This window comes from Hydractinia symbiolongicarpus, chromosome 14 (genome assembly GCF_029227915.1).
Source record: "Hydractinia symbiolongicarpus strain clone_291-10 chromosome 14, HSymV2.1, whole genome shotgun sequence".
Classification (NCBI taxonomy): domain Eukaryota; kingdom Metazoa; phylum Cnidaria; class Hydrozoa; order Anthoathecata; family Hydractiniidae; genus Hydractinia; species Hydractinia symbiolongicarpus.
In genome coordinates, this window is record NC_079888.1 from 1,190,246 (window position 1) to 1,478,603 (window position 288,358).

Here is a 288,358-nt window from a genome sequence, read left to right on the forward strand (position 1 = left end):
GATTGACACCGTTAGAAAGTCAATGAAAGGTAGTTTTAGAAACTGTCTCTATTTCTTTAGCGGGAACTAACGGATAGGATTGGTCCCACAGTAAAAAATGACTTATTTATCGAAATTTTTAAATGAAGCGCTACCACAGGGTCCAGTGTAATCGCTGAGTTCCGGCAATCATGTCGAGTTAAAAAGAATGTTATTTCTTGGAGCTCAATTGGCTCATTTATCACATTTATAAGTTCACAGTCCAGAATCAGTTCAATTAAGTCCCACAGTCAATCGTTTCACTTTTAAAAGCGATACAACTTAGTATTATCGGAAAAAATCGCTAAATACATGTTGGTACGAATATGTGAAGCAACTGTTGTAACTCAAACGGATTGACACCGTTAGAAAGTCAATGAATGGTAGTTTTTGAAACTGTCTCTATTTTTTCAGCGTGAACTAACGGATAGGATTGGTCCCACAGTAAAAAATGACTTATTTATCGAAATTTTTAAATGAAGCGCTACCACAGGGTCCAGTGTAATCGCTGAGTTCTGGGAATCATGTCGAGTTAAAAAGAATGTTATTTCTTGGAGTCCAATTGGCTCATTTATCACATTTATAAGATCACAGTCCAGAATCAGTTTAATTAATTCCCAAAGTCAATCGTTTCACTGTTAAAAGCGATACAACTTAGTAATATCGGAACAAAATCACTAAATACATGTTGGTACGAATATGTGACGCAACCGTTGTAACTCAAACGGATTGACACCGTTAAAAAGACAATGAAATGTAGTTTTTGAAACTGTCTCTATTTCTTCAGCGTGAACTAACGGCTAGGATTGGTCCCACAGTAAAAAATGACTTATTAATCTTAATTTTTAAATGAAGCGCTACCACAGGGTCCAGTGTAATCGCTGAGTTCCGGCTATCATGTCGAGTTAAGAAGAATGTCATTCCTTGGAGTCCAATTGGCTCGTTTATCACATTTATCAGGTCACAGTCCAGAATCAGTTCAACTAAGTCCCACAGTCAATCCGTTCACCGTTAAAAGCGATACAACTTAGTAATATCGGAGCAAAAGCACTAAATACATGTTGGTACGAATATGTGAAGCAACCGTTGTAACTCAAACGGGTTGACACCGTTAGAAAGACAATGAAATGTAGTTTTTGAAACTGTCTCTATTTCTTCAGCGTGAACTAACGGATAGGATTGGTCCCACAATAAAAAATGACTTATTTATCGAAATTTTTAAATGAAGCGCTACCACAGGGTCCAGTGTAATCGCTGAGTTCTGGGAATTACGTGAAGTTAAAAAGAATGTTATTTCTTGGAGTCCAATTGGCTCATTTATCACATTTATCAGGTCACAGTCCAGAATCAGTTCAACTAAGTCCCACAGTCAATCCGTTCACCGTTAAAAACGATACAACTTAGTAATATCGGAGCAAAAGCACTAAATACATGTTGGTACGAATATGTGAAGCAACCGTTGTAACTCAAACGGATTGACACCGTTAGAAAGTCAATGAAAGGTAGTTTTAGAAACTGTCTCTATTTCTTTAGCGGGAACTAACGGATAGGATTGGTCCCACAGTAAAAAATGACTTATTTATCGAAATTTTTAAATGAAGCGCTACCACAGGGTCCAGTGTAATCGCTGAGTTCCGGCAATCATGTCGAGTTAAAAAGAATGTTATTTCTTGGAGCTCAATTGGCTCATTTATCACATTTATAAGTTCACAGTCCAGAATCAGTTCAATTAAGTCCCACAGTCAATCGTTTCACTTTTAAAAGCGATACAACTTAGTATTATCGGAAAAAATCGCTAAATACATGTTGGTACGAATATGTGAAGCAACTGTTGTAACTCAAACGGATTGACACCGTTAGAAAGTCAATGAATGGTAGTTTTTGAAACTGTCTCTATTTTTTCAGCGTGAACTAACGGATAGGATTGGTCCCACAGTAAAAAATGACTTATTTATCGAAATTTTTAAATGAAGCGCTACCACAGGGTCCAGTGTAATCGCTGAGTTCTGGGAATCATGTCGAGTTAAAAAGAATGTTATTTCTTGGAGTCCAATTGGCTCATTTATCACATTTATAAGATCACAGTCCAGAATCAGTTTAATTAATTTCCAATGTCAATCGTTTCACTGTTAAAAGCGATACAACTTAGTAATATCGGAACAAAATCACTAAATACATGTTGGTACGAATATGTGACGCAACCGTTGTAACTCAAACGGATTGACACCGTTAAAAAGACAATGAAATGTAGTTTTTGAAACTGTCTCTATTTCTTCAGCGTGAACTAACGGCTAGGATTGGTCCCACAATAAAAAATGACTTATTTATCGAAATTTTTAAATGAAGCGCTACCACAGGGTCCAGTGTAATCGCTGAGTTCCCGCAATCCTGTCAAATTAAGAAGAATGTTATTTCTTGGAGTCCAATTGGCTCATTTATCACATTTATCAGGTCACAGTCCAGAATCAGTTCAACTAAGTCCCACAGTCAATCCGTTCACCGTTAAAAACGATACAACTTAGTAATATCGGAGCAAAAGCACTAAATACATGTTGGTACGAATATGTGAAGCAACCGTTGTAACTCAAACTGATTGACACCGTTAGAAAGTCAATGAAAGGTAGTTTTAGAAACTGTCTCTATTTCTTTAGCGGGAACTAACGGATAGGATTGGTCCCACAGTAAAAAATGACTTATTTATCGAAATTTTTAAATGAAGCGCTACCACAGGGTCCAGTGTAATCGCTGAGTTCCGGCAATCATGTCGAGTTAAAAAGAATGTTATTTCTTGGAGCTCAATTGGCTCATTTATCACATTTATAAGTTCACAGTCCAGAATCAGTTCAATTAAGTCCCACAGTCAATCGTTTCACTTTTAAAAGCGATACAACTTTGTAATATCGGAACAAAATCACTAAATACATGTTGGTACGAATATGTGACGCAACCGTTGTAACTCAAACGGATTGACACCGTTAAAAAGACAATGAAATGTAGTTTTTGAAACTGTCTCTATTTCTTCAGCGTGAACTAACGGCTAGGATTGGTCCCACAGTAAAAAATGACTTATTAATCTTAATTTTTAAATGAAGCGCTACCACACAGCCCAGTGTAATCGCTGAGTTCCCGCAATCCTGTCAAATTAAGAAGAATGTCATTCCTTGGAGTCCAATTGGCTCGTTTATCACATTTATCAGGTCACACTCCAGAATCAGTTCAACTAAGTCCCACAGTCAATCCGTTCACCGTTAAAAGCGATACAACTTAGTAATATCGGAGCAAAAGCACTAAATACATGTTGGTACGAATATGTGAAGCAACCGTTGTAACTCAAACGGGTTGACACCGTTAGAAAGACAATGAAATGTAGTTTTTGAAACTGTCTCTATTTCTTCAGCGTGAACTAAGGGATAGGATTGGTCCCACAGTAAAAAATGACTTATTTATCGAAACTTTTAAATGAAGCGCTACCACAGGGTCCAGTGTGATCGCAGAGATAGGAAAAGGCGGATCCTAGTGCAATTATGTCAAATAAGCGGGCATCCACGTCAAATCAACGTAAAAAGGTCCATAACGATTAATATGTTGTACCATTCCACGTCAAATTATAGAGCATGCCCGTTAAATCAACGATATCTGCCCAACCCCCCCCCCCCACCGCGTCCCAATGGGTCCCTCCCCACCCTCATCCGTCATGCCCTATAAGTTATAGTGATATGTGTGTCTATAATGTCCTCTTGCCAGTGTGGTAATACCATCTTTACCAGAAACAAGTAAAGATGATTGCAATGTCGCAAGGTTTATCACCACATAATGTCATAACTGAAGAATCGATTTTGATGATTCTTTTGAGATTGTTTGAGACCATTTGATCTGATAAAGACATCACCCTTCCAACCATAATTCTTCAATTCAACACAAAGTCTTGCGGGCAACCATGTCTTATATTTATTTCCTATTCTATCTTGAACCTCCGCATACATAGATATTTCAGAAAGAGCACCAGGTCTTGATATGGCCATCTCTTTCACATATTTAACAAGGTAAATATCGTTTTTAGGTAGCTCTCTCTACTTTATGATTGGAGCAACTTGTTCTATGTGTTGTTCAAATTCTTCAACTGTTGGAAAAGCCATTGTGTTTATATTCGCGATTATATCTCTTTATACCACTTTATAGATTTTATCGGAAAGCATACCATATACCAAATGCTGCTGTCAAAGATAAAATAAGAGCAATCTTCTCATCTTCATGTGTACTACCACCGGTAGCACTAGTATCACCAGTAGTACCCGTAATGTGTTTATCTGTAGTATCCACGTGGTGTACGGTAATGTGTTTATCAGGATGGATATCAGGATGATCGGGTGTTACCTGCTTCTTTTTAGTTATCCTTTTATGTGATTCGGTTGTTTTTTCGGTAACATTGACCTTTCGATTGATACCAATGGTAAGATCCTCACCGGATATCAAAATCTTGTTGTTGTAACCCACCACACCGGTCTTAATTCTGAGATTCATGTCACTGGGTATCATATAAATACCTAGCCCAACGGAATAATCAACCTTACTTGAAGCGTAGTTTAACGTATCCTGATAACGCTTAATGTCCTCCTGAATATCAACCCTACGGTTAACAATGTCTTCAAGGTTATTCATAAAAACTCTTTGGGCGGTCAGAGCACTTGAATCATTACCAAGGATGGAGGAGCGTGCTAAGGCCTGAGAACTAAGAACTAGATAGGCATAGGCTCTAACACTGCCAGAGACCTTCACAAGGCCCGTTTTTGTAAATCCATCGGATTTTTCCACAATCCATCGCGTCATGGAGTCGTTGGTGAAATAACTCAACCCGGGAGTTGGATAGTCTTTACGTCTTTTTTGATATGAACTGAAAAAGTACTGACCTCTGTATTTCATGGGGTTGGAATCAACATCATACTCGCCACAGATTTTTAGAAATTCCTCATTTGAATAAGGATTATCATATTGATTAAAACTATTCTCAAAGGTGTTTGCAGGCGCTTAATGATTCGTCTAATGTGATAATACACATGAAAACGATATATTGACCTGACCATAGATCTACCATCATTAAGGTGTTTGGAACTTACCCCACAGGCACTTGAAGCACACCAAGTGGCGAAATTTAGCTGGGTGTGCCATAATCTAAAAGGTTGCTCATTCCAAATTCTCATACGTTGAGCGTTCTGACTAAGTTCATAATTGGTAAAAATATTAGGAAAGGAAGCGGGGAAAGAGCCACTTTCAGACACAATAATGGCCTGTTTGTACAGATCCCTAGCGCCCAATATTTGAAGATCCAGCCCTTCATTTGGTTTATATGTCGCATTCGGGTGATATCTGAAAATGTCATCCATTCTTTGATTTAAATATATTCACAATCTCTAATATAATAATGTATATCACAATAAAGGACGTAAATAGCGAGAAGAAAATCTATTTGTATCAACCGATAGACAACTCACATGGTACAAAGGAGGTTGCGATCGTGGAGACGTTTTCGGATAATGTCACATATGTAGCTACGGCTCCAATAGATATACCCTTGGCTGATGGAGTTACCACGGTTAGGTTACCACAGGGTCAGCACTACACGGGGAGGGAGTTGAATTCAATCGTGAGAGGTGATGTAAAATCAACACCACTAGCTAGAAACTCTAAGTTGGGTAAAATATTCAATCTAGGGGGTATAACGGAACTACATTTTATTCTTAATGAATTGGATAATTCATTAAATCTTAAAGATGGTGAATATAGCAACAACCTGATGACATATCATATATACGAGTATGGTGGTGATTTTACATATATTGAACCGAAAAATCCGCAATATAAGAAACTAAAGAAAGGTTTACTTCAATCACTTACCATGAGAGTCACAGGTCAGGATGGTAAGGTGCTATGGGGTGGTATGAAGACAACAGTTACCCTACACATAAGAGATACGGTGGACGGATGAGATACATATAGCTAGCATTAACCGAATTAAAGTAAAATAAAAGTAATATGGAATAACATGCAATACGGGAAAAAGTTAAACCCAGAACGTTCACTTAGAATCGCACATGGCGTAAAAGGAACGCATCAAAAAGTAATTGTCACTCACAACCCAAGTGAGATTGATCAGAACCAGTTACTCCTGATTAGGTTCCCTAATTTAGGTAACGATGATGTCATTGTTCCGGGTACTTCGAAACTAAGTTTCGACATTGATCTCGAATCAAAAGCCGACACGAAGAGAACATTGGTCTCTAACATCGGGAGGGCAATTGTTAAAAAGCTGGCTATCAAGTTCGAGGGTACTGAGATTCTGAGCATTGATGACTTTGATCTTTTCGGGTGCTACAGAGATTTATGGCTGACAAAGCATGAGAAGGGAAACTCAATCAGACAGGGTATCATATCCGATGATGGGTGCACGGAAAATTGCATAAAACTGAGAGTTGGAGCCGCGGATAAAGATACATGGGAGGTCGCGGACAAAGCCATTTATGATGCATACAAAAAGAAGTTCACCATACCTCTGGATTTTGAAATGTTGGATAGCACGATTCCATATTATCAGGCCGGATTAGGTAATAGGCTGTGTTATGAGATAACATTCAACAATTACGATAGGGTAGTATTATCAACACCTACCAAACCTTCGGGTTCCGCCACGGCACCGGCACCAGGTGCCAAATACAAAATCTCCAACATATCTCTGGAATATGAGATTGTGACACAACCGACACTTGCCAGATTCATCTCAAATGAATACGAAAACATGGCTGTACTTTATGACAGATTTCTGAGACATAGACAAATTAGGGTGGATAAGTCGGACACAACGTGGAATTGGTCATTCAATACACCTTGCAAGTCCCTGAAGGGTATATTGGTTCTGTTTGAGGAAGAGAAAGCTTACAAACGAGATACAGGTAGGTTCTACAATCCTAAGATCAAAAAGGTATCCGCCATAGTTGAGGGTAAGCCTAACCAACTTTTCGCTCAGGGAATGCAACCGTTTGAGCATTATGGTGAAATATGCAAGTATTTTGCGGAGGGTAAGCAAAGGGATGGTAATGCAGGTGAAATACAAAAACATTTGCAACTACATGATGTGAAGGTCGCGGACTACCTAACCACGAAATATGCTCTATGGCTGGATTTCAGAACCATAGATGAAAACTCACTGCACGGGACCGGTCGACGGATTGAAAATGCGAGCGAGGGCATCACACTGCAGTTGAAAAGACGGCCGAGGCAGCGGGATCCTTAAACGCCTACATATATCTAATCATGCATGCTCAATTAAATATTCAAAACGGTGAAATTATGGATGTACTATATTAAGATGGACTACATGAAAGATCCTCACACGGCACTATTCGTCGGTCCAACGGGCTGCGGAAAATCCAAACGCGTTGTAACGCTGCTAGAGAGTGAATACTTTGATCACTTCGATTTCATTGTGATTATATGTCCAACATTAAGATGGAACAAGACATATATGTGTCGAAAATGGTTCTGGAGGGATAAATATGTGATTCTAATTGAGCCCATGGGTATGTTGTATGAATGGATCCAAAAGATGACGGATTTCTGTGCCGGATACAAAACATTATTCCTGATCGATGACATCATCGCGGATGAGAAACTGGACAAAAAGAGGCAACCACTGCTGGAGCTGGCCATCAGCGGTCGGCATCGAAACCACACAATGTGGTTACTCACACAATCATACACCGCGATACCGAAGAACTTACGAAGGCAGGCAAAAATGTTATATGTGTGGTATCCGAAGGACAGACATGATCTCGCAACTATCCACGAAGAGAATGATGTCATTGAATCATCGGAGATCCAGAAGGTTAAGGAAATACTAAAAGATGGTAAATATACACATTTAGTCATGAGGATGGAACATCCAAGAACTCACGTGATTTGTTAGATTTGGAGAGTCTTGTAACAAATCTATAGAAAAACTACAGTACTATCCTATAATGATAGAATATATAAATTTCATATTACTGGTGATAGCTGTAGTGCTATTGCTGGTATTGGTTAGTTTTTGTCTTTTTTGTATTAAAAAATACCTATCACTATTGAAAATGGCTGAAATTGACAATTGACAACCTAATTTTTATCGAGGACCAGGATGATGGGAAAAGACAAAAATTGCTCGAGTGTGTGCTGACCGGAAATAGCAAGTTATATCTTGGGAAGATGTATACGGAGGCGGAGATCCAGAAGCTCAAGAATGATGAGGTGGATAAACTTTTCACAATATACGAGGCTAAACTGTCCGGTCAAATGGTAAAGTCTTTGGGACAGTCAATAATCCACATGTACTCCATGGGTGCCTGTACAGCCCTAGGTATAAAAAATCAAAAAGCGCTGAGTGATGACCTGGAGAATGACCCATTCCTAAACTCGGCACTCCAAAGGTTCACATGTGATCTATATTATAAGTTCGGATCACTACTATCACCAATCAGTGTAGGTTTAATTACAGGTAGGCATTATATCGCGGGAAAAAATTTAAACAATATCGATACGGATACTAAAGATGTCAGATACTCCAGTTCAGGTGACAACGAAGAACCCTAAAAAGGTTGAGGCTGGTAAGAGGCTGGCTGAATACAACCGTAAAAATAGGGAAGAATATAAAAGATTGCTCATGGCTCAGACGGAGGCGCAGTCAGCACCTCAGACACAGTTGGAGGATCCAAAGGATATTGTCATTGAGGATTCTGTGACAGATGGTCCTAAACACGGTGGAGTGAACTACACAATAATGGGTGGTGGTGTGATAGTTATGGTACTAATTGGTGCTTATTTCGTTTATAAAAATAAGGACAAAAATATTAAGGTGAAGGGTACCCCACCAAGTAACTCAGGTAATAAAAAAACTATGAGAATAAGTAAACTTGAAATGGAATAAAGGGATAATATCGCGATATTATAATCTTGAAGTATATATAAAACATGGATAAGAAAAGTATAGTCAACGATATTTATAAAGCATCGGTCGTATGCGTTTTCGCCGTAGCCTATTCAATGCTCGGGAAAAAGTTATTAAAAATGACACCACCCTCAATTCAGAAGTTTGACCTGGAAGATACCGGAAAGCTTGTAGCCATAGTCGCCGCAAGTGAAATGACAAGAGAATATCTAGTTAAGCAAAAAATTATACCTGAAACTATAAATATATAATGTTGAGAATACTGGAATGGTTGGTCTGGGTTTTATATCGACGTAATAAAGTTGAGAGTATTTTACCCAAGGTGGAATACACGGAGGTGGATACGGATGTCATAGACTCCGAAGCTATCGTATTAAAATAACAACACTAAATTATACTGTAGTATATGAAACATGGCTTCAATTGCAATGATGTTGGGAGGTGCCTTCGCGAACGCTTTGGATTTCACCGGATCAAGCTATCTATTTTCAAGTTTATCCAAGGATAGGATAGATAAGGAACGGAAGCGGCATGATCTGGTCATAGAACAGCTGCAAAAGGCTCAGGTTATATGGCAACGTAAAAGACAAGAGAGGGTGGACTTTATCAATAAGCAGCTCAGACTTGAGAAGAAGGCCGAGGGGAAATTCACAGAGCTGGATGATGCGATGCGTGAATATAAAAAAGTGTTTGGAGGATCAACCCTCACGGATATGCCAGGCGAACCTGTATTGAGCGAATATTATACACCCAGCAATGGTCAGCATGAACGGGAATTGGCATTTATCGCGCTAAGCATGATCGGTGTCGGGGGTGCCGTGTGGTATTTCGAAAAATATTACGATACCACAGGTATTATGTTACATGACACATGTAACATATATTCCAGATTCCACTAACGCTTTGTAACCATGTAGGTGTATATCAGACCTCCGATTCCAACTATCAAAGCCCAAAGGTTTTGACTCAACCAACCAACGGCCTCCTTTGCTCTATTTAGGATCCACGATACGATGGATCCAATTATACCCGGTAGTGATGCGGCTGCGGCACCGGCTAATCTACCCAGGAGAGATCCTAGCGCACTCAGCCTGTTCTTTATCCATTCCCTCGCACCACCTTCGGTTTTTTTATGATTTTTTGTATTACCGGTGGATGACCCCCCCCCCCCCCAGGCGTCAAAGTTTCAACCAAAAGGCCGATAACCATCCCGAATGCCGTTAGTAAACTGACAACGGTGATACCCTGCTCACGGAATAGCGTTCGTATCTTTTCACCCTATGTTGTATCTTTGCTAAGTACCTTGGCGATTGTCTCCTTGATGCTTTTTATCTGGGTGTTAAGTTCACCCTTGAGGATATCGATGGCATCCTGGTTAGCCTCCAACTCATCGTTTAGCTTTTCCAACCTCTGGGCCACCTGCTCCCTCTGTTCATCCGTGTATGAGGGATCTTCCAACTCCTCCAGCTTCATTTGTTCCTTATGGATGTTGTTCTCGATATCTACCTTTTTGGTGGTCCCGAGTTGGAGACTTCCCCGAATTTTTTGCACCGAATTATCCAATCCGCGAATATCACCCGCGGGATATTCAGCTCTAAGTGTACCATCATCAACCAGCGATACCAGGTCCTCCGCACTGTTCACCACATCTCCGGACATAGTTTCTAATTCTATATCGGTCGCATTCTCTATTTTATCCGGTGACGGTAGTCTCTCTTCTATTTTGTTTAGTCTGGCGGCCTGTCGGGGGGTTATACTACCTTTCGGTATATCAAACCCCAAACTGCGCAGCCTTTTCTTGCCCAGTAGATCTGCAATGGTACCGGTAGACCTTAGAGATCCACCATGTTTCAGCGGTCTGTCATCACCCTTGTAGTATAATTCACCGCCACGAATCTCAAACAGATCGGTATGTATCACGCTCGGGTTCTCGTTTGGATATTTAGTTAATAGCACCTCATAGAGTGATTTAACCCGCTCACTAGTAACTCTAGCGCGTTGAGAGGAGCCTCCACCGAATGATGTCTCCTTTTCATCAGGTGTGTGTATCTGTACCCGTGTGCGTTTCTTCGGTACCAGGGGCGTGGTTTCATCGGCACCCTCGTCGGTTTGACCATGTTCACCAAACGGATCAATATCAATGTCCGCCATTATTTTATTTAGAGGATAGTTTTTTCTTAAGATAATAGAAATTAACGAGCATTCTAGTCCTAGAGAAATGTTTAAAACAGATATATCCAATTCCCAACTCGAGGAGCTGCTTAAATTACGAGATAAGTTCTATGACAGGATAGACAAATACGGCGGATCTCTGATCATATTGGCGCTTATGGAGGGTATATCCGAAACCGTGGCCGTTACCAGCTCGATAGCGACCGCAGCGACCATTATTAGAAATTCGCTAGGGCTCGGTGGGTCACCCACCCGTGGAAATTACATTCGGAATTCGGGTATGTGTCTATTAAGCTCTGCTTCATGTGCGGTTACCACCGAATATGTTAAGATATATCGGGAGAAACTTAACAAAGTCAGAGCCTCATATCGCGTTGTACAAAATGCCATCGATGTGTTCGATAAAACGCTACCAAACAGCCTGTACATCTGTAGAGCCGATTTTGAAAGTTTGTGTGATACATATCACAGAACTCTCGAGGATCTGGATAAACTAGATATAGGTTATTTAGAGTAAAGTTTTTTTCTTTGTAGTAACCAATGGCAGAGATTTATCCGAAGCTACCCACCGCTCCTGAGTATTCGAGTGAGCGGTACAAGTTTAACACAAATACCGTGAACTCTCAACTTGAGGAGTTGATAAAATTAAAAAACAAATTCAACACAAAGTATGAGAAATACAACAAGGTAATACACCGATTAGTGCTTTTAAACGCTGGCGCGGGCACCCTAACCATTGCCTCTGGTATTGGTTCAATAGTAACGGGTGCTTCCCTTATTGGAATCCCCGTTTCTCTCGGATTGGGTGGTGTGGCCCTATCTGGCTCTATTTCCACCGGCATTATCGCGGCCTTGATAAAAAAATATCAGAGCAAACTTGACAAAGTCATGAAATTATATGATGTTGCAACATCTGCCATCGCTGTGTTTGAAAACTCATTCTCACGGGCGCTGAATAATGATGAAATTAGTCACATTGAATTTCAAACCCTGTGTGGTATATACTACGAAGCTCTGGACAAGATGACGAAAACCGACAGAAAGATGGAGAGCGAAACGCGCAACCAGTTTGAAAAAAGTCTAATGGCCGAGGTTCAAAGCCTCAGAAAGACAGTAAATCAGGAACAAAGTTAGTGATGTGTGCATGTACGCCGCTCGCATATTTCGTGTGCTATTTGAAAAATTAATATTTGAAAGTAAGGCGGTTTGTGACATTATGTGGCGCGATCGTCCCGAGCCATAGCGGCCCTATCTGCCGACCGCCCTGTGCGATCCCCGGCATCATCTTTACCAGATACAGGTAAAGATACTTTTTATGTATCGTCCCCCTTTTTCACCAACCTTGCACATAATCAGGAGGTAATTCTGTATCTTCAGGTATTAACATCAATTCCTCTTTTACAAAAGCCCGTCTGGGTCCGTCTTGAACATAGTACATTACACGGTTACCAGGTTGCGCTATTACCTCACGCAATTTATATGTGTTTTTCGACCATATTCTATCGGTTGCCCGTCTCCGCCCATCATCATGCTCTTCACCAGGTTGTAGTAGATATCTATACAGGCCATCTTTAGGTAATTCTACTTCAGGTGGATAATTCTCTCGTTTAGCAAGAGGCACCTCTTTCATTATAATAGCATCTTTTGGTTTCATACCAATCATCTGCGTCTTTGTATCGTTTAGCCTATCAATCAGTTTATACAGATGCTTAACCCATGTAGATGATACCTTTTCCGAATCATTCAGTTCTTGAGCATCTTGTATTTTGAATAAATTTTCGGCAAGTATCTTGTTCAACGCCTCAACAAAAGCTGTGTGCGTATGCTTATATTTTGTAGTCGCCCTTTTAATTTCAACCTTATGCTTCTCCAACAATTTTGATACATCTGCCTTGAATTCTGAACCGTTATCACATTGGAAAGTTTTCGGATAAGTTAATGGTCCTGCCTTGTAGATGTCTTCAATCATAGCGGCAACCTCTTTGGCTTTCTTAGTCCTCAAAGGTCGGGCTACTTTGTATCTGGAAGCAGCATCGATTTCCGACAAAATGTACTTATATTTATTACCATACAGTATGTCACCGGGCATGTATAATAAATCGAATTGATGTAAATCATTAGGGGTGGTAACTTCATAATGTGGTCTTTCAACATGTTTTGGAGCGGGTAAATGTACTTGCCAAAATGATGTTTTGATAGCCACTTCTTAATCTCCTTTGGCTTGAAACCGAATCCTCTTAAATTCTGAACAGCCTTTTGTCCTTTCCATAAATTTTGAGGTTGATAGTAAGTCTCTTGAAGTTTAGAGTTTGACATGTTTTATTTATGCACACCTTTATTTATCTCCTTTTTGTTATGATGTGGTACGATAAAAGTGCTTAAAGTTTTTTATATTTATATTAATATTAATATGTCAGACATGAATACCACACCAGATTACAAATTGATGAAACTGAGAGAGTTGCGAGAGGTTGCTAAATCCCGTGGAATTAAGTATATTGTGGGGATGAAAAAGGCTAAACTGGTTGAGGTGATTGAGAAGAATGATCTTGACCCATCCTACACCATCGATCTGGATACCAAGAAGGAATGGTATGGATACTGTTCAAGGTGGAGGTTGAAAAACAGGGAGGCATATCTAAAAGCTCAAAAACGTTATAACGACAAGAGATCCCAGTGATTGGGTATTTTTTTTTGTTACTCAGACGAGTAACCAATGTGGACCCTCAAGGTGCTGGTGGGTGGGTACCCATGGTGTATCGATGTATGTGTGTTTTAGCGTGTTTTACTACAATTTTAGCATGGTGGTTGCCCCACAAACTAGGACACTCACAACCCTTCAACACGATTTATAAAACCATCTTAAAGATTCAAAATCGTATATCGTACACAAGCATGACATCGAGAAATACAGTTCCCGAATTAAGAGCTCTCGCTAGAGAGCGTGGCCTACATGGATACTCAAGGCTCAGAAAGAGCGAGCTGATCCGTGAATTGACAGGGTCGTATCCAAATCCACATAGCGATGAGTTTAATAATTTGGATGTGAATGTAAGGACGGAAGCATCATGGTACATTGGGGATACAGTTTCAAGATTAAGAGCTTACGCCGGACGGGAAGGTCTAGATGGATACTCAAGGCTCAGAAAGGTCGAGCTGATTGAATTATTGACATTCCACTATAGGGACAGATATTATGGGCAACCTGCTATACCAGTACCAGCGCAGAGACCTAGACCCACCAGACCGGTACTCGCGTCGATACCTAGACCAGCACCGGTTGCGGACGACGCGGACGATGACATTGATGACGATGATAGATGTATCATTTGTCCTAAACGAAAGGACGCGACCATTGTTCATGGTAGAACAGGGCATTTTTGCTGCTGTTTATCGTGCGCATATATATTGGAGGATAGGAAAGATAACTGTCCTATATGTCGCGCACCAATAGATCTTGTCATTAAACAATATATGTCATAATCATCTGGATTGTTTTTTTGTTACTCACGCGAGTAACAAACATGGACCCTCGAAGTGCCAATGGGTGGGTACCCATGGTGTATCGATGGTTGTATTACAAACGATGACACTCATTACACTCCAACACGGTTTACGATTTTAAAACCATCTTAAAGATTACAAAATCGTATATCATAGCCAAGCATGACATCAACATTTATTACTTCGATTTGTAACTTCCACCGAGACACGTGTGTCTTAGTAGAAAATCAGGACTTAATATGGCACATTAGCAATGAACTAACGGTTCTCAAACTGATAGCTATCGCTATGTATCTCGGAATACTTGACGAACAGGATCTCGATCGAGATCTCGGGCGTAATGAGCTTTTCAAATTGGTGACCGATAGTATTATGTTACTAGCATGCACACCACCATCCGAATCGAAAACTGTAGAACAACTAAAGAAACTCGTCAGGGAGCATTATCAGTACGGTTACCAATAATGTGATCACATGGATCTTTGTTACTCGATCGGGTAACAAATTAATATTTTTTGGTTTCACGATTATATAAAACCATATTAAAGGTCTACATATAGTATATCACAACCCGATATGACTTCGATAAATACGGTTGCTGAATTAAGAGCTCTAGCTAGAGAACGTGGTCTACATGGATACTCAATGTTCAGAAAGGCCGATCTGATAGAATTATTGACATCCACTACCGTGTCAGCACCGGTACAAGTGTCGAGACACTTAAGATCCGGTACTAGCCAACAAGACATGGATTTGTTTGAGCGGCAAGAAATGGCTAAAACTAGACCTCAGATAAAAAGTAAATTGAATGAATGGAGGGAATGGTTGATAAATCATGTACCTAAGGCCATTAAGTATAAAACAACAAAAGCTTTCAAAGCCATGAAGGATAAGATCATGGCTTTGTATAAAGGCACTGGAGAGAAAGAGGTGGAAGAGGTGGAAGAGGAAAATCCTTATACACCAATTGAAGAGGCGTTTGACCGTTCATACAAACGTTTCAAAATAAACTCAGATGGTAAGAAGAAGAATGTCAAGGTTTTTCTAAAACAGATTCAACCTATCATTAAGAGGCTAATGAGGGACGTGCTAGGTCAAAAGAAGTCGCTGAAGACCCAGGCGACCTTGTGGGTGAAATGGGTAAAGGAGGACACCAGCGAGGCTGGTGTCACGTGCGTACATGTCGACAAAGCGTTTAATAGTTATATGGAGATACTACATGCCAATGGTGACATTTCTGATGTTTTCAATCGAATGTGTACCAAGATAATCGAGCAGATTGAAAACCCTGCTCTACCCGCCAGTGGATTCACAATCGAAAGGATCCTGTATATACATGTGGACTTTCACAAACTAAAATTAACTAGAGGTAGTTCTTACTTACCGCTACCCAAGAATTTCAGTGGTAAGTTCTCCGTGATCAATCCTAAAAATGAAGATGAAGAATGCTTCAAATGGACTGTTTTAGCTGCTCTCAATCATGGTAAGATCAATAATAACCCAGTACGAATCTCAATCCTTAAGAAGTATGAAGACAAGTGCAATTGGGATGGTATAACTTTCCCTATGGCACTAAACAAGATAGATTTGTTTGAGAGAAGGAACCCTGATATCTCTGTTCATGTTTTGACAAAGGATGAGATAGAAGGTATCTACATGTGTCGCAAGTCGAAGCATCTGGATCGTAAGGAGACGGTTGTTTTGTTTTTACTGTGTGATGGGGATAAGAGACATTATATCGCTGTTAAGAACCTGAGCGGTGTCCTAAGCAAGGTCAACTCAAAGCATAAAAATAAAGAGTATTATTGCTTGAATTGTCTCTCTGGTTTTCCAAGTGAACAGAAAAGGGATGACCACTTTGAGTATTGTAAGAATAACGATGCTGTTAATATTCCACTCCCAAGGGAGGGTAGCACCTTAACCTTCACCCACGGTCAATACCAGCTCAAAGCCCCATTCATCATGTATGCCGATTTCGAAGCTTTTACAAAACCTGAAGAGATAGAGTGTGGATCGTCCACCGAGAAAGTTGGTAAACATATCCCCACCGGATTCTGTTGTTATAGTAAATATGCTAATGGTGAAGTTTTGGACCCTCTGAAGCTTTACCGTGGTGATGACTGTGTTCCACGATTTGTGGATCATGTGGTTTCCGAGGCGAAAAGGTTATACAACATGTTTCCACAACTTGGTATGCAAGATCTAACCGATGAAGAACTTGATAAATATGAAAATTCCACCAACTGCCACATCTGTATTAGAGAATTTGGTGATGATGACATCAAGGTTAGGGATCACTGTCATTTTACCGGCAAGTTTCGTGGATCGGCACACATGGAATGTAATCTCCGTTACAAGGTGCCTAATTATATTCCGGTTGTCTTCCATAATCTGAGTGGATATGATGCGCATCTATTTATCAAAGAGCTTGCGAGGAAGTATGGAGAAGGTGGTATGAGTGTAATCGCTGAAAATAAAGAGAAATATATCTCTTTCTCGACTGATGTTAAGGTTGGTGAATACACCGACAAAAATGGTGAGACCAAAGACAAAAAGATAAAGCTGAGATTCATCGATTCATTTAGATTTATGTCAAGAGGATTAGGTTCCTTGGCTGACAATCTATCCGATGATCAGTGTAAAAACCTTAGAAAATTCTTCAATGATGAGCAATTCAACATAATGAGAAGGAAGGGTGTATACCCATATGAGTATGTTGATTCATTCGATAGGTTTAATGAAACCAGGCTTCCTTTGAAAGATGACTTTTATAGCAAGTTGAACATGAATGGTATCAGTGATGCCGATTATGCGCATGCCCATAAGGTGTGGAAGGACATGAAAGTTGAAAATATGGGCGTTTGTCATGATATCTATCTCAAGACGGATGTTCTGCTTCTGAGTGATGTGTTTGAGACATTCAGAGAGACATGTTTGAGAAACTATAAACTAGATCCCGCTCATTTTTACACGGCCCCCGGATTAGCTTGGCAGGCATGCCTGAAAAAGACAGATGTTGAGCTGGATTTGTTGTCAGATATGGATATGTTACTGTTTGTGGAGATGGGTATTAGGGGTGGTCTCTGTCAGGCCGTTCACAGACACGCGAAGGCAAATAATCCATATATGGGTGATATGTATAATACTTCAGAAGATACAACCTATCTACAGTATCTTGATGCTAACAATCTGTATGGATGGGCAATGATACAGAAGATGCCCACCAGGGGGTTTGAGTGGGATGATTCTGGTAAATTTACACCCAAACTCATTTCAAAGTTAGCTGTGGAAAACGGTGAAAAGGGGTACATGCTTGAGGTTGATGTTAGATATCCACATGATCTTCATGACGCACATAACGATCTTCCTTTCATGCCTGAGAGGAAGGTTATCAATGGTGTTGAGAAGCTGACACCGTGTCTTTCGGACAAGAGGAACTATGTAATTCATATCCGTGCGCTTGCTCAAGCTTTGAATCACGGTCTTGTTCTGGATAAGGTTCATAGGGTACTGAGGTTTGATCAGAGCGCATGGTTGAAACCTTACATCGACTTCAATACACAGCTGCGCACGGAGTCGAAGAATTACTTTGAAAAGGATTTCTTCAAGCTGATGAACAATTCTGTCTTTGGGAAGACAATGGAGAATCAGCGAAGACAGAAGGATATACGTTTGGCCACAAACCAAAAGAATTATGAGAAAATGGTGATGAAGCCAAACTTCAGGGGTGCAATCCGTTTCTCGGAAACACTGATGGGGATAGAGATGTCCAAGATCAAGATCACAATGAACAAACCGATCTACCTTGGCCCCACAATCCTCCATCTATCCAAGATGGTTATGTATGAGTTCCACCATGATTACATGAGACCGAAATATGGTGATGATGTGAAGCTTTGCTACATGGATACGGATTCATTCGTTTACCACATAAAAACAGACGACTTCTACAAAGATATAGCGAATGATGTGTCTGCGAGATTTGACACATCTGGGTATGATAAGGAAGATGATAGACCTCTACCATTAGGTTTGAATAAAAAGATCATTGGCTGATGAAGGACGAGTTGGGTGGTAAGGTGATGACTGAGTTCATCTCTCTTAGAGCGAAGACCTACGCATACAAACAGCTATGTGGTATGGAGGGTAAGAGATGTAAGGGGGTGAAGAAATGCGTGGTAAGGGAGACCATAGGTTTCGATGACTATAAGAGATGTCTGTTTGAGGGTGAGAACATTTACAGGACCCAAATGACATTTCGATCTATTAAGCATGATGTTCACACGGTGAAAACAAACAAACTCGCGGTCAATGCCGATGATGATAAGCGCATAATTTTGGGAGATGGTATTACCACACTGGCAAGAGGACATTATAGACACACATATCACTATAATTTATAGGGCACGACGGATGAGGGTGGGGAGGGACCCATTGGGACGCGGTGGGGGAGGGGGTTTTGGGCAGATATCGTTGATTTAACGAGCATGCTCTATAATTTAACCTAAAGTGGTAAAGTGCTCATGGATTTTATGGACTCTTCTATCGTTGATTTAACGTGGATGATCTATAATTTGACGTGGAATGGTACAACATATTAATCGTTATGGACCTTTTTACGTTGATTTGACGTGGATGCCCGCTTATTTGACATAATTGCACTAGGATCCGCCTTTTCCTATCTCTATCGCTGAGTTCTGGGAATCATGTCGAGTTAAAAAGAATGTTATTTCTTGGAGTCCAATTGGCTCATTTATCACATTTATAAGATCACAGTCCAGAATCAGTTTAATTAAGTCCCAAAGTCAATCGTTTCACTGTTAAAAGCGATACAACTTAGTAATATCGGAACAAAATCACTAAATACATGTTGGTACGGATATGTGAAGCAACCGTTGTAACTCAAACGGATTGACACCGTTAGAAAGTCAATAAAAGGTAGTTTTTTTACAACTTAGTAATATCAGAACAAAAGCACTAAATACATGTTGGTACGAATATGTGAAGCAACCGTTGTAACTCAAACGGATTGACACCGTTAAGAAGACAATGAAATGTAGTGTTTGAAACTGTCTCTATTTCTTCAGCGTGAACTAACGGCTAGGATTGGTCCCACAGTAAAAAATGACTTATTAATCTTATTTTTTAAATGAAGCGCTACCACAGCGCCCAGTGTATCCACTGAGTTCCAGCAATCATGTCAAATTAAGAAAATTGTCATTCATTGAAAACCAAGTGGCTCATTTATCACATTTAGCAGGTAACAGTCCAGAATCAGTTCAATTAAGTCCCACAGTCAATCGTTTTACTTTTAAAAGCGATACAACTTAATAATAGCGGAAGAAATCGCTAAATACATGTTGGTACGAATATGTGACGCAACCGTTGCAACTCAAACGAATTAACACCGTTAGAAAGTCAATGAAAGGTAGTTTTTGAAACTGTCTCTATTTCTTTAGCGGGAACTAACGGATAGGATTGGTCCCACAGTAAAAAAATGACTAATTTATCGAAATTTTTAAATGAAGCGCTACCACAGGGTCCAGTGTAATCGCTAAGTTCCGGCAATCATGTCGAGTTAAAAAGAATGTTATTTCTTGGAGTTCAATTGGCTCATTTATCACATTTACAAGGTCACAGTCCAGAAACAGTTCAACTAAGTCCCACAGTCAATCGGTTCACCGTTAAAAGCGATACAACTTAGTAATAACGGAACAAAATCACTAAATACATGTTGGTACGAATATGTGACGCAACCGTTGTAACTCAAACAAATTGACACCGTTAAGAAGACAATGAAATGTAGTGTTTGAAACTGTCTCTATTTCTTCAGCGTGAACTAACGGCTAGGATTGGTCCCACAGTAAAAAATGACTTATTAATCTTATTTTTTAAATGAAGCGCTACCACAGCGTCCAGTGTATCCACTGAGTTCCAGCAATCATGTCAAATTAAGAAAATTGTCATTCATTGAAAACCAAGTGGCTCATTTATCAAATTTAGCAGGTAACAGTCCAGAATCAGTTCAATTAAGTCCCACAGTCAATCGTTTTACTTTTAAAAGCGATACAACTTAATAATAGCGGAAGAAATCGCTAAATACATGTTGGTACGAATATGTGACGCAACCGTTGTAACTCAAACAAATTGACACCGTTAAGAAGACAATGAAATGTAGTGTTTGAAACTGTCTCTATTTCTTCAGCGTGAACTAACGGCTAGGATTGGTCCCACAGTAAAAAATGACTTATTAATCTTATTTTTTAAATGAAGCGCTACCACAGCGCCCAGTGTATCCACTAAGTTCCAGCAATCATGTCAAATTAAGAAAATCGTCATTCATTGAAAACCAAGTGGCTCATTTATCACATTTAGCAGGTAACAGTCCAGAATCAGTTCAATTAAGTCCCACAGTCAATCGTTTTACTTTTAAAAGCGATACAACTTAATAATAGCGGAAGAAATCGCTAAATACATGTTGGTACGAATATGTGACGCAACCGTTGCAACTCAAACGAATTAACACCGTTAGAAAGTCAATGAAAGGTAGTTTTTGAAACTGTCTCTATTTCTTTAGCGGGAACTAACGGATAGGATTGGTCCCACAGTAAAAAAATGACTTATTTATCGAAATTTTTAAATGAAGCGCTACCACAGGGTCCAGTGTAATCGCTAAGTTCCGGCAATCATGTCGAGTTAAAAAGAATGTTATTTCTTGGAGTTCAATTGGCTCATTTATCACATTTACAAGGTCACAGTCCAGAAACAGTTCAACTAAGTCCCACAGTCAATCGGTTCACCGTTAAAAGCGATACAACTTAGTAATAACGGAACAAAATCACTAAATACATGTTGGTACGAATATGTGACGCAACCGTTGTAACTCAAACAAATAGACACTGTTAAGAAGACAATGAAATGTAGTGTTTGAAACTGTCTCTATTTCTTCAGCGTGAACTAACGGCTAGGATTGGTCCCACAGTAAAAAATGACTTATTAATCTTATTTTTTAAATGAAGCGCTACCACAGCGTCCAGTGTATCCACTGAGTTCCAGCAATCATGTCAAATTAAGAAAATTGTCATTCATTGAAAACCAAGTGGCTCATTTATCAAATTTAGCAGGTAACAGTCCAGAATCAGTTCAATTAAGTCCCACAGTCAATCGTTTTACTTTTAAAAGCGATACAACTTAATAATAGCGGAAGAAATCGCTAAATACATGTTGGTACGAATATGTGACGCAACCGTTGTAACTCAAACAAATTGACACCGTTAAGAAGACAATGAAATGTAGTGTTTGAAACTGTCTCTATTTCTTCAGCGTGAACTAACGGCTAGGATTGGTCCCACAGTAAAAAATGACTTATTAATCTTATTTTTTAAATGAAGCGCTACCACAGCGCCCAGTGTATCCACTAAGTTCCAGCAATCATGTCAAATTAAGAAAATCGTCATTCATTGAAAACCAAGTGGCTCATTTATCACATTTAGCAGGTAACAGTCCAGAATCAGTTCAATTAAGTCCCACAGTCAATCGTTTTACTTTTAAAAGCGATACAACTTAATAATAGCGGAAGAAATCGCTAAATACATGTTGGTACGAATATGTGACGCAACCGTTGCAACTCAAACGAATTAACACCGTTAGAAAGTCAATGAAAGGTAGTTTTTGAAACTGTCTCTATTTCTTTAGCGGGAACTAACGGATAGGATTGGTCCCACAGTAAAAAAATGACTTATTTATCGAAATTTTTAAATGAAGCGCTACCACAGGGTCCAGTGTAATCGCTAAGTTCCGGCAATCATGTCGAGTTAAAAAGAATGTTATTTCTTGGAGTTCAATTGGCTCATTTATCACATTTACAAGGTCACAGTCCAGAAACAGTTCAACTAAGTCCCACAGTCAATCGGTTCACCGTTAAAAGCGATACAACTTAGTAATAACGGAACAAAATCACTAAATACATGTTGGTACGAATATGTGACGCAACCGTTGTAACTCAAACAAATAGACACTGTTAAGAAGACAATGAAATGTAGTGTTTGAAACTGTCTCTATTTCTTCAGCGTGAACTAACGGCTAGGATTGGTCCCACAGTAAAAAATGACTTATTAATCTTATTTTTTAAATGAAGCGCTACCACAGCGTCCAGTGTATCCACTGAGTTCCAGCAATCATGTCAAATTAAGAAAATTGTCATTCATTGAAAACCAAGTGGCTCATTTATCACATTTAGCAGGTAACAGTCCAGAATCAGTTCAATTAAGTCCCACAGTCAATCGTTTTACTTTTAAAAGCGATACAACTTAATAATAGCGGAAGAAATCGCTAAATACATGTTGGTACGAATATGTGACGCAACCGTTGCAACTCAAACGAATTAACACCGTTAGAAAGTCAATGAAATGTAGTTTTTGAAACTGTCTCTATTTCTTCCGCGTGAACTAACGGATAGGATTGGTCCCACTGTAAAAAACGACTTATTTATCTTAATTTTTAAATGAAGCGCTCCCACAGCGCCCAGTGTAATCGATGAGTTCCGGCAATCATGTCGAGTTAAAAAGAATGTTATTTCTTGGAGTCCAATTGGCTCATTTATCACATTTATAAGATCACAGTCCAGAATCAGTTCCATTAAGTCCCACAGTCAATCGTTTCACTTTTAAAAGCGATACAACTTAGTAATATCGGGAAAAATCGCTAAATACATGTTGGTTCGAATATGTGAAGCAACCGTTGTAAATCAAACGGATTGACACCGTTAGAAAGTCAATGAAGTTTTTGAAACTGTCTCTATTTCTTCCGCGTGAACTAACGGATAGGATTGGTCCCACTGTAAAAAACGACTTATTTATCTTAATTTTTAAATGAAGCGCTCCCACAGCGCCCAGTGTAATCGCTGAGTTCCGGCAATCATGTCGAGTTAAAAAGAATGTTATTTCTTGGAGTCCAATTGGCTCATTTATCACATTTATAAGATCACGGTCGAGAATCAGTTCAACTAAGTCCCACAGTCAATCCGTTCACCGTTAAAAGCGATACAACTTAGTAATATCGGAACAAAAGCACTAAATACATGTTGGTACGAATATGTGAAGCAACCATTGTAACTCAAACGGATTGACACCGTTGGAAAGTCAATGAAATGTAGTTTCTGAAACTGTCTCTATTTCTTCAGCGCAAACTAACGGCTAGGATTGGTCCCGCAGTAAAAGATGACTTATTTATCTAAAGTTTTAAATGAAGCGCTAACGCAGGGTCCAGTGTAATCGCTGAGTTCCAGCAATCATGTCAAATTAAAAAGAATGTCATTCCTTGGAGTCCAATTGGCTCATTTATCACATTTATCAGGTCACAGTCCAGAATCAGTTCAACTAAGTCCCACAGTCAATCGGTTCACCGTTAAAAGCGATACAACTTAGTAATATCGGAACAAAATCACTAAATACATGCTGGTACGAATATGTGACGCAAGCTTTGTAACTCAAACGGATTGACACCGTTAAAAAGACAATGAAATGTAGTTTTTGAAACTGTCTCTATTTCTTCAGCGTGAACTAACGGCTAGGATTGGTCCCACAGTAAAAAATGACTTATTAATCTTAATTTTTAAATGAAGCGCTACCACACCGCCCAGTGTAATCGCTGAGTTCCAGCAATCCTGTCAAATTAAGAAGAATGTCATTCCTTGGAGTCCAATTGGCTCATTTACCACATTTATCAGATCACAGTCCAGAAACAGTTCAATTAATTCCCACAGTCAATCGTTTCACTTTTAAAAGCGATACAATTTAGTAAGATCGGAACAAATCGCTAAATACATGTTGGTACGAATACGTGACGTAATCGTTGTAACTCAAACGGATTGACACCGTTAGAAAGTCAATGAAATGTAGTTTTTGAAACTGTCTCTATTTCTTCAGCACGAACCTCATTTATCACATTTATAAGGTCACAGTCCAGAAACAGTTCAATTAATTCCCACAGTCAATCGTTTCACTTTTAAAAGCGATACAACTTAGTATTATCATAAAAAATCGCTAAATACATGTTGGTACGAATATGTGAAGCAACCGTTGTAACTCAAACGGATTGACACCGTTAAAAAGTCAATGAATGGTAGTTTTTGAAACTGTCTCTATTTCTTCAGCGTGAACTAACGGATAGGATTGGTCCCACAGTAAAAAAATGACTTATTTATCGAAATTTTTAAATGAAGCGCTACCACAGGGTCCAGTGTAATCGCTGAGTTCTGGCAATCATGTCGAGTTAAAAAGAATGTTATTTCTTGGAGTTCAATTGGCTCATTTATCACATTTATAAGGTCACAGTCCAGAAACAGTTAAAATAATTCCCACAGTCAATCGTTTCACTTTTAAAAGCGTAACAACTTTGTAATATCGGAAAAATTCGCTAAATACATGTTGGTACGAATATGTGAAGCAACCGTTGTAACTCAAACGGATTGACACCGTTAGAAAGTCAGTGAAAGGTAGTTTTTTTGCAACTTAGTAATATCAGAACAAAAGCACTAAATACATGTTGGTACGAATATGTGAAGCAACCGTTGTAACTCAAACGGATTGACACTATTAGAAAGTCAATGAAAGGTAGTTTTTGAAACTGTCTCTATTTCTTTAGCGGGAACTAACGGATAGGATTGGTCCCACAGTAAAAAATGACTTATTTATCGAAATTTTTAAATGAAGCGCTACCTCAGGGTCCAGTGTAATCGCTGAGTTCCGGCAATCATGTCGAGTTAAAAAGAATGTTATTTCTTGGAGTTCAATTGGCTCATTTATCACATTTATAAGGTCACAGTCCAGAAACAGTTCAATTAATTCCCACAGTCAATCGTTTCACTTTTAAAAGTGATACAACTTAGTATTATCGGAAAAAATCGCTAAATACATGTTGGTACGAATACGTGACGCAACCGTTGTAACTCAAACAAATTGACACCGTTAAGAAGGCAATTAAATGTAGTGTTTGAAACTGTCTCTATTTCTGCAGCGTGAACTAACGGCTAGGATTGGTCCCACAGTAAAAAATGACTTATTAATCTTATTTTTTAAATGAAGAGCTACCACAGCGCCCAGTGTATCCGCTGAGTTCCAGCAATCATGTCAAATTAAGAAGATTGTCATTAATTGGAGACCAAGTGGCTCATTTATCACATTTAGCAGGTAACAGTCCAGAATCAGTTCAATTAAGTGCCACAGTCAATCGTTTTACTTTTAAAAGCGATACAACTTAATAATAGCGGAAGAAATCGCTAAATACATGTTGGTACGAATATGTGACGCAACCGTTGCAACTCAAACGGATTGACACCGTTAGAAAGTCAATGAAAGGTAGTTTTTGAAACTGTCTCTATTTCTTTAGCGCGAACTAACGGCTAGGATTGGTCCCACAGGAAAAAATGACTTCTTTATCTTAATTTTTAAATAAAGCGCTCCCACGGCGCCCAGTGTAATCGATGAGTTCCGGCAATCATGTCGAGTTAAAAAGAATGTTATTTCCTAGAGTCCAATTGGCTCATTTATCACATTTATAAGATCACAGTCCAGAATCAGTTCCATTGAGTCCCACAGTCAATCGTTTCACTTTTAAAAGCCATACAACTTAGTATTATCGGAAAAAATCGCTAAATACATGTAAGTACGAATATGTGAAGCAACCGTTGTAACTCAAACGGATTGACACCGTTAGAAAGTCAATGAAAGGTAGTTTTTGAAACTGTCTCTATTTCTTTAGCGGGAACTAACGGATAGGATTGGTCCCACAGTAAAAAATGACTTATTTATCGAAATTTTTAAATGAAGCGCTACCTCAGGGTCCAGTGTAATCGCTGAGTTCCGGCAATCATGTCGAGTTAAAAAGAATGTTATTTCTTGGAGTTCAATTGGCTCATTTATCACATTTATAAGGTCACAGTCCAGAAACAGTTCAATTAATTCCCACAGTCAATCGTTTCACTTTTAAAAGTGATACAACTTAGTATTATCGGAAAAAATCGCTAAATACATGTTGGTACGAATACGTGACGCAACCGTTGTAACTCAAACAAATTGACACCGTTAAGAAGGCAATTAAATGTAGTGTTTGAAACTGTCTCTATTTCTGCAGCGTGAACTAACGGCTAGGATTGGTCCCACAGTAAAAAATGACTTATTAATCTTATTTTTTAAATGAAGAGCTACCACAGCGCCCAGTGTATCCGCTGAGTTCCAGCAATCATGTCAAATTAAGAAGATTGTCATTAATTGGAGACCAAGTGGCTCATTTATCACATTTAGCAGGTAACAGTCCAGAATCAGTTCAATTAAGTGCCACAGTCAATCGTTTTACTTTTAAAAGCGATACAACTTAATAATAGCGGAAGAAATCGCTAAATACATGTTGGTACGAATATGTGACGCAACCGTTGCAACTCAAACGGATTGACACCGTTAGAAAGTCAATGAAAGGTAGTTTTTGAAACTGTCTCTATTTCTTTAGCGCGAACTAACGGCTAGGATTGGTCCCACAGGAAAAAATGACTTCTTTATCTTAATTTTTAAATAAAGCGCTCCCACGGCGCCCAGTGTAATCGATGAGTTCCGGCAATCATGTCGAGTTAAAAAGAATGTTATTTCCTAGAGTCCAATTGGCTCATTTATCACATTTATAAGATCACAGTCCAGAATCAGTTCCATTGAGTCCCACAGTCAATCGTTTCACTTTTAAAAGCCATACAACTTAGTATTATCGGAAAAAATCGCTAAATACATGTAAGTACGAATATGTGAAGCAACCGTTGTAACTCAAACGGATTGACACCGTTAGAAAGTCAATGAATGGTAGTTTTTGAAACTGTCTCTATTTCTTCAGCGTGAACTAACGAATAGGATTGGTCCCACAGTAAAAAAATGACTTATTTATCGAAATTTTTAAATGAAGCGCTACCACAGGGTCCAGTGTAATCGCTGAGTTCCGGCAATCATGTCGAGTTAAAAAGAATGTTATTTCTTGGAGCTCAATTGGCTCATTTATCACATTTATAAGATCACAGTCCAAAATCAGTCCAATTAAGTCCCACAGTCAATCGTTTCACTTTTAAAAGCGATACAACTTAGTAATATCGGAAAAAATCGCTAAATACATGTTGGTACGAATATGTGACGCAACCGTTGTAACTCAAACGGATTGACACCGTTAAAAAGACAATGAAATGTAGTTTTTGAAACTGTCTCTATTTCTTCAGCGTGAACTAACGGCTAGGATTGGTCCCACAGTAAAAAATGACTTATTAATCTTAATTTTTAAATGAAGCGCTACCACACCGTCCAATGTAATCGCTGAGTTCCAGCAATCCTGTCAAATTAAGAAGAATGTCATTCCTTGGAGTCCAATTGGCTCATTTATCACATTTATAAGTTCACAGTCCAGAATAAGTTCAACTAAGTCCCACAGTCAATCGGTTCACCGTTAAAAGCGATACAACTTAGTAATATCGGAACAAAATCATTAAATACATGTTGGTACGAATACGTGACGCAATCGTTTTAACTCAAACGGATTGACACCGTTAGAAAGTCAATGAAAGGTAGTTTTTGAAACTGTCTCTATATCTTTAGCGGGAACTAACGGATAGGATTGGTCCCACAGTAAAAAATGACTTATTTATCGAAATTTTTAAATGAAGCGCTACCACAGGGTCCAGTGTAATCACTGAGTTCCGGCAATCATGTCGAGTTAAAAAGAATGTTATTTCTTGGAGTTCAATTGGCTCATTTATCACATTTATAAGGTCACAGTCCAGAAACAGTTCAATTAATTCCCACAGTCAATCCTTTCACTTTTAAAAGCGATACAACTTAGTATTATCGAAAAAAATCGCTAAATACATGTTGGTACGAATATGTGAAGCAACCGTTGTAACTCAAATGGATTGACACCGTTAGAAAGTCAATGAAAGGTAGTTTTTGAAACTGTCTCTATTTCTTCAGCGTGAACTAACGGATAGGATTGGTCCCACAGTAAAAAAATGACTTATTTATCGAAATTTTTAAATGAAGCGCTACCACAGGGTCCAGTGTAATCGCTGAGTTCCGGCAATCATGTCGAGTTAAAAAGAATGTTATTTCTTAGAGCTCAATTGGCTCATTTATCACATTTATAAGTTCACAGTCCAGAATCAGTTCAATTAAGTCCCACAGTCAATCGTTTCACTTTTAAAAGCGATACAACTTAGTATTATCGGAAAAAATCGTTAAATACATGTTGGTACGAATATGTGAAGCAACCGTTGTAACTCAAACGGATTGACACCGTTAGAAAGTCAATGAATGGTAGTTTTTGAAACTGTCTCTATTTCTTCAACGTGAACTAACGGATAGGATTGGTCCCACAGTAAAAAAATGACTTATTTATCTAAAGTTCTAAATGAAGCGCTACCACACCGCCCAGTGTAATCGCTGAGTTCCTGCAATCATGTCAAATTAAAAAGAATGTCATTCCTTGGAGTCCAATAGGCTCATTTATCACATTTATCAGGTCACAGTCCAGAATCAGTTCAACTAAGTCCCACAGTCAATCCGTTCACCGTTAAAAGCGATACAACTTAGTAATCTCGGAGCAAAAGCACTAAATACATGTTGGTACGAATATGTGAAGCAACCGTTGTAACTCAAACGGATTGACACCGTTAGAAAGTCAATGAAAGGTAGTTTTTGAAACTGTCTCTATTTCTTTAGCGGGAAATAACGGATAGGATTGGTCCCACAGTAAAAAATGACTTATTTATCGAAATTTTTAAATGAAGCGCTACCACAGGGTCCAGTGTAATCGCTGAGTTCTGGGAATCATGTCGAGTTAAAAAGAATATTATTTCTTCGAATCCAATTGGCTCATTTATCACATTTATAAGATCACAGTCCAGAATCAGTTTAATTAAGTCCCAAAGTCAATCGTTTCACTGTTAAAAGCGATACAACTTAGTAATATCGGAACAAAATCACTAAATACATGTTGGTACGAATATGTGACGCCACCGTTGTAACTGAAACGGATTGACACCGGTCAAAAGACAATAAAATGTAGTTTTTGAAACTGTCTCTATTTCTTCAGCGTGAACTAACGGCTAGGATTGGTCCCACAGTAAAAAATGACTTATTAATCTTAATTTTTAAATGAAGCGCTACCACACCGTCTAGTGTAATCGCTGAGTTCCAGCGATCCTGTCAAATTACGAAGAATGTCATTCCTTGGAGTCCAATTGGCTCATTTATCACATTTATCAGGTCACAGTCCAGAATCAGTTCAACTAAGTCCCACAGTCAATCCGTTCACCGTTAAAAGCGATACAACTAAGTAATATCGGAGCAAAAGCACTAAATACATGTTGGTACGAATATGTGAAGCAACCGTTGTAACTCAAACGGATTGACACCGTTAGAAAGTCAATGAAAGGTAGTTTTTGAAACTGTCTCTATTTCTTTAGCGGGAACTAACGGATAGGATTGGTCCCAGAGTAAAAAATAACTTGTTTATCGAAAATTTTAAATGAAGCGCTACCACACGGTCCAGTGTAATCGCTGAGTTCTGGGAATCATGTCGAGTTAAAAAGAATGTTATTTCTTGGAGTCCAATTGGCTCATTTATCACATTTACAAGATCACAGTCCGGAATAAGTTTAATTAAGTCCCAAAGTCAATCGTTTCACTGTTAAAAGCGATACAACTTTGTAATATCGGAAAAAATCGCTAAATACATGTTGGTACGAATATGTGAGGCAACCGTTGTAACTCAAACGGATTGACACCGTTAGAAAGTCAATGAAAGGTAGTTTTTTTACAACTTAGTAATATCAGAACAAAATCACTAAATACATGTTGGTACGAATGTGTGAAGCAACCGTTGTAACTCAAACGGATTGACACCGTTAGAAAGTCAATGAAAGGTAGTTTTTGAAACTGTCTCTATTTCTTTAGCGGGAACTAACGGATGGGATTGATCCCACAGTAAAAAAATGACTTATTTATCGAAATTTTTAAATGAAGCGCTACCACAGGGTCCAGTGTAATCGCTGAGTTCCGGCAATCATGTCGAGTTAAAAAGAATGTTATTTCTTGGAGTTCAATTGGCTCATTTATCACATTTATAAGGTCACAGTCCAGAAACAGTTCAATTAATTCCCACAGTCAATCGTTTCACTTTTAAAAGCGATACAACTTAGTATTATCGGAAAAAATCGCAAAATACATGTTGGTACGAATATGTGAAGCAACCGTTGTAACTCAAACCGATTGACACCGTTAGAAAGTCAATGAATGGTAGTTTTTGAAACTGTCTCTATTTCTTCCGCGTGAACTAACGGATAGGATTGGTCCCACTGTAAAAAACGACTTATTTATCTTAATTTTTAAATGAAGCGCTCCCCCAGCGCCCAGTGTAATCGCTGAGTTCCGGCAATCATGTCGAGTTAAGTCGAATGTTATTTCTTGGAGTCCAATTGGCTCATTTATCACATTTATAAGATCACAGTCCAAAATCAGTTCAACTAAGTCCCGCAGTCAATCCGTTCACCGTTAAAAGCGATACAACTTAGTAATATCGGAACAAAAGCACTAAATACATGTTGGTACGAATATGTGAAGCAACCGTTGTAACTCAAACCGATTGACACCGTTAGAAAGTCAATGAATGGTAGTTTTTGAAACTGTCCCTATTTCTTTAGCGGGAACTAACGGATAGGATTGGTCCCACTGTAAAAAACGACTTATTTATCTTAATTTTTAAATGAAGCGCTCCCACAGCGCCCAGTGTAATCGCTGAGTTCCGGCAATCATGTCGAGTTAAGTCGAATGTTATTTCTTGGAGTCCAATTGGCTCATTTATCACATTTATAAGATCACAGTCCAAAATCAGTTCAATTAAGTCCCACAGTCAATCGTTTCACTTTTAAAAGCGATACAACTTAGTAATATCGGAACAAAAGCACTAAATACATGTTGGTACGAATATGTGAAGCAACCGTTGTAACTGAAACGGATTGACACCGTTAGAAAGTCAATGAAAGGTAGTTTTTGAAACTGTCCCTATTTCTTTAGCGGGAACTAACGGATAGGATTGGTCCCACAGTAAAAAATGACTTATTTATCGAAATTTTTATATGAAGCGCTACCACAGGGTCCAGTGTAATCGCTGAGTTCCGGCAATCATTTCGAGTTAAAAAGAATGTTATTTCTTGGAGTTCAATTGGCTCATTTATCACATTTATAAGGTCACAGTCCAGAAACAGTTCAATTAATTCCCACAGTCAATCGTTTCACTTTTAAAAGCGATACAACTTAGTATTATCGGAAAAAATCGCTAAATACATGTTGGTACGAATATGTGAAGCAGCCGTTGTAACTCAAACGGATTGACACCGTTAGAAAGTCAATGAATGGTAGTTTTTGAAACTGTCTCTATTTCTTCAGCGTGAACTAACGGATAGGATTGGTCCCACAGTAAAAAAATGACTTATTTATCGAAATTTTTAAATGAAGCGCTACCACAGGGTCCAGTGTAATCGCTGAGTTCCGGCAATCATGTCGAGTTAAAAAGAATGTTATTTCTTGGAGCTCAATTGGCTCATTTATCACATTTATAAGATCACAGTCCAAAATCAGTCCAATTAAGTCCCACAGTCAATCGTTTCACTTTTAAAAGCGATACAACTTAGTAATATCGGAAAAAATCGCTAAATACATGTTGGTACGAATATGTGACGCAACCGTTGTAACTCAAACGGATTGACACCGTTAAAAAGACAATGAAATGTAGTTTTTGAAACTGTCTCTATTTCTTCAGCGTGAACTAACGGCTAGGATTGGTCCCACAGTAAAAAATGACTTATTAATCTTAATTTTTAAATGAAGCGCTACCACACCGTCCAGTGTAATCGCTGAGTTCCAGCAATCCTGTCAAATTAAGAAGAATGTCATTCCTTGGAGTCCAATTGGCTCATTTATCACATTTATAAGTTCACAGTCCAGAATAAGTTCAACTAAGTCCCACAGTCAATCGGTTCACCGTTAAAAGCGATACAACTTAGTAATATCGGAACAAAATCATTAAATACATGTTGGTACGAATACGTGACGCAATCGTTTTAACTCAAACGGATTGACACCGTTAGAAAGTCAATGAAAGGTAGTTTTTGAAACTGTCTCTATATCTTTAGCGGGAACTAACGGATAGGATTGGTCCCACAGTAAAAAATGACTTATTTATCGAAATTTTTAAATGAAGCGCTACCACAGGGCCAGTGTAATCGCTGAGTTCCGGCAATCATGTCGAGTTAAAAAGAATGTTATTTCTTGGAGTTCAATTGGCTCATTTATCACATTTATAAGGTCACAGTCCAGAAACAGTTCAATTAATTCCCACAGTCAATCCTTTCACTTTTAAAAGCGATACAACTTAGTATTATCGAAAAAAATCGCTAAATACATGTTGGTACGAATATGTGAAGCAACCGTTGTAACTCAAACGGATTGAGACCGTTAGAAAGTCAATGAATGGTAGTTTTTGAAACTGTCTCTATTTCTTCAACGTGAACTAACGGATAGGTTTGGTCCCACAGTAAAAAAATGACTTATTTATCTAAAGTTCTAAATGAAGGGCTACCACACCGCCCAGTGTAATCGCTGAGTTCCTGCAATCATGTCAAATTAAAAAGAATGTCATTCGTTGGAGTCCAATTGGCTCATTTATCACATTTATCAGGTCACAGTCCAGAATCAGTTCAACTAAGTCCCACAGTCAATCCGTTCACCGTTAAAAGCGATACAACTTAGTAATCTCGGAGCAAAAGCACTAAATACATGTTGGTACGAATATGGTAAGCAACCGTTGTAACTCAAACGGATTGACACCGTTAGAAAGTCAATGAAAGGTAGTTTTTGAGACTGTCTCTATTTCTTTAGCGGGAAATATCGGATAGGATTGGTCCCACAGTAAAAAATGACTTATTTATCGAAATTTTTAAATGAAGCGCTACCACAGGGTCCAGTGTAATCGCTGAGTTCTGGGAATCATGTCGAGTTAAAAAGAATATTATTTCTTCGAATCCAATTGGCTCATTTATCACATTTATAAGATCACAGTCCAGAATCAGTTTAATTAAGTCCCAAAGTCAATCGTTTCACTGTTAAAAGCGATACAACTTAGTAATATCGGAACAAAATCACTTAATACATGTTGGTACGAATATGTGACGCCACCGTTGTAACTGAAACGGATTGACACCGTTAAAAAGACAATAAAATGTAGTTTTTGAAACTGTCTCTATTTCTTCAGCGTGAACTAACGGCTAGGATTGGTCCCACAGTAAAAAATGACTTATTAATCTTAATTTTTAAATGAAGCGCTACCACACCGTCTAGTGTAATCGCTGAGTTCCAGCAATCCTGTCAAATTAAGAAGAATGTCATTCCTTGGAGTCCAATTGGCTCATTTATCACATTTATCAGGTCACAGTCCAGAATCAGTTCAACTAAGTCCCACAGTCAATCCGTTCACCGTTAAAAGCGATACAACTAAGTAATATCGGAGCAAAAGCACTAAATACATGTTGGTACGAATATGTGAAGGAACCGTTGTAACTCAAACGGATTGACACCGTTAGAAAGTCAATGAAAGGTAGTTTTTGAAACTGTCTCTATTTCTTTAGCGGGAACTAACGGATAGGATTGGTCCCACAGTAAAAAATAACTTGTTTATCGAAAATTTTAAATGAAGCGCTACCACAGGGTCTAGTGTAATCGCTGAGTTCTGGGAATCATGTCGAGTTAAAAAGAATGTTATTTCTTGGAGTCCAATTGGCTCATTTATCACATGTACAAGATCACAGTCCAGAATAAGTTTAATTAAGTCCAAAAGTCAATCGTTTCACTGTTAAAAGCGATACAACTTTGTAATATCGGAAAAAATCGCTAAATACATGTTGGTACGAATATGTGACGCAACCGTTGTAACTCAAACAAATTAACACCGTTAAGAAGACAATGAAATGTAGTGTTTGAAACTGTCTCTATTTCTTCAGCGTGAACTAACGGCTAGGAATGGTCCCACAGTAAAAAATGACTTATTAATCTTATTTTTTAAATGAAGCGCTACCACAGCGCCCAGTGTATTCGCTGAGTTCCAGCAATCATGTCAAATTAAGAAGATTGTCATTCATTGGAGCCCAAGTGGCTCATTTATCACATTTAGCAGGTAACAGTCCAGAATCAGTTCAATTAAGTCCCAGGGTCAATCGTTTTACTTTTAAAAGCGATACAACTTAATAATAGCGGAAGAAATCGCTAAATACATGTTGGTACGAATATGTGACGCAACCGTTCCAACTCAAACGGATTGACACCGTTAGAAAGTCAATGAAATCTAGTTTTTGAAACTGTCTCTATTTCTTCAGCGCGAACTAACGGCTAGGATTGGTCCCACAGGAAAAAATGACGTATTTATCTTAATTTTTAAATAAAGCGCTCCCACAGCTCCCAGTGTAATATGATGAGTTCCGGCAATCATGACGAGTTAAAAAGAATGTTATTTCTTGGAGTCCAATTGGCTCATTTATCACATTTATAAGATCACAGCCAGAATCAGTTCAACTAAGTCCCACAGTCAATCGTTTCACTGTTAAAAGCGATACAACTTAGTAATATCGGAACAAAATCACTAAATACATGTTGGTACGAATATGTGACGCAACCGTTGTAACTGAAACAAATTGACACCGTTAAGAAGACAATGAAATGTAGTGTTTGAAACTGTCTCTATTTCTTCAGCGTGAACTAACGGCTAGGATTAGTCCCACAGTAAAAAATGACTTATTAATCTTATTTTTTAAATGAAGCGCTACCACAGCGCCCAGTGTATCCGCTGAGTTCCAGCAATCATGTCAAATTAAGAAGATTGTCATTCATTGGAGACCAAGTGGCTCATTTATCACATTTAGCAGGTAACAGTCCAGAATCAGTTCAATTAAGTCCCAAAGTCAATCGTTTTACTTTTAAAAGCGATACAACTTAATAATAGCGGGAGAAATCGCTAAATACATGTTGGTACGAATATGTGACGCAACAGTTGCAACTCAAACGGATTGACACCGTTAAAAAGTCAATGAAAGGTAGTTTTTGAAACTGTCTCTATTTCTTCCGCGTTAACTAACGGATAGGATTGGTCCCACAGTAAAAAACGACTTATTAATCTTAATTTTTAAATGAAGCGCTACCACACCGTCTAGTGTAATCGCTGAGTTCTGGGAATCATGTCGAGTTAAAAAGAATGTTATTTCTTGGAGTCCAATTGGCTCATTTATCACATTTACAAGATCACAGTCCAGAATAAGTTTAATTAAGTCCCAAAGTCAATCGTTTCACTGTTAAAAGCGATACAACTTTGTAATATCGGAAAAAATCGCTAAATACATGTTGGTACGAATATGTGAAGCAACCGTTGTAACTCAAACGGATTGACACCGTTAGAAAGTCAATGAAAGGTAGTTTTTTTACAACTTAGTAATATCAGAACAAAATCACTAAATACATGTTGGTACGAATATGTGAAGCAACCGTTGTAACTCAAACGGATTGACACCGTTAGAAAGTCAATGAAAGGTAGTTTTTGAAACTGTCTCTATTTCTTTAGCGGGAACTAACGGATAGGATTGGTCCCACAGTAAAAAATGACTTATTTATCGAAATTTTTAAATGAATCGCTACCACAGGGTCCAGTGTAATCGCTGAGTTCCGGCAATCATGTCGAGTTAAAAAGAATGTTATTTCTTGAAGTCCAATTGTCTCATTTATCACATTTATCATGTCACAGTCCAAAATCAGTTCAACTAAGTCCCACAGTCAATCGGTTCACCGTTAAAAGCGATACAACTTAGTAATATCGGAACAAAATCACTAAATACATGTTGGTACGAATATGTGACGCAACCGTTGTAACTCAAACAAATTAACACCGTTAAGAAGACAATAAAATGTAGTGTTTGAAACTCTCTCTATTTCTTCAGCGTGAACTAACGGCTTGGATTGGTCCCACAGTAAAAAATGACTTATTAATCTTATTTTTTAAATGAAGCGCTACCACAGCGCCCAGTGTATTCGCTGAGTTCCAGCAATCATGTCAAATTAAGAAGATTGTCATTCATTGGAGCCCGAGTGGCTCATTTATCACATTTAGCAGGTAACAGTCCAGAATCAGTTCAATTAAGTCCCACAGTCAATCGTTTTACTTTTAAAAGCGATACAACTTAATAATAGCGGAAGAAATCGCTAAATACATGTTGGTACGAATATGTGACGCAACCGTTGCAACTCAAAAGGATTGACACCGTTAAAAAGTCAATGAAAGGTAGTTTTTGAAACTGTCTCTATTTCTTCCGCGTTAACTAACGGATAGGATTGGTCCCACAGTAAAAAACGACTTATTAATCTTAATTTTTAAATGAAGCGCTACCACACCGTCTAGTGTAATCGCTGAGTTCTGGGAATCATGTCGAGTTAAAAAGAATGTTATTTCTTGGAGTCCAATTGGCTCATTTATCACATTTACAAGATCACAGTCCAGAATAAGTTTAATTAAGTCCCAAAGTCAATCGTTTCACTGTTAAAAGCGATACAACTTTGTAATATCGGAAAAAATCGCTAAATACATGTTGGTACGAATATGTGAAGCAACCGTTGTAACTCAAACGGATTGACACCGCTAGAAAGTCAATGAAAGGTAGTTTTTTTACAACTTAGTAATATCAGAACAAAATCACTAAATACATGTTGGTGCGAATATGTGAAGCAAACCGTTGTAACTCAAACGGATTGACACCGTTAGAAAGTCAATGAAAGGTAGTTTTTGAAACTGTGTCTATTTCTTTAGCGGGAACTAACGGATAGGATTGGTCCCACAGTAAAAAATGACTTATTTATCGAAATTTTTAAATGAAGCGCTACCACAGGGTCCAGTGTAATCGCTGAGTTCCGGCAATCATGTCGAGTTAAAAAGAATGTTATTTCTTGAAGTCCATTTGTCTCATTTATCACATTTATCATGTCACAGTCCAAAATCAGTTCAACTAAGTCCCACAGTCAATCGGTTCACCGTTAAAAGCGATACAACTTAGTAATATCGGAACAAAATCACTAAATACATGTTGGTACGAATATGTGACGCAACCGTTGTAACTCAAACAAATTAACACCGTTAAGAAGACAATAAAATGTAGTGTTTGAAACTCTCTCTATTTCTTCAGCGTGAACTAACGGCTAGGATTGGTCCCACAGTAAAAAATGACTTATTAATCTTATTTTTTAAATGAAGCGCTACCACAGCGCCCAGTGTATTCGCTGAGTTCCAGCAATCATGTCAAATTAAGAGGATTGTCATTCATTGGAGCCCAAGTGGCTCATTTATCACATTTAGCAGGTAACAGTCCAGAATCAGTTCAATTAAGTCCCACAGTCAATCGTTTTACTTGTAAAAGCGATACAACTTAATAATAGCGGAAGAAATCGCTAAATACATGTTGGTACGAATAAGTGACGCAACCGTTGCAACTCAAACGGATTGACACCGTTAGAAAGTCAATGAAATCTAGTTTTTGAAACTGTCTCTATTTCTTCAGCGCGAACTAACGGCTAGGATTGGTCCCACAGGAAAAAATGACGTATTTATCTTAATTTTTAAATAAAGCGCTCACACAGCGCCCAGTGTAATCGATGAGTTCCGGCAATCATGACGAGTTAAAAAGAATGTTATTTCTTGGAGTCCAATTGGCTCATTTATCACATTTATAAGATCACAGTCCAGAATCAGTTCAATTAAGTCCCACAGTCAATCGTTTCACTTTTAAAAGCGATACAACTTAGTAATATCGGAAAAAATTGCTAAATACATGTTGGTTCGAATATGTGAAGCAACTGTTGTAAATCAAACGGATTGACACCGTTAGAAAGTCAATGAAAGGTAGTTTTTGAAACTGTCTCTATTTCTTCCGCGTTAACTAACGGATAGGATTGGTCCCACAGTAAAAAACGACTTATTTATCTTAATTTTTAAATAAAGCGCTTCCACAGCGCCCAGTGTAATGGCTGAGTTCCGGCAATCATGTCGAGTTAAAAAGAATGTTATTTCTTGGAGTCCAATTGGCTCATTTATCACATTTATAAGATGACAGCCAGAATCAGTTCAACTAAGTCCCACAGTCAATCGTTTCACTGTTAAAAGCGATACAACTTAGTAATATCGGAACAAAATCACTAAATACATGTTGGTACGAATATGTGACGCAACCGTTGTAACTGAAACAAATTGACACCGTTAAGAAGACAATGAAATGTAGTGTTTGAAACTGTCTCTATTTCTTCAGCGTGAACTAACCGCTAGGATTAGTCCCACAGTAAAAAATGACTTATTAATCTTATTTTTTAAATGAAGCGCTACCACAGCGCCCAGTGTATCCGCTGAGTTCCAGCAATCATGTCAAATTAAGAATATTGTCATTCATTGGAGACCAAGTGGCTCATTTATCACATTTAGCAGGTAACAGTCCAGAATCAGTTCAATTAAGTCCCACAGTCAATCGTTTTACTTTTAAAAGCGATACAACTTTGTAATAGCGGAAGAAATCGCTAAATACATGTTGGTACGAATATGTGACGCAACCGTTGCAACTCAAACGGATTGACACCGTTAGAAAGTCAATGAAATCTAGTTTTTAAAACTGTCTCTATTTCTTCAGCGCGAACTAACGGCTAGGATTGGTCCCACAGGAAAAAATGACGTATTTATCTTAATTTTTAAATAAAGCGCTCCCACAGCGCCCAGTGTAATCGATGAGTTCCGGCAATCATGACGAGTTAAAAAGAATGTTATTTCTTGGAGTCCAATTGGCTCATTTATCACATTTATAAGATCACAGTCCAGAATCAGTTCAATTAAGTCCCACAGTCAATCGTTTCACTTTTAAAAGCAATACAACTTAGTAGTATCGGAAAAAATTGCTAAATACATGTTGGTTCGAATATGTGAAGCAACCGTTGTAAATCAAACGGATTGACACCGTTAGAAAGTCAATGAAAGGTAGTTTTTGAAACTGTCTCTATTTCTTCCGCGTTAACTAACGGATAGGATTGGTCCCACAGTAAAAAACGACTTATTTATCTTAATTTTTAAATAAAGCGCTCCCACAGCGCCCAGTGTAATCGCTGAGTTCCGGCAATCATGTCGCGTTAAAAAGAATGTTATTTCTTGGAGTCCAATTGGCTCATTTATCACATTTATAAGATCACAGCCAGAATCAGTTCAACTAAGTCCCACAGTCAATCGTTTCACTGTTAAAAGCGATACAACTTAGTAATATCGGAACAAAATCACTAAATACATGTTGGTACGAATATGTGACGCAACCGTTGTAACTGAAACAAATTGACACCGTTAAGAAGACAATGAAATGTAGTGTTTGAAACTGTCTCTATTTCTTCAGCGTGAACTAACGGCTAGGATTAGTCCCACAGTAAAAAATGACTTATTAATCTTATTTTTTAAATGAAGCGCTACCACAGCGCCCAGTGTATCCGCTGAGTTCCAGCAATCATGTCAAATTAAGAAGATTGTTATTCATTGGAGACCAAGTGGCTCATTTATCACATTTAGCAGGTAACAGTCCAGAATCAGTTCAATTAAGTCCCAAAGTCAATCGTTTTACTTTTAAAAGCGATACAACTTAATAATAGCGGAAGAAATCGCTAAATACATGTTGGTACGAATATGTGACGCAACAGTTGCAACCCAAACGGATTGAGAGCGTTAAAAAGTCAATGAAATCTAGTTTTTGAAACTGTCTCTATTTCTTAATCCTAACGGCTAGGATTGGTCCCACAGGAAAAAATGACGTATTTATCTTAATTTTTAAATAAAGCGCTCCCACAGCGCCCAGTGTAATCGATGAGTTCCGGCAATCATGACGAGTTAAAAAGAATGTTATTTCTTGGAGTCCAATTGGCTCATTTATCACATTTATAAGATCACAGTCCAGAATCAGTTCAATTAAGTCCCACAGTCAATCGTTTCACTTTTAAAAGCGATACAACTTAGTAATATCGAAAAAAATTGCTAAATACATGTTGGTTCGAATATGTGAAGCAACCGTTGTAAATCAAACGGATTGACACCGTTAGAAAGTCAATGAAAGGTAGTTTTTGAAACTGTCTCTATTTCTTCCGCGTTAACTAACGGATAGGATTGGTCCCACAGTAAAAAACGACTTATTTATCTTAATTTTTAAATAAAGCGCTCCCACAGCGCCCAGTGTAATCGCTGAGTTCCGGCAATCATGTCGAGTTAAAAAGAATGTTATTTCTTGGAGTCCAATTGGCTCATTTATCACATTTATAAGATCACAGCCAGAATCAGTTCAACTAAGTCCCACAGTCAATCGTTTCACTGTTAAAAGCGATACAACTGAGTAATATCGGAACAAAATCACTAAATACATGTTGGTACGAATATGTGACGCAACCGTTGTAACTGAAACAAATTGACACCGTTAAGAAGACAATGAAATGTAGTGTTTGAAACTGTCTCTATTTCTTCAGCGTGTACTAACGGCTAGGATTAGTCCCACAGTAAAAAATGACTTATTAATCTTATTTTTTAAATGAAGCGCTACCACAGCGCCCAGTGTATCCGCTGAGTTCCAGCAATCATGTCAAATTAAGAAGATTGTCATTCATTGGAGACCAATTGGCTCATTTATCACATTTAGCAGGTAACAGTCCAGAATCAGTTCAATTAAGTCCCAAAGTCAATCGTTTTACTTTTAAAGCGATACAACTTAATAATAGCGGAAGAAATCGCTAAATACATGTTGGTAGGAATATGTGACGCAACAGTTGCAACTCAAACGGATTGACACCGTTAAAAAGTCAATGAAAGGTAGTTTTTGAAACTGTCTCTATTTCTTCCGCGTTAACTAACGGATAGGATTGGTCCCACAGTAAAAAACGACTTATTAATCTTAATTTTTAAATGAAGCGCTACCACACCGTCTAGTGTAATCGCTGAGTTCTGGGAATCATGTCGAGTTAAAAAGAATGTTATTTCTTGGAGACCAATTGGCTCATTTATCACATTTACAAGATCACAGTCCAGAATAAGTTTAATTAAGTCCCAAAGTCAATCGTTTCACTGTTAAAAGCGATACAACTTTGTAATATCGGAAAAAATCGCTAAATACATGTTGGTACGAATATGTGAAGCAACCGCTGTAACTCAAACGGATTGACACCGTTAGAAAGTCAATGAAAGGTAGTTTTTTTACAACTTAGTAATATCAGAACAAAATCACTAAATACATGTTGGTACGAATATGTGAAGCAACCGTTGTAACTCAAACGGATTGACACCGTTAGAAAGTCAATGAAAGGTAGTTTTTGAAACTGTCTCTATTTCTTTAGCGGGAACTAACGGATAGGATTGGTCCCACAGTAAAAAATGACTTATTTATCGAAATTTTTAAATGAAGCGCTACCACAGGGTCCAGTGTAATCGCTGAGTTCCGGCAATCATGTCGAGTTAAAAAGAATGTTATTTCTTGAAGTCCAATTGTCTCATTTATCACATTTATCATGTCACAGTCCAAAATCAGTTCAACTAAGTCCCACAGTCAATCGGTTCACCGTTAAAAGCGATACAACTTAGAAATATCGGAACAAAATCACTAAATACATGTTGGTACGAATATGTGACGCAACCGTTGTAACTCAAACAAATTAACACCGTTAAGAAGACAATAAAATGTAGTGTTTGAAACTGTCTCTATTTCTTCAGCGTGAACTAACGGCTAGGATTGGTCCCACAGTAAAAAATGACTTATTAATCTTATTTCTTAAATGAAACGCTACCACAGCGCCCAGTGTATTCGCTGAGTTCCAGCAATCATGTCAAAATAAGAAGATTGTCATTCATTGGAGCCCAAGTGGCTCATTTATCACATTTAGCAGGTAGCAGTCCAGAATCAGTTCAATTAAGTCCCACAGTCAATCGTTTTACTTTTAAAAGCGATACAACTTAATAATAGCGGAAGAAATCGCTAAATACATGTTGGTACGAATATGTGACGCAACCGTTGCAACTCAAATGGATTGACACCGTTAGAAAGTCAATGAAATCTAGTTTTTGAAACTGTCTCTATTTCTTCAGCGTGAACTAACGGCTAGGATTGGTCCCACAGGAAAAAATGACGTATTTATCTTAATTTTTAAATAAAGCGCTCCCACAGCGCCCAGTGTAATCGATGAGTTCCGGCAATCATGACGAGTTAAAAAGAATGTTATTTCTTGGAGTCCAATTGGCTCATTTATCACATTCATAAGATCACAGTCCAAAATCAGTTCAACTAAGTCCCACAGTCAATCAGTTCACCGTTAAAAGCGATACAACTTAGTAATATCGGAACAAAATCACTAAATACATGTTGGTACGAATATGTGACGCAACTGTTGTAACTCAAACAAATTAACACCGTTAAGAAGACAATGAAATGTAGTGTTTGAAACTGTCTCTATTTCTTCAGCGCGAACTAACGGCTAGGATTGGTCCCACAGGAATAAATGACGTATTTATCTTAATTTTTAAATAAAGCGCTCCCACAGCTCCCAGTGTAATCGATTAGTTCCGGCAATCATGACGAGTTAAAAAGAATGTTATTTCTTGGATCCAATTGGCTCATTTATCACATTTATAAGATCACAGCCAGAATCAGTTCAACTAAGTCCCACAGTCAATCGTTTCACTGTTAAAAGCGATACAACTTAGTAATATCGGAACAAAATCACTAAATACATGTTGGTACGAATGTGTGACGCAACCGTTGTAACTGAAACAAATTGACGCCGTTAAGAAGACAATGAAATGTAGTGTTTGAAACTGTCTCTATTTCTTCAGCGTGAACTAACGGCTAGGATTTGTCCCACAGTAAAAAATGACTTATTAATCTTATTTTTTAAATGAAGCGCTACCACAGCGCCCAGTGTATCCGCTGAGTTCCAGCAATCATGTCAAATTAAGAAGATTGTCATTCATTGAAGACCAAGTGGCTCATTTATCACATTTAGCAGGTAACAGTCCTGAATCAGTTCAATTAAGTCCCAAAGTCAATCGTTTTACTTTTGAAAGCGATACAGCTTAATAATAGCGGAAGAAATCGCTGAATACATGTTGGTACGAATATGTGACGCAACAGTTGCAACTCAAACGGATTGACACCGTTAAAAAGTCAATGAAAGGTAGTTTTTGAAACTGTCTCTATTTCTTCCGCGTTAACTAACGGATAGGATTGGTCCCACAGTAAAAAACGACTTATTAATCTTAATTTTTAAATGAAGCGCTACCACACCGTCTAGTATAATCGCTGAGTTCTGGGAATCATGTCGAGTTAAAAAGAATGTTATTTCTTGGAGTCCAATTGGCTCATTTATCACATTTACAAGATCACAGTCCAGAATAAGTTTAATTAAGTCCCAAAGTCAATCGTTTCACTGTTAAAAGCGATACAACTTTGTAATATCGGAAAAAATCGCTAAATACATGTTGGTACGATTATGTGAAGCAACCGTTGTAACTCAAACGGATTGACACCGTTAGAAAGTCAATGAAAGGTAGTTTTTTTACAACTTAGTAATATCAGAACAAAATCACTAAATACATGTTGGTACGAATATGTGAAGCAACCGTTGTAACTCAAACGGATTGACACCGTTAGAAAATCAATGGAAGGTTGTTTTTGAAACTGTCTCTATTTCTTTAGCGGGAACTAACGGATAGGATTGGTCCCACAGTAAAAAATGACTTATTTATCGAAATTTTTAAATGAAGCGCTACCACAGGGTCCAGTGTAATCGCTGAGTTCCGGCAATCATGTCGAGTTAAAAAGAATGTTATTTCTTGAAGTCCAATTGTCTCATTTATCACATTTATCATGTCACAGTCCAAAATCAGTTCAACTAAGTCCCACAGTCAATCGGTTCACCGTTAAAAGCGATACAACTTAGTAATATCGGAACAAAATCACTAAATACATGTTGGTACGAATATGTGACGCAACCGTTGTAACTCAAACAAATTAACACCGTTAAGAAGACAATAAAATGTAGTGTTTGAAACTGTCTCTATTTCTTCAGCGTGAACTAACGGCTAGGATTGGTCCCACAGTAAAAAATGACTTATTAATCTTATTTTTTAAATGAAACGCTACCACAGCGCCCAGTGTATTCGCTGAGTTCCAGCAATCATGTCAAATTAAGAAGATTGTCATTCATTGGAGCCCAAGTGGCTCATTTATCACATTTAGCAGGTAACAGTCCAGAATCAGTTCAATTAAGTCCCACAGTCAATCGTTTTACTTTTAAAAGCGATACAACTTAATAATAGCGGAAGAAATCGCTAAATACATGTTGGTACGAATATGTGACGCAACCGTTGCAACTCAAACGGATTGACACCGTTAGAAAGTCAATGAAATCTAGTTTTTGAAACTGTCTCTATTTCTTCAGCGCGAACTAACGGCTAGGATTGGTCCCACAGGAAAAAATGACGTATTTATCTTAATTTTTAAATAAAGCGCTCCCACAGCGCCCAGTGTAATCGATGAGTTCCGGCAATCATGACGAGTTAAAAAGAATGTTATTTCTTGGAGTCCAATTGGCTCATTTATCACATTTATAAGATCACAGTCCAGAATCAGTTCAATTAAGTCCCACAGTCAATCGTTTCACTTTTAAAAGCGATACAACTTAGTAATATCGGAAAAAATTGCTAAATATATGTTGGTTCGAATATGTGAAGCAACCGTTGTAAATCAAACGGATTGACACCGTTAGAAAGTCAATGAAAGGTAGTTTTTGAAACTGTCTCTATTTCTTCCGCGTTAACTAACGGATAGGATTGGTCCCACAGTAAAAAACGACTTATTTATCTTAATTTTTAAATAAAGCGCTCCCACAGCGCCCAGTGTAATCGCTGAGTTCCGGCAATCATGTCGAGTTAAAAAGAATGTTATTTCTTGGAGTCCAATTGGCTCATTTATCACATTTATAAGATCACAGTCCAGAATCAGTTCAATTAAGTCCCACAGTCAATCGTTTCACTTTTAAAAGCGATACAACTTAGTAATATCGGAAAAAATTGCTAAATACATGTTGGTTCGAATATGTGAAGCAAACGTTGTAAATCAAACGGATTGACACCGTTAGAAAGTCAATGAAAGGTAGTTTTTGAAACTGTCTCTATTTCTTCCGCGTTAACTAACGGATAGGATTGGTCCCACAGTAAAAAACGACTTATTTATCTTAATTTTTAAATAAAGCGCTCCCACAGCGCCCAGTGTAATCGCTGAGTTCCGGCAATCATGTCGAGTTAAAAAGAATGTTATTTCTTGGAGTCCAATTGGCTCATTTATCACATTTATAAGATCACAGCCAGAATCAGTTCAACTAAGTCCCACAGTCAATCGTTTCACTGTTAAAAGCGATACAACTTAGTAATATCGGAACAAAATCACTAAATACATGTTGGTACGAATATGTGACGCAACCGTTGTAACTGAAACAAATTGACACCGTTAAGAAGACAATAAAATGTAGTGTTTGAAACTGTCTCTATTTCTTCAGCGTGAACTAACGGCTAGGATTAGTCCCACAGTAAGAAATGACTTATTAATCTTATTTTTTAAATGAAGCGCTACCACAGCGCCCAGTGTATCCGCTGAGTTCCAGCAATCATGTCAAATTAAGAAGATTGTCATTCATTGGAGACCAAGTGGCTCACTTATCACATTTAGCAGGTGACAGTCCAGAATCAGTTCAATTAAGTCCCAAAGTCAATCGTTTTACTTTTAAAAGCGATACAACTTAATAATAGCGGAAGAAATCGCTAAATACATGTTGGTACGAATTTGTGACGCAACAGTTGCAACCCAAACGGATTGACACCGTTAAAAATTCAATGAAATCTAGTTTTTGAAACTGTCTCTATTTCTTCAGCGCGAACTAACGGCTAGGATTGGTCCCACAGGAAAAAATGACGTATTTATCTTAATTTTTAAATAAAGCGCTCCCACAGCGCCCAGTGTAATCGATGAGTTCCGGCAATCATGACGAGTTAAAAAGAATGTTATTTCTTGGAGTCCAATTGGCTCATTTATCACATTTATAAGATCACAGTCCAGAATCAGTTCAATTAAGTCCCACAGTCAATCGTTTCACTTTTAAAAGCGATACAACTTAGTAATATCGGAAAAAATTGCTAAATATATGTTGGTTCGAATATGTGAAGCAACCGTTGTAAATCAAACGGATTGACACCGTTAGAAAGTCAATGAAAGGTAGTTTTTGAAACTGTCTCTATTTCTTCCGCGTTAACTAACGGATAGGATTGGTCCCACAGTAAAAAACGACTTATTTATCTTAATTTTTAAATAAAGCGCTCCCACAGCGCCCAGTGTAATCGCTGAGTTCCGGCAATCATGTCGAGTTAAAAAGAATGTTATTTCTTGGAGTCCAATTGGCTCATTTATCACATTTATAAGATCACAGTCCAGAATCAGTTCAATTAAGTCCCACAGTCAATCGTTTCACTTTTAAAAGCGATACAAGTTAGTAATATCGGAAAAAATTGCTAAATACATGTTGGTTCGAATATGTGAAGCAACCGTTGTAAATCAAACGGATTGACACCGTTAGAAAGTCAATGAAAGGTAGTTTTTGAAACTGTCTCTATTTCTTCCGCGTTAACTAACGGATAGGATTGGTCCCACAGTAAAAAACGACTTATTTATCTTAATTTTTAAATAAAGCGCTCCCACAGCGCCCAGTGTAATCGCTGAGTTCCGGCAATCATGTCGAGTTAAAAAGAATGTTATTTCTTGGAGTCCAATTGGCTCATTTATCACATTTATAAGATCACAGCCAGAATCAGTTCAACTAAGTCCCACAGTCAATCGTTTCACTGTTAAAAGCGATACAACTTAGTAATATCGGAACAAAATCACTAAATACATGTTGGTACGAATATGTGACGCAACCGTTGTAACTGAAACAAATTGACACCGTTAAGAAGACAATAAAATGTAGTGTTTGAAACTGTCTCTATTTCTTCAGCGTGAACTAACGGCTAGGATTAGTCCCACAGTAAGAAATGACTTATTAATCTTATTTTTTAAATGAAGCGCTACCACAGCGCCCAGTGTATCCGCTGAGTTCCAGCAATCATGTCAAATTAAGAAGATTGTCATTCATTGGAGACCAAGTGGCTCACTTATCACATTTAGCAGGTGACAGTCCAGAATCAGTTCAATTAAGTCCCAAACTCAATCGTTTTACTTTTAAAAGCGATACAACTTAATAATAGCGGAAGAAATCGCTAAATACATGTTGGTACGAATTTGTGACGCAACAGTTGCAACCCAAACGGATTGACACCGTTAAAAAGTCAATGAAATCTAGTTTTTGAAACTGTCTCTATTTCTTCAGCGCGAACTAACGGCTAGGATTGGTCCCACAGGAAAAAATGACGTATTTATCTTAATTTTTAAATAAAGCGCTCCCACAGCGCCCAGTGTAATCGATGAGTTCCGGCAATCATGACGAGTTAAAAAGAATGTTATTTCTTGGAGTCCAATTGGCTCATTTATCACATTTATAAGATCACAGCCAGAATCAGTTCAACTAAGTCCCACAGTCAATCGTTTCACTGTTAAAAGCGATACAACTTAGTAATATCGGAACAAAATCACTAAATACATGTTGGTACGAATATGTGACGCAACCGTTGTAACTGAAACAAATTGACACCGTTAAGAAGACAATGAAATGTAGTGTTTGAAACTGTCTCTATTTCTTCAGCGTGAACTAACAGCTAGGATTAGTCCCACAGTAAAAAAAGACTTATTAATCTTAATTTTTAAATGAAGCGCTACCACACCGTCTAGTGTAATCGCTGAGTTCCAGCAATCCTGTCAAATTAAGAAGAATGTCATTCCTTGGAGTCCAATTGGCTCATTTATCACATTTATCAGGTCACAGTCCAGAATCAGTTCAACTAAGTCCCACAGTCAATCCGTTCACCGTTAAAAGCGATACAACTTAGTAATATCGGAGCAAAAGCACTAAATACATGTTGGTACGAATAGGTGAAGCAACCGTTGTAACTGAAACGCATTGACACCGTTAGAAAGTCAATGAAAGGTAGTTTTTTTACAACTTAGTAATATCAGAACAAAAGCACTAAATACATGTTGGTACGAATATGTGAAGCAACCGTTCTAACTCAAACAGATTGACACCGTTAGAAAGTCAATGAAAGCGAGTTTTTGAAACTGTCTCTATTTCTTTAGCGGGAACTAACGGCTAGGATTGGTCCCACAGTAAAAAAGGACTTATTAATCTTATTTTTTAAATGAAGCGCTACCACAGCGCCCAGTGTATCCGCTGAGTTCCAGCAATCATGTCAAATTAAGAAGATTGTCATTCATTGGAGCCAAAGTGGCTCATTTATCACATTTAGCAGGTAACAGTCCAGAATCAGTTCAATTAAGTCCCAAAGTCAATCGTTTCACTGTTAAAAGCGATACAACTTTGTAATATCGGAGAAAATCGCTAAATACATGTTGGTACGAATATGTGAAGCAACCGTTGTAACTCAAACGGATTGACACCGTTAGAAAGTCAATGGAAGGTAGTTTTTGAAACTGTCTCTATTTCTTTAGCGGGAACTAACGGATAGGATTGGTCCCACAGTAAAAAATGACTTATTTATCGAAATTTTTAAATGAAGCGCTACCACAGGGTCCAGTGTAATCGCTGAGTTCCGGCAATCATGTCGAGTTAAAAAGAATGTTATTTCTTGAAGTCCAATTGTCTCATTTATCACATTTATCATGTCACAGTCCAAAATCAGTTCAACTAAGTCCCACAGTCAATCGGTTCACCGTTAAAAGCGATACAACTTAGTAATATCGGAACAAAATCACTAAATACATGTTGGTACGAATATGTGACGCAACCGTTGTAACTCAAACAAATTAACACCGTTAAGAAGACAATAAAATGTAGTGTTTGAAACTGTCTCTATTTCTTCAGCGTGAACTAACGGCTAGGATTGGTCCCACAGTAAAAAATGACTTATTAATCTTATTTTTTAAATGAAGCGCTGCCACAGCGCCCAGTGTATTCGCTGAGTTCCAGCAATCATGTCAAATTAAGAAGATTGTCATTCATTGGAGCCCAAGTGGCTCATTTATCACATTTAGCAGGTAACAGTCCAGAATCAGTTCAATTAAGTCCCACAGTCAATCGTTTTACTTTTAAAAGCGATACAACTTAATAATAGCGGAAGAAATCGCTAAATACATGTTGGTACGAATATGTGACGCAACCGTTGCAACTCAAACAGATTGACACCGTTAGAAAGTCAATGAAATCTAGTTTTTGAAACTGTCTCTATTTCTTCAGCGCGAACTAACGGCTAGGATTGGTCCCACAGGAAAAAATGACGTATTTATCTTAATTTTTAAATAAAGCGCTCCCACAGCGCCCAGTGTAATCGATGAGTTCCGGCAATCATGACGAGTTAAAAAGAATGTTATTTCTTGGAGTCCAATTGGCTCATTTATCACATTTATAAGATCACAGTCCAGAATCAGTTCAATTAAGTCCCACAGTCAATCGTTTCACTTTTAAAAGCGATACAACTTAGTAATATCGGAAAAAATTGCTAAATATATGTTGGTTCGAATATGTGAAGCAACCGTTGTAAATCAAACGGATTGACACCGTTAGAAAGTCAATGAAAGGTAGTTTTTGAAACTGTCTCTATTTCTTCCGCGTTAACTAACGGATAGGATTGGTCCCACAGTAAAAAACGCCTTTTTTATCTTAATTTTTAAATAAAGCGCTCCCACAGCGCCCAGTGTAATCGCTGAGTTCCGGCAATCATGTCGAGTTAAAAAGAATGTTATTTCTTGGAGTCCAATTGGCTCATTTATCACATTTATAAGATCACAGTCCAGAATCAGTTCAATTAAGTCCCACAGTCAATCGTTTCACTTTTAAAAGCGATACAACTTAGTAATATCGGAAAAAATTGCTAAATACATGTTGGTTCGAATATGTGAAGCAACCGTTGTAAATCAAACGGATTGACACCGTTAGAAAGTCAATGAAAGGTAGTTTTTGAAACTGTCTCTATTTCTTCCGCGTTAACTAACGGATAGGATTGGTCCCACAGTAAAAAACGACTTATTTATCTTAATTTTTAAATAAAGCGCTCCCACAGCGCCCAGTGTAATCGCTGAGTTCCGGCAATCATGTCGAGTTAAAAAGAATGTTATTTCTTGGAGTCCAATTGGCTCATTTATCACATTTATAAGATCACAGCCAGAATCAGTTCAACTAAGTCCCACAGTCAATCGTTTCACTGTTAAAAGCGATACAACTTAGTAATATCGGAACAAAATCACTAAATACATGTTGGTACGAATATGTGACGCAACCGTTGTAACTGAAACAAATTGACACCGTTAAGAAGACAATAAAATGTAGTGTTTGAAACTGTCTCTATTTCTTCAGCGTGAACTAACGGCTAGGATTAGTCCCACAGTAAGAAATGACTTATTAATCTTATTTTTTAAATGAAGCGCTACCACAGCGCCCAGTGTATCCGCTGAGTTCCAGCAATCATGTCAAATTAAGAAGATTGTCATTCATTGGAGACCAAGTGGCTCACTTATCACATTTAGCAGGTGACAGTCCAGAATCAGTTCAATTAAGTCCCAAACTCAATCGTTTTACTTTTAAAAGCGATACAACTTAATAATAGCGGAAGAAATCGCTAAATACATGTTGGTACGAATTTGTGACGCAACAGTTGCAACCCAAACGGATTGACACCGTTAAAAAGTCAATGAAATCTAGTTTTTGAAACTGTCTCTATTTCTTCAGCGCGAACTAACGGCTAGGATTGGTCCCACAGGAAAAAATGACGTATTTATCTTAATTTTTAAATAAAGCGCTCCCACAGCGCCCAGTGTAATCGATGAGTTCCGGCAATCATGACGAGTTAAAAAGAATGTTATTTCTTGGAGTCCAATTGGCTCATTTATCACATTTATAAGATCACAGCCAGAATCAGTTCAACTAAGTCCCACAGTCAATCGTTTCACTGTTAAAAGCGATACAACTTAGTAATATCGGAACAAAATCACTAAATACATGTTGGTACGAATATGTGACGCAACCGTTGTAACTGAAACAAATTGACACCGTTAAGAAGACAATGAAATGTAGTGTTTGAAACTGTCTCTATTTCTTCAGCGTGAACTAACGGCTAGGATTAGTCCCACAGTAAAAAACGACTTATTAATCTTAATTTTTAAATGAAGCGCTACCACACCGTCTAGTGTAATCGCTGAGTTCCAGCAATCCTGTCAAATTAAGAAGAATGTCATTCCTTGGAGTCCAATTGGCTCATTTATCACATTTATCAGGTCACAGTCCAGAATCAGTTCAACTAAGTCCCACAGTCAATCCGTTCACCGTTAAAAGCGATACAACTTAGTAATATCGGAGCAAAAGCACTAAATACATGTTGGTACGAATAGGTGAAGCAACCGTTGTAACTGAAACGCATTGACACCGTTAGAAAGTCAATGAAAGGTAGTTTTTTTACAACTTAGTAATATCAGAACAAAAGCACTAAATACATGTTGGTACGAATATGTGAAGCAACCGTTCTAACTCAAACAGATTGACACCGTTAGAAAGTCAATGAAAGCGAGTTTTTGAAACTGTCTCTATTTCTTTAGCGGGAACTAACGGCTAGGATTGGTCCCACAGTAAAAAAGGACTTATTAATCTTATTTTTTAAATGAAGCGCTACCACAGCGCCCAGTGTATCCGCTGAGTTCCAGCAATCATGTCAAATTAAGAAGATTGTCATTCATTGGAGCCCAAGTGGCTCATTTATCACATTTAGCAGGTAACAGTCCAGAATCAGTTCAATTAAGTCCCACAGTCAATCGTTTTACTTTTAAAAGCGATACAACTTAATAATAGCGGAAGAAATCGCTAAATACATGTTGGTACGAATATGTGACGCAAGCGTTGCAAATCAAACGGATCGACACCGTTAGAAAGTCAATGAAATCTAGTTTTTGAAACTGTCTCTATTTCTTCAGCGCGAACTAACGGATAGGATTGGTCCCACAGTAAAAAATGACTTATTTATCGAAATTTTTAAATGAAGCGCTACCACAGGGTCCAGTGTAATCGCTGAGTTCTGGGAATCATGTCGAGTTAAAAAGAATGTTATTTCTTGGAGTCCAATTGGCTCATTTATCACATTTATAAGATCACAGTCCAGAATCAGTTTAATTAAGTCCCAAAGTCAATCGTTTCACTGTTAAAAGCGATACAAATTAGTAATATCGGAAAAAATCTCTAAATACATGTTGGATCGAATATGTAAAGCAACCGTTGTAAATCAAACGGATTGACACCGTTAGAAAGTCAATAAAAGGTAGTTTTTGAAACCGTCTCTATTTCTTCCGCGTTAACTAACGCATAGGATTGCTCCCCCAGTAAAAAACGACTTATTCATCTTAATTTTTAAATAAAGCGCTTCCACAGCGCCCAGTGTAATCGCTGAGTTCCAGCAATCATGTCGAGTTAAAAAGAATGTTATTTCTTGGAGTCCAATTGGCTCATTTATCACATTTATAAGGTCACAGTCCAGAATCAGTTCAATTAAGTCCCACAGTCAATTGTTTCACTTTTAAAAGCGATACAACTTAGTAAGATCGGAAAAAATCGCTAAATACATGTTGGTACGAATATGTGAAGCAACCGTTGTAACTGAAACGGATTGACGCCGTTAGAAAGTCAATGAAATGTAGTTTTTGAACCTGTCTCTACTTCTTCAGCGCGAACTAACGGCTAGGATTGGTCCCACAGTAAAAAATGACTTATTTATCTTAATTTTTAAATGAAGCGCTCCCACAGGGCCCAGTGTAATCGCTGAGTTCCGGCAATCATGTCGAGTTAAAAAGAATGTTATTTCTTGGAGTCCAATTGGCTCATTTATCACATTTATAAGATGACAGTCCAGAATCAGTTCAATTATGTCCCACAGTCAATCGTTTCACCTTCAAAAGCGATACCACTTAGTAATATCGAAAAAAAACACTTAGTACATGTTGGTACGGATATGTGAAGCAACGGTTTTAACTCAAACGGATTGACACCGTTAGAAAGTCAATGAAATGTAGTTTTTGAAACTGGCTCTATTTCTTCAGCGTGAACTAACGGATAGGATTGGTCCCACAGTAAAAAATTACTTATTTATCGAAATTTTTAAATAAAGCGCTACCACAGGGTCCAGTGTAATCGTTGAGTTCCGGCAATCATGTCGAGTTAAAAAGAATGTTATTTCTTGGAGTCCAATTGGCTCATTTATCACATTTATAAGGTCACAGTCCAGAATCAGTTCAATTAAGTCCCACAGTCAATTGTTTCACTTTTAAAAGCGATACAACTTAGTAAGATCAGAAAAAATCGCTAAATACATGTTGGTACGAAAATGTGAAGCAACCGTTGTAACTCAAACGGATTGACACCGTCAGAAAGTCAATGAAAAGTAGTTTTTGAAACTGTCTCTATTTCTTTAGCGGGAACTAACGGCTAGGATTGGTCCCACAGTAAAAAATGACTTAATAATCTTATTTTTTAAATGAAGCGCTACCACAGCGCCCAGTGTATCCGCTGAGTTCCAGCAATCATGTCAAATTAAGAAGATTGTCATTCATTGGAGCCCAAGTGGCTCATTTATCACATTTAGCAGGTAACAGTCCAGAATCAGTTCAATTAAGTCCCACAGTCAATCGTTTTACTTTTAAAAGCGATACAACTTAATAATAGCGGAAGAAATCGCTAAATACATGTTGGTACGAATATGTGACGCAACCGTTGCAAATCAAACGGATTGACACCGTTAGAAAGTCAATGAAATCTAGTTTTTGAAACTGTCTCTATTTCTTCAGCGCGAACTAACGGATAGGATTGGTCCCACAGTAAAAAATGACTTATTTATCGAAATTTTTAAATGAAGCGCTACCACAGGGTCCAGTGTAATCGCTGTGTTCTGGGAATCATGTCGAGTTAAAAAGAATGTTATTTCTTGGAGTCCAATTGGCTCATTTATCACATTTATAAGATCACAGTCCAGAATCAGTTTAATTAAGTCCCAAAGTCAATCGTTTCACTGTTAAATGCGATACAAATTAGTAATATCGGAAAAAATCTCTAAATACATGTTGGATCGAATATGTGAAGCAACCGTTGTAAATCAAACGGATTGACACCGTTAGAAAGTCAATAAAAGGTAGTTTTTGAAACCGTCTCTATTTCTTCCGCGTTAACTAACGGATAGGATTGCTCCCACAGTAAAAAACGACTTATTCATCTTACTTTTTAAATAAAGCGCTCCCACAGCGCCCAGTGTAATCGCTGAGTTCCAGCAATCATGTCGAGTTAAAAAGAATGTTATTTCTTGGAGTCCAATTGGCTCATTTATCACATTTATAAGGTCACAGTCCAGAATCAGTTCAATTAAGTCCCACAGTCAATTGTTTCACTTTTAAAAGCGATACAACTTAGTAAGATCGGAAAAAATCGCTAAATACATGTTGGTACGAATATGTGAAGCAACCGTTGTAACTGAAACGGATTGACGCCGTTAGAAAGTCAATGAAATGTAGTTTTTGAACCTGTCTCTACTTCTTCAGCGCGAACTAACGGCTAGGATTGGTCCCACAGTAAAAAATGGCTTATTTATCTTAATTTTTAAATGAAGCGCTCCCACAGGGCCCAGTGTAATCGCTGAGTTCCGGCAATCATGTCGAGTTAAAAAGAATGTTATTTCTTGGAGTCCAATTGGCTCATTTATCACATTTATAAGATGACAGTCCAGAATCAGTTCAATTATGTCCCACAGTCAATCGTTTCACCTTCAAAAGCGATACCACTTAGTAATATCGAAAAAAAACACTTAATACATGTTGGTACGGATATGTGAAGCAACCGTTTTAACTCAAACGGATTGACACCGTTAGAAAGTCAATGAAATGTAGTTTTTGAAACTGGCTCTATTTCTTCAGCGTGAACTAACGGATAGGATTGGTCCCACAGTAAAAAATTACTTATTTATCGAAATTTTTAAATAAAGCGCTACCACAGGGTCCAGTGTAATCGTTGAGTTCCGGCAATCATGTCGAGTTAAAAAGAATGTTATTTCTTGGAGTCCAATTGGCTCATTTATCACATTTATAAGGTCACAGTCCAGAATCAGTTCAATGAAGTCCCACAGTCAATTGTTTCACTTTTAAAAGCGATACAACTTAGTAAGATCAGAAAAAATCGCTAAATACATGTTTGTACGAAAATGTGAAGCAACCGTTGTAACTCAAACGGATTGACACCGTCAGAAAGTCAATGAAAAGTAGTTTTTGAAACTGTCTCTGTTTTTTCAGCGCGAACTAACGGCTAGGATTGGTCCCACAGTAAAAAATGACTTATTTATCTAAATTTTTAAATGAAGCGCTACCATAGTGTCCAGTGTAATCATTGAGTTCCGGCAATCATGTGGAGTTAAAAAGAATGTTATTTCTTGGAGTCAAATTGGCACATTTATCGCATTTATAAGGTCACAGTCCAGAATCAGTTCAATTAAGTCCCACAGTCAATTGTTTCACTTTTAAAAGCGATACAACTTAGTAAGATCGGAAAAAATCGCTAAATACATGTTGGTACGAATATGTGAAGCAACCGTTGTAACTCAAACGGATTGACACCGTTAGAAAGTCAATGAAATGTAGTTTTTGAACCTGTACCTACTTCTTCAGAGCGAACTAACGGCTAGGATTGGTCCCACAGTAAAAAATGACTTATTTATCTTAATTTTTAAATGAAGCGCTACCACAGCGCCCAGTGTATCCGCTGAGTTCCAGCAATCATGTCAAATTAAGAAGATTGTCATTCATTGGAGCCCAAGTGGCTTATTTATCACATTTAGCAGGTAACAGTCCAGAATCAGTTCAATTAAGTCCCACAGTCAATCGTTTTACTTTTAAAAGCGATACAACTTAATAATAGCGGAAAAAATCGCTAAATACATGTTGGTACGAATATGTGACGCAACCGTTGCAAATCAAACGGATGTCAATCCGTTTGATTTGCAACGGTTAGAAAACAGTTAGAAACAGTTAGAAAGTCAATGAAATCTAGTTTTTGAAACTGTCTCTATTTCTTCAGCGCGAACTAACGGATAGGATTGGTCCCACAGTAAAAAATGACTGATTTATCGAAATTTTTAAATGAAGCGCTACCACAGGGTCCAGTGTAATCGCTGAGTTCTGGGAATCATGTCGAGTTAAAAAGAATGTTATTTCTTGGAGTCCAATTGGCTCATTTATCACATTTATAAGATCACTGTCCAGAATCAGTTTAATTAAGTCCCAAAGTCAATCGTTGCACTGTTAAAAGCGATACAACTTAGTAATATCGGAAAAAATCTCTAAATACATGTTGGATCGAATATGTGAAGCAACCGTTGCAAATCAAACGGATTGACACCGTTAGAAAGTCAATAAAAGGTAGTTTTTGAAACTGTCTCTATTTCTTCCGCGTTAACTAACGGATAGGATTGGTCCCACATTAAAAAACGACTTATTTATCTTAATTTTTAAATAAAGCGCTCCCACAGCGCCCAGTGTAATCGCTGAGTTCCGGCAATCATGTCGAGTTAAAAAGAATGTTATTTCTTGGAGTTCAATTGGCTCATTTATCACATTTATCAGGTCACAGTCCAGAATCAGTTCAATTAATTCCCACAGTCAATCGGTTAACCGTTAAAAGCGATACAACTTAGTAATATCGGAACAAAATCACTAAATACATGTTGGTACGAATATGTGACACAGTCGTTGTAACTCAAACGGATTGACACCGTTAGAAAGTCAATGAAATGTAGTTTTTGAAACTGTCTCTATTTCTTCAGCGCGAACTAACGGCTAGGACTGGTCCCACAGTAAAAAATGACTTATTTATCAAAATTTTTATATGAAGCACTACCACAGGGTCCAGTGTAATCGTTGAATTCCGGCAATCATGTCGAGTTAAAAAGAATGTTATTTCTTGGAGTTCAATTGGCTCATTTATCACATTTATAAGGTCACAGTCCAGAAACAGTTCAATTAATTCCCACATTCAATCGTTTCACTTTTAAAAGCGATACAACTTAGTAAGATCGAAAAAAATCGCTAAAAACATGTTGGTACGAATACGTGACGCAATCGTTGTAACTCAAACGGATTGACACCGTTAGAAAGTCAATGAAAAGTAGTTTTTGAAACTGTCTCTGTTTTTTCAGCGCGAACTAACGGATAGGATTGGTCCCACAGTAAAAAATTACTTAATTATCGAAATTTCTAGATAAAGCGCTACCACAGGGTCCAGTGTAATCGCTGAGTTCCGGCAATCATGTCAAGTTAAAAAGAATGTTATTTCGTGGAGCTCAATTGGCTCATTTATCACATTTATAAGGTCACAGTCCAGAAACAGTTCAATTAATTCCCACTGTCAATCGTTTCACTTTTAAAAGCGATACAACTTAGTAAGATCGGAACAAATCGCTAAATACATGTTGGTACGAATACGTGGCGCAATCGTTGTAACTCAAACGGATTGACACCGTTAGAAAGTCAATGAAAAGTAGTTTTTGAAACTGTCTCTGTTTTGTCAGCGCGAACTAACGGCTAGGATTGGTCCCATAATAAAAAATTACTTAATTATCGAAATTTCTAGATAAAGCGCTACCACAGGGTCCAGTGTAATCGCTGAGTTCCGGCAATCATGTCGAGTTAAAAAGAATGTTATTTCGTGGAGCTCAATTGGCTCATTTATCACATTTATAAGGTCACAGTCCAGAAACAGTTCAATTAATTCCCACAGTCAATCGTTTCACTTTTAAAAGCGATACAACTTAGTAAGATCGGAACAAATCGCTAAATACATGTTGGTACGAATACGTGGCGCAATCGTTGTAACTCAAACGGATTGACACCGTTAGAAAGTCAATGAAAAGTAGTTTTTGAAACTGTCTCTGTTTTGTCAGCGCGAACTAACGGCTAGGATTGGTCCCATAATAAAAAACGACTTATTTATCTAAATTTTTATATGAAGCGCTACCACAGGGTCCAGTGTTATCGTTGAGTTCCGGCAATCATGTCGAGTTAAAAAGAATGTTATTTCTTAGAGTCCAATTGGCTCATTTATCACATTTATAAGGTCACAGTCCAGAATCAGTTCAATTAAGTCCCACAGTCCATCGTTTCACTTTTAAAAGCGATAAAACTTAGTAATATCGGAAAAAACGCTAAATACATGTTGGTACGAATATGTGAAGCAACCGTTGTAACTCAAACGGATTGACACCGTTAGAAAGTCAATGAAAGGTAGTTTTTGAAACTGTCGCTAATTCTTCAGCGCGAACTAACGGATAGGATTGGTCCCACAGTAAAAAACAACTTATTTATGTAAATTTTTAAATGAAGCGCTACCACAGGGTCCAGTGTAATCGTTGAGTTCCGGCAATCATGTCGAGTTAAAAAGAATGTTATTTCTTGGAGTTCAATTGGCTCATTTATCACATTTATCAGGTCACAGTCCAGAATCAGTTCAACTAATTCCCACAGTCAATCGGTTAACCGTTAAAAGCGATACAACTTAGTAATATCGGAACAAAATCACTAAATACATTTTGGTACGAATATGTGAAGCAACCGTTGTAACTAAAACGGATTGACACCGTTAGAAAGTCAAAGAAAGGCAGTTTTTGAAATTGTCTCTATTTCTTTAGCGGAAAATAACGGATAGAATTGGTCCCACAGTAAAAAAATGACTTATTTATCGAAATTTTTAAATGAAGCGCTACCACAGGGTCCAATGTAATCGCTGATTTCCGGCAATCATGTCGAGTTAAAAAGAATGTTATTTCTTGGAGTTCAATTGGCTCATTTATCACATTTATAAGGTCACAGTCCAGAAACAGTTCAATTAATTCCCACAGTCAATCGTTTCACTTTTAAAAGCGATACAACTTAGTAATATCGGAAAAAATCGCTAAATACATGTTGGTACGAATATGTGAAGCAACCGTTGTAACTCAAACGGATTGACACCGTTAGAAAGTCAATGAAAGGTAGTTTTTGAAACTGTCTCTATTTCTTCAGCGTGAACTAACGGATAGGATTGGTCCCACAGTAAAAAAATGACTTATTTATCGAAATTTTTAAATGAAGCGCTACCACAGGGTCCAGAGTAATCGCTGAGTCTGGCATTCATGTCGAGTTAAAAAGAATGTTATTTCTTGGAGCTCAATTGGCTCATTTATCACATTTATAAGTTCACAGTGCAGAATCAGTTCAAATAAGTCCCACAGTCAATCGTTTCACTTTTAAAAGCGATGCAACTTAGTAATATCGGAAAAAATCGCTAAATACATGTTGGTACGAATATGTGACGCAACCGTTGTAACTCAAACGGATTGACACCGTTAAAAAGACAATGAAATGTAGTTTTTGAAACTGTCTCTATTTCTTCAGCGTGAACTAACGGCTAGGATTGTTCGCACAGTAAAAAATGACTTATTAATCTTAATTTTTAAATGAAGCGCTATCACACCGCCCAGTGTAATCGCTGAGTTCCAGCAATCCTGTCAAATTAAGAAGAATGTCATTCCTTGGAGTCAAATTGGCTCATTTATCACATGTATCAGGTCACAGTCCAGAATCAGTTCAACTAAGTGCCACAGTCAATCCCTTCACCGTTAAAAGCGATACAACTTAGTAATATCGGAGCAAAAGCAGTAAATACATGTTGGTACAAATATGTGAAGCAACCGTTGTAACTCAAACGGATTGACACCGTTAGAAAGTCAATGAAAGGTAGTTTTTGAAACTGTCTCTATTTCTTTAGCGGGAAATAAGGGATAGAATTGGTCCCACAGTAAAAAAATGACTTATTTATCGAAATTTTTAAATGAAGCGCTACCACAGGCTCCAATGTAATCGCTGAGTTCCGGCAATTATGTCGAGTTAAAAAGAATGTTATTTCTTGGAGTTCAATTGGCTCATTTATCACATTTATAAGGTCACAGTCCAGAAACAGTTCAATTAATTCCCACAGTCAATCGTTTCACTTTTAAAAGCGATACAACTTAGTAATATCGGAAAAAAAGTCGCTAAATACATGTTGGTACGAATATGTGAAGCAACCGTTGTAACTCAAACGGATTGACACCGTTAGAAAGTCAATGAAAGGTAGTTTTTGAAACTGTCTCTATTTCTTCAGCGTGAACTAACGAATAGGATTGGTTCCACAGTAAAAAAATGACTTATTTATCCAAATTTTTAAATGAAGCGCTACCACAGGGTCCAGTGTAATCGCTGAGTTCCGGCAATCATGTCGAGTTAAAAAGAATGTTATTTCTTGGAGTTAAATTGGCTCATTTATCACTTTTATAAAATCACAGTCCAGAAACAGTTCAATTAATTCCCACAGTCAATCGTTTCACTTTTAAAAGCGATACAACTTAGTAATATCGGAAAAAAAGTCGTTAAATACATGTTGGTACGAATATGTGACGCAACCGTTGTAACTCAAACGGATTGACACCGTTAAAAAGACAATGAAATGTAGTTTTTGAAACTGTCTCTATTTCTTTAGCGTGAACTAACGGATAGGATTGTTCCCACAGTAAAAAATGACTTATTAATTTTAATTTTTAAATGAAGCGCTACCACACCGCCCAGTGTAATCGCTGAGTTCCAGCAATTCTGTCAAATTAAGAAGAATGTCATTCCTTGGAGTCCAATTGGCTCATTTATCACATTTATCAGGTCACAGTCCAGAATCAGTTCAACTAAGTCCAACAGTCAATCCGTTCACCGTTAAAAGCGATACAACTTAGTAATATCGGAGCAAAAGCACTAAATACATGTTGGTACAAATATGTGAAGCAACCGTTGTAACTCAAACGGATTGACACCGTTAGAAAGTCAATGAAAGGTAGTTTTTGAAACTGTCTCTATTTCTTTAGCGGGAAATAACGGTTAGAATTGGTCCCACAGTAAAAAAATGACTTATTTATCGAAATTTTTAAATGAAGCGCTACCACAGGGTCCAATGGAATCGCTGAGTTCCGGCAATCATGTCGAGTTAAAAAGAATGTTATTTCTTGGAGTTCAATTGGCTCATTTATCACATTTATAAGGTCACAGTCCAGAAACAGTTCAATTAACTCCCACAGTCAATCGTTTCACTTTTAAAAGCGATACAACTTAGTATTATCGGAAAAAAAGTCGCTAAATACATGTTGGTACGAATATGTGAAGCAACCGTTGTAACTCAAACGGATTGACACCGTTAGAAAGTCAATAAAAGGTAGTTTTTGAAACTGTCTCTATTTCTTCAGCGTAAACTAACGAATAGGATTGGTCCCACAGTAAAAAAATGACTTATTTATCGAAATTTTTAAATGAAGCGCTACCACAGGGTCCAGTGTAATCGCTGAGTTCCGGCAATCATGTCGAGTTAAAAAGAATGTTATTTCTTGGAGTTTAATTGGCTCATTTATCACATTTATAAGGTCACAGTCCAGAAACAGTTCAATTAATTCCCACAGTCAATCGTTTCACTTTTAAAAGCGATACAACTTAGTAATATCGGAAAAAAAGTCGCTAAATACATGTTGGTACGAATATGTGAAGCAACCGTTTTAACTCAAACGGATTGACACCGTTAGAAAGTCAATGAAAGGTAGTTTTTGAAACTGTCTCTATTTCTTCAGCGTGAACTAACGGCTAGGATTGTTCCCACAGTAAAAAATGACTTATTAATTTTAATTTTTAAATGAAGCGATACCACACCGCCCAGTGTATTCGCTGAGTTCCAGCAATCCTGTCAAATTAAGAAGAATGTCATTCCTTGGAGTCCAATTGGCTCATTTATCACATTTATCAGGTCACAGTCCAGAATCAGTTCAACTAAGTCCCACAGTCAATCCGTTCACCGTTAAAAGCGATACAACTTAGTAATATCGGAGCAAAAGCACTAAATACATGTTGGTACAAATATGTGAAGCAACCGTTGTAACTCAAACGGATTGACACCGTTAGAAAGTCAATGAAAGGTAGTTTTTGAAACTGTCTCTATTTCTTTAGCGGGAACTAACGAATAGGATTGGTCCCACAGTAAAAAAATGACTTATTTATCGAAATTTTTAAATGAAGCGCTACCACACCGCCCAGTGTATTCGCTGAGTTCCAGCAATCCTGTCAAATTAAGAAGAATGTCATTCCTTGGAGTCCAATTGGCTCATTTATCACATTTATCAGGTCACAGTCCAGAATCAGTTCAGCTAAGTCCCACAGTCAATCGTTTCACTTTTAAAAGCGATACAACTTAGTATTATCGGAAAAAAAGTCGCTAAATACATGTTGGTACGAATATGTGAAGCAACCGTTGTAACTCAAACGGATTGACACCGTTAGAAAGTCAATAAAAGGTAGTTTTTGAAACTGTCTCTATTTCTTCAGCGTAAACTAACGAATAGGATTGGTCCCACAGTAAAAAAATGACTTATTTATCGAAATTTTTAAATGAAGCGCTACCACAGGGTCCAGTGTAATCGCTGAGTTCCGGCAATCATGTCGAGTTAAAAAGAATGTTATTTCTTGGAGTTTAATTGGCTCATTTATCACATTTATAAGGTCACAGTCCAGAAACAGTTCAATTAATTCCCACAGTCAATCGTTTCACTTTTAAAAGCGATACAACTTAGTAATATCGGAAAAAAAGTCGCTAAATACATGTTGGTACGAATATGTGAAGCAACCGTTGTAACTCAAACGGATTGACACCGTTAGAAAGTCAATGAAAGGTAGTTTTTGAAACTGTCTCTATTTCTTCAGCGTGAACTAACGGCTAGGATTGTTCCCACAGTAAAAAATGACTTATTAATTTTAATTTTTAAATGAAGCGATACCACACCGCCCAGTGTATTCGCTGAGTTCCAGCAATCCTGTCAAATTAAGAAGAATGTCATTCCTTGGAGTCCAATTGGCTCATTTATCACATTTATCAGGTCACAGTCCAGAATCAGTTCAACTAAGTCCCACAGTCAATCCGTTCACCGTTAAAAGCGATACAACTTAGTAATATCGGAGCAAAAGCACTAAATACATGTTGGTACAAATATGTGAAGCAACCGTTGTAACTCAAACGGATTGACACCGTTAGAAAGTCAATGAAAGGTAGTTTTTGAAACTGTCTCTATTTCTTTAGCGGGAACTAACGAATAGGATTGGTCCCACAGTAAAAAAATGACTTATTTATCGAAATTTTTAAATGAAGCGCTACCACAGGGTCCAGTGTAATCGCTGAGTTCCGGCAATCATGTCGAGTTAAAAAGAATGTTATTTCTTGGAGTTAAATTGGCTCATTTATCACTTTTATAAAATCACAGTCCAGAAACAGTTCTATTAATTCCCACAGTCAATTGTTTCACTTTTAAAAGCGATACAACTTAGTAATATCGGAAAAAATCGCTAAATACATGTTGGTACGAATATGTGACGCAACCGTTGTAACTCAAACGGATTGACACCGTTAAAAAGACAATGAAATGTACTTTTTGAAACTGTCTCTATTTCTTCAGCGTGAACTAACGGCTAGGATTGTTCCCACAGTAAAAAATGACTTATTAATTTTAATTTTTAAATGAAGCGATACCACACCGCCCAGTGTATTCGCTGAGTTCCAGCAATCCTGTCAAATTAAGAAGAATGTCATTCCTTGGAGTCCAATTGGCTCATTTATCACATTTATCAGGTCACAGTCCAGAATCAGTTCAGCTAAGTCCCACAGTCAATCGTTTCACTTTTAAAAGCGATACAACTTAGTATTATCGGAAAAAAAGTCGCTAAATACATGTTGGTACGAATATGTGAAGCAACCGTTGTAACTCAAACGGATTGACACCGTTAGAAAGTCAATAAAAGGTAGTTTTTGAAACTGTCTCTATTTCTTCAGCGTAAACTAACGAATAGGATTGGTCCCACAGTAAAAAAATGACTTATTTATCGAAATTTTTAAATGAAGCGCTACCACAGGGTCCAGTGTAATCGCTGAGTTCCGGCAATCATGTCGAGTTAAAAAGAATGTTATTTCTTGGAGTTTAATTGGCTCATTTATCACATTTATAAGGTCACAGTCCAGAAACAGTTCAATTAATTCCCACAGTCAATCGTTTCACTTTTAAAAGCGATACAACTTAGTAATATCGGAAAAAAAGTCGCTAAATACATGTTGGTACGAATATGTGAAGCAACCGTTGTAACTCAAACGGATTGACACCGTTAGAAAGTCAATGAAAGGTAGTTTTTGAAACTGTCTCTATTTCTTCAGCGTGAACTAACGGCTAGGATTGTTCCCACAGTAAAAAATGACTTATTAATTTTAATTTTTAAATGAAGCGATACCACACCGCCCAGTGTATTCGCTGAGTTCCAGCAATCCTGTCAAATTAAGAAGAATGTCATTCCTTGGAGTCCAATTGGCTCATTTATCACATTTATCAGGTCACAGTCCAGAATCAGTTCAACTAAGTCCCACAGTCAATCCGTTCACCGTTAAAAGCGATACAACTTAGTAATATCGGAGCAAAAGCACTAAATACATGTTGGTACAAATATGTGAAGCAACCGTTGTAACTCAAACGGATTGACACCGTTAGAAAGTCAATGAAAGGTAGTTTTTGAAACTGTCTCTATTTCTTTAGCGGGAACTAACGAATAGGATTGGTCCCACAGTAAAAAAATGACTTATTTATCGAAATTTTTAAATGAAGCGCTACCACAGGGTCCAGTGTAATGGCTGAGTTCCGGCAATCATGTCGAGTTAAAAAGAATGTTATTTCTTGGAGTTAAATTGGCTCATTTATCACTTTTATAAAATCACAGTCCAGAAACAGTTCTATTAATTCCCACAGTCAATTGTTTCACTTTTAAAAGCGATACAACTTAGTAATATCGGAAAAAATCGCTAAATACATGTTGGTACGAATATGTGAAGCAACCGTTGTAACTCAAACGGATTGACACCGTTAGAAAGTCAATGAAATGTAGTTTTTGAAACTGTCTCTATTTCTTCAGCGTGAACTAACGAATAGGATTGGTTCCACAGTAAAAAAATGACTTATTTATCGAAATTTTTAAATGAAGCGCTACCACAGGGTCCAGTGTAATCGCTGAGTTCCGGCAATCATGTCGAGTTAAAAAGAATGTTATTTCTTGGAGTTAAATTGGCTCATTTATCACTTTTATAAAATCACAGTCCAGAAACAGTTCTATTAAGTCCCACAGTCAATTGTTTCACTTTTAAAAGCGATACAACTTAGTAATATCGGAAAAAAAGTCGCTAAATACATGTTGGTGCGAATATGTGAAGCAACCGTTGTAACTCAAACGGATTGACACCGTTAGAAAGTCAATGAAAGGTAGTTTTTGAAACTGTCTCTATTTCTTCAGTGTGAACTAACGAATAGGATTGGTTCCACAGTAAAAAAATGACTTATTTATCGAAATTTTTAAATGAAGCGCTACCACAGGGTCCAGTGTAATCGCTGAGTTCCGGCAATCATGTCGAGTTAAAAAGAATGTTATTTCTTGGAGTTAAATTGGCTCATTTATCACTTTTATAAAATCACAGTCCAGAAACAGTTCTATTAATTCCCACAGTCAATTGTTTCACTTTTAAAAGCGATACAACTTAGTAATATCGGAAAAATTCGCTAAATACATGTTGGTACGAATATGTGACGCAACTGTTGTAACTCAAACGGATTGACACCGTTAAAAAGACAATGAAATGTAGTTTTTGAAACTGTCTCTATTTCTTTAGCGGGAACTAACGGATTGGATTGGTCCCACATTAAAAAATGACTTATTTATCAATGAAGCGCTACCACAGGGTCCAGTGTAATCGCTGAGTTCTGGGAATCATGTCGAGTTAAAAAGAATGATATTTCTTGGAGTCCAATTGGCTCATTTATCACATTTATAAGATCACAGTCCAGAATCAGTTTAAATAAGTCCCAAAGTCAATCGTTTCACTGTTAAAAGCGATACAACTTAGTAATATCGGAACAAAATCACTAAATACATGTTGGTACGAATATGTGACGCAACCGTTGTAAGTCAAACGGATTGACACCGTTAAAAAGACAATGAAATGTAGTTTTTGAAACTGTGTCTATTTCTTCAGCGTGAACTAACGGCTAGGATTGGTCGCACAGTAAAAAATGACTTATTAATCTTAATTTTTAAATGAAGCGCTACCACACCGTCTAGTGTAATCGCTGAGTTCCAGCAATCTTGTCAAATTAAGAAGAATGTCATTCCTTGGAGTCCAATTGGCTCATTTATCACATTTATCAGGTCACAGTCCAGAATCAGTTCAACTAAGTCTCACAGTCAATCCGTTCACCGTTAAAAGCGATACAACTTAGTAATATCGGAGCAAAAGCACTAAATACATGTTGGTACGAATATGTGAAGCAACCGTTGTAACTCAAACGGATTGACACCGTTAGAAAGTCAATGAAAGGTAGTTTTTGAAACTGTCTCTATTTCTTTAGCGGGAACTAACGGATAGGATTGGTCCCACAGTACAAAAATAACTTATTTATCGAAATTTTTAAATGAAGCGCTACCACAGGGTCCAGTGTAATCGCTGAGTTCTGGGAATCATGTCGAGTTAAAAAGAATGTTATTTTTTGGAGTCCAATTGGCTCATTTATCACATTTATAAGATCAAAGTCCAGAATCAGTTTAATTAAGTCCCAAAGTCAATCGTTTCACTGTTAAAAGCGGTACAACTTAGTAATATCGGAACAAAATCACCAAATACATGTTGGTACGATTACGTGACGTAATCGTTGTAACTCAAACGGATTGACACCGTTAGAAAGTCAATGAAATGTAGTTTTTGAAACTGTCTATATTTCTTCAGCGTGAACCTCATTTATCACATTGATAAGGTCACAGTCCAGAATCAGTTCAATTAAGTCCCACAGTCAATCGTTTCACTTTTAAGAGCGATACAACTTAGTAATATCGGAAAAAATCGCTAAATACATGTTGGTACGAATATGTGAAGCAACCGTTGTAACTCAAACGGATTGACACCGTTAGAAAGTCAATGAAAGGTAGTTTTTGAAACTGTCTCTATTTCTTTAGCGGGAACTAACGGATAGGATTGGTCCCACAGTAAAAAATCACTTATTTATCGAAATTTTTAAATGAAGCGCTACCACAGGGTCCAGTGTAATCGCTGAGTTCTGGGAATCATGTCGAGTTAAAAAGAATGTTATTTCTTGGAGTCCAATTGGCTCATTTATCACGTTTATAAGATCAAAGTCCAGAATCAGTTTAATTAAGTCCCAAAGTCAATCGTTTCACTGTTAAAAGCGATACAACTTTGTAATATCGGAAAAAATCGCTAAATACATGTTGGTACGAATATGTGAAGCAACCGTTGTAACTCAAACGGATTGACACCGTTAGAAAGTCAATGAAAGGTAGTTTTTTTACAACTTAGTAATATCAGAACAAAAGCACTAAGTACATGTTGGTACGAATATGTGAAGCAACCGTTGTAACTCAAACGGATTGACACCGTTAGAAAGTCAATGAAAGGTAGTTTTTGAAACTGTCTCTATTTCTTTAGCGGGAACTAACGGATAGGATTGATCCCACAGTAAAAAATGATTTATTTATCGAAATTTTTAAATGAAGCGCTACCACAGGGTCCAGTGTAATCGCTGAGTTCCGGCAATCATGTCGAGTTAAAAAGAATGTTATTTCTTGGAGTCCAATTGGCCCATTTATCACATTTATCAGGTCACAGTCCAAAATCAGTTCAACTAAGTCCCACAGTCAATCGGTTCACCGTTAAAAGCGATACAACTTAGTAATATCGGAACAAAATCACTAAATACATGTTGGTACGAATATGTGACGCAACCGTTGTAACTCAAACGGATTGACACCGTTAAAAAGACAATGAAATGTAGTTTTTGAAACTGTCTCTATTTCTTCAGCGTGAACTAACGGATAGGATTGGTCCCACAGTAAAAAATGATTTATTTATCGAAATTTTTAAATGAAGCGCTACCACAGGGTCCAGTGTAATCGCTGAGTTCCGGGAATCATGTCGAGTTAAAAAGAATGTTATTTCTTGGAGTCCAATTGGCTCATTTATCACATTTATCAGGTCACAGTCCAAAATCAGTTCAAATAAGTCCCACAGTCAATCCCTTCACCGTTAAAAGCGATACAACTTAGTAATATCGGAGCAAAAGCACTAAATACATGTTGGTACGAATATGTGAAGCAACCGTTGTAACTCAAACGGATTGACACCGTTAGAAAGTCAATGAAAGGTAGTTTTTGAAACTGTCTCTATTTCTTTAGCGGGAACTAACGGATAGGATTGGTCCCACAGTAAAAAATAACTTATTTATCGAAATTTTTAAATAAAGCGCTACCACAGGGTCCAGTGTAATCGCTGAGTTCTGGGAATCATGTCGAGTTAAAAAGAATGTTATTTTTGGAGTCCAATTGGCTCATTTATCACATTTATCAGGTCACAGTCCAGAATCAGTTCAACTAAGTCCCACAGTCAATCCGTTCACCGTTAAAAGCGTTACAACTTAGTAATATCGGAACAAAAGCACTAAATACATGATGGTACGAATATGTGAAGCAACCGTTGTAACTCAAACGGATTGACACCGTTAGAAAGTCAATGAAAGGTAGTTTTTTTACAACTTAGTAATATCAGAACAAAAGCACTAAGTACATGTTGGTACGAATATGTGAAGCAACCGTTGTAACTCAAACGGATTGACACCGTTAGAAAGTCAATGAAAGGTAGTTTTTGAAACTGTCTCTATTTCTTTAGCGGGAACTAACGGATAGGATTGGTCCCACAGTAAAAAATGATTTATTTATCGAAATTTTTAAATGAAGCGCTACCACAGGGTCCAGTGTAATCGCTGAGTTCCGGCAATCATGTCGAGTTAAAAAGAATGTTATTTCTTGGAGTCCAATTGGCTCATTTATCACATTTATCAGGTCACAGTCCAAAATCAGTTCAACTAAGTCTCACAGTCAATCGGTTTACCGTTAAAAGCGATACAACTTAGTAATATCGGAACAAAATCACTAAATACATGTTGGTACGAATATGTGACGCAACCGTTGTAACTCAAACGGATTGACACCGTTAAAAAGACAATGAAATGTAGTTTTTGAAACTGTCTCTATTTCTTCAGCGTGAACTAACGGCTAGGATTGGTCCCACAGAAAAAAATGTCTTATTAACCTTAATTTTTAAATGAAGCGCTACCACACCGCCTAGTGTAATAGCTGAGTTCCAGCAATCCTGTCTAATTAAGAAGAATGTCATTCCTTGGAGTCCAATTGGCTCATTTATCACATTTATCAGGTCACAGTCCAGAATCAGTTCAACTAAGTCCCACAGTCAATCCGTTCACCGTTAAAGGCGTTACAACTTAGTAATATCGGAACAAAAGCACTAAATACATGATGGTACGAATATGTGAAGCAACCGTTATAACTAAAACGGATTGACACCGTTAGAAAGTCAATGAAAGGTAGTTTTTGAAACTGTCTCTATTTCTTTAGCGGGAACTAACAGATAGGATTGGTCCCACAGTAAAAAAATAACTTATTATCGAAATTTTTAAATGAAGCACTACCACAGGCTCCAGTGTTATCGCTGAGTTTTGGGAATCATGTCAAGTTAAAAAGAATGTTATTTTTGGAGTCCAATTGGCTCATTTATCACATTTATAGGATCACAGTCCAGAATCAGTTTAATTAAGTCCCAAAGTCAATCGTTTCACTGTTAAAAGCGGTACAACTTAGTAATATCGGAACAAAATCACTAAATACATGTTGGTACGAATATGTGACGCAACCGTTGTAACTCAAACGGATTGACACCGTTAGAAAGACAATGAAATGTAGTTTTTGAAACTGTCTCTATTTCTTCAGCGTGAACTAACGAATAGGATTGGTCCCACAGTAAAAAATGACTTATTAACCTTAATTTTTAAATGAAGCAGTACCACACCGTCTAGTGTAATCGCTGAGTTCCAGCAATCCTGTCAAATTACGAAGAATGTCATTCCTTGGAGTCCAATTGGCTCATTTATCACATTTATCAGGTCACAGTCCAGAATCAGTTCAACTAAGTCCCACAGTCAATCGTTTCACTTTTAAAAGCGATACAACTTAGTAAGATCGGAACAAGTCGCTAAATACATGTTGGTACGATTACGTGACGTAATCGTTGTAACTCAAACGGATTGACACCGTTAGAAAGTCAATGAAATGTAGTTTTTGAAACTGTCTCTATTTCTTTAGCGGGAACTAACGGATAGGATTGGTCCCACAGTAAAAAATGATTTATTTATCGAAATTTTTAAATGAAGCGCTACCACAGGGTCCAGTGTAATCGCTGAGTTCCGGCAATCATGTCGAGTTAAAAAGAATGTTATTTCTTGGAGTCCAATTGGCTCATTTATCACATTTATCAGGTCACAGTCCAAAATCAGTTCAACTAAGTCCCACAGTCAATCCCTTCACCGTTAAAAGCGATACAACTTAGTAATATCGGAGCAAAAGCACTAAATACATGTTGGTACGAATATGTGAAGCAACCATTGTAACTCAAACGGATTGACACCGTTAGAAAGTCAATGAAAGGTAGTTTTTGAAACTGTCTCTATTTCTTTAGCGGGAACTAACGGATAGGATTGGTCCCACAGTAAAAAATAACTTATTTATCGAAATTTTTAAATGAAGCGCTACCACAGGGTCCAGTGTAATCGCTGAGTTCTGGGAATCATGTCGAGTTAAAAAGAATGTTATTTTTGGAGTCCAATTGGCTCATTTATCACATTTATCAGGTCACAGTCCAGAATCAGTTCAACTAAGTCCCACAGTCAATCCGTTCACCGTTAAAAGCGTTACAACTTAGTAATATCGGAACAAAAGCACTAAATACATGATGGTACGAATATGTGAAGCAACCGTTGTAACTCAAACGGATTGACACCGTTAGAAAGTCAATGAAAGGTAGTTTTTGAAACTGTTTCTATTTTTTTAGCGGGAACTAACGGATAGGGTTGGTCCCACAGTAAAAAATGACTTATTTATCGAAATTTTTAAATGAAGCGCTACCACAGGGTCCAGTGTAATCGCTGAGTTCCGGGAATCATGTCGAGTTAAAAAGAATGTTATTTCTTTGTGTTCAATTGGCTCATTTATCACATTTATAAGGTCACAGTCCAGAAACAGTTCAATTAATTCCCACAGTCAATCGTTTCACTTTTAAAAGCGATACAACTTAGTAAGATCGGAACAAGTCGCTAAATACATGTTGGTACGATTACGTGACGTAATCGTTGTAACTCAAACGGATTGACACCGTTAGAAAGTCAATGAAATGTAGTTTTTGAAACTGTCTCTATTTCTTTAGCGGGAACTAACGGATAGGATTGGTCCCACAGTAAAAAATGATTTATTTATCGAAATTTTTAAATGAAGCGCTACCACAGGGTCCAGTGTAATCGCTGAGTTCCGGCAATCATGTCGAGTTAAAAAGAATGTTATTTCTTGGAGTCCAATTGGCTCATTTATCACATTTATCAGGTCACAGTCCAAAATCAGTTCAACTAAGTCCCACAGTCAATCCCTTCACCGTTAAAAGCGATACAACTTAGTAATATCGGAGCAAAAGCACTAAATACATGTTGGTACGAATATGTGAAGCAACCGTTGTAACTCAAACGGATTGACACCGTTAGAAAGTCAATGAAAGGTAGTTTTTGAAACTGTCTATATTTCTTTAGCGGGAACTAACGGATAGGATTGGTCCCACAGTAAAAAATAACTTATTTATCGAAATTTTTAAATGAAGCGCTACCACAGGGTCCAGTGTAATCGCTGAGTTCTGGGAATCATGTCGAGTTAAAAAGAATGTTATTTCTTGGAGTCCAATTGGCTCATTTATCACGTTTATAAGATCAAAGTCCAGAATCAGTTTAATTAAGTCCCAAAGTCAATCGTTTCACTGTTAAAAGCGATACAACTTTGTAATATCGGAAAAAATCGCTAAATACATGTTGGTACGAATATGTGAAGCAACCGTTGTAACTCAAACGGATTGACACCGTTAGAAAGTCAATGAAAGGTAGTTTTTTTACAACTTAGTAATATCAGAACAAAAGCACTAAGTACATGTTGGTACGAATATGTGAAGCAACCGTTGTAACTCAAACGGATTGACACCGTTAGAAAGTCAATGAAAGGTAGTTTTTGAAACTGTCTCTATTTCTTTAGCGGGAACTAACGGATAGGATTGGTCCCACAGTAAAAAATGATTTATTTATCGAAATTTTTAAATGAAGCGCTACCACAGGGTCCAGTGTAATCGCTGAGTTCCGGCAATCATGTCGAGTTAAAAAGAATGTTATTTCTTGGAGTCCAATTGGCTCATTTATCACATTTATCAGGTCACAGTCCAAAATCAGTTCAACTAAGTCTCACAGTCAATCGGTTTACCGTTAAAAGCGATACAACTTAGTAATATCGGAACAAAATCACTAAATACATGTTGGTACGAATATGTGACGCAACCGTTGTAACTCAAACGGATTGACACCGTTAAAAAGACAATGAAATGTAGTTTTTGAAACTGTCTCTATTTCTTCAGCGTGAACTAACGGCTAGGATTGGTCCCACAGAAAAAAATGTCTTATTAACCTTAATTTTTAAATGAAGCGCTACCACACCGCCTAGTGTAATAGCTGAGTTCCAGCAATCCTTTCTAATTAAGAAGAATGTCATTCCTTGGAGTCCACTTGGCTCATTTATCACATTTATCAGGTCACAGTCCAGAATCAGTTCAACTAAGTCCCACAGTCAATCCGTTCACCGTTAAAGGCGTTACAACTTAGTAATATCGGAACAAAAGCACTAAATACATGATGGTACGAATATGTGAAGCAACCGTTATAACTAAAACGGATTGACACCGTTAGAAAGTCAATGAAAGGTAGTTTTTGAAACTGTCTCTATTTCTTTAGCGGGAACTAACAGATAGGATTGGTCCCACAGTAAAAAAATAACTTATTATCGAAATTTTTAAATGAAGCACTACCACAGGCTCCAGTGTTATCGCTGAGTTTTGGGAATCATGTCAAGTTAAAAAGAATGTTATTTTTGGAGTCCAATTGGCTCATTTATCACATTTATAGGATCACAGTCCAGAATCAGTTTAATTAAGTCCCAAAGTCAATCGTTTCACTGTTAAAAGCGGTACAACTTAGTAATATCGGAACAAAATCACTAAATACATGTTGGTACGAATATGTGACGCAACCGTTGTAACTCAAACGGATTGACACCGTTAGAAAGACAATGAAATGTAGTTTTTGAAACTGTCTCTATTTCTTCAGCGTGAACTAACGAATAGGATTGGTCCCACAGTAAAAAATGACTTATTAACCTTAATTTTTAAATGAAGCGCTACCACACCGTCTAGTGTAATCGCTGAGTTCCAGCAATCCTGTCAAATTACGAAGAATGTCATTCCTTGGAGTCCAATTGTCTCATTTATCACATTTATCAGGTCACAGTCCAGAATCAGTTCAACTAAGTCCCACAGTCAATCCCTTCACCGTTAAAAGCGTTACAACTTAGTAATATCGGAACAAAAGCACTAAATACATGATGGTACGAATATGTGAAGCAACCGTTGTAACTCAAACGGATTGACACCGTTAGAAAGTCAATGAAAGGTAGTTTTTGAAACTGTTTCTATTTTTTTAGCGGGAACTAACGGATAGGGTTGGTCCCACAGTAAAAAATGACTTATTTATCGAAATTTTTAAATGAAGCGCTACCACAGGGTCCAGTGTAATCGCTGAGTTCCGGGAATCATGTCGAGTTAAAAAGAATGTTATTTCTTTGTGTTCAATTGGCTCATTTATTACATTTAAAAGGTCACAGTCCAGAAACAGTTCAATTAATTCCCACAGTCAATCGGTTCACCGTTAAAAGCGATACAACTTAGTAATATCGGAACAAAATCACTAAATACATGTTGGTACGAATATGTGACGCAACCGTTGTAACTCAAACGGATTGACACCGTTAAAAAGACAATGAAATGTATTTTTTGAAACTGTCTCTATTTCTCCAGCGTGAACTAACGGCTAGGATTGGTCCCACAGTAAAAAATGACTTATTAACCTTAATTTTTAAATGAAGCGCTACCACACCGTCTAGTGTAATCGCTGAGTTCCAGCAATCCTGTCAAATTAAGAAGAATGTCATTCCTTGGAGTCCAATTGGCTCATTTATCACATTTATCAGGTCACAGTCCAGAATCAGTTCAACTAAGTCCCACAGTCAATCCGTTCACCGTTAAAAGCGTTACAACTTAGTAATATCGGAACAAAAGCACTAAATACATGATGGTACGAATATGTGAAGCAACCGTTGTAACTCAAACGGATTGACACCGTTAGAAAGTCAATGAAAGGTAGTTTTTGAAACTGTTTCTATTTTTTTAGCGGGAACTAACGGATAGGGTTGGTCCCACAGTAAAGAATGACTTATTTATCGAAATTTTTAAATAAAGCGCTACCACAGGGTCCAGTGTAATCGCTGAGTTCCGGGAATCATGTCGAGTTAAAAAGAATGTTATTTCTTTGTGTTCAATTGGCTCATTTATCACATTTATAAGGTCACAGTCCAGAAACAGTTCAATTAATTCCCACAGTCAATCGTTTCACTTTTAAAAGCGATACAACTTAGTAAGATCGGAACAAGTCGCTAAATACATGTTGGTACGATTACGTGACGTAATCGTTGTAAATCAAACGGATTGACACCGTTAGAAAGTCAATGAAATGTAGTTTTTGAAACTGTCTCTATTTCTTCAGCGCGAACCTCATTTATCACATTGATAAGGTCACAGTCCAGAATCAGTTCAATTAAGTCCCACAGTCAATCGTTTCTCTTTTAAGAGCGATACAACTTAGTAATATCGGAAAAAATCGCTAAATACATGTTGGTACGAATATGTGAAGCAACTGTTGTAACTCAAACGGATTGACACCGTTAAAAAGACAATGAAATGTAGTTTTTGAAAATGTCTCTATTTTTTTGCGGGAACTAACGGATAGGATTGGTCCCACAGTAAAAAATGATTTATTTATCGAAATTTTTAAATGAAGCGCTACCACAGGGTCCAGTGTAATCGCTGAGTTCCGGGAATCATGTCGAGTTAAAAAGAATGTTATTTCTTTGTGTTCAATTGGCTCATTTATCGCATTTATAAGGTCACAGTCCAGAAACAGTTTAATTAATTCCCACAGTCAATCGTTTCACTGTTAAAAGCGATACAACTTTGTAATATCGGAAAAAATCGCTAAATACATGTTGGTACGAATATGTGAAACAACCGTTGTAACTCAAACGGATTGACACCGTTAGAAAGACAATGAAATGTAGTTTTTGAAACTGTCTCTATTTCTTCAGCGTGAACTAACGAATAGGATTGGTCCCACAGTAAAAAATGACTTATTAACCTTAATTTTTAAATGAAGCGCTACCACACCGTCTAGTGTAATCGCTGAGTTCCAGCAATCCTGTCAAATTACGAAGAATGTCATTCCTTGGAGTCCAATTGGCTCATTTATCACATTTATCAGGTCACAGTCCAGAATCAGTTCAACTAAGTCCCACAGTCAATCCCTTCACCGTTAAAAGCGTTACAACTTAGTAATATCGGAACAAAAGCACTAAATACATGATGGTACGAATATGTGAAGCAACTGTTGTAACTCAAACGGATTGACACCGTTAAAAAGACAATGAAATGTAGTTTTTGAAAATGTCTCTATTTTTTTGCGGGAACTAACGGATAGGGTTGGTCCCACAGTAAAAAATGACTTATTTATCGAAATTTTTAAATGAAGCGCTACCACAGGGTCCAGTGTAATCGCTGAGTTCCGGGAATCATGTCGAGTTAAAAAGAATGTTATTTCTTTGTGTTCAATTGGCTCATTTATTACATTTAAAAGGTCACAGTCCAGAAACAGTTCAATTAATTCCCACAGTCAATCGGTTCACCGTTAAAAGCGATACAACTTAGTAATATCGGAACAAAATCGCTAAATACATGTTGGTACGAATATGTGAAACAACCGTTGTAACTCAAACGGATTGACACCGTTAAAAAGACAATGAAATGTATTTTTTGAAACTGTCTCTATTTCTTCAGCGTGAACTAACGAATAGGATTGGTCCCACAGTAAAAAATGACTTATTAACCTTAATTTTTAAATGAAGCGCTACCACACCGTCTAGTGTAATCGCTGAGTTCCAGCAATCCTGTCAAATTACGAAGAATGTCATTCCTTGGAGTCCAATTGGCTCATTTATCACATTTATCAGGTCACAGTCCAGAATCAGTTCAACTAAGTCCCACAGTCAATCCCTTCACCGTTAAAAGCGTTACAACTTAGTAATATCGGAACAAAAGCACTAAATACATGATGGTACGAATATGTGAAGCAACCGTTGTAACTCAAACGGATTGACACCGTTAGAAAGTCAATGAAAGGTAGTTTTTGAAACTGTTTCTATTTTTTTAGCGGGAACTAACGGATAGGGTTGGTCCCACAGTAAAAAATGACTTATTTATCGAAATTTTTAAATGAAGCGCTACCACAGGGTCCAGTGTAATCGCTGAGTTCCGGGAATCATGTCGAGTTAAAAAGAATGTTATTTCTTTGTGTTCAATTGGCTCATTTATTACATTTAAAAGGTCACAGTCCAGAAACAGTTCAATTAATTCCCACAGTCAATCGGTTCACCGTTAAAAGCGATACAACTTAGTAATATCGGAACAAAATCACTAAATACATGTTGGTACGAATATGTGACGCAACCGTTGTAACTCAAACGGATTGACACCGTTAAAAAGACAATGAAATGTATTTTTTGAAACTGTCTCTATTTCTCCAGCGTGAACTAACGGCTAGGATTGGTCCCACAGTAAAAAATGACTTATTAACCTTAATTTTTAAATGAAGCGCTACCACACCGTCTAGTGTAATCGCTGAGTTCCAGCAATCCTGTCAAATTAAGAAGAATGTCATTCCTTGGAGTCCAATTGGCTCATTTATCACATTTATCAGGTCACAGTCCAGAATCAGTTCAACTAAGTCCCACAGTCAATCCGTTCACCGTTAAAAGCGTTACAACTTAGTAATATCGGAACAAAAGCACTAAATACATGATGGTACGAATATGTGAAGCAACCGTTGTAACTCAAACGGATTGACACCGTTAGAAAGTCAATGAAAGGTAGTTTTTGAAACTGTTTCTATTTTTTTAGCGGGAACTAACGGATAGGGTTGGTCCCACAGTAAAGAATGACTTATTTATCGAAATTTTTAAATAAAGCGCTACCACAGGGTCCAGTGTAATCGCTGAGTTCCGGGAATCATGTCGAGTTAAAAAGAATGTTATTTCTTTGTGTTCAATTGGCTCATTTATCACATTTATAAGGTCACAGTCCAGAAACAGTTCAATTAATTCCCACAGTCAATCGTTTCACTTTTAAAAGCGATACAACTTAGTAAGATCGGAACAAGTCGCTAAATACATGTTGGAACGATTACGTGACGTAATCGTTGTAACTCAAACGGATTGACACCGTTAGAAAGTCAATGAAATGTAGTTTTTGAAACTGTCTCTATTTCTTCAGCGCGAACCTCATTTATCACATTGATAAGGTCACAGTCCAGAATCAGTTCAATTAAGTCCCACAGTCAATCGTTTCTCTTTTAAGAGCGATACAACTTTGTAATATCGGAAAAAATCGCTAAATACATGTTGGTACGAATATGTGAAACAACCGTTGTAACTCAAACGGATTGACACCGTTAGAAAGTCAATGAAAGGTAGTTTTTTTACAACTTAGTAAAATCAGAACAAAAGCACTAAAAACATGTTGGTACGAATATGTGAAGCAACCGTTGTAACTCAAACGGATTGACAGCGTTAGAAAGTCAATGAAAGGTAGTTTTTGAAACTGTCTCTATTTCTTTAGCGGGAACTAACGGATAGGATTGGTCCCACAGTAAAAAATGATTTATTTAACGAAATTTTTAAATGAAGCGCTACCACAGGGTCCAGTGTAATCGCTGAGTTCCGGCAATCATGTCGAGTTAAAAAGAATGTTATTTCTTGGAGTCCAATTGGCTCATTTATCACATTTATCAGGTCACAGTCCAAAATCAGTTCAACTAAGTCCCACAGTCAATCGGTTCACCGTTAAAAGCGATACAACTTAGTAATATCGGAACAAAATCACTAAATACATGTTGGTACGAATATGTGACGCAACCGTTGTAACTCAAACGGATTGACACCGTTAAAAAGACAATGAAATGTAGTTTTTGAAACTGTCTCTATTTCTTCAGCGTGAACTAACGGCTAGGATTGGTCCCACAGTAAAAAATGTCTTATTAACCTTAATTTTTAAATGAAGCGCTACCACACCGCCTAGTGTAATAGCTGAGTTCCAGCAATCCTGTCTAATTAAGAAGAATGTCATTCCTTGGAGTCCAATTGGCTCATTTATCACATTTATCAGGTCACAGTCCAGAATCAGTTCAACTAAGTGCCACAGTCAATCCGTTCACCGTTAAAGGCGTTACAACTTAGTAATATCGGAACAAAAGCACTAAATACATGATGGTACGAATATGTGAAGCAACCGTTATAACTAAAACGGATTGACACCGTTAGAAAGTCAATGAAAGGTAGTTTTTGAAACTGTCTCTATTTCTTTAGCGGGAACTAACAGATAGGATTGGTCCCACAGTAAAAAAATAACTTATTATCGAAATTTTTAAATGAAGCACTACCACAGGGTCCAGTGTAATCGCTGAGTTTTGGGAATCATGTCAAGTTAAAAAGAATGTTATTTTTGGAGTCCAATTGGCTCATTTATCACATTTATAGGATCACAGTCCAGAATCAGTTTAATTAAGTCCCAAAGTCAATCGTTTCACTGTTAAAAGCGGTACAACTTAGTAATATCGGAACAAAATCACTAAATACATGTTGGTACGAATATGTGACGCAACCGTTGTAACTCAAACGGATTGACACCGTTAAAAAGACAATGAAATGTAGTTTTTGAAACTGTCTCTATTTCTTCAGCGTGAACTAACGGCTAGGATTGGTCCCACAGTAAAAAATGACTTATTAACCTTAATTTTTAAATGAAGCGTTACCACACCGTCTAGTGTAATCGCTGAGTTCCAGCAATCCTGTCAAATTAAGAAGAATGTCATTCCTTGGAGTCCAATTGGCTCATTTATCACATTTATCAGGTCACAGTCCAGAATCAGTTCAACTAAGTCCCACAGTCAATCCGTTCACCGTTAAAAGCGTTACAACTTAGTAATATCGGAACAAAAGCACTAAATACATGATGGTACCAATATGTGAAGCAACCGTTGTAACTAAAACGGATTGAGACCGTTAGAAAGTCAATGAAAGGTAGTTTTTGAAACTGTCTCTATTTCTTTAGCGGGAACTAACAGATAGGATTGGTCCCACAGTAAAAAAATAACTTATTATCGAAATTTTTAAATGAAGCACTACCACAGGGTCCAGTGTAATTGCTGAGTTTTGGGAATCATGTCAAGTTAAAAAGAATGTTATTTTTGGAGTCCAATTGGCTCATTTATCACGTTTATAAGATCAAAGTCCAGAATCAGTTTAATTAAGTCCCAAAGTCAATCGTTTCACTGTTAAAAGCGATACAACTTTGTAATATCGGAAAAAATCGCTAAATACATGTTGGTACGAATATGTGAAGCAACCGTTGTAACTCAAACGGATTGACACCGTTAGAAAGTCAATGAAAGGTAGTTTTTTTACAACTTAGTAATATCAGAACAAAAGCACTAAATACATGTTGGTACGAATATGTGAAGCAACCGTTGTAACTCAAACGGATTGACACCGTTAGAAAGTCAATGAAAGGTAGTTTTTGAAACTGTCTCTATTTCTTTAGCGGGAAATAACGGATAGGATTGGTCCCACAGTAAAACATGATTTATTTAACGAAATTTTTAAATGAAGCGCTACCACAGGGTCCAGTGTAATCGCTGAGTTCCGGCAATCATGTCGAGTTAAAAAGAATGTTATTTCTTGGAGTCCAATTGGCTCATTTATCACATTTATCAGGTCACAGTCCAAAATCAGTTCAACTAAGTCCCACAGTCAATCGGTTCACCGTTAAAAGCGATACAACTTAGTAATATCGGAACAAAATCACTAAATACATGTTGGTACGAATATGTGACGCAACCGTTGTAACTCAAACGGATTGACACCGTTAAAAAGACAATGAAATGTAGTTTTTGAAACTGTCTCTATTTCCTCAGCGTGAACTAACGGCTAGGATTGGTCCCATAGTAAAAAAATAACTTATTATCGAAATTTTTAAATGAAACACTACCACAGGGTCCAGTGTAATCGCTGAGTTTTGGGAATCATGTCAAGTTAAAAAGAATGTTATTTTTGGAGTCCAATTGGCTCATTTATCACATTTATAGGATCACAGTCCAGAATCAGTTTAATTAAGTCCCAAAGTCAATCGTTTCACTGTTAAAAGCGGTACAACTTAGTAATATCGGAACAAAATCACTAAATACATGTTGGTACGAATATGTGACGCAACCGTTGTAACTCAAACGGATTGACACCGTTAAAAAGACAATGAAATGTAGTTTTTGAAACTGTCTCTATTTCTTCAGCGTGAACTAACGGCTAGGATTGGTCCCACAGTAAAAAATGACTTATTAACCTTAATTTTTAAATGAAGCGCTACCACACCGTCTAGTGTAATCGCTGAATTCCAGCAATCCTGTCAAATTAAGAAGAATGTCATTCCTTGGAGTCCAATTGGCTCATTTATCACATTTATCAGGTCACAGTCCAGAATCAGTTCAACTAAGTCCCACAGTCAATCCGTTCACCGTTAAAAGCGTTACAACTTAGTAATATCGGAACAAAAGCACTAAATACATGATGGTACCAATATGTGAAGCAACCGTTGTAACTAAAACGGATTGGGACCGTTAGAAAGTCAATGAAAGGTAGTTTTTGAAACTGTCTCTATTTCTTTAGCGGGAACTAACAGATAGGATTGGTCCCACAGTAAAAAAATAACTTATTATCGAAATTTTTAAATGAAGCACTACCACAGGGTCCAGTGTAATCGCTGAGTTTTGGGAATCATGTCAAGTTAAAAAGAATGTTATTTTTGGAGTCCAATTGGCTCATTTATCACGTTTATAAGATCAAAGTCCAGAATCAGTTTAATTAAGTCCCAAAGTCAATCGTTTCACTGTTAAAAGCGATACAACTTTGTAATATCGGAAAAAATCGCTAAATACATGTTGGTACGAATATGTGAAGCAACCGTTGTAACTCAAACGGATTGACACCGTTAGAAAGTCAATGAAAGGTAGTTTTTTTACAACTTAGTAATATCAGAACAAAAGCACTAAATACATGTTGGTACGAATATGTGAAGCAACCGTTGTAACTCAAACGGATTGACACCGTTAGAAAGTCAATGAAAGGTAGTTTTTGAAACTGTCTCTATTTCTTTAGCGGGAACTAACGGATAGGATTGGTCCCACAGTAAAAAATGATTTATTTAACGAAATTTTTAAATGAAGCGCTACCACAGGGTCCAGTGTAATCGCTGATTTCCGGCAATCATGTCGAGTTAAAAAAAATGTTATTTCTTGGAGTCCAATTGGCTCATTTATCACATTTATCAGGTCACAGTCCAAAATCAGTTCAACTAAGTCCCACAGTCAATCGGTTCACCGTTAAAAGCGATACAACTTAGTAATATCGGAACAAAATCACTAAATACATGTTGGTACGAATATGTGACGCAACCGTTGTAACTCAAACGAATTGACACCGTTAAAAAGACAATGAAATGTTGTTTTTGAAACTGTCTCTATTTCTTCAGCGTGAACTAACGGCTAGGATTGGTCCCACAGTAAAAAATGTCTTATTAACCTTAATTTTTAAATGAAGCGCTACCACACCGCCTAGTGTAATAGCTGAGTTCCAGCAATCCTGTCTAATTAAGAAGAATGTCATTCCTTGGAGTCCAATTGGCTCATTTATCACATTTATCAGGTCACAGTCCAGAATCAGTTCAACTAAGTCCCACAGTCAATCCGTTCACCGTTAAAGGCGTTACAACTTAGTAATATCTGAACAAAAGCACTAAATACATGATGGTACGAATATGTGAAGCAACCGTTATAACTAAAACGGATTGACACCGTTAGAAAGTCAATGAAAGGTAGTTTTTGAAACTGTCTCTATTTCTTTAGCGGGAACTAACAGATAGGATTGGTCCCACAGTAAAAAAATAACTTATTATCGAAATTTTTAAATGAAGAACTACCACAGGGTCCAGTGTAATCGCTGAGTTTTGGGAATCATGTCAAGTTAAAAAGAATGTTATTTTTGGAGTCCAATTGGCTCATTTATCACATTTATAGGATCACAGTCCAGAATCAGTTTAATTAAGTCCCAAAGTCAATCGTTTCACTGTTAAAAGCGGTACAACTTAGTAATATCAGAACAAAATCACTAAATACATGTTGGTACGAATATGTGACGCAACCGTTGTAACTCAAACGGATTGACACCGTTAAAAAGACAATGAAATGTAGTTTTTGAAACTGTCTCTATTTCTTCAGCGTGAACTAACGGCTAGGATTGGTCCCACAGTAAAAAATGACTTATTAACCTTAATTTTTAAATGAAGCGCTACCACACCGTCTAGTGTAATCGCTGAGTTCCAGCAATCCTGTCAAATTAAGAAGAATGTCATTCCTTGGAGTCCAATTGGCTCATTTATCACATTTATCAGGTCACAGTCCAGAATCAGTTCAATTAATTCCCACAGTCAATCGTTTCACTTTTAAAAGCGATACAACTTACTAAGATCGGAACAAATCGCTAAATACATGTTGGTACGATTACGTGACGTAATCGTTGTAACTCAAACGGATTGACACCGTTAGAAAGTCAATGAAATGTAGTTTTTGAAACTGTCTCTATTTCTTCAGCGCGAACCTCATTTATCACATTGATAAGGTCACAGTCCAGAATCAGTTCAATTAAGTCCCACTGTCAATCGTTTCACTTTTAAGAGCGATACAACTTAGTAATATCGGAAAAAATCGCTAAATACATGTTGGTACGAATATGTGAAGCAACCGTTGTAACTCAAACGGATTGAGACCGTTAAAAAGACAATGAAATGTAGTTTTTGAAACTGTCTCTATTTCTTCCGCGTGAACTAACGGCTAGGATTGGTCCCACAGTAAAAAATGACTTATTAATCTTAATTTTTAAATGAAGCGCTACCACAGGGTCCAGTGTAATCGCTGAGTTCCGGGAATCATGTCGAGTTAAAAAGAATGTTATTTCTTTGTGTTCAATTGGCTCATTTATCGCATTTATAAGGTCACAGTCCAGAAACAGTTCAATTAATTCCCACAGTCAATCGTTTCACTTTTAAAAGCGATACAACTTAGTAAGATCGGAACAAATCGCTAAATACATGTTGGTACGAATACGTGACGTAATCGTTGTAACTCAAACGGATTGACACCGTTAGAAAGTCAATGAAATGTAGTTTTTGAAACTGTCTCTATTTCTTCAGCGCGAACCTCATTTATCACATTTATAAGGTCACAGTCCAGAATCAGTTCAACTAAGTCCCACAGTCAATCCGTTCACCGTTAAAAGCGATACAACTTAGTAATATCGGAGCAAAAGCACTAAATACATGTTGGTACGAATATGTGAAGCAACCGTTGTAACTCAAACGGATTGACACCGTTAGAAAGTCAATGAAAGGTAGTTTTTGAAACTGTCTCTATTTCTTTAGCGGGAACTAACGTATAGGATTGGTCCCACAGTAAAAAATAACTTATTTATCGAAATTTTTAAATGAAGCGCTACCACAGGGTCCAGTGTAATCGCTGAGTTCCGGCAATCATGTCGAGTTAAAAAGAATGTTATTTCTTGGAGTCCAATTGGCTCATTTATCACATTTATAAGATCACAGTCCAGAATCAGTTTAATTAAGTCCCAAAGTCAATCGTTTCACTGTTAAAAGCGATACAACTTTGTAATATCGGAAAAAATCGCTAAATACATGTTGGTACGAATATGTGAAGCAACCGTTGTAACTCAAACGGATTGACACTGTTAGAAAGTCAATGAAAGGTAGTTTTTTTACAACTTAGTAATATTAGAACAAAAGCACTAAATACATGTTGGTACGAATATGTGAAGCAACCGTTGTAACTCAAACGGATTGACACCGTTAGAAAGTCAATGAAAGGTAGTTTTTGAAACTGTCTCTATTTCTTTAGCGGGAACTAACGGATAGGATTGGTCCCACAGTAAAAAATGATTTATTTATCGAAATTTTTAATTGAAGCGCTACCACAGGGTCCAGTGTAATCGCTGAGTTCCGGGAATCATGTCGAGTTAAAAAGAATGTTATTTCTTTGTGTTCAATTGGCTCATTTATCGCATTTATAAGGTCACAGTCCAGAAACAGTTCAATTAATTCCCTCAGTCAATCGTTTCACTTTTATAAGCGATACAACTTAGTAATATCGGAAAAAATCGCTAATTACATGTTGGTACGAATATGTGAAGCAACCTTTGTAACTCAAACGGATTGACACCGTTAAAAAAACAATGAAATGTAGTTTTTGAAACTGTCTCTATTTCCTCAGCGTGAACTAACGGCTAGGATTGGTCCCACAGTAAAAAATGACTTATTAATCTTAATTTTAAATGAAGCGCTACCACAGGGTCCAGTGTAATCGCTGAGTTACGGGAATCACGTCGAGTTAAAAAGAATGTTATTTCTTTGTGTTCAATTGTCTCATTTATCGCATTTATAAGGTCACAGTCCAGAAACAGTTCAATTAATTCCCACAGTCAATCCGTTCATCGTTAAAAGCGATACAACTTAGTAATATCGGAACAAAATCACTAAGTACATGTTGGTACGAATATATGACGCAACCGTTGTAACTCAAACGGATTGACACTGTTAAAAAGACAATGAAATGTAGTTTTTGAAACTGTCTCTATTTGTTCAGCGTGAACTAACGGCAAGATTGGTCCCACAATAAAAAATGACTTTTTAATCTTAATTTTTAAATGAAGCGCTACCACACCGCCCAGTGTAATCGTTGAGTTCCGGCAATCATGTCGAGTTAAAAAGAATGTTATTTCTTGGAGTCCAATTGGCTCATTTATCAGGTCACAGTCCAAAATCAGTTCAACTAAGTCCCACAGTCAATCGTTTCACTGTTAAAAGCGATACAACTTAGTTATATCGGAACAAAATCACTAAATACATGTTGGTACGAATATGTGACGCAACCGTTGTAACTCAAACGAATTGACACCGTTAAAAAGACAATGAAATGTTGTTTTTGAAACTGTCTCTATTTCTTCAGCGTGAACTAACGGCTAGGATTGGTCCCACAGTAAAAAATGTCTTATTAACCTTAATTTTTAAATGAAGCGCTACCACACCGCCTAGTGTAATAGCTGAGTTCCAGCAATCCTGTCTAATTAAGAAGAATGTCATTCCTTGGAGTCCAATTGGCTCATTTATCACATTTATCAGGTCACAGTCCAGAATCAGTTCAACTAAGTCCCACAGTCAATCCGTTCACCGTTAAAGGCGTTACAACTTAGTAATATCTGAACAAAAGCACTAAATACATGATGGTACGAATATGTGAAGCAACCGTTATAACTAAAACGGATTGACACCGTTAGAAAGTCAATGAAAGGTAGTTTTTGAAACTGTCTCTATTTCTTCAGCGCGAACCTCATTTATCACATTTATAAGGTCACAGTCCAGAATCAGTTCAACTAAGTCCCACAGTCAATCCGTTCACCGTTAAAAGCGATACAACTTAGTAATATCGGAGCAAAAGCACTAAATACATGTTGGTACGAATATGTGAAGCAACCGTTGTAACTCAAACGGATTGACACCGTTAGAAAGTCAATGAAAGGTAGTTTTTGAAACTGTCTCTATTTCTTTAGCGGGAACTAACGTATAGGATTGGTCCCACAGTAAAAAATAACTTATTTATCGAAATTTTTAAATGAAGCGCTACCACAGGGTCCAGTGTAATCGCTGAGTTCCGGCAATCATGTCGAGTTAAAAAGAATGTTATTTCTTGGAGTCCAATTGGCTCATTTATCACATTTATAAGATCACAGTCCAGAATCAGTTTAATTAAGTCCCAAAGTCAATCGTTTCACTGTTAAAAGCGATACAACTTTGTAATATCGGAAAAAATCGCTAAATACATGTTGGTACGAATATGTGAAGCAACCGTTGTAACTCAAACGGATTGACACTGTTAGAAAGTCAATGAAAGGTAGTTTTTTTACAACTTAGTAATATTAGAACAAAAGCACTAAATACATGTTGGTACGAATATGTGAAGCAACCGTTGTAACTCAAACGGATTGACACCGTTAGAAAGTCAATGAAAGGTAGTTTTTGAAACTGTCTCTATTTCTTTAGCGGGAACTAACGGATAGGATTGGTCCCACAGTAAAAAATGATTTATTTATCGAAATTTTTAATTGAAGCGCTACCACAGGGTCCAGTGTAATCGCTGAGTTTCGGCAATCATGTCGAGTTAAAAAGAATGTTATTTCTTGGAGTCCAATTGGCTCATTTATCACATTTATTAGGTCACAGTCCAAAATCAGTTCAACTAAGTCCCACAGTCAATCGGTTCACCGTTAAAAGCGATACAACTTAGTAATATCGGAACAAAATCAATAAATACATGTTGGTACGAATATGTGACGCAACCGTTGTAACTCAAACGGATTGACACCGTTAAAAAGACAATGAAATATAGTGTTTGAATCTGTCTCCATTTCTTCAGCGTGAACTAACGGATAGGGTTGGTCCCACAGTAAAAAATGACTTATTTATCGAAATTTTTAAATGAAGCGCTACCACAGGGTCCAGTGTAATCGCTGAGTTCCGGGAATCATGTCGAGTTAAAAAGAATGTTATTTCTTTGTGTTCAATTGGCTCATTTATCGCATTTATAAGGTCACAGTCCAGAAACAGTTCAATTAATTCCCTCAGTCAATCGTTTCACTTTTATAAGCGATACAACTTAGTAATATCGGAAAAAATCGCTAATTACATGTTGGTACGAATATGTGAAGCAACCGTTGTAACTCAAACGGATTGACACCGTTAAAAAAACAATGAAATGCAGTTTTTGAAACTGTCTCTATTTCTTCAGCGTGAACTAACGGCTAGGATTGGTCCCACAGTAAAAAATGACTTATTAATCTTAATTTTTAAATGAAGCGCTACCACAGGGTCCAGTGTAATCGCTGAGTTACGGGAATCACGTCGAGTTAAAAAGAATGTTATTTCTTTGTGTTCAATTGTCTCATTTATCGCATTTATAAGGTCACAGTCCAGAAACAGTTCAATTAATTCCCACAGTCAATCGTTTCACTTTTAAAAGCGATACAACTTAGTAAGATCGGAACAAATCGCTAAATACATGTTGGTACGAATACGTGACGTAATCGTTGTAACTCAAACGGATTGACACCGTTAGAAAGTCAATGAAATGTAGTTTTTGAAACTGTCTCTATTTCTTCAGCGTGAACTAACAGCTAGGATTGGTCCCACAGTAAAAAGTGATTTATTTATCGAAATTTTTAATTGAAGCGCTACCACAGGGTCCAGTGTAATCGCTGAGTTTCGGCAATCATGTCGAGTTAAAAAGAATGTTATTTCTTGGAGTCCAATTGGCTCATTTATCACATTTATAAGGTCACAGTCCAAAATCAGTTCAACTAAGTCCCACAGTCAATCGGTTCACCGTTAAAAGCGATACAACTTAGTAATATCGGAACAAAATCAATAAATACATGTTGGTACGAATATGTGACGCAACCGTTGTAACTCAAACGGATTGACACCGTTAAAAAGACAATGAAATGTAGTGTTTGAAACTGTCTCTATTTCTTCAGCGTGAACTAACGGATAGGGTTGGTCCCACAGTAAAAAATGACTTATTTATCGAAATTTTTAAATGAAGCGCTACCACAGGGTCCAGTGTAATCACTGAGTTCCGGGAATCATGTCGAGTTAAAAAGAATGTTATTTCTTTGTGTTCAATTGGCTCATTTATCGCATTTATAAGGTCACAGTCCAGAAACAGTTCAATTATTTCCCTCAGTCAATCGTTTCTCTTTTAAGAGCGATACAACTTAGTAATATCGGAAAAAATCGCTAAATACATGTTGGTACGAATATGTGAAGCAACCGTTGTAACTCGAACGGATTGACACCGTTAAAAAGACAATGAAATGTAGTTTTTGAAACTGTCTCTATTTCTTCAGCGTGAACTAACGGCTAGGATTGGTCCCACAGTAAAAAATGACTTATTAATCTTAATTTTTAAATGAAGCGCTACCACAGGGTCCAGTGTAATCGCTGAGTTCCGGCAATCATGTCGAGTTAAAAAGAATGTTATTTCTTGGAGTCCAATTGGCTCATTTATCACATTTATAAGATCACAGTCCAGAATCAGTTTAATTAAGTCCCAAAGTCAATCGTTTCACTGTTAAAAGCGATACAACTTTGTAATATCGGAAAAAATCGCTAAATACATGTTGGTACGAATATGTGAAGCAACCGTTGTAACTCAAACGGATTGACACTGTTAGAAAGTCAATGAAAGGTAGTTTTTTTACAACTTAGTAATATTAGAACAAAAGCATTAAATACATGTTGGTACGAATATGTGAAGCAACCGTTGTAACTCAAACGGATTGACACCGTTAGAAAGTCAATGAAAGGTAGTTTTTGAAACTGTCTCTATTTCTTTAGCGGGAACTAACGGATAGGATTGGTCCCACAGTAAAAAATGATTTATTTATCGAAATTTTTAATTGAAGCGCTACCACAGGGTCCAGTGTAATCGCTGAGTTTCGGCAATCATGTCGAGTTAAAAAGAATGTTATTTCTTGGAGTCCAATTGGCTCATTTATCACATTTATTAGGTCACAGTCCAAAATCAGTTCAACTAAGTCCCACAGTCAATCGGTTCACCGTTAAAAGCGATACAACTTAGTAATATCGGAACAAAATCAATAAATACATGTTGGTACGAATATGTGACGCAACCGTTGTAACTCAAACGGATTGACACCGTTAAAAAGACAATGAAATGTAGTGTTTGAATCTGTCTCCATTTCTTCAGCGTGAACTAACGGATAGGGTTGGTCCCACAGTAAAAAATGACTTATTTATCGAAATTTTTAAATGAAGCGCTACCACAGGGTCCAGTGTAATCGCTGAGTTCCGGGAATCATGTCGAGTTAAAAAGAATGTTATTTCTTTGTGTTCAATTGGCTCATTTATCGCATTTATAAGGTCACAGTCCAGAAACAGTTCAATTAATTCCCTCAGTCAATCGTTTCACTTTTAAGAGCGATACAACTTAGTAATATCGGAAAAAATTGCTAATTACATGTTGGTACGAATATGTGAAGCAACCGTTGTAACTCAAACGGATTGACACCGTTAAAAAAACAATGAAATGTAGTTTTTGAAACTGTCTCTATTTCTTCAGCGTGAACTAACGGCTAGGATTGGTCCCACAGTAAAAAATGACTTATTAATATTAATTTTTAAATGAAGCGCTACCACAGGGTCCAGTATAATCGCTGAGTTACGGGAATCACGTCGAGTTAAAAAGAATGTTATTTCTTTGTGTTCAATTGTCTCATTTATCGCATTTATAAGGTCACAGTCCAGAAACAGTTCAATTAATTCCCACAGTCAATCGTTTCACTTTTAAAAGCGATACAACTTAGTAAGATCGGAACAAATCGCTAAATACATGTTGGTACGAATACGTGACGTAATCGTTGTAACTCAAACGGATTGACACCGTTAGAAAGTCAATGAAATGTAGTTTTTGAAACTGTCTCTATTTCTTCAGCGTGAACTAACAGCTAGGATTGGTCCCACAGTAAAAAGTGATTTATTTATCGAAATTTTTAATTGAAGCGCTACCACAGGGTCCAGTGTAATCGCTGAGTTTCGGCAATCATGTCGAGTTAAAAAGAATGTTATTTCTTGGAGTCCAATTGGCTCATTTATCACATTTATAAGGTCACAGTCCAAAATCAGTTCAACTAAGTCCCACAGTCAATCGGTTCACCGTTAAAAGCGATACAACTTAGTAATATCGGAACAAAATCAATAAATACATGTTGGTACGAATATGTGACGCAACCGTTGTAACTCAAACGGATTGACACCGTTAAAAAGACAATGAAATGTAGTGTTTGAAACTGTCTCTATTTTTTAGCGGGAACTAACTGATAGGATTGGTCCCACAGTAAAAAATAACTTATTTATCGAAATTTTTAAATGAAGCGCTACCACAGGGTGCAGTGTAATCGCTGAGTTCCGGGAATCATGTCGAGTTAAAAAGAGTATTATTTCTTGGTGTTCAATTGGCTGATTTATCGCATTTATTAGGTCACAGTCCAGAAACAGTTCAATTAATTACCACAGTCAATCGTTTCACTTTTAAAGGCGATACAACTTAGTAATATCGGAAAAAATCGCTAAATACATGTTGGTACGAATATGTGAAGCAACCGTTGTAACCCTAACGGATTGACGCCGTTGGAAAGTCAATGAAATATAGTTTCTGAAACAGTCTCTATTTCTTCAACGCGAACTAACGGCTAGGATAGGTCCCACAGTAAAAAATGACTTATTCATCTAAAGTTTTAAATGAACCGCTAACGAAGGGTCCAGTGTAATCGCTGAGTTCTAGCAATCATGTCAAATTAAGAAGAATGTCATTCCTTGGAGTCCAATTGGTCATTCTTCTCATCTATCAGGTCACAGTCCAGAATCAGTTCAACAAAGTCAAACAGTCAATCGCTTCCCCGTTAAAACCGATACAACTTAGTAATATCGGAACTAAATCACTAAATACATGTTGGTACGAATATGTGACGCAACCGTTGTAACTCAAACGGATTGACACCTTCAAAAAGTCAATGAAATGTAGTTTTTGAAACTGTCTCTATTTCTTCAGCGCGAACTAACGGCTAGGATTGGTCCCACAGTAAAAAGTGACTTATTTATCGAAATTTTTAAATGAAGCGCTACCACAGGGTCCAATGTAATCGTTTAGTTCCGGCAATCATGTCTAGTTAAAAAGAATGTTATTTCTTGGAGTCCAATTGGCTCATTGATCAGGTCACAGTCCAAAATCAGTTCAACTAAGTCCCACAGTCAATCGGTTCACTGTTAAAAGCGATACAACTTAGTTATATCGGAACAAAATCACTAAATACATGTTGGTACGAATATGTGACGCAACCGTTGTAACTCAAACAAATTGACACCGTTAAGAAGACAATGAAATGTAGTGTTTCAAACTGCCTCTATTTCTTCAGCGTGAACTAACGGCTAGGATTAGTCCCACAGTAAAAAATGACTTATTAATCTTAATTTTTTAATGAAGCGCTACCACAGCGCCCAGTGTATCCGCTGAGTTCCAGCAATCATGTCAAATTAAGAAGATTGTCATTCATTGGAGACCAAGTGGCTCATTTATCACATTTAGCAGGTAACAGTTTAGAATCAGTTCAATTAAGTCCCACAGTCAATCGTTTTACTATTAAAAGCCATACAACTTAGTAATATCGGAACAAAATCACTAAATACATGTTGGTACGAATATGTGACGCAACCGTTGTAACTCAAACGGATTGACACATTTAAAAAGTCAATGAAATGTAGTTTTTGAAACTGTCTCTATTTCTTCAGCGCGAACTAACGGCTAGGATTGGTCCCACAGTAAAAAGTGACTTATTTATCGAAATTTTTAAATGAAGCGCTACCACAGGGTCCAATGTAATCGTTGAGTTCCGGCAATCATGTCGAGTTAAAAAGAATGTTATTTCTTGGAGTCCAATTGGCTCATTTATCAGGTCACAGTCCAAAATCAGTTCAACTAAGTCCCACAGTCAATCGGTTCACTGTTAAAAGCGATACAACTTAGTTATATCGGAACAAAATCACTAAATACATGTTGGTACGAATATGTGACGCAACCGTTGTAACTCGAACAAATTGACACCGTTAAGAAGATAATGAAATATAGTATTTGAAACTGCCTCTATTTCTTCAGCGTGAACTAACGGCTAGGATTAGTCCCACAGTAAAAAATGACTTATTAATCTTAATTTTTAAATGAAGCGCTACCACAGCGCCCAGTGTATCCGCTGAGTTCCAGCAATCATGTCAAATTAAGAAGATTGTCATTCATTGGAGACCAAGTGGCTCATTTATCACATTTAGCAGGTAACAGTTTAGAATCAGTTCAATTAAGTCCCACAGTCAATCGTTTTACTATTAAAAGCCATACAACTTAGTAATATCGGAACAAAATCACTAAATACATGTTGGTACGAATATGTGACGCAACCGTTGTAACTCAAACGGATTGACACATTTAAAAAGTCAATGAAATGTAGCTTTTGAAACTGTCTCTATTTCTTCAGCGCGAACTAACGGCTAGGATTGGTCCCACAGTAAAAAGTGACTTATTTATCGAAAATTTTAAATGAAGCGCTACCACAGGGTCCAATGTAATCGTTGAGTTCCGGCAATCATGTCGAGTTAAAAAGAATGTTATTTCTTGGAGTCCAATTGGCTCATTTATCAGGTCACAGTCCAAAATCAGTTCAACTAAGTCCCACAGTCAATCGGTTCACTGTTAAAAGCGATACAACTTAGTTATATCGGAACAAAATCACTAAATACATGTTGGTACGAATATGTGACGCAACCGTTGTAACTCGAACAAATTGACACCGTTAAGAAGACAATGAAATGTTGTATTTGAAACTGCCTCTATTTCTTCAGCGTGAACTAACGGCTAGGATTAGTCCCACAGCAAAAAATGACTTATTAACCTTAATTTTTAAATGAAGCGCTACCACAGCGCCCAGTGTATCCGCTGAGTTCCAGCAATCATGTCAAATTAAGACGATTGTCATTCATTGGAGACCAAGTGGCTCATTTATCACATTTAGCAGGTAACAGTTTAGAATCAGTTCAATTAAGTCCCACAGTCAATCGTTTTACTTTTAAAAGCCATACAACTTAGTAATAGCGGAAGAAATCGCTAAATACATGTTGGTACAAATATGTGACGCAACCGTTGCAACTCAAACGGATTGACACCGTTAAAAATTCAATGAAATCTAGTTTTTGAAACTGCCTCTATTTCTTCCGCGTGAACTAACGCCTAGGATTGGTCCCACAGTAAAAAATGACTTATTTATGTTAATTTTTAAATAAAGTGCTCCCACAGCGCCCAGTGTAATCGCTGAGTTCACGCAATCATGTCGAGTTAAAAAGAATGTTATTTCTTGGAGTCCAATTGGCTCATTAATTACATTTATAAAATCACAGTCCAGAATCATTTCAATTAAGTCCCACAGTCAATCGGTTCACTGTTAAAAGCGATACAACTTAGTTATATCGGAACAAAATCACTAAATACATGTTGGTACGAATATGTGACGCAACCGTTGTAACTCGAACAAATTGACACCGTTAAGAAGACAATGAAATGTTGTATTTGAAACTGCCTCTATTTCTTCAGCGTGAACTAACGGCTAGGATTAGTCCCACAGCAAAAAATGACTTATTAACCTTAATTTTTAAATGAAGCGCTACCACAGCGCCCAGTGTATCCGCTGAGTTCCAGCAATCATGTCAAATTAAGACGATTGTCATTCATTGGAGACCAAGTGGCTCATTTATCACATTTAGCAGGTAACAGTTTAGAATCAGTTCAATTAAGTCCCACAGTCAATCGTTTTACTTTTAAAATCCATACAACTTAGTAATAGCGGAAGAAATCGCTAAATACATGTTGGTACAAATATGTGACGCAACCGTTGCAACTCAAACGGATTGACACCGTTAAAAATTCAATGAAATCTAGTTTTTGAAACTGCCTCTATTTCTTCCGCGTGAACTAACGCCTAGGATTGGTCCCACAGTAAAAAATGACTTATTTATGTTAATTTTTAAATAAAGTGCTCCCACAGCGCCCAGTGTAATCGCTGAGTTCACGCAATCATGTCGAGTTAAAAAGAATGTTATTTCTTGGAGTCCAATTGGCTCATTAATTACATTTATAAAATCACAGTCCAGAATCAGTTCAATTAAGTCCCACCGTCAATTGTTTTACTTTTAAAAGCGATACAACTTAGTAATATCGGAAAAAATGGCTAAATACATGTTGGTTCGAATATATAAAGCAACCGTTGTAAATCAAACGGATTGACACCGTTAGAAAGTCAATGAAAGGTAGTTTTTCAAACTGTCTCTATTTCTTCCGCGTGAACTAGCGGATAGGATTGGTCCCACAGTAAAAAACGACTTATTTATCTTAATTTTTAAACAAAACGCTCCCACAGCGCCCAGTGTAATCGCTGAGTTCCGGCAATCATTTCGAGTTAAAAAGAATGTTAATTCTTTGAGTCCAATTGGCTCATTTATCACATTTATAAGATCACAGTCCAGAATCAGTACAATTAAGTCCCACAGTCAATCCGTACACCGTTAAAAGCGATACAACTTAGTAATATCGGAACAAAATCACTAAGTACATGTTGGTACGAATATGTGACGCAACCGTTGTAACTCAAACGGATTGACACTGTTAAAAAGACAATGAAATGTAGTTTTTGAAACTGTCTCTATTTGTTCAGCGTGAACTAACGGCTAGGATTGGTCCCACAATAAAAAATGACTTATTAATCTTAATTTTTAAATGAAGCGCTACCACACCGCCCAGTGTAATCGTTGAGTTCCGGCAATCATGTCGAGTTAAAAAGAATGTTATTTCTTGGAGTCCAATTGGCTCATTTATCAGGTCACAGTCCAAAATCAGTTCAACTAAGTCCCACAGTCAATCGTTTCACTGTTAAAAGCGATACAACTTAGTTATATCGGAACAAAATCACTAAATACATGTTGGTACGAATATGTGACGCAACCATTGTAACTCGAACAAATTGACACCGTTAAGAAGACAATGAAATGTAGTATTTGAAACTGCCTCTATTTCTTCAGCGTGAACTAACGGCTAGGATTGGTCCCACAGTAAAAAATGACTTATTTATTGAAATTTTTAAATGAAGCGCTACCACAGGGTCCAGTGTAATCGTTGAGTTCCAGCAATCATGTCAAATTAAGAAGATTGTCATTCATTGGAGACCAAGTGGCTCATTTATCACATTTAGCAGATAACAGTTTAGAATCAGTTCAATTAAGTCCCACAGTCAATCGTTTTACTTTTAAAAGCCATACAACTTAGTAATAGCGGAAGAAATCGCTAAATACATGTTGGTACAAATATGTGACGCAACCGTTGCAACTCAAACGGATTGACACCGTTAGAAAGTCAATGAAATCTAGTTTTTGAAACTGTCTCTATTTCTTCCGCGTGAACTAACGCCTAGGATTGGTCCCACAGTAAAAAATGACTTATTTATGTTAATTTTTAAATAAAGCGCTCCCACAGCGCCCAGTGTAATCGCTGAGTTCACGCAATCATGTCGAGTTAAAAAGAATGTTATTTCTTGGAGTCCAATTGGCTCATTTATCACATTTATAAGATCACAGTCCAGAATCAGTTCAATTAAGTCCCACCGTCAATTGTTTTACTTTTAAAAGCGATAAAACTTAGAAATATCGGAAAAAATCGCTAAATACATGTTGGTTCGAATATGTGAAGCAACCGTTGTAAATCAAACGGATTGACACCGTTAGAAAGTCAATGAAATCTAGTTTTTCAAACTGTCTCTATTTCTTTCGCGTGAACTAGCGGATAGGATTGGTCCCACAGTAAAAAGTGACTTATTTATCAAAATTTTTAAATGAAGCGCTACCACAGGGTCCAATGTAATCGTTGAGTTCCGGCAATCATGTCGAGTTAAAAAGAATGTTATTTCTTGGAGTCCAATTGGCTCATTTATCAGGTCACAGTCCAAAATCAGTTCAACTAAGTCCCACAGTCAATCGGTTCACTGTTAAAAGCGATACAACTTAGTTATATCGGAAAAAAATCACTAAATACATGTTGGTACGAATATGTGACGCAACCGTTGTAACTCGAACAAATTGACACCGTTAAGAAGACAATGAAATGTAGTATTTGAAACTGCCTCTATTTCTTCAGCGTGAACTAACGGCTAGGATTAGTCCCACAGTAAAAAGTGACTTATTAATCTTAATTTTTAAATGAAGCGCTACCACAGCGCCCAGTGTATCCGCTGAGTTCCAGCAATCATGTCAAACTAAGAAGATTGTCATTCATTGGAGACCAAGTGGATCATTTATCACATTTAGCAGGTAACAGTTTAGAATCAGTTCAATTAAGTCCCACAGTCAATCGTTTTACTTTTAAAAGCCATACAACTTAGTAATAGCGGAAGAAATCGCTAAATACATGTTGGTACAAATATGTGACGCAACCGTTGCAACTCAAACGGATTGACACCGTTAGAAAGTCAATGAAATCTAGTTTTTGAAACTGTCTCTATTTCTTCCGCGTGAACTAACGCCTAGGATTGGTCCCACAGTAAAAAATGACTTATTTATGTTAATTTTTAAATAAAGCGCTCCCACAGCGCCCAGTGTAATCGCTGAGTTCACGCAATCATGTCGAGTTAAAAAGAATGTTATTTCTTGGAGTTCAATTGGCTCATTTATCACATTTATAAAATCACAGTCCAGAATCAGTTCAATTAAGTCCCACCGTCAATTGTTTTACTTTTAAAAGCGATAAAACTTAGTAATATCGGAAAAAATCGCTAAATACATGTTGGTTCGAATATGTGAAGCAACCGTTGTAAATCAAACGGATTGACACCGTTAGAAAGTCAATGAAATCTAGTTTTTCAAACTGTCTCTATTTCTTCCGCGTGAACTAGCGGATAGGATTGGTCACAGTAAAAAATGACTTATTAATCTTAATTTTTAAATGAAGCGCTACCACAGGGTCCAGTGTAATCGCTGAGTTCCAGCAATCCTGTCAAATTAAGAAGAATGTCATTCCTTGGAGTCCAATTGTCTCATTTATCACATTTATCAGGTCACAGTCCAGAATCAGTTCAACTAAGTCCCACAGTCAATCCGTTCACCGTTAAAAGCGATACAACTTAGTAATATCGGAACAAAAGCACTAAATACATGTTGGTACGAATATGTGAAGCAACCGTTGTAACTCAAACGGATTGACACCGTTAGAAAGTCAATGAAAGGTAGTTTTTGAAACTGTCTCTATTTTTTAGCGGGAACTAACGGATAGGATTGGTCCCACAGTAAAAAATGACTTATTTAACGAAATTTTTAAATGAAGCGCTACCACAGGGTCCAGTGTAATCGCGGAGTTCCGGGAATCATGTCGAGTTATAAAGAGTATTATTTCTTGGTGTTCAATTGGCTCATTTATCGCATTTATAAGGTCACAGTCCAGAAACAGTTCAATTAATTACCACAGTCAATCGTTTCACTTTTAAAAGCGATACAACTTAGTAAGATCGGAACAAATCACTAAATACATGTTGGTACGAATACGTAACGTAATCGATGTAACTCAAACGGATTGACACCGTTAGAAAGTCAATGAAATGTAGTTTTTGAAACTGTTTCTATTTCTTCAGTGCGAACTAACGGCTAGGATTGGTCCCACAGTAAAAAATGACTTATTTATCTAAGTTTTTAAATGAAGCGCTACCACAGGGTCCAGTGTAATCGCTGAGTTCCAGCAATCCTGTCAAATTAAGAAGAATGTCATTCCTTGGAGTCCAATTGGCTCATTTATCACATTTATAAGGTCACAGTCCAGAATCAGTTCAACTAAGTCCCACAGTAAATCGTTTCACTTTTAAAAGCGATACAACTTAGTAATATCGGAACAAAAGCACTAAATACATGTTGGTACGAATATGTGAAGCAACCGTTGTAACTCAAACGGATTGACACCGTTAGAAAGTCAATGAAAGGTAGTTTTTGAAACTGTCTCTATTTTTTAGCGGGAACTAACGGATAGGATTGGTCCCACAGTAAAAAATGACTTATTTAACGAAATTTTTAAATGAAGCGCTACCACAGGGTCCAGTGTAATCGCGGAGTTCCGGGAATCATGTCGAGTTATAAAGAGTATTATTTCTTGGTGTTCAATTGGCTCATTTATCGCATTTATAAGGTCACAGTCCAGAAACAGTTCAATTAATTACCACAGTCAATCGTTTCACTTTTAAAAGCGATACAACTTAGTAAGATCGGAACAAATCACTAAATACATGTTGGTACGAATACGTGACGTAATCGATGTAACTCAAACGGATTGACACCGTTAGAAAGTCAATGAAATGTAGTTTTTGAAACTGTTTCTATTTCTTCAGTGCGAACTAACGGCTAGGATTGGTCCCACAGTAAAAAATGACTTATTTATCTAAGTTTTTAAATGAAGCGCTACCACAGGGTCCAGTGTAATCGTTGAGTTCCGGCAATCATGTCGAGTTAAAAAGAATGTTATTTCTTGAAGTCCAATTGGCTCATTTATCACATTTATAAGGTCACAGTCCAGAATCAGTTCAACTAAGTCCCACAGTAAATCGTTTCACTTTTAAAAGCGATACAACTTAGTAATATCGGAAAAAATCGCTAAATACATGTTGGTACGAATATGTGAAGCAACCGTTGTAACTCAAACGGATTGACACCGTTAGAAAGTCAATGAAAGGTAGTTTTTGAAACTGTCTCTATTTCTTTAGCGGGAACTAACGGATAGGATTGGTGATACAGTAAAAAATGACTTATTTAACGAAATTTTTAAATGAAGCGCTACCACAGGGTCCAGTGTAATCGCTGAGTTCCGGGAATCATGTCGAGTTATAAAGAGTATTATTTCTTGGTGTTCAATTGGCTCATTTATCGCATTTATAAGGTCACATTCCAGAAACAGTTCAATTAATTACCACAGTCAATCGTTTCACTTTTAAAAGCGATACAACTTAGTAAGATCGGAACAAATCGCTAAATACATGTTGGTACGAATACGTGACGTAATCGTTGTAACTCAAACGGATTGACACCGTTAGAAAGTCAATGAAATGTAGCTTTTGAAACTGTTTCTATTTCTTCAGTGCGAACTAACGGCTAGGATTGGTCCCACAGTAAAAAATGACTTATTTATCTAAGTTTTTAAATGAAGCGCTACCACAGGGTCCAGTGTAATCGTTGAGTTCCGGCAATCATGTCGAGTTAAAAAGAATGTTATTTCTTGGAGTCCAATTGGCTCATTTATCACATTTATAAGGTCACAGTCCAGAATCAGTTCAATTAAGTCCCACAGTAAATCGTTTCACTTTTAAAAGCGATACAACTTAGTAATATCGGAAAAATCGCTAAATACATGTTGGTACGAATATGTGAAGCAACCGTTGTAACTCAAACGGATTGACACCGTTAGAAAGTCAATGAAAGGTAGCTTTTGAAACTGTCTCTATTCCTTTAGCGGGAACTAACGGATAGTATTGGTCCCACAGTAAAAAATGACTTATTTAACGAATTTTTTAAATGAAGCGCTACCACAGGGTCCAGTGTAATCGCTGAGTTCCGGGAATCATGTCGAGTTAAAAAGAATGTTATTTCTTGGAGTTCAATTGGCTCATTTATCGCATTTATAAGGTCTCAGTCCGGAAACAGTTCAATTAATTCCCACAGTCAATCGTTTCACTTTTAAAAGCGATACAACTTAGTAAGATCGGAACAAATTGCTGAATACATGTTGGTACGAATACGTGACGTAATCGTTGTAACTCAAACGGATTGACACCGTTAGAAAGTCAATGAAATGTAGTTTTTGAAACTGTCCCTATTTCTTCAGCGCGAACTAACGGTTAGGTTTGGTCCAACAGTAAAAAATGACTTATTTATCTAAATTTTTAAATGAAGCGCTACCACAGGGTCCAGTGTAATCGTTGAGTTCCGGCAATCATGTCAAGTTAAAAAGAATGTTATTTCTTGGAGTCCAATTGGCTCATTTATCACATTTATAAGGTCACAGTCCAGATTTAATTCAATTAAGTCCCACAGTCAATCGTTTCACTTATAAAAGCGATACAACTTAGTAATATCGGAAAAAATCGCTAAATACATGTTGGTACGAATATGTGAAGCAACCGTTGTAACCCTAACGGATTGACACCTTTGGAAAGTCAATGATATATAGTTTCTGAAACAGTCTCTATTTCTTCAACGCGAACTAACGGCTAGGATAGGTCCCACAGTAAAAAATGACTTATTTATCTAAGTTTTTAAATGAAGCGCTACCACAGGGTCCAGTGTAATCGTTGAGTTCCGGCAATCATGTCGAGTTAAAAAGAATGTTATTTCTTGGAGTCCAATTGGCTCATTTATCACATTTATAAGGTCACAGTCCAGAATCAGTTCAATTAAGTCCCACAGTAAATCGTTTCACTTTTAAAAGCGATACAACTTAGTAATATCGGAAAAAATCGCTAAATACATGTTGGTACGAATATGTGAAGCAACCGTTGTAACTCAAACGGATTGACACCGTTAGAAAGTCAATGAAAGGTAGTTTTTGAAACTGTCTCTATTCCTTTAGCGGGAACTAACGGATAGGATTGGTCCCACAGTAAAAAATGACTTATTTAACGAATTTTTTAAATGAAGAGCTACCACAGGGTCCAGTGTAATCGCTGAGTTCCGGGAATCATGTCGAGTTAAAAAGAATGTTATTTCTTGGAGTTCAATTGGCTCATTTATCGCATTTATAAGGTCTCAGTCCGGAAACAGTTCAATTAATTCCCACAGTCAATCGTTTCACTTTTAAAAGCGATACAACTTAGTAAGATCGGAACAAATTGCTAAATACATGTTGGTACGAATACGTGACGTAATCGTTGTAACTCAAACGGATTGACACCGTTGGAAAGTCAATGAAATGTAGTTTTTGAAACTGTCTCTATTTCTTCAACGCGAACTAACGGCTAGGATAGGTCCCACAGTAAAAAATGACTTATTTATCTAAGTTTTTAAATGAAGCGCTACCACAGGGTCCAGTGTAATCGTTGAGTTCCGGCAATCATGTCGAGTTAAAAAGAATGTTAATTCTTTGAGTCCAATTGGCTCATTTATCACATTTGTCAGGTCACAGTTCAGAATCAATTCAACTAAGTCCCACAGTCAATCGGTTCACTTTTAAAAGCGATACAACTTAGTAATATCGGAAGAAAATCACTAAGTACATGTTGGTACGAATATGTGACGCAACCGTTGTAACTCAAACGGATTGATACCGTTAGAAAGTCAATGAAAGGTAGTTTTTGAAACTGTCTCTATTCCTTTAGCGGGAACTAACGGATAGGATTGGTCCCACAGTAAAAAATGACTTATTTAACGAATTTTTTAAATGAAGCGCTACCACAGGGTCCAGTGTAATCGCTGAGTTCCGGGAATCATGTCGAGTTAAAAAGAATGTTATTTCTTGGAGTTCAATTGGCTCATTTATCGCATTTATAAGGTCTCAGTCCGGAAACAGTTCAATTAATTCCCACAGTCAATCGTTTCACTTTTAAAAGCGATACAACTTAGTAAGATCGGAACAAATTGCTAAATACATGTTGGTACGAATACGTGACGTAATCGTTGTAACTCAAACGGATTGACACCGTTAGAAAGTCAATGAAATGTAGTTTTTGAAACTGTCCCTATTTCTTCAGCGCGAACTAACGGCTAGGTTTGGTCCAACAGTAAAAAATGACTTATTTATCTAAATTTTTAAATGAAGCGCTACCACAGGGTCCAGTGTAATCGTTGAGTTCCGGCAATCATGTCAAGTTAAAAAGAATGCTATTTCTTGGAGTCCAATTGGCTCATTTATCACATTTATAAGGTCACAGTCCAGATTTAATTCAATTAAGTCCCACAGTCAATCGTTTCACTTATAAAAGCGATACAACTTAGTAATATCGGAAAAAATCGCTAAATACATGTTGGTACGAATATGTGAAGCAACCGTTGTAACCCTAACGGATTGACACCGTTGGAAAGTCAATGTAATATAGTTTCTGAAACAGTCTCTATTTCTTCAACGCGAACTAACGGCTAGGATAGGTCCTACAGTAAAAAATGACTTATTTATCTAAGTTTTTAAATGAAGCGCTACCACAGGGTCCAGTGTAATCGTTGAGTTCCGGCAATCATGTCGAGTTAAAAAGAATGTTATTTCTTGGAGTCCAATTGGCTCATTTATCACATTTATAAGGTCACAGTCCAGAATCAGTTCAATTAAGTCCCACAGTAAATCGTTTCACTTTTAAAAGCGATACAACTTAGTAATATCGGAAAAAATCGCTAAATACATGTTGGTACGAATATGTGAAGCAACCGTTGTAACTCAAACGGATTGACACCGTTAGATAGTCAATGAAAGGTAGATTTTGAAACTGTCTCTATTCCTTTAGCGGGAACTAACGGATAGGATTGGTCCCACAGTAAAAAATGACTTATTTAACGAATTTTTTAAATGAAGCGCTACCACAGGGTCCAGTGTAATCGCTGAGTTCCGGGAATCATGTCGAGTTAAAAAGAATGTTATTTCTTGGAGTTCAATTGGCTCATTTATCGCATTTATAAGGTCTCAGTCCGGAAACAGTTCAATTAATTCCCACAGTCAATCGTTTCACTTTTAAAAGCGATACAACTTAGTAAGATCGGAACAAATTGCTAAATACATGTTGGTACGAATACGTGACGTAATCGTTGTAACTCAAACGGATTGACACCGTTAGAAAGTCAATGAAATGTAGTTTTTGAAACTGTCCCTATTTCTTCAGCGCGAACTAACGGCTAGGTTTGGTCCAACAGTAAAAAATGACTTATTTATCTAAATTTTTAAATGAAGCGCTACCACAGGGTCCAGTGTAATCGTTGAGTTCCGGCAATCATGTCAAGTTAAAAAGAATGCTATTTCTTGGAGTCCAATTGGCTCATTTATCACATTTATAAGGTCACAGTCCAGATTTAATTCAATTAAGTCCCACAGTCAATCGTTTCACTTATAAAAGCGATACAACTTAGTAATATCGGAAAAAATCGCTAAATACATGTTGGTACGAATATGTGAAGCAACCGTTGTAACCCTAACGGATTGACACCGTTGGAAAGTCAATGAAATATAGTTTCTGAAACAGTCTCTATTTCTTCAACGCGAACTAACGGCTAGGATAGGTCCTACAGTAAAAAATGACTTATTTATCTAAGTTTTTAAATGAAGCGCTACCACAGGGTCCAGTGTAATCGTTGAGTTCCGGCAATCATGTCGAGTTAAAAAGAATGTTATTTCTTGGAGTCCAATTGGCTCATTTATCACATTTATAAGGTCACAGTCCAGAATCAGTTCAATTAAGTCCCACAGTAAATCGTTTCACTTTTAAAAGCGATACAACTTAGTAATATCGGAAAAAATCGCTAAATACATGTTGGTACGAATATGTGAAGCAACCGTTGTAACTCAAACGGATTGACACCGTTAGAAAGTCAATGAAAGGTAGATTTTGAAACTGTCTCTATTCCTTTAGCGGGAACTAACGGATAGGATTGGTCCCACAGTAAAAAATGACTTATTTAACGAATTTTTTAAATGAAGCGCTACCACAGGGTCCAGTGTAATCGCTGAGTTCCGGGAATCATGTCGAGTTAAAAAGAATGTTATTTCTTGGAGTTCAATTGGCTCATTTATCGCATTTATAAGGTCTCAGTCCGGAAACAGTTCAATTAATTCCCACAGTCAATCGTTTCACTTTTAAAAGCGATACAACTAAGTAAGATCGGAACAAATTGCTAAATACATGTTGGTACGAATACGTGACGTAATCGTTGTACCTCAAACGGATTGACACCGTTAGAAAGTCAATGAAATGTAGTTTTTGAAACTGTCCCTATTTCTTCAGCGCGAACTAACGGCTAGGTTTGGTCCAACAGTAAAAAATGACTTATTTATCTAAATTTTTAAATGAAGCGCTACCACAGGGTCCAGTGTAATCGTTGAGTTCCGGCAATCATGTCAAGTTAAAAAGAAGGCTATTTCTTGGAGTCCAATTGGCTCATTTATCACATTTATAAGGTCACAGTCCAGATTTAATTCAATTAAGTCCCACAGTCAATCGTTTCACTTTTAAAAGCGATACAACTTAGTAAGATCGGAACAAATTGCTAAATACATGTTGGTACGAATACGTGACGTAATCGTTGTAACTCAAACGGATTGACACCGTTAGAAAGTCAATGAAAGGTAGTTTTTGAAACTGTCTCTATTTCTTCCGCGTGAACTAGCGGATAGGATTGGTCCCACAGTAAAGAACGACTTATTTATCTTAATTTTTAAACAAAGCGCTCCCACAGCGCCCAGTGTAATCGCTGAGTTCCGGCAATCATTTCGAGTTAAAAAGAATGTTAATTCTTTGAGTCCAATTGGCTCATTTATCACATTTGTCAGGTCACAGTTCAGAATCAATTCAACTAAGTCCCACAGTCAATCGGTTCACTTTTAAAAGCGATACAACTTAGTAATATCGGAAGAAAATCACTAAGTACATGTTGGTACGAATATGTGACGCAACCGTTGTAACTCAAACGGATTGACACCGTTAAAAAGACAATGAAATGTAGTTTTTGAAACTGTCTCTATTTCTTCAGCGTGAACTAACGGCTAGGATTGGTCTCACAGTAAAAAATGACTTATTAATCTTAATTTTTAAATGAAGCGCTACCACACCGCCCAGTGTAATCGCTGAGTTCCAGCAATCCTGTCAAATTAAGAAGAATGTCATTCCTTGGAGTCCAATTGTCTCATTTATCACATTTATCAGGTCACAGTCCAGAATCAGTTCAACTAAGTCCCACAGTCAATCCGTTCACCGTTAAAAGCGATACAACTTTGTAATATCGGAACAAAAGCACTAAATACATGTTGGTACGAATATGTGAAGCAACCGTTGTAATTCAAACGGATTGACACCGTTAGAAAGTCAATGAAAGGTAGTTTTTGAAACTGTCTCTATTTTTTAGCGGGAACTAACGGATAGGATTGGTCCCACAGTAAAAAATGACTTATTTAACGAAATTTTTAAATGAAGCGCTACCACAGGGTCCAGTGTAATCGCTGAGTTCCGGGAATCATGTCGAGTTATAAAGAGTATTATTTCTTGGTGTTCAATTGGCTCATTTATCGCATTTATAAGGTCACAGTCCAGAAACAGTTCAATTAATTACCACAGTCAATCGTTTCACTTTTAAAAGCGATACAACTTAGTAATATCGGAAAAAATCGCTAAATACATGTTGGTACGAATATGTGAAGCAACCGTTGTAACTCAAACGGATTGACACCGTTAGAAAGTCAATGAAAGGTAGTTTTTGAAACTGTCTCTATTCCTTTAGCGGGAACTAACGGATAGGATTGGTCCCACAGTAAAAGTGACTTATTTAACGAATTTTTTAAATGAAGCGCTACCACAGGGTCCAGTGTAATCGCTGAGTTCCGGGAATCATGTCGAGTTAAAAAGAATGTTATTTCTGGGAGTTCAATTGGCTCATTTATCGCATTTATAAGGTCTCAGTCCGGAAACAGTTCAATTAATTCCCACAGTCAATCGTTTCACTTTTAAAAGCGATACAACTTAGTAAGATCGGAACAAATTGCTAAATACATGTTGGTACGAATACGTGACGTAATCGTTGTAACTCAAACGGATTGACACCGTTAGAAAGTCAATGAAATGTAGTTTTTGAATCTGTCCCTATTTCTTCAGCGCGAACTAACGGCTAGGTTTGGTCCAACAGTAAAAAATGACTTATTTATCTAAATTTTTAAATGAAGCGCTACCACATTGTCCAGTGTAATCGTTGAGTTCCGGCAATCATGTCAAGTTAAAAAGAATGTTATTTCTTGGAGTCCAATTGGCTCATTTATCACATTTATAAGGTCACAGTCCAGATTTAATTCAATTAAGTCCCACAGTCAATCGTTTCACTTATAAAAGCGATACAACTTAGTAATATCGGAAAAAATCGCTAAATACATGTTGGTACGAATATGTGAAGCAACCGTTGTAACCCTAACGGATTGACACCGTTGGAAAGTCAATGAAATATAGTTTCTGAAACAGTCTCTATTTCTTCAACGCGAACTAACGGCTAGGATAGGTCCCACAGTAAAAAATGACTTATTTATCTAAAGTTTTAAATGAAGCGCTAACGCAGGGTCCAGTGTAATCGCTGAGTTCCAGCAATCATGTCAAATTAAAAAGAATGTCATTCCTTGGAGTCCAATTGGCTCATTTATCACATTTATAAGATCACAGTCCAGAATCAGTTCAATTAAGTCCCACCGTCAATTGTTTTACTTTTAAAAGCGATACAACTTAGTAATATCGGAAAAAATCGCTAAATACATGTTGGTTCGAATATGTGAAGCAACCGTTGTAAATCAAACGAATTGACACCGTTAGAAAGTCAATGAAAGGTAGTTTTTGAAACTGTCTCTATTTCTTCAGTGTGGACTAACGGCTAGGATTGGTCCCACAGTAAAAAATGACTTATTAATCTTATTTTTTAAATGAAGCGCTACCACACCGCCCAGTGTAATCGCTGAGTTCCAGCAATCCTGTCAAATTAAGAAGAATGTCATTCCTTGGAGTCCAATTGTCTCATTTATCACATTTATCAGGTCACAGTCCAGAATCAGTTCAACTAAGTCCCACAGTCAATCCGTTCACCGTTAAAAGCGATACAACTTAGTAATATCGGAACAAAAGCACTAAATACATGTTGGTACGAATATGTGAAGCAACCGTTGTAATTCAAACGGATTGACACCGTTAGAAAGTCAATGAAAGGTAGTTTTTGAAACTGTCTCTATTTTTTAGCGGGAACTAACGGATAGGATTGGTCCCACAGTAAAAAATGACTTATTTAACGAAATTTTTAAATGAATCGCTACCACAGGGTCCAGTGTAATCTCTGAGTTCCGGGAATCATGTCGAGTTATAAAGAGTATTATTTCTTGGTGTTCAATTGGCTCATTTATCGCATTTATAAGGTCACAGTCCAGAAACAGTTCAATTAATTACCACAGTCAATCGTTTCACTTTTAAAAGCGATACAACTTAGTAAGATCGGAACAAATCGCTAAATACATGTTGGTACGAATACGTGACGTAATCGTTGTAACTCAAACGGATTGACACCGTTAGAAAGTCAATGAAATGTAGTTTTTGAAACTGTTTCTATTTCTTCAGTGCGAACTAACGGCTAGGATTGGTCCCACAGTAAAAAATGACTTATTTATCTAAGTTTTTAAATGAAGCGCTACCACAGGGTCCAGTGTAATCGTTGAGTTCCGGCAATCATGTCGAGTTAAAAAGAATGTTATTTCTTGGAGTCCAATTGGCTCATTTATCACATTTATAATGTCACAGTCCAGAATCAGTTCAATTAAGTCCCACAGTAACTCGTTTCACTTTTAAAAGCGATACAACTTAGTAATATCGGAAAAAATCGCTAAATACATGTTGGTACGAATATGTGAAGCAACCGTTGTAACTCAAACGGATTGACACCGTTAGAAAGTCAATGAAAGGTAGTTTTTGAAACTGTCTCTATTTCTTTAGCGGGAACTAACGGATAGGATTGGTCCCACAGTAAAAAATGACTTATTAATCTTATTTTTTAAATGAAGCGCTACCACACCGCCCAGTGTAATCGCTGAGTTCCAGCAATCCTGTCAAATTAAGAAGAATGTCATTCCTTGGAGTCCAATTGTCTCATTTATCACATTTATCAGGTCACAGTCCAGAATCAGTTCAACTAAGTCCCACAGTCAATCCGTTCACCGTTAAAAGCGATACAACTTAGTAATATCGGAACAAAAGCACTAAATACATGTTGGTACGAATATGTGAAGCAACCGTTGTAATTCAAACGGATTGACACCGTTAGAAAGTCAATGAAAGGTAGTTTTTGAAACTGTCTCTATTTTTTAGCGGGAACTAACGGATAGGATTGGTCCCACAGTAAAAAATGACTTATTTAACGAAATTTTTAAATGAATCGCTACCACAGGGTCCAGTGTAATCTCTGAGTTCCGGGAATCATGTCGAGTTATAAAGAGTATTATTTCTTGGTGTTCAATTGGCTCATTTATCGCATTTATAAGGTCACAGTCCAGAAACAGTTCAATTAATTACCACAGTCAATCGTTTCACTTTTAAAAGCGATACAACTTAGTAAGATCGGAACAAATCGCTAAATACATGTTGGTACGAATACGTGACGTAATCGTTGTAACTCAAACGGATTGACACCGTTAGAAAGTCAATGAAATGTAGTTTTTGAAACTGTTTCTATTTCTTCAGTGCGAACTAACGGCTAGGATTGGTCCCACAGTAAAAAATGACTTATTTATCTAAGTTTTTAAATGAAGCGCTACCACAGGGTCCAGTGTAATCGTTGAGTTCCGGCAATCATGTCGAGTTAAAAAGAATGTTATTTCTTGGAGTCCAATTGGCTCATTTATCACATTTATAATGTCACAGTCCAGAATCAGTTCAATTAAGTCCCACAGTAACTCGTTTCACTTTTAAAAGCGATACAACTTAGTAATATCGGAAAAAATCGCTAAATACATGTTGGTACGAATATGTGAAGCAACCGTTGTAACTCAAACGGATTGACACCGTTAGAAAGTCAATGAAAGGTAGTTTTTGAAACTGTCTCTATTTCTTTAGCGGGAACTAACGGATAGGATTGGTCCCACAGTAAAAAATGACTTATTTAACGAATTTTTTAAATGAAGCGCTACCACAGGGTCCAGTGTAATCGCTGAGTTCCGGGAATCATGTCGAGTTAAAAAGAATGTTATTTCTGGGAGTTCAATTGGCTCATTTATCGCATTTATAAGGTCTCAGTCCCGAAACAGTTCAATTAATTCCCACAGTCAATCGTTTCACTTTTAAAAGCGATACAACTTAGTAAGATCGGAACAAATTGCTAAATACATGTTGGTACGAATACGTGACATAATCGTTGTAACTCAAACGGATTGACACCGTTAGAAAGTCAATGAAATGTAGTTTTTGAAACTGTCCCTATTTCTTCAGCGCGAACTAACGGCTAGGTTTGGTCCCACAGTAAAAAATGAATTATTTATCTAAATTTTTAATTGAAGCGCTACCACAGGGTCCAGTGTAATCGTTGAGTTCCGGCAATCATGTCAAGTTAAAAAGAATGTTATTTCTTGGAGTCCAATTGGCTCATTTATCACATTTATAAGGTCACAGTCGAGATTTAATTCAATTAAGTCCCACAATCAATCGTTTCACTTATAAAAGCGATACAACTTAGTAATATCGGAAAAAATTGCTAAACACATGTTGGTACGAATATGTGACGCAACCGTTGTAACTCAAACGAATTGACACCGTTAAGAAGACAATGAAATGTAGTATTTGAAACTGCCTCTATTTCTTCAGCGTGAACTAATGGCTAGGATTATTCCCACAGTAAAAAATGACTTATTAATCTTAATTTTTAAATGAAGCGCTACCACAGCGCCCAGTGTATCCGCTGAGTTCCAGCAATCATGTCAAATTAAGAAGATTGTCATTCATTGGAGACCAAGTGGCTCATTTATCACATTTAGCAGATAACAGTTTAGAATCAGTTCAATTAAGTCCCGCAGTCAATCGTTTTACTTTTAAAAGCCATAAAACTTAGTAATAGTGGAAGAAATCGCTAAATACATGTTGGTACAAATATGTGACGCAACCGTTGTAACTCAAACGGATTGACACCGTTAGAAAGTCAATGAAATCTAGTTTTTGAAACTGTCTCTATTTCTTCAGCGCGAACTAACGGCTAGGATTGGTGCCACAGTAAAAAATGACTTATTTATCGAAATTTTTAAATGAGGCGCTACCACAGGGTCCAGTGTAATCGCTGAGTTCCGAGAATGATGTCGAGTTAAAAAGAATGTTATTTCTTGGTGTTCAATTGGCTCATTTATCGCATTTATAAGGTCACAGTTCAGATTTAATTCAATTAATTCCCACAGTCAATCGTTTCACTTTTAAAAGCGATACAACTTAGTAAGATCGGAACAAATCGCTAATTACATGTTGGTACGAATATGTGAAGCAACCGTTGTAACTCAAACGGATTGACCGTTAGAAAGTCAATGAAAGGTAGTTTTTTTACAACTTAGTAATATCAGAACAAAAGCACTAAATACATGTTGGTACGAATATGTGAAGCAACCGTTGTAACTCAAACGGATTGACACCGTTAGAAAGTCAATGAAAGGTAGTTTTTGAAACTGTCTCTATTTCTTTAGCGGGAACTAACGGATAGGATTGGTCCCACAGTAAAAAATGATTTATTTATCGAAATTTTTAATTGAAGCGCTACCACAGGGTCCAGTGTAATCGCTGAGTTCCGGCAATCATGTCGAGTTAAAAAGAATGTTATTTCTTGGAGTCCAATTGGCTGATTTATCACATTTATAAGGTCACAGTCAAAAAACAGTTCAACTAAGTCCCACAGTCAATCGGTTCACCGTTAAAAGCGATACAACTTAGTAATATCGGAACAAAATCAATAAATACATGTTGGTACGAATATGTGACGCAACCGTTGTAACTCAAACGGATTGACACCGTTAAAAAGACAATGAAATGTAGTGTTTGAAACTGTCTCTATTTCTTCAGCGTGAACTAACGGATAGGGTTGGTCCCACAGTAAAAAATGACTTATTAATCGAAATTTTTAAATGAAGCGCTACCACAGGGTCCAGTGTAATCACTGAGTTCCGGGAATCATGTCGAGTTAAAAAGAGTGTTATTTCTTTGTGTTCAATTGGCTCATTTATCGCATTTATAAGGTCACAGTCCAGAAACAGTTCAATTAATTCCCTCAGTCAATCGTTTCACTTTTAAAAGCGATACAACTTAGTAAGATCGGAACAAATCGCTAAATACATGTTGGTACGAATACGTGACGTAATCGTTGTAACTCAAACGGATTGACACCGTTAGAAAGTCAATGAAATGTAGTTTTTGAAACTGTCTCTATTTCTTCAGCGCGAACCTCATTTATCACATTTATAAGGTCACAGTCCAGAATCAGTTCAATTAAGTCTCACAGTCAATCGTTTCACATTTAAGAGCGATACAACTTAGTAATATCGGAAAAAATCGCTAAATACATGTTGGTACGAATATGTGAAGCAACCGTTGTAACTCAAACGGATTGACACCGTTAAAAAGACAATGAAATGTAGTTTTTGAAACTGTCTCTATTTCTTCAGCGTGAACTAACGGCTAGGATTGGTCCCACAGTAAAAAATGACTTATTAATCTTAATTTTTGAATGAAGCGCTACCACAGGGTCCAGTGTAATCGCTGAGTTCCGGGAATCACGTCAAGTTAAAAAGAATGTTATTTCTTTGTGTTCAATTGGCTCATTTATCGCATTTATAAGGTCACAGTCCAGAAACAGTTCAATTAATTCCCACAGTCAATCGTTTCACTTTTAAAAGCGATACAACTTAGTAAGATCGGAACAAATTGCTAAATACATGTTGGTACGAATACGTGACGTAATCGTTGTAACTCAAACGGATTGACACCGTTAGAAAGTCAATGAAATGTAGTTTTTGAAACTGTCCCTATTTCTTCAGCGCGAACTAACGGCAAGGTTTGGTCCCACAGTAAAAAATGACTTATTTATCTAAATTTTTAAATGAAGCGCTACCACAGGGTCCAGTGTAATCGTTGAGCTCCGGCAATCATGTCAAGTTAAAAAGAATGTTATTTCTTGGAGTCCAATTGGCTCATTTATCACATTTATAAGGTCACAGTCCAGATTTAATTCAATTAAGTCCCACAATCAATCGTTTCACTTATAAAAGCGATACAACTTAGTAATATCGGAAAAAATTGCTAAATACATGTTGGTACGAATATGTGACGCAACCGTTGTAACTCAAACGAATTGACACCGTTAAGAAGACAATGAAATGTAGTGTTTGAAACTGCCTCTATTTCTTCAGCGTGAACTAATGGCTAGGATTATTTCCACAGTAAAAAATGACTTATTAATCTTAATTTTTAAATGAAGCGCTACCACAGCGCCCAGTGTATCCGCTGAGTTCCAGCAATCATGTCAAATTAAGAAGATTGTTATTTCTTTGTGTTCAATTGGCTCATTTATCGCATTTATAAGGTCACAGTCCAGAAACAGTTCAATTAATTCCCTCAGTCAATCGTTTCACTTTTAAAAGCGATACAACTTAGTAAGATCGGAACAAATCGCTAAATACATGTTGGTACGAATACGTGACGTAATCGTTGTAACTCAAACGGATTGACACCGTTAGAAAGTCAATGAAATGTAGTTTTTGAAACTGTCTCTATTTCTTCAGCGCGAACCTCATTTATCACATTTATAAGGTCACAGTCCAGAATCAGTTCAATTAAGTCCCACAGTCAATCGTTTCACATTTAAGAGCGATACAACTTAGTAATATCGGAAAAAATCGCTAAATACATGTTGGTACGAATATGTGAAGCAACCGTTGTAACTCAAACGGATTGACACCGTTAAAAAGACAATGAAATGTAGTTTTTGAAACTGTCTCTATTTCTTCAGCGTGAACTAACGGCTAGGATTGGTCCCACAGTAAAAAATAACTTATTAATCTTAATTTTTGAATGAAGCGCTACCACAGGGTCCAGTGTAATCGCTGAGTTCCGGGAATCACGTCAAGTTAAAAAGAATGTTATTTCTTTGTGTTCAATTGGCTCATTTATCGCATTTATAAGGTCACAGTCCAGAAACAGTTCAATTAATTCCCACAGTCAATCGTTTCACTTTTAAAAGCGATACAACTTAGTAAGATCGGAACAAATCGCTAAATACATGTTGGTACGAATACGTGACGTAATCTTTGTAACTCAAACGGATTGACACCGTTAGAAAGTCAATGAAATGTAGTTTTTGAAACTGTGTCTATTACTTCAGCACGAACCTCATTTTTCACATTTATAAGGTCACAGTCCAGAATCAGTTCAATTAATTCCCACAGTCAATCGTTTCACTTTTAAGAGCGATACAACTTAGTAATATCGGAAAAAATCGCTAAATACATGTTGGTACGAATATGTGAAGCAACCGTTGGAACTCAAACGGATTGACACCGTTAGAAAGTCAATGAAAGGTAGTTTTTGAAACTATCTCTATTTCTCCAGCGTGAACTAACGGATAGGATTGGTCCAACAGTAAAAAAATGACTTATTTATCGAAATTTTTAAATGAAGGGCTACCACAGGGTCCAGTGTAATCGCTGAGTTCCGGCAATCATAACGAGTAAAAAAGAATGTTATTTCTTGGAGTTCAATTGGCTCATTTATCACATTTATAAGGTCACAGTCCAGAAATAGTTCAATTAATTCCCACAGTCAATCGTTTCACTTTTAAAAGCGATACAACTTAGTAATATCGGAAAAAATCGCTAAATGCATTTTGGTACGAATATGTGAAGCAACCGTTGTAACCCTAACGGATTGACACCGTTGGAAAGTCAATGAAATATAGTTTCTGAAACAGTCTCTATTTCTTCAGCGCGAACTAACGGCTAGGATAGGTCCCACAGTAAAAAATGACTTATTTATCTAAAGTTTTAAATGAAGCGCTAACGCAGGGTCCAGTGTAATCGCTGAGTTCCAGCAATCATGTCAAATTAAAAAGAATGTCATTCCTTGGAGTCCAATTGGCTCATTTATCACATTTATAAGATCACAGTCCAGAATCAGTTTAATTAAGTCCCACAGTCAATCGTTTCACTGTTAAAAGCGATACAACTTAGTAATATCGGAACAAAATCACTAAATACAGGTTGGTACGAATATGTGACGCAACCGTTGTAACTGAAACGGATTGACACCGTTAAAAAGACAATGAAATGTAGTTTTTGAAACTGTCTCTATTCCTTTAGCGGGAACTAACGGATAGGATTGGTCCCACAGTAAAAGTGACTTATTTAACGAATTTTTTAAATGAAGCGCTACCACAGGGTCCAGTGTAATCGCTGAGTTCCGGGAATCATGTCGAGTTAAAAAGAATGTTATTTCTGGGAGTTCAATTGGCTCATTTATCGCATTTATAAGGTCTCAGTCCGGAAACAGTTCAATTAATTCCCACAGTCAATCGTTTCACTTTTAAAAGCGATACAACTTAGTAAGATCGGAACAAATTGCTAAATACATGTTGGTACGAATACGTGACGTAATCGTTGTAACTCAAACGGATTGACACCGTTAGAAAGTCAATGAAATGTAGTTTTTGAATCTGTCCCTATTTCTTCAGCGCGAACTAACGGCTAGGTTTGGTCCAACAGTAAAAAATGACTTATTTATCTAAATTTTTAAATGAAGCGCTACCACAGGGTCCAGTGTAATCGTTGAGTTCCGGCAATCATGTCAAGTTAAAAAGAATGTTATTTCTTGGAGTCCAATTGGCTCATTTATCAAATTTATAAGGTCACAGTCCAGATTTAATTCAATTAAGTCCCACAGTCAATCGTTTCACTTATAAAAGCGATACAACTTAGTAATATCGGAAAAAATCGCTAAATACATGTTGGTACGAATATGTGAAGCAACCGTTGTAACCCTAACGGATTGACACCGTTGGAAAGTCAATGAAATATAGTTTCTGAAACAGTCTCTATTTCTTTAACGCGAACTAACGGCTAGGATAGGTCCCACAGTAAAAAATGACTTATTTATCTAAAGTTTTAAATGAAGCGCTAACGCAGGGTCCAGTGTAATCGCTGAGTTCCAGCAATCATGTCAAATTAAAAAGAATGTCATTCCTTGGAGTCCAATTGGCTCATTTATCACATTTATAAGATCACAGTCCAGAATCAGTTCAATTAAGTCCCACCGTCAATTGTTTTACTTTTAAAAGCGATACAACTTAGTAATATCGGAAAAAATCGCTAAATACATGTTGGTTCGAATATGTGAAGCAACCGTTGTAAATCAAACGAATTGACACCGTTAGAAAGTCAATGAAAGGTAGTTTTTCAAACTGTCTCTATTTCTTCCGCGTGAACTAGCGGATAGGATTGGTCCCACAGTAAAGAACAACTTATTTATCTTAATTTTTAAACAAAGCGCTCCCACAGCGCCCAGTGTAATCGCTGAGTTCCGGCAATCATTTCGAGTTAAAAAGAATGTTAATTCTTTGAGTCCAATTGGCTCATTTATCACATTTGTCAGGTCACTGTTCAGAATCAATTCAACTAAGTCCCACAGTCAATCGGTTCACTTTTGAAAGCGATACAACTTAGTAATATCGGAAGAAAATCACTAAGTACATGTTGGTACGAATATGTGACGCAACTGTTGTAACTCAAACGGATTGATACCGTTAGAAAGTCAATGAAAGGTAGTTTTTGAAACTGTCTCTATTTCTTCAGCGTGAACTAACGGCTAGGATTGGTCCCACAGTAAAAAATGACTTATTAATCTTAATTTTTAAATGAAGCGCTACCACACCGCCCAGTGTAATCGCTGAGTTCCAGCAATCCTGTCAAATTAAGAAGAATGTCATTCCTTGGAGTCCAATTGTCTCATTTATCACATTTCTCAGGTCACAGTCCAGAATCAGTTCAACTAAGTCCCACAGTCAATCCGTTCACCGTTAAAAGCGATACAACTTAGTAATATCGGAACAAAAGCACTAAATACATGTTGGTACGAATATGTGAAGCAACCGTTGTAATTCAAACGGATTGACACCGTTAGAAAGTCAATGAAAGGTAGTTTTTGAAACTGTCTCTATTTTTTAGCGGGAACTAACGGATAGGATTGGTCCCACAGTAAAAAATGACTTATTTAACGAAATTTTTAAATGAATCGCTACCACAGGGTCCAGTGTAATCTCTGAGTTCCGGGAATCATGTCGAGTTATAAAGAGTATTATTTCTTGGTGTTCAATTGGCTCATTTATCGCATTTATAAGGTCACAGTCCAGAAACAGTTCAATTAATTACCACAGTCAATCGTTTCACATTTAAAAGCGATACAACTTAGTAAGATCGGAACAAATCGCTAAATACATGTTGGTACGAATACGTGACGTAATCGTTGTAACTCAAACGGATTGACACCGTTAGAAAGTCAATGAAATGTAGTTTTTGAAACTGTTTCTATTTCTTCAGTGCGAACTAACGGCTAGGATTGGTCCCACAGTAAAAAATGACTTATTTATCTAAGTTTTTAAATGAAGCGCTACCACAGGGTCCAGTGTAATCGTTGAGTTCCGGCAATCATGTCGAGTTAAAAAGAATGTTATTTCTTGGAGTCCAATTGGCTCATTTATCACATTTATAATGTCACAGTCCAGAATCAGTTCAATTAAGTCCCACAGTAACTCGTTTCACTTTTAAAAGCGATACAACTTAGTAATATCGGAAAAAATCGCTAAATACATGTTGGTACGAATATGTGAAGCAACCGTTGTAACTCAAACGGATTGACACCGTTAGAAAGTCAATGAAATCTAGTTTTTGAAACTGTCTCTATTTCTTCAGCGCGAACTAACGGCTAGGATTGGTGCCACAGTAAAAAATGACTTATTTATCGAAATTTTTAAATGAGGCGCTACCACAGGGTCCAGTGTAATCGCTGAGTTCCGAGAATGATGTCGAGTTAAAAAGAATGTTATTTCTTGGTGTTCAATTGGCTCATTTATCGCATTTATAAGGTCACAGTTCAGATTTAATTCAATTAATTCCCACAGTCAATCGTTTCACTTTTAAAAGCGATACAACTTAGTAAGATCGGAACAAATCGCTAAATACATGTTGGTACGAATATGTGAAGCAACCGTTGTAACTCAAACGGATTGACCGTTAGAAAGTCAATGAAAGGTAGTTTTTTTACAACTTAGTAATATCAGAACAAAAGCACTAAATACATGTTGGTACGAATATGTGAAGCAACCGTTGTAACTCAAACGGATTGACACCGTTAGAAAGTCAATGAAAGGTAGTTTTTGAAACTGTCTCTATTTCTTTAGCGGGAACTAACGGATAGGATTGGTCCCACAGTAAAAAATGATTTATTTATCGAAATTTTTAATTGAAGCGCTACCACAGGGTCCAGTGTAATCGCTGAGTTCCGGCAATCATTTCGAGTTAAAAAGAATGTTATTTCTTGGAGTCCAATTGGCTGATTTATCACATTTATAAGGTCACAGTCCAAAAACAGTTCAACTAAGTCCCACAGTCAATCGGTTCACCGTTAAAAGCGATACAACTTAGTAATATCGGAACAAAATCAATAAATACATGTTGGTACGAATATGTGACGCAACCGTTGTAACTCAAACGGATTGACACCGTTAAAAAGACAATGAAATGTAGTGTTTGAAACTGTCTCTATTTCTTCAGCGTGAACTAACGGATAGGGTTGGTCCCACAGTAAAAAATGACTTATTAATCGAAATTTTTAAATGAAGCGCTACCACAGGGTCCAGTGTAATCACTGAGTTCCGGGAATCATGTCGAGTTAAAAAGAGTGTTATTTCTTTGTGTTCAATTGGCTCATTTATCGCATTTATAAGGTCACAGTCCAGAAACAGTTCAATTAATTCCCTCAGTCAATCGTTTCACTTTTAAAAGCGATACAACTTAGTAAGATCGGAACAAATCGCTAAATACATGTTGGTACGAATACGTGACGTAATCGTTGTAACTCAAACGGATTGACACCGTTAGAAAGTCAATGAAATGTAGTTTTTGAAACTGTCTCTATTTCTTCAGCGCGAACCTCATTTATCACATTTATAAGGTCACAGTCCAGAATCAGTTCAATTAAGTCCCACAGTCAATCGTTTCACATTTAAGAGCGATACAACTTGGTAATATCGGAAAAAATCGCTAAATACATGTTGGTACGAATATGTGAAGCAACCGTTGTAACTCAAACGGATTGACACCGTTAAAAAGACAATGAAATGTAGTTTTTGAAACTGTCTCTATTTCTTCAGCGTGAACTAACGGCTAGGATTGGTCCCACAGTAAAAAATGACTTATTAATCTTAATTTTTGAATGAAGCGCTACCACAGGGTCCAGTGTAATCGCTGAGTTCCGGGAATCACGTCAAGTTAAAAAGAATGTTATTTCTTTGTGTTCAATTGGCTCATTTATCGCATTTATAAGGTCACAGTCCAGAAACAGTTCAATTAATTCCCACAGTCAATCGTTTCACTTTTAAAAGCGATACAACTTAGTAAGATCGGAACAAATTGCTAAATACATGTTGGTACGAATACGTGACGTAATCGTTGTAACTCAAACGGATTGACACCGTTAGAAAGTCAATGAAATGTAGTTTTTGAAACTGTCCCTATTTCTTCAGCGCGAACTAACGGCTAGGTTTGGTCCCACAGTAAAAAATGACTTATTTATCTAAATTTTTAAATGAAGCGCTACCACAGGGTCCAGTGTAATCGTTGAGCTCCGGCAATCATGTCAAGTTAAAAAGAATGTTATTTCTTGGAGTCCAATTGGCTCATTTATCACATTTATAAGGTCACAGTCCAGATTTAATTCAATTAAGTCCCACAATCAATCGTTTCACTTATAAAAGCGATACAACTTAGTAATATCGGAAAAAATTGCTAAATACATGTTGGTACGAATATGTGACGCAACCGTTGTAACTCAAACGAATTGACACCGTTAAGAAGACAATGAAATGTAGTGTTTGAAACTGCCTCTATTTCTTCAGCGTGAACTAATGGCTAGGATTATTTCCACAGTAAAAAATGACTTATTAATCTTAATTTTTAAATGAAGCGCTACCACAGCGCCCAGTGTATCCGCTGAGTTCCAGCAATCATGTCAAATTAAGAAGATTGTTATTTCTTTGTGTTCAATTGGCTCATTTATCGCATTTATAAGGTCACAGTCCAGAAACAGTTCAATTAATTCCCTCAGTCAATCGTTTCACTTTTAAAAGCGATACAACTTAGTAAGATCGGAACAAATCGCTAAATACATGTTGGTACGAATACGTGACGTAATCGTTGTAACTCAAACGGATTGACACCGTTAGAAAGTCAATGAAATGTAGTTTTTGAAACTGTCTCTATTTCTTCAGCGCGAACCTCATTTATCACATTTATAAGGTCACAGTCCAGAATCAGTTCAATTAAGTCCCACAGTCAATCGTTTCACATTTAAGAGCGATACAACTTAGTAATATCGGAAAAAATCGCTAAATACATGTTGGTACGAATATGTGAAGCAACCGTTGTAACTCAAACGGATTGACACCGTTAAAAAGACAATGAAATGTAGTTTTTGAAACTGTCTCTATTTCTTCAGCGTGAACTAACGGCTAGGATTGGTCCCACAGTAAAAAATAACTTATTAATCCTAATTTTTGAATGAAGCGCTACCACAGGGTCCAGTGTAATCGCTGAGTTCCAGGAATCACGTCAAGTTAAAAAGAATGTTATTTCTTTGTGTTCAATTGGCTCATTTATCGCATTTATAAGGTCACAGTCCAGAAACAGTTCAATTAATTCCCACAGTCAATCGTTTCACTTTTAAAAGCGATACAACTTAGTAAGATCGGAACAAATCGCTAAATAAATGTTGGTACGAATACGTGACGTAATCTTTGTAACTCAAACGGATTGACACCGTTAGAAAGTCAATGAAATGTAGTTTTTGAAACTGTCTCTATTTCTTCAGCGTGAACTAACGGCTAGGATTGGTCCCACAGTAAAAAATGACTTATTTATCTAAAGTTTTAAATGAAGCGCTAACGCAGGGTCCAGTGTAATCGCTGAGTTCCAGCAATCATGTCAAATTAAAAAGAATGTCATTCCTTGGAGTCCAATTGTCTCATTTATCACATTTATAAGATCACAGTCCAGAATCAGTTTAATTAAGTCCCACAGTCAATCGTTTCACTGTTAAAAGCGATACAACTTAGTAATATCGGAACAAAATCACTAAATACAGGTTGGTACGAATATGTGACGCAACCGTTGTAACTGAAACGGATTGACACCGTTAAAAAGACAATGAAATGTAGTTTTTGAAACTGTCTCTATTTTTTAGCGGAAACTAACGGATAGGATTGGTCCCACAGTAAAAAATGACTTATTTATCGAAATTTTTAAATGAAGCGCTACCACAGGGTCCAGTGTAATCGCTGAGATCCGGGAATCATGTCGAGTTAAAAAGAGTATTATTTCTTGCTGTTCAATTGGCTCATTTATCGCATTTATAAGGTCACAGTCCAGAAACAGTTCAATTAATTACCACAGTCAATCGTTTCACTTTTAAAAGCGATACAACTTAGTAATATCGGAAAAAATCGCTAAATACATGTTGGTACGAATATTTGAAGCAACCGTTGTAACCCTAACGGATTGACACCGTTGGAAAGTCAATGAAATATAGTTTCTGAAACAGTCTCTATTTCTTCAACGCAAACTAACGGCTAGGATAGGTCCCACAGTAAAAAATGACTTATTTATCTAAAGTTTTAAATGAAGCGCTAACGCAGGGTCCAGTGTAATCGCTGAGTTCCAGCAATCATGTCAAATTAAAAAGAATGTCATTCCTTGGAGTCCAATTGGCTCATTTATCACATTTATAAGATCACAGTCCAGAATCAGTTCTATTAAGTCCCACCGTCAATTGTTTTACTTTTAAAAGCGATACAACTTAGTAATATCGGAAAAAATCGCTAAATACATGTTGGTTCGAATATGTGAAGCAACCGTTGTAAATCAAACGAATTGACACCGTTAGAAAGTCAATGAAAGGTAGTTTTTCAAACTGTCTCTATTTCTTCCGCGTGAACTAGCGGATAGGATTGGTCCCACAGTAAAGAACGACTTATTTATCTTAATTTTTAAACAAAGCGCTCCCACAGCGCCCAGTGTAATCGCTGAGTTCCGGCAATCATTTCGAGTTAAAAAGAATGTTAATTCTTTGAGTCCAATTGGCTCATTTATCACATTTGTCAGGTCACAGTTCAGAATCAATTCAACTAAGTCCCACAGTCAATCGGTTCACTTTTAAAAGCGATACAACTTAGTAATATCGGAAGAAAATCACTAAGTACATGTTGGTACGAATATGTGACGCAACCGTTGTAACTCAAACGGATTGATACCGTTAGAAAGTCAATGAAAGGTAGTTTTTGAAACTGTCTCTATTTCTTCAGCGTGAACTAACGGCTAGGATTGGTCCCACAGTAAAAAATGACTTATTAATCTTAATTTTTAAATGAAGCGCTAACGCAGGGTCCAGTGTAATCGCTGAGTTCCAGCAATCATGTCAAATTAAAAAGAATGTCATTCCTTGGAGTCCAATTGTCTCATTTATCACATTTATAAGATCACAGTCCAGAATCAGTTTAATTAAGTCCCACAGTCAATCGTTTCACTGTTAAAAGCGATACAACTTAGTAATATCGGAACAAAATCACTAAATACAGGTTGGTACGAATATGTGACGCAACCGTTGTAACTGAAACGGATTGACACCGTTAAAAAGACAATGAAATGTAGTTTTTGAAACTGTCTCTATTTTTTAGCGGAAACTAACGGATAGGATTGGTCCCACAGTAAAAAATGACTTATTTATCGAAATTTTTAAATGAAGCGCTACCACAGGGTCCAGTGTAATCGCTGAGATCCGGGAATCATGTCGAGTTAAAAAGAGTATTATTTCTTGCTGTTCAATTGGCTCATTTATCGCATTTATAAGGTCACAGTCCAGAAACAGTTCAATTAATTACCACAGTCAATCGTTTCACTTTTAAAAGCGATACAACTTAGTAATATCGGAAAAAATCGCTAAATACATGTTGGTACGAATATTTGAAGCAACCGTTGTAACCCTAACGGATTGACACCGTTGGAAAGTCAATGAAATATAGTTTCTGAAACAGTCTCTATTTCTTCAACGCAAACTAACGGCTAGGATAGGTCCCACAGTAAAAAATGACTTATTTATCTAAAGTTTTAAATGAAGCGCTAACGCAGGGTCCAGTGTAATCGCTGAGTTCCAGCAATCATGTCAAATTAAAAAGAATGTCATTCCTTGGAGTCCAATTGGCTCATTTATCACATTTATAAGATCACAGTCCAGAATCAGTTCAATTAAGTCCCACCGTCAATTGTTTTACTTTTAAAAGCGATACAACTTAGTAATATCGGAAAAAATCGCTAAATACATGTTGGTTCGAATATGTGAAGCAACCGTTGTAAATCAAACGAATTGACACCGTTAGAAAGTCAATGAAAGGTAGTTTTTCAAACTGTCTCTATTTCTTCCGCGTGAACTAGCGGATAGGATTGGTCCCACAGTAAAGAACGACTTATTTATCTTAATTTTTAAACAAAGCGCTCCCACAGCGCCCAGTGTAATCGCTGAGTTCCGGCAATCATTTCGAGTTAAAAAGAATGTTAATTCTTTGAGTCCAATTGGCTCATTTATCACATTTGTCAGGTCACAGTTCAGAATCAATTCAACTAAGTCCCACAGTCAATCGGTTCACTTTTAAAAGCGATACAACTTAGTAATATCGGAAGAAAATCACTAAGTACATGTTGGTACGAATATGTGACGCAACCGTTGTAACTCAAACGGATTGATACCGTTAGAAAGTCAATGAAAGGTAGTTTTTGAAACTGTCTCTATTTCTTCAGCGTGAACTAACGGCTAGGATTGGTCCCACAGTAAAAAATGACTTATTAATCTTAATTTTTAAATGAAGCGCTACCACACCGCCCAGTGTAATCGCTGAGTTCCAGCAATCCTGTCAAATTAAGAAGAATGTCATTCCTTGGAGTCCAATTGTCTCATTTATCACATTTATCAGGTCACAGTCCAGAATCAGTTCAACTAAGTCCCACAGTCAATCCGTTCACCGTTAAAAGCGATACAACTTAGTAATATCGGAACAAAAGCACTAAATACATGTTGGTACGAATATGTGAAGCAACCGTTGTAAATCAAACGAATTGACACCGTTAGAAAGTCAATGAAAGGTAGTTTTTCAAACTGTCTCTATTTCTTCCGCGTGAACTAGCGGATAGGATTGGTCCCACAGTAAAGAACGACTTATTTATCTTAATTTTTAAACAAAGCGCTCCCACAGCGCCCAGTGTAATCGCTGAGTTCCGGCAATCATTTCGAGTTAAAAAGAATGTTAATTCTTTGAGTCCAATTGGCTCATTTATCACATTTGTCAGGTCACAGTTCAGAATCAATTCAACTAAGTCCCACAGTCAATCGGTTCACTTTTAAAAGCGATACAACTTAGTAATATCGGAAGAAAATCACTAAGTACATGTTGGTACGAATATGTGACGCAACCGTTGTAACTCAAACGGATTGATACCGTTAGAAAGTCAATGAAAGGTAGTTTTTGAAACTGTCTCTATTTCTTCAGCGTGAACTAACGGCTAGGATTGGTCCCACAGTAAAAAATGACTTATTAATCTTAATTTTTAAATGAAGCGCTACCACACCGCCCAGTGTAATCGCTGAGTTCCAGCAATCCTGTCAAATTAAGAAGAATGTCATTCCTTGGAGTCCAATTGTCTCATTTATCACATTTATCAGGTCACAGTCCAGAATCAGTTCAACTAAGTCCCACAGTCAATCCGTTCACCGTTAAAAGCGATACAACTTAGTAATATCGGAACAAAAGCACTAAATACATGTTGGTACGAATATGTGAAGCAACCGTTGTAACTCAAACGGATTGACACCGTTAGAAAGTCAATGAAAGGTAGTTTTTGAAACTGTCTCTATTTTTTAGCGGGAACTAACGGATAGGATTGGTCCCACAGTAAAAAATGACTTATTTAACGAAATTTTTAAATGAAGCGCTACCACAGGGTCCAGTGTAATCGCTGAGTTCCGGGAATCATGTCGAGTTATAAAGAGTATTATTTCTTGGTGTTCAATTGGCTCATTTATCGCATTTATAAGGTCACAGTCCAGAAACAGTTCAATTAATTACCACAGTCAATCGTTTCACTTTTAAAAGCGATACAACTTAGTAAGATCGGAACAAATCGCTAAATACATGTTGGTACGAATACGTGACGTAATCGTTGTAACTCAAACGGATTGACACCGTTAGAAAGTCAATAAAATGTAGTTTTTGAAACTGTATCTATTTCTTCAGTGCGAACTAACGGCTAGGATTGGTCCCGCAGTAAAAAATGACTTATTTATCTAAGTTTTTAAATGAAGCGCTACCACAGGGTCCAGTGTAATCGTTGAGTTCCGGCAATCATGTCGAGTTAAAAAGAATGTTATTTCTTGGAGTCCAATTGGCTCATTTATCACATTTATAAGATCACAGTCCAGAATCAGTTCAATTAAGTCCCACCGTCAATTGTTTTACTTTTAAAAGCGATACAACTTAGTAATATCGGAAAAAATCGCTAAATACATGTTGGTTCGAATATGTGAAGCAACCGTTGTAAATCAAACGAATTGACACCGTTAGAAAGTCAATGAAAGGTAGTTTTTCAAACTGTCTCTATTTCTTCCGCGTGAACTAGCGGATAGGATTGGTCCCACAGTAAAGAACGACTTATTTATCTTAATTTTTAAACAAAGCGCTCCCACAGCGCCCAGTGTAATCGCTGAGTTCCGGCAATCATTTCGAGTTAAAAAGAATGTTAATTCTTTGAGTCCAATTGGCTCATTTATCACATTTGTCAGGTCACAGTTCAGAATCAATTCAACTAAGTCCCACAGTCAATCGGTTCACTTTTAAAAGCGATACAACTTAGTAATATCGGAAGAAAATCACTAAGTACATGTTGGTACGAATATGTGACGCAACCGTTGTAACTCAAACGGATTGATACCGTTAGAAAGTCAATGAAAGGTAGTTTTTGAAACTGTCTCTATTTCTTCAGCGTGAACTAACGGCTAGGATTGGTCCCACAGTAAAAAATGACTTATTAATCTTAATTTTTAAATGAAGCGCTACCACACCGCCCAGTGTAATCGCTGAGTTCCAGCAATCCTGTCAAATTAAGAAGAATGTCATTCCTTGGAGTCCAATTGTCTCATTTATCACATTTATCAGGTCACAGTCCAGAATCAGTTCAACTAAGTCCCACAGTCAATCCGTTCACCGTTAAAAGCGATACAACTTAGTAATATCGGAACAAAAGCACTAAATACATGTTGGTACGAATATGTGAAGCAACCGTTGTAAATCAAACGAATTGACACCGTTAGAAAGTCAATGAAAGGTAGTTTTTCAAACTGTCTCTATTTCTTCCGCGTGAACTAGCGGATAGGATTGGTCCCACAGTAAAGAACGACTTATTTATCTTAATTTTTAAACAAAGCGCTCCCACAGCGCCCAGTGTAATCGCTGAGTTCCGGCAATCATTTCGAGTTAAAAAGAATGTTAATTCTTTGAGTCCAATTGGCTCATTTATCACATTTGTCAGGTCACAGTTCAGAATCAATTCAACTAAGTCCCACAGTCAATCGGTTCACTTTTAAAAGCGATACAACTTAGTAATATCGGAAGAAAATCACTAAGTACATGTTGGTACGAATATGTGACGCAACCGTTGTAACTCAAACGGATTGATACCGTTAGAAAGTCAATGAAAGGTAGTTTTTGAAACTGTCTCTATTTCTTCAGCGTGAACTAACGGCTAGGATTGGTCCCACAGTAAAAAATGACTTATTAATCTTAATTTTTAAATGAAGCGCTACCACAGGGTCCAGTGTAATCGCTGAGTTCCGGGAATCATGTCGAGTTATAAAGAGTATTATTTCTTGGTGTTCAATTGGCTCATTTATCGCATTTATAAGGTCACAGTCCAGAAACAGTTCAATTAATTACCACAGTCAATCGTTTCACTTTTAAAAGCGATACAACTTAGTAAGATCGGAACAAATCGCTAAATACATGTTGGTACGAATACGTGACGTAATCGTTGTAACTCAAACGGATTGACACCGTTAGAAAGTCAATGAAATGTAGTTTTTGAAACTGTATCTATTTCTTCAGTGCGAACTAACGGCTAGGATTGGTCCCGCAGTAAAAAATGACTTATTTATCTAAGTTTTTAAATGAAGCGCTACCACAGGGTCCAGTGTAATCGTTGAGTTCCGGCAATCATGTCGAGTTAAAAAGAATGTTATTTCTTGGAGTCCAATTGGCTCATTTATCACATTTATAAGATCACAGTCCAGAATCAGTTCAATTAAGTCCCACCGTCAATTGTTTTACTTTTAAAAGCGATACAACTTAGTAATATCGGAAAAAATCGCTAAATACATGTTGGTTCGAATATGTGAAGCAACCGTTGTAAATCAAACGAATTGACACCGTTAGAAAGTCAATGAAAGGTAGTTTTTCAAACTGTCTCTATTTCTTCCGCGTGAACTAGCGGATAGGATTGGTCCCACAGTAAAGAACGACTTATTTATCTTAATTTTTAAACAAAGCGCTCCCACAGCGCCCAGTGTAATCGCTGAGTTCCGGCAATCATTTCGAGTTAAAAAGAATGTTAATTCTTTGAGTCCAATTGGCTCATTTATCACATTTGTCAGGTCACAGTTCAGAATCAATTCAACTAAGTCCCACAGTCAATCGGTTCACTTTTAAAAGCGATACAACTTAGTAATATCGGAAGAAAATCACTAAGTACATGTTGGTACGAATATGTGACGCAACCGTTGTAACTCAAACGGATTGATACCGTTAGAAAGTCAATGAAAGGTAGTTTTTGAAACTGTCTCTATTTCTTCAGCGTGAACTAACGGCTAGGATTGGTCCCACAGTAAAAAATGACTTATTAATCTTAATTTTTAAATGAAGCGCTACCACACCGCCCAGTGTAATCGCTGAGTTCCAGCAATCCTGTCAAATTAAGAAGAATGTCATTCCTTGGAGTCCAATTGTCTCATTTATCACATTTATCAGGTCACAGTCCAGAATCAGTTCAACTAAGTCCCACAGTCAATCCGTTCACCGTTAAAAGCGATACAACTTAGTAATATCGGAACAAAAGCACTAAATACATGTTGGTACGAATATGTGAAGCAACCGTTGTAAATCAAACGAATTGACACCGTTAGAAAGTCAATGAAAGGTAGTTTTTCAAACTGTCTCTATTTCTTCCGCGTGAACTAGCGGATAGGATTGGTCCCACAGTAAAGAACGACTTATTTATCTTAATTTTTAAACAAAGCGCTCCCACAGCGCCCAGTGTAATCGCTGAGTTCCGGCAATCATTTCGAGTTAAAAAGAATGTTAATTCTTTGAGTCCAATTGGCTCATTTATCACATTTGTCAGGTCACAGTTCAGAATCAATTCAACTAAGTCCCACAGTCAATCGGTTCACTTTTAAAAGCGATACAACTTAGTAATATCGGAAGAAAATCACTAAGTACATGTTGGTACGAATATGTGACGCAACCGTTGTAACTCAAACGGATTGATACCGTTAGAAAGTCAATGAAAGGTAGTTTTTGAAACTGTCTCTATTTCTTCAGCGTGAACTAACGGCTAGGATTGGTCCCACAGTAAAAAATGACTTATTAATCTTAATTTTTAAATGAAGCGCTACCACACCGCCCAGTGTAATCGCTGAGTTCCAGCAATCCTGTCAAATTAAGAAGAATGTCATTCCTTGGAGTCCAATTGTCTCATTTATCACATTTATCAGGTCACAGTCCAGAATCAGTTCAACTAAGTCCCACAGTCAATCCGTTCACCGTTAAAAGCGATACAACTTAGTAATATCGGAACAAAAGCACTAAATACATGTTGGTACGAATATGTGAAGCAACCGTTGTAACTCAAACGGATTGACACCGTTAGAAAGTCAATGAAAGGTAGTTTTTGAAACTGTCTCTATTTTTTAGCGGGAACTAACGGATAGGATTGGTCCCACAGTAAAAAATGACTTATTTAACGAAATTTTTAAATGAAGCGCTACCACAGGGTCCAGTGTAATCGCTGAGTTCCGGGAATCATGTCGAGTTATAAAGAGTATTATTTCTTGGTGTTCAATTGGCTCATTTATCGCATTTATAAGGTCACAGTCCAGAAACAGTTCAATTAAGTCCCACAATCAATCGTTTCACTTATAAAAGCGATACAACTTAGTAATATCGGAAAAAATTGCTAAATACATGTTGGTACGAATATGTGACGCAACCGTTGTAACTCAAACGAATTGACACCGTTAAGAAGACAATGAAATGTAGTGTTTGAAACTGCCTCTATTTCTTCAGCGTGAACTAATGGCTAGGATTATTCCCACAGTAAAAAATGACTTATTAATCTTAATTTTTAAATGAAGCGCTACCACAGCGCCCAGTGTATCCGCTGAGTTCCAGCAATCATGTCAAATTAAGAAGATTGTCATTCATTGGAGACCAAGTGGCTCATTTATCACATTTAGCAGATAACAGTTTAGAATCAGTTCAATTAAGTCCCACAGTCAATCGTTTTACTTTTAAAAGCCATAAAACTTAGTAATAGTGGAAGAAATCGCTAAATACATGTTGGTACAAATATGTGACGCAACCGTTGCAACTCAAACGGATTGACACCGTTAGAAAGTCAATGAAATCTAGTTTTTGAAACTGTCTCTATTCTTCAGCGCGAACTAACGGCTAGGATTGGTGCCACAGTAAAAAATGACTTATTTATCGAAATTTTTAAATGAGGCGCTATCACAGGGTCCAGTGTAATCGCTGAGTTCCGAGAATGATGTCGAGTTAAAAAGAATGTTATTTCTTGGTGTTCAATTGGCTCATTTATCGCATTTATAAGGTCACAGTCCAGATTTAATTCAATTAATTCCCACAGTCAATCGTTTCACTTTTAAAAGCGATACAACTTAGTAAGATCGGAACAAATCGCTAAATACATGTTGGTACGAATATGTGAAGCAACCGTTGTAACTCAAACGGATTGACACCGTTAGAAAGTCAATGAAAGGTAGTTTTTTTACAACTTAGTAATATCGGAACAAAATCAATAAATACATGTTGGTACGAATATGTGACGCAACCGTTGTAACTCAAACGGATTGACACCGTTAAAAAGACAATGAAATGTAGTGTTTGAAACTGTCTCTATTTCTTCAGCGTGAACTAACGGATAGGGTTGGTCCCACAGTAAAAAATGACTTATTTATCGAAATTTTTAAATGAAGCGCTACCACAGGGTCCAGTGTAATCACTGAGTTCCGGGAATCATGTCGAGTTAAAAAGAGTGTTATTTCTTTGTGTTCAATTGGCTCATTTATCGCATTTATAAGGTCACAGTCCAGAAACAGTTCAATTAATTTCCTCAGTCAATCGTTTCACTTTTAAAAGCGATACAACTTAGTAAGATCGGAACAAATCGCTAAATACATGTTGGTACGAATACGTGACGTAATCGTTGTAACTCAAACGGATTGACACCGTTAGAAAGTCAATGAAATGTAGTTTTTGAAACTGTCTATATTTCTTCAGCGCGAACCTCATTTATCACATTTATAAGGTCACAGTGCAGAATCAGTTCAATTAAGTCCCACAGTCAATCGTTTCACATTTAAGAGCGATACAACTTAGTAATATCGGAAAAAATCGCTAAATACATGTTGGTACGAATATGTGAAGCAACTGTTGTAACTCAAACGGATTGACACCGTTAAAAAGACAATGAAATGTAGTTTTTGAAACTGTCTCTATTTCTTCAGCGTGAACTAACGGCTAGGATTGGTCCCACAGTAAAAAATGACTTATTAATCTTAATTTTTAAATGAAGCGCTACCACAGGGTCCAGTGTAATCGCTGAGTTCCGGGAATCACGTCAAGTTAAAAAGAATGTTATTTCTTTGTGTTCAATTGGCTCATTTATCGCATTTATAAGGTCACAGTCCAGAAACAGTTCAATTAATTCCCACAGTCAATCGTTTCACTTTTAAAAGCGATACAACTTAGTAAGATCGGAACAAATCGCTAAATACATGTTGGTACGAATACGTGACGTAATCGTTGTAAATCAAACGGATTGACACCGTTAGAAAGTCAATGAAATGTAGTTTTTGAAACTGTCTCTATTTCTTCAGCGTGAACTAACGGCTAGGACTGGTCCCACAGTAAAAAATGACTTATTAATCTTAATTTTTAAATGAAGCGCTACCACACCGTCCAGTGTAATCGCTGAGTTCCGGGAATCATGTCGAGTTAAAAAGAGTATTATTTCTTGGTGTTCAATTGAGTCATTTATCGCATTTATAATGTCACAGTCCAGAAACAGTTCAATTAAGTACCACAGTCAATCGTTTCACTTTTAAAAGCGGTACAACTTAGTAAGATCGGAACAAACCGCTAAATACATGTTGGTACGAATACGTGACGTAATTGTTGTAACTCAAACGGTTTGACACCGTTAGAAAGTCAATGAAATGTAGTTTTTGAAACTGTGTCTATTACTTCAGCACGAACCTCATTTTTCATATTTATAAGGTCACAGTCCAGAATCAGTTCAATTAATTCCCACAGTCAATTGTTTCACTTTTAAAAGCGATACAACTTAGTAATATCGGAAAAAATCGCTAAATACATGTTGGTACGAATATGTGAAGCAACCGTTGGAACTCAAACGGATTGACACCGTTAGAAAGTCAATGAAAGGTAGTTTTTGAAACTATCTCTATTTCTCCAGCGTGAACTAACGGATAGGATTGGTCCAACAGTAAAAAAATGACTTATTTATCGAAATTTTTAAATGAAGCGCTACCACAGGGTCCAGTGTAATCGCTGAGTTCCGGCAATCATAACGAGTAAAAAAGAATGTTATTTTTTGGAGTTCAATTGGCTCATTTATCACATTTATAAGGTCACAGTCCAGAAATAGTTCAATTAATTCCCACAGTCAATCGTTTCACTTTTAAAAGCGATAAAACTTAGTAATATCGGAAAAAATCGCTAAATGCATTTTGGTACGAATATGTGAAGCAACCGTTGTAACCCTAACGGATTGACACCGTTGGAAAGTCAATGAAATATAGTTTCTGAAACAGTCTCTATTTCTTCAGCGCGAACTAACGGCTAGGATAGGTCCCACAGTAAAAAATGACTTATTTATCTAAAGTTTTAAATGAAGCGCTAACGCAGGGTCCAGTGTAATCGCTGAGTTCCAGCAATCATGTCAAATTAAAAAGAATGTCATTCCTTGGAGTCCAATTGGCTCATTTATCACATTTATAAGATCACAGTCCAGAATCAGTTTAATTAAGTCCCACAGTCAATCGTTTCACTGTTAAAAGCGATACAACTTAGTAATATCGGAACAAAATCACTAAATACAGGTTGGTACGAATATGTGACGCAACCGTTGTAACTGAAACGGATTGACACCGTTAAAAAGACAATGAAATGTAGTTTTTGAAACTGTCTCTATTTTTTAGCGGAAACTAACGGATAGGATTGGTCCCACAGTAAAAAATGACTTATTTATCGAAATTTTTAAATGAAGCGCTACCACAGGGTCCAGTGTAATCGCTGAGATCCGGGAATCATGTCGAGTTAAAAAGAGTATTATTTCTTGCTGTTCAATTGGCTCATTTATCGCATTTATAAGGTCACAGTCCAGAAAAGTTCAATTAATTCCCACAGTCAATCGTTTCACTTTTAAAAGCGATACAACTTAGTAAGATCGGAACAAATCGCTAAATTCATGGTGGTGCGAATACGTGACGTAATTGTTGTAACTGAAACGGTTTGACACCGTTAGAAAGTCAATGAAATGTAGTGTTTGAAACTGTCTCTATTACTTCAGCGTGAACCTCATTTATCACATTTATAAGATCACAGTCCAGAATCAGTTTAATTAAGTCCCACAGTCAATCGTTTCACTGTTAAAAGCGATACAACTTAGTAATATCGGAACAAAATCACTAAATACAGGTTGGTACGAATATGTGACGCAACCGTTGTAACTGAAACGGATTGACACCGTTAAAAAGACAATGAAATGTAGTTTTTGAAATTGTCTCTATTTTTTAGCGGGAACTAACGGATTGGATTGGTCCCACAGTAAAAAATGACTTATTTATCGAAATTTTTAAATGAAGCGCTACCACAGGGTCCAGTGTAATCGCTGAGATCCGGGAATCATGACGAGTTAAAAAGAGTATTATTTCTTGCTGTTCAATTGGCTCATTTATCGCATTTATAAGGTCACAGTCCAGAAACAGTTCAATTAATTACCACAGTCAATCGTTTCACTTTTAAAAGCGATACAACTTAGTAATATCGGAAAAAATCGCTAAATGCATTTTGGTACGAATATGTGAAGCAACCGTTGTAACCCTAACGGATTGACACCGTTGGAAAGTCAATGAAATATAGTTTCTGAAACAGTCTCTATTTCTTCAGCGCGAACTAACGGCTAGGATAGGTCCCACAGTAAAAAATGACTTATTTATCTAAAGTTTTAAATGAAGCGCTAACGCAGGGTCCAGTGTAATCGCTGAGTTCCAGCAATCATGTCAAATTAAAAAGAATGTCATTCCTTGGAGTCCAATTGGCTCATTTATCACATTTATAAGATCACAGTCCAGAATCAGTTTAATTAAGTCCCACAGTCAGTCGTTTCACTGTTAAAAGCAATACAACTTAGTAATATCGGAACAAAATCACTAAATACAGGTTAGTACGAATATGTGACGCAACCGTTGTAACTGAAACGGATTGACACCGTTAAAAAGACAATGAAATGTAGTTTTTGAAACTGTCTCTATTTTTTAGCGGGAACTAACGGATAGGATTGGTCCCACAGTAAAAAATGACTTATTTATCGAAATTTTTAAATGAAGCGCTACCACAGGGTCCAGTGTAATCGCTGAGTTCCGGGAATCATGTCGAGTTAAAAAGAGTATTATTTCTTGCTGTTCAATTGGCTCATTTATCGCATTTATAAGGTCACAGCCCAGAAACAGTTCAATTAATTACCACAGTCAATCGTTTCACTTTTAAAAGCGATACAACTTAGTAAGATCGGAACAAATCGCTAAATTCATGGTGGTGCGAATACGTGACGTAATTGTTGTAACTGAAACGGTTTGACACCGTTAGAAAGTCAATTAAATGTAGTTTTTGAAACTGTCTCTATTACTTCAGCGTGAACCTCATTTATCACATTTATAAGTTCACAGTCCAGAATCAGTTTAATTAATTCCCACAGTCAATCGTTTCACTTTTAAAAGCGATACAACTTAGTAATATCGGAACAACATCACTAAATACAGGTTGGTACGAATATGTGACGCAACCGTTGTAACTGAAACGGATTGACACCGGTAAAAAGACAATGAAATGTAGTTTTTGAAACTGTCTCTATTTTTTAGCGGGAACTAACGGATAGGATTGGTCCCACAGTAAAAAATGACTTATTTATCGAAATTTTTAAATGAAGCGCTACCACAGGATCCAGTGTAATCGCTGAGATCCGGGAATCATGTCGAGTTAAAAAGAGTATTATTTCTTGCTGTTCAATTGGCTCATTTATCGCATTTATAAGGTCACAGTCCAGAAACAGTTCAATTAATTACCACAGTCAATCGTTTCACTTTTAAAAGCGATACAACTTAGTAATATCGGAAAAAATCGCTAAATGCATTTTGGTACGAATATGTGAAGCAACCGTTGTAACCCTAACGGATTGACACCGTTGGAAAGTCAATGAAATATAGTTTCTGAAACAGTCTCTATTTCTTCAGCGCGAACTAACGGCTAGGATAGGTCCCACAGTAAAAAATGACTTATTTATCTAAAGTTTTAAATGAAGTGCTAACGCAGGGTCCAGTGTAATTGCTGAGTTCCAGCAATCATGTCAAATTAAAAAGAATTTCATTCCTTGGAGTCCAATTGGCTCATTTATCACATTTATAAGATCACAGTCCAGAATCAGTTTAATTAAGTCCCACAGTCAGTCGTTTCACTGTTAAAAGCGATACAACTTAGTAATATCGGAACAAAATCACTAAATACAGGTTGGTACGAATATGTGACGCAACCGTTGTAACTGAAACGGTTTGACACCGTTAAAAAGACAATGAAATGTAGTTTTTGAAACTGTCTCTATTTTTTAGCGGGAACTAACGGATAGGATTGGTCCCACAGTAAAAAATGACTTATTTATCGAAATTTTTAAATGAAGCGCTACCACAGGGTCCAGTGTAATCGCTGAGTTCCGGCAATCATGTCGAGTTAAAAAGAATGTTTTTTCTTGGAGTTCAATTGGCTCATTTATCACATTTACAAGGTCACAGTTCAGAAACAGTTCAATTAATTCCCACAGTCAATCGTTTCACTTTTAAAAGCGATACAACTTAGTAATATCAGAAAAAATCGCTAAATACATGTTGGTACGAATATGTGACGCAACCGTTGTAACTCAAACGGATTGACACCGTTAAAAAGACAATGAAATGTAGTTCTTGAAACTGTCTCTATTTCTTCAGCGTGAATTAACGGATAGGATTGGTCCAACAGTAAAAAAATGACTTATTTATCGAAATTTTTAAATGAAGCGCTACCACAGGGTCCAGTGTAATCGCTGAGTTCCGGCAATCATGTCGAGTTAAAAAGAATGTTTTTTCTTGGAGTTCAATTGGCTCATTTATCACATTTACAAGGTCACAGTTCAGAAACAGTTCAATTAATTCCCACAGTCAATCGTTTCACTTTTAAAAGCGATACAACTTAGTAATATCAGAAAAAATCGCTAAATACATGTTGGTACGAATATGTGACGCAACCGTTGTAACTCAAACGGATTGACACCGTTAAAAAGACAATGAAATGTAGTTATTGAAACTGTCTCTATTTCTTCAGCGTGAAAAAACGGCTAGGATTGGTCCCACAGTAATAAATGACTTATTTATCTCAATTTTTAAATGAAGCGCTACCACAGGGTCCAGTGTAATCGTTGAGTTCCTGCAATCATGTCGAGTTAAAAAGAATGTTATTTCTTGGAGTCCAAATGGCTCATTTATCATATTTATAAGTTCACAGTACAGAATCAGTTCAATTAAGTCCCACAGTCAGTCGTTTCACTTTTAAAAGCGATACAACTTAGTAATATCGGAAAAAATCGGTAAATACATGTTGGTACGAATATGTGAAGCAACCGTTGTAACCCTAACGGATTGACACCGTTGGAAAGTCAATGAAATATAGTTTCTGAAACAGTCTCTATTTCTTCAGCGCGAACTAACGGCTAGGATAGGTCCCACAGTAAAAAATGACTTATTTATCTAAAGTTTTAAATGAAGCGCTGACGCAGGGTCCAGTGTAATTGCTGAGTTCCAGCAATCATGTCAAATTAAAAAGAATGTCATTCCTTGGAGTCCAATTGGCTCATTTATCACATTTATAAGATCACAGTCCAGAATCAGTTTAATTAAGTCCCACAGTCAGTCGTTTCACTGTTAAAAGCGATACAACTTAGTAATATCGGAACAAAATCACTAAATACAGGTTGGTACGAATATGTGACGCAACCGTTGTAACTGAAACGGTTTGACACCGTTAAAAAGACAATGAAATGTAGTTTTTGAAACTGTCTCTATTTTTTAGCGGGAACTAACGGATAGGATTGGTCCCACAGTAAAAAATGACTTATTTATCGAAATTTTTAAATGAAGCGCTACCACAGGGTCCAGTGTAATCGCTGAGTTCCAGGAATCATGTCGAGTTAAAAAGAGTATTATTTCTTGCTGTTCAATTGGCTCATTTATCGCATTTATAAGGTCACAGTCCAGAAACAGTTCAATTAATTACCACAGTCAATCGTTTAACTTTTAAAAGCGATACAACTTAGTAAGATCGGAACAAATCGCTAAATTCATGGTGGTGCGAATACGTGACGTAATTGTTGTAACTGAAACGGTTTGACACCGTTAGAAAGTCAATGAAATGTAGTTTTTGAAACTGTCTCTATTACTTCAGCGTGAACCTCATTTATCACATTTATAAGTTCACAGTCCAGAATCAGTTTAATTAATTCCCACAGTCAATCGTTTCACTTTTAAAAGCGATACAACTTAGTAATATCGGAAAAAATCGCTAAATACATGTTGGTACGAATATGTGAAGCAACCGTTGTAACTCAAACGGATTGACACCGTTAGAAAGTCAATGAAAGGTAGTTCTTGAAACTGTCTCTATTTCTTCAGCGTGAATTAACGAATAGGATTGGTCCAACAGTAAAAAAATGACTTATTTATCGAAATTTTTAAATCAAGCGCTACCACAGGGTCCAGTGTAATCGCTGAGTTCCGGCAATCATGTCGAGTTAAAAAGAATGTTTTTTCTTGGAGTTCAATTGGCTCATTTATCACATTTACAAGGTCACAGTTCAGAAACAGTTCAATTAATTCCCACAGTCAATCGTTTCACTTTTAAAAGCGATACAACTTAGTAATATCAGAAAAAATCGCTAAATACATGTTGGTACGAATATGTGACGCAACCGTTGTAACTCAAACGGATTGACACCGTTAAAAAGACAATGAAATGTAGTTATTGAAACTGTCTCTATTTCTTCAGCGTGAAAAAACGGCTAGGATTGGTCCCACAGTAATAAATGACTTATTTATCTCAATTTTTAAATGAAGCGCTACCACAGGGTCCAGTGTAATCGTTGAGTTCCTGCAATCATGTCGAGTTAAAAAGAATGTTATTTCTTGGAGTCCAAATGGCTCATTTATCATATTTATAAGTTCACAGTACAGAATCAGTTCAATTAAGTCCCACAGTCAGTCGTTTCACTTTTAAAAGCGATACAACTTAGTAATATCGGAAAAAATCGGTAAATACATGTTGGTACGAATATGTGAAGCAACCGTTGTAACTCAAACGGATTGACACCGTTGGAAAGTCAATGAAATATAGTTTCTGAAACAGTCTCTATTTCTTCAACGCGAACTAACGGCTAGGATAGGTCCCACAGTAAAAAATGACTTATTTATCGAAATTTTTAAATGAAGCGCTACCACAGGGTCCAGTGTAATCGCTGAGTTCCGGCAATCATAACGAGTAAAAAAGAATGTTAGTTCTTGGAGTTCAATTGGCTCATTTATCACATTTATAAGGTCACAGTCCAGAAATAGTTCAATTAATTCCCACAGTCAATCGTTTCACTTTTAAAAGCGATACAACTTAGTAATATCGGAAAAATCGCTAAATGCATTTTGGTACGAATATGTGAAGCAACCGTTGTAACCCTAACGGATTGACACCGTTGGAAAGTCAATGAAATATAGTTTCTGAAACAGTCTCTATTTCTTAAGCGCAAACTAACGGCCAGGATAGGTCCCACAGTAAAAAATGACTTATTTATCTAAAGTTTTAAATGAAGCGCTAACGCAGGGTCCAGTGTAATCGCTGAGTTCCAGCAATCATGTCAAATTAAAAAGAATGTCATTCCTTGGAGTCCAATTGGCTCATTTATCACATTTATAAGATCACAGTCCAGAATCAATTTAATTAAGTCCCACAGTCAATCGTTTCACTGTTAAAAGCGATACAACTTAGTAATATCGGAACAAAATCACTAAATACATGTTGGTACGAATATGTGACGCAACCGTTGTAACTCAAACGGATTGACACCGTTAAAAAGACAATGAAATGTAGTTTTTGAAACTGTCTCTATTTCTTCAGCGTGAAATAACGGCTAGGATTGGTCCAACAGTAAAAAAAGACTTATTAATCTTAATTTTTAAATGAAGCGCTACCACACCGCCCAGTGTAATCGCTGAGTTCCAGCAATCCTGTCAAATTAAGAAAAATGTCATTCATTGGAGTCCAATTGGCTCATTTATCACATTTATACGATCACAGTCCAGAATCAGTTTAATTAAGTCCCACAGTCAATCGTTTCACTGTTAAAAGCGATACAACTTAGTAATATCGGAACAAAATCACTAAATACAGGTTGGTACGAATATGTGACGCAACCGCTGTAACTGAAACGGATTGACACCGTTAAAAAGACAATGAAATGTAGTTTTTGAAACTGTCTCTATTTTTTAGCGGGAACTAACGGATAGGATTGGTCCCACAGTAAAAAATGACTTATTTATCGAAATTTTTAAATGAAGCGCTACCACAGGGTCCAGTGTAATCGCTGAGTTCCGCGAATCATGTCGAGTTAAAAAGAGTATTATTTCTTGCTGTTCAATTGGCTCATTTATTGCATTTATAAGGTCACAGTCCAGAAACAGTTCAATTAAGTCCCACAGTCAATCGTTTCACTGTTAAAAGCGATACAACTTAGTAATATCGGAACAAAATCACTAAATACATGTTGGTACGAATATGTGACGCAACCGTTGTAACTCAAACGGATTGACACCGTTAAAAAGACAATGAAATGTAGTTTTTGAAACTGTCTCTATTTCTTCAGCGTGAAATAACGGCTAGGATTGGTCCAACAGTAAAAAATGACTTATTAATCTTAATTTTTAAATGAAGCGCTACCACACCGCCCAGTGTAATCGCTGAGTTCCAGCAATCCTGTCAAATTAAGAAAAATGTCATTCATTGGAGTCCAATTGGCTCATTTATCACATTTATAAGATCACAGTAAAGAATCAGTTTAATTAAGTCCCGCAGTCAATCGTTTCACTGTTAAAAGCGATACAACTTAGTAATATCGGAACAAAATCACTAAATACAGGTTGGTACGAATATGTGACGCAACCGCTGTAACTGAAACGGATTGACACCGTTAAAAAGACAATGAAATGTAGTTTTTGAAACTGTCTCTATTTTTTAGCGGGAACTAACGGATAGGATTGGTCCCACAGTAAAAAATGACTTATTTATCGAAATTTTTAAATGAAGCGCTACCACAGGGTCCAGTGTAATCGCTGAGTTCCGGGAATCATGTCGAGTTAAAAAGAGTATTATTTCTTGCTGTTCAATTGGCTCATTTATCGCATTTATAAGTTCACAGTCCAGAAACAGTTCAATTAATTACCACAGTCAATCGTTTCACTTTTAAAAGCGATACAACTTAGTAAGATCGGAACAAATCGCTAAATACATGGTGGTGCGAATTCGTGACGTAATTGTTGTAACTGAAACGGTTTGACACCGTTAGAAAGTCAATGAAATGTAGTTTTTGAAACTGTCTCTATTACTTCAGCGTGAACCTCATTTATCACATTTATAAGTTCACAGTCCAGAATCAGTTCAATTAATTCCCACAGTCAATCGTTTCACTTTTAAAAGCGATACAACTTAGTAATATCGGAAAAAATCGCTAAATACATGTTGGTACGAATATGTGAAGCAACCGCTGTAACTCAAACGGATTGACACCGTTAGAAAGTCAATGAAAGGTAGTTCTTGAAACTGTCTCTATTTCTTCAGCGTGAATTAACGGATAGGATTGGTCTAACAGTAAAAAAATGACTTATTTATCGAAATTTTTAAATGAAGCGCTACCACAGGGTCCAGTGTAATCGCTGAGTTCCGGCAATCATGTCGAGTTAAAAAGAATGTTTTTTCTTGGAGTTCAATTGGCTCATTTATCACATTTACAAGGTCACAGTTCAGAAACAGTTCAATTAATTCCCACAGTCAATCGTTTCACTTTTAAAAGCGATACAACTTAGTAATATCGGAAAAAATCGCTAAATACATGTTGGTACGAATATGTGACGCAACCGTTGTAACTCAAACGGATTGACACCGTTAAAAAGACAATGAAATGTAGTTATTGACACTGTCTCTATTTCTTCAGCGTGAAAAAACGGTTAGGATTGGTCCCACAGTAATAAATGACTTATTTATCTCAATTTTTAAATGAAGCACTACCACAGGGTCCAGTGTAATCGTTGAGTTCCGGCAATCATGTCGAGTTAAAAAGAATGTTATTTCTTGGAGTCCAAATGGCTCATTTATCATATTTATAAGTTCACAGTCCAGAATCAGTTCAATTAAGTCCCACAGTCAGTCGTTTCACTTTTAAAAGCGATACAACTTAGTAATATCGGAACAAAATCACTAAATACATGTTGGTACGAATATGTGACGCAACCGTTGTAACTCAAACGGATTGACACCTTTAAAAAGTCAATAAAATGTAGTTTTTGAAACTGTCTCTATTTCTTCAGCGCAAACTAACGGCTAGGATTGGTCCCACAGTAAAAAATGACTTATTTAACGAATTTTTTAAATGAAGCGCTACCACAGGGTCCAGTGTAATCGCTGAGTTCCGGGAATCATGTCGAGTTAAAAAGATTGTTATTTCTTGGAGTTCAATTGGCTCATTTATCAGGTCACAGTCCAAAATCAGTTCAACTAAGTCCCACAGTCAATCGGTTCACTGTTAAAAGCGATACAACTTAGTTATATCGGAACAAAATCACTAAATACATGTTGGTACGAATATGTGACGCAACCGTTGTAACTCAAACGGATTGACACTGTTAAAAAGACAATGAAATGTAGTTTTTGAAACTGTCTCTATTTCTTCAGCGTGAACTAACGGCTAGGATTGGTCTCACAGTAAAGAATGAGTTATTAATCTTAATTTTTAAATGAAGCGCTACCACACCGCCCAGTGTAATCGCTGAGTTCCAGCAATCCTGTCAAATTAAGAAGAATGTCATTCCTTGCAGTCCAATTGTCTCATTTATCACATTTATCAGGTCACAGTCCAGAATCAGTTCAACTAAGTCCCACAGTCAATCCGTTCACCGTTAAAAGCGATACAACTTAGTAATATCGGAACAGAAGCACTAAATACATGTTGGTACGAATATGTGACGCAACCGTTGTAACTCAAACGGATTGACACCTTTAAAAAGTCAATGAAATGTAATTTGAAACTGTCTCTATTTCTTCAGCGCGAACTAACGGCTAGGATTGGTCCCACAGTAAAAAGTGACTTATTTATCAAAATTTTTAAATGAAGCGCTACCACAGCGCCCAGTGTAATCGCTGAGTTCCGGCAATCATTTCGAGTTAAAAAGAATGTTATTTCTTGGAGTCCAATTGGTTTATTTATCACATTTATAAGGTCACAGTCCAGAATCAGTTCAATTAAGTCCCACAGTAAATCGTTTCACTTTTAAAAGCGATACAACTTAGTAATATCGGAAAAAATCGCTAAATACATGTTGGTACGAATATGTGAAGCAACCGTTGTAACTCAAACGGATTGACACCGTTAGAAAGTCAATGAAAGGTAGTTTTTGAAACTGTCTCTATTTCTTTAGCGGGAACTAACGGATAGGATTGGTCCCACAGTAAAAAATGACTTATTTAACGAATTTTTTAAATGAAGCGCTACCACAGGGTCCAGTGTAATCGCTGAGTTCCGGGAATCATGTCGAGTTAAAAAGATTGTTATTTCTTGGAGTTCAATTGGCTCATTTATCGCATCTATAAAGTCTCAGTCCAGAAACAGTTCAATTAATTCCCACAGTCAATCGTTTCACTTTTAAAAGCAATACAACTTAGTTATATCGGAACAAAATCACTAAATACATGTTGGTACGAATATGTGACGCAACCGTTGTAACTCAAACAAATTGACACTGTTAAGAAGACAATGAAATGTAGTGTTTGAAACTGCCTCTATTTCTTCAGCGTGAACTAACGGCTAGGATTAGTCCCACAGTAAAAAATGACTTATTAATCTTAATTTTTTAATGAAGCGCTACCACCGCGCCCAGTGTATCCGCTGAGTTCCAGCAATCATGTAAAATTAAGAAGATTGTCATTCATTGGAGACCAAGTGGCTCATTTATCACATTTAGCAGGTAACAGTTTAGAATTAGTTCAATTAAATCCCACAGTCAATCGTTTTACTATTAAAAGCCATACAACTTAGTAATATCGGAACAAAATCACTAAATACATGTTGGTACGAATATGTGACGCAACCGTTGTAACTCAAACGGATTGACACCTTTAAAAAGTCAATGAAATGTAGTTATTGAAACTGTGTCTATTTCTTCAGCGCGAACTAACGGCTAGGATTGGTCCCACAGTAAAAAGTGACTTATTTATCGAAATTTTTAAATGAAGCGCTACCAAAGGGTCCAATGTAATCGTTGAGTTCCGGCAATCATGTCGAGTTAAAAAAAATGTTATTTCTTGGAGTCCAATTGGCTCATTTATCAGGTCACAGTCCAAAATCAGTTCAACTAAGTCCCACAGTCAATCGGTTCACTGTTAAAAGCGATACAACTTAGTTATATCGGAACAAAATCACTAAATACATGTTGGTACGAATATGTGACGCAACCGTTGTAACTCAAACGGATTGACACTGTTAAAAAGACAATGAAATGTAGTTTTTGAAACTGTCTCTATTTCTTCAGCGTGAACTAACGGCTAGGATTGGTCTCACAGTAAAGAATGAGTTATTAGTCTTAATTTTTAAATGAAGCGCTACCACACCGCCCAGTGTAATCGCTGAGTTCCAGCAATCCTGTCAAATTAAGAAGAATGTCATTCCTTGCAGTCCAATTGTCTCATTTATCACATTTATCAGGTCACAGTCCAGAATCAGTTCAACTAAGTCCCACAGTCAATCCGTTCACCGTTAAAAGCGATACAACTTAGTAATATCGGAACAAAAGCACTAAATACATGTTGGTACGAATATGTGACGCAACCGTTGTAACTCAAACGGATTGACACCTTTAAAAAGTCAATGAAATGTAATTTGAAACTGTCTCTATTTCTTCAGCGCGAACTAACGGCTAGGATTGGTCCCACAGTAAAAAGTGACTTATTTATCAAAATTTTTAAATGAAGCGCTACCACAGCGCCCAGTGTAATCGCTGAGTTCCGGCAATCATTTCGAGTTAAAAAGAATGTTATTTCTTGGAGTCCAATTGGTTTATTTATCACATTTATAAGGTCACAGTCCAGAATCAGTTCAATTAAGTCCCACAGTAAATCGTTTCACTTTTAAAAGCGATACAACTTAGTAATATCGGAAAAAATCGCTAAATACATGTTGGTACGAATATGTGAAGCAACCGTTGTAACTCAAACGGATTGACACCGTTAGAAAGTCAATGAAAGGTAGTTTTTGAAACTGTCTCTATTTCTTTAGCGGGAACTAACGGATAGGATTGGTCCCACAGTAAAAAATGACTTATTTAACGAATTTTTTAAATGAAGCGCTACCACAGGGTCCAGTGTAATCGCTGAGTTCCGGGAATCATGTCGAGTTAAAAAGATTGTTATTTCTTGGAGTTCAATTGGCTCATTTATCGCATCTATAAAGTCTCAGTCCAGAAACAGTTCAATTAATTCCCACAGTCAATCGTTTCACTTTTAAAAGCAATACAACTTAGTAATATCGGAAAAAATCGCTAAATACGTGTTGGTACGAATATGTGAAGCAACCGTTGTAACCCTAACGGATTGACACCGTTGGAAAGTCAATGAAATATAGTTTCTGAAACAGTCTCTATTTCTTCAACGCGAACTAACGGCTAGGATAGGTCCCACAGTAAAAAGTGACTTATTTATCTAAAGTTTTAAATGAAGCGCTAACGCAGGGTCCAGTGTAATCGCTGAGTTCCAGCAATCATGTCAAATTAAAAAGAATGTCATTCCTTGGAGTCCAATTGGCTCATTTATCACATCTATCAGGTCACAGTCCAGAATCAGTTCAACTAAGTCCCACAGTCAATCGGTTCACCGTTAAAAGCGATACAACTTAGTAATATCGGAACAAAATCACTAAATACATGTTGGTACGAATATGTGAAGCAACCGTTGTAACTCAAACAGATTGACACCACTGAAAAGTCAATGAAATGTAGTTTTTGAAACTGTCTCTATTTCTTCAGCGCGAACTAACGGCTAGGATTGGTCCCACAGTAAAAAATGACTTATTTAACTAAATTTTTAAATGAAGCGCTACCACAGGGTCCAGTGTAATCTTTGAGTTCCGGCAATCATGTCGAGTTAAAAAGAATGTTATTTCTTGGAGACCAAGTGGCTCATTTATCACATTTAGCAGATAACAGTTTAGAATCAGTTCAATTAAGTCCCACAGTCAATCGTTTTACTTTTAAAAGCCATAAAACTTAGTAATAGTGGAAGAAATCGCTAAATACATGTTGGTACGAATATGTGACGCAACCGTTGTAACTCAAACGGATTGACACCGTTAGAAAGTCAATGAAATCTAGTTTTTGAAACTGTCTCTATTTCTTCAGCGCGAACTAACGGCTAGGATTGGTCCCACAGTAAGAAATGACTTATTTATCGAAATTTTTAAATGAGGCGCAACCACAGGGTCCAGTGTAATCGCTGAGTTCCGGCAATCATGTCGAGTTAAAAAGAATGTTATTTCTTGGGGTCCAATTGGCTCATTTATCACATTTATCAGGTCACAGTCCAAAATCAGTTCAACTAAGTCCCACAGTCAATCGGTTCACCGTTAAAAGCGATACAACTTAGTAATATCGGAACAAAATCACTAAGTACATGTTGGTACGAATATGTGACGCAACCGTTGTAACTCAAACGAATTGACACCGTTACGAAGACAATGAAATGTAGTGTTTGAAACTGCCTCTATTTCTTCAGCGTGAAGTAACGGCTAGGATTGGTCCCACAGTAAAAAATGACTTACTAATCTTAATTTTTAAATGAAGTGCTACCACAGGGTCCAGTGTAATCGCTGAGTTCCGGGAATGATGTCGAGTTAAAAAGAATGTTATTTCTTGGTGTTCAATTGGCTCTTTTATCGCATTTATAAGGTCACAGTCCAGAAACAGTTCAATTAATTCCCACAGTCAATCGTTTCACTTTTAAAAGCGATACAACTTAGTAAGATCGGAACAAATCGCTAAATACATGTTGGTACGAATACGCAACGTAATCGTTGTAACTCAAACGGAATGTCACCGTTAGAAAGTCAATGAAATGTAGTTTTTGAAACTGTCTCTATTTCTTCAGCGCGAACTAATGGCTAGGATTGGTCCCACAGTAAAAAATGACTTATTTATTGAAATTTTTAAATGAAGCGCTACCACAGGGTCCAGTGTAATCGTTGAGTTCCGGCAATCATGTCGAGTTAAAAAGAATGTTATTTCTTGGGGTCCAATTGGCTCATTTATCACATTTATCAGCTCACAGTCCAAAATCAATTCAACTAAGTCCCACAGTCAATCGGTTCACCGTTAAAAGCGATACAACTTAGTAATATCGGAACAAAATCACTAAGTACTTGTTGGTACAAATATGTGACGCAACCGTTGTAACTCAAACGAATTGACACCGTTAAGAAGACAATGAAATGTAGTGTTTGAAACTGCCTCTATTTCTTCAGCGTGAACTAATGGCTCGGATTAGTCCCACAGTAAAAAATGACTTATTATTCTTAATTTTTAAATGAAGTGCTACCACAGCGCCCAGTGTATCCGCTGAGTTCCAGCAATCATGTCAAATTAAGAAGATTGTCATTCATTGGAGACCAAGTGGCTCATTTATCACATTTAGCAGATAACAGTTTAGAATCAGTTCAATTAAGTCCCACAGTCAATCGTTTTACTTTTAAAAGCCATAAAACTTAGTAATAGTGGAAGAAATCGCTAAATACATGTTGGTACAAATATCTGACGCAACCGTTGCAATTCAAACGGATTGACACCGTTAGAAAGTCAATGAAATCTAGTTTTTGAAACTGTCTCTATTTCTTCAGCGCGAACTAACGGCTAGGATTGGTCCCACAGTAAGAAATGACTTATTTATCGAAATTTTTAAATGAGGCGCAACCACAGGGTCCAGTGTAATCGCTGAGTTCCGGCAATCATGTCGAGTTAAAAAGAATGTTATTTCTTGGGGTCCAATTGGCTCATTTATCACATTTATCAGGTCACAGTCCAAAATCAGTTCAACTAAGTCCCACAGTCAATCGGTTCACCGTTAAAAGCGATACAACTTAGTAATATCGGAACAAAATCACTAAGTACATGTTGGTACGAATATGTGACGCAACCGTTGTAACTCAAACGAATTGACACCGTTAAGAAGACAATGAAATGTAGTGTTTGAAACTGCCTCTATTTCTTCAGCGTGAAGTAACGGCTAGGATTGGTCCCACAGTAAAAAATGACTTACTAATCTTAATTTTTAAATGAAGTGCTACCACAGGGTCCAGTGTAATCGCTGAGTTCCGGGAATGATGTCGAGTTAAAAAGAATGTTATTTCTTGGTGTTCAATTGGCTCTTTTATCGCATTTATAAGGTCACAGTCCAGAAACAGTTCAATTAATTCCCACAGTCAATCGTTTCACTTTTAAAAGCGATACAACTTAGTAAGATCGGAACAAATCGCTAAATACATGTTGGTACGAATACGCAACGTAATCGTTGTAACTCAAACGGAATGTCACCGTTAGAAAGTCAATGAAATGTAGTTTTTGAAACTGTCTCTATTTCTTCAGCGCGAACTAATGGCTAGGATTGGTCCCACAGTAAAAAATGACTTATTTATTGAAATTTTTAAATGAAGCGCTACCACAGGGTCCAGTGTAATCGTTGAGTTCCGGCAATCATGTCGAGTTAAAAAGAATGTTATTTCTTGGGGTCCAATTGGCTCATTTATCACATTTATCAGCTCACAGTCCAAAATCAATTCAACTAAGTCCCACAGTCAATCGGTTCACCGTTAAAAGCGATACAACTTAGTAATATCGGAACAAAATCACTAAGTACTTGTTGGTACAAATATGTGACGCAACCGTTGTAACTCAAACGAATTGACACCGTTAAGAAGACAATGAAATGTAGTGTTTGAAACTGCCTCTATTTCTTCAGCGTGAACTAATGGCTAGGATTAGTCCCACAGTAAAAAATGACTTATTATTCTTAATTTTTAAATGAAGTGCTACCACAGGGTCCAGTGTAATCGCTGAGTTCCGGGAATGATGTCGAGTTAAAAAGAATGTTATTTCTTGGTGTTCAATTGGCTCTTTTATCGCATTTATAAGGTCACAGTCCAGAAACAGTTCAATTAATTCCCACAGTCAATCGTTTCACTTTTAAAAGCGATACAACTTAGTAAGGTCGGAACAAATTGCTAAATACATGTTGGTACGAATACGCGACGTAATCGTTGTAACTCAAACGGAATGTCACCGTTAGAAAGTCAATGAAATGTAGTTTTTGAAACTGTCTCTATTTCTTCAGCGCGAACTAATGGCTAGGATTGGTCCCACAGTAAAAAATGACTTATTTATTGAAATTTTTAAATGAAGCGCTACCACAGGGTCCAGTGTAATCGTTGAGTTCCAGCAATCATGTCAAATTAAGAAGATTGTCATTCATTGGAGACCAAGTGGCTCATTTATCACATTTAGCAGATAACAGTTTAGAATCAGTTCAATTAAGTCCCACAGTCAATCGTTTTACTTTTAAAAGCCATACAACTTAGTAATAGTGGAAGAAATCGCTAAATACATGTTGATACAAATATGTGACGCAACCGTTGCAACTCAAACGAATTGACACCGTAAAGAAGACAATGAAATGTAGTTTTTGAAACTGTCTCTATTTCTTCCGCGTGAACTAACGGATAGGATTTGTCCCACAGTAAAAAACGACTTATTTATCTTAATTTTTAAATAAAGCGCTCCCACAGCGCCCAGTGTAATCGCTGAGTTCCGGCAATCATGTCGATTTAAAAAGAATGTTATTTCTTTGAGTCCAATTGGCTCATTTATCACATTTATAAGATCACAGTCCAGAATCAGTTCAACTAACTCCCACAGTCAATCTGTTCACTGTTAAAAGCGATACAACTTAGTAATATCGGAACAAAAGCACTAAATACATGTTGGTACGAATATGTGAAGCAACCGTTGTAACTCAAACGGATTGACACCGTTAGAAAGTCAATGAAAGGTAGTTTTTGAAACCGTCTCTACTTCTTTAGCGGGAAGTAACGGATAGGATTGGTTCCACAGTAAAAAATGACTTATTTATCGATATTTTTAAATAAGGCGCTACCACAGGGTTCAGTGTAATCGCTCAGTTCCGGGAATCATGTCGAGTTTAAAAGAATGTTATTTCTTGGTGTTCAATTGGCTGCATTATCGCATTTATAAAGTCACAGTCCAGAAACAGTTCAATTAATTCCCACAGTCAATCGTTTCACTTTTAAAAGCGATACAACTTAGTAAGATCGGAACAAATCGCTAAATACATTTTGGTACGAATACGCGACGTAATCGTTGTAACTCAAACGAAATGTCACCGTTAGAAAGACAATGAAATGTAATTTTTGAAACTGTCTCTATTTCTTCAGCGCGAACTAAGGGCTAGGATTGGTTCCACAGTAAAAAATGACTTATTTATCGATATTTTTAAATAAGGCGCTACCACAGGGTTCAGTGTAATCGCTGAGTTCCGGGAATCATGTCGAGTTTAAAAGAATGTTATTTCTTGGTGTTCAATTGGCTCCATTATCGCATTTATAAAGTCACAGTCCAGAAACAGTTCAATTAATTCCCACAGTCAATCGTTTCACTTTTAAAAGCGATACAACTTAGTAAGATCGGAACAAATCGCTAAATACATTTTGGTACGAATACGCGACGTAATCGTTGTAACTCAAACGAAATGTCACCGTTAGAAAGTCAATGAAATGTAATTTTTGAAACTGTCTCTATTTCTTCAGCGCGAACTAAGGGCTAGGATTGGTCCCACAGTAAAAAATGACTTGTTTATCGAAATTTTTAAATGAAGCGCTACCACAGGGTCCAGTGTAATCGTTGAGTTCCGGCAATCATGTCGAGTTAAAATGATTGTTAATTCTTGGAGTCAAATTGGCTCATTTATCACATTTATAAGGTCACAGTCCAGAATCAGTTCAATTAAGTCCCACAGTCAATCGTTTCACTTTTAAAAGCGATACAACTTAGTAAGATCGGAACAAATCGCTAAATACATGTTGGTATGAATACGTGACGCAATCGTTGTAACTTAAACGGATTGACACCGTTAGAAAGTCAATGAAATGTAGTTTTTGAAACTGTCTCTATTTCTTCAGCGTGATATAACGGCTAGGATTGGTCCCACAGTAATAAATGACTTATTTATCTAAATTTTTAAATGAAGCGCTACCACAGGGTCCAGTATAATCGTTGAGTTCCGGCAATCATGTCGAGTTAAAAAGAATGTTATTTAATGGGGTTCAATTGGCTCATTTATCACATTTATAAGTTCAGAGTCCAGAATCAGTTCAATTAATTCCCACAGTCAATCGGTTCACTTTTAAAAGCGATACAACTTAGTAATATCGGAAAAAATCGCTAAATACATGTTGGTACGAATACGTGACGCAATCGTTGTAACTCAAACGGATGGACACCGTTAGAAAGTCAATGAAAGGTAGTTTTTGAAACTGTCTCTATTTCTTCAGCGTGAAATAACGGCTAGGATTGGTCCCACAGTATTAAATGACTTATTTATCTAAGTTTTTAAATGAAGCGCTACCACAGGGTCCAGTGTATCCGTTGAGTTCCAGCAATCATGTCAAATTAAGAAGATTGTCATTCATTGTAGACCAAGTGGCTCATTTATCACATTTAGCAGGTAACAGTCCAGAATCAGTTCAACTAAGTCCCACAGTCAATCGGTTCACTGTTAAAAGCGATACAACTTAGTAATATCGGAACAAAATCACTAAATACATGTTGGTACGAATATGTGACGCAACCGTTGTAACTCAAACGAATTAACACCGTTAAGAAGACAATGAAATGTAGTGTTTGAAACTGTCTCTATTTCTTTAGCGTGAACTAACGGCTGGGATTGGTCCCACAGTAAAAAATGACTTATTAATCTTAATTTTTAAATGAAGCGCTACCACAGCGCCCAGTGTATCCGCTGAGTTCCAGCAATCATGTCAAATTAAGAAGATTGGAGACCAAGTGGCTCATTTATCACATTTAGCAGGTAACAGTCCAGAATCCGTTCAATTAAGTCCCACAGTCAATCGGTTCACCGTTAAAGGCGATACAACTTAGTAATATCGGAACAAAATCACTAAATACAGGTTGGTACCAATATGTGACGCAACCGTTGTAACACAAACGGATTGACACCGTTAAAAAGACAATGAAATGTAGTTTTTGCAACTGTCTCTATTTCTTCAGCGTGAACTAAGGCTAGGATTGGTCCCACAGTAAAAAATGACTTATTTATCTTAATTTTTAAATGAAGTGCTACCACAGCGCCCAGTGTATCCGCTGTGTTCCAGCAATCATGTCAAATTAAGAAGATTGTCATTCCTTTGCGACCAAGTGACTCATTTATCACATTCAGCAGGTCACAGTCCTGAATCAGTTCAATTAAGTCCCACAGTCAATCGTTTCACTTTTAAAAGCGATACAACTTAGTAATATCGGAAAAAATCGCTAAATACATGTTGGTTCGAATATGTAAAGCAACCGTTGTAAATCAAACGGATTGACACCGTTAGAAAGTCAATGAAAGGTAGTTTTTGAAACTGTCTCTATTTCTTCAGCGTGAACTAACGGATAGTATTGGTCCTACAGTAAAAAAGGACTTGTTTATCGAAATTTTTAAATAAAGCGCTACCACAGGGTTCAGTGTAATCGCTGAATTCCGGCAATCATGTCGAGTTAAAAAGAATGTCATTCCTTGGAGTCCAATTGGTTCATTTATCACATTTATCAAGTCACAGTCCAGAATCAGTTCAACTAAGTCCCATAGTCAATCGGTTCACTGTTAAAAGCGATACAACTTAGTAATATCGGAACAAAATCACTAAATACATGTTGGTACCAATATGTGACGCAACCGTTGTAACTCAAACGGATTGACACCGTTAAGAAGACAATTAAATGTAGTTTTTGCAACTGTCTCTATTTCTTCAGCGCGAACTAAGGCTAGGATTGGTCCCACAATCCGCTGAGTTCCAGCAGTCATGTCAAATTAAGAAGATTGTCATTCCTTTGAAACCAAGTGGCTCATTTATCACATTCAGCAAGTCACAGTCCAGAATCAGTTCAATTAAGTCCCACAGTCAATCGTTTCACTTTTAAAAGCGATACAACTTAGTAATATCGGAAAAAATCGCTAAATACATGTTGGTTCGAATATGTGAAGCAACCTTTGAAAATCAAACGGATTGACACAGTTAGAAAGTCAATGAAAGGTAGTTTTTGAAACTGTCTCTATTTCTTCAGGGTGAACTAACGGATAGGATTGGTCCCACAGTAAAAAATGACTTATTTATCGAAATTTTTAAATGAAGCGCTACCACAGGGTCCAGTGTAATCGCTGAGTTCCGGCAATCATGTCGAGTTAAAAAGAATGTCATTCCTTGGAGTCCAATTGGTTCATTTATCACATTTATCAGGTCACAGTCCAGAATCAGTTCAACTAAGTCCCACGGCCAATCGGTTCACCGTTAAAAGCGATACAACTTAGTAATATCGGAATAAAATCACTAAATACATGTTGGTACCAATATGTGACGCAACCGTTGTAACTCAAACGGATTGCCACCGTTAAAAAGACAATGATATGTAGCTTTTGCAACTGTCTCTATTTCTTCAGCGTGAACTAACGGTTAGGATTGGTCCCACAGTAAAAAATCTTAATTTTTAAATGAAGCGCTACCACAGCTCCCAGTGTATCCGCTGAGTTCCAGCAATCATGTCAAATTAAGAAGATTGTCATTCCTTTGAGACCAAGTGGCTCATTTATCACATTCAGCAGGTCACAGTCCAGAATCAGTTCAATTAAGTCCCACATTCAATCGTTTCAATTTTAAAAGCGATACAACTTAGTAATAGCGGAAGAAATCGTTAAATACATGTTGGTACGAATATGTGACGCATCCGTTGTAACTCAAACGGATTGACACCGTTAGAAAGTCAATGAAATCTAGTTTTTGAAACTGTCTCTGTTTCTTTAGCGCGAACTAACGGCTAGGATTGGTACCACAGTAAAAAATGACTTATTTATCTTAATTTTTAAATAAAGCGCACCCACAGCGCCCAATGTAATGGCTGAGTTCCGGCAATCATGTCGAGTTAAAAAGAATGTTATTTCTTGGAGTCCAATTTGCTCATTTATCACATTTATAAGATCACAGTCCAGAATCAGTTCAATTAAGTCCCACAGTCAATCGTTTCACTTTTAAAAGCGATACAACTTAGCAATATCGGAAAAAATCGCTAAATACATGTTGGTTCGAATATGTGAAGCAACCGTTGTAAATCAAACAGATTGACACCGTTAGAAAGTCAATGAAGGGTAGGTTTTGAAACTGTCTCTATTTCTTCAGCGTGAACTAACGGTTAGGATTGGTCCCACAGTAAAAAATTTTAATTTTTAAATGAAGCGCTACCACAGCTCCCAGTGTATCCGCTGAGTTCCAGCAATCATGTCAAATTAAGAAGATTGTCATTCCTTTGAGACCAAGTGGCTCATTTATCACATTCAGCAGGTCACAGTCCAGAATCAGTTCAATTAAGTCCCACATTCAATCGTTTCAATTTTAAAAGCGATACAACTTAGTAATAGCGGAAGAAATCCTTAAATACATGTTGGTACGAATATGTGACGCATCCGTTGTAACTCAAACGGATTGACACCGTTAGAAAGTCAATGAAATCTAGTTTTTGAAACTGTCTCTGTTTCTTTAGCGCGAACTAACGGCTAGGATTGGTACCACAGTAAAAAATGACTTATTTATCTTAATTTTTAAATAAAGCGCACCCACAGCGCCCAGTGTAATGGCTGAGTTCCGGCAATCATGTCGAGTTAAAAAGAATGTTATTTCTTGGAGTCCAATTTGCTCATTTATCACATTTATAAGATCACAGTCCAGAATCAGTTCAATTAAGTCCCACAGTCAATCGTTTCACTTTTAAAAGCGATACAACTTAGCAATATCGGAAAAAATCGCTAAATACATGTTGGTTCGAATATGTGAAGCAACCGTTGTAAATCAAACAGATTGACACCGTTAGAAAGTCAATGAAGGGTAGATTTTGAAACTGTCTCTATTTCTTCAGCGTGAACTAACGGATAGGATTGGTCCCACATTAAAAAATGACTTATTCATCGAAATTTATAAATGAAGCGCTACCACAGGGTCGAGTGCGACGTAATCGTTGTAACTCAAACGAAATGTCACCGTTAGAAAGTCAATGAAATGTAATTTTTGAAACTGTCTCTATTTCTTCAGGGTGAACTAACGTCCAGGATTGGCCCCACAGTAATAAATGACTTATTTATCTAAAATTTTAAATGAAACGCTACCACAGGGTCCAGTGTAATCGTTGAGTTCCGCCAATCATGTCGAGTTAAAAAGAATGTTATTTGATGGAGTCCAATTGGCTCATTTATCACATTTATAAGTTCACAGTCCAGAATCAGTTCAATTAAGTCCCACAGTCAATCGTTTCACTTTTAAAAGCGATACAACTTAGTAATATCGGTAAAAATCGCTACGTACATGTTGGTACGAATGTGTGAAGCAACCGTTGTAACTCAAACGGATTGACACCGTTAGAAAGTCAATGAAAGGTAGTTTTTGAAACTGTCTCTATTTCTTCAGCGTGAACTAACGGATAGGATTGGTCCCACAGTAAAAAAATGACTTATTTATCGAAATTTTTAAATGAAGCGCTACCACAGGGTCCAGTGTAATCGCTGAGTTCCGGCAATCATGTCGAGTTAAAAAGAATGTTATTTCTTGGAGTTCAATTGGCTCATTTATCACATTTTCAAGGTCACAGTCCAGAAACAGTTCAATTAATTCCCACAGTCAATTGTTTCACTTTTAAAAGCGATACAACTTAGTAAAATCGGAACAAATCGCTAAATACATGTTGGTATGATTACGTGACGCAATCGTTGTAACTCAAACGGATTGACACCGTTAGAAAGTCAATGAAATGTAGTTTTTGAAACTGTCTCTATTTATTCAGCGTGATATAACGGCTAGGATTGGTCCCACAGTAATAAATGACTTATTTATCTAAATTTTTAAATGAAGCGCTACCACAGGGTCCAGTATAATCGTTGAGTTCCGGCAATCATGTCGAGTTAAAAAGAATGTTATTTAATGGGGTCCAATTGGCTCATTTATCACATTTATAAGTTCAGAGTCCAGAATCAGTTCAATTAATTCCCACAGTCAATCGGTTCACTTTTAAAAGCGATACAATTTAGTAATGTCGGAAAAAATCACTAAATACATGTTGGTACGAATATGTGAAGCAACCGTTGTAACTCAAACGAATTGACACCGTTAAGAAGACAATAAAATGTAGTGTTTGAAACTGTCTCTATTTCTTCAGCGTGAAATAACGGCTGGGATTGGTCCCACAGTAAAAAAATGTCTTATTATTCTTAATTTTTAAATAAAGCGCTACCACAGCGCCCAGTGTAATCGCTGAGTTCCGGCAATCATGTCGAGTTAAAAAGAATGTTATTTCTTGGAGTTCAATTGGCTGATTTATCACATTTATAAGGTCACAGTCCAGAAACAGTTCAATTAGTTCCCACAGTCAATCGTTTCACATTTAAAAGCGATACAACTTAGTAAGATCGGAACAAATCGCTAAATACATGTTGGTACGAATACGTGACGCAATCGTTGTAACTCAAACGGATGGACACCGTTAGAAAGTCAATGAAAGGTAGTTTTTGAAACAGTCTCTATTTCTTCAGCGTGAAATAACGGCTAGGATTGGTCCCACAGTATTAAATGACTTATTTATCTAAGTTTTTAAATGAAGCGCTACCACAGGGTCCAGTGTATCCGTTGAGTTCCAGCAATCATGTCAAATTAAGAAGATTGTCATTCATTGGAGACCAAGTGGCTCATTTATCACATTTAGCAGGTAACAGTCCAGAATCCGTTCAATTAAGTCCCACAGTCAATCGGTTCACTTTTAAAAGCGATACAATTTAGTAATGTCGGAAAAAATCACTAAATACATGTTGGTACGAATATGTGAAGCAACCGTTGTAACTCAAACGAATTGACACCGTTAAGAAGACAATAAAATGTAGTGTTTGAAACTGTCTCTATTTCTTCAGCGTGAACTAACGGCTAGGATTGGTCCCACAGTAAAAAAATGTCTTATTATTCTTAATTTTTAAATAAAGCGCTACCACAGCGCCCAGTGTAATCGCTGAGTTCCGGCAATCATGTCGAGTTAAAAAGAATGTTATTTCTTGGAGTTCAATTGGCTGATTTATCACATTTATAAGGTCACAGTCCAGAAACAGTTCAATTAGTTCCCACAGTCAATCGTTTTACATTTAAAAGCGATACAACTTAGTAAGATCGGAACAAATCGGTAAATACATGTTGGTGCGAATACGTGACGCAATCGTTGTAACTCAAACGGATGGACACCGTTAGAAAGTCAATGAAAGGTAGTTTTTGAAACTGTCTCTATTTCTTCAGCGTGAAATAACGGCTAGGATTGGTCCCACAGTATTAAATGACTTACTTATCTAAGTTTTTAAATGAAGCGCTACCACAGGGTCCAGTGTATCCGTTGAGTTCCAGCAATCATGTCAAATTAAGAAGATTGTCATTCATTGGAGACCAAGTGGCTCATTTATCACATTTAGCAGGTAACAGTCCAGAATCCGTTCAGTTAAGTCCCACAGTCAATCGGTTCACTGTTAAAAGCGATACAACTTAGTAAGATCGGAACAAATCGCTAAATACATGTTGGTATGAATACGTGACGCAATCGTGTAACTCAAACGGATTGACACCGTTAGAAAGTCAATGAAATGTAGTTTTTGAAACTGTCTCTATTTCTTCAGCGTGATATAACGGCTAGGATTGGTCCCACAGTAATAAATGACTTATTTATCTAAATTTTTAAATGAAGCGCTACCACAGGGTCCAGTATAATCGTTGAGTTCCGGCAATCATGTCGAGTTAAAAAGAATGTTATTTAATGGGGTCCAATTGGCTCATTTATCACATTTATAAGTTCAGAGTCCAGAATCAGTTCAATTAATTCCCACAGTCAATCCGTTCACTTTTAAAAGCGATACAATTTAGTAATATCGGAAAAAATCACTAAATACATGTTGGTACGAATATGTGAAGCAACCGTTGTAACTCAAACGAATTGACACCGTTAAGAAGACAATGAAATGTAGTGTTTGAAACTGTCTCTATTTCTTCAGCGTGAACTAACGGCTGGGATTGGTCCCACAGTAAAAAAATGTCTTATTAATCTTAATTTTTAAATAAAGCGCTACCACAGCGCCCAGTGTAATCGCTGAGTTCCGGCAATCATGTCGATGTAAAAGAATGTTATTTCTTGGAGTTCAATTGGCTGATTTATCACATTTATAAGGTCACAGTCCGGAAACAGTTCAATTAATTCCCACAGTCAATCGTTTTACTTTTAAAAGCGATACAACCTAGTAAAAGCGGAAAAAATCGCGAAATACATGTTGGTACGAATATGTGACGCAACCGTTGCAACTTAAACGGATTGACACCGTTAGAATGTCAATGAAATCTAGTTTTTGAAACTGTCTCTATTTCTTCAGCGCGAACTAACGGCTAGGATAGGTCCCACAGTAAAAAATGACTTATTTATCTTAATTTTCAAATAAAGCGCTCCCACAGCGCCCAGTGTAATCGCTGAGTTCCAGCAATCATGTCGAGTTAAAAAGAATGTTATTTCTTGGAGTCCAATTGGCTCATTTATCACATTTATAAGGTCACAGTCCAGAAACAGTTCAATTAATTCCCACAGTCAATCGTTTCACTTTTAAAAGCGATACAACTTAGTAAGATCGGAACAAATCGCTAAATACATGTTGGTACGAATACGTGACGCAATCGTTGTAACTCAAACGGATGGACACCGTTAGAAAGTCAATGAAAGGTAGTTTTTGAAACTGTCTCTATTTCTTCAGCGTGAAATAACGGCTAGGATTGGTCCCACAGTATTAAATGACTTATTTATCTAAGTTTTTAAATGAAGCGCTACCACAGGGTCCAGTGTATCCGTTGAGTTCCAGCAATCATGTCATATTAAGAAGATTGTCATTCATTGTAGACCAAGTGGCTCATTTATCACATTTACCAGGTAACAGTCCAGAATCAGTTCAACTAAGTCCCACAGTCAATCGGTTCACCGTTAAAAGCGATACAACTTAGTAATATCGGAACAAAATCACTAAATACATGTTGGTACGAATATGTGACGCAACGGTTGTAACTCAAACGAATTAACACCGTTAAGAAGACAATGAAATGTAGTGTTTGATACTGTCTCTATTTCTTTAGCGTGAACTAACGGCTGGGATTGGTCCCACAGTAAAAAATGACTTATTAATCTTAATTTTTAAATGAAGCGCTACCACAGCGCCCAGTGTATCCGCTGAGTTCCAGCAATCATGTCAAATTAAGAAGATTGTCATTCATTGGAGACCAAGTGGCTCATTTATCACATTTAGCAGGTAACAGTCCAGAATCCGTTCAATTAAGTCACACAGTCAATCGGTTCACCGTTAAAAGCGATACAACTTAGTAAGATCGGAACAAATCGCTAAATACATGTTGGTATGAATACGTGACGCAATCGTTGTAACTCAAACGGATTGACACCGTTAGAAAGTCGATGAAATGTAGTTTTTGAAACTGTCTCTATTTCTTCAGCGTGATATAACGGCTAGGATTGGTCCCACAGTAATAAATGACTTATTTATCTAAATTTTTAAATGAAGCGCTACCACAGGGTCCAGTGTAATCGTTGAGTTGCGGCAATCATGTTGAGTTAAAAAGAATGTTATTTAATGGAGTCCAATTGGCTCATTTATCACATTTATAAGTTCAGAGTCCAGAATCAGTTCAATTAATTCCCACAGTCAATCGGTTCACTTTTAAAAGCGATACAACTTAGTAATATCGAAAAAAATTACTAAATACATGTTGGTACGAATATGTGAAGCAACCGTTGTAACTCAAACGAATTGACACCGTTAAGAAGACAATGAAATGTAGTGTTTGAAACTGTCTCTATTTCTTCAGCGTGAACTAACGGCTGGGATTGGTCATGTCGAGTTAAAAAGAATGTTATTTCTTGGAGTTCAATTGGCTCATTTATCACATTTATAAGGTCACAGTCCGGAAACAGTTCAATTAATTCCCACAGTCAATCGTTTTACTTTTAAAAGCGATACAACTTAGTAAAAGCGGAAGAAATCGCGAAATACATGTTGGTACGGTCTCTATTTCTTCAGCGCGAACTAACGGCTAGGATTGGTCCCACAGTAAAAAATGACTTATTTTTCTTAATTTTTAAATAAAGCGCTCCCACATTGGGATCTAAATGAATTAACAAATGACAATGAGGCAAACCCCTCTTTTGAAATTCTATAACATACACATGTGCTATAGTCTTACCTAGAACTCCCATTTCAGTAACATCTTTAAGGAGTTCATTTAGTTTCAATTTAAAAACTCGAGAAACTAAATCAGGCCGATCGTGTGCACGTTGGCCTGCAAACAAATTTTCTGTAATTTCACGCCATTTTGGATTGCACGTAAAAGTCAGAAAAAAAATCAGGTTTTCCAAACTTACCAATAACTGCCATAGCATCTTGATAGTTTTGAGCCATGGCACGTGGACTTCCTTGAAAACTCGAAGGAAGAACAACAATACGACCTGGTTGAAGGCCTCGCTCTTCAGCTCGTGCATTCAAATGGTCAGCTAAACCTTCATAACTATCAACACGAAGGTTGGTTTGATTTGCTCGAATGTAATTTAAATTATTACCTTCAACTTTACCATAAGAATCAACACAATACTGCTGAAACAATTTCTTACCATAATGAATCGGGCTGAAATATTCCCGATCAGCCAAACGGTAAGTATAATACTGCAACATTGTAGTAGTGTTGCGTGTACGGGTTGCACGTACAGCAACATGAGGTATCCTATTATGCCAACCTGGTTCACCCCTTGGAAAAAAAAGAGGATACACCATTGGATCCAAGTTTGCAGACATTGTGGAAATATTCTGTAAATCACCTCCACGCGGATAGATAACAACATCCCTGTTTCCAGGAGGTGCTCCATCTTGGCCAACAAATACTGCTGCAACTTCATCATGATGTGGCAAGTTGTAGCGCTTTCGGTCATTGCCAACTCTCATGTACATACGCACTCTAGATGGAGCACGGTTTTGTGCTGCTGCCTGATTTAATTCTTCAGCTTCAACTTCAGCCATGTACCTATAGGCAGCAGCAAATGGGCTTACTCTGTCTATAACATCTTGAACAGTTCGCATCACGTCTTCACGACAGCCATTATTTTCTTGGCGTGCCATTCTTTCGTTGAGAGCCCTACCTGCTTCATAAATATAAAGTTGGTTAAAAACAGGGGTTTGTCCTTCAGGAGGGTGAAGACCCCCAACACGATGCCATATTTGACCACAGATACGAAAGCATGGTGGTCCACGGCCAGGTGGGGGGGCGAAGGTTTGCTCCAAAAGAAGCAAAGGCAACGGCACTATTATACTTACGTATATTTGACTGAAAGTTTTTTGCCTGAACAGTATCTGTATTTGTTAATAATTCCCCAAGCTGCTAAGGGTAAGGAGCCAAATTATCTAATGCAACTTTACCAGTGTGACAACGTTTAAAACAATTTTCATTTTCAAACTTTAAAGCTTGACAATAATCACATTTGCAATATTATAATACGGCGCATTTCGGGGAGCACGAACAGCAGCTTGTCTTTGGACATCAACTTGCCTCTTATTAATAACGTGCTCGTCATTATGCATTTCTCGAGCCATGGCTTGTCTATGAGCATTTTCAGCACGTCTATTGGCAGCCTGCTCATTAGATTCTAATTTTCTAGCAACAACGTACCGTTGAGCATCCATAACTTGTCTGTTGCGAGTTCGCTGAGCTGATTCTGCATTGCGCCTAGCCGCATGTCTAACAGCATCATTATGCCGCCTATTATTGTCCCGATCAGTCGATTCCAATCGACGTAAAGAGGCAACACATAGAGCATTTTGCCTGCGTCTAGCCAAGGAAACATCATCATTATCTGATAAACGTGGTACTACATTTCTTTGCATTTCTTGTGGCAATTCAAAATTTTTGGAAATATGTGGTCTTTGCCTCAAGATGGCACCTACCAAACCTTGATTATTGTCATGCTGTTGCAACACAAACCTACCTAAATTATTAAACAGCCTAAAACCACGAACAGTATTACTGCTGTCATTAATTCCAGGCTCATTTGACATTATATATATATATCCTGATTAAAACTAAATGAAACAAATTATAGGTATATACCACAATTCCTAAAATGAGAAAAGAAAATAATCTATATATATGTATAATTATTAATGAAGCTAACTTGTTCAAATTTAAGAACTATAGAATTTCTTACTCGCAGTTTCTATGTCCCAAGTTATATAGATTCTGATAACCTTTGTTTTGGTCTTGTATCTATACTAAAAACCATAATAGAAAGAGAAACTCTTTTAACTTAGGTAGCTAGTCTTAAAAACATATACATAAAAACACAACCTGCGACTAAAATCTTAAGCTTTTAACTAAACTTTTTATACAACACTGTAAACAACAATCCATGTGCTCAACACATTTGCGTTTTTAAATAATTAAACACGCTGATTAGTTACGCACCTGGAGATACAATTATGCTAGCTTTGTTGTTATAAACAAATCAGAAAACGAAAGTATAAGAAACATTTCCCTTCTCTTTTTATTTCACTTTGATTTATGCGCAGCTAGGGTAGGGAGGTAAAATAATCCGGTTTTAGGTTTTCGACGGTCAAACCCCTATTGAAAAACGCTGCTTTTAGACCCCTTAAAAATCTGTGACGTCACAGATTTCATCATGCCTCAAATGAGTAAGCACGTGACAACATGACGCCACTCGGTAAAACTGCTGACATCAACAAACGCGCAAATCTGTTTGAGTAGGGGGAATTCCCTACTCAAATCGCGACCGATGTTGGTCGGAACCTATCTATAATAAATAAAAGAAATGAGTTGGTTAAAGAAAGCAATTAGTAAATTATATAGCGCTGTCTCAGCGCCAGTAGCAGCAACTCGCGATGCTCTTGCAGATCGACTGCAGAGCGTGCGAGACACTGTTACTTCTTATTTTAACAGGGCGAGGGAGCAAATTGTTGGAAGGACGACGCTGCACAATGAAATCGAGAGAGAAGCGCGGGAAGACTTTTACGATGTATACAGCGGAGTCGAAGACATCAAGCACATGTTCCCACAAAAGAAAAACCGATCCGAAGGCGTCGAAGACATTCATCACATTTTTGACGAAAATGACACACAGATGTTGGAAGACGGAAATCGGGTCAAGACATGGCGGTTCAATAAGAACCTTAATCAGCCACTGGCGGAGGCCATCTGCGAAAAGTTACACCCTACATAGATATGAGAGTCAAGGTAGTCTACAGTTTTGCTTGCACCATCTACGACGCAGGAGTTGGCACGGCTCCCTATCACAAGACCAAAGGAAGCGAAGGATCGCTTACGAGCCTAGCTGACATCGAAGCCTTTATCGAAAAATGCGAAATGCAGCGATTAAATCTAGGAGATCATGAGTTTTGGGGGAAGGCGTACCTGCCACCAGAAAGAACAATCGATACCCCAGGATCGTACGAAGGGAAAATAGTCTTCCAGCATGTGCAGATCAAAATCATCTCTACGAGGGAGCCGCTGTTAGGTTGTGGACCCTTACCAGACTGGTTGAGAAATAAGAAGAGCATATACAGCTTTGATAAGGAGGAATAAAGAACCGACAATTTGTGTGTCTGGAGATGCCTGGTCGTACACTCACGTGAAGATAAGAAGCAAAAAGAAAAGTACCTTACAAGGCCAGCTCTCGCACTAGCATGCAAGTACTACCAGAATCCCAAACTAAAGTGGAAAGAAGTACGTGCTACGAAGCTTGTTGACTTTGAAGACCAACTCTGAAAAGGCACCCTGGAGACTCGTGTACGGTCAGAATCAATACAAAAAAGATTTAGACACGATCAACCTTGGTATGTTGGATGGGCACTGTTTCTACATAAAAAAGATAGATGTTTTAACGCAACACTGGGAATGCGAAGCCTGCAAACAACGATTCACCAGAGTTGAAAACCTAACAAGACACAAAAAGAACGAGTGCGAGGGAAAAAAGCCGACCATCATCTGCAAAGGGGAGATGCCCCTGCCAAGGAACAGCAAACATAAACAGATATACGGCCACCAAATCAAAGGAGGAAGGCATCCGAAAACTTGGCTACAACCTCGTGACAGTGTGGGAGTGCGAGAACCCACCCAAAGCCAAGATGTACTTCAAGAAGGAATTTAGACCCTATCCTCACTGCATCGTGTTTGATTTCGAGGCCCTCCTAGCACCTTTACACCAGCGACAAACATCCGATCTAACATACATCTCGGAGCATGTGCCGGTCAGCGTCGCTATTCACGATAGTCTGAACGGAGATCCAACGTTCTTGGTGCACGATGATTCGAAGATCTTGATTAAACGATTTGTGGAGCAGCTCGAGACGCGCCCTCATCGTGAAAGACCCAACGATTTTAACATGCTTTCGGACAACACTATAAGTGCATGGGACGCGTGGGTGGGCCAAGTGCCCGTGATCGGCTTCAACAGTGGCAAGTATGACCTGAACATGATCAAGCGGTACTTTGTCGATCAAATTCCTAAAGACGATAGCAAAAAGATCAACGTGGCGAAGAAAGACAACGACTACATGTTCCTCACGACCTCGAGGTTCAAATTTCTCGATATCAAAAATTTTATAGCTCCTGGTATGAGCTACGATCTATGTTGCAAGTCTCTGGATTGCAAGCTCGAAAAGCTGGTATTCCCATACGAGTGGCTGACGAGCTATGACAAGCTAAACCACGTCGGCGTACGAACACTTCTATAGCAGTCTTAGTGGGGAAAACACCCTCTCTCCTGAAGAGTACGAAACATTCCGTGCAGAGTTTTACAAGCGAGGCTGCGTCACCATGTTGCGTGAGTACAATCTAGCCGACGTGGAACCTTTCATCGAAGCCGTGGACAAGACGAGGCGGCAGTACCACGACGACGAGATAGACATTTTGAAAGACGCGGTAAGCATTCCAGGCGTATCGATGCGCTACGTCTTGAACAAGTCTCTACGACTGAACCCAAAGCTAGAGCTCTACGCTCCAGGAGACCCGTGCAAGCACAATTGTGAAAGTGAGCCGTGCAAAGGAGAGTGCTGCGAGGCGTGTAAGAAAGCTCGAGAACAGTGTAAAGAGTGTAAGGGTAACGTTTGCGAGGTGTGTAACGGTAGGCCATGCGAGGTTTGTGGTGGAAAGAGAAAGAAAGGTGAGAAATGCGAGATTTGCAAGGGGAAAAAATGCGAGACGTGCAAAGGGAAAAAGTGCAAGACATGCAAAGGAAAAAAAATGTGCAGGATGCAAAGGACAGAGTTGCGAGGCGTGCAAAAAGGTGCGAGAGACTTGCACTGAGTGCTAGAAGAATGAGGCGTATGAACTGCTTCAAACGGGCATGGTGGGAGGGCCTGCCATCGTGTTCTGTAGGTACCACGAGAGAGACGTGACGGGTATCAGATCTCACATCTATGGTCGAAACAATAAAAAGTGCAAAACTGTTCTGGGTTTTGACGCAAACATGCTGTACCCGAGTACGTTGATGCAAGAAGACTTTCCTTGTGGGAAGGAGAAGCTGATCAAGATCAACCCACACACAGCTGAGGACAACATCAGACTGTTGACAGAAGGGGTGCAAAATGGATCCCTCTTCGGTTTTGCGCAGGTCGACATCGAGGTCCCCTCGGAACTGTATGACAAATTTAGCGAGATGGCTCCGTTATTTGTGGTCAAAGAGATACCCGACGATCAAATCCCTGAGCACATCCACGAGTACCTAAAAGCAACAGGGCGCAAACGTATTTCAGGCACACGTAAGCTTCTAGGGTTGATGAAAGCTAAAAAGATCTTGGTGTACACTCCTGTGCTAAAGTGGTACCTCGACCATGGCCTCAAAGTGACAGCGTTTCACCAGTTCCTCGAGTATGAACGAGGTAAGCCTTTTGCGTGGTTCCCCGAAGAGATTGCGGATGCACGACGACAAGCCGATAAAGACCCTGAGAAGCGTATTGCGGGAGATACAGCCAAACAGAAAGGGAACTCATTCTATGGGAAAATGATCGAAGTTCAAGCGAGGCACGCGAACACCACCTTTACGAGAGATGAAAAGAAGGTGGATGCAGCGATGAGATCGCCGTACCTTGAAAACCTTGAAGAGATAGGTGATGCTTACGAGATCCGAGAAGGAAAGAAAAAGGTGCATATCGACAGAGCGTACCAGTGCGACATTGCGGTGTACCAGCTGGCTAAATTGCGCATGCTTGAGTTTTATTACGATTTCATCGACAAGTACGTGGATCGTCGAGACTTTGAATATATTTACATGGATACGGATAGCGCGTATTTTGCCATCTCTGGAGAAGAGTTACGAGATTTTGTTCGCCCTGAACTGCTTGACGAGTACGACAAAGATGTTAAGCTTGAGTTTATGGGGTTTAGAATGATAGCTTTCACAGCCAAGTGTTATTTCGTGGAAGGGAAAGAGGGCACAAAGTTTTCGTGTAAGGGGATGTCGAAGAAGCAGAATGCTATGACATGGGAGATGTATAAGAACGTGTTGAATGGCTCTATTGACATGGCCAAAAACGTAGGTTTCCGGGTGCACAAACAGGGGGATGGCTACGTACGAACAAAACAAGCTGGGCCTGTCGGCTTTTCATGATAAGCGGAAGGTGCACGCTGACGGCGTACATACCTCCCCTCTTATGTTGTGAATAGTGAGGTTTCCCCGTCCAAAGTTTTGTGAAGTACCACTTCACAAAAATTAACAAGATGGAGGACAGTAAAAAATGTACACAATGTAAACAACCCCAATCCCTCGACAACTTCAAAATCCAACGCAACGGGCAACGAACGAAATGGTGTATCAAATTCCTTGATGTTAAGAAGGCGTGGCGGGAACGTAGCAAATGCCCGCATCAAAAATATGTGATCACCCTGCTTATCAGTATAACCTCATTCTAAGGGTCGCGGAGAATCAAAGCAAGGGCCATCGATACATATCTGAGTTGTAGGTCGCGTTGAAAAATAAAAAATGATGAACGACATAAGCCTCACTATAGCAATAATTCTTCCGTATGTCTTGATCGTGCTCTGCTTTTGGCGCTATAGAAGGGTATTAATAAAGATGAGTGAGATTGCAGCTATATTTGACGAAGTAGACACACCAGCAGAAGCTTTTGAACATCGTGAAAAACCTATCAACAAACGTCAAGCTTTGAAAGAAGCTATACGCAAAGGCAAACAGCATCTCTTACCCAAAAATGTACTGAAAGCTTTGCTGACAAGGCATCAGATGAGGTGATCGAAAATGCGTACGCTGACTATGTTTAACGTGAAATTCACGAGAAAGGAGAAAAGACCGCCAAGGCACTATCTTCACACGCGATTAGCATGTACGCTAACGCTGTGGGAAATTACGTCAAAATCGACTCTGTCGAAGGACTTAGAAAAGACATCGAGGAAGATCCGATTATCAAGGACTCCATGGGAGATTTGGGGATCCTCGTCTACCACGCCTTTGGAAAATTTCTAGCGCCACTATTGGTTGCTGCTCATACTATTAATCACACTCAGCTCTCTGTGAAGTCCAAGACAGATGAGCAATTGTGAAATTATTGATCGTATAACCAAGGGGGGAATGGGCGGAATAAAAGCACGGTACACAGATTGGTGCAGCATTTACGGTGACTCACACTGGGTAATCCTGACACCAGAAGCTGATCGTTTTCCACCACAGGCGTGTAATTTAGTAAGGACTTTGTATAAGAACGCGACAGGGTACGCTGGCAGAAACGGTTTGAAGGCCTCCAGATGTAGAGTAGCCGTCTTGATGTAAAACAAGAAGATTTTTGTACGTCTCACGACTTACAAGATAAATGAGTGAATATAACCAAGTCATAACCAAGAAAAATGAGGGTCGTGTTGCTGCTGGCAAGAGAATTGTTGAATGGAATCGCAAGAACAACGCTGACTTACAGAAGAACTTAGGCAAAAGTACTTCACAAGAAGGTCAGGAACCTGTCGCAAGTCCTCACAAGTTCCTGGACAGTCTCTATGTCGCTGGAGGTCTCGCTGCCGTACTTGTCGTTTGCGTGGCAGCCTATTACATACGTAAGAAGCCTGCTGAAAAGCCTAGCGTCTCCACAGGTGCGCCAGCGCCGTCTCAACCCACGCGAAAGCAAGAGACCGAGCCTAATATAGACATTTTCAAGATGCGGTAACCTATAATAAATGAGCAGCCAAGAGTATCAGAAAGAAGTCGTCGATTCCTTGTGAGAATCTGTCAGACTAGTATCCTATACTATTGTCTTGGCGCTAGGCGCGAAAAAGGCTCTTAGAATGGACATTGTCAAAGACCCCCATACGACAATCTTTACTGGACCAACAAGTTGTGGCAAGACGCAGCGTGTCCTGGATTTGCTTGAGAACGAGTATAGGCAGCATTTCGACAACATTGTCATTCTCTGCCCTACACTACGCTGGAGCAAGACCTATCTCGAGAGGTCCTCGCTGTGGAAAGATGACTACGTGTTTCTTATAGATCCCAAGGAGCAGCTGTTCGAGTGGATCGATGAATTCTCGAAGAAGCGTCTAGCAAAGGATGACACTCTGTTTATCGTTGATGATATGATAGCCGACGAGAGTCTCGACAAAAAGCGACAGCCCTTGCTTGAGCTTGCCATCAGTGGTAGACATCGCAAACACAGTCTCTGGCTACTAACGCAGTCGTATACCGCCTTGCCGAAGAACCTTCGAAGGCAAAAAAAGCAGTTGTTCATGTGGTACCCCCACGAACGATCAGACATGAAACTCGTCGACGAGGAAACAAACATGATCTACGACTGGGAAAACATCAAGGCTCAGCTGGAAAAGTCCAAGCATGCTTGCTTGTACATAAGACTGGAGCATCCTAAAAGTTACAAGATCGCCTAGCGGCTCAGCAGGAGCATTGTTGGTTAGACTCTTGATATATAAGAAAAGATGGATAATGAGAGCGTAATTAAAGCTCAGAGCGTAATTAAAGCTGTGTATCAAGCTCTTTTGAGAGCCCATGACAGACTGATAGATGTAGTGGATGATGACGATTATAGCAAACTGGTAAACACGACGGACCTCGTAATTTTGTGACTTTTTGCGAATCACAAAATCCCTAGTTGAGCCTTGTCGTGTATAAGAAAGATGTCTTCTCAACTTGACCTGTGCAACGCCGTGCCTGCACAGAGACGTAAAAAAACGCCTCGTCGTGATATAAAAGGGTTGCTTTTAAAGCAAACCTTTCAAGAACCAAAACATGCTAATCCTCACGATATGTTTGTGACACTAGGTGGAGCTCTTGAGATTGCATACCGTTATAGAAAACCTAAAGCCATCGAGCTTACCAAGTGGCTAGCACGAAAAGGTATAGAAAAGCTGCAAGATGAAGTACGAGAGAAACGGCAAGATATCGATGAAAAAGACGTAGCCGTTGCGATCCTTGACGAAGATCTTGAAGAAAAAGATAGACAACTTGCGGTACAGGAGCAAGAAATCATAGAGCTACGACAGCGACATGTTCCACGTGCGCAAGATCGCCTAGCGGCTCTGCAAGAGCATTCTCGAAAAGACAACGCGATCATGATTTACCGCAAGCATACTGCACCAGACGATGATCAGTGGCATCGCCTAGCGGCTCAGCAAGAGCACGAGGCTACAAAAAATATCGTCAGCTTACCACTCCTTGACAAGGGGGTCGATATCGCCCCCCTTCATCCAGACACGATGTTACTGACAGAACCCGGTCTCTATTGCTACCTTTTAAGGTGTAAGAAATCCAAGGCAGAACCAATTTACCACTCCTTGACATGCTCGGGAGGTACTTCAACATCTTCCGGCACCAGCATCAACTCCTCTGCCACAAAACTACGTTCGGGCGCTCCTGCGGAGACGGGTTCGCCCTTCCGCTGACACTGCCGCTAGGCGACCCATCTGCCAAATAGTACAGAAGACGTGTACCAGTCACGATACGATCGAGTCTATACGTCTTTTTGCTCCACCAGGCGTCAGTAGCACGTCTTCTCGCATCACCGTGCTCTTCTCCAGGTTGTAGCAGGTACAAGTAAAGACCGTCCTCAGGTAACGGCTTTGTGTCCTTTCGGTCTTGCTCCAGGCGATCTTTCACAAACGATACCTCATCCATCTTGATCGCCTTGTTGGGTTTCATCCCGATCATGGCAGTCTTTGTATTGTTCATGCTTTTTGATTAGGCCTTGTGATTGTGAAATGCGGGTAATCAATCCTTTTAGGTCCTCGAATATGTCTGAGCCAGCGCAACTGACGAGATAGCCAGTGTAAGACTTTCTTTTTAGGTAGTCCACTGTGCTCAGCGAGCAATTTAACAGCCTTCCGACCAGTCCATAAATTTTCAGGGGTATAGTAAATACTGCTTAGCTTTTCCGCTTCTTCTAGAGTAATATATGTGCTACGCGCTTTGCTGTTGCTTTCGACATGTTTATTACATATCGAAAACATTTTACTCCCATTTGTACGCTGCGAGACCAAGGAGGGCGAAGGATCCAACGATGAACGTCAGTTCACCGTCTTGTTGTTGCTTGCTGGGCGTGTAGAAGTCGGATAACTTAGGAACCTTCTCGATCGTTGCGATATAGTACTCACGCATGCCTTCATCGAGCTCCTTCAAGCTCTCTCCAGCTTGCCTTTTCAGCTCTCGTTGATGGTTATACCAATCAATCTTTGCCTGCCGATCTCTTACTCACTGTTGCTGAGCAGCTTGCAGTTGCTCGATCGCCTTGTCGTGCCTTTTACGCTCGGCCTCACCATGGCCTGACAGCTTACTGAACAAATAGTTACTCCCCGAGAATGCTAGAGCGTTAATCGCAGCACCAGCCACAAGAACACCGATAGTTGCCATCTTCATTTTAATATTCGACACTGTGAAAACGCCCATCTAAGATGTTCAGCTGAGCATCTTGAAGTAGGAAAACGTAGCATTTAATATCCCCCGTTGTTCCGTCTGCATTCTTTGTCATATGCAAGGTTATACCGTCTGACAATCTCTGTAATGGCTTTCCAGAACCATGGAGACTATGATCAGGTGATGCTCGGAAATCAACAAACAGCGCATAACGCTCAGTCATGAACTGCCCAATCGTCACCTGTGAATCGTGGCTACCGAATAAGTTTACGATCTGCTCGAGGTGATCTTTCGGGAGCATCGCGTGCGTGTAGAGCTCATTAGGCTCACCCTTGACAGTAATCGAGATTTTTTCGATCTTGGGGTTGTAGAAGACCTCATTACCACCCGACGCCTTTTAAACTTTTTGCTGGAGTATCAATTTGCAAATTGTAGCTGGTATCAGCCTTTTTTATCGTGACAACCTTGCTACGGAGAACCCTTTCATAAGGTAGCGCCAAACGACTATACCGTGACATTGTAGCGCTCGCGAGACTCTCGTTATTAACCTTGTCAAACTCTAACGCGATATTAGTGATCTTGTACGCACTGTCTGCGGGCTTAGCTGCCGTGTTTCCAACAGCTGGGGTACCAGCATCTTTGATAACGTCACCATATGATGCGAGATGTATAACGAATTGCAGCCTATCGTGTAGCCCTGGCTGGTAGAACGGCAAGTCTCGTGTCAATTCAAACATTTTACCGATAGGGATGCAAAAGGTGTTGCCGTAAGCTGCCACGATCGCTTTTTCTTCATCCGTGCCCACATGATCAGTCGCTTTTACTTGTAGGGCGCGGATTGTACCGTCGTTGGGATTGATCCCCTCTAGGATCAAGTTGTTTTCCCGATCAAATTTTGGTAGCCAGAGATCCCGGTAGACCGCCAGGGTGCTGAAATCGATAATATTTTGCACCTCGTTGCCATTCAAAGTGATACGAAGATCTCGCACCATTGATTTACCTATATTGCTGACGATAGTGCGCTTCGTGTTTGTTCCCGTAAGTTCCAGATCGAAAAGTAGTTTGATACTGCCTGGAAAAATTACATCGTTCTGCCCCATGTTGGGGATGTCAACATACAAGTCCTCGTTCTGATTAATCGTACTAAGCACATGACTTCCTTTCACACGCTGATTCTTCCCTTTCATAGCCATCATTGTTTTAATCTCCGCGTAGGGATCGAGCTTAGTTCCGAATATGTTACTCATGCTTTATTATTAGCTGATTTTCATTTCAAATAAATGCCAATTAATCCAATATACGAAGGAGACGACTTTACGCCAGAGGAAAACATTCCAGACGAGGATTTCAGTAGGCCTGATGCCACGCTAACGCCAGATCACCTGGCGGCCGTGTCAGCGGAAGGGCGAAGCCCGTCTCTGCAGGAGCAGCAAGAGCAGGAACAATCCGGCTCAGCACGAGACAGCAAGAGCACATGGCAGAGGGAAGAGCTATTAAAATCAAAGGTCGACGATCCTTACGAACACCTTGGTGAGGAGCTGGGGCAGCCAATCGCGAGATATTACAACGAGTTTGAGGCACGAGGAAACCAGCTTCTTTTCGATGGCATAGAGATCACGAAAAGGGATGGTGAATTGAGGAGCGTTGCCGAGATAAAGAGGAGGTTAGGTACAAATCGCTTGCGAGCCATCGGTTTTACTGTATATACTACGCCAAACAAAGGTAGTAAAGCAATGGCCCAGAAACTCCTTAACGAGATTGTTCATTTTGATCGCCTAGCGTCTCAGCAACAGAAGGCTGATGATATTGAAATGATGCCGCTGCTCGAGAACGTTCTTGATGAAACGGAGAGTTTGATTGATCGCCTAGCGGCTCCGCAGGAGCAAGAGACTCCCTTTGGCGCCAGCTTCACAGAGCGTGAAAGAAGAGGGCTCAACCTCGAGCTTTAATCGCTAAGGGGTAACCTGAAGCACCTGAAAAACAAGATGATCTTCTACGACAGCAAGATCGCCAAAACAGAAGCCAAGGTGAGAAGGCTCGAGACGAAGAAAGCTACACCTGGGGCATCCGAGGAGCAGCTAGCTATCTGGAACGAAGACCTTGGAAAGGCTAGGGAAGAGCTAGAACGACTGCAAGATCTAAAAGAAGCAGTACAAGAAGCACACGGTTTACTATCATCTGACACTCAGAGCCAACTGAAAGCTATTAAGGAAACGCTGATGAAAATCGCGGGAGACGATAAATCTCTGACTGAAAAGCTTAGAATCTTGTTCAAGGAGCAAGGATTACTATAGCTAGCATCGTCTCGGCTGTTGGTCTACTGAATTCCACCATCGTACTCGCAGTTACAGGTGGTGGAGGAGCTGCAGCGGGAGGAAGTGCCGCAGGGAAGGGTTTCATACAAAAACAGCTGGAAAGACTTGGAAAATTTTTGAAATACCTGGCAGGTAAGGCAGGTGCGGCGCTACCAGGGATTATTGGCACGGTTGTCTCGTTCTTTTTCAGAGTAGCAGCGAGAGTTGTCGAATATGTAGCCAAGCATCTATACATGGCGATCGCTGCTGCCGTCGCTTTTGTTGTGGCCTACGTTGGGAAGGGTGGCAAACTATCGTAAATATTGGTGCTCCCGCGGAGCACTAATATTTCTTTAACCAAATATATATTAGGATCGATAATACTCCCGCAGTAACCAAGGTGGTCTTGGTGTCCTCGTGAGGTAAGAATAGACATGAGACAGCTGGACTACAGTGGTAATTCATCGACAACTGCAGGAGCTTATGGGGCTACCCTACGACCCTGCAAAAAAGTACTTTACCAAAGGCGACTATGACAGCTACTACAAAACTGACGTGTACCAAAGAGTAACTCCTGCACTTTGGTCACAAAGTGCATCGGAGTCCTCTTTTGTTTCCCCCCTGGCCAAGTCCGTCTTGCTGACTATGTCTCTGTTGTCTAAATCCACCTCAGTTGTAGACCCTTCCGCCTTAACGAGTTCACCGGGCCATCAGTTATCGCTAACAATATCATTACTAACAAAGTAACGACAACAATATCTTGTAATTCATGCCTCTTGTCTTCCAGTAGGGAGGAAAGTATGTCCATTCTGCCACTCCCTGTTTCAAACAACATAACAGGCTCCATTAAAGCTTTTTTGCAACCAGAATATATGTCTGGAAATGACAGATGGATGTGCCCACAGTGCTCTTCCCTTCAAGACAGTACCCGGGAAAGTGTCTTACATCCAACTGAAAAGGTTTAACTGTATCCAAGGAAGATCTGTGAAAAATAATAAATTTGTTTCTTGCCTCGCCCAAGGTCACGACACCCTAAAAGTTTATTCCCATCCTGCGGAGGATATATCATTCACAAACCAATATAAATTAACCGCCACTATTAATCACTCAGGCACACTGGCGGCTGGTCACTACTGGGCTTTCATAAGAGATCATGTGATGATAGGGCAGTGATTAGTGTCAAGCCATCTGATCTAGATAACTCCACAGTGTATGTGCTATTTTTTGTCAAAATCTAAATAGTGTGAATTCGCACTAAAACGGCCTTGTCTTTGGGTGTAACGACCCCACTTATAACCCCAGTTCTGTAGGGAGGCTAAGTTGGCTCACTTAGTCAAGCAAATGGCTGGTCCAAAGTGACAACTACCCGTGTAAGGCTGAGTGTTGGGATCCCGTAACACATGTGGAAAGCTACTGCCAGGTTCACAAGTCCTGGCGCTCGGGTGGTTACATGGCGATCGCTGCTGCCGTCGCTTTTGTTGTGGCCTACGTTGGGAAGGGTGGCAAACTATCGTAAATATTGGTGCTCCCGCGGAGCACTAATATTTCTTTAACCAAATATATATTAGGATCGATAATACTCCCGCAGTAACCAAGGTGGTCTTGGTGTCCTTGTGAGGTAAGAATAGACATGAGACAGCTGGACTCTGTAGGCTTAGGGTTAGTGACGGGTATACTGTGGTAATTCATCGACAACTGCAGGAGCTTATGGGGCTACCCTACGACCCTGCAAAAAAGTACTTTACCAAAGGCGACTATGACAGCTACTACAAAACTGACGTGTACCAAAGAGTAACTCCTGCACTTTGGTCACAAAGTGCATCGGAGTCCTCTTTTGTTTCCCCCCTGGCCAAGTCCGTCTTGCTGACTATGTCTCTGTTGTCTAAATCCACCTCAGTTGTAGACCCTTCCGCCTTAACGAGTTCACCGGGCCATCAGTTATCGCTAACAATATCATTACTAACAAAGTAACGACAACAATATCTTGTAATTCATGCCTCTTGTCTTCCAGTAGGGAGGAAAGTATGTCCATTCTGCCACTCCCTGTTTCAAACAACATAACAGGCTCCATTAAAGCTTTTTTGCAACCAGAATATATGTCTGGAAATGACAGATGGATGTGCCCACAGTGCTCTTCCCTTCAAGACAGTACCCGGGAAAGTGTCTTAACCCAGTGTGGAGATATACTGAAAAGGTTTAACTGTATCCAAGGAAGATCTGTGAAAAATAATAAATTTGTTTCTTGCCTCGCCCAAGGTCACGACACCCTAAAAGTTTATTCCCATCCTGCGGAGGATATATCATTCACAAACCAATATAAATTAACCGCCACTATTAATCACTCAGGCACACTGGCGGCTGGTCACTACTGGGCTTTCATAAGAGATCAGGGTGTTAATACATGGTTAAAATGTGATGATAGGGCAGTGATTAGTGTCAAGCCATCTGATCTAGATAACTCCACAGTGTATGTGCTATTTTTTGTCAAAATCTAAATAGTGTGAATTCGCAGTAAAACGGCCTTGTCTTTGGGTGTAACGACCCCACTTATAACCCCAGTTCTGTAGGGAGGCTAAGTTGGCTCACTTAGTCAAGCAAATGGCTGGTCCAAAGTGACAACTACCCGTGTAAGGCTGAGTGTTGGGATCCCGTAACACATGTGGAAAGCTACTGCCAGGTTCACAAGTCCTGGCGCTCGGGTGGTTGTCTACTCATATGTATAGTTTCTCAAAATCATCAGCGGAATTACGATGCATTTACTCATAGAATAAGTTCAAGCTTTGGGGGATGGGGCTTCGCTATGCTGATCATGGCATGATTGCTCACCTCCGCAGCAGGTATTGCCACGCTTGCAACCGGATTCGGAGCCCCCATAGCAATTGGTCTTGAAGCCGCGGCTCTTGCAGTGGGCATGGGCCAAGTAGGTTTGAAGAATGCCTCGAAGCGACTAGAGCACAAGGTGCATAAGCACGAATGCATCAATCTCCTGCCAGAGTCGAAGCTAGACACTGTATACGATAAGATTTTCAGAGCGATCCAAGATGGTACAATTTCAGACGACGAGTTTACATGGATCATGCAGGAAAAACAGCGCTACATGATACTTAAGGAGAAGATCCGACAACGAACGAAAAAAGCTGTAAAATCCATCAACGATAATGAACGCGCAGAGTTGCTAGCACAAGGCAGGCAAGAAGCTAAAGATGAAATTTTTAAAAAACTGCAATCTGCGCAGCATGCCAGCGCTACTTAGAGCCCCCACCCGCCTACAAAGTCTAATATGTTGATCAACATACTAGACGATCACTTCTCCCGTATCTTGATCTACGAGCAAGTCGCCATCATGTACGACACGTCGCTGAGCGAGATTCCTCAAATATTGAGCTAGATTTTTCTGCCATGCAATTTTAACACAAGGCTCGCAGTACGGTCCGTCCGTTTGTGTCGACACATCCTTATACTTGATTTTGTGTATGGCTTCAACAAGGTTTATTCGCTTCAACGTGGAGTACCTTTTGAGACCTAAGGTTTTAGCTTCTTGTCGCAGTTTGTCCATTTGTTTATGTAGCTGAGCACAACCAGGCTTTCGTTATTTTTGTGACTGGAGACAGTCACATATGATTACTTTTTTTGTCTTTTTTAGTCTTCCACTTCCACAAGGTCGTAATCATAGTAAAATTGACCAGGATTCTTCGTAGATTGTTTCTTTCCCAGTGATTTGATGAAAATCTGACCTGTTCGACCTATCAAAGCTTCTCTCAGTACACTCGTTGCCCATGCTCGAAATCGTTCACCATTGCAATCGATCAATGTGATGACAGTTGCATCACCTTTTTTGGTCTTGATCTCTTCAACAGACTCAATTTTGAAGATGATTCCAGTGGGAACATCACGCCACTTCATAATGCTCTCTGATTTCGTCGCACCCCACTTTTTGCAAGATTTAACAATCTCGATGTGACCATTTTCAGCTCCACGTGCCATCGTCAAATCAAATTCTGTCGCACCCCACTTTCTGCAAGATTTAACAATCTCGATGTGACCATTTTCAGCTGCATTTCGTAGAGCCTTGTATTCGTCTTGTATGTCTCCAGTAACGTAAAAGTCCTCCCGCACTTCTCTCTCGATTTCATCGTGCAGCGTCGTCCTTCCAACAACTTGCTCCCTCGCCCTGTTATAATAAGAAGTAACAGTGTCTCGCACGCTCTGCAGTCGATCCGCAAGGGCATCGCGAGTTGTTGCTACTGGCGCTGAGACAGCGCTATATAATTTACTAATTGCTTTCTTTAATCAACTCATTTCTTTTATTTATTATAGATAGGTTCCAACCAACATCGGTTGCGATTTGAGTAGGGAATTCCCCCTACTCAAACAGATTTGCGCGTTTGTTAATGTCAGCAGTTTTGTCGAGTGGCGTCATGTTGTCACGTGCTTACTCATTTGAGGCATGATGAAATCTGTGACGTCACAGATTTTAAGGGGTCTAAACGCAGCGTTTTTAATAGGGGTTTGACCGTCGAAAACCTAAAACCTAGTTAACTTGAAAGCTAGCTGATGTGCTGTAGCTATATTTGTTAAAATGTGATTTGTTCTTTGTATTTTAAAAAATACCATCAATATTTTTATATTTTTATATTTTTATATTTGAAAACAAAGATTTATTAGCTACCCTATTTCTTAACACAACAGTGAAAGAGGAGAGAGTATTTAAAACTTTACCTGTAAATCCCCTTTACACTTCTCATTAACTGTATTATTTGTTGTTCTTTTTATTTTCTTACAATTTAATGCGGTTTTTTTTTAGACGTCTTCTATTGGTATGAGCGCTATGATGACGAGTTACGTTAATGTTCTCCGCCATGGATACTATTGTCAAAAAACATGTGTTCGAGTACCAGATGAAAAATAAATCAGTGGGAGAGTCCATGATTTAAAGATTTTTTCACACATTCGTAGAAATGTGTGATTTGGTATGGGCTGCGTTCTGTCATGGTGGTAACGAAAAGTTGAAAGGGGCGCGAATAGTATCAAAATCAAAGCCACCACAAAGCGTGCGCACGTAAGTAGACATTTCTATGATTCTCAACCGACCGTCCAATCACATCAATTTTACTCGACCGACCAGTGGCATGCAGCACGCATTCATCTCCAGCGAAGGAATCGATTGGGGAGAAAGAAGTTTCCTCTTTGAGAAGAATTTAGTGCTACCTGAAGCACCCATTGAAAATATTCTGACCGTACTTGTTGAATATTATAATCATTCAAAGCCACCACAAAGCGTGCGCACGTAAGTAGACATTTCTATGATTCTCAACCGACCGTCCAATCACATCAATTTTACTCGACCGACCAGTGGCATGCAGCACGCATTCATCTCCAGCGAAGGAATCGATTGGGGAGAAAGAAGTTTCCTCTTTGAGAAGAATTTAGTGCTACCTGAAGCACCCATTGAAAATATTCTGACCGTACTTGTTGAATATTATAATCATTAGCTAGTGTTATTGTCTTGTGCTGCATTTGCTGCGCACTTTGTCTTGTGTTGCTATTGTTGCACACTTACCTTCTGTCTGTTACCAACGCAATCAACGTTTATATATACGATTAGCTATTTATTGGTTCATTTAATCAAGGTGATCCCAGGTTTGGTGAAACTGCTGGTGTACAGTGTATGTGCATTTCCCTACCAGCTATTTGTTGGTCAGCCATAAAAAAAAATTCAATTTGGAAGGGATTTGACTTGGACAGCATTTTAGAATATGGAAATACTAATTTCAAAAAGTTAGGGTTGAATCGGCCAATAGAGTTCCAAGAGTTACCTTCAGTATTAGAGATTCCAGGTTTCAATGTTGATATCACCTACCTTGCCAGATTTTCAGTGTTGTTAAGTGATGATGATTATTTTGAAGCTCATAAGACGGTTTTCAGTTCTCCCAATGTGATATCCAGTATGTGCAAATCTTGATTAACGGAAATGTGGTGAAAGAGGTAAAGATTTTTCTCGAAAGGTTTCGTGGAAATCTGTATTTATATGTATTGTATGCAATCGTTGTCTTTATAGAAAATCTGTAGTTGTCTTTTATAATGATAATTACAAAATTGACACAACTGACCTTGTATGTTATGTTTCAAGCAGTGATGGGAGTGCTTATATTTGTTTGACTTGCCATAAGAAGTTGCTGAAATCTGAAATTCCTGCACAGGCTGTTTGTAACAAGTTAGACATGTTTGATTCTCCTGATGAATTAGAAACACTGAATAGGTTGGAAAAGACCATTATTGCTAGAAGAATATTGTTCAAAAAGATAATAATTATGCCGAAAGGTCAATCTGCCAAGCTAAAAGGAACTATTTGCAATGTCCCTATTAATTGTCAAACTATTGTTAGTACACTTCCACATGGAGCTGACAGTAACGGTATAGTTATGATTAAATTGAAGCGTAAACTTTTATTTCGTGGACATGTATATTTTGAAGCTGTCAACCCACAGTCTGTGAAATTGGCTTTGCTTTACTTGAAACAGAACAACCCATCGTATTCTGATATAACCATTGATGAAAGCTTGATTCCGTCTTCACTGGTAGATTTACGTGACCCTGTAGAAACATAATGTACTTCAGAAAGCAATGATCATGAACTTGAAGAAGTTGAAAATCCACTAAATGCTCATAGGTTTAATGCAAATGAAAGTATGATGTTGTCAAATGTACCACAAGCCGAGGATATTAGCATAGCACCAGGAGAAGGTGAAATACCATTTTCAATGATGAATGATCAATTTTGTGAGGAATTAGCTCATCCTTATCTTTTACCAACTGGTAAGTTAGGCTACAAAGTTGAACGTGATTACATTAACAACTCAATATGAGTAGTCAAATCAATATTGCTGTGAAAAAGGTTAAGACAGATTCTCTCACAGTTGATATGTTGTCCAAAAATTTCTTTGAAACATTAAGCAATTCGGTCTCCCAACATTTTTTATGACATTGAGCTGTGCGGATTTAAGATGGAATGAATTGATTTCTATCATAGCAAAATTGAATAGTGAGAATCTGACTGATGAGGAAATAATCAACCTAACATACTTTAAAAGATGTAGATTTTTGAACTTGAATCCTGTTCTACTTGCCAGGCATTTTCAGTATCGTGTTGAGATTTTTTTTAAGGAAATTGTAGTTGATGGGCCTCTTGGTAAGGTTAAATACTGTGCAATTCGTGTAGAGTTTCAGATTCGTGGAAGTCCTCATATCCATTCCTTTTTGTGGGTGTTGAATGCTCCTGTTTTGACTGAAAACAATATTGATAAATACAAACAATTCGTAGATGCAATTATTAAAGCATATGCACCAGATCGTGAACATGAACGTGAATTATTTGACTTGGTAACAACTTATCAGGTGCATTCTCATTCTAAATCTTGTCGAAAGTATACAAATGAAACATGTCGGTATCATTTTGGTGTCCAACAATATCAGAAATATTAGATGAACTTGATATTCCAGATAGTGAATATTATAATGCTTTGAGTATTTCTAATGATAACGACTTTCAACTTTATTTGAAGAGGCCGCCTGATTCGTGTTTCATAAATAATTACTTTGATGAAGGTCTTTTAGCATGGGAAGCAAATATTGATATTCAACCTGTCTTCAACCACCACAAGGCTGTAACATAAGTGTGTGCATATTTCTCAAAATGTGAAGATGAGACTTCTCAGGCCATGAAACAAGCAGCGAAAGAAGCTTTCAATTCAAATAAATCCTACACTGAGCAAATGAAATTGATTGCAAAGGTTTTCACTACAAAAAGGGAATGTTTTGTTCAAGAAGCTGTATATTTAATAATGCCAGAACTTTGGCTCAGGAAAACATTTCGAAAAGTTGTATTTGCCAACACCAACCTCCCAGAAAAGCGCTATAGAATGTGTCACAGTAAACATGAAATTGATGAACTTCCTGAAGATAGTACTGACATTTTTAAAAGAAATATGCTAGATCGGTATCTAGATAGACCCAACCCAACATTTGCAAAAGGAAAATATGCCATTCTTGATCAATTTTGCTACGCACAATTTCTTGCAAATTATTACCTTACTGGAAGGTTTGATGATGAAAATGATAGCCAGCCAACTGTATTACGTGATGACAACATAGAAAGGAAACATATAACAAATTGGTTCCCTGCAATATTGCCATTAATGTCATCCAATGAAAAATAGAAGTGTCGTAAAATTAAACAAGTGTTACGATTATATACACCAAATAAACATAAATACCCTGACTTATATGCACATCATTTGCTAATGGTATACTATCCATTTCGAAATGAATGTGACTTGAAAGATTTGAGCCATTTGGTGATCTAATTGACACTGCCTTATCAAACTTGCGTACAGACTTGCTTACAAATTAAGATGCTTTTACTTGTCATGAAAATGATGAAGTTCAAGATGAAATGATTGAAACAATAGATGAGATTGTGGATGAAGAAAATGTTGTTGCAGATGCTGTACTTTTTGACAGTGAAATCAATGTTTCAACAAATAGTTTAGATTTCCTGAGCGAATTGTATCCCGTGATTTCATCCTTGAATTACAAACAAAGACAAGTGTTCGATTTATTATATGACTGGGGGTATATAAAAAACTTATCGGCAATAAGAAAGGTAGAACGACCTGTGTATGCTTATTATAAAAGTGACTGGCTCAACTTGGTGCATCTATGGTAGCTTTTCGAATTTGCTGAGCCTACAGAGGTAATAGCGACCTTAAGCAAAGACGACGGTGCGGCAATCAGGACGGGATTTCATGGAAAGGGATTGGATCGAGTACGTTTGATTTGCATACCCATTTGTGGATGGGACAGTCCGGTCAGGATGTATGCTTGGCGAAAACCAACGTGCGTTATACAATGGACACAAACGAGTTCATGCACTCAATTTTCAATCCGTCGTAGCCCCAAATGGTCTTATATCAAATTTATTTGGACCAATGGAAGGTAAAAGGCACGATAGCGGGATGTTAGCAGCCTCAAATCTCCTGGGAGACCTTCAACAGTACTCCAACACAGTTTATGGACAACCATTGGGTATCTACGGTGACCCTGCCTATCGACTACGAAGTCATTTGCAAGCACCATTTAGAGGACACTTAACTCCACAAAAAGTAAATTACAACAAGAGCATGAGTAAAGTTAGGGTAGCCGTAGAATGGGTGTTCGTTGAAATTTTAAATTATTTTGCTTTTCTTGATTTTAAAAAGAATTTAAAAGTGCAACTTAGTGCAGTTGGTAAAATGTACATTGTTTGTGCATTACTGACCAATGTTCGCACTTGTCTATATGGTTCACAAACATCGTCCTTCTTCGAATTAGAACCGCCAATTCTGGAGGAGTATATACAGTAAAACAATAAAATTAAAAATAAATGTATGTCAGTCAACTTAACCCAAAAGAATTTTGAACAGGATGTGTTAATTCATTGTACATAAAACCCCGAAATTGCAAAAAAGAAAACGAAACAAGGAGCAGTATTCTGCACATTACAACAAAACATCAACTAACTGCATAAATTAGGTCATTATATTAATTATTTTTGGTGTTCATCATTTGTGCTATCAACAACATAAATTGCTGTGTTTGTTCCTTTTTTTGCTGGTGATCCATCATAATTTTAAGCATTTCAGTTTGTTGACTAGATATAGCATTATGCTGCGCTAGTTGCAGTTCATGTTCCTTCTTTCGAAGATCATCTTAAGGCCTGTCAAACCACATCATCTCTTGACGATTTTAGTATGCTCTCTAAGGGTAACAACCGGTATTTGCTAGAGATGTAACTATGGTTGCTGTTAAACTTGTATATATTTAGGAGAACATTGTACGTTTTGATTGCTTGAAAATGGATGTGTGAACATCCGAAACGTCGCAAATAATGTAGTTTTTTGTTGTTGTCAATTTCTAGCGCGATGATTCTTCATCATTGTATAAAATTGATGGTTTGAAAGCTCAATAATTTTTGATTCGTATGGCAATTCTATATCTCTAGCACTCGTATTTATTCAATGTTGCTTTCAGAAAATAAACTATGGAAAGTGTGTTTACTGTAAGAATACAATTGTTACCCGGAATCTGGATTGTATCCACTAAAACATATTGTTATAAGTCAATCAGAGAAAGCATACAAATGCTACTTCCGTAACGGTTTTGTGGACATGTGTGAATCATAGCGAAAGCGTGAACAGGTTGATGGTGTGTTAAGTGATTTCAAAATAAGGATTTATAAATAAAATTCCTGGGAGAATTGTGAATTCTGGGTTGTATCTTGGAAAAGTGTGTTTCGCAAAAAGACGCTTGGTAATGTTGCGTATCTGGTTTGCCATAACCCAGTTTTGTTCGATAGATAGAACCGTTATTAACGAGATAAAATGTTTAATACGTCATCTGAAGGTGGATTTCCATAGGGCAGATTTTGGCGCTTATGTGCAAAATGTGACGGAGTTTTTTGGGATGGCTATTTTATCGCTTTTGTGATTTCCATTAACTTCATATGTCTTGTCCGGCTTTATTTCAACATATTCTTGCTATTTTTTCGTTATGCATGATTTCAAAGCGATCGCGCTTCTTTGTTATATCTTAGTATGCTATTTGTTCTTATTCATCCATTAATACAATATAAACTTTGTGAAACGTTTAAAGTTTATTGATTTAATAAGACAACAGTCTCGATTAACCAAACATGTAATTAATTATACAACAATGCGCTATAGAACGTGTAACAGACAACACGTTTTTTGAGACTTTTCTGCAAAATAAAATTGCTGACTGATTGATACATATTAACGGGGAAATCACGGTTCGTTTTTCCTGTGTTTTTATTAACTAAAGCTTCAATAAAATATCTTGACCAGGGTGTAATGGTTATATAGATGTGCAACACGGTTTATCTGTGTATTTGAAGCGTCCATTCTCTAAAATACAATGAGCAATATTGTAGTTTAAATACTGAACAGCAAACAGAACAAAAACGAAAAAAATTCATACTTTACGCTCAATTATACAATTTCGAAGATGTTAAAATTATGCTTATCTAGTGGTATGAAGTATCCGTAAAACTTCAGCCTGCAATGAGATTTAAAACCTAACTATTTCTGTTTATTATAGTGCGAAACCAAGCCTGTTTGTTGCGGGCGCAAGCCGTGCTGCGAAACATGCAAAAAAAATAAACACAGAGAATGTGATTTTATAGCGCATCCGAATTGCAATCGTTAATGTTGAAGATTTACAGCTTTTTACTCAGCGCAAGAAACACGTTTTGTGACAATGTTACAGAAATGTTAAACACGTGTTGTGGATAATGCAATATAGTTACAGTTATGGCTTTCAGTACAATAGAAGTTTCTTTTTCTCAAAAAAATAAAAAATGCCGATGATAAGTGAAGACAGATTTCTTCATTACAAAAATATTTTAAACATGAACAACAGATGTAAAAAAAGAAAACATAAAACTTAAAAACATAGAGCAGATGCTGACAATGATATGGTATCAAACTTAGTAAAAATGGCGGACTTGAAGAACTGAAAGCGAGAAAGGGTGTAATGGTTATATGGATGTGCAAGACGGTTTATCTGTGTATTTGAAGCGTTAACTCCCGTGTCACGAGAAGGTTTTGAACTTTCGCAGGAACTTATTTCGCAAATAGAAAGATGTTACCTGATTTTTTTCTATGACGGATTAACAACATAAGCTGTGTTTTTGTAATGGCGTCATCACACCGGTCAAAAAATAAAACCGTGAATTTAGGAGTGGTTCATAAAATTTCATGTCGTAAATCACTGTTCGTGAAAACTAAAGTATCCGAATGTATAAGTAAGTTTATAAAATCAATTTGTTAAAACTTGCCAATTCACAATGGTGTTCCTGGCCTCCAAATCCAGCCGCGTAATTTGAAAGAAAATAGGAGCAAAACTTCAATCAGTGTCTTAAAACGTATTAAAAGACTGATATAGAAATATCAAAGTTGTCAAGTTGAGTCTTTCGGTAATATCCAATGAACATTGCATACTTATTGTTCTTTTGTTCACTGTTTAATGTGTACCGTAGGAATGCTTGAAGATGTTTTCAAAAACAACTTTTAATTTTTTCGAATAGTCAAAAGGACTCTATGAAAGAAATTAACCCCAAAATATAATTGATCGCTCAAGACACATTAAATTATCCTAAAAAAATTTAAATTATATGTAAGCAATTAGTATAAAAAAAACAGCATTCTTTTTTTTTTTTTTAAAGTCCTCGTTTTCCGTAATTTATTATTTAATTTATTTTTTAACCTATGTCATTGTATACATGGTTTGTGGCTTATGTAGCTCTGAGAGTAAAAGGTGATACAATATAGCACAGTTAGTACAATTGTAGAGTACCTTAATAAAGTATCAATTCAAACAAAATAAAGAATAAGTTAGTGACGAAGAAAAACAAAATAATAGTACAGTACAGTTCTTGTCCTCTCTTTATGCACATTAGCTACAATCCTGGTAAAATCCTATACGAATAAATGCTTAATTAAAATATCCACAAGTAATAATTTATTTTAGAAGATGCTGTTTTGCAAGCCAAAAAATGGTCAAAAATTTTCCATTCTCTAAAATACAATGAGCAATATTGTAGTTTAAATACTGAACAGCAAACAGAACAAAAACAAAAAAAATCATACTTTACGCTCAATTATACAATTTCGAAGACGTTAAAATTATGCTTTTCTAGTGGTATGAAGTATCCGTAAAACTTCAGCCTGCAATGAGATTTAAAACCTTACTATTTCTGTTTATTGTAGTACGAAACCAAGCCTGTTTGTTGCGGGCGCAAGCCGTGCTGCGAAACATGCAAAAAAAATAAACACAGAGAATGTGATGTTATAGCGCATCCGAATTGCAATCGTTAATGTTGAAGATATTCATTTACAGCTTTTTACTCAGCGCAAGAAACACGTTTTGTGACAATGTTACAGAAATGTTAAACACGTGTTGTAGATAATGCAATATAGTTACAGTTATGAGTTGGAAACGTTTTTTTTTAAAAAAACCTTTTAAAAATTTAAAACCTAAATACTGATGCAGATTTTTTAAGTATCCTTTACTACATGGGGGGGTCACATTAGGTGCCTGCTTAAGCTAATTTAAATCCATGCTTTCAGTACAATAGAAGTTTCTTTTTCTCAAAAAAAAATAAAAAAAAGCCGATGATAAGTGAAGACAGATTTCTTCATTACAAAAATATTTTAAACATGAACAACAGATGTAAAAAAAGAAAACATCAAACTTAAAAACATAGAGCAGATGCTGACAATGATATTACATCAAATTGAGTAAAAATGGCGGACTTGAAGAACTGAAAGCGAGAAAGGGTGTAATGGTTATATGGATGTGCAACACGGTTTATCTGTGTATTTGAAGCGTTAACTCCCGTGTCACGAGTAGGTTTTGAACTTTCGCAGGAACTTATTTCGCAAATAGAAAGATGTTACCTGATTTTTTTCTATGACGGATTAACAACATAAGCTGTGTTTTTGTAATGGCGTCATCACACCGGTCAAAAAATAAAACCGTGAATTTAGGAGTGGTTCATAAAATTTCATGTCGTAAATCACTGTTCGTGAAAACTAAAGTAACGTAATAAAAGACCGATATAGAAAAATCAAAGTTGTCAAGTTGAGTCTTTCGGTAATATCCAATGCACATTGCATCCTTATTGTTCTTTTGTTCACTGTTTAATGTGTGCCGTGGGAATGCTTGAAGATGTTTTCAAACACAACTTTTAATTTTTTCGAATAGTCAAAAGGACTCTATGAAAGAAATTAACCCCAAAATATAATTGATCGCTCAAGACATATTTCTGCAAATTATCCTAAAAAAATTTAAATTATATGTAAGCAATTAGTATAAAAAAAACAGCATGATAAATAATTCACTTTTTTCTTTTTTTTTAAGTCCTCGTTTTCCGTAATTAATTATTTAATTTATTTTTTAACCTATGTCATTGTATACATGGTTTGTGGCTTATGTAGCTCTGAGAGTAAAAGGTGGTACAATATAGCACAGTTAGTACAATTGTAGAGTACCATAAAAATAATAGTACAGTACAGTTCTTGTCCTCTCTTTATGCACATTAGCTACAATCCAAGCCAAAAAATGGACAAAAATTTTCCATTCTCTAAAATACAATGAGCAATATTGTAGTTTAAATACTGAACAGCAAACAGAACAAAAACAAAAAAATTCATACTTTACGCTCAATTATACAATTTCGAAGATGTTAAAATTATGCTTTTCTAGTGGTATGAAGTATCCGTAAAACTTCAGCCTGCAATGAGATTTAAAACCTTACTATTTCTGTTTATTATAGTGCGAAACCAAGCCTGTTTTTTGCGGGCGCAAGCCGTGCTGCGAAACATGCAAAAAAAATAAACACAGAGAATGTGATGTTATAGCGCATCCGAATTGCAATCGTTAATGTTGAAGATATTTATTTACAGCTTTTTACTCAGCGCAAGAAACACGTTTTGTGACAATGTTACAGAAATGTTAAACACGTGTTGTGGATAATGCAATATAGTTACAGTTATGAGTTGGAAACGTTTTTGTTTTTTTTACATTAGGTGCCTGCTTAAGCTAATTTAAATCCATGCTTTCAGTACAATAGAAGTTTCTTTTTCTCAAAAAAAATAAAAAATGCCGATGATAATTGAAGACAGATTTCTTCATTACAAAAATATTTTAAACATGAACAACAGATGTAAAAAAAGAAAACATCAAACTTAAAAACATAGAGCAGATGCTGACAATGATATAGCATCAAATTGAGTAAAAATGGCGGACTTGAAGAACTGAAAGCGAGAAAGGGTGTAATGGTTATATGGATGTGCAAGACGGTTTATCTGCGTATTTGAAGCGTTAACTCCCGTGTCACGAGTAGGTTTTGAACTTTCGCAGGAACTTATTTCGCAAATAGAAAGATGTTACCTGATTTTTTTCTATGACGGATTAACAACATAAGCTGTGTTTTTGTAATGGCGTCATCACACCGGTCAAAAAATAAAACCGTGAATTTAGGAGTGGTTCATAAAATTTCATGACGTAAATCACTGTTCGTGAAAACTAAAGTAACGTATTAAAAGACCGATATAGAAAAATCAAAGTTGTCAAGTTGAGTCTTTCGGTAATATCCAATGAACATTGCATCCTTATTGTTCTTTTGTTCACTGTTTAATGTGTACCGTGGGAATGCTTGAAGATGTTTTCAAACACAACTTTTAATTTTTTCGAATAGTCAAAAGGACTCTATGAAAGAAATTAACCCCAAAATATAATTGATCGCTCAAGACACATTTCTGCAAATTATCCTAAAAAAATTTAAATTATATGTAAGCAATTAGCATAAAAAAAACAGCATGATAAATAATTCACTTTTTTCTTTTTTTTTAAAGTCCTCGTTTTCCGTAATTTATTGTTTAATTTATTTTTTAACCTAAATACAATATAGCACAGTTAGTACAATTGTAGAGTACCTTAAAAATAATAGTACAGTACAGTTCTTGTCCTCTCTTTATGCACATTAGCTACAATCCTGGTAAAATCCTATACGAATAAATGCTTAATTAAAATATCCACAAGTGATAATTTATTTTAGAAGATGCTGTTTTGCAAGCCGAAAAATGGTCAAAAATTTTCCATTCTCTAAAATACAATGAGCAATATTGTAGTTTAAATACTGAACAGCAAACAGAACAAAACAAAAAAAATCATACTTTACGCTCAATTATACAATTTCGAAGATGTTAAAAATATGCTTTTCTAGTGGTATGAAGTATCCGTAAAACTTCAGCCTCCAATGAGATTTAAAACCTTACTATTTCTGTTTATTATAGTGCGAAACCAAGCCTGTTTGTTGCGGGCGCAAGCCGTGCTGCGAAACATACAAAAAAAATAAACACAGAGAATGTGATGTTATAGCGCATCCGAATTGCAATCGTTAATGTTGAAGATATTCATTTACAGCTTTTTACTCAGCGCAAGAAACACGTTTTGTGACAATGTTACAGAAATGTTAAACACGTGTTGTGGATAATGCAATATAGTTGCAGTTATGAGTTGGAAACGTTTTTTTTTTTAAAAACCTTTTAAAAATTTAAAAAAAAACATACTGATGCAGATTTTTTAAGTATCCTTTACTACATGTGGGGGTCACATTAGGTGCCTGCTTAAGCTCATTTAAATCCATGCTTTCAGTACAATAGAAGTTTCTTTTTCTCAAAAAAAATAAAAAATGCCGATGATAAGTGAAGACAGATTTCTTCATTACAAAAATATTTTAAACATGAACAACAGATGTAAAAAAAGAAAACATCAAACTTAAAAACATAGAGCAGATGCTGACAATGATATAGCATCAAAATGAGTAAAAATGGCGGACTTAAAAAACTGAAAGCGAGAAAGGGTGTAATGGTTACATGGATGTGCAAGACGGTTTATCTGTGTATTTGAAGCGTTAACTCCCGTGTCACGAGTAGGTTTTGAACTTTCGCAGGAACTTATTTCGCAAATAGAAAGATGTTACCTGATTTTTTTCTATGACGGACTAACAACATAAGCTGTGTTTTTGTAATGGCGTCATTACACCGGTCAAAAAATAAAACCGTGAATTTAGGAGTGGTTCATAAAATCAATTTGTTAAAACTTGCCAATTCACAATGGTGTTCCTGGCCTCCAAATCCAGCGGTGACAAGTAAGTACTGTTTCTCCTTTTTTTTAATTTGAAAGAAAATAGGAGAAAAACTTTAATCAGTGTTTTAAAACGTATTAAAAGACCGATATAGAAAAATCAAAGTTGTCAAGTTGAGTCTTTCGGTAATATCCAATGAACATTGCATCCTTATTGTTCTTTTGTTCACTGTTTAATGTGTACCGTGGGAATGCTTGAAGATGTTTTCAAACACAACTTTTAATTTTTTCGAATAGTCAAAAGGACTCTATGAAAGAAATTAACCCCAAAATATAATTGACCGCTCAAGACACATTTCTGTAAATTATCCTAAAAAAAATTAAATTATATGTAAGCAATTAGTATAAAAAAAAGAGCATGATAAATGATTCACTTTTTTCTTTTTTTTAAAGTCCTCGTTCTCCGTAATTTATTATTTAAATAATTTTTTAACCTATGTCATTGTATACATGGTTTGCGGCTTATGTAGCCCTGAGAGTAAAAGGTGGTACAATATAGCACAGTTAGTACAATTGTAGAGTACCTTTTCAAACAAAATAAAGAATAAGTTAGTGACGAAGAAAAACAAAATAATAGTACAGTACAGCTCTTGTCCTCTCTTTATGCACATTAGCTGCAATCCTGGTAAAATCCTATACGAATAAATGCTTAATTAAAATATCCACAAGTAATAATTTATTTTAGAAGATGCTGTTTTGCAAGCCAAAAAATGGTCAAAAATTTTCCATTCTCTAAAATACAATGAGCAATATTGTAGTTTAAATACTGAACAGCAAACAGAACAAAAACAAAAAAATTCATACTTTACGCTCAATTATACAATTTCGAAGATGTTAAAATTATGCTTTTCTAGTGGTATGAAGTATCCGTAAAACTTCAGCCTGCAATGAGATTTAAAACCTTACTATTTCTGTTTATTATAGTGCGAAACCAAGCCTGTTTGTTGCGGGCGCAATCCGTGCTGCGAAACATGCAAAAAAAATAAACACAGAGAATGTGATTTTATAGCGCATCCGAATTGCAATCGTTAATGTTGAAGATATTTATTTACAGCTTTTTACTCAGCGCAAGAAACACGTTTTGTGACAATGTTACAGAAATGTTAAACACGTGTTGTGGATAATGCAATATAGTTACAGTTATGAGTTGGAAACGTTTTTTTTTTTAAAAAACCTAAATACTGATGCAGATTTTTTAAGTATCCTTTACTACATGTGGGGGTCACATTAGGTGCCTGCTTAAGCTAATTTAAATCCATGCTTTCAGTACAATAGAAGTTTCTTTTTCTCAAAAGAAATAAAAAATGCCGATGATAAGTGAAGACAGATTTCTTCATTACAAAAATATTTTAAACATGAACAACAGATGTAAAAAAAGAAAACATCAAACTTAAAAACATAGAGCAGATGCTGACAATGATATAGCATCAAATTGAGTAAAAATGGCGGACTTGAAGAACTGAAAGCGAGAAAGGGTGTACTGGTTATATGGACGTGCAAGACGGTTCATCTGTGTATTTGAAGCGTTAACTCCCGTGTCACGAGTAGGTTTTGAACTTTCGCAGGAACTTATTTCGCAAATAGAAAGATGTTACCTGATTTTTTTCTATGACGGATTAACAACATAAGCTGTGTTTTTTTAATGGCGTCATCACACCGGTCAAAAAATAAAACCGTGAATTTAGGAGTGGTTCATAAAATTTCATGACGTAAATCACTGTTCGTGAAAACTAAAGTATTCGAATGTATAAGTAAGTTTATAAAATCAATTTGTTAAAACTTGCCAATTCACAATGGTGTTCCTGGCCTCCAAATCCAGCGGTGACAAGTAAGTACTGTTCAACTTTTTTTAATTTGAATGAAAATAGGAGCAAAACTTTAATCAGTGTCTTAAACCGTATTAAAAGACCGATATAGAAAAATCAAAGTTGTCAAGTTGAGTCTTTCGGTAATATCCAATGAACATTGCATACTTATTGTTCTTTTGTTCACTGTTTAATGTGTACCGTAGGAATGCTTGAAGATGTTTTCAAAAACAACTTTTAATTTTTTCGAATAGTCAAAAGGACTCTATGAAAGAAATTAACCCCAAAATATAATTGATCGCTCAAGACACATTAAATTATCCTAAAAAAATTTAAATTATATGTAAGCAATTAGCATTAAAAAAAACAGCATGATAAATAATTCACTTTTTTCTTTTTTTTTTAAAGTCCTCGTTTTCCGTAATTTATTATTTAATTTATTTTTTAACCTATGTCATTGTATACATGGTTTGTGGCTTATGTAGCTCTGACAGTAAAAGGTGATACAATATAGCACAGTTAGTACAATTGTAGAGTACCTTAATAAGGTATCAATTCAAACAAAGTAAAGAATAAGTTAGTGACGAAGAAAAACAAAATAATAGTACAGTACAGTTCTTGTCCTCTCTTTATGCACATTAGCTACAATCCTGGTAAAATCCTATACGAATAAATGCTTAATTAAAATATCCACAAGTAATAATTTATTTTAGAAGATGCTGTTTTGCAAGCCAAAAAATGGTCAAAAATTTTCCATTCTCTAAAATACAATGAGCAATATTGTAGTTTAAATACTGAACAGCAAACAGAACAAAAACAAAAAAATTCATACTTTACGCTCAATTATACAATTTCGAAGATGTTAAAATTATGCTTTTCTAGTGGTATGAAGTATCCGTAAAACTTCAGCCTGCAATGAGATTTAAAACCTTACTATTTCTGTTTATTATAGTGCGAAACCAAGCCTGTTTGTTGCGGGCGCAAGCCGTGCTGCGAAACATACAAAAAAAAATAAACACAGAGAATGTGATGTTATAGTGCATCCGAATTGCAATCGTTAATGTTGAAGATATTCATTTACAGCTTTTTACTCAGCGCAAGAAACACGTTTTGTGACAATGTTACAGAAATGTTAAACACGTGTTGTGGATAATGCAATATAGTTACAGTTATGAGTTGGAAACGTTTTTTTTTTTAAAAACCTTTTAAAAATTTAAAAAATAACATACTGATGCAGATTTTTTAAGTATCCTTTACTACATGTGGGGGTCACATTAGGTGCCTGCTTAAGCTAATTTAAATCCATGCTTTCAGTACAATAGAAGTTTCTTTTTCTCAAAAAAATAAAAAATGCCGATGATAAGTGAAGACAGATTTCTTCATTACAAAAATATTTTAAACATGAACAACAGATGTAAAAAAAGAAAACATCAAACTTAAAAACATAGAGCAGATGCTGACAATGATATAGCATCAATTGAGTAAAAATAGCGGACTTGAAGAACTGAAAGCGAGAAAGGGTGTAATGGTTATATGGATGTGCAACACGGTTTATCTGTGTATTTGAAGCGTTAACGCCCGTGTCACGAGTAGGTTTTGAACTTTCGCAGGAACTTATTTCGCAAATAGAAAGATGTTACCTGATTTTTTTCTATGACGGATTAACAACATAAGCCGTGTTTTTGTAATGGCGTCATCACACCGGTCAAAAAATAAAACCGTGAATGTAGGAGTGGTTCATAAAATTTCATGACGTAAATCACTGTTCGTGAAAACTAAAGTATTCGAATGTATAAGTAAGTTTATAAAATCAATTTGTTAAAACTTGCCAATTCACAATGGTGTTCCTGGCCTCCAAATCCAGCGGCGACAAGTAAGTACTGTTTATCTTTTTTTTTTAATTTGAAAGAAAATAGGAGCAAAACTTTAATCAGTGTCTTAAAACGTATTAAAAGACCGATGTAGAAATATCAACGTTGTCAAGTTGAGTCTTTTGGTAATATCCAATGAACATTGCATCCTTATTGTTCTTTTGTTCACTGTTTAATGTGTACCGTTGGAATGCTTGAAGATGTTTTCAAACACAACTTTTAATTTTTTCGAATAGTCAAAAGGACTCTATGAAAGAAATTAACCCCAAAATATAATTGACCGCTCAAGACACATTTCTGCAAATTATCCTAAAAAAAATTAAATTATATGTAAGCAATTAGTATAAAAAAAACAGCATGATAAATAATTCACTTTTTTCTTTTTTTTAAAGTCCTCGTTCTCCGTAATTTATTATTTAATTAATTTTTTAACCTATGTCATTGTATACATGGTTTGTGGCTTATGTAGCCCTGAGAGTAAAAGGTGGTACAATATAGCACAGTTAGTACAATTGTAGAGTACCTTTTCAAACAAAATAAAGAATAAGTTAGTGACGAAGAAAAACAAAATAATAGTACAGTACAGTTCTTGTCCTCTCTTTATGCACATTAGCTACAATCCTGGTAAAATCCTATACGAATAAATGCTTAATTAAAATATCCACAAGTAATAATTTATTTTAGAAGATGCTGTTTTGCAAGCCAAAAAATGGTCAAAAATTTTCCATTCTCTAAAATACAATGAGCAATATTGTAGTTTAAATACTGAACAGCAAACAGAACAAAAACAAAAAAATTCATACTTTACGCTCAATTATACAATTTCGGAGATGTTAAAATTATGCTTTTCTAGTGGTATGAAGTATCCGTAAAACTTCAGCCTGCAATGAGATTTAAAACCTTACTATTTCTGTTTATTATAGTGCGAAACCAAGCCTGTTTGTTGCGGGCGCAAGCCGTGCTGCGAAACATGCAAAAAAAATAAACACAGAGAATGTGATGTTATAGCGCATCCGAATTGCAATCGTTAATGTTGAAGATATTCATTTACAGCTTTTTACTCAGCGCAAGAAACACGTTTTGTGACAATGTTACAGAAATGTTAAACACGTGTTGTGGATAATGCAATATAGTTACAGTTATGAGTTGGAAACGTTTTTTTTTTAAAACCTTTTAAAAATTTAAAAAATAACACACTGATGCAGATTTTTTAAGTATCCTTTACTACATGTGGGGGTCACATTAGGTGCCTGCTTAAGCTAATTTAAATCCATGCTTTCAGTACAATAAAAGTTTCTTTTTCTCAAAAAAAATAAAAAATGCCGATGATAAGTGAAGACAGATTTCTTCATTACAAAAATATTTTAAACATGAACAACAGATGTGAAAAAAGAAAACATCAAACTTAAAAACATAGAGCAGATGCTGACAATGATATAGCATCAAATTGAGTAAAAATGGCGGACTTGAAGAACTGAAAGCGAGAAAGGGTGTAATGGTTATATGGATGTGCAAGACGGTTCATCTGTGTATTTGAAGCGTTAACTCCCGTGTCACGAGTAGGTTTTGAACTTTCGCAGGAACTTATTTCGCAAATAGAAAGATGTTACCTGATTTTTTTCTATGACGGATTAACAACATAAGCTGTGTTTTTGTAATGGCGTCATCACACCGGTCAAAAAAGAAAACCGTGAATTTAGGAGTGGTTCATAAAATTTCATGACGTAAATCACTGTTCGTGAAAACTAAAGTATTCGAATGTATAAGTAAGTTTATAAAATCAATTTGTTAAAACTTGCCAATTCACAATGGTGTTCCTGGCCTCAGAATCCAGCGGTGACAAGTAAGTACTGTTTATCTTTTTTTTTAATTTGAAAGAAAATAGGAGCAAAACTTTAATGTCTTAAAACGTATTAAAAGACCGATATAGAAAAATCAAAGTTGTCAAGTTGAGTCTTTCGGTAATATCCAATGAACATTGCATCCTTAATGTTCTTTTGTTCACTGTTTAATGTGTACCGTGGGAATGCTTGAAGATGTTTTCAAACACAACTTTTAATTTTTTCGAATAGTCAAAAGGACTCTATGAAAGAAATTAACCCCAAAATATAATTGATCGCTCAAGACACATTTCTGCAAATTATTTTAAAAAAATTTAAATTATATGTAAGCAATTAGTATAAAAAAAACAGCATGATAAATAATTCACTTTTTTCTTTTTTCTTTTTAAGTCCTCGTTTTCCGTAATTTATTATTTAATTTATTTTTTAACCTATGTCATTGTATACATGGTTTGTGGCTTATGTAGCTCTGAGAGTAAAAGGTGGTACAATATAGCGCAGTTAGTACAATTGTAGAGTACCTTAATGAAGTATCAATTCAAACAAAATAAAGAATAAGTTAGTGACAAAGAAAAACAAAATAATAGTACAGTACAGTTCTTGTCCTCTCTTTATGCACATTAGCTACAATCGTGGTAAAATCCTACACGAATAAATGCTTAATTAAAATATCCACAAGTAATAATTTATTTTAGTAGATGCTGTTTTGCAAGCCAAAAAATGATCAAAAATTTTCCATTCTCTAAAATACCATGAGCAATATTGTAGTTTAAATACTGAACAGCAAACAGAACAAAAACAAAAAATTCATACTTTACGCTCAATTATACAATTTCGAAGATGTTAAAATTATGCTTTTCTAGTGGTATGAAGTATCCGTAAAACTTCAGCCTGCAATGAGATTTAAAACCTTACTATTTCTGTTTATTATAGTGCGAAACCAAGCCTGTTTGTTGCGGGCGCAAGCCGTGCTGCGAAACATGCAAAAAAAATAAACACAGAGAATGTGATGTTATAGCGCATCCGAATTGCAATCGTTAATGTTGAAGATATTCATTTACAGCTTTTTACTCAGCGCCAGAAACACGTTTTGTGACAATGTTACAGAAATGTTAAACACGTGTTGTGGATAATGCAATATAGTTACAGTTATGAGTTGGAAACGTTTTTTTTTAAAAAAAACCTTTTAAAAATTTAAAACCTAAATACTGATGCAGATTTTTTAAGTATCCTTTACTACATGTGGGGGTCACATTAGGTGCCTGCTTAAGCTAATTTAAATCCATGCTTTCAGTACAATAGAAGTTTCTTTTTCTCAAAAAAAAATAAAAAAAGCCGATGATAAGTGAAGACAGATTTCTTCATTACAAAAATATTTTAAACATGAACAACAGATGTAAAAAAAGAAAACATCAAACTTAAAAACATAGAGCAGATGCTGACAATGATATAGCATCAAATTGAGTAAAAATGGCGGACTTGAAGAACTGAAAGCGAGAAAGGGTGTACTGGTTATATGGATGTGCAAGACGGTTCATCTGTGTATTTGAAGCGTTAACTCCCGTGTCAGGAGTAGGTTTTGAACTTTCTCAGGAACTTATTTCGCAAATAGAAAGATGTTACCAGATTTTTTTCTATGACGGATTAACAACATAAGCTGTGTTTTTTTAATGGCGTCATCACACCGGTCAAAAAATAAAACCGTGAATTTAGGAGTGGTTCATAAAATTTCATGACGTAAATCACTGTTCGTGAAAACTAAAGTATTCGAATGTATAAGTAAGTTTATAAAATCAATTTGTTAAAACTTGCCAATTCACAATGGTGTTCCTGGCCTCCAAATCCAGCGGTGACAAGTAAGTACTGTTTATCTTTTTTTTTAATTTGAAAGAAAATAGGAGCAAAACTTTAATCAGTGTTTTAAAACGTATTAAAAGACCGATATAGAAAATTCAAAGTTGTCAAGTTGAGTCTTTCGGTAATATCCAATGAACATTGCATCCTTATTGTTCTTTTGTTCACTGTTTAATGTGTACCGTGGGAATGCTTGAAGATGTTTTCAAACACAACTTTTAATTTTTTCGAATAGTCAAAAGGACTCTATGAAAGAAATTAACCCCAAAATATAATTGATCGCTCAAAACACATTTCTGCAAATTATCCTAAAAAAATTTAAATTACATGTAAGCAATTAGTATAAAAAAAACAGCATGATAAATAATTCACTTTTTTCTTTTTTTTTAAAGTCCTCGTTTTCCGTAATTTATTATTTAATTTATTTTTTAACCTATGTCATTGTATACATGGTTTGTGGCTTATGTAGCTCTGAGAGTAAAAGGTGGTACAATATAGCGCAGTTAGTACAATTGTAGAGTACCTTAATAAAGTATCAATTCAAACAAAATAAAGAATAAGTTAGTGACGAAGAAAAACAAAATAATAGTACAGTACAGTTCTTGTCCTCTCTTTATGCACATTAGCTACAATCCTGGTAAAATCCTATACGAATAAATGCTTAATTAAAATATCCACAAGTAATAATTTATTTTAGAAGATGCTGTTTTGCAAGCCAAAAAATGATCAAACATTTTCCATTCTCTAAAATACAATGAGCAATATTGTAGTTTAAATACTGAACAGCAAACAGAACAAAAACAAAAAATTCATACTTTACGCTCAATTATACAATTTCGAAGATGTTAAAATTATGCTTTTCTAGTGGTATGAAGTATCCGTAAAACTTCAGCCTGCAATGAGATTTAAAACCTTACTATTTCTGTTTATTATAGTGCAAAACCAAGCCTGTTTGTTGCGGGCGCAAGCCGTGCTGCGAAACATGCAAAAAAAATAAACACAGAGAATGTGATGTTATAGCGCATCCGAATTGCAATCGTTAATGTTGAAGATATTCATTTACAGCTTTTTACTCAGCGCAAGAAACACGTTTTGTGACAATGTTACAGAAATGTTAAACACGTGTTGTGGATAATGCAATATAGTTACAGTTATGAGTTGGAAACGTTTTTTTTTTTTAAAAAACCTTTTAAAAATTTAAAAAATAACATACTGATGCAAATTTTTTAAGTATCCTTTACTACATGTGGGGGTCACATTAGGTGCCTGCTTGAGCTAATTTAAATCCATGCTTTCAGTACAATAGAAGTTTCTTTTTCTCAAAAAAAATAAAAAATGCCGATGATAAGTGAAGACAGATTTATTCATTACAAAAATATTTTAAACATGAACAACAGATGTAAAAAAAGAAAACATCAAACTTAAAAACATAGAGCAGATGCTGACAATGATATAGCATCAAATTGAGTAAAAATGGCGGACTTGAAGAACTGAAAGCGAGAAAGGGTGTAATGGTTATATGGATGTGCAAGACGGTTTATCTGTGTATTTGAAGCGTTAACTCCCGTGTCACGAGTAGGTTTTGAACTTTCGCAGGAACTTATTTCGCAAATAGAAAGATGTTACCTGATTTTTTTCTATGACGGATTAACAACATAAGCTGTGTTTTTGTAATGGCGTCATCACGCCGGTCAAAAAATAAAACCGTGAATTTAGGAGTGGTTCATAAAATTTCATGACGTAAATCACTGTTCGTGAAAACTAAAGTATTCGAATGTATAAGTTTATAAAATCAATTTGTTAAAACTTGCCAATTCACAATGGTGTTCCTGGCCTCCAAATCCAGCGGCGACAAGTAAGTACTGTTTATCTTTTTTTTAATTTGAAAGAAAATAGGAGCAAAACTTTAATCATTGTCTTAAACGTATTAAAAGACCGATATAGAAAAATCAAAGTTGTCAAGTTGAGTCTTTCGGTAATATCCAATGAACATTGCATCCTTATTGTTCTTTTGTTCACTGTTTAATGTGTACCGTGGGAATGCTTGAAGATGTTTTCAAACACAACTTTTAATTTTTTCGAATAGTCAAAAGGACTCTATGAAAGAAATTAACCCCAAAATATAATTGATCGCTCAAGACACATTTCTGCAAATTATCCTAAAAAAATTTAAATTATATGTATGCAATTAGTATAAAAAAAAAAGCATGATAAATAATTCACTTTTTTCTTTTTTTTTAAAGTCCTCGTTTTCCGTAATTTATTATTTAATTTATTTTTTAACCTATGTCATTGTATACATGGTTTGTGGCTTATGTAGCTCTGAGAGTAAAAGGTGGTACAATATAGCGCAGTTAGTACAATTGTAGAGTACCTTAATAAAGTATCAATTCAAACAAAATAAAGAATAAGTTAGTGACAAAGAAAAACAAAATAATAGTACAGTACAGTTCTTGTCCTCTCTTTATGCACATTAGCTACAATCGTGGTAAAATCCTACACGAATAAATGCTTAATTAAAATATCCACAAGTAATAATTTATTTTAGTAGATGCTGTTTTGAAAGCCAAAAAATGATCAAAAATTTTCCATTCTCTAAAATACAATGAGCAATATTGTAGTTTAAATACTGAACAGCAAACAGAACAAAAACAAAAAAATTCATACTTTACGCTCAATTATACAATTTGAAGATGTTAAAATTATGCTTTTCTAGTGGTATGAAGTATCCGTAAAACTTCAGCCTGCAATGAGATTTAAAACCTTACTATTTCTGTTTATTATAGTGCGAAACCAAGCCTGTTTGTTGCGGGCGCAAGCCGTGCTGCGAAACATGCAAAAAAAATAAACACAGAGAATGTGATGTTATAGCGCATCCGAATTGCAATCGTTAATGTTGAAGATATTCATTTACAGCTTTTTACTCAGCGCCAGAAACACGTTTTGTGACAATGTTACAGAAATGTTAAACACGTGTTGTGGATAATGCAATATAGTTACAGTTATGAGTTGGAAACGTTTTTTTTTAAAAAAAACTTTTAAAAATTTAAAACCTAAATACTGATGCAGATTTTTTAAGTATCCTTTACTACATGTGGGGGTCACATTAGGTGCCTGCTTAAGCTAATTTAAATCCATGCTTTCAGTACAATAGAAGTTTCTTTTTCTCAAAAAAAAATAAAAAAAGCCGATGATAAGTGAAGACAGATTTCTTCATTACAAAAATATTTTAAACATGAACAACAGATGTAAAAAAAGAAAACATCAAACTTAAAAACATAGAGCAGATGCTGACAATGATATATCATCAAATTGAGTAAATATGGCGGACTTGAAGAACTGAAAGCGAGAAAGGGTGTAATGGTTATATGGATGTGCAATACGGTTTATCTGTGTATTTGAAGCGTTAACTCCCGTGTCACGAGTAGGTTTTGAACTTTCGCAGGAACTTATTTCGCAAAGAGAAAGATGTTACCTGATTTTTTACTATGACGGATTAACAACATAAGCCGTGTTTTTGTAATGGCGTCATCACACCGGTCAAAAAATAAAACCGTGAATTTAGGAGTGGTTCATAAAATTTCATGACGTAAATCACTGTTCGTGAAAACTAAAGTATTCGAATGTATAAGTAAGTTTATAAAATCAATTTGTTAAAACTTGCCAATTCACAATGGTGTTCCTGGCCTCCAAATCCAGCGGCGACAAGTAAGTACTGTTTATCTTTTCTTTTAATTTGAAAGAAAATAGGAGCAAAACTTTAATCAGTGTCTTAAAACGTATTAAAAGACCGATATAGAAATATCAAAGTTGTCAAGTTGAGTCTTTCGGTAATATCCAATGAACATTGCATTCTTATTGTTCGTTTCTTCACTGTTTAATGTGTACCGTAGGAATGCTTGAAGATGTTTTCAAAAACAACTTTTAATTTTTTCGAATAGTCAAAAGGACTCTATGAAAGAAATTAACCCCAAAATATAATTGATCGCTCAAGACACATTAAATTATCCTAAAAAAATTTAAATTATATGTAAGCAATTAGTATAAAAAAAACAGCATGATAAATAATTCACTTTTTTCTTTTTTTTAAAGTCCTCGTTTTCCGTAATTTATTATTTAATTTATTTTTTAACCTATGTCATTGTATACATGGTTTGTGGCTTATGTAGCTCTGAGAGTAAAAGGTGATACAATATAGCACAGTTAGTACAATTGTAGAGTACCTTAATAAAGTATCAATTCAAACAAAATAAAGAATAAGTTAGTGACGAAGAAAAACAAAATAATAGTACAGTACAGTTCTTGTCCTCTCTTTATGCACATTAGCTACAATCCTGGTAAAATCCTATACGAATGAATGCTTAATTAAAATATCCACAAGTAATAATTTATTTTAGAAGATGCTGTTTTGCAAGCCAAAAAATGGTCAAAAATTTTCCATTGTATTGTAGTTTAAATACTGAACAGCAAACAGAACAAAACCAAAAAAAATCATACTTTACCCTCAATTATACAATTTCGAAGACGTTAAAATTATGCTTTTCTAGTGGTATGAAGTATTCGTAAAACTTCAGCCTGCAATGAGATTTAAAACCTTACTATTTCTGTTTATTATAGTACGAAATCAAGCCTGTTTGTTGCGGGCGAAAGCCGTGCTGCGAAACATGCAAAAAAAATAAACACAGAGAATGTGATGTTATAGCGCATCCGAATTGCAATCGTTAATGTTGAAGATATTCATTTACAGCTTTTTACTCAGCGCAAGAAACACGTTTTGTGACAATGTTACAGAAATGTTAAACACGTGTTGTGGATAATGCAATATAGTTACAGTTATGAGTTGGAAACGGTTTTTTTTAAAAAAACCTTTTAAAAATTTAAAACCTAAATACTGATGCAGATTTTTTAAGTATCCTTTACTACATGTGGGGGTCACATAAGGTGCCTGCTTAAGCTAATTTAAATCCATGCTTTCAGTACAATAGAAGTTTCTTTTTCTCAAAAAAAAATAAAAAATGCCGATGATAAGTGAAGACAGATTTCTTCATTACAAAAATATTTTAAACATGAACAACAGATGTAAAAAAAGAAAACATCAAACTTAAAAACATAGGGCAGATGCTGACAATGATATAGCATCAAATTGAGTAAAAATGGCGGACTTGAAGAACTGAAAGCGAGAAAGGGTGTAATGGTTATATGGATGTGCAACACGGTTTATCTGTGTATTTGAAGCGTTAACTCCCGTGTCACGAGTAGGTTTTGAACTTTCGCAGGAACTTATTCCGCAAATAATAAGATGTTACCTGATTTTTTTCTATGACGGATTAACAACATAAGCCGTGTTTTTGTAATGGCGTCATCACACCGGTCAAAAAATAAAACCGTGAATTTAGGAGTGGTTCATAAAATTTCATGACGTAAATCACTGTTCGTGTAAACTAAAGTATTCGAATGTATAAGTAAGTTTATAAAATCAATTTGTTAAAACTTGCCAATTCACAATGGTGTTCCTGGCCTCCAAATCCAGCCGCGTAATTTGAAAGAAAATAGGAGCAAAACTTTAATCAGTGTCTTAAAACGTATTAAAAGACCGATATAGAAATATCAAAGTTGTCAAGTTGAGTCTTTCGGTAATATCCAATGAACATTGCATCCTTATTGTTCTTTTGTTCACTGTTTAATGTGTACCGTGGGAATGCTTGAAGATGTTTTCAAACACAACTTTTAATTTTTTCGAATAGTCAGGACTCTATGAAAGAAATTAACCCCAAAATATAATTGATCACTCAAGACATATTTCTGCAAATTATCCTAAAAAAATTTAAATTATATGTAAACAATTAGTATAAAAAAACCAGCATGATAAATAATTCACTTTTTTCTTTTTTTTTAAAGTCCTCGTTTTCCGTAATTAATTATTTAATTTATTTTTTAACCTATGTCATTGTATACATGGTTTGTGGCTTATGTAGCTCTGAGAGTAAAAGGTGGTACAATATAGCACAGTTAGTACAATTGTAGAGTTGCTTAAAAATAATAGTACAGTACAGTTCTTGTCCTCTCTTTATGCACATTAGCTACAATCCTGGAAAAATCCTATACGAATAAATGCTTAATTAAAATATCCACAAGTAATAATTTATTTTAGAAGATGCTGTTTTGAAAGCCAAAAAATGGTCAAAAATTTTCCATTCTCTAAAATACAATGAGCAATATTGTAGTTTAAATACTGAACAGCAAACAGAACAAAAACAAAAAATTCATACTTTACGCTCAATTATACAATTTCGAAGATGTTAAAATTATGCTTTTCTAGTGGTATGAAGTATCCGTAAAACTTCAGCCTGCAATGAGATTTAAAACCTTACTATTTTTGTTTATTATAGTGCGAAACCAAGCCTGTTTTTTGCGGGCGCAAGCCGTGCTGCGAAACATGCAAAAAAAATAAACACAGAGAATGTGATGTTATAGCGCATCCGAATTGCAATCGTTAATGTTGAAGATATTTATTTACAGCTTTTTACTCAGCGCAAGAAACACGTTTTGTGACAATGTTACAGAAATGTTAAACACGTGTTGTGGATAATGCAATATAGTTACAGTTATGAGTTGGAAACGTTTTTTTTTTTTAAAAAAACCTTTTAAAAATTTAAAAAATAACATACTGATGCAGATTTTTTAAGTATCCTTTACTACATGTGGGGGTCACATTAGGTGCCTGCTTAAGCTAATTTAAATCCATGCTTTCAGTACAATAGAAGTTTCTTTTTCTCAAAAAAAATAAAAAATGCCGATGATAAGTGAAGACAGATTTCTTCATTACAAAAATATTTTAAACATGAACAACAGATGTAAAAAAAGAAAACATCAAACTTAAAAACATAGAGCAGATGCTGACAATGATATATCATCAAATTGAGTAAAAATGGCGGACTTGAAGAACTGAAAGCGAGAAAGGGTGTAATGGTTATATGGATGTGCAACACGGTTTATCTGTGTATTTGAAGCGTTAACTCCAGTGTCACGAGTAGGTTTTGAACTTTCGCAGGAACTTATTTCGCAAATAGAAAGATGTTACCTGATTTTTTTCTATGACGGATTAACAACATTAGCTGTGTTTTTGTAATGGCGTCATCACACCGGTCAAAAAATAAAACCGTGAATTTAGGAGTGGTTCATAAAATTTCATGACGTAAATCACTGTTTGTGAAAACTAAAGTATTCGAATGTTTAAGTAAGTTTATAAAATCAATTTGTTAAAACAATGGTGTTCCTGGCCTCCAAATCCAGCGGCGACAAGTAAGTACTGTTTATCTTTTTTTTAATTTGAAAGAAAATAGGAGTAAAACTTTAATCAGTGTCTTAAAACGTATTAAAAGACCGATATAGAAAAATCAAAGTTGTCAAGTTGAGTCTTTTGGTAATATCCAATGAACATTGCATCCTTATTGTTCTTTTGTTCACTGCTTAATGTGTACCGTGGGAATGCTTGAAGATGTTTTTAAACACAACTTTTAATTTTTTCGAATAGTCAAAAGGACTCTATGAAAGAAATTAACCCCAAAATATAATTGATCGCTCAAGACACAATTCTGCAAATTATCCTAAAAAAATTTAAATTATATGTAAGCAATTAGTATAAAAAAAACAGCATGATAAATAATTCACTTTTTTCTTTTTTTTTTTTAAAGTCCTCGTTTTCCGTAATTTATTATTTAATTTATTTTTTAACCTATGTCATTGTATACATGGTTTGTGGCTTATGTAGCTCTGAGAGTAAAAGGTGGTACAATATAGCACAGTTAGTACAATTGTAGAGTACCTTAATAAAGTATCAATTCAAACAAAATGAAGAATAAGTTAGTGACAAAGAAAAACAAAATAATAGTACAGTACAGTTCTTGTCCTCTCTTTATGCACATTAGCTACAATCCTGGTAAAATCCTATACGAATAAATGCTTAATTAAAATATCCACAAGTAATAATTTATTTTAGAAGATGCTGTTTTGCAAGCCAAAAAATGGTCAAAAATTTTCCATTCTCTAAAATACAATGAGCAATATTGTAGTTTAAATACTGAACAGCAAACAGAACAAAAACAAAAAAATTCATACTTTACGCTCAATTATACAATTTCGAAGATGTTAAAATTATGTATTTCTAGTGGTATGAAGTATCCGTAAAACTTCAGCCTGCAATGAGATTTAAAACCTTACTATTTCTGTTTATTATAGTGCGAAACCAAGCCTGTTTGTTGCGGGCGCAAGCCGTGCTGCGAAACATGCAAAAAAAATAAACACAGAGAATGTGATGTTATAGCGCATCCGAATTGCAATCGTTAATGTTGAAGATATTCATTTACAGCTTCTTACGCAGCGCAAGAAACACGTTTTGTGACAATGTTACAGAAATGTTAAACACGTGTTGTGGATAATGCAATATAGTTACAGTTATGAGTTGAAAACGTTTTTGTTTTTTTTACATTAGGTGCCTGCTTAAGCTAATTTAAATCCATGCTTTCAGTACAATAGAAGTTTCTTTTTCTCAAAAAAAATAAAAAATGCCGATGATAAGTGAAGACAGATTTCTTCATTACAAAAATATTTTAAACATGAACAACAGATGTAAAAAAAGAAAACATCAAACTTAAAAACATAGAGCAGATGCTGACAATGATATAGCATCAAATTGAGTAAAAATGGCGGACTTGAAGAACTGAAAGCGAGAAAGGGTGTAATGGTTCTATGGATGTGCAACACGGTTTATCTGTGTATGTGAAGCGTTAACTCCCGTGTCACAAGTAGGTTTTGAACTTTCGCAGGAACTTATTTCGCAAATAGAAAGATGTTACCTGATTTTTTTCTATGACGGATTAACAACATAAGCTCTGTTTTTGTAATGGCGTCATCACACCGGTCAAAAAATAAAACCGTGAATTTAGGAGTGGTTCATAAAATTTCATGTCGTAAATCACTGTTTGTGAAAACTAAAGTAACGTATTAAAAGACCGATATAGAAAAATTAAAGTTGTCAAGTTGAGTCTTTCGGTAATATCCAATGCACATTGCATCCTTATTGTTCTTTTGTTCACTGTTTAATGTGTACCGTGGGAATGCTTGAAGATGTTTTCAAACACAACTTTTAATTTTTTCGAATAGTCAAAAGGACTCTATGAAAGAAATTAACCCCAAAATATAATTGATCGCTCAAGACATATTTCTGCAAATTATCCTAAAAAAATTTAAATTATATGTAAGCAATTAGTATAAAAAAAACAGCATGATAAATAATTCACTTTTTTCTTTTTTTTTAAAGTCCTCGTTTTCCGTAATTAATTATTAAATTTATTTTTTAACCTATGTCATTGTATACATGGTTTGTGGCTTATGTAGCTCTGAGAGTAAAAGGTGGTACAATATAGCACAGTTAGTACAATTGTAGAGTACCTTAAAAATAATAGTACAGTACAGTTCTTGTCCTCTCTTTATGCACATTAGCTACAATCCTGGTAAAATCCTATACGAATAAATGCTTAATTAAAATATCCACAAGTAATAATTTATTTTAGAAGATGCTGTTTTGCAAGCCAAAAAATGGTCAAAAATTTTCCATTCTCTAAAATACAATGAGCAATATTGTAGTTTAAATACTGAACAGCAAACAGACCAAAAACAAAAAAATTCATACTTTACGCTCAATTATACAATTTCGAAGATGTTAAAATTATGCTTTTCTAGCGGTATGAAGTATCCGTAAAACTTCAGCCTGCAATGAGATTTAAAACCTTACTATTTCTGTTTATTATAGTGCGAAACCAAGCCTGTTTGTTGCGGGCGCAAGCCGTGCTGCGAAACATGCAAAAAAAATAAACACAGAGAATGTGATGTTATAGCGCATCCGAATTGCAATCGTTAATGTTGAAGATTTACAGCTTTTTACTCAGCGCAAGAAACACGTTTTGTGACAATGTTACAGAAATGTTAAACACGTGTTGTGGATAATGCAATATAGTTACAGTTATGAGTTGGAAACGTTTTTTTTTTAAAACCTTTTAAAAATTTAAAAAATAACACACTGATGCAGATTTTTTAAGTAACCTTTACTACATGTGGGGGTCACATTAGGTGCCTGCTTAAGCTAATTTAAATCCATGCTTTCAGTACAATAGAAGTTTCTTTTTCTCAAAAAAAATAAAAAATGCCGATGATAAGTGAAGACAGATTTCTTCATTACAAAAATATTTTAAACATGAACAACAGATGTAAAAAAAGAAAACATAAAACTTAAAAACATAGAGCAGATGCTGACAATGATATAGCATCAAATTGAGTAAAAATGGCGGACTTGAAGAACTGAAAGCGAAAAAAGGGTGTAATGGTTATATGGATGTGCAACACGGTTTATCTGTGTATTTGAAGCGTTAACTCCCGTGTCACGAGTAGGTTTTGAACTTTCGCAGGAAATTATTTCGCAAATAGAAAGATGTTACCTGATTTTTTTCTACGACGGATTAACAACATAAGCTGTGTTTTTGTAATGGCGTCATCACACCGGTCAAAAAATAAAACCGTGAATTTAGGAGTGGTTCATAAAATTTCATGTCGTAAATCACTGTTCGTGAAAACTAAAGTATCTGAATGTATAAGTAAGTTTATAAAATCAATTTGTTAAAACTTGCCAATTCACAATGGTGTTCCTGGCCTCCAAATCCAGCGCCGACAAGTAAGTACTGTTCAACTTTTTTTAATTTGAATGAAAATAGGAGCAAAACTTTAATCAGTGTCTTAAACCGTATTAAAAGACCGATATAGAAAAATCAAAGTTGTCAAGTTGAGTCTTTCGGTAATATCCAATGAACATTGCATACTTATTGTTCTTTTGTTCACTGTTTAATGTGTACCGAAGGAATGTTTGAAGATGTTTTCAAAAACAACTTTTAATTTTTTCGAATAGTCAAAAGGACTCTATGAAAGAAATTAACCCCAAAATATAATTGATCGCTCAAGACACATTAAATTATCCTAAAAAAATTTAAATTATATGTAAGCAATTAGTATAAAAAAAACAGCATGATAAATAATTCACTTTTTTCTTTTTTTTAAAGTCCTCGTTTTCCGTAATTTATTATTTAATTTATTTTTTAACCTATGTCATTGTATACATGGTTTGTGGCTTATGTAGCTCTGAGAGTAAAAGGTGGTACAATATAGCGCAGTTAGTACAATTGTAGAGTACCTTAATAAAGTATCAATTCAAACAAAATAAAGAATAAGTTAGTGACGAAGAAAAACAAAATAATAGTACAGTACAGTTCTTGTCCTCTCTTTATGCACATTAGCTACAATCCTGGTAAAATCCTATACGAATAAATGCTTAATTAAAATATCCACAAGTAATAATTTATTTTAGAAGATGCTGTTTTGCAAGCCAAAAAATGGTCAAAAATTTTCCATTCTCTAAAATACAATGAGCAATATTGTAGTTTAAATACTGAACAGCAAACAGAACAAAAACAAAAAAATTCATACTTTACGCTCAATTATACAATTTCGGAGATGTTAAAATTATGCTTTTCTAGTGGTATGAAGTATCCGTAAAACTTCAGCCTGCAATGAGATTTAAAACCTTACTATTTCTGTTTATTATAGTGCGAAACCAAGCCTGTTTGTTGCGGGCGCAAGCCGTGCTGCGAAACATGCAAAAAAAATAAACACAGAGAATGTGATGTTATAGCGCATCCGAATTGCAATCGTTAATGTTGAAGATATTCATTTACAGCTTTTTACTCAGCGCAAGAAACACGTTTTGTGACAATGTTACAGAAATGTTAAACACGTGTTGTGGATAATGCAATATAGTTACAGTTATGAGTTGGAAACGTTTTTTTTTTAAAACCTTTTAAAAATTTAAAAAATAACACACTGATGCAGATTTTTTAAGTATCCTTTACTACATGTGGGGGTCACATTAGGTGCCTGCTTATGCTAATTTAAATCCATGCTTTCAGTACAATAGAAGTTTCTTTTTCTCAAAAAAAATAAAAAATGCCGATGATAAGTGAAAACAGATTTCTTCATTACAAAAATATTTTAAACATGAACAACAGATGTAAAAAAAGAAAACATCAAACTTAAAAACATAGAGCAGATGCTGACAATGATATAGCATCAAATTGAGTAAAAATGGCGGACTTGAAGAACTGAAAGCGAAAAAAGGGTGTAATGGTTATATGGATGTGCAACACGGTTTATCTGTGTATTTGAAGCGTTAACTCCCGTGTCACGAGTAGGTTTTGAACTTTCGCAGGAACTTATTTCGCAAATAGAAAGATGTTACCTGATTTTTTTCTACGACGGATTAACAACATAAGCTGTGTTTTTGTAATGGCGTCATCACACCGGTCAAAAAATAAAACCGTGAATTTAGGAGTGGTTCATAAAATTTCATGTCGTAAATCACTGTTCGTGAAAACTAAAGTATCTGAATGTATAAGTAAGTTTATAAAATCAATTTGTTAAAACTTGCCAATTCACAATGGTGTTCCTGGCCTCCAAATCCAGCGCCGACAAGTAAGTACTGTTCAACTTTTTTTAATTTGAATGAAAATAGGAGCAAAACTTTAATCAGTGTCTTAAACCGTATTAAAAGACCGATATAGAAAAATCAAAGTTGTCAAGTTGAGTCTTTCGGTAATATCCAATGAACATTGCATACTTATTGTTCTTTTGTTCACTGTTTAATGTGTACCGTAGGAATGTTTGAAGATGTTTTCAAAAACAACTTTTAATTTTTTCGAATAGTCAAAAGGACTCTATGAAAGAAATTAACCCCAAAATATAATTGATCGCTCAAGACACATTAAATTATCCTAAAAAAATTTAAATTATATGTAAGCAATTAGTATAAAAAAAACAGCATGATAAATAATTCACTTTTTTCTTTTTTTTAAAGTCCTCGTTTTCCGTAATTTATTATTTAATTTATTTTTTAACCTATGTCATTGTATACATGGTTTGTGGCTTATGTAGCTCTGAGAGTAAAAGGTGGTACAATATAGCACAGTTAGTACAATTGTAGAGTACCTTTTCAAACAAAATAAAGAATAAGTTAGTGACAAAGAAAAACAAAATAATAGTACAGTACAGTTCTTGTCCTCTCTTTATGCACATTAGCTACAATCCTGGTAAAATCCTATACGAATAAATGCTTAATTAAAATATCCACAAGTAATAATTTATTTTAGAAGATGCTGTTTTGCAAGCCAAAAAATGGTCAAAAATTTTCCATTCTCTAAAATACAATGAGCAATATTGTAGTTTAAATACTGAACAGCAAACAGACCAAAAACAAAAAAATTCATACTTTACGCTCAATTATACAATTTCGAAGATGTTAAAATTATGCTTTTCTAGCGGTATGAAGTATCCGTAAAACTTCAGCCTGCAATGAGATTTAAAACCTTACTATTTCTGTTTATTATAGTGCGAAACCAAGCCTGTTTGTTGCGGGCGCAAGCCGTGCTGCGAAACATGCAAAAAAAATAAACACAGAGAATGTGATGTTATAGCGCATCCGAATTGCAATCGTTAATGTTGAAGATTTACAGCTTTTTACTCAGCGCAAGAAACACGTTTTTTGACAATGTTACAGAAATGTTAAACACGTGTTGTGGATAATGCAATATAGTTACAGTTATGAGTTGGAAACGTTTTTTTTTTTTAAAAAAACCTTTTAAAAATTTAAAAAATAACATACTGATGCAGATTTTTTAAGTATCCTTTACTACATGTGGGGGTCACATTAGGTGCCTGCTTAAGCTAATTTAAATCCATGCTTTCAGTACAATAGAAGTTTCTTTTTCTCAAAAAAAATAAAAAATGCCGATAATAAGTGAAGACAGATTTCTTCATTACAAAAATATTTTAAACATGAACAACAGATGTAAAAAAAGAAAACATCAAACTTAAAAACATAGAGCAGATGCTGACAATGATATAGCATCAAATTGAGTAAAAATGGCGAACTTAAAGAACTGAAAGCGAGAAAGGGTGTAATGGTTATATGGATGTGCAACACGGTTTATCTGTGTATTTGAAGCGTTAACTCCCGTGTCACGAGTAGGTTTTGAACTTTCGCAGGAACTTATTTCGCAAATAGAAAGATGTTACCTGATTTTTTTCTATGACGGATTAACAACATAAGCTGTGTTTTTGTAATAGCGTCATCACACCGGTCAAAAAATAAAACCGTGAATTTAGGAGTGGTTCATAAAAATTCATGACGTAAATCACTGTTCATGAAAACTAAAGTATTCGAATGTATAAGTAAGTTTATAAAATCAATTTGTTAAAACTTGCCAATTCACAATGGTGTTCCTGGCCTCCAAATCCAGCGGTGAAAAGTAAGTACTGTTTATCTTTTTTTTTAATTTGAATGGAAATAGGAGCAAAACTTTAATCAGTGTCTTAAAACGTATTAAAAGACCAATATAGAAAAATCAAAGTTGTTAAGTTGAGTCTTTCGGTAATATCCAATGAACATTGCATCCTTATTGTTCTTTTGTTCACTGTTTAATGTGTACCGTGGGAATGCTTGAAGATGTTTTCAAACACAACTTTTAATTTTTTCGAATAGTCAAAAGGACTCTATGAAAGAAATTAACCCCAAAATATAATTGATCGCTCAAGACACATTTCTGCAAATTATCCTTAAAAAATTTAAATTATATGTATGCAATTAGTATAAAAAAAAACAGCATGATAAATAATTCACTTTTTTCTTTTTTTTTAAAGTCCTCGTTTTCCGTAATTTATTATTTAATTTATTTTTTAACCTATGTCATTGTATACATGGTTTGTGGCTTATGTAGCTCTGAGAGTAAAAGGTGGTACAATATAGCGCAGTTAGTAAAATTGTAGAGTACCTTAATAAAGTATCAATTCAAACAAAATAAAGAATAAGTTAGTGACAAAGAAAAACAAAATAATAGTGCAGTACAGTTCTTGTCCTCTCTTTATGCACATTAAAAAATCGTCTGTAGTGCTTCTTGGTGTTACGATTGACTCGAGACTAAACTTTCATTCGCATGTCAAAAACATCTGTAATAAGGCTAGTAGGAAACTCAACGTGCTTCAAAGGATATCTTCCTTTTTGACACCCAAGATGAAGCGTTTTCTCTTCAATTCATTTATTTTGTCTCAGTTTTCTTACTGTCCCTTAGTATGGATGTTTTGTGGAAAAGTTGCGAATAATCGAATCAATCGTATTCATGAACGTTGTCTAAGAATCATACAGGACGATATAAATGGCAGTTACGATGAACTTTTATCTTTATGTAATGTTAAAAATATTCACATCATCAATTTACAGAATTTAATGAAAGAGGTTTACAAATTTTTAAATGGATTGTCACCTCTATATATGAACGAGATATTTTCTGTTAGGGAAAACAAGTACAACCTTCGTTGCTTTAATTTGATCAGGCGACCAACTTGTCGGACAACGTACTATGGCTTAAATACTTTATCAAATATTGCAGGGAAGCTATGGATATCTGTGCCTGACGCTACAAAGAATGCTCCTTCTCTCGAAGCCTTCCGTAGCTCAATAAAATTTTGGGAAGGTGATGTTTGCACCTGTAAAATATGCATGGATATACCATACATATTTTAACTTTACTTATTTATTTATTTATTTTTCTTATTTTTTATCGCTGTTTGCCCTGTTTTACGTTTTGTTGTCGATTTAAATTAGTTATTTAAAAACTATTGTATCTATCGACGTTAAATAAAGAGAAAATCAAAAAAAAAAAAAAAAAAAATCATTAGCTACAATCGTGGTAAAATCCTACACGAATAAATGCTTAATTAAAATATCCACAAGTAATAATTTATTTTAGTAGATGCTGTTTTGCAAGCCAAAAAATGATCAAACATTTTCCATTCTCTAAAATACAATGAGCAATATTGTAGTTTAAATACTGAACAGCAAACAGAACAAAAACAAAAAATTCATACTTTACGCTCAATTATACAATTTCGAAGATGTTAAAATTATGCTTTTCTAGTGGTATGAAGTATCCGTAAAACTTCAGCCTGCAATGAGATTTAAAACCTTACTATTTCTGTTTATTATAGTGCAAAACCAAGCCTGTTTGTTGCGGGCGCAAGCCGTGCTGCGAAACATGCAAAAAAAATAAACACAGAGAATGTGATGTTATAGCGCATCCGAATTGCAATCGTTAATGTTGAAGATATTCATTTACAGCTTTTTACTCAGCGCAAGAAACACGTTTTGTGACAATGTTACAGAAATGTTAAACACGTGTTGTGGATAATGCAATATAGTTACAGTTATGAGTTGGAAACGTTTTTTTTTTTTTAAAAAACCTTTTAAAAATTTAAAAAATAACATACTGATGCAAATTTTTTAAGTATCCTTTACTACATGTGGGGGTCACATTAGGTGCCTGCTTGAGCTAATTTAAATCCATGCTTTCAGTACAATAGAAGTTTCTTTTTCTCAAAAAAAATAAAAAATGCCGATGATAAGTGAAGACAGATTTATTCATTACAAAAATATTTTAAACATGAACAACAGATGTAAAAAAAGAAAACATCAAACTTAAAAACATAGAGCAGATGCTGACAATGATATAGCATCAAATTGAGTAAAAATGGCGGACTTGAAGAACTGAAAGCGAGAAAGGGTGTAATGGTTATATGGATGTGCAAGACGGTTTATCTGTGTATTTGAAGCGTTAACTCCCGTGTCACGAGTAGGTTTTGAACTTTCGCAGGAACTTATTTCGCAAATAGAAAGATGTTACCTGATTTTTTTCTATGACGGATTAACAACATAAGCTGTGTTTTTGTAATGGCGTCATCACGCCGGTCAAAAAATAAAACCGTGAATTTAGGAGTGGTTCATAAAATTTCATGACGTAAATCACTGTTCGTGAAAACTAAAGTATTCGAATGTATAAGTTTATAAAATCAATTTGTTAAAACAATGGTGTTCCTGGCCTCCAAATCCAGCGGCGACAAGTAAGTACTGTTTATCTTTTTTTTTAATTTGAAAGAAAATAGGAGTAAAACTTTAATCAGTGTCTTAAAACGTATTAAAAGACCGATATAGAAAAATCAAAGTTGTCAAGTTGAGTCTTTTGGTAATATCCAATGAACATTGCATCCTTATTGTTCTTTTGTTCACTGCTTAATGTGTACCGTGGGAATGCTTGAAGATGTTTTTAAACACAACTTTTAATTTTTTCGAATAGTCAAAAGGACTCTATGAAAGAAATTAACCCCAAAATATAATTGATCGCTCAAGACACAATTCTGCAAATTATCCTAAAAAAATTTAAATTATATGTAAGCAATTAGTATAAAAAAAACAGCATGATAAATAATTCACTTTTTTCTTTTTTTTTTAAAGTCCTCGTTTTCCGTAATTTATTATTTAATTTATTTTTTAACCTATGTCATTGTATACATGGTTTGTGGCTTATGTAGCTCTGAGAGTAAAAGGTGGTACAATATAGCACAGTTAGTACAATTGTAGAGTACCTTAATAAAGTATCAATTCAAACAAAATGAAGAATAAGTTAGTGACAAAGAAAAACAAAATAATAGTACAGTACAGTTCTTGTCCTCTCTTTATGCACATTAGCTACAATCCTGGTAAAATCCTATACGAATAAATGCTTAATTAAAATATCCACAAGTAATAATTTATTTTAGAAGATGCTGTTTTGCAAGCCAAAAAATGGTCAAAAATTTTCCATTCTCTAAAATACAATGAGCAATATTGTAGTTTAAATACTGAACAGCAAACAGAACAAAAACAAAAAAATTCATACTTTACGCTCAATTATACAATTTCGAAGATGTTAAAATTATGTATTTCTAGTGGTATGAAGTATCCGTAAAACTTCAGCCTGCAATGAGATTTAAAACCTTACTATTTCTGTTTATTATAGTGCGAAACCAAGCCTGTTTGTTGCAGGCGCAAGCCGTGCTGCGAAACATGCAAAAAAAATAAACACAGAGAATGTGATGTTATAGCGCATCCGAATTGCAATCGTTAATGTTGAAGATATTCATTTACAGCTTCTTACGCAGCGCAAGAAACACGTTTTGTGACAATGTTACAGAAATGTTAAACACGTGTTGTGGATAATGCAATATAGTTACAGTTATGAGTTGAAAACGTTTTTGTTTTTTTTACATTAGGTGCCTGCTTAAGCTAATTTAAATCCATGCTTTCAGTACAATAGAAGTTTCTTTTTCTCAAAAAAAATAAAAAATGCCGATGATAAGTGAAGACAGATTTCTTCATTACAAAAATATTTTAAACATGAACAACAGATGTAAAAAAAGAAAACATCAAACTTAAAAACATAGAGCAGATGCTGACAATGATATAGCATCAAATTGAGTAAAAATGGCGGACTTGAAGAACTGAAAGCGAGAAAGGGTGTAATGGTTATATGGATGTGCAACACGGTTTATCTGTGTATTTGAAGCGTTAACTCCCGTGTCACAAGTAGGTTTTGAACTTTCGCAGGAACTTATTTCGCAAATAGAAAGATGTTACCTGATTTTTTTCTATGACGGATTAACAACATAAGCTCTGTTTTTGTAATGGCGTCATCACACCGGTCAAAAAATAAAACCGTGAATTTAGGAGTGGTTCATAAAATTTCATGTCGTAAATCACTGTTTGTGAAAACTAAAGTAACGTATTAAAAGACCGATATAGAAAAATTAAAGTTGTCAAGTTGAGTCTTTCGGTAATATCCAATGCACATTGCATCCTTATTGTTCTTTTGTTCACTGTTTAATGTGTACCGTGGGAATGCTTGAAGATGTTTTCAAACACAACTTTTAATTTTTTCGAATAGTCAAAAGGACTCTATGAAAGAAATTAACCCCAAAATATAATTGATCGCTCAAGACATATTTCTGCAAATTATCCTAAAAAAATTTAAATTATATGTAAGCAATTAGTATAAAAAAAACAGCATGATAAATAATTCACTTTTTTCTTTTTTTTTAAAGTCCTCGTTTTCCGTAATTAATTATTAAATTTATTTTTTAACCTATGTCATTGTATACATGGTTTGTGGCTTATGTAGCTCTGAGAGTAAAAGGTGGTACAATATAGCACAGTTAGTACAATTGTAGAGTACCTTAAAAATAATAGTACAGTACAGTTCTTGTCCTCTCTTTATGCACATTAGCTACAATCCTGGTAAAATCCTATACGAATAAATGCTTAATTAAAATATCCACAAGTAATAATTTATTTTAGAAGATGCTGTTTTGCAAGCCAAAAAATGGTCAAAAATTTTCCATTCTCTAAAATACAATGAGCAATATTGTAGTTTAAATACTGAACAGCAAACAGACCAAAAACAAAAAAATTCATACTTTACGCTCAATTATACAATTTCGAAGATGTTAAAATTATGCTTTTCTAGCGGTATGAAGTATCCGTAAAACTTCAGCCTGCAATGAGATTTAAAACCTTACTATTTCTGTTTATTATAGTGCGAAACCAAGCCTGTTTGTTGCGGGCGCAAGCCGTGCTGCGAAACATGCAAAAAAAATAAACACAGAGAATGTGATGTTATAGCGCATCCGAATTGCAATCGTTAATGTTGAAGATTTACAGCTTTTTACTCAGCGCAAGAAACACGTTTTGTGACAATGTTACAGAAATGTTAAACACGTGTTGTGGATAATGCAATATAGTTACAGTTATGAGTTGGAAACGTTTTTTTTTTAAAACCTTTTAAAAATTTAAAAAATAACACACTGATGCAGATTTTTTAAGTAACCTTTACTACATGTGGGGGTCACATTAGGTGCCTGCTTAAGCTAATTTAAATCCATGCTTTCAGTACAATAGAAGTTTCTTTTTCTCAAAAAAAATAAAAAATGCCGATGATAAGTGAAGACAGATTTCTTCATTACAAAAATATTTTAAACATGAACATCAGATGTAAAAAAAGAAAACATCAAACTTAAAAACATAGAGCAGATGCTGACAATGATATAGCATCAAATTGAGTAAAAATGGCGGACTTGAAGAACTGAAAGCGAAAAAAGGGTGTAATGGTTATATGGATGTGCAACACGGTTTATCTGTGTATTTGAAGCGTTAACTCCCGTGTCACGAGTAGGTTTTGAACTTTCGCAGGAAATTATTTCGCAAATAGAAAGATGTTACCTGATTTTTTTCTACGACGGATTAACAACATAAGCTGTGTTTTTGTAATGGCGTCATCACACCGGTCAAAAAATAAAACCGTGAATTTAGGAGTGGTTCATAAAATTTCATGTCGTAAATCACTGTTCGTGAAAACTAAAGTATCTGAATGTATAAGTAAGTTTATAAAATCAATTTGTTAAAACTTGCCAATTCACAATGGTGTTCCTGGCCTCTAAATCCAGCGCCGACAAGTAAGTACTGTTCAACTTTTTTTAATTTGAATGAAAATAGGAGCAAAACTTTAATCAGTGTCTTAAACCGTATTAAAAGACCGATATAGAAAAATCAAAGTTGTCAAGTTGAGTCTTTCGGTAATATCCAATGAACATTGCATACTTATTGTTCTTTTGTTCACTGTTTAATGTGTACCGTAGGAATGTTTGAAGATGTTTTCAAAAACAACTTTTAATTTTTTCGAATAGTCAAAAGGACTCTATGAAAGAAATTAACCCCAAAATATAATTGATCGCTCAAGACACATTAAATTATCCTAAAAAAATTTAAATTATATGTAAGCAATTAGTATAAAAAAAACAGCATGATAAATAATTCACTTTTTTCTTTTTTTTAAAGTCCTCGTTTTCCGTAATTTATTATTTAATTTATTTTTTAACCTATGTCATTGTATACATGGTTTGTGGCTTATGTAGCTCTGAGAGTAAAAGGTGGTACAATATAGCGCAGTTAGTACAATTGTAGAGTACCTTAATAAAGTATCAATTCAAACAAAATAAAGAATAAGTTAGTGACGAAGAAAAACAAAATAATAGTACAGTACAGTTCTTGTCCTCTCTTTATGCACATTAGCTACAATCCTGGTAAAATCCTATACGAATAAATGCTTAATTAAAATATCCACAAGTAATAATTTATTTTAGAAGATGCTGTTTTGCAAGCCAAAAAATGGTCAAAAATTTTCCATTCTCTAAAATACAATGAGCAATATTGTTGTTTAAATACTGAACAGCAAACAGAACAAAAACAAAAAAATTCATACTTTACGCTCAATTATACAATTTCGGAGATGTTAAAATTATGCTTTTCTAGTGGTATGAAGTATCCGTAAAACTTCAGCCTGCAATGAGATTTAAAACCTTACTATTTCTGTTTATTATAGTGCGAAACCAAGCCTGTTTGTTGCGGGCGCAAGCCGTGCTGCGAAACATGCAAAAAAAATAAACACAGAGAATGTGATGTTATAGCGCATCCGAATTGCAATCGTTAATGTTGAAGATTTACAGCTTTTTACTCAGCGCAAGAAACACGTTTTGTGACAATGTTACAGAAATGTTAACCACGTGTTGTGGATAATGCAATATAGTTACAGTTATGAGTTGGAATCGTTTTTTTTTTTAAACCTTTTAAAAATTTAAAAAATAACATACTGATGCAGATTTTTTAAGTATCCTTTACTACATGTGGGGGTCACATTAGGTGCCTGCTTAAGCTAATTTAAATCCATGCTTTCAGTACAATAGAAGTTTCTTTTTCTCAAAAAAAATAAAAAATGCCGATGATAAGTGAAGACAGATTTCTTCATTACAAAAATATTTTAAACATGAACAACAGATGTAAAAAAAGAAAACATCAAACTTAAAAACATAGAGCAGATGCTGACAATGATATAGCATCAAATTGAGTAAAAATGGCGAACTTAAAGAACTGAAAGCGAGAAAGGGTGTAATGGTTATATGGATGTGCAAGACGGTTTATCTGTGTATTCGAAGCGTTAACTCCCGTGTCACGAGTAGGTTTTGAACTTTCGCAGGAACTTATTTCGCAAATAGAAAGATGTTACCTGATTTTTTTCTACGACGGATTAACAACATAAGCTGTGTTTTTGTAATGGCGTCATCACACCGGTCAAAAAATAAAACCGTGAATTTAGGAGTGGTTCATAAAATTTCATGTCGTAAATCACTGTTCGTGAAAACTAAAGTATCTGAATGTATAAGTAAGTTTATAAAATCAATTTGTTAAAACTTGCCAATTCACAATGGTGTTCCTGGCCTCCAAATCCAGCGCCGACAAGTAAGTACTGTTCAACTTTTTTTAATTTGAATGAAAATAGGAGCAAAACTTTAACCAGTGTCTTAAACCGTATTAAAAGACCGATATAGAAAAATCAAAGTTGTCAAGTTGAGTCTTTCAATAATATCCAATGAACATTGCATACTTATTGTTCTTTTGTTCACTGTTTAATGTGTACCGTAGAAATGTTTGAAGATGTTTTCAAAAACAACTTTTAATTTTTTCGAATAGTCAAAAGGACTCTATGAAAGAAATTAACCCCAAAATATAATTGATCGCTCAAGACACATTTCTGCAAATTATCCTAAAAAAATTTAAATTATATGTAAGCAATTAGTATAAAAAAAACAGCATGATAAATAATTCACTTTTTTCTTTTTTTTAAAGTCCTCGTTTTCCGTAATTTATTATTTAATTTAATTTTTAACCTATGTCATTGTATACATGGTTTGTGGCTTATGTAGCTCTGAGAGTAAAAGGTGGTACAATATAGCGCAGTTAGTACAATTGTAGAGTACCTTAATAAAGTATCAATTCAAACAAAATAAAGAATAAGTTAGTGACGAAGAAAAACAAAATAATAGTACAGTACAGTTCTTGTCCTCTCTTTATGCACATTAGCTACAATCCTGGTAAAATCCTATACGAATAAATGCTTAATTAAAATATCCACAAGTAATAATTTATTTTAGAAGATCCTGTTTTGCAAGCCAAAAATGGTCAAAAATTTTCCATTCCCTAAAATACAATGAGCAATATTGTAGTTTAAATACTGAACAGCAAACAGAACAAAAACAAAAAAAATCATACTTTACGCTCAATTATACAATTTCGAAGATGTTAAAATTATGCTTTTCTAGTGGTATGAAGTATCCGTAAAACTTCAGCCTGCAATGAGATTTAAAACCTTACTATTTCTGTTTATTATAGTGCGAAACCAAGCCTGTTTGCTGCGGGCGCAAGCCGTGCTGCGAAACATGCAAAAAAAATAAACACAGAGAATGTGATGTTATAGCGCATCCGAATTGCAATCGTTAATGTTGAAGATATTCATTTACAGCTTTTTACTCAGCGCAAGAAACACGTTTTGTGACAATGTTACAAAAATGTTAAACACGTGTTGTGGATAATGCAATATAGTTACAGTTATGAGTTGGAAACGTTGTTTTTTTTAAAAAACCTAAATACTGATGCAGATTTTTTAAGTATCCTTTACTACATGTGGGGGTCACATTAGGTGCCTGCTTAAGCTAATTTAAATCCATGCTTTCAGTACAATAGAAGTTTCTTTTTCTCAAAAAAATAAAAAATGCCGATGATAAGTGAAGACAGATTTCTTCATTACAAAAATATTTTAAACATGAACAACAGATGTAAAAAAAGAAAACATCAAACTTAAAAACATAGAGCAGATGCTGACAATGATATAGCATCAAATTGAGTAAAAATGGCGGACTTGAAGAACTGAAAGCGAGAAAGGGTGTAATGGTTATATGGATGTGCAACACGGTTTATCTGTGTATTTGAAGCGTTAATCCCGTGTCACGAGTAGGTTTTGAACTTTCGCAGGAACTTATTTCGCAAATAGAAAGATGTTACCTGATTTTTTTCTATGACGGATTAACAACATAAGCTGTGTTTTTGTAATGGCGTCATCACACCGGTCAAAAAATAAAACCGTGAATTTAGGAGTGGTTCATAAAAATTCATGACGTAAATCACTGTTCATGAAAACTAAAGTATTCGAAGGTATAAGTAAGTTTATAAAATCAATTTGTTAAAACTTGCCAATTCACATTGGTGTTCCTGGCCTCCAAATCCAGCGGTGAAAAGTAAGTACTGTTTATCTTTTTTTTAATTTGAATGGAAATAGGAGCAAAACTTTAATCAGTGTCTTAAAACGTATTAAAAGACCGATATAGAAAAATCAAAGTTGTCAAGTTGAGTGTTTCGGTAATATCCAATGAACATTGCATCCTTATTGTTCTTTTGTTCACTGTTTAATGTGTACCGTGGGAATGCTTGAAGATGTTTTCAAACACAACTTTTAATTTTTTCGAATAGTCAAAAGGACTCTATGAAAGAAATTAACCCCAAAATATAATTGATCGCTCAAGACACATTTCTGCAAATTATCCTAAAAAAATTTAAATTATATGTATGCAATTAGTATAAAAAAAAACAGCATGATAAATAATTCACTTTTTTCTTTTTTTTTAAAGTCCTCGTTTTCCGTAATTTATTATTTAATTTATTTTTTAACCTATGTCATTGTATACATGGTGTGTGGCTTATGTAGCTCTGAGAGTAAAAGGTGGTACAATATAGCGCAGTTAGTACAATTGTAGAGTACCTTAATAAAGTATCAATTCAAACAAAATAAAGAATAAGTTAGTGACAAAGAAAAACAAAATAATAGTGCAGTACAGTTCTTGTCCTCTCTTTATGCACATTAAAAAATCGTCTGTAGTGCTTCTTGGTGTTACGATTGACTCGAGACTAAACTTTCATTCGCATGTCAAAAACATCTGTAATAAGGCTAGTAGGAAACTCAACGTGCTTCAAAGGATATCTTCCTTTTTGACACCCAAGATGAAGCGTTTTCTCTTCAATTCATTTATTTTGTCTCAGTTTTCTTACTGTCCCTTAGTATGGATGTTTTGTGGAAAAGTTGCGAATAATCGAATCAATCGTATTCATGAACGTTGTCTAAGAATCATACAGGACGATATAAATGGCAGTTACGATGAACTTTTATCTTTATGTAATGTTAAAAATATTCACATCATCAATTTACAGAATTTAATGAAAGAGGTTTACAAATTTTTAAATGGATTGTCACCTCTATATATGAACGAGATATTTTCTGTTAGGGAAAACAAGTACAACCTTCGTTGCTTTAATTTGATCAGGCGACCAACTTGTCGGACAACGTACTATGGCTTAAATACTTTTTCAAATATTGCAGGGAAGCTATGGATATCTGTGCCTGACGCTACAAAGAATGCTCCTTCTCTCGAAGCCTTCCGTAGCTCAATAAAATTTTGGGAAGGTGATGTTTGCACCTGTAAAATATGCATGGATATACCATACATATTTAAACTTTACTTATTTATTTATTTATTTTTCTTATTTTTTATCGCTGTTTGCCCTGTTTTACGTTTTGTTGTCGATTTAAATTAGTTATTTAAATACTATTGTATCTATCGACGTTAAATAAAGAGAAAATCAAAAAAAAAAAAAAAAAAAAATCATTAGCTACAATCGTGGTAAAATCCTACACGAATAAATGCTTAATTAAAATATCCACAAGTAATAATTTATTTTAGTAGATGCTGTTTTGCAAGCCAAAAAATGATCAAACATTTTCCATTCTCTAAAATACAATGAGCAATATTGTAGTTTAAATACTGAACAGCAAACAGAACAAAAACAAAAAATTCATACTTTACGCTCAATTATACAATTTCGAAGATGTTAAAATTATGCTTTTCTAGTGGTATGAAGTATCCGTAAAACTTCAGCCTGCAATGAGATTTAAAACCTTACTATTTCTGTTTATTATAGTGCAAAACCAAGCCTGTTTGTTGCGGGCGCAAGCCGTGCTGCGAAACATGCAAAAAAATAAACACAGAGAATGTGATGTTATAGCGCATCCGAATTGCAATCGTTAATGTTGAAGATATTCATTTACAGCTTTTTACTCAGCGCAAGAAACACGTTTTGTGACAATGTTACAGAAATGTTAAACACGTGTTGTGGATAATGCAATATAGTTACAGTTATGAGTTGGAAACGTTTTTTTTTTTTTTTAAAAACCTTTTAAAAATTTAAAAAATAACATACTGATGCAAATTTTTTAAGTATCCTTTACTACATGTGGGGGTCACATTAGGTGCCTGCTTGAGCTAATTTAAATCCATGCTTTCAGTACAATAGAAGTTTCTTTTTCTCAAAAAAAATAAAAAATGCCGATGATAAGTGAAGACAGATTTATTCATTACAAAAATATTTTAAACATGAACAACAGATGTAAAAAAAGAAAACATCAAACTTAAAAACATAGAGCAGATGCTGACAATGATATAGCATCAAATTGAGTAAAAATGGCGGACTTGAAGAACTGAAAGCGAGAAAGGGTGTAATGGTTATATGGATGTGCAAGACGGTTTATCTGTGTATTTGAAGCGTTAACTCCCGTGTCACGAGTAGGTTTTGAACTTTCGCAGGAACTTATTTCGCAAATAGAAAGATGTTACCTGATTTTTTTCTATGACGGATTAACAACATAAGCTGTGTTTTTGTAATGGCGTCATCACGCCGGTCAAAAAATAAAACCGTGAATTTAGGAGTGGTTCATAAAATTTCATGACGTAAATCACTGTTCGTGAAAACTAAAGTATTCGAATGTATAAGTTTATAAAATCAATTTGTTAAAACTTGCCAATTCACAATGGTGTTCCTGGCCTCCAAATCCAGCGGCGACAAGTAAGTACTGTTTATCTTTTTTTTTAATTTGAAAGAAAATAGGAGCAAAACTTTAATCATTGTCTTAAAACGTATTAAAAGACCGATATAGAAAAATCAAAGTTGTCAAGTTGAGTCTTTCGGTAATATCCAATGAACATTGCATCCTTATTGTTCTTTTGTTCACTGTTTAATGTGTACCGTAGGAATGCTTGAAGATGTTTTCAAACACAACTTTTAATTTTTTCGAATAGTCAAAAGGACTCTATGAAAGAAATTAACCCCAAAATATAATTGATCGCTCAAGACACATTTCTGCAAATTATCCTAAAAAAATTTAAATTATATGTATGCAATTAGTATAAAAAAAAAGCATGATAAATAATTCACTTTTTTCTTTTTTTTTAAAGTCCTCGTTTTCCGTAATTTATTATTTAATTTATTTTTTAACCTATGTCATTGTATACATGGTTTGTGGCTTATGTAGCTCTGAGAGTAAAAGGTGGTACAATATAGCGCAGTTAGTACAATTGTAGAGTACCTTAATAAAGTATGAATTCAAACAAAATAAAGAATAAGTTAGTGACAAAGAAAAACAAAATAATAGTACAGTACAGTTCTTGTCCTCTCTTTATGCACATTAGCTACAATCGTGGTAAAATCCTACACGAATAAATGCTTAATTAAAATATCCACAAGTAATAATTTATTTTAGTAGATGCTGTTTTGCAAGCCAAAAAATGATCAAAAATTTTCCATTCTCTAAAATACAATGAGCAATATTGTAGTTTAAATACTGAACAGCAAACAGAACAAAAACAAAAAAATTCATACTTTACGCTCAATTATACAATTTCGAAGATGTTAAAATTATGCTTTTCTAGTGGTATGAAGTATCCGTAAAACTTCAGCCTGCAATGAGATTTAAAACCTTACTATTTCTGTTTATTATAGTGCGAAACCAAGCCTGTTTGTTGCGGGCGCAAGCCGTGCTGCGAAACATGCAAAAAAAATAAACACAGAGAATGTGATGTTATAGCGCATCCGAATTGCAATCGTTAATGTTGAAGATATTCATTTACAGCTTTTTACTCAGCGCAAGAAACACGTTTTGTGACAATGTTACAGAAATGTTAAACACGTGTTGTGGATAATGCAATATAGTTACAGTTATGAGTTGGAAACGTTTTTTTTTTTTTTAAAAAACCTTTTAAAAATTTAAAAAATAACATACTGATGCAGATTTTTTAAGTATCCTTTACTACATGTGGGGGTCACATTAGGTGCCTGCTTAAGCTAATTTAAATCCATGCTTTCAGTACAATAGAAGTTTCTTTTTCTCAAAAAAAATAAAAAATGCCGATGATAAGTGAAGACAGATTTATTCATTACAAAAATATTTTAAACATGAACAACAGATGTAAAAAAAGAAAACATCAAACTTAAAAACATAGAGCAGATGCTGACAATGATATAGCATCAAATTGAGTAAAAATGGCGGACTTGAAGAACTGAAAGCGGGAAAGGGTGTAATGGTTATATGGATGTGCAAGACGGTTTATCTGTGTATTTGAAGCGTTAACTCCCGTGTCACGAGTAGGTTTTGAACTTTCGCAGGAAGTTATTTCGCAAATAGAAAGATGTTACCTGATTTTTTTCTATGACGGATTAACAACATAAGCTGTGTTTTTGTAATGGCGTCATCACACCGGTCAAAAAATAAAACCGTGAATTTAGGAGTGGTTTATAAAATTTCATGACGTAAATCACTGTTCGTGAAAACTAAAGTATTCGAATGTATAAGTTAGTTTATAAAATCAATTTGTTAAAACAATGGTGTTCCTGGCCTCCAAATCCAGCGGCGACAAGTAAGTACTGTTTACCTTTCTTTTTTAATTTGAATGAAAATAGGAGCAAAACTTTAATTAGTGTCTTAAAACCTATTAAAAGACCGATATAGAAAAATCAAAGTTGTCAAGTTGAGTCTTTCGGTAATATCCAATGAACATTGCATCCTTATTGTTCTTTTGTTCACTGTTTAATGTGGCCGTGGGAATGCTTGAAGATGTTTTCAAACACAACTTTTAATTTTTTCGAATAGTCAAAAGGACTCTATGAAAGAAATTAACCCCAAAATATAATTGATCGCTCAAGACACATTTCTGCAAATTATCCTAAAAAAATTTAAATTATATGTAAGGAATTAGTATAAAAAAAACAGCATGATAAATAATTCACTTTTTTCTTTTTTTTTAAAGTCCTCGTTTTCCGTAATTTATTATTTAATTTATTTTTTAACCTATGTCATTGTATTCATGGTTTGTGGCTTATGTAGCTCTGAGAGTAAAAGGTGGTACAATATAGCACAGTTAGTACAATTGAAGAGTACCTTAATAAAGTATCAATTCAAACAAAATAAAGAATAAGTTAGTGACGAAGAAAAACAAAATAACAGTACAGTACTGTTCTTGTCCTCTCTTTATGCACATCAGCTACAATCCTGGTAAAATCCTATACGAATAACTGCTTAATTAAAATATCTACAAGTAATAATTTATTTTAGAAGATGCTGTTTTGCAAGCCAAAAAATGGTCAAAAATTTTCCATTCTCTAAAATACAATGAGCAATATTGTAGTTTAAATACTGAACAGCAAACAGAACAAAAACAAAAAAATTCATATTTTACGCTCAATTATACAATTTCGAAGATGTTAAAATTATGCTTTTTTAGTGGTATGAAGTATCCGTAAAACTTCAGCCTGCAATGAGATTTAAAACCTTACTATTTCTGTTTATTATAGTGCGAAAATAAGCCTGTTTGTTGCGGGCGCAAGCCGTGCTGCGAAACATGCAAAAAAAATAAACACAGAGAATGTGATGTTATAGCGCATCCGAATTGCAGCTTTTTACTCAGCGCAAGAAACACGTTTTGTGACAATGTTACAGAAATGTTAAACACGTGTTGTGGATAATGCAATATAGTTACAGTTATGTGTTGGAAACGTTTTTTTTTTTAAAACCTTTTAAAAATTTAAAAAATAACATACTGATGCAGATTTTTTAAGTATCCTTTACTACATGTGGGGGTCACATTAGGTGCCTGCTTAAGCTAATGTAAATCCATGCTTTCAGTACAATAGAAGTTTCTTTTTCTCAAAAAAAATAAAAAATGCCGATGATAAGTGAAGACAGATTTCTTCATTACAAAAATATTTTAAACATGAACAACAGATGTAAAAAAAGAAAACATCAAACTTAAAAACATAGAGCAGATGCTGACAATGATATAGCATCAAATTGAGTGAAAATGGCGGACTTGAAGAACTGAAAACGAGAAAGGGTGTAACGTTTATATGGATGTGCAAGACGGTTTATCTGTGTATTTGAAGCGTTAACTCCCGTGTTCGCCTGTAACACAAACATGTATGTTTATACAAACCAAGGTATCTGTCATACCAGATGAAAATATTGAGTACCTGTTAAGTTACTTATGGATGTACATCATACATATTGAATTTTCTTATGTTTTGGACAAAGGTATTATTTGAAAAGATCCATTTTTGATTAGTGATAGCTAATTCGAGTTATTCAAACAATTTCAAGATAGCTAGCTATACACAAAATACCAACACATGAACAGTTTTAAATTGATAATATTTTAGTGGAAGGGGATGAACGGTGCGACACCTGGAAAGTTAGAAAGTTTAAAATTTGGGTTAGTCATATAAAAGATAATTATACCTTGAATAATTTTTTCTTATAAAGATGTGAATAGCTTGACTAGCCGTTCTCTAAATGTGCTCATGTATTTGTCATCGTATCTCCTACAAATTTTTTCCCACCTTATGCTGGAATTTTGCGGCAAATGTTTTTCTAGCAGTAGTTGTATTGACATTTTAATGTAGCTACGCATATTTCCTAATTATAATTATCCTAGTACGTAACTGATTATTTTTCAATTTTTTTATAGAAAAAAAAACAAGTAACTGTTTGAAAGACCAGTATGAGAGTAAATTACAGCATCTGAATATATAGAGGTATTGCTTGAAACAGTTTATAGTTAGTTCCATAGGTCGCTCCATTTTAATGAAATAAATAGAACGAAGTAGCAGGAGATCAGATGCAATTTCTTGATATATAAAAATAAAGAAATTGAGTGGAAATATCAATCGATATTATGTCAACATTGTATTATCATCTACTGGAAAAAGTTTGTTAAACATTGTACTTTTCACTGCTAGCACCGTAACGCATCTGTTTGCAGTTTTTGCTACTATCTGAAAACTTTCAGCAAAATTAGCGCACAATACAATATAAGAATATCGATGGCTATGATGAAATTTCAATCAAGCACGATCCGCACAATTTTGGAGAATATCGATGCTGTCTTTTTACTCAGCTAAGGTTGATTGAATTAAATTAATTTTACTCTTTTAATTTCAGCCTTCATCGACGACGACAGTCGTAAGTATTATATTTGTTTTTAAGAAAGAACAAAAAACGTGTTTTTTTTTTCTTATTGATACAAAATTTTTCTCTGCGATCGGCCAGACGCCAATGCTCCCCAAACGCCCAATTATAAAATGTATCACCAACTCTCCCGTTAGGAGCGAAATTTCGAAAGGTTCTGAAGCCTTGCGTTTAGATAAAGCATGTTATTATGTTGATTTATTCTAGGCATAAGAAGCTTAGTATTCCTAAAAGTTTAAGGGGCAAATAAATACAGAGCACTCACAACTATAATATAAAACAATGCAAAATTTTTTTCTATTTTTTTTACTGGAATAATGCATGGGAAATACATCCCAAGTTTAAAACTTTGCTAAAACTTACTGTTGCAGTTCGACAAAACGTGCGTCTTTGATTTTAAAGTTTGTAGAATATAAATATTTTAAAATTATATAAAAACATAATAAGAAATATCGAAAGTGTCCATGGAGCTCTGCATAAGTACTTAAATATTTCAATTGCCCAAAAAAATGTTAAACTTAAAATGGCATAAATTTAAATAAAGAAACTCAAATTATTTCATGCAACGCATTCCACTAATTTATAGTACTCTGGCTCTGGTCCTATTTAGTCACAAATCTGACACATTTGGATGGAGGAAAATGATGTCAGCGTAAATTCCCAACCATGAAATTTGACTTTTGAATTAGTAATAAAACCATTAATGTACAATTTTATTCTTTTGTCTTTTTCATTTGAAACAAGGTTTATTAAAAAAGTCCCTTGACCTAAACAAGGGTCAATTTTGATATTCCATATCACATTTAAGATCTACGCGAGATGCATTTATGTATGGTCAGTTATTTAATGTTAATTAAATATATAAATTAAAAAGTGTGGCACAAAATCTCCCTTACAAGTACATGCTTTCCGTACTACAAACAAAATCGTTAATCATGCTATAGGTTTATACATTAACTTTTCCATGTTCACTATTCTAGCAACTAGAGTAGAAATGCAACATAAATCCACTTAAAAATGGTTTGTTCTTTGCTAATCATGCATGTCAGGCGAAATATTTTCTGTTTACTTTTTTGTATAATAGCTTTGATCGATCTTATACCAATAACGTCAAAAGTCACAAATTTTGTAACATTAAAGCACATCATAAACGGTACTAAGAAGAATGAATAACGGAGTGCTGACTGTAAATACATTTTCTAAATATTTCACAAAAATACACTATCCTCAGGATTTCTGCATTCGCTTCTTTAACTCAAATAAAAATCTTCCAAGAAACTTGACCTTTGGTCATCTTCAGAAAATGCCGTGTTTAACTCCATATCGCGCAAGAATAATTTTCTATGCTGATAAGTGCGTAAATTCTACGTTGTTTTATCAACGTTTTATTTATTAGTCGCATAAACTCTGCGAAGACTGCACCATATATCTGGCCGACTACGTTTTGAATGAAAAGTGACGAATATCGGGGGAAACAGGGTGTTGTTGTAGTTGGTACTATGGTAAATTACCATCTTTTAATTTCAAGTTGTGATTTAGCAAAATAAAGGTCTATGTCATTTTATAGGATAAACACTGTAATCACTTCCGTGCGAAAATAATGTATTACAATTTACCAGCAAGATTATAAAATCAGATGAAAATGTTTTGCCAATTCAAGCCAAATTGGAGAAAAGTTAATTTCGTGAATTCTCAAAAATATCTGACTACATGAACAATGCAAGTACTCATATCAAGAAATTTGCGGCCTATTTCAATAGTCGTAAATTAAACAACGGGGTATATGGAAGCCAAGGTGCATATGGTGTTCCTGGCCACCAAGTCCAGCTAAGGCAAGTAAGTAATTTTTTGTTGTTTAGTAAATTTGCACTAAAAAAATGCGAAAAGGTTTTTGTAATTCACTGAGTTTGTTATTTGTACATCTATATTATTGGCAGTGTGTCAAAGAAAGCCACAACATTCGACGCACGGAAACTCTGAACTACACAATTTAATCGTTATTAAATAACTGGGAAGGTGGCCACATAACAGGTAAAAATTATTCAGAAAAGAACATAGAATGACATTTTAATATGCGCTATGTCGGAAACAAAAATAGCCTATTCCTTGTTCAGTCACATGAAATAAGGAATAGTTTAAAAAACGACGAAAGGGGTGTTCATACGAGCAGACTGACTCGAATTGTATGGCAGAAATTAGTTCGCTATCACACAAAGTGTATCAGCACCGGTTTAATTAAATTTTTATATGCACAAGTTCAACGAAAATTTAACGGAGAAATTATCCAAAAACAAAATGATTTATTATAAATTCTAACTTTGTTGGTCTTTCAAGACTGTGTTAAAAAAGATGAGACAAGTCCACATCATATAAAAACCTTTTAAAATCAAATTTTAAGGAGGATTTGTTGATTATTTACAGTTGATTAAAAAAGGGTTGGAAAAAAGCAGGCAGAACCCGACGAAGAGGTCGCTTCTCAAAGTAACACGTGCAATTTCCGGAATACAAGTTGCGTCCAAAATAAGATAATATTATGCTTGCTAATATTTTCTGCTGAATGACGGAAGCATTTTCTGTCCTTATTTGAAGTAATGGTAAGTAAATAGTTAAGAAATAGTATATTAAACGACCAAAGAGGTGTTCATAAGAGTACAGTGAGAGGACTGGCTCAAATTACGTGGCTGAAATCAGTTCGCAATCCCACAAGGTATATCAGCAGGGGTGAAATTACAATTTTAAAGGCATGGAAAAGTTCGCCCGGATAGAGCTGTCACTTGGCAAAATTCAACCTGTTTTCCTTGATGGGATCTCAGTTGAAAAAAAGTGAGATTACGGTTGACAAGTCTGACTTGCTTCTCATGACAGACAGGGTAAGGAATTTGTGGTTGTTTGTGAAAAGCATTTGCAATTTTACTACGATTTGTAAAAGAATAACAATTCCGCTAGCTGATTGTTTCAGACGTTTCCAGTTCCTGAATACTGTTCTAATTTTTAACAAAACTATCATAGGTTATATATTTTTCAAGTATTATTTTTAAATAGTATCAATCATTAACATTCATAAGTTTTATAATCGTCCTGTTTTACAAAATTGGTGACAACAATTTCTCTTGCGGTTTCTTGTAAGTCTGGTTTAAAATAACTGATTATACTTTTCCAATGGTTGTGTCGTTTTTGACTGTTCAGAGTTACTTAAAATAAATTAACGTGCTTCATACATTTCTTTTGAACAATGCAGTTGCAGAAATCTGAAGAAGTACGCTTGGGAAGTTAAACATGATACATAGCAGTCTTTCTAAGTAGATTATAGCATGAAAATAAACATGCATAGTACATTACATCCGAGTAAAAACGTCGCCGTATATTCTGAAACAGAAGAACTGAGCAAATCTCAACGAACCAACTGTGATTACTAAAACGTTACAATTGATCAAGTACTTAATTACGTTTAATGTGAAACATATCAGCTTTATTAAGTATAGCAGATGTTTAATGGTTTACATTAGTAGAATAGTCTACCAATTATGAAGCAATTGTAACAATATCTCCATCCAATTTCTGATTTATGTGCATCGGTAGGTTAGTTTACTATGTAATTATGTCGCTATCAATGTCTCATTTTTTATCTCACTTCTGTTGCCTGAAACAAACGCAATTTGTTCTTGTCTAAAGATAAAACAATAAATTGAAAACAAATAATATAAAAACAGAGTTCATAAAAAACAACTAGATCTATGCTATAACTTCTTTTTAAGCAACAATATCATAGCTACAAGACAAAACAGAATACTAACTTAAAAACAGGATAAGGTACAAACTTTATTAGAAATAGTTGATCTTACCTTCACTAATAATAAATACTGAAGCATTCATGAACTGAAAATCGTCTGTTAAAATGTTTGCGCACTTGCGATTAAACACACCGACTGCATTTCACAAAGAACCACTTATTCCAAACATCAGTCATATAAACAGAGGGCTGGGAGAGTCTATTTTAAAGAAACATTAAAACGCAGACAAGCCACATTATTTACAGTGAATTTCTGAAAATATAGACCAAAGATTTTATTACTTCCTTTTTTTAGATTGGAATTGCAAGCATTATTTTCATACGAAATCAGTGCAAAGCAGATAAATATTGTTCGTTATGATTTGGGAAATGGAATGCTTCAGTTAATATTTTAAGACGTTGCATATTCATAACAATCTCAATAATAATTATGTTGTTTAACGATGTACATTATAATCGTGTTTAATAATAAATTTGTCTTTCTTTCTTAGCTTCAATTAATGCACAAAAATAGGTAAATAATCATCTTAGGATATACCAGGTATATTTATTTTTCGTAATACCGTAGGTAACCACAAGTTACCATAAGCTAAATTCTCATTGTGATGATAACAATATTTAAGCATTTTTGGAAACAGTAAGATCACTTGCCTTGGGAATGACAAGTAATGAAGGGGTTACAAGAATTTGTCAAAAATTGAAGCGCGGAAATATTCTGCAGAAGGAGAAATAACAGTCAATAGTTACGGAATTACATATGGTTCAACTAAAATCAATTTTATCATAAGCAGAATTGCATTTATTGCTAAAAACATCAAATTTTGTTTAATGAAGCGTTGTTACAGAACATTACCGAAACTAACAAATTACATTAAACAATTGCAAATCACTACATAAAGAAGCTAAAAAATAGAAGATGTGGTTAGAGAGGATGAGAATATTATGAATTTATTCGTCGATTTGGAAACCTAGTTTTACACCATTTTAATAATCCTGTATCAAAACATTTTTTAAGGCTATGTATAAAAAAAATTTCTCTTTAGATCATGTTGAGTGGGATGACACCATGCGAATACCTGGTACGGCAATTTTTCACTACTGTGTAATAGCTACTTTTTATAATTCTCAATAGTTTTCTCAGAAGACAAGGAAGAAAGAAAGTGAGGCAAGATTATTAACATATTTTAGATGTGACTTGTTATTTGGAAAATGCAAACTTCTTTAATCCGTTGTCAACGCAAATACCAATTTAATGTAAAAAATGGAAACCTTAAAAAAAGGCTAGAATCATCAATTAATAATTGTTTTTGGATAATTTTTTGGATCAATCTTTGTTTAACTTGCAAGGTGTTTTTCAAACTGGGAATTCACATTATTAAACAGCTACAACATGTGTAATGAACTTCAAATTATTTTTTATCGCGTTTTGCCATGTTTACTGATAGTTATGCCATTTGTTACAACAGATGCGAATAATATTTAACATGATTAATGCTTTGTCCGATTAATTTTTTGATTAATTTTGAATGAACGAAAGGACAACGTTAATTCTAATTTTCGTACTTGTTTTCACGCACGTTTCTTAAGCAAATATTGTGCCCAAGTGGAAGAGAAAAAGTCACAATTGATAGAGAAGAAATGCATGCGTTTGAATTCCTTCATAAAAAAAATTGCTTAAGCGACGCAGTTTTTTGGATGTTATAGTTTTTATTTTATTTGTGTAATAAAATTTTTTCTTAGCAACAGATAACAAAATGCTCAACGTTATAAGATGTAGTGAATGTTTTCTTTTTCAAAATAAGTTTTACGAAAAGGAAAAGCCAAGAGTAAGTTTGTCATGCGGGAATGTAGAATTTGTTATACTCGCCATATGAAGGACTGGGAAACTGTACTAGAAAAAACCTAGGAGCGATTCTTGTAGCTACTTTCGGATAAGTGAACGTCACACAGATATGATCGCATTAAACTACAAAATAATGTTACACAACGTCACAACTCTTAGGTGGAAGGGAAGACAATGTTAATATTGAAAGTAATGAATGTTGTGTTTGAAGAATAAAAAGAAAACAGAAAACCAAACAAAGTTGAACTATTTAAATTATATTACGAAGTTGTTACTTCTTAAAGTAGTTAATTTGGTAATTTAATTTGAACTGATGGATAAGAAAGAGACAATGAAAAAATATATAGATGGTTTTGGGAGTTTAAATGACGCCAGTAATGCAGAACCAAACATTCATAAGGGGTTGTATCTCCTGTGAGCGATTCTTGTAGCTACTTTCGGATAAGTGAACGTCACACAGATATGATCGCATTAAACTACAAAATAATGTTACACAACGTCACAACTCTTAGGTGGAAGGGAAGACAATGTTAATATTGAAAGTAATGAATGTTGTGTTTGAAGAATAAAAAGAAAACAGAAAACCAAACAAAGTTGAACTATTTAAATTATATTACGAAGTTGTTACTTCTTAAAGTAGTTAATTTGGTAATTTAATTTGAACTGATGGATAAGAAAGAGACAATGAAAAAATATATAGATGGTTTTGGGAGTTTAAATGACGCCAGTAATGCAGAACCAAACATTCATAAGGGGTTGTATCTCCTGTTCTTTTATACCACCATGGTATTAGGTATAGCCTATAACGCGTGATCATGTGTTTTTAGATAAATGTTAAAAAATTTGTTGACGTCAGCAAACTCTCGCCGAAGTACAATTTTCTGAAGAAATCTGATGAAAATCCTCATTCGCTCCAATGACTACTTAATACTAATGCTTTACTAACTTTTTATTAATTTAGAATCTGGAGAAGAACAGTGAAAAGAGTGGCGTAAGTTTTTCGTTTTTTTATTTATTTTTATGTGTTATAACACTGTGTTATTTACTTAATGAAGATAATCATTCACTGTTGCAGGGAAAAGGATGGCTGAGGAGGTTAGACCGAGAGAATGAAGTTGAGGATGTCCACAAGTACCTCACAATGTAGCAGCATGGAACAATCAAGGTTTTTAAAAGCCAAATTAGGTAAAGAAAGCATTCACAATTCCTATAAGAAAACTTAGAAACTAAAAAATATGAGAAATGATTTACAACAATTCATTTTGCCCTAAGATCCCCAACTTACAATGAATAGCTGCTCACTACTGACCTAGTTCCATTTTCACACTTTATTTCAATTTTATGGAGTTTTATGTGGACTAAAATAACAAAGCGTCATAAGCGAGCGGTGAGTCTTCCGCCTCAAGTACGTCTCAAGTCACTTTTTTTCAAATTTAAAGTAATCTAAATTTTTTAAAGTGACAATATGCATTATCCTAATTTACACACGCCGAAACAAAACGTCTAAAAATATAACCTGGTGAAACTACACAATAATAAAACGCAAAATGCAATAACTATAGTCGAATTTCCAATGCTAAAAGTACACCTGAAAATAAATCAGTGAACGACACATGGAATAGATCATTTTGGTATATTGCATGCTGTTTTCACTGTAATGATTCAATCTGAAATACTAAAAGGCACGGTTTTCATAAACCCAAACTAAAAATTTTGAAATCTCACGATTTGCAAAGAAAGTCAGTTATTTCTGTATATTGCACAAAATACGTTTGACAACGTTGCGACGATTTTATACGATGGCGAGGAAAGATAATTTTCAGGGAATATAAGTACAATATATAAATTGATAAAGAACTTGTTTCTGTGAGATACAGTATGCACATGTTAACCCGGGGAGAGGAGGAAGATAAATTACTTAAAACATACAGCTGTAACAGAAATTCCAAATGGACCTTTTGTTTTCTCTTTTTGACGGCGTACTTTTTTCAGCGTAACGACAACTTTGGGGAGACAATGCAGAAACAATAATAAAGTTACAGCTGATTGTTGTACCTTGCACATCCATATTCACTTCGCTGTGAAATATCAAACGTGTAAACAAAGATACATATATTAGTTCAAATGACACTTATTGCATGTTTGCGCGCGTCTATAAATAAAAACCTCATACCACCTCCTCAGTGACTCTTTGTCTTCCTCTTCTTTTTTAACGACGCGGTCCAAACTATTAACAAGAAATAAATGTTTTTTGTAAAGGGTGCTTTGTTTCTTTCGTTTTAAAAATCTCGAAAAATTTTAATTTGGTGAAAATATTTAGTTCAGCATTAAAATTCGCACATCCCAAACTTTCAAAAAAATGACGACGCTGATAAGATTTGTTGCCTGCACAAAGAGGGTAAACGATCAGCTTTCATAACTTCTAACCCTATTTCTTCCAGAATGTAGGAGTTAAAAGTAGCAACCAGGAAAGCAGGGGTGCGCCAGCAACCTTTACAAAAATTACTTTTCTTTTCAATTCAATTTATAAAGATATTTCATTTTTAATATTTTTACTACGGCACCAAACGGACAAAAAGTCTAAAAAATGATTACGCCTTTTTAATTAGCTGTACCTTGCACCAAATGGACAAAAACTCGGTAAACGGTGAAAAAATTTTTGTAGGTCGTAATTGAAAAATTAAAGTCAAAAACTGCAAGCAATGATAGAGCTAACATTACCATTCTCATATTATTAAAAGTACGATAGGTAAGGCATGCTCCTCCACTACCAGCATGTAACCGTGAGGAAGAAATTTGTCGAGAAACTTTTAAACTTACCAGTGTCAATTCGGTATTGATACTTGGCCCATACTATCGGTGTTACATCGACTGGCTGAACTATAAAAAATAAATATGAAATTTTAAGAAAGAACCTCAGTAATTTTTCACAGCTTTCCCAGAAAGATATTCTCGCTTATTAATAATTGCACTTACCTGAGTTTGTTGCCCCATATACATTCAGGTGCGGTGTTTACGTAACCTTGAATTCTTTCATACTTTAAAATCATAGTTTGTGTGAGGAAATATTCTCTTCAAACTGACGTGCGTAGCCTTCACACGCTCTTTCATAGGATAGTTTTAGTCAATTAATAAAAAAAAAATAATTCGTCTTGGGGTTTCCAAATGCACGCGTCGTTTGCGCTTGATAATTTCATCGAGATAAAGTACTACGTTGCGTAATGAAGCGAAGAATGAAACTTAATTTCCCTTGATGCTTGTGTAATCAATCGTAAGTTAATGGTCGTCAACATAAGGGTCGTCATTTTGTTTTGACAGTAGCAATGTGCTATCGTGCGATGCAGTAATTCTATTCTATTCACAACAGACACAATAGTAAAAGATTACTTTAACTAGATGCCATATGCGGAACGATCAGCCTGGCTAACCGGAGTTTCGTTTTATTCAACTAGACTGGCAAAGGCAGTCTGAATAGTATGATAGTTCCAGTTCAGAAAGCACATGATTTCAATACAATAAAAATAAAAAAATAATAAAAAATATACTTTTATCAACATATTTATCTTTATAATATTTGTTGAATTTTACAATTTATAATAAATACATACGTACATACATAATGCGCTACACACTATTTATTATAACTCTGGCTGAGAAAGCTAGACGTGATAGTGAGCTGATTTCAGCCCGGAAAATAGGCCAAGTCAGACTAACCTGGCTCATAGTGAACATCCCAAATTTTAGTTATTTTAGCGTTAAATATGTACAATTGTGTAAGGTACTCCTTCATTGTTGGAGTTTTACAGCAATTGTATTATTAATGCAGTATTCTAACAGCAACTCGTATTATCATGCTTTTTGTGAGCGAAGAAATCGTGTTAATCAAGGTACACCAATATTTTAAGTTTGACGTAAAAACCTGGAATATTTGCAATGGAGAGAGTGCAAACCCCATTGACACTCATGACCACTTATTTAAAGACATAAAAGAACGGTTTATATTCATCTATTCTTGTTTTTAAAATTCCAAAGGAGGTATTAACCTTTGCGTAACTCAATGTCTTATCTTATTCTTATACACGCCGACTTCTTTTGTTTTACTCGCTTTTAAAATACTTTTATGAAAAGCAATTTTTTTTAACCCCTGATTACATTGTGAAGAGATAAACTCAAAAGAGGCACTCGTTCTTGCTATGATGGAAGTCAAACAAAAAAATCTTTGGGGGTTTTAAGAAGAATTTAACACAGATAATGTTTTTTTGAGATACATCTACTACAACCAAAAGAAAAAGAAAGCAATGAATTAAATATAGATTATAAATTGTATGTACCACTGATTGACACATTAAAAATTATATTTTTTTTAGGCACGGACATTACAAATTTGCGTTAAATCACCAAATCACCAAATCACCAAATCACCAAATCACCAGGCATCGTAGGGAAAACAAAAAGACTGTTTGTCAGTGGTAGAAAACAACAGCGAAAAAACACACCAAAATCCCTCGATGCAATAATGGACTTCGAATTGGAGGATATGGATATAACGGACTTCCCGTCTAAAAATGAAGTACTAAAGGCGCCTCCTCTAAACACACCATCTACATCAACTAAAACAACAACCTCGACAACAATGACAACCAAAAAAATGGAACCTGTAAAGCCACCAATAATAAATAATATTGGGCCTGGCGACAACCTTGGTAATTCGACGACAAAACCTAAAGGTGGAGATGAGATCGAACGTTTCATTTCAATGTCGATTTCAAAGGTTTCATCAACAACCAACCGTGAAGCACGAGAAAAGTACATCAAATCCACAAACAAACAATTGGATCATTTGCGACAAATTCAGCTGCTAGAGGCACACGTCACCAATAAAACAATGCCATCTGGGCTCAAAGTGAATATACGCTCTACTGTGAACTTGCCGGAAGAGCTTAAGGACAAATGGAATACCACTATACATTCCTGCAGTGAAACACTCCTGCAAATACTGTTGGAACACCACCAACAGGAAATCAATATTTATCAAAACGAGCGTGACAAACTCAAACAGGAACTCCCAGAGGGAGAATTAACTACCCTGAATAAAACCTTAATTCAGGAACACAATCAAAACGTGGCAACTCGAGAAAATAGAAAACGCTCCCATGACTACTTTAAAACAAATAACAAACACATACATCGCAAACAACCACGTTTTCGACAACAACAAACACCTCGATTTCATCAACCACAAAAACAAGGACAGTACCCTTCAAAAAACTTGTCAAACTGGAATCGAGAAAAATACTGATAATTAAGTGCCCGTCAAATACAACGGGTCACATTTCATGTATAAAGTATAACACCGAACACTTTGAGATCCAGATTCCTTCTTCAAAGAAAAAAAACTCTGTTAAACAACAATTTTATAAGAAAATAAAACATAAACAGACAAATAACCTTGTTGTCAATCTCTCAAATATTACTTTAACAAACCATGGCCACTCCATTCTAAATAAAAGGCTCAAATTTGTTCCAACACCTACATATGTTAACTCCCGCAAACACCTTACGTTAGCGCTCAATAAATTACGAAATCGCATGTACACAAAATATTATTTTTATCAGAACCCGCGACCTGAAGCAGGTCTTCACCGTCCGTCTGACTGGATGGCACCTAACCCTAAAAACACAACACTCCTAAAATTTATCAACTCCGTCCATGCTGATATTGAAACGTTCATTGACGATTCCCCCCTCCTGAAAGATAAATACAACTGCACTCCCGAAGAATACAAAAGTCTAAAAAACCTTTCAAAAAACAAAGACATAGTAATTAAAAAAGCCGATAAAGGTGGCTCAATCGTCATCATGAACAAATATGATTACGTTGACAAAGTACGCAAGCACCTTGACAATAAAACGTACTATTCAAAGATCTTGAATGATCCGACAAAGGATCTTATTACAAACATACACAGATTTATTGAAACTTTACTCTATCATCACAAAATAGATAAAAACACAGCGAAATTCATAACACCTACCAGCCCCATCCGAATGCCACTTTTTTTATATATTACCTAAAATTCACAAGGATGGCAACCCTGGTAGACCAATTGTATCAACTGTGAATTCACCTACGGAAAATATATCAGAATTTTTAAATCTTTGTTTACAACCACTCCTACCCAAGCTGAAATCTTATATAAAGGATACGAAGCACTTTATCACACGCATAAATAACCTACCAAAAATAAAGAAAAATGCTATTTTAGTGTCGTCGCTTTATACCAACATACCACAAAAAGAAGGTGTGGACGCGTGTATACACTTCATGAATATCTTTCAGCATCACCTACCAAACTTTACACCAAACAAACAAGTTACACGCGTACTGTTCTCCTTTATTTTAGAAAACAACTATTTTCAGTTCCTTGACGAAATTTTTCTACAACTAATAGGAACTGCTATGGGAACGAAGGTTGCACCACCATATGCATCTCTTTTTCTCGGCTTGTTCGAAGAAACACACATATTTAAAAGGTTTCCAGGCCTTCTTACGATTTACCTCCGCTTCTTAGATGACATTTTTCTCATATGGGAGCATGGAGAAAACACACTCAAGGAGTTCTTTACGTACCTCAATTCAGTACACCCAACAATAAAGTTTACTTATAAATTTTCTATCGAGGAAATAGATTTTCTGGATACCACTGTCTATCTCGATCCAGCAACGGGAGACCTCAAAACAAAGCTATACATCAAACCTACTGACACACGAACGTTATTGCACTACAACTCCTACCATCCATATCACACGAAACAGAGTATTGTTTACTCACAAGCCCTGCGCTATCGTATGATAACGAAAGATAATATACTACTTCGAAAAGAGTTGGACCAACTTAAAAACAACTTACTATTGAGGGGCTATAAGTTCCGTATGGTCAACTCAACGTTTAAACAAGTTTTAAATATGAACCAGGAGGACGTACTTAACAATAACGTAAAGAAACTCAAAGAAAATAAAAACAACGACAGCGCCAACGGGAGAAAAATTAATAACAAAAAGAAACGGAGCAAAATCGACGGAATAAGCAGCAGCGTCCATAACAATGACGTCTTGCCCTTTATCATCCCTTATCATAGAGCGTTTATTCCTGTAAAAAATATTTTCAAGAAACATTGGTCAATCATTATAAATGACAGAGAACTGCATAAAGTTTTTCCAAACAAACCATTTATTGCATTCACAAGACATAAAAACATCCAGGACCACCTTGTCCGGACGAAATTGGGGACTGGTGACTAAATCTCTGGCGGCTGAATCATGCTTGTAATTAGAATATGAGCTTTTTTAGAAGTACGAAGGAAATACCATCATTGATATAAACTGTGATTTTTTTATAAGCGTAACTTTCTTTATATAACAGCAACTCTCTTCCCCCATTACCCACTCTGTTATAACAGGGAAACTGGATATGCGCCGTTATAAAACACAACATCACAATACCTTCAATGAAAAGATACTGAGAACCAACTTGTTCCGTCATTTAATGAAGAAGTGTAACGAACAAAGGTACCGTTAATTCTGAAACACAAAATAAAACAACGTCGTGACATGAGCACAATATACCAACTCTCTCAAGAAGAAGAGAAATCCATATCACCATAGCAACCCATTGTACTCATGAAATAAAATATGAAAAAAATATTTACAATTGGTCGAATCGAACGACATTTAATAACAGTCTGTTACCACAGCCATCCAACAACATAGAGACATAGTGCCCAAATCAACTTCTAAACGACACTTGACACCTAAACTGTTTTTCAAGCCAACTAAAACTCATATTACCATAGCAACATTATGTACCACCATTGTGCCTTAAAATATCAAACAAAAAATATACTGTAGAACGGCCTGTTGACACAAATTTTCAACAAAACGTAACGCATGGACACCTTTAGCCGTGTCCAACTCTGAAATTAGCCTAAATTGTGTTTTACTTATAAAAGAGACCTGAGTACAAAGTTGCAACCGACCTTAAATTATTCATAACCCATATCGCTATGGCAACAACTAATACTCACATGCGCTTTTTTGAAAAAGACGAACAACAGTCGACAACGGCCCGTTTAAACGGCCCTTCAACTATATATGGCTGCACATGTCTTAAAATTGACCTCTTTTCACTCGAGTAGCTGTTGTAGCAAAACATACATACGCAAGATATACATACGCATCATGAATCAAAACGATCCTTTGAATTTGTTTCAGTTGCACGACAATGAGAACGGTAAGTTTTAAAAAAAGAAAATTGTTCTTACTAACTGATGAGAATACCTAAACAAAGGTATGGCCCACTATCACGAGGAGTTATTGATTAGTCCGTGCTAGGACGGGGCCGAAAACTCCAATGACGGTAGAAATCAACTGATGATCTCATTATTCAGTTAGTTTTTTAAGAACGAAACACAAATTGCCAATATCAACACTTATATATTGGTAGATAACCAGGGCAAACTACAACAACATGTTCACTCGAACAAACTTAAACTAAACCAATTTGATTGTTGAATGTACGATAGGGAAAGCGAGAGGGAATAACACACTGATTTTCACACACAGTGCCGGCTGAACTTTTATGTATGCTAATCGGTTGTTTTCACCAAAACCTTTGAATCCATCTGTACAAAGAGTTCATCAGAGATTTTTTGATATGCGATATAAATTGTATATTCGTTCAGAAAAGGTTTTTCCAGGACATCAAAAAAAGTTGACATTTGATAGGAAAACCTGGACCAACAAAGAAAGCTAAAAACAAAGAAAAACCCGTTGATGCCTTAAGATCGATCTATGAGTTGACAGAACTTATAGTAAACCAAGCAAATGAAAAATAGATAATTTTTGTCAAAACAACAAATAAAGAAAGACGTCTTTTTAAGCTATATCCTATCTTGGTTATGATGATTGCCTACAACAAGAAAATCGCTATATAAGACTTTATGAGGTAATAAAATTGTTGCCCAGTCCATCCTTCCCTTCTCAAGTACCTTCTCAAATTTCTGCCAATGCAAGCTCACGCAAATACTACTAATTTGTTTTCACGAAACCTATTGAATGGTTGGATAATGGTGCGCAGATGAAAGGTGCACAAGTTGCATTTATACGCACTGAGTGTTTTTGCGTTGTTGCATTTCCCGCCCTAAATAATTCTCTCGCGTGGAAAAATTTGAATTCCAAACTTTGGGCATTGGCTTCTACGGTTGAAATAAATAATTGTTTTTCACAATGGCTTTTGGAGGCAATATTTTTTAATTCTGTCTAATTCAAATGTGCTGTAAGTTCTGTATTTTTCTCACTTCTCCTTGAAGCTTTCATGGCAGAAGCAAAAAGGAGGTGCCCGAATGACTTAATATGTTTTGAGTTGTCTTTAAACATATAAAACAAAGGCCAGATTTTCTCATGTGATTTCTACGCATATTTACATCTCTGTTTCTTTTTCAAAGGATTAGGCGTTTGGTCGCGCACCAAGCTTTTCTTGTTACCTTTCACTTATGTGACTCTTAACAATGTCGTAAAACTGATGAAGTCCCTTCAAGTCGTTGTCGGATGGTACTGCTCCTTAGTCTAGTTAACAAAGATTTTTCGAGGATATCAAATTCTCAAACAAAAGCTAAGACGCAAACAAATGTCACAGTAATGCTTTAAGAAAAATAGATCAGTGTTTTGACCGCAGAAGAATCGTTTGAGACGCAGCATATATTGCGATTTCCTGGTGGTAAGAAACATCACACTGTAAAGGAGTATTTTCTCTGCGAATTTAGTGACACAAATCCCTCAGCATAAAGCGCACTTATATATTTACTATGTAAAACTTAACAAGAAAAAACGTTTTTTGTTGCGGTAACATCACGGGTTACACCGATGAGACGGCAAACCGCACCGCAAACTAAATTGCTAGGAACTTGTGCTTGTAAAACTTGTTGAATCCGTAAAGACAGCTTTAAGTCATTGCATTCTCATCACAAACACCCATGTTTTATACTGACGGTCAAAATTGCCTAGTCCTGATCATGTCAATTAAAAACAAATTTAAACCCCTCATCGAAATCCGATTAAAAGAAAAACGCTAGAAAGGAAAACATTTTGTGAACAAAAAGGGAAATCTATATTTAAATTGCTTTTCACAACCCACCAAGGAAGAAGAATATATGAGTTGAAACGAAAAGATGGTTTTAGGTGAGCGACTTTTTTTATTTTTTGTGTACTATGAAAATGTGTTTTTCGTTTGTTTACGTTTTTATGTTACCATTATAATAGCCATTAAGCATGTTCTTTATAAATATGTGGTTAAGTGAAGCTGTCTTGAATATCTGTAGCTGCAGTTCATGAAATCGGCAACAAGATTTAGTACTTTTTTAAATTACAAAACTTTTGCTAGCATTCAACAATTTAACTAAGCCGAGAAATAAAGTAAAAGCAGTAACTGTTGTTAACTAATAAACAGTATTTCTAACCCTTTTCCCCGTCATCTGGAAATTCTGCTTTTGAGGCAAACGTCGAATTTGTATCTTATTAGTTTGGGAATTTTTGTATAATGGGACCAGTCTGTGCCAGGGTCATTATTGGGCGCTCCGTAATAACAGATGTCAAACATTGGGATATGAACCTGTTTCTTTGTATTCAGAATTAGTTTGTGCTTAGCATATACACAAAAAACATAATTTATTATTCTCTGTGTTAAGTTCCATAAAAAGTGGCGACGTAGGATAAGAGTCACAAACTTCTACTACAATCGAAGTTATGCTGTAGGCATACGATTTTGAAATCAACTATATTTGTGAACAGCAAATCATTGCGCACTTTCTGTGACGACAAAGTTTTGTCTGTTTTAACATTGTATAGCATCGAAACATGCAGCATTAATACTTAATGTACTGAAAGTGATTCAAAGTTTGCTTATCTACTACAGTAAAAGATTTCATACAGCGCAGTCTGCGCCTAGTGGGGACAATTTTTTTCATAATGGTAGCGCAACTAGAAGAAAACAAATGGACCGCATTCTATCCAAAAACATACAGAATTAAAGGTTATTAAAGAAAAAAACTGTTAATTCCGTCGTAAGGTTAGCATAGCTAATAAAGGTCAAGGGTCCTACATGTTAAACCAGAAAGAAATGTTATTGTTGGCACCATATGGATAATTTTTGTTGTGATCTTTAACAAGAATTGGCCCCAATAGTTTTTACTAATATATTTCAAAAGTAAGCAAGTGCAGAGTTAGCTGACTAGCTAACTAGCTAGCTGACGAAAGGTAGGTGTAGTTTAGGCAGTAAGCTTTAGTTAGTCTGGTCAGTCAGTATGCAGGGACAGGGAAAACATCACTGTAACTACATTTGTTATATTAAAAATTATTTCTCTGAACCAGACATAAAAAAAATAATTCTCGCAAAAAACTCTTAAATTTCCAGATTAGCCAAAATTTAATATTGTTTATGTAAATTGGTTAGGAATCTAGTATTAAAAGGGGATGGCGGGAAAGAAATCCTAGGAAAGTTAGATAAGAAAATGTTCTCTTTATACTTATTCACAAGAATTTATTTCAAAGAATAATTCGTAATCAAATGACCAACTCTTGAAATTTGTTGTGAACTTGTCAACTAAAGTAAAAAAAAGCAGCCAGAAAGAGTTAAATTTAATGTTTAAAAACCTTTTAAAATTTAAATGGCATTGCAGATGAATCATATCTGTAGATCATTTCCCTATACGTTTTCTGAAAGTATTTCTTTTATTCACGCCTTCGCCTGCATTGAAACTACAAAACTATAGTATCTATAGGGACGTTTGAATGTGTTTACTAATTCACTTTTCATCCAATGACTTTCCATTCAATCACAAGTTTTTCTAAGGTTATTTATTATGCTAAACCACGAAGTTATGCAGTCGGTGAAGTTAAATATTCGCTTTAAAAATAATCAGGTAATTAAGATAGACAGTATAGGCCAGCTAAATATGCAGTTGTGGCACTTTTAATAACCTACGTCCAAATTTGACAATGGTCTTTGATGATTATCCATATCTTGATTCTTTCAGTCCATGCTCACTGTCTCTGCAGCCACACCCGCTAAAAATACCCTTTTTACCATCATTCAAAAGTTAATAACTGCAAGTTCTTCTTACTTGAAGCGTTTTAACAAAGTTATTATAGCACAAAGATGACTATGATCACTATATCAAAACGTTATTTAAAAGTTAAACGTTATTATTATAAAATACAAAGAATTAGAAAAGACAAAAAACAGGCTAAATTTGTCCCTACAAGCGCTTTACTAGTGCCCAGACTGCGTTGTATAAAAGTCGGTAATATTACTAACTTACGCTTTTCCCTTTGTTGGAGTGACAGGAGTAAAGAGATTTAAAATATTTTTTGATTAAAATAATTTATTTAAATAAAAAGGAAGAAATATCTTCAATCTTCGGAATCTAAATAAAGATAAAGGTATATAAGAATAAAGATATAGGTACAAAATATTTCTATTTAAAACTTACAATACAAAGAAATATTACGAATTGTTTAATAATACCATCAGGAAATGAATTTTTGTTGGAATTAATTTTTGTAAAATATTAGGACTTGTCAACTTTGCGAAAAATAGTTGTTGCCAATACTATTTACTAAGAATTTTACCTAAAAATTAGGTCTCGAAAAAAATTTATTCTTGTAATGTTTACCAATGTAGTGTAGTGATCTTCAGTTAACCGAAATATATCGGCGACAAGACGGTAATGAATAAGATAAAGACACTTTTGTATTTTGTTGTTATACACAATTCCACACTTCAGGTAGCCTAATCTTTCAGACATTTTTGATAAGTAAAAAAAAAATAACACCATAAAAGAAGAGACATTAAAATTAGTTTCCTACGAAACTCTACTTCCTGGCTTACTAATGGACACTAGCTTCTGTTCCGTAAATCTATTACCGCAAATATATTGCCTAAGTTCCTAACATTAAATTATTGTTTTTAATATCAAAAGAATCAAACAGCAAGGTAGTGCAAAAAAATTGATTAAGCTCTAAATTTTTTCTTTACTAGGCTCACTTTATTCTGTGGAAATTTAGTTTTAACACGTCGCTGTCGAGTAAAATTTGATTCGAAAATATACTAAATATATGTTTTAAAACATTTCATACAAAAAGTTTGAAAATGTTCGTAAAGCTGGAATATTAGGCTTTTTTTACAAGGTAGAAAATACTCACTGATCTTATGAAAAAGTACTGATAAAACGGGGTCGGCCAATGGCCGAAAACAAATGGAGGAAGGTCAATGTTTATTTTAACCAAAATAATAAGTTTCAATTCCAGATTTAATCTTATTGTTTATAAAAGTGGAGAGCACGTGCTTTCGTAGCTAATTATGCAGTTGCAATATTGCAAATTTGATATCTACCTACAACTAAACACAAAAACTAAAGTTTAAATGTAAAATAGGTGTTTCCAGAAAATTTGAATGTTTCAAAAAAAATGCATAGCAGAATTTGAATTAAACTTTAAAAAATTAATGTAGTCTTGAAATATATTTTGCTGTAGTATGCACGGGTATTATCTGTAAAAGATTACCTCTCGCAAAAATCAAGTTAAACTCATATGAAAGACCTTTGAAAGTTATGTAGGAATCTTTTTATTTTTTTTAAGAAACCTTCGTCATGAATAGCTTTAAAACATGTGTTTATGGCGTAGAACTTTTACGTCAATATCGTATATTAAATTAATGAAGTCATGACAGTGCACCTAAAACTTTGAGGCTAAATAAGACGTCAATGATTTCTCACCGCGTGGGTAACTAAGGACCACCTAGGACCAATTTGGGTAAGTTTCTCAAACCTAGGTCACCAAATCCGTTTCGGAATGAACGTGTTGATGACGTCATCTAAAAATATTCAAACCCTAATATCTTCGCAACCCTTTGTAAAAAGATCTATACGATGAAGGCAACATTTATACAATCTTCTAAAAAAAACTTTTAGTCTTTTAGCAGGTCTTTGCTGACGTCAGCAAAATTTTTATATCCTTTATATTCTATTAACCGCTCATCAAAAGCACATGATCATATAAATTTTCTTGATCAGAAGTTTAAGCTCTACATATTATAGCCAACGAATAAACTAAATTTTGCCAATTTTTATTTTGTATCTGCACTGCTGTCGTCAGCAAAAAACTCAAAACAAGCTATTTTTCTATTTTCCTTTGCCTAAGTGAATTTTTCCACAGGTTTTATCGACTAGTTTTAAAAATAAAATGAAAATAAGGTGGTACATGACACTATAATGTCTTCCCACACATGGAAAATATGCACTTTTGTCACAAAAACAACATACTTCTTCCATTTTCTTCATTGTAGTTTTCTTCGAAACCAAAATAAATATTGATTTGGTCAAAAATCTTTTAAAATACAGCTACATTCTTTTTCAAGTGCTATTAAGTCTTTTTCTTGGCAAATGCGCACTCAAGTAGTCTAAAAACGTCTATATTACATGAATGTTTGTGTGAAATAAATATAAAGTCAGCAAAAACACCTTCGGTAACAATTTATTATCAAAATACTATCTATTGCTTGCCGAAACAAGTGAATTATGTAACAAAGAGAAATCTTACCCTTGGCAAATGCACCTGAAATTCGTAACAAGTTATTCGCGATTTAGTAGCTTTATTAAGCCATCATTGTCGGCGCTCGTTATCTCAACTGTCCGTTCTCTGGAACTTTCCTTATCTCGGCCTATTTTCACGGTCTCTTAAGTACATTTTATTACGTTATCTCGACATTTTCTGTAAACTAAACATTCGAACGTGAGAATTTCTTAAACTTTCTCAAAATCAAGATTTGAGAAAGACCTAGCCGGGTTACAAAAAAAGGTATGTAACTTATTACATAAAGAGTTAACAGCAGAGGAATTTGTTCACATTGACTTTCAGGTTATTGCAACAGATAACCTGGTCACAGATGAAGAAATTATTTAATCTGTAATAGATGCAGATGACAAAGAGGGGCAGAATAGAGATGACAAAATTAAAGTGTATGATGAATGAATGAATGAATATGATTAAATACATATAACATGAGAATAGTAATAATTAATTCTTCTGATTAATAGTCTATCCCTAACCAGGTATAAAAATTAACAATTTTTCTAATGTGTGCATGACATTGACAAGCTTTCCTTATCTCGACCTTTTTCACGATTGACGTTTCTTATCCCGACTATCCACTCTCGAACTTTCTTTATCTTGACCTTTTTCACCAGTCCCGTGGAAGGTCAAAATAACGAGCGACGACTGTGTGTCCAAAAGTTTAAGATCAACACGCTACAAATTCGTGTCATGTCTCAACAAATTTTTCGTAGAATGAATTTAAATTTGATGTTGTTCAATGTTATTTTTGTATAAAGAACAGGGGATTAACCGATGTTTAATAAAGAAATAGTATACTATGGGAAAGTTTGAAACTGACGCACTTTAGACGACATGAAACAAAAAATATTTCCACTGTTGTTTAGCTATTAAAATGAATTTAAAAAACATGGTCTGCCTATTTTTTTTAATTAAGCCTACGCGACTTTTAATTACTTTGACGTCACGCATAATGAACGTTTTGAGCCAAGAGAATTCTGATCACATTGAAGTGTTTTAATGAAAATGTCTTAATTTATGAAGATATTCTACGCGACAAACATCATGCATGATTAAAAAGAAGCGATTAAGAAATTTAAAAAAATATTTACAAATTTCTCGGCAACTTTTTAAGGTCTTTCATATAAAACCAACTTGATTTTTTACGGGAGGAAAGCTTTAAAGTCACACAACATGGATAAAAATTGTTTAAGAGAAAGTTATTTAAAGAATTGGAAGTTCAGTTCTTAAAAGGTTCTTTTGAGAAAAAAGATACGAGAATACTGTAATTGTTTACCAACCAACCGTAATAGCTTACTTTAAGTATCAATACACAAACTATCCATTATTTAAACCGAAAGTGCATAGATCTAAATATTTTTTACTTACCACTTAAACTTATATTGGTGATCCGATAAAAATCTGGCGCCGTCTAAAGAGATTTTATATAAAGTTATTAAAATTCACAGAAGAAATATTATTATTTGAGTGTAGCAACAGTATGATAATAAAAGGTTATTTACGTCTAAGATGCAAAGTAATGGCAGTTAAGTGCTATTATTCCCCTATCGTTAACAGTAACTATAGTTACTATTTTTTGAATTAAAAGTTATGTATAATCAGATTTTGCAAGTTAAAAAATGTGTCCTTAAAAAACCCAGTTGCGGGTAAATTGGGGATGTCGGGTTTTCTTGTCACCCAAAGGGGATGAAGATGCCTTCGTTTTCTTTACAAATAAGCTGCGTTTCCATGAGATAAGCCATAAAAGGTAGTAGGTGTTTCTACGACATTTGATGAGATGTAGGCGATGCAACGACAGTTGTTGTGCTGTAGGCATTTTCACGTGATTCGCTAAGAGAGTTTGCGCGAGAGACAGCCCAGGTGAGCACCGTTTTCACGAGGGACGCAGTTATTTCCCCGAGAGACACCTCAGGTAAGTATTGTTTCCACGAGACACTCCATGTTTTCCTCGAATGCCAATGAATTGTAAAATGTTTGCTAACATTGCGATAAGTCACTGTTTTAAAAAAAATTAAGAAAATAAAAAATATTAAAAAAAATTATCAAATTAAGTACTTACATCCAACAAGTGGTGCCTTTCGTCTAAAGAAAAAATGCTGTAGAACATACACACTTATTCACAGAAATTTCAAGGTATAAATTAAAATTCCAAAAATCAAACTTACATGGTGTTAGAAAACGGGAGCTAGTTGCCCCATCTAGAAGGTAGAAATACGCAATATAGTAAATATACATACATATATATGTATATTAACGAGGATTAAATTAAAACAGAAACATACCCATATCTGTGTAATGCTCTTCAACTACAAACATGAAAAATTTATATAAGCTGATAAGCAGAAGGAATCATAAACATATAGAAGTATAAGTAAGTGGTTTATTATCTCAAATTTTAGTAGGTAGGTTTTGCGTAAAAAATACAACTTAACGTATATCCAGCGTATGGTGATAAAGGTAATTTGAGGTTTAAGTATCAAATGATGACATGTTATCTATCACTGAACATGAGATATCATATGGACTACCTAGCAGTGGACAATCTTTGGCAGCAGGTGACCAGAATACACTTTTTCCGAATTAGATTTCTTCAATATGCAGAAGCGACTTTTAATTTTTTAATTTAGGGCTTTTTTGAAAGTTCTTTGGAAATTTATTGTTTTGAAAAATCTTTATACGTTCTCGAGATATTTGTGTTTAAAGCTGCGCTAATTGTGCGAAATTATGACGTCATAAACTAGCATTGAGCATAATTAAAGTAACCAAATATTGCAACTAATGTCAAATGTTCAAAACGCGTTGAAGTGAAAAGATTTTTAATATATATGGCTTGTCAAAATGTTATATGTAACTATTATTTGCGGAAGGTAACCTTTTTAAAACCGAGGCTTATCAGTCTAAGTCAAAAATTAAGAAGACTTTGACGGTATAATACCACCAAAACAGCCTAAATATGGTCTTAAGACATAACAACAAAATTATAAAAATCGTGAAAGCACCATGGAAATTTTAGTAAAATGCTACGTAGCTTAGCGGTCAGTGCTTAAAACCCGTGTGATCACCGAATGAAAACTAGAAATTTTTGATTGGGAAATTGTTTGAACTGATTTAATATACACATATACAAAAAACAATAATTTGTTATATAATATCTAGTGACTTAGTTCCACTTATGACTTTAAGAATTAAAACTATTTTACCTACTACCGTATTTGAAAATATTTTTCCTACTGGCGTCTGTTTTAAAAATAATTGTATGTTTGTTGGTTTTGCGTACTGGTACTGATGTGAAATGTGCAAACCGAACATGGAAATTGAACACGACATCTAAAATTTCTTTTCTCAAGGAACAGAAGATAAAAACATAACGGACAACATAACATAACGTAATACGTTTTCACAAGACGTTCGTATGTTTTTTTGATTGCTTTCATCGTCTATGTTCTTTTTCATGTTCATGTTGGTTTTATTCAAGTTTGGTAAGGACACGTTGTTTATATCTAGCGTCTATTCTTCAAGTTGATACAATATATATTACTTACCATCGTTTTCCAAATCGTCATCAGACGATTGATCTTTTTTTGCAACTAAAAAGTTGTGAAATAATGCGTAAATAACTAACTGTAGTGTAACGTGTCTTTTAAAAAAGCGTTGATAAAATGACTTGTTATACTGTCAAAAACTCTCGATTATAAGAATCTCATAGAAATTTATAGCGGTAATTGCGAGTAATAGCGAGTTCATAGGGCTCTGACAGGTATTATTATTATTATTATATTATTATTATTATTATATTATTATTATTATTATATTATTATCATTATTATATTATTATCATCATTATCATTATTATATTATTATCATCATTATCATCATTATCATCATTATCATCATTATCATCATTATCATCATCATTATCATCATCATTATATCATTATATCATTATATCATCATATCATCATATCATCATATCATCATATCATCATATCATCATATCATCATATCATCATATCATCATCTTATCATCTTATCATCTTATCATCTTATCATCTTATCATCTTATCATCTTATCATATTATCATATTATCATATTATCATTATTATCATTATTATCATTATTATCATTTATTATTATTATTATTATTATTATTATTATTTTTATTATTATTATTATGTTGTGTTTTTAAGGACGTCTGATTGCCTCCATATTTAAAATTTCAATAAATTTAACAAAAAAACAACTTACTTTTTAGGTGGGCAGGGCCAATTACCTCTAAATTTGAACAAAAAGTGTTTATGCAAAGATTTTTATATTTTTGTATATTTCAGTATATATAGCACCAAATAATACTGAGACAGAAGAAAAAAAAGGATCATTGCTTACCTTTCCCTTTTCTTTTCCCTGAAACTTAAAAAAAAATTTAAATCAACAATAATTTAAATAAATATAATTCTTGTAGTATAAAAAATGGGATTAAAAAAGAAAATATTTTCTGTTAATAGAACTAAGTCTGGATCATATCATACTTAACGTTGAGCATTTACATATAACAGGTCTCTCGGCTTTACTTAACACCAAACACCATTCTAAAAGGTGTTGTTATTTGGGGAATAAAGAAGTACAGAAAAAATTGTTGTTTTTTCTTACATTTTTCTTAAATAAAATGGATTGCGCAATTGTTCACATTTCCTTGAATTTCATTGGTTAAAAAGCTGAAGAGAAAAAATACGCGCTGAAAAAGTCGAGTGAGTTAAACCTTTTGAGAACAGCTTGGGAGCATCTTTTACATTGAGTCAGCGGCCATTTTACTTCATTACGCATGCTCGAGCGGAAAATGCAGTCCTATTAAAACCTACCTTTAAAAAGGTGCGCGAAAAACAGGCTGTGCCGAAATGGAAAACAAGTAACAAAATAGCAATTTCTTTCATTCAAAATTAATCATAAAATTAATCGGTCCTCACAATCCTAGTAAAACAAAAGCACAGCTCACACAGAGTTAACCATTGAAACAATAATAGGTTTCGGTGTAGACCGAAATTTATGAACTGTCTGTAAGTGTACGAAACTTCCTTATCATCTAAAAAGCAAATCACTTGCCGTTAAATTTGTTTCGGAAAATATCTTGAATATTTTTTTTTATTGACGGACTTTGCTTTAATGAATTTGCTTAAATTCATTTCTATTGTTCCATAAAGAGATCACTGAAATCATCGAAAAATTTTTTATCATTTTCTAAAGTTTCGAACTACAAAATTGTCTAGGGAAACATTAATCCAGTTAAATGATCTTCGTGTCAATATGCTTGTAAAATCAGCAAACATGGCGGAACGCGGTAAACAATAATTTGAAGTTCAGTGCACATGCTGTGGCTGTTTAATAATGTTGTTATGCCTCATAGAAAATAAAATTCTTAAGAAAGATGTGTTTACAGTTAATAAAAAACGGCGGGAAAATAACAAACAGTACCAATGGAAGAAAGTATAGTTCAACAGCATTATTCTCTTCAAACCAAATGTAATTGATGATTGGAGTTGTTTTGTTTCTTAGGTTTTCCAATTTTTTTTACAATAAATTGATAAAAAGGGGGAAACGCTGCGGAAGACTGATTTTCTCAAAGTAACACATCGATTATGTCCATGCTTTTCAAATATTTTTGCGTTGACAACGGGTTAAAGAAGTTTGAAATAATAACTTTTACTCACTTTCTAAGTCAATTTCTTCGTTCTCTGAGAAAACTATTAGGAATTATAAAAAGTATGTTACACTTCATCATCAAATACTTTAAATTCTATGCACAGAAGTAAAAAAATACTGTACCAGGTAGGGTCATTGTGTCTATAATAAAGAAATAAGAAATATGTAAAGAATATGCCTACAGCACTGAAAAAATTGACGAAGTAGAAAATAGAATTGTTAAAATTTACAACATAACAAAAAAAGGAAATAAGGAAAAATATAAAATAACTTACCGTCCCAATCTACAGGATCTAAATAGAAATGTTAGTTATATGTAGCTTTAGAAAATTTGTTTTTATACAGGATTAATAAGGTGCTTTAAAACTAGGTTTGCAAATCGACGAATAAATTCAGAAGATTCCCATCCTCTGTAAGCCCACCTGCTATTTTTAGTGATTGTCAATTGTATGTAGTTTGTATTTCAAAAACTCTGAGCAATTTTAATTTAGGAATAATATAAAAGATACTTTAATTATAAAATTTTCGCTTTCTTGTAAAACAAACCAACCGACGCTTAAAAATTATTGACATAAAGTTTCCATTATAGTTGGTAATTGTCGTGCAACTGCTGTTTTGCGACTGTTGCAAACATGTCTACAATTGTCAACACTTTATGTTAATAAAACCCAAACTTTAAAATAGCAAAACACTTATACTTACGTATTCTTATTGGCGTGAAGACTAAACAAAAGAAATATAGTAGTTACTTCTTGTTACCTGTAAAAAATGTTTTTAATTCTTAGATGATAAAAAAGTATCAAACCTGGAATTTTTTCCTCTTCTTCTTTTTCTTCCTCTTTATCTTCCTCCGTTAATACATCTAATTATGCAAAAGCGTTACACAATATGCTACCACATTTAACTCTAACTAAGTTGAGAAAGGATAAATATGCTTTTTCACTTTTCATTATCTTCCATGAATTACTATGAATTGAAATAGCTGTGTTTTTTATATATATAGGTCGTTAAATAATAAAAATAATGTTTTTAGTCTCCTTAATCCTTTTTTACAACATTTCATTAAACAAAATTTAATGATTTCCATTTTTTTAACAGTAATTCTGGTTATGGTACAATTGATTGTATTTAAAACATATGCATTTCCATAACTATTGGCTATTAATTCTCCTTCTGCAGAATATTTCCGCGCTGTATTTTTTTGTATAAAATAAATGTTTTTTTTTTACCCTTTCATTACTTGCCATCGTCAGGGCGAGTGATTTACTTTGCATTTTCAAAAGGAAGAGAAACTTAGGAATTACTTTTCTTCCAAAATGCCTAAATAACTTTATCATTCCATTAAGAATTTGGTTTATGATAAATTCTGGTTGAAGGCAAGACAAACAAAGAATATAAAAGGTAGAGGAAAGGTTGAAGTCGCTGATTTCCCTGCGTTTATAATTACTAGTATATCCTATATGATTACTTACCGACTCTCGACGTATTAACTGAAACTAAAAAAAGACAAATTTAATATTACACAATTATTATGTACATCCTTAAATAACATAATTGAGATTGTTATGAATATGCCACGACATGAAGTATCAAGTAATGCATTCCATTTAACAAAACATAATAAACATTACTTATCTGCTTTGCACTGATTTCGTATGATGAGCAGAAAATAATACTTACAATTCCAATCTAAAGAAAGGAAGTAAAAAAAATGTAGATTTTCCATAAATTGCAAGAGCTTATCTTTTTAGAAAGTCACTCTAAAAGTTTATTGCATATTTTATTAATTATTTTTGAAAATTTGAAATAAATTTTTAACGTTTCCAATTGTTTATCCAGGATATTATGTTGTAAACCTCTTTGTACATCGAATAATTACATATTTAAATCCAATTTGTTTAGTGACCTTTTTTACCCGAATTTTACCCGAGAGTCGTAGAAAGTCGGACTTGTGGCATTCAACAAACATGCTTCTACATAAGTAACACGCACTTCGAAAATTTTGAAAGTTTCTAAACATTTTCGGACTCTTACCACCCAATAAACACAAAGATGGATTTTCTCATCTCTAACTTGTGCCGTCTTTCGATTAAAAAAGACGTCTCAAAGTCGTTTTTATTTGGTCTTTGTAAGACCAGCAAAATGTCTTTCAAAATAAAAGTCTTAAAGACGTCTTTATTTGGTCTCTGTTAGACCAGTAAGATGTGGTTTTAAATGAACGACGTGCTTATTTGGTCTTTGTAAGACAAGAATAATCTCCTTCGAAAATAAAAGTCTTAAAGACGTCTTTATTTGGTCTCTGTTAGACCAGTAAGATCTGGTTATAAATGAACGACGTTCTATTTGGTCTTTGTAAGACAAGTAAAATCTCCTTCGAAATGAACGTCTTAAAGACGTCTTTATTCGGTTTTATCATAAATTGCTACAAACTTGTTGGAATAGAATGAGTCGGAGACGCCGTCTAAAATGACGCTGTTGTTCAAGACAACCGTTAAAGATACTAACTGTAATTGTTCATGCTCAACAATTTTAATTTTGTAGTATTACACTGTATACTTTGTGTTATGCACGTATTTTTATAAGATCTGTTGATCATCCACTAAGGGAAGTCCATCTTTTAGAACAAGAAAAGTTTTCGAAACTAATGTTGTTGCTTATAAAAAAGCTTGTATGTTATACTATTTCATTCTTATAAAACTGTTTATTCATATAAATGATATAAATATAAATTTTATATTAAATTCTTCAGTGTCGTTTTCTTAACCCTTTCTTGTTTTGGTTTGTCACACACGTTTGAAAAAGACTAAAAAAAGACTTCTTTAAGACATTTTAGTACCTAAGGGAATATGTCTAAAATGTCTTTAGCACGTCACAAAAAGGTTTAAAAGACGTGTCTAAGGTGTCTCGTGTTTACTGTGCGATTGTACAATGGACTGACCCATAATGCAGACATTGTGAAAGAGTATATTGCGCATTTTCGAAGCTTGTAACATAGGTTACTTGGATTAGAAGCAGAAAATGGAATTTGCAATCGTAATAAAGACAAAATGGTAGAAATAATACTTTGCCTGCGGCAGCATATTTTGCGACGTGAAGTTGATAAAAAGTTACATTACAAGGTCTCAAGCTCTAAGCTACCACTGACTTAAGTAATTTTGTAGTATTTTGAGGGATAGTGTCAATTAATATCCGATAACGAGATATTTGACATATTTAGAAGCTTGATGAGTCATAAAAAAAGCATCATAGCAAGAAAAAATGTTTCAACAACCAACCAACAAGCCTCTAAAGAGTTTTTTTCAAGCATCTATTAAAATTTATTTAAGCATCTATCAAATGATATTCAAGCATCTATTAATTCTTTTATCTCATTATTTAAGACTAAAAAAAATCGATTCCCAAAGGATCAGTTCAACCGATATGAATAAAAAGAAACAATTCCTGAGGACGTCATTTTACAAAAAGAAAGAATTAATATAAAAACTGCATTATGCGGCATGTTAGTATCTACGTTCAAGTTCCGTAAACTTACATATTGAGGACAAGAAGAGAAATCTGGTGAAGCATTAAATTTTTCCATCTCTAATCTAATGCAATTAAGACAGATTTATTTAATCCACTTAGCACAGGGCGGGATAAAGCTAGCTTTTGCTCGGCATGTGATTTAGTGCTAAAATTCTTTGAAATCTTCAAGCGTTGACAGAGGAGAGATACGGTTACGTTTTTGGCTGGTTTATTGTTGGGAATTAAGCGCTGACATGCATATAAAGTGCCGCAAGACATCCGTTTTAAACGGATGATGTATTAAATGTATGTTCGGAACTAGGTGGTTACTAAGGTGTTGCCAAGAAGATTTATGGTTCCTAGGAATTAAATATGACGAAATTTGAAGTCATCGATCCCGCGAAATGAAAGAGGTCGTTATGTTTTTTAATTTTCATATTTACTAAGTTAAATGCATCCGAGAAATTTAAGTTTATAGAAAATTTAAAATGACAGCATTTCTGATCCCCATGACGCAATCTAGTTAATATATTACCTTTACCCTATTTGTGTTATGACATTTTACAAGTATGCAAAGTGTTATCGCCTAGACATAAGTAGCCGGTATCACAGCGATCAAATATCCTGGTCTTAAAGTTTACTTCCATGTACTGGTTGCCAATAATTTATTAAGTTTTTAATATTAAAATATTTTTTTATATTTCATATCTAGTATTTATATCTAATATTTAATAATAGCCGGTGGCCCGTGGAAAAATCCGTGAAAAAATCCACGGGTTCGCCTAACCTTTTTGATACAGCAATGCATGCGTCTTGCTACTTACGGTATAATTTTGCGTGACAGAACACAGACAGAACTTGTACGGGTATTATAAAATAGATTTAATATTTCAAGGAAATAAACAGAACTTTGCTACCTTACCTTCAAGGCTTTCTCCCTTACGCAATACTAAAGAAATTTAGAAAAATAAATTGCAAGATTATCATCAATCTAAGAAACAACAACAACAGAAAAGATTTTCCACTTACTCTCAATTTCTCCTCCTTCTTCTTCTCTTTCTTCTTCTTCTCTTACAGCTTAAGAATAAGTTAACAATATAACTTTAATCTAAAAACGCACTGATATAAACGCCAATAAATATAAAAAATACTGGATTTTGAAATTAAAACATTATCTTAATCAATTTGTCAAAGTTGGAATGGCGGAAGCTTTTTTTTATTGTTCTTCTGTTCTTCTGCCTAAGTGGAGTTTTTTGTGGGAGATGAATCTGCATTGAGGAGTTTTATTTTACGGCTAAATTACTCCTTTTGAAAACTATGCTAAAGTGTTACCATGACAACCATTTTTTCGAGTTGAGTGAATTTGCAGAATTACTTTTTGTAAAGAATTACTTTTTTGAAGTAATTCTTTACAATGTTTCTTAGTATATATTATTTTTTTTACATTATTTTTTGTTTTGTCACCTTAAAGCTTATATGCTAAAAGAAATTCATCTCATCCTCTTTATATTATGTTCAGAATTAGTAATTTAACATTTATTAAGTAAAATTCGAAATAAAAAAGCAAATATTATATGTTTGTAACATGCTTCCTCGACAGAAGCCGCGATTTTACAGCATTTTTTTTAGATTAAGCTCAGTATGATAACCCAGATGGCAAAACGGCCACGTGAACATGTCGACGGGAAAAAAAGAAGAGTAAAGTGTTGAAACTATTTTTAATTTTGTGAAAAATTTAAAACGTCTACATGTGCTACTTAATCACATAAAAGAAACAAGAAACGAGTTACGTTTTGGTTTGGTCAAAGTCGCCAGCGTCCGGCCTATGTCAAAAACTAAAGAACTTCGGGAGAGCAGGTTGTGCGTGGACTCACTAGCAGAGTAGATGCTGTTTCAAAATTAGTTTTATCAAAACGCCTGTGGCAATTTTTTAATCTCATTCCTTCGTATCCTTGCGTTTAAGAATAGATCTTGCGCAAATTTCGTTGCACACTCTTCTTTACGTTGAACACAGGCTTCTATGTTATATTAACAGGAATGTATGGGCTTCTATTATGCTCTTACAATCCGCTGGAATCACTGTGCGTTTGCGTGAATTTCAAACTCGACAACAAGGCATGTAAAGTTACTACGATGCCAAGGATAAAACGCTTCTTCCCTGGGTAATACTTTTTAACTTTAATGTAGGACAATAATACGTTTTTTCGTAGTTAGTGCAAAGTTGATATTCTAAGTTGGAGGTAAGTTTAAGCAGCGTCAGTTTTAATACATCCCTAGCAATTATAAAAATATTTTATAAATTTTGTATTTAAGCTATTTGAACAACTTTAAGAATTTCAGAAGGACGAATAAAGACTTCCCTTTCCACCTATGAAATGCAAGAAGGTTAATAGTAATTGGATACGTTTTTTAAATAACGCAACACAAATGTTAAACCTGCAAAGCTGTATAGTTCCTTGTAGGATAAGGTGTCCATAAAAAGGTGAATGAGATTTTTTAATATTTTTAGCATGTTCCGGTATTAAGGATTAAATTGAAAAATTACCACAATACATACCACTTTTGTTGGTCTTCAACCGTTTAATTTCTTTTTTCTATGACAACAAAACAATAAAACATTAAAAGAAATATGAAAGAGCAAAGGTAAGTTAATTGCGCAATATTTTTTGTAATACACGAGGACTTTTAGGATGATATTCTGACAAATATTAAAAACACTTTGATAAAAAAACACTTGACTTTCTATTGAAGATTTGTTTATGAAGGTAGATTTTATTATGTCGCAGAGCATCATGTTTTTTTTCACGCGAAATGTCGTTACTGTTACTTTTTGTAGTACAAAAATTGTTTGCTGTTTTTCCTTTTATCTTGTAGTTATTGAATCAAAAATACTTTGCATCCTTTCAAAATGAATTTCAATTTTGGAGAATTCTCAGATCTGTAAAATCTACCATATACAAATTCCTCCAAATCGATTTTATTGTCTCCATTGTGCAATAAAAATAAGGCATATTAGTTGATGCGTTAACATACGTCGTAACGTAAACAGAAACTAACTAGTACTAATTTACTTACTAAAAACTTTATTTCTTCGTCTCTTTCCGTTCTAAAACAACAAAGGACTAGTTGTTAACAGACAAACATAATTATTTATTTATTTTGTGATATTCGGGTAATCTTTATGGTTCAGTCAAAAGAATGATTAGCTTGGGAACATGTTAACATAATAAGAAACAATGAATATTGTCTTTTTAACATGTTTTTTAAATAAATATTTATTTAATTGTTAATGTTACCAATTGATGATTTAGCGCAAAGAAAACTTTTTAGAGTGACAAACTTGTAAGGGTTTTTTTATATTTCTTCAAAATTCGGATTAAAAAGATAATAGCCTGATATTTCTCAGTTCGTTTTTTTTAAAAAATATTTTCTGTAAGATTAGAACGGGGTTTAACGTGAACTTTTACACGGGAAAACTACACTTCCTTATCAAAAAGACTGAAAAATGAAACTTTTACGATTAATCAAAATAAGGAAACACGGAAGGCTAAAATTTTCTACTATTTTCTTTTTTCCTAAATGTAGCACGAGAACCTTAGGGAAAAATATCTTTCAAAGTATCACTGTTCGCTTTGCTTTTGTAAAACATGTACTTGTCTGAAATGCTCAATATAATGCATAAAACTACCTCAAGAAGACAAAAGAAAATACAAACAATTTAGCTTTGTTTTTAAAAATGTATTTTGTGATGAAATTAACGTAAGAAATCAATAATGAATACTTACAGATCTTGTTTGAGCGTTGTAATCTAAAAAAGAAAAGAAGAAACTTGGAGGTTTACATTTCTAACAAACGTTTTCCTTATGTTATCAAATTTTTAAAAAATGGACTTGTTATTAAAAAGGCAGTTTTATTTCAAAAAATGAAGTTGAAAGAAAACTTCAGCTATGATTTAGGAAAGCCCACAACTGCACGATAAATGTCAGGTTTAATGTCAGTGGAATATTTGCGTAAACATTGAGAATGTAACTTGCTTTCAAATTAATACTGAAACTGAAGATAAATTGAAAATTGAGAATATTTTATGGAAAATGCCGATAGTAAAAAGTTTAGTTCAACTTCTTATTAAACATCCAGGAAACTGAACTTCCTTATTCATCCAAGTTCAACTACAGCATAATTTTTCTTTTCTACTATTTTGAAAAAAATTCTGTGGTAGAAGTATATGAAGTTGTTATTTGTTAAAAATTTGAGAATACTGAAAAATTTGATATAAAAAAAGAGTTTAACTTTGCATTACTATATGTTTCAATCTTCCGACTTCTTCGTTTTTTTTCTTTTTTGCCATCTTTTGCCGGCAGGGCGCTCTTTTCATTTTTCTCTGAAATAACAAAACAAAAAATGTTTCTTTAGTTAATGCTTTTTTCAATTCACTTCTTATATTTAGAGCGAAAACTATTTGAGTATTTTGACTGCGTAGTGAAGATAAGCTTTGTACTTAATTCAGTAGTTGAAGGTGAGAATCTCGAGATAATTTTTGTTGTCAGAGATAACCAGGAGTATGCTTTTAAGTCGTTGAAGAATGCCTAGAGGCCATGAAAAGGAAAAATAGTATAGTATGCAACCTACTTCGGTGGTTTTCTTCTCCCTAAAATAACAAGAAATTTAATAGGGAATTAAATTAAAAGAGATAAACCTGAAGTTGAACACAAAATTAATGCAACATAAACATTGCTTAATTTTTTATGAAATCTTCTTGCCAAACGCTCTAGGTTACTTCAATTGCGTCTTCTATTCTCGTCATGATATATATGCATGTTTTTACTTGTAAATCAAATCAAGAGAGGTCGAAACTACCTAATAGCGTTGATTATTTTTGTGCAAATGAGAATTTGGTATTGACATTATTCACTTCTAGTCGTCAGCCCGCAAAGAAATCCACGCGCTCGCCGCTCTTTAAATTACACGCTATTTCGTGTGGATTTGCGGACTTATTAAAGAGACTAGTCGTTAACTGTGAAAAATGCACGGGATAATGCAACCTTTATATATCGCATTTCGTGTTTTCGTGACAAAAAAGCAAACAGACGCACGGATAGACATACGCCGGCTATTATTATAGAGAAAGAATCAACAAATAAACCAATAAAATGAGCTACCATTTCTACACAGCGAAGGTAAAAACGTTTTAATCTTCTATTCTTGATTAATTGGGTTCATCTTCGCTAATTTACTATCGGTCCTTATTTACTTATATACATTATCCAATCACTAATCTGATATTTCAGAATTTTATTTATCAAAAACATTACTGGTTAATATATTTCTAGACATTTTATGATTTATGATTGAAAGAAAAAGAAAGGATGTGTTTTGGTTATCTAAACAAGGTAATCTCCAACATCAATCTCCTTCAAATGCCCGTTGCAGAAAAATAAAAGAATTTTCTCAGCTTTAGTTACATATTAATACATTGGTAGCATTTCAATTTCTACACAGTTTACAATTTCTACAATTTCAATTACACCAATTTACGTAGTACCGGTAATCCTCGATTAAGCACTGCCCTCGAATAAGCGACGCCCTTGAGTAAGCGCCACACTTTTAAGGCTTCTTTTTTAATAAGCGTCGCCTCGAATAAGCGTCGCACCTTAGACTGCAAATGCGGCGCTTATTCAAAGCATTAATAGATAAAGGGGGTTTGATAAGACTTAAGCGTTATATAAGTGTTATATTTTATAATGAACTAATTTCCAATTGACTATATTTAGTTTTCTTTTTGATCATGTAGAATGTTAGCATCACGTAAAGCAGATGACTTTATATTTTTTTAGTAAAAGATGTGTCTGTCTGAAATCTTTAGTTTAAATCACTAAATCACACACATGGCAAGATAATTTATATTCTGGATGTTTTTTTCTTGCAAAATTTATACTCTAATTTCCAGTTTTCAGCCGAGATCATTCTTACTTTGTCCAGTTGCGGAAAAAAAAATTTTCTTTTCTCAGCCTAAGTTACATATTAATACACTGATAGCATTTCTAACTACTACATACCATTTTCTTTTCGTTGCTTTTGCCAACCGGCAATTCTCCGGCAGCAACACTGCTTCCGCTTCTTTCCTGAGAGAAAATATCGTTTAAAGTACTTAGGCTCTTTACAAAATGGATTAAAAAACACATGAAATTCACTTACCAATAAACTTCTTTTAACTTAATTTTAAAAAATAATGATAATAAAACAAACAAAGTAATATAATTCGATGACTTACCATCAAGTTCTATTATATGTCATATGAACATATACAAATGGGTGGGAGGGGATGGTATTTATACCACCCCCATAGAAATTTGTAGCAATCACTTTTAAAAGGGAGACATACGTCTCCTTTTAAAAAATGTTTCAGATCTGTTATTTCTTTTTACTATTCCACTGTTTCTTGTAATACAAAAACCACAGAAATCCATTGATTTATCATCAGCAAAAAAAAACTTACCATATTTTTACACGCTTTAAAGAAACTATGCTCACTTACACAAAATGAAATGAATATGTGAATAATATAAAGCCAAACAAGTGGGCGATTGTTTACTTACGGAAATCGCGGACTCTAAACAAGAAAAACAAGTTCATTTATGACAATTCTATGACGGATTAAGACAGTGGTACTTCGCAATTGGCAGATTTATTGTGATGTACGCCCAAGTTCTCACCGAAAACAACTCTCTGTCGTACAATTGTTTAATTTCTAATCGAACTTAATTATTGATTTCACAAATGTAGTTGCGTATAGATCCCATACAACCAATGTTTATCTGATTTCTTTGTTACATTTTGACAGAACTGTTATATCGAGAAAAAAATTTGTAAATAAAATATGTCAACTTCAAATCTATATTCGATCAAAGATCTTGTCACATTGATGTGGAGGAAAAACACAAAAAAGCACATTTATGATAACGCAATATGTATAGGACATTGATGTTGTAGATATTGGTGTGTACATATAATTAGTTGTAGAAAAAACATCACAAATTTCAAGTATAGGGTATGTTTCTCGATTGATGCATAATTAAGTCCACGATGCAACAATTATTGAGCCTAATAACCGTTCTTATCGAAAAGATATTTTTCATTTTCTTTTGGAAAACTGAGGTCATAAATTCAAGCGCCATCATAGTGCGTCTTCTTTTTTTGACACATTGCACAATGCAAACAAATGCGGAAGAGAACTTTTGAGTTATGAAAAGTGGAGTTTTATTTAATTTATTCGCAACGTCCTTTAAATTTGTCAATGTTTACAACGAACATAGGATTTAGAATATTTGGTTAGCTTAAAAGCCTCGATTCTTGTTGACGCCCACATAGCCTATTTCTCAATTTTTTAGTCATTCGCTATCCATCGAGTTAATGCGGACGAGAAACTAGTACATGTTCAATCTTCCTCGCTCGCAATTTTCATTTACCAAATCAGACCTTACGTGGCCTTTTGTCATGCAATGCTGTGTCATTTCAATTTGTGGCTAAGAACCGGCATTTTCCAAAAACTTATGAGCAGGATCAATGAAAAAAAGTATCTTCAACGTGTGACAATATTATAGGATCTACACAATTTGTTTTTAGCTTAATTGGTTTGATACAAACTCTTTAGCTGCGCTATTTGTTGCCAACGTGTCAATTTTTTCCGATATTTTGGTACTTTTTCGCAACTGACCGAACCATGCAATTATTACGGCTTGTTCTAAAGTAGGACTAGCGCATTCTAAACACTGTTAAGCATGTATACGCATTTGCAAAAGTTGTTGTCGGAGTAATTGCGAGTTATGGTTTTTTGCCAACTTTCAAAAGTACCCTAAAAACTTATTCTGTATCGGTATAGACACACATTCAGTATATTCATTGTTTCTTAATAATTATTTTTTTTTCTTCAAAATTATTTATTGAATATAAAAGCAAATTAAATTGTCTATAGGATAATATAAATATGAAGTTTAATTTTTTTTCCAGGTAGCCGTAAACCCACATCTTTATTTTTCACTAAAACGTCCGAAACTCCCCTACGTTATTTTTTTCGGCGTCATATTTATCAAACACTTTAGTTTTACCATAGCAACAATACTGTGTCACATTTTTTCGAAAAAGCGAGTCGTTCCTGTTTTATTTAAAAATTTGTGAAAAACTGAATTTTTGCCCGCTCTTTTGTGTTTTAACCTGCCTTTTTCTTTAAATAATCAAAATATACATTAAATGTGCCAAAGTCATTTGCAGCAGGTATCGATGAGCACGTGTGCAAAGTTTTGTTAAGTTTCTCCTTCGTGGAGGGGAGTTTTGGACATTTTAAGTCATGTATACATTGTGAAAAACAAACATCTAAAATTCCTCGTAAAAGGGTTTTTCGCAACTTGACCTTTACAACAATAGCCTAAGTTAAGCGAACTACCAACAACTAATTAAATATTTATAAGTTGGTAGGGAATATCAAACTCCACATATTTTAAAAAAAATTTGGTGTAAAAAAAATTATGTTTATACCATTACAGTATCCTAAGCAACCAATCAGCAAGAAATTTTATTAAAAAGATAAAATGGATTCTCTCAGTAAGCGAAGCTCCTAAATTTTCACTGGATAAATTCCGCAATATATTTTGTTCCTACAGGTAGCTCTTCGGAAGTCCTGTAGCGGTATATTAAAATACAAGGTATTAAAAATATTTAAAATTAACTATTCTATTTCTAAAATTACATGCATACACCTTGCACTTCTTTTTAAGTCGCGTAATTTTCAATATTGCTGGTGTAGCACTTAACACATGTTTATTAACAAATGCGCTACGTGTTTTTAAACGTTTTAAAATGTTTTCTCCCTGTTTGTCATCAATTATTTTCTAACTTTTTTTAAAGCGTCTTGCTTTACTTTTAAAGTAAAATTATTGTTTCTCTTTCTTTTCTTGCTATTTTGTAAATTTAATTAAGAACCTTTAAAATACGTATGAACATTCAAAACTAACGAATTGAAAAAAGATTGCACCCTAATAATAATGGAATAACGTGATGAATACATAACCAAATGACCTAATAATAGATTTACACGATCTTTCGAATTATAAGAGTTGGCTCGGTAATCTTAAAAATCTCTGTCACATGTCTGAATACAGTTTGATTAACTTTCACAGAAAGACAGTCAATACCAAAGTATAGCTAAACTAAAGTTGTCTCGTTTGACAATGTACACATAACCTAGTTAAAGCTAATAAATGGTTTTCCATAACTAGTGAAGTAATAGCTATCACATTAGGCATTTTTGTCCAATCCTCGAGTTTTAACCGCATATTTTGCGCTGTTAAAGATCAGCCAGTATCAGGGATATTATTTCCATCCCAGGTTTAAAATGGAGACAAAAGATTTTTGGGATACAGGTTGCTATAAATCATTTAGATCATCGTATTTTTATACTTTTTATTCAATGTGATAACATTTTAGAAAGCCAAATAAAACATTAGAACAGGAACGTTTTTTGTACTCCGAATCAAAATTTAAAATTAAAGAAATTTTAACTAACCATTCTCCTAGCAATGACGACGCCTCCGTCGCCACGGTCTTCGCTTTTCAACGAAGTAATTCTTCTGTACATCTAAATAAGTAAAGGGAACATGTTAAAAAATTATAAGAAAAATCGGCTCGTGGGACGGAATTGCCCCTAACCGAATAGGATTTAGGAATATATCATTACCATATTGAGAGCGACAGCTAAAAAATGGAATTCGTTTTAGCAATTTAGACATCGAACAGACATGATTTCCCAAGGGCCTGATAACTTATTAACTAACACCATAACACCGTTTGAGGGCAGTACTAATACAAATCCCACCTAAATGCAGGTTTCCCTAGTTAGTGCTAATTGATGGAACAAAATTCGTGTATTCGTTATGTGGCATAAAAAAAAGGTGGCAATTAGTTACTGCTTTTATAAGCATGTTTTTATTGTGACCACAGATTAAATTTATTCTGAATTCATTTACTTCTGTATCATATGATAAAAATTTTTCGCGCGCTTTGATAAAATATACACTATCTTTTTATTTTCTACGGAGAAACGAGTGCAATTTTTTCTTTTCTTTACATCTACAGTGCTTATAGTTTCTTGATTGCTTGCGTAGAGTTTTTGTTTTCCTAAAAAGTGAGAACCTGCCGAAAAGTTTATTCCCATAAAGCATATTCATACGTTTCAAATTGCATTGTCCGCGTCGTTAAATTCTCATGAGGAAGCTATTTCTCTCCACCGTCGAGAATGTTCAGTTCTCTTGTGACTCCATAGAGATAAAAGTCATTTAATTCGATTATTCAAAATAGGGAAAGTAATTATGATTTAAATTGAACAATAACATGTATTAGTTTTTCTTGTGGCAACTTTATTTGCAGTTAAACGAAGAATGTTTTAACTAGATTGAACAATAATATATCTAGTGTAAAAAATAAAATAATTTATGCAATAGACTAGTTATCGCACTTAAAAGCTTTTTTCCAGGCGCTGAGTGACAACTACTACAAAGCAAATTATGAGATTTTAGAAATGTCTTTGAGAAACGAAGCTGTCTGATTTAAGACAAATGCTACAAATTAACCGAAATTCATTTATATTTTTTTTAACTTTGATTCCGATTTCTTGTCCGTCTCTTGTAAAAATATTTTTGCACTGTACGTCTCATCTTAAATTCCACTCTCCTAGATATTGCTATTATTCGAAATTACGACTTAACTCTATTCAAGCGTTGTGTGGGAGTGCAAAAACTGCCCTACTTGCCATACTTTTGTAATTGCATTAGAACAGTTAACCCAATAACCGTACAAACTTTATGTAGGTGAGTCATTTTAGAAAATAATAAAGCAAGTGGTATGCCACGCCCATTTTTATAAGTTTTATTTGATATTTTTCAGTTTCTTGATATTTAACTATAAATTTTCTTCATTAAAGTTCTCTATTTACACACGTAAATGTTTTTCTGAAGTTACGCCCATTTACGTCCGACGGATTTTTCGTTTTATGAATTTTTATCGGATTGGCGGCTTAAGAAATTATATGTGTTGATTTAAAAAGCGTCTAATTATTTTGTAACTTTGCCTTTTTAGTGTCTACAAGCTGTTTAGCTTGTTTTTCAGTTTAAAACAAACGCCATATATTGCCTGGAAGTCCGATTTTGGAAGTAATCACGTGTCCAAACTTTACGGAATGATTCCCTTTAATAAATTTAATTGGTGTTGGAGTTTCAGTCCTAAGGATAATCCTAAGAAAAGTGATTAGTTATATGTTCTTCATTATAAAGATTTCATAGAAATTAATGGGCTTGACTAATAATGGCCAAAATGTAAGGCTCTGAGAGGTATGGGAACTAAATTTTTGCATAAAGGTGACTAATAGATGAAATATAAAGCCTAAGTAAGTATCATTAACATACAGCATCACAAAGGAGAGTTTTAAGAAAATCAGGGAGGGTGATATCCGCCCCATTTCCATTTACCCTGAACTGGATAGTGTTAAGGTCGATTCTGCTAATTCAAAAAAAAGTTAGTGTTTTCTTTAGCTGATACGACAAAATAAGTGGTCAGCCATTTTCATTTGCACTCGCTACCTAAATAAATAGTAACTTATATTTTTTGCAAGAAGTAATTTAAAATTCACACATTATTTTTAATAGTTTAAAACATTTTTCATTCATATCTTAACTTTAGGACAAAAATCTTGTGAATTGCAAAATTAATTGCCGCAAATGATCTGGGTGGTAAAATACTGATTTCGAACAGGATTATCTCCCCTGTAAGTGGAAAGAATCATTAATTTGCTGTCTATGCGAACTCATTTATTTTCTAATTAGTAGAAGAGAAATCAAAACGAAAGAAGGAAATGGCAATAATTTTTGCAGCAAAGTCCATGTTTTTACACCTCCCAAAAATTTACAACGAATTTTCTCTTGTATTATTAAATAAGAACGTAGCTGAGTTTAACCTTGCTACATATAATAATTATTGTATAGTAAGTAGTACTTACATTTTTACGACCCATTACTGAAACACAACTGCAAAAACAGCCACACACAGTACCAAAAGCAAAGACTGTGAGCACAACAGCAAAATGCCACCCTAAAAATCCAACAAAACGATAAAAAAATTCGTCGTTCCCAAGAGAATAAAACACAAAAGGCATTAACACATTAATAGGGTCTCCTTCGTTGACTCTCCATCCACGGCCTTTATTATTATAATGTGTATTAAACGGACCAAAATGGTCTGAGATATTAGAAAAGGGACCCAGTTTAAAAGTACTTTGACAGGCAGCGTGTACAGTGTAGATGCGGTAGTGAGCGATGTGAGTTGATAGCAAACAAATTCAGTTCGATATTGAACGGAGCGAAAGCATATCCTGCGTAGAGAACAAATGAACTCAATTATAACCTCCTTTTCAGGGTCTGTTTATTATTTTTATTATGGGAATAATGGGGAATTTTAACAGAACGGCAAGTCTTCGATTAGCTGAAATAAGAACTAGGCCGTGAATAAAATCGTTGTCGAACTAAGACGAACTCTTTCTCTTTACTGCGATTCTTTTGCACTACGCGATGTAACTAAATCATGCGCTAAAAGTACAAATGGGATTTCCAAAGTAGTGCTTGAGGATTTTGGTTAGTTTTAATCTAAGCGAAAGCATGACAACTCTTGAAAGTATAAAAATTCATATTCGGGCTTTAATTGCATTTGAATACGGTAAGCGAAGTCCGTAAATACGTGATAGCAAAGAACGACACCACATTGCAAAAGTTCACCCTAATTAAGGTCCAAAATACGGTAGGATTAATTTTTATGTTTTTTATTGTTCCAGAAAAAGTTTATTCAAGTTTATGATTTTATTTCTGCCCCTGCTTGCAGGTCAAAACATAAAGCTTTTAAAAGATTTTAAAAGAATTCCTTTAACTTTTATCTCCTTTAATTTAATTAGAAAGTAAAAACAACAAGGCCGTTGCCTTCATTGAACTTGACAAATAAATGTTCATACAAATCTAATATACAAAAAGACTATCTTATTACTTGTGGTGACGAGGTTTAAATATAGCTGTGCTGTCTCAATAAATTTTGATCAGAATTGTAGGTATAGGTATTGTTGGTATTGTAGGTAAGTATGTATAAATGTGCATATAAACTGACAATCCTATTCCTGTATAAATATGCAGAAAATAAAAAAAATAAAATAAAAGTTTGTTTTCTTGACTATAAACAAAATACGGGAATAAAAACTCCAATTTGCAGAGACCGGTAGAAGCGTATAAAAGAGAGATATAACCCGCACACATTATTTAACTCATTTCAAAAATCTTTACTTAATAAATATTATTGTTTGTGATTGTTCAAAAATGGAAGTTTAGCATTTCTAGTTACTTTGGATAGCAAAAGCAAAAGCAGAACCTTTTATGTGGGAAATTTTTATCATTGCACATTTGTTCTTTTCAGCAGAAAATGTTTCACCTTCGATCTTGACGATCATTAACCGTGTGAAAAGCAAAGCTACTTCGTACTTCACTAACATAATTGTTGCAGGTAGTGTAGTGGGTTCGTCTGTGGTTTCCTGCTCTGGGGTCCGCGGGTCGAATCCCGCTCACTGCCAGGCTGTTAGCGATGCGCAAAGTAGCTTCCTTTCAATACAAAACTATTTATCTTCATGTTTATCTATATATATTTTTTAAATATCGCAATGTAGCTACTTGTCATGACATTGCAGCCAGCAAATGCAATTTCCTGCTGCGGTTTATAACCGCCTAAAAGACGAAAAAATTTCCGCATATTGTCATCAAAATTGGTTCCTGCAAAAACTCAAAGAAGTAAAAATATTTTTTAAAAGTTAAACGAGAAAGCTATGGCACAGTAGTTAGAATAATTAATTTAAACGTGGCGCTTAAATGTGGGTTAGGTACGAGTACTAGTACTGCGCAAAAGAAAAAGGTTGTAGCACAGTACCACGAAATGCGATATAAATAGGGTGGTCTAACATGTTACTATATTATATTGCTAACTTTATCTCCGTGTCACACAAAATCGTTGCAAGGTTGTCAAACCTGGTCTATACACCCTGTAGTGCGTGTGTACATCCTCTACATCTTGCAAGTGTCTCGTGAAATATCTTTAACTTTACATAGTAAAGTAATAAAAATCTGAAAAAGATGTATGTGGAAAGCACGTGATTCTATGCCTTCCGTTACATGGATTAAATGAGAAATAAAGAGGATTCATCCACGGGCATACTGCTAGTAAATCGTTATCTTTAAAACGTATTTTTGGAAAATTTATTACGAAAATAAATTCCTACTACATTTGGATTAGATGAATTATAAAAATAAATTCCGGCGTAATCTGCAAAAGTTCGCAAATGTTGCGATTTAGGAAATTCGTGAAAATCTGTCACATTAACATGATCGTCCTAATGCAGTATTTTGACACTTGCATGGCGTGATTGTATGTAACTATAGAAACTTTATATTTGAGATGCGAAAACGTTTTTATGTTTTCCCGCCTATCCGCCTTTCCACCTATACGTCCCTAAGTAATAATTTAAAGCAGCGGTCCTAATAATAACCTCAATTTTTTCGCTACTAAAATCCTTTCTTAGAAAACTAGCCGTATTTCGTCTGCCTGTGTCTCCGCAAAGGTCGCGTCTTGTTACGAAAACACGAAATGCAATATATAAAGGATGGGCGACCCCGTGGACCACGTGTTTACGACTTGTCTCTTTAATAATAGCCGTACTCCGTCTGTCTCTGCAAAAAGTGGTACGCAAGAAGCGTGACACACAAAAGGCGGTAAATAACGGCTGATCCCTTGGAGTGTAAACTTCATTTAAAAAAAATAATACACAAAAAATAGACAAAAAAATTTGAGATAAAATGTTATGCTGTGGATTATCTTTAAAATAATCAAATACACACCCCCTTTAAGTGTAGGAATATATTTAAGTAATTAACCCTACGCATCATTTTGTTGTTTTATAATGGTAAAATGAGAGAAGGTAAGTTAAAGAAATATGTTCAAATGAGAGACATTAGGTCAAGAGTGTGCAATAAGGAAAAAACTTTTTTTTAGCAACACGTATGCCGCACAACATGGTTAATGTTTTTTTTCACACGCAACTTGTCGTGACTGCTACCTTTTGTAGTAATACGAACAAAAAATGTTTGCTGCTCTTCCTTTTATCTTGTTGTTATTAAATCAAAATGCTTTGCATCCTTTCCAATTGAATTTCAATTATGGAGAATTCTCAGATAACCAACTAATTGAATTTTTTTTGATAATCGTTAAATTGGGTATTCTTTATGGTTCAGTCAAAAGAATGATTAGCTTGTAAACATCTAATTTTAAAAATATGGTTATTTAAAAGGTAGTTTTAGTTCAAAAAATTAAGTCAAAAGAAATATGATTTAGGAAAGCCCACTACACGATAAATGTCAAGAATAATGTCAGGGGAAAAGAAAAACGTAGAAAAATCCCATAGCTCGTCACAATTCCCTGAAGTTTTTCCAGGATGCATGTTAAATCAGCTCAAACCGTAACTTTGAATTAGCTTTTCTTCAACAGAGCCTACCTCCACACTTATTATATCCTCTTCTTCTTTAATTTAGTCATGTATTTACTCGCACAAAGTAACAAAAATGAACATTGATTTCCGTGTCACTTTATTTTCATCTGCCAATTTTGGAACATTGTAATACTACATGAACCGATAAAAGTAAAGTATTTTTTACAAGTTTAACTTCTTATTTAACATCTAGGAAACTGAACTTCCTTATTCATCCAAGGTCAATTGCAGCATAATCTTTCTATCATTTAAAAAAAATTCCGTGGTAGAAGTATATGAAGTTGTTATTTGTTAAAAATTTGAGAATACTGAAAAATTTGATATAAAAAAGCAGTTTAACTTTGCATTACTATATGTTTTAATCTTCCGACTTCTTCGTTCTTTCTTTTCCTTTTTTCGGTCATCTCTGACATTTGCGGCGGTCTTTTCCTTTTTCTCTAAAAAAGAATGGTTCTTTATGCTTTTTTCAATCCACCTCTTATATTTAGAGCGCATTTATGTTGTCAGAAATAACCAGGGTATGCTTTTAAGTCGTTGAAGAATGCCTATACGCCATAAAAAGGAAATTTAGTATGGTATGCAACCTCTCCCTATAATAACAAGAAATTTAATAGAGAATTAAATTAAAAAAAGATAAAGTATAAGTTGAATACAAAATTAATGCAACAACACTTTAAACATTGCTTAATTTTTATGAAATCTTCTTGCTAAACGCTCCAGGCTACTTCAATTACGTCTTCTATTCCCGTCAAGGTATATATGCACGTTTATTAACTTCTACTCGGTGGCCCGTGGAAAACTCCACGGGTGTGCGTTATAAATTTTGACTAGTCCGTGGCCCGTAAGTAAATATACGGGTGCGCCTGTCCTTTAATATTGCGTTTCGTTTTTCCGTGACACGACTTTTTCCCTCGCGCACAAGCAGACAGACGACGGCTATTATTATAAAAACTAGTCGTCAGCACGTAGAGAAATCCACGCGCTCGCCCATCTTTATATTACACGCTATTTCGTGTGGATTTTACCGTGAAAAAATGCACGGGATCGCGCGTCCCTGATTCAATTATTGCTAATTTCCAAGCACACAATATTAAGACGCCGAAAAATCTGCTTAAACATTTTTTGGGTATTTCCAATACACATCCTTTTAATGTTGTCACGTAACTTCAAAGGTACATGAGTAATGCAAGTCACGCTGATACTGTTTATTAAAAAATTTTGGTAAAAATTAGGTGTTACAAATTTTTTAATCCACGAGTTTACCTGTCTATATCTGTACCGCATTGCGTGCTTCTCCCTACTTACCGTACCATTTTGCGTGACACAAAGTGAGTGACTCCTTAACTTTCAGCACAACCTCAGAATTTAGACATTTAAATTTACGATGTCAAGACTCTACAATTGCTACACATTCAATAAATTGTAAATAAGGAATTAGAAAACTTTATAAACTCGTTTTCGCTAAGCGAAATCTTTTCTTGGTCCAATCTCAAGTTTCTGTAGAGACAAGAACAATTCCTCCAACTTCTATTCTTAAATTACCGTTACCTGTAACCCCTCACCACCATTAAAAGCAGAACTTCTAAAGAATCATAATCGGAAAGTCTACCAATTCAATAAGTTCTTTCTTATGATCATGGCTGGTAACCTCTACCGAAATGTGTGTGAGTAATTGGAACCATTTTTTGCGTAAAACCTGATGTAATGTAAAAATTATTTAAACCAAAAATAAATTTACAGTCTGGTTAAATATCCAAATTACACCAATTACGCTTTAACGCTGTTTTCAGCCTTGCTTGTTTTCAAAAAGCCATTCAACTGAAATCCTTACTTATTGACTTATTGAACGTAATTTGTTGCGTTGTAAGAATTGCATTGCGGAATGGTGCTCGTAATTGTGGCCTCCCCGTAAATACAAAAGAGCTCTCTTATTTCCCTGCAACTGGTTATTAAATTATTGTGTACAATATACTGTACACTTTAGGGATGAACAAATTTACTTTGTTCTCACTGACTATTACCTAGTAAGCCCGCGAAAATCACAATGCAAGTAAATGTTAAGGTTATAGCCCATTTAAATTGCAATTATAACGTTGGAGGTGTTCATTAAGAGCTAGAAATTACCAAAAAAGTATTTCTATATTTTTCGCTCGATACAATATCATGTTAAATCATCCATGGTTAAATTAATGATTTCCTAGTGTAATATCCATTTACAGATAGGTTAGTAAAACTGTGAGTCCACGACATGGAAATCATGGGTCACTTACTTGTGGCTGTACGCTAAAATTTAACTAAAAAAGTTAAGGTGCTTCATAGAAATCGCACATAAAGTATATATTAGCTGCACATATATTAGCTGCTGTAGCTAGCTAATGTTGGCTTTAAACTAAAGATTTCCAGTATACCTAGCTAACCTGTGAATTTTATGTTGCTTTTACATATAGCTAGGTACTGTGTAGTTTATCTTAGTGGTCTTTGCTAGGATTGTGGCTGTAACTTATTTGACTTGGCCTTTTAAGCCTAAATTGTAATATGACAAAAGGATTTTTATTTAACATGTAGTAATTCTGACATTTCGTGTTATTTAACAAAACTTTAAACCTTTTCGAGACAGTTACTACATGCTATAACACCGAAAAACCTGTGTTTTTTTTAATTCTTAATTGATAGAGGTTTGTGACATAAACGGGAAAAATTTACGAGGCTTTTTCACATTTTTAGATTTTGTTGCAGTATTTACATGGATTTTAATTTTTGATTTATTTATTTTTGGGGGGAGCTGGGGAAATTATTTACATGGTTTTTTACATTTAGGGTAAAAAATGTACAGGGAAGGCTGGGGTGACTCTTCCTTTATGTTTATATATGGTATATACATTACACACAAACTGTTTTACTTTTCTTTTGAAATTTTGTGTAAACGTTTGTGACACAAGGATCATGCAATATACCGAACTAATTTTTGTATAAAATAAGAAATTCAACTCTGACATTAAATATATATAAATTTCTAATTTTTACATTTTATAAATTATTTGGGACAGAATGGTATAAAATAGACCAAAATATCTGATCTTAGTTGTTTATAATTTTCAGGCTGTGTCTGTGAAATTTTAGGGGAGCATTTTGTGAAAGACAATGGCATGACGACATATACTGATAGAACTGATTTTTGTTGTGTTAGATGTTATGTCTGAACCTTTTTGACATTTTATGTTAATTTTGCGAGGAAGGACCATATATACACAGAAGAAAAATTCGATTTTACACCTTCAAAGCTTTGTTTATCTCTTATAATAATACGGAGAGTGTGTCTGTGTGTCTGTAACAGGCAAAGTTAATATCGTCATTTCCCTTTGATGTTGCCGAAAAAAATATGTCTTCTTTGTCGTGAAAAGCCGGGAGTTTTGTGTGGTTTGTTAAATGAAGTTCTAGCACAAAGGAACGGAAATTGTGTTTGCAAAAAAGATGGCTGTCCTTTTTAAGCATTTGTCTTCTTTTGCCTTCAAAATAAATCTTTACAAAAGCATTTAAAAAGGGACATGGTATATAAATGAAGTATAGAAAGGTTTCTGTAAGGTTTGTTTATGTTTTTTAAAGTTTTGATGATATTATTGATGCGAGACAACCACACCAACAACGACTAGCTAGGTAGCTAGGAATTTATAAATATGTAGCCATGTTCTTTATACCTAGCTAAGTCTCCAGTTTATATTTAAGTGACCAGCTATTAGCTGCTGTAGCTACCTTATTTTAGCTTCAGTTTTATGTTGCTTTTTACATGTAAGCTAATCTTAGTGGTCTTTGCTAAGAATGTGACTGTAACTTATTTTAATTGACATTTTAAGCTTAAATTAACAAGCCACAACAACTTTTAAAAAAGTATTACATAATATTTAAGAAGAGTTTAAGGACTGTTTTTAAGCAAATAATGTATTTTTCACATTTTGTGTAGTTAACTAAACTTATATACATTGGTTACATGCAATATGACGAAACGATTTTTATTTAAAATGTAGTAATTCTGGTACGTCTCAATTAAGAAAAGTTTCAACTATTTTGAGGGAGTACAACACCGAAAAAACTTGTGTTTTTTCAATAAATTCTTACCGGGCAGGACTCTGTACAACACACCAAAATGACTGATCCCTCTCTATTTATAAATTTGATGCGTTCCAAATCACAGTTTTTTGAAATTTTGGGTAATATTTAATGAGTACAAGATGCAAATACTGATTTTTGTTGAATCAGAAGTATTTCCTACAACCATTCTTTTTTTACACTTTTGTGAAGAAAAAGTATATGCAATTGATTTTATTCTTTGATATATCTTTTATATTGCTCATAGCTACTATTTATTTTTCATCTAAACTCGAAACAATATCTTGTCCGACAGAAGAACAATGTCCCGAAAAGTTATCTCATTTCGTGTATTTCTGAATTGTTTTAAAAAAATGATTTTGTTATTTACAATATAAGAACAGTTTATGTTTAGTCAAAACATTTTAAAAATTTAAAGGATGTTTTCCAATATGCAGAGCGTGGATATATTGTATTGACTAAGAAAAATCTGCACCCACCATTGTAATTTGACACCATTAACACTTTTCTACAATTTCGCGCCATTTTGTGTATTCAGTTATTGCCTACCAAAAGAATAACGATGTTTACACAAAAATTTTACGCACTTCAAATACCAAGAATCGATCGCTTTAAATATATTACTTACTTTTTTGTAACACGTTGACTTTGTTGCGCTGGTAAAATTCTGTGATTTCCTTTTTTCACTATAAACGAAATAAAACATTTCTTGTAATGCTTCTGTATTCAGAAAACTTATGGATGAAAAATAGTTTTTGAATATAAACTTTATTTCTGAATGAAAAAATAAAAATTAACTCACCAGGTAAAACACATTAATTCCTTCCTCTTGCACTTTGTATAAAAATGTCTGTTAAGCCTCATGGTTTGTCTTAAAACTTTAAGTAAGCAAAAATTTTCTTGGTTCATTAATTTTTAAAAACAGAAAATTTCCATTGCGTCAATTCATGATAACTTCACTAACTTTATATGCGCTTAGAGATTAGTGATTACCAATTTCATTTAGAAGGCGGGAATAAAATCGACAAGAGACCATTTAATGTTAATTTTATGTGACAGTCACACAGTGCACGCTTTATAACGCTGGATTTAAGGCTGGGATTTTGATGGAAATTAAAAGTATATTAGAGCTTATAAACAAATTAATGTGGCATAAAAACAAATTATTTTTTTAAAACCGGTTAAAATTATACGAACATTTAATAAGCAACAACAAGTAGCATTTTTCAAAAAACGAAGCAATTAAGACAACCTAAGTAAACCGAGTAAAATTAGTGGGTGTCGGCATGGATGATTCTTGCCCTTATTAATATTTATACTAAAAAAAGTTACTTTGCACTAATATGGAAAATACTTGTGCAAGGATTAAATATTTGAATTAAAAGGAAGAAGCTGGTTACGACATTTTTTCCTTATTCAGGCGGGATAAAGTCGTCCCAGCAAACCTTTCAAGCCTTTCATATAAAAAACCCTAAAATTAAAAACTCCACCTCCAGAATAAAACGCTTTTTTGTCCTAAAATTAAATTTTATCCATTGACAACCCGAAAATACTTTTAGCTAAGGTTTCCGTGCGGATCTTTGCTTATCACATAGGAACGAATCTCCCATCACACATAGAGACATATTGATTGGCAGTGACTATTACTGGAATTTCTGTAATACATTTATTATTAAGGGTGACGGAAATGGTCCTGTTGTCAATGTTTTTTTTAATTATTATTGAAATTATTTACCCAGGATAGCCTCTTCATTTCCTATTGTTACTGCTTTCCAAGAGGATCCTTCGAAGGGGGTCCTAACCTATTTAAAGCTTCCATTTAAACTACGAAAGTCGTGAAAGAACAGCAATTGCTCAACTAGACAACCGCTTAAAATATCAATCCTATTCTCATGCTGAGCGCTCTGGCATAACTCGGTCGGGGTATGAATCCAAGGCCTCCCGCGCTGGAAGCGAACACTCTACCACAAGGCTACCAGTCTTGAAGCGAAAATAGCAAAGAAGAATGCGGTATTTCTACAAATGTTGACAGTAAAAAATGTTCATGGATAGACAGGAAATATTCTTTAACCCAAAATACTCATGATTAACATTAACAAAATGTCATAAACGGCGTAATCTTTTGTTACAGTACAAAAAAAGCCGTTCTCTACTAACATATATATTAAAATTAAATTAATTTCAAATTCATATATATACAAGTTTTTAAGAAAATTTGCGTTTTTGTGGTGTAAGGATATTAACAATGAGAAATGAGGTAACTAATTATCGTTTATGTGGCGTATTATTCGTCGTATATCGGCGTGTTACCGATATTCTGTGGATGTTTCGGCAATTTTTTAGAAACCAGGGAACTGTAAAAAGGAAAACGTCATTTTTGATAAATATGAATTAATTATTTTCTCTAATTTTAATTTATTTATTTCACCGTTTCCGTAATTTTTAATAGTTGCAATGCATTATGGAAATATTCAAACTTTAAATGATTTTGTTGATTCTTACCGTTTTTTTAGCATTAAATTTTTAAAAAGCTAAAAATGTGTTGACGTGAAAAGAAAATCTTGGAAAAATTAAGTGGAATTTACTTTTGTTATAACCGTTTGGAAAATTTGCAACATACCACAATGAATGTTTGATTTGCCCACCATTTTTTTATATATTTAATAAACGCCCCGTGAGAATAAGAGGTTGGAAATTAAAAAACACTGCGTTTACGCAAAAACTGTTTTCTTAAAGAGCATACATGATATTTAGTGCTAAACTTTTTTTGCTGTTTTTTTTTCTCCATAACGACTATTATAGATTTCTAAACAGATAATGCGTTGTATGCATCCCTCTCGATTTACTTCTCCTCTAGAATAAGTAGAAACTGTAAAAGTCTATTCTTAATAACAGCTCGGGACGTTTACACAAGCATTTTTCTTATTGCAACATTGCAGTGTTAAATATCAGCCGGTACCAGGGCTTTTATTTTCTCGTTATCCCTGTTAATTTAATTCGATCTTTGCCCTAAGTTTTATAGCATAAATTATTTTTTAATATTTGAAAAAATCAACAAAAAATAAAAAGACGTTCTAAAAGCGCATTCTGAACACGTGTTTAAAACATTACATACTCTGCGTCCAGCAGTATTAGAGAATCCGAATAATTGAACAGATGAATTACATGACTTTAACTGTAGCTACAATCCTTAAACGTTGAGGGAAGAATAATTCCGCAATGAGCGGAAAGGTAGCAGTGTTGTTATACTGTTACCTTACCTGATGTCAAAATACCAGAGGATACCTTATAGTCCGAAATTTTTCAGTAAATAAATTTACGCGGGCTAAAAAATTGGAAAATGCAGGCATGTAATTTTGAGTTAATTTTCTATATTAGCATAGAGAAGGTGAGTACTACTTTCCATACAATAAAAAACACGTGGCAAAAAAAATTAACTACATTTTATTAGTGAAAAGAAAATTCGCTGTACATTTTTAGCAGGTTCAGAAAAATGACGATCAAAACGTTGATATAGTCTTTAGAAACATTTCTATGCGACCTTATATAACCGTTATATAAAAAAGTTATTTTACCGTTATCATTACGTTAAATCAACGTTGATATGACCTTCCCCAACGTTGGAATAACCTTTCCCAACGTTGGTATAACCTTACCCAACGTTGGTATCAGACGTTATTTGCAAAAGCTTTTGTTGGGAAATGACTATGAAAAAACAATTCTGAAAATAAATATGGTTAAAAATTGTCATAAAATAAGTACATAAAAATAATTAAATATTAAATAATTAAAATAAAAAAATAATTAAATAGTATGAACATTTTCTCCCAGCCCCGTGTACTCGGTCTGCTTCATGTTTAATGTGCGTCATGATTATCGATCGTACTTCACTTCGAGTACCAGTTTGATAATTTCTTAACACTGCATCTAAAAGGGTGTTTAAATTCAATGAATTTGATTCGTAAAAGTTTCTTTTTTTTTATAGTGACTAAAATAAATACATTTAGCACCATTGATAGCTTTAAAAAAGTTTAACTTTTGTAAGAAAAGTTTCCCTGCAATTCAGCGCATACTGTATTTCGACTGTAAACTGTTAGTTATAAGCCTATAAACAAATGTAATCTATATTTAGTGGACAAAAATCATTAACCTGTATAAGAGATTCCTCTTTATGATGTGTGAAGGTAAAGAGTATTTATATCAAGATGCAAACTCAGAACAAAGGGACAGTTTGTTCGAAATGGCAAATGTTTAAATTAACGGCATTCAGATTAGCAGATGTGTATTGTATCAAGCTAATTATCCAAATTTTAAGAAACTCCAGGCTCAACCAAATGCTTGTTCGCGTGATAGAGGTATATAGTTTGCCATTTGTTTGGTTTATTTATTTACCGACTATCTTACTAAAATTTTGCCTTTTAAAACGTCGTAGGGTGACACTAACTAAACATATTTTTGTGTAAAGCCTAATCAGTACGGCTGAACTTATTTTGAGCTGTTTTGCAGCTAAAAAGTTAAAAATATAGTACCATAGTACCTAGAGCCAGCTAGCTACGCCATTTATTTTTTCTTTATATAAGAACAAAATATAAAGCTAGCTACCTTTCATCGGTCAAACATGTACAAATAGTACATAAAGCTATATAGCTATGCGTTTATTACCTTATTAAAGAGCATGTCATTAAAAACACAAGCTGTTTGTTGTTTACAAAAACCCTAACAAAAACGTCAAAAAATCACTACTTACTTCCCAATTAAAGCCGGTTCCTTTCTTCCTTATTCCTTGTGAATGACAAAGATCGTGTAATGATGCTCTTGCCGATCAATATTGACTCACTGCTTTACTCTTTAAATGTTAAAGTTTTAAATCAAAACAAATTAATGAACTTACATACGTTTTAAAGATAATAATATATACCTTTCAACATTCAGCTTCAAATTTACTGATAGGAGTATCTAACAAAACATTGCGCCATTTCAATTAAAAAAATGCTTATTTTCTTGTTTGCCATGTGATTTAATTGTGGGACTAAGAAGTCCCTTTTAGATTTACAACCAGATTTCGTGTGAGATTCTATCAGACAAATTGGTTAATACTGCACCTAAATTTATTTACCTTTAAACCATGCACACTATTTAAACAATAAATTCTCTGCTTAGCCAGTCCTTTATAATTGCATTTTGTGTCTTTGTGCAACAATCTTTTTTTTTGTGCAGTACTAGTAGACTCGAACATAAGCTAAATTTACCCGCTACGTTTTAAATCAAAAATTCTAGCAACTGCACCTTAGCGTTCACGTTTAAGTTTTGTAAAATATTGAACCAATTTCGATGATCTCATCACAAGTAGCTACATTGCAAAATTTCTACATTAAAAGAAGCTACTTTGCGCATTACCGCGTTGAAGTGAGGGGGATCCGTTCAGCGGACCACGGAACGGGGAGCCGCAGACGAATCCGCTACCCTAATCGAAGGTCCGATCGGGGTGAAACATTCTCTGTTGTAAATGAACAATGTAGAAAGATAAAAAACACAGGTTATGTTTTAGCTTCTGTTAGAAATGCTGAACTTCCATTTTACGAACAATGACAAGCTATTAAGCAAATATTTTTTAAAAAAAAGTAAGTTTTTTTAAGGTTGTTAATTATGCGCATACTACTGTGTGTGCGTGTTATATCTCTTTTATACGCTATTTAAAGCTTCCATTTAAACTACGAAAGTCGTGAAAGAACAGCAATTGCTCAACTAGACAACCGCTTAAAATATCAATCCTATTCTCATGCTGAGCGCTCTGGCATAACTCGGTCGGGGTATGAATCCAAGGCCTCCCGCGCTGGAAGCGAACACTCTACCACAAGGCTACCAGTCTTGAAGCGAAAATAGCAAAGAAGAATGCGGTATTTCTACAAATGTTGACAGTAAAAAATGTTCATGGATAGACAGGAAATATTCTTTAACCCAAAATACTCATGATTAACATTAACAAAATGTCATAAACGGCGTAATCTTTTGTTACAGTACAAAAAAAGCCGTTCTCTACTAACATATATATTAAAATTAAATTAATTTCAAATTCATATATATACAAGTTTTTAAGAAAATTTGCGTTTTTGTGGTGTAAGGATATTAACAATGAGAAATGAGGTAACTAATTATCGTTTATGTGGCGTATTATTCGTCGTATATCGGCGTGTTACCGATATTCTGTGGATGTTTCGGCAATTTTTTAGAAACCAGGGAACTGTAAAAAGGAAAACGTCATTTTTGATAAATATGAATTAATTATTTTCTCTAATTTTAATTTATTTATTTCACCGTTTCCGTAATTTTTAATAGTTGCAATGCATTATGGAAATATTCAAACTTTAAATGATTTTGTTGATTCTTACCGTTTTTTTAGCATTAAATTTTTAAAAAGCTAAAAATGTGTTGACGTGAAAAGAAAATCTTGGAAAAATTAAGTGGAATTTACTTTTGTTATAACCGTTTGGAAAATTTGCAACATACCACAATGAATGTTTGATTTGCCCACCATTTTTTTATATATTTAATAAACGCCCCGTGAGAATAAGAGGTTGGAAATTAAAAAACACTGCGTTTACGCAAAAACTGTTTTCTTAAAGAGCATACATGATATTTAGTGCTAAACTTTTTTTGCTGTTTTTTTTTCTCCATAACGACTATTATAGATTTCTAAACAGATAATGCGTTGTATGCATCCCTCTCGATTTACTTCTCCTCTAGAATAAGTAGAAACTGTAAAAGTCTATTCTTAATAACAGCTCGGGACGTTTACACAAGCATTTTTCTTATTGCAACATTGCAGTGTTAAATATCAGCCGGTACCAGGGCTTTTATTTTCTCGTTATCCCTGTTAATTTAATTCGATCTTTGCCCTAAGTTTTATAGCATAAATTATTTTTTAATATTTGAAAAAATCAACAAAAAATAAAAAGACGTTCTAAAAGCGCATTCTGAACACGTGTTTAAAACATTACATACTCTGCGTCCAGCAGTATTAGAGAATCCGAATAATTGAACAGATGAATTACATGACTTTAACTGTAGCTACAATCCTTAAACGTTGAGGGAAGAATAATTCCGCAATGAGCGGAAAGGTAGCAGTGTTGTTATACTGTTACCTTACCTGATGTCAAAATACCAGAGGATACCTTATAGTCCGAAATTTTTCAGTAAATAAATTTACGCGGGCTAAAAAATTGGAAAATGCAGGCATGTAATTTTGAGTTAATTTTCTATATTAGCATAGAGAAGGTGAGTACTACTTTCCATACAATAAAAAACACGTGGCAAAAAAAATTAACTACATTTTATTAGTGAAAAGAAAATTCGCTGTACATTTTTAGCAGGTTCAGAAAAATGACGATCAAAACGTTGATATAGTCTTTAGAAACATTTCTATGCGACCTTATATAACCGTTATATAAAAAAGTTATTTTACCGTTATCATTACGTTAAATCAACGTTGATATGACCTTCCCCAACGTTGGAATAACCTTTCCCAACGTTGGTATAACCTTACCCAACGTTGGTATCAGACGTTATTTGCAAAAGCTTTTGTTGGGAAATGACTATGACAAAACAATTCTGAAAATAAATATGGTTAAAAATTGTCATAAAATATGTACATAAAAATAATTAAATATTAAATAATTAAAATAAAAAAATAATTAAATAGTATGAACATTTTCTCCCAGCCCCGTGTACTCGGTCTGCTTCATGTTTAATGTGCGTCATGATTATCGATCGTACTTCACTTCGAGTACCAGTTTGATAATTTCTTAACACTGCATCTAAAAGGGTGTTTAAGTTCAATGAATTTGATTTGTAAAAGTTTCTTTTTTTTTATAGTGACTAAAATAAATACATTTACCACAATTGATAGCTTCGAAAAAGTTTAACTTTTGTAAGAAAAGTTTCCCTGCAATTCAGCGCATACTGTATTTCGACTGTAAACTGTTAGTTATAAGCCTATAAACAAATGTAATTTATATTTAGTGGACAAAAATCATTAACCTGTATAAGAGATTCCTCTTTATGATGTGTGAAGGTAAAGAGTATTTATATCAAGATGCAAACTCAGAACAAAGGGACAGTTTGTTCGAAATGGCAAATGTTTAAATTAACGGCATTCAGATTAGCAGATGTGTATTGTATCAAGCTAATTATCCAAATTTTAAGAAACTCCAGGCTCAACCAAATGCTTGTTCGCGTGATAGAGGTATATAGTTTGCCATTTGTTTGGTTTATTTATTTACCGACTATCTTACTAAAATTTTGCCTTTTAAAACGTCGTAGGGTGACACTAACTAAACATATTTTTGTGTAAAGCCTAATCAGTACGGCTGAACTTATTTTGAGCTGTTTTGCAGGCTAAAAATTTAAAAAACACAAAGAACCATAGCTAGAGCCAGCTAGCTACGCCATTTATTTTTTCCTTATATAAGAACAAAAGATAAAGCTAGCTACCTTTCATCGGTCAAACATGTACAAATAGTACATAAAGCTATATAGCTATGCGTTTATTACCTTATTAAAGAGCATGTCATTAAAAACACAAGCTGTTTGTTGTTTACAAAAACCCTAACAAAAAACGTCAAAAAATCACTACTTACTTCCCTATTAAAGCCGGTTCCTTTCTTCCTTATTCCTTGTGACTGACAAAGATCGTGTAATGATGCTCTTGCCGATCAATATTGACTCACTGGTTTACTCTTTAAATGTTAATGTTTTAAATCAAAACAAATTAATGAACTTACATACGTTTTAAAGATAATAATATATACCTTTCAACATTCAGCTTCAAATTTACTGATAGGAGTATCTAACAAACATTATTGCGCAATTTTAATTAAAAGAATGCTTATTTTCTTGTTTGCCATGTGATTTAATTGTGGGACTAAGAAGTCCCTTTTAGATTTACAACCAGATTTCGTGTGAGATTCTATCAGACAAATTGATTAATACTGCACCTAAATTTATTTACCTTTAAACCATGCACACTATTTAAACAATAAATTCTCTGCTTAGCCAGTCCTTTATAATTGCATTTTGTGTCTTTGTGCAACAATCTTTTTTTTTGTGCAGTACTAGTAGACTCGAACATAAGCTAAATTTACCCGCTACGTTTTAAATCAAAAATTCTAACAACTGCACCTTAGCGTTCACGTTTAAGTTTTGTAAAATATTGAACCAATTTCGATGATCTCATCACAAGTAGCTACATTGCAAAATTTCAAACATAAATATAAGATAAATAGTTCTACATTAAAAGAAGCTACTTTGCGCATTAACGCGTTGAAGTGAGGGGGATCCGTTCAGCGGACCACGGAACGGGGAGCCGCAGACGAATCTGCTACCCTAATCGAAGGTCCGATCGGGGTGAAACATTCTCTGTTGTAAATGAACAATGTAGAAAGATAAAAAACACAGGTTATGTTTTAGCTTCTGTTAGAAATGCTGAACTTCCATTTTACGAGCAATGACAAGCTATTAAGCAAATATTTTTTTAAAAAAAGTAAGTTTTTTTAAGGTTGTTAATTATGCGCATACTACTGTGTGTGCGTGTTATATCTCTTTTATACGCTCCTACTGTCATCTACAAATTGGAGTCTTTATTCCCGTATTTTGTTTATAGTCAAGAAAAAAACATATCTACAATTCTGATCATAATTTATTGAGACAGCAGAGCTATATTTAAACCTCGTCACCACAAGTAATAAGAAAGTCTTTTTGTATATCAGATTTATGTTAACGTTTAATACAACAAAATCACCCACAGCTTTAAGCCTTTTGTTCTACTTTAAATTTTTTAAAGCCTTTATGTTTTGACTGGCAAACAGGGGAGAAAATGTAGACAACATAGAGCGATATACTAAAAATTCAGATAAAATCAGAAAATTGAATAAACATTTTCTGAAAGAATAAAAAAACATAGAAAATCAATCCAACCGCTTTTCAAACATCAATTAGGGGCAATTTTTGCAATGTCGTTGTCGTCATTTTCCATCACTTATTTACGGACTTAGCCTACCGAATTCAATTATTATTAAAGGACTTTTTCTGCCATATAATTTCAGAAATTGTCGTACTTTCGCTTAGATCACTGGAAGTTTTTAAATTTGACATTTTGCTATAACTACACAAAATCCTATTGGCAAATTCCATTTGTAAATTTAGTGCATCAGTTAGTTACATCGCATAGTGCAAATAAAGGGCAGAAAAGAGAAAGAGTTCGTCTTAGTTCGACAACCGTTTTATTCACGGCCTAGTTCCTATTTCCGCTAATCGAAGACTTGCCGTTCTGGTGAAATTCCCCATTAATCCCATAATAAGAAATATCAACAGACTGAAAACCAAGTTTCAATTTACGTTCAATTTCATTTGTTGTCTACGCAGAATATGTTTTCGCTCGGTTAAATATCGAACTGGACTTGTTTGTTAACAACTCACATCGCTCACTACCGCATCTACGCAGTACTTGCCGCCTGTCAAAGTGCTTTTAACCCGGGCCCCTTTTCTAATATATCAGGCCCTTTTGGTCAGTTTAATACACATTATATTAACATAGGCCGTTAAGAGTCAACGAAGGAGACCTTATTAATGAGTTAGTGCCTTTTGTGTTTTATTTTCTTGAGAGCGACGAATTGTTTCAACGTTTTGTTGGATTTTTAAGGTCGCATTTTGCTGTTGTGCTTACAGTCTTTGCTGTTGGTACTGCGTGTTGCTGTTTTTGCAGTTGTGATCAGTAATGGGTCGTAAAAATGTATACAATAATTTATATATGTAGCTGGGTTAAACTCAGCTACGTTCTTATTTAATAATACAAGAGAAAATTC

At 35.6% G+C, this 288,358-nt stretch overlaps 3 protein-coding genes and 2 long non-coding RNA genes across 5 annotated transcripts; 1 reads left to right on the forward strand and 4 right to left on the reverse strand.

Moving 5' to 3' along the window:
* Window positions 1-19,164: 19,164 nt before the first annotated feature.
* On the reverse strand, window positions 19,165-161,160 carry LOC130625993 (uncharacterized). Its single transcript, XM_057441114.1, has 4 exons — window positions 161,131-161,160; window positions 160,086-161,064; window positions 159,908-160,003; window positions 19,165-19,169 (listed from the first exon to the last, which is right to left on the reverse strand). Exons 1-4 carry the CDS (start codon window positions 161,158-161,160, stop codon window positions 19,165-19,167), a joined length of 1,110 nt encoding a protein of 369 aa, XP_057297097.1.
* Window positions 161,161-174,972: 13,812 nt separating this feature from the next.
* LOC130625995 (ubiquitin carboxyl-terminal hydrolase 51-like) lies at window positions 174,973-175,371 on the forward strand. Its single transcript, XM_057441116.1, has one exon. The coding sequence runs from the start codon at window positions 174,973-174,975 to the stop codon at window positions 175,369-175,371; it is 399 nt and encodes a 132-aa protein (XP_057297099.1).
* Window positions 175,372-249,928: 74,557 nt separating this feature from the next.
* On the reverse strand, window positions 249,929-254,862 carry LOC130625998 (uncharacterized). The gene is made up of 11 exons (XM_057441118.1): window positions 254,850-254,862; window positions 254,554-254,571; window positions 254,402-254,419; window positions 254,287-254,319; window positions 252,968-252,991; window positions 252,830-252,856; window positions 252,126-252,170; window positions 250,866-250,889; window positions 250,749-250,781; window positions 250,643-250,665; window positions 249,929-249,994 (listed from the first exon to the last, which is right to left on the reverse strand). The coding sequence occupies exons 1-11, from the start codon at window positions 254,860-254,862 to the stop codon at window positions 249,944-249,946; spliced, it is 309 nt and encodes a 102-aa protein (XP_057297101.1). The 3' UTR covers window positions 249,929-249,943.
* A 119-nt stretch (window positions 254,863-254,981) lies between these two features.
* On the reverse strand, window positions 254,982-255,774 carry LOC130624942 (uncharacterized). The gene is made up of 3 exons (XR_008981682.1): window positions 255,751-255,774; window positions 255,084-255,140; window positions 254,982-255,001 (listed from the first exon to the last, which is right to left on the reverse strand). It is a non-coding gene; the product is annotated as an uncharacterized LOC130624942 (long non-coding RNA).
* A 22,040-nt stretch (window positions 255,775-277,814) lies between these two features.
* On the reverse strand, window positions 277,815-278,403 carry LOC130624940 (uncharacterized). Its single transcript, XR_008981680.1, has 3 exons — window positions 278,302-278,403; window positions 278,128-278,185; window positions 277,815-278,044 (listed from the first exon to the last, which is right to left on the reverse strand). It is a non-coding gene; the product is annotated as an uncharacterized LOC130624940 (long non-coding RNA).
* Window positions 278,404-288,358: the final 9,955 nt, after the last annotated feature.

Coding starts and splice junctions, on each gene's coding strand:
- LOC130625993 (XM_057441114.1), bottom strand. CDS start 161,160: ATGAAAATTGTTTTAAACGTTGTCACACTG. Junction 161,065..161,130: donor TTTTAAACGTTGTCACACTG/GTAAAGTTGCAT, acceptor TAACAAATACAG/ATACTGTTCAGGCAAAAAAC. Junction 160,004..160,085: donor AGATGCTATGGCAGTTATTG/GTAAGTTTGGAA, acceptor ATTTGTTTGCAG/GCCAACGTGCACACGATCGG.
- LOC130625995 (XM_057441116.1), top strand. CDS start 174,973: ATGTCTGGAAATGACAGATGGATGTGCCCACAGTGCTCTTCCCTTCAA.
- LOC130625998 (XM_057441118.1), bottom strand. Junction 252,857..252,967: donor AGGGAAAAGAAAAGGGAAAG/GTAAGCAATGAT, acceptor GTTCAAATTTAG/AGGTAATTGGCCCTGCCCAC. Junction 250,782..250,865: donor AGAGCATTACACAGATATGG/GTATGTTTCTGT, acceptor TCTACCTTCTAG/ATGGGGCAACTAGCTCCCGT.